The following is a 288,358-nucleotide window of genomic DNA, read 5'->3' on the forward strand; positions in this document are numbered from 1 at the left end:
CTTAAACTTTAAATACCAGAGCTGGTGGAGATCCCCCAAATCCAAGCAGTTGAAGTTATTACATTACATTACTGACTTCTATTCCGCCCGTACCTTGCAGTTCTGGGCGGATTACAAAAGAGACATCTGGACAATTCCAGGAGATATTACAAGAAGATAGGTGCATTACAGTTTTGGGAATGGGATATAGCAAGGAAGATTGGTCTATTCCAGTAGATTTACAATTTGGGGAGATGTACAAATTGGAGATAGTGCAGTTCCTGTATATATACAGTTTGGGAAGCAGTTGACATGCTTGAGGCTTTGAAGAGTAAGGATAACTGGAGAGGGGGAGAGGTTGAGGGAATTACATTGAGAGGAATCCAGGGTTAGAGTTAAGACATCTGGATACATTTTTTGAATAGTTGGGTTTTGATTTCTTTACGAAAAGATTAAAGTCGCTTGTTATCAGCAGGTTGGAGATGGTATGGTCCAGTTTCGCTGCTTGCGTCGTTAATAGACTGTCAAACATCTTCTAGCGCTGGGTACCTTTGAGTGGGGGGGAAGGTAAATGGAGTCTTAGTTCTTCTTTGTCTAGTGGTGAGGTTTTGGTTCAGGCAGTTGTTTAGGTAATTGGGGGCTGTGCCATTTATTCCTTTGAATAATAGACAGTATAATTTGAATTGAATTTGCGCCTGTATTGGTAACCAGTGTGAGTCGAGGTAGGCAGTGGTGACGTGATCAATTTTTTTTAGCAAGTAGATCAATCTGAGTGCAGGGTTTTGGATTGTCTATAGTTGTTTTATCATGGAAGCAGGGCATGGTAGATAGAGGATGTTGCAGTAGTCCAATAGACCAAGGACTAGGGATTGGACTATGAGCCTATATTGCTCTTTGTCGAAGAATTTTCTGATTTTTCATAGATTGTGCATGGTTAGAAATGCTTTCTGGGTGGTCTTGTTGATTTGGGCCTGCATTATGCAGCATCTATCTATTGTTACTCCTAGGAGTTTAAGGGTGGGTTGTATAAGGTATTTGGAGGTGTTTATTTCTAGTTCTATGATGGAGGGGTTTTTGTCCTTTTTGAGCAGTAGAAATTTTGTTTTGTCTGTATTCAGCTTCAATTTGTGGTCTGCCATCCATTTTTCCACTGCTTGTAGAGTTTTTTTTCCAATTTTTCTGTAGAAGTGGGGTCAGGAGAATCGAAGGGTAGAAGTATGGTGATGTCGTCAGCGTAGCTAAATGAAGTTACATTTAGGTTATCTAGGGTAGAACCAGGGGAAGATAAAAAGAGGTTGAAGAGAGTAGGTGAGAGTGGTGAGCCTTGAGGGACTCCACAGGGTCCAGAAACACCCCAGTGCTAGCACTCAGTGACACTTTCCATGGTCTGCTGCTACTGCACTGTCTCCCCACCCATGTATGCACAAAAACTGAGCATGTGGGGGGAGGCAGTGCAGTGACTCATGGGAATAGTGCCACTGACTGAAAGCATTAGAGTTTCCAGCTGCTCAAGAACCTCTTCTGCTGGTGGGGGTTGGGGGAGCCATAATATTGGGAGGCTTTAGCCCAAAAAGCAATGTTACTTACCGTAACAGTTGTTATCCAGGGACAGCAGGCAGCTATTCTCACTAGTGGGTGATGTCATCAGACAGAGCCCCGGTACGGACGTCTCACAAGCACATGTTGCTTGTAGAAACTTAAAGTTTCTAGATGCCCGCACCGCGCATGCGCCGGTGCCTTCCTACCCAGAGATCCGGGCGTGTCTCCTCAGTTCAGGTAGCTAGCCTGAGAAGCCAACCCAGGGGAGGTGGGTGGGACGTGAGAATAGCTGCCTGCTGTCCCTGGATAACAACTGTTACGGTAAGTAACATTGCTTTATCCCAGGACAAGCAGGCAGGTATTCTCACTAGTGGGTGACCTCCAAGCTAACCTCAGTGGGATGGAGGGGGAGTTGGCGACTTAAGAGAATAAATTTTTCAATACTGTTTGGCCAAACTGTCCATCCCGTCTGGAGAGGGTATCCAGACAATAATGTGAGGTGAATGTGTGAACCGAGGACCAGGTGGCAGCCTTGCGAATTTCCTCGATTGGTGTTGATCTGAGGAATGCTACTGAGGCTGCCATTGCTCTGACCTTATGGGCTGTGACCTTACAAGGAAGTGATAATCCAGCCTGGGCATAGCAGAAAGAGATACAAGCCGCCATCCAATTAGAGATGGTGCGCTTTGATACGGGTCTTCCCAACTTGTTAGGATCGAAGGAGACAAAAAGTTGAGGAGTGGTTCTGTGTGGCTTGGTGCGATCCAGGTAGAAAGCCAAGGCACGTTTGCAGTCTAGAGTGTGAAGGGCCGATTCTCCGTGGTGAGAATGAGGCTTAGGGAAGAATACTGGAAGTACAATGGATTGGTTGAGATGAAATTCGGAGACCACCTTAGGCAGGAATTTCGGGTGAGTGCGGAGGACCACCTTGTCATGGTGGAATACTGTGAATGGTGGGTCCGCCATCAATGCCTGGAGTTCGCTGACTCTGCGAGCGGACGTAAGGGCTACAAGGAAAAGCACTTTCCAGGTGAGATACTTCAGAGGGGCCCTGTTGAGTGGTTCAAACGGGGGCTTCATGAGGTGGGAAAGGACTACATTGAGGTCCCAAACTACTGGGGGTGGTTTGAGAGGAGGGTTAACATGGAAGAGTCCTTTCATAAATCTGGCGACCACCGGATGGGCCGAGAGGGGTTTCCCTTGTAGAGGCTGGTGGAACGCCGCAATAGCGCTCAGGTGGACTCGTATGGATGTGGACTTGAGCCCAGATTGAGATAGGTGTAGGAGATAGTCCAGCACGGAGGATAAGGAAGCTCGCTGCGGTTCCTTTGACTTAGAAACGCACCATGAGGAGAATCTGGTCCATTTCTGGGAGTAGCATTGTCGAGTGGCGGGCTTCCTGGAAGCTTCCAAGACCTCCCTCACTTCTTGTGAGAATTGGTGAGGGGTTACGTTGAGAGGAACCAAGCTGTCAGGTGGAGAGACTGCAGGTTGGGATGAAGTAGTGATCCTTGATGTTGAGTAAGTAGTGAAGGAAACACTGGAAGTGGTACTGGTTCCCTGCTGCTGAGTTGAAGTAGGAGGGAGAACCAAGGTTGTCCGGGCCACCGAGGAGCTATTAGAATCATGGTGGCCCGTTCGAGTTTCAGCTTGACCAGAGTCTTCTGGATCAGCGGGAATGGTGGGAACGCATATAGAAATCGTTTCCCCCAGTTCAGTAGAAAAGCATCTGCCTCGAGGCGATGAGGAGTGTAGATCCTGGAGCAAAACTGAGGCAGTTTGGCGTTGTGGGGAGCCGCAAAGAGGTCTATCTGAGGCGTCCCCCATTGCGTGAAGATTTGGTGAAGGGGGTTGGAATGGAGAGTCCATTCGTGCGGTTGTAGCAGACGGCTTAGTTTGTCTGCTAAGACGTTGTTCTCCCCCTGGATGTATACTGCTCTGAGTAGGGCGTTGTGGCGCACCGCCCAGTCCCAGACTCGTAGAGCTTCCTGGCAAAGGAGGGCCGAGCCCGTGCCTCCTTGCTTGTTGATATAATACATGGCGGCCTGATTGTCTGTGCGAATGAGGATTACCATGTCGTGGAGTCGGTGTTGGAACGCTTGGAGCGCATTGAAGATGGCTCTGAGTTCCAATAGATTGATTTGGTGTAGTCTTTCCGCACTGGTCCAGAATCCTTGGGTGCGGAGACCCTCCAGGTGGGCCCCCCATGCGTAATTCGACGAATCGGTTGTGAGAACTTTCTGATGGGGGGGAGAGTGCATCAGCAAACCTCTGGATAGATTCGAAGAGGTCATCCACCAAAGTAGAGACTGCCGAAGAGCAGGTGTGACTACGATGCGTTTGGACAGTGGATCGGATGTCTGATTCCACTGTGATGCCAGGGTCCACTGGGGGATTCTGAGGTGGAGTCTGGCAAAGGGTGTCACGTGTACTGTGGAGGCCATATGGCCCAGGAGCACCATCAGTTGTCTCGCCGGTAGGGTTTGGCGAGTAGCCACCGACTGGCAGAGATGAAGAAGAGACTCCATGCGTTGCCGGGGCAGGAATGCTCGGAGTCGGGTGGTGTCCAGGACCGCTCCGATGAAGGGGAGGGACTGGGTGGGTTGTAGATGAGACTTGGAGAAGTTGATCTCGAAGCCCAAATTCTGGAGGAAGTAGGTTGTAGCCAAGGCCGCCGAAGTGACCTCTGGGGCTGACGGGGCCTTGATGAGCCAGTCGTCGAGGTATGGAAACACCTGTAGACCCCTGTCCCGGAGTGCTGCGGCCACTACCACCAGGCACTTTGTGAAGACTCTGGGGGACGAAGATAGGCCGAATGGTAGCACTCGATACTGTAGGTGCAGATTTCCCACCCGAAATCTGAGGAACTTTCGGGAGGCCGGGTGAATGGGGATGTGAGTGTAGGCCTCCTTGAGATCCAGGGAGCATAACCAGTCGTTCTGCTCGAGGAGGGGGTATAGAGAAGCCAAAGTCAAAATGCGGAACTTCTCTTTGACCAGGAACTTGTTGAGGGCCCGAAGGTCTAAAATGGGTCGCAGGTCGCCCGTTTTCTTCGGGACGAGGAAGTACCGGGAGTAAAACCCTCGGTTCAATTGGTCTGACGGGACCGGCTCGACAGCCCGAAGCTGAAGTAAGGTTTGGACTTCCTGAAGAAGAAGGGCGGTCTGCGTCGAGCTTGAAGGATACTCTCTTGGAGGATGGTCCGGGGGGACCCGGTGGAATTGAAGAGAGTATCCTTCTCTTATGATGGAGAGGACCCATAGGTCCGTGGTTATGGCCTCCCATCGGTGGTAAAAAAGATGGAGGCGGCCCCCTATGGGAGAGGCCGAGGTTATGCTCCCGGGAGGGGCGTCAAAAGGGCTGGGGAGCCTTAGGTACAGCCGGTGGCTGAAGTTTTTTGCTGAGACTTCTGGGGAGGTTGTCTCTTCGCAGGCTGTCTCGCAGCAGGCGTTTGTCTGGGCATGTAACGCCGCTGGTAAATCAGGGGTGGCCTGGAAGGTCGAGACTGTTGAGGTTTGGGTTTGGGCCGTAGGATGGATTGAAAGGATTTTTCATGATCCGACAGCTTCTTGGTAACAGTTTCGATAGACTCATCGAACAGGTCAGCTCCAGCGCATGGTACGTTGGCGAGTCTGTCCTGTAGGTTGGGATCCATATCGATAGTACGGAGCCATGCCAGGCGACGCATGGCTACCGCGCTTGCGGCGGCGCGTGCCGAGAGTTCGAATGCATCGAAGGAGGATTGCATCAGCTGGAGGCGTAATTGGGAGAGGGAGGCTACCACTTCCTCGAACTCGAATCGAGCTTGGTTGTCTATGAACGGAGTGAACTTGCGGAGCACCGGCAAGAAGAACTCCAGATAGGAAGAGAAAAAGAAGTTGTAGTTTAGCACCCGTGACGCCATCATGGAGTTTTGGTAGAATTTTCTACCAAATTTGTCCATCGTTCTCCCCTCTCGGCCCGGCGGTACAGAGGCGTAGACCTGGGAGGGGTGAGAGCGTTTAAGGGAGGACTCGACCAGTAGGGATTGGTGGGAGAGTTGAGGGCCCTCGAACCCTTTATGGTGCACGATGCGGTATCGAGCATCGAGTTTGCTGGGGATCGCCGGTATGGAATACGGCGTTTCGAAGCACTGCATGAAGGTCTGGTCCAGTAATTTATGCAAGGGGAGCCGAAGCGACTCCGTTGGAGGGTTAGGTAAATGCATGGTGTCCAGATACTCTTTGGAGTATCTGGAGCCCGTGTCAAGGGTCACATCCAGATCATCCGCCATTTGTCGGAGGAATGATGAGAAGGACAATTGTTCCGCCAGCGTCGGTCTGTGGGACGGGCTGGAGGAGGATGAGGCCTCCAGGTCCGTGGACATCGGGGAGTGACAAGGAGAATCGGGCACCGGTGTCTCCTCGTACTCCGGGCCCCTCGGAGGGGACACCTCTGATGAGGAGTATCCCCTACGTTGCAGTTTTTTCTGCGGTGACACCTCCGAATGGCGTGAGGAGTGCCAGGATGAGTGTCTCGATCGGTGCCCGTCTCGGTGGCGGGACGGGGATCGGGATCGTCTGTGCATCGCATGGTCTCCCGAGGCCCCCAAGTGGATAGGGCTGGAAGCGGTGGATCGTAACTGGGTTTGCGATGCGGGTTCTTGCGATGCTACCCAAGTCTGGTAAGGAGTACGGAAGAACTCTTCCTGACTATGCCCAGGGCTTCGAGTATCGATCGGAGGTCTGGTCCCATGTTGGCGCGGAGGCGTAATGGGTTCTAATGGCGGCATATCGGTAAGCGAGGCTTGCCGCGTGGGCATCGCCGCCCTCCCCCGTTCGTCCTCGTCGGTTGTCGAGGTCGAACGGTGTGGGGGAGGGGGAGGGGGCGGACCGCCCCTTTGGATCGGTACCGGGAGGTCACCCTGTATGGCAGCGATGAGCCCGGGTCCGATGGTCTGCATGAGCTCAACGAATTGAGCTTCCAGCACGGACCGTAGCGAAGCCGATAAGGAGGGATCCGCACCGAAAGGGGGTCCTCCTGCACGGACATCGCGCTCCTTCGAGGCCGAGTGCTTCTGCTTAGTAGCTTTCGGCACTTTGATGACCATTGGTGGCACTGTGGAAGGAAGAGGTACCTGAACCGAGGAGACCGGGGCAGGCACCGACGTCGAGCTCGTGGATGGTGTCGGGGCGAGCGATGCCGGTTTCACCACGCTCGATGCAGGAGGGGTCGATGCCGGTTTTGCCCGAACCGGGGAGGTATCGGATGAAGTGGAGGCTGAGGGATCCTTAGCTGCGTCCATCTTGAACATCGATTCCCACAATAGGCAACGCCGCTTGAATGAGCGTGCCGTAAGGGTAGAGCAAGGCCTGCACGATTTCGGAATGTGGTCAGGGCCCAAACACTGCAAACAGCGCCAGTGAGGGTCCGTGGGTGAAATCGCGCGTTGGCACTTGCTGCACTTTTTAAACCCGGTGATTGGCCGGGACATAGGCCGGAAAATCTCCGCCGCGAGGTCGAAGCCAGTGGGCCTGAGCCACGTGGCCGGCCCGTTCGACCCGCCGGAGGAAATAATCTTCTTTTTTTTTTTTTTTTTTTTTTTACGAAAAGAAAAGAACTGTTAACTGTAATTAAAAGAAAGCGAAAACGCGGACAAGGAAGGCAAATTTAACTGAATTCAGCTAGCGCATGATGAAGTTGAACTTCTCAGCTCCGCGGAAAAGAAAGAACTGAGGAGACACGCCCGGATCTCCGGGTAGGAAGGCACCGGCGCATGCGCGGTGCGGGCATCTAGAAACTTTAAGTTTCTACAAGCAACACGTGCTTGTGAGACGTCCGTACCGGGGCTCTGTCTGATGACATCACCCACTAGTGAGAATACCTGCCTGCTTGTCCTGGGATAATGAAAGGAACAAGGCTTCCTAGTCCCTGGCTACATCATTGCTGAAATTAGAATGGGATGGTAGGAGAGTTACAGACCAGAGGAGCACATTCACTGATGGACATTTTAAGTTTCAATGATGACCATCTCAATGATTTGCTTCCTCAAGGACAGTGAGGTATTAGATCAGATTCCTCAGGGGAAGGAAGCAACATTGAATAAAAGACTGCCAAGACTTGAATTGCATGAATCTACTTTGCTTGATTATTGCAGATACATGAGAATACCACAAGGTTTACATATTAACCCTCTTTTAAATTTGTATTATAGTTCTTCCCGGCATTCTTTTAATTTTCTATTGTTGATTGTAAACCGTCTAAAAGGATTTTGAATAGACGGGGTAGTAAATGAATAAAAACCTGAAACTATTATGTTCACACATGATGAGCATTTTATGAAACAGTGGGAAGCTATATTGAATAATTGTTTGTAGGACCTTATTGATTTTATTAATACAGACATATAAAAACAAAGAAGAGAAAGTGAGAGAGGGATTAGGTAATGAATTAAGGTACTCCCAGGTGTGGGGTGGAATTAGGGAAGCAGCTGGGTTGGCATGTAAAAATATTCAGCATATAAATCAACTCCTCCACCCCCCCCCCCCCCAAAAAAAAAAAAAATTGAGGTGTGTTAAAGGTGAGCACAAAACTTGTCTCACTGAAATTTCAGCATAGAAATATGTGCATACTTTTGCTCTGTACCCCCTTGCTATCCAGCTGGAGGAGTGGGGCGGCCTAATGGTTTCAAAACTAGTTACAAAACTTTGCGACCACAGGCTGGATTTGACATCTCCAACGCCTCTGTGTTTGTTTTGCTTTGCTTCGAGGCTTGGTACTGTCTTTCTTTTCCCTAATGGTTAGAGCACCATGTTGACCACCAGGGGAGCCTGGGATCAGATCGATCGCATAACAAATCAAAAGAGGTTATTTATAATAAATACTGCACCTGATTATTTTAAATATCTTGTGCCTGTTGAATCCTGCCGCTGCTACCTGTGATCTTGAGCAGGGCACTTAGGCCTCCATTTGCTTCAGGTGCCTACCCGAAAATGTTTTTTTTTTAAAAATTGGTTTCTAATGGTGCTTTCAATTATCTGCACCAATTAACCAATCAGGGCCTTAATGTGTAGTAGCATAAGACCACCTACCACCTCCTACATAGGAAGCAGTAAGTGGTCCCATGTTAATTCTCAGCAGGTACCATATGCTAAGGGGAACGTCAATGCACGACCTCCAATCAAAAGTGGGAACACCTCAAAAAGGTGCCATGTCAAATTTACAGCTTCCGCCTGGTAAAGTCCTGCATTAAGCCATGATAACTGCAAATTTTAGCAAAAATTTTTGGTTAAATGCTCCCCCCCCCGGACTGTAAGCCCTCCAGGGACAGGAAATTACATAGTATTCCTGAGTGAAACAAACCTTGAGCTACTACTGGAAAAGGTGAGAGCAAACTCCACATAAATACATCTTATTTATAAATCACACAAAGTAAAGTAAATGGCTGATGTGTACGCTCCACACCAGAATGAAATCCCTTCTCATTTTTCTGAGCCTTCAGATTGGGGCAAGGAGGAAGCTCCAGGTTAAGCATCTCCAGTCCTGATTTCACCCTTTTGCATACCCAGACTTAAATCTGATAAAACAAGGACCAGATAACCCTGTACTGTGAAACAGAGCTGGATGGTTCCCTGTTCTCAGGCCTTCCTTTCAGTCCCCCCCCTCCCAATCACCCTGCATTTTCATCAGTGCACCTCATACCTCTGCACTCTCCCCAGCCATTTGCCAGCGGCAGTCAGACAGATACAGTATTAGCAGCAGCTGCTATGACATAGCTTTCAAAATGGAGGGTCCTGGCACTGCTGGCTTAGAGTTCAGTAACCTGAGCCCGTTCCCAGTCGTGGGGATGCTTTATATGGCATGTTAAGACAGGAAAACTCGCTGCTTCATTCTGATTTGAGTCCCAGCATAACCAGCTTGGTTAATTTCTGCATTTAGCTCTTCACTGCAGTGCCATGAAAATATCAGCACAAAGCTGTCTCTTTGCAAAAGCAAGCAATAATCGTATCTGGAGCAATTTCAAGATAAAATCTGCAACTTAGTGAATTACACAGACATCATTAGCAGAACTGAATACATCTATGCACCAATCATAGAGGTCTATCTTAAGTTTAAAATTAGGGCAAGGTGAAGTATAGACCTAGTGAGAGAAATCCAGTGCTATATATTTATTTATTCATTCATTTTTCTATACTGTCCTCCCAGGACTCAAGCATTTTTCCCGGTCTGTCCCGGCAGGCTCACAATCTATCTAATGTGCCTGGGGCAATTAGGTGACTTGCCCAGGGTTACAAGGAGCAGCGTGGATTTGAACCCACAACCCCAGGGTGCTGAGGTTGTAGCTTTAACCACTGTGTCACACTCATCCTAATCCCCTGCTCTCCCCTCACCTCGTTAAAAACAGTTTATTCTTTAAAACAGGTTTTACACATCGCTTGATAGATCTAAATGGATGACAAAATTCGACTGCAAAACACACCATTTTCTTTTAACTGTTTATTGTATAATATAAAACTACAAAAAGACTGCTCATTTCCAGGTACATTTGTCCAAATTGTTTTGATTACAGGCCATACCTACATGTGAATACAGTAATCTGGTTTCAGATGTACATGTCTGTAAGATTGCATAGAAAAAGCACAGCGCTAAGGTCTGTGGGAGGGGAAAATACGTTCTTTGCGTCCTGAAAACAAAGCCACCAACGACCGTGCACTCAACTCCTCGCTTCGTTTGCAACTTTTCTAGAATCGCTGCCTGGACATGTATGGATTGCACTTGGCTGTTTGAAGAACAGTTCTACCCCTTATCCAGAGTTTGTCTCGGTTTCAAACCCAGCAAAGGATTCATTCAGATTGATCGCGTAACAGAACAAAGAGGTTATTTATAATAAATACTGCACCTGATTGGTTTAAAGTAACTTGCGCGTGCTGAAGTATTAAATCTCTGAACGGGTAAGGGGACCATGTCGCAAGCAAAAGTGTCTTCCTGGGTTCTTTGCTCATAAGAAATGCTGAACTTGGTCTTGAAGTGTAAAATGGAGAAGCAGTTCCTTTCACAGCCTTGCTTGCATACAAATGAGGGCTACGACAGGTGTGAGTATTGTTTTGACTAAAAGTGCAGCTCAAGGCCAGGATGGCTTAGAGCGGATTCTAGCATGGATACCGCATGCTAAAGCGGTAAAAACTTTTTAAATTTTGTTATCCTTCTAATCCACAAGGCCACCCAAAAAAACAATAATATATGCAACCAATTATTCAACCATTTTGAACATCATTTTTGAGTTTTTAAGTCTTCAAACAAATACTTAGCATGAATTTGTGTGTGTATGTGGATCCTAAGGAAAACACAGTGAAATTATCAGTGTAGTAAATACCTTAGAACATGTTTTTGAAAAAATAATTCTGAGGGTAGCTGTATAAAAGAGGGTAGATGTATAAAAGAGCACCCATATTTAGGTGCCTAAAGAGCCCCTTTTCTATAAGGGCAAACAGACATAACAGAGGAAATGTGCCCCTATTTAAATACAGTCACAGAGCTGATGTATAGATGAGATCTGTGGGTAACTTATAGGAGTCTGTAAGTGCGAGTCCCATCCACACTCTGCATGAGCTCTGCCTAAGGGCTCATTTTACTCAGCGGTGGCAGCGTTTTTTAGTGCGCGTTCCAGATTAGCGTGTGCGGAAAAACTAACGCCAGCTCAACGGAGGTGTTAGCGTCTAGTACGCATGGCACTGTAGCGCACGCTAAAACCGCTAGCGCGGCTTAGTAAAAGGAGCCCTATGTGTATGCCCACCTGTCAAATATGTAAGATATGCGTATATTTACAGAATAGCACTTAGGTGGAATTTTGGCATTTCCATGCATTCATCTTAATGCCCAGTTTACAGAATTACCCACTTAGTGCTCAAACTTGGAAATCTTTCACAAGTGTGATCAGGTTGAAGGTTTTCCATATCAACTCTGAAAGCAGCAATCAAAGCAGCCCTTTTATTAAAGCTTAGAGCACGTCAAGTGCTGCGTTTCCCATTTGAGACCTATGGGCCACGTAGCACTTAGCACACACTATTCTTTAGTAAAAGGGCTCCACAGTGATCGCACTTCTACAAAAGATCTAAAGTTCTGGGCACAGTACCACATTCTGCGAAAGATAATAGTTTAAAAAAAAAAAAAAGCAAGCTATGGGGGCTTCCCTTCCCCTGCCTTGGGAACATCACACTTTCAATGCCATCATGCCAGATTTTCAAAGTTCAAATGGTATTTTATTCTTTTGCTCTTCCCTACATCATCATTTTAAATTTATGCTCATTTACTAATGACCACCAAGTCTGTTGTTGGTTTTTGCTTCAAGACCTAAATGCTTGGTTCACAGACGAAAGCGTGTGGGACAATCGCACGAGAACAAAGCCGCTAAGAAAAATGCACGCAGGACGTCAGCGCACCGGATTAAAAGGTAACTTTAAAGTGCTCCAAGGGTGGGGGGGGGGAACCCCAGATTTTACTTAGAAGTGTTGGCGCTGCCGTTGGCGGGTTTGGGGGGGGAACCCCACCCCTAGAAGAGAGGAAAGCGTAATTTTTCCCAATGTTTTAGTGAAAAATTACAGTTTCCTTTGTAAGTGTGGGGGATTCACCCCCACCGGCAACACTTCTAGGTAAAGTGGAGGGGGGTTTCCACCCATGCCCCCCCCCCTCAGAGCGCTTTAAAGTTACCTTTTAATCCGGTGCATTTGTCTAAGAATCTTTGTCCACGCTCGATTGTTCGGCGCGTTTTAGTGCCGTCACCAAATGCTTAGCATTATCCTTAGCATTCTGGATCCATACTGTTTAGAGGCTTGCCTAGAAAAAAAATGAGCAACTGTACGAACTGTGCATTTTGCCGAGACAGAAGCAGGCATGCTTGCTCATAACCAGAGTCTTATCCTCTTTTCAAGCAGGCTCATGTGCCTACCATACATTCCATACATGGTACAATCCAGCTAATGATGTCAGCTTCACAATAAAATAAATATATTTACAAAGAAGGAAAAAAAAAAAAAAAAAAGGAATAAATAACTTATGAAAACAGAACAAAAAGAAAAAATAAAAAAAATTCACTTCAAATCCAAAGCTTCTTTATTCTGCTTTCCTCTTGCCAGATCATTGCACATCAGTGACGAGCAATACAAAGCCACTGTGGCACATCCTGCTAATCCCACCCCCATCTTACACTGACTACCTTAAAAACGACAAATTATGCTATGAAGGTTTACAGCACATAACTATAGTTGGCAGGCCCCTAATTTTTGTGAGAACTGGCTTGACCTTCTCATATACATTACCAATCACCTATGTTCTTCACATGCCGTCACCCCCACTAGCAGAAAAAAAGGGCAAGCACAGAGGAAAGAACTCAAAATTACCATCTAGTAAAATTTTGAAATGAAAGGGACTTCAGATAACTACTTGGAAACAAAATCTGATGATCCTAAGTTAACACCTGTCTGCAAACATATAGAGAGGCATAAGGTACTGCGAGAGATCCACAGTCCAGGGTGAAGAGCACTGGACTATAGTAAGAAAATAAAAATGGGGAGTTGGGGGAGCAAGCAGTGGAGGGCTCCTGGATATAGCAACTGACTGATGACTTCAGTTCAACAGTTTCAGATAAGTAGAGAAGCAGACAGGGAATTAGAAAGGAAAATACCATGGTAGAGGTAATTCATTTGCGAGTAAGCAGCTAATATGGAAGACAGTGGATAGAAAATGGCTCTGAAGGAGGCCGCAGTCGCCCGTAGAGATCCTGCAGGACATACGTCTGTGAGGATTTGTTGCAGCAGCCTACAGCATGCCGCTGGGAATGAGTAAACAGAGATAATTCAAAGAAGGATGCTATGTGTAAAATAGTTTCAATACATCCAAATTTACACCAGAATATATCACATGCTTATTAAGTTAGGATTTTTAGCATTGCACATGATTATATGCCTATCGATTTTCCAGTCCATGGAGAAATTGGCCAGGAAATTCCATTAAACGTAGCGTTGCAGCAGTACCGCCCTCTACCGGACAATGAAATCACATTGTTTACCTATTCAGTACACTTTTGTACATATAATACAAAGTGTGGCACCTCATTCTAACTTGATAAATGGTCCCTAATTGTAAGCAGTAAGAAAGATTGTCTCCATTGAGATTGTGTCACATTATAAGTATCAAGTTACCTAGGATGTATATGGACAATAGAATTGTATTAGACACTTGGTAGACATTAAAATTTATTAATAATTTAACACCTATTCCGATTCATAAATCCACCTGTCAGTCCCTTTGGCTGAACTCCAAGATTCAAATTGGCGGGTTTAAGATCATCTGGAAGCATAGGATGCAGGCGGGCATACGTACTCTGGATAATGTAGTATCAGAGGGAAAGCTACTTGACTTTTCACGACTGCAACAAACATTTGGTATTTCTAAGTCTCAATTCTATAAGTAGTTGCAGTTGAAGCAAGCCATTCAGAAGGGGTTCCCTGATTGGCGAAATCTTAAAATTCAGTATAGCTTGCCGGTCCTGTGCTTCCAGACAGATTTCCTAGGGTATCAGGCTGTCCAATGGTATAAATTAATATCTGAATTTGTGATTAAGAAACCAAAGACTGGTCTTCGTGACATTTGGAGCATTGAGATAAAGCAGCAGATTTCTGCGTCTCAATGGCCACAAATAAGGACTTGGAGGATGAGATGTACGGCATCTGCATCTATGAGACAAACATGTTTTTTCTTGTTACACAGATCTTTTTGGACCCCTGTTCGTTTACAGAAATTGGATAGTTCTAAGTCTAATAGATGCTGGCACTGTCATCTCGATGTAGGGACGTTGGATCATCTACTGTACTATTGTCCCTTGATACTTAAGTTGTGGAGATCCATTTGGGGTGAAGTGAATAAAATATTGGAAAATCCAGTGGCATTGACGTACGATACCGTGCTATTTGGCACGTTAATGAGGGCTAAAAACCCAATATCTTCCCATAATAATAAACTTCTCTTTATCATGACAGGAGTTGCCATACAACTTACTTTGAAGAACTGGAAAAACTGGGACTAGTTAAACTATAATTTCTGGTGGGAATCTTTATGCCACATTTTTAAAATGGAACATATGATTGCTATACAGCAGGGACATTATAGGACATTTAAGGATGTTTGGGAGCCATTGACAAAATTCTGTAAGGAGTGATGGTTGATTTTGCCCTTTGAACATACACGTCCAGGGTGGATGGGAGGGAGTGGAGAAATACTTTTAATTTAATTATGGTTAAGTACAATTTGTTGGATATATAGAAGGGAGGATGACATATGTATTTGTTATGAAATATAATCTGAGTGAATTTAAGTACTGTTAAAGTGTAAAATGTCTGTATAATATGTTGCACTTATTTTAAACTTTAACATGAATAAAGATATTTAAAAAAGAAAAAGAAAGAAAGACTGAAGTCCTCATGTCAAACTACTGCCAACACAGTTGAAGCTGTTTAAGTGAACTGAAAAGCGTGTTGAAAGAGGGGGTGAAGGAAGCATCGCCTGCCTGGACATACCATCATGATATGAAAGACCATTCCAAACTGATATAATTCTGTTACTTGTGCTTTCCATATGCATATTGAAAGAAAGTTGTTTTTTTTTTTTTGCTTGCCTGCCTTTATCTCCCCCTTGGGCTGCAGATTATGAGATGCCGTAAGCAGATGGCAGGGCATATCTAAAGTGACTCCGGATTGCTGCCTTCTCCCAGACAGACCCTCTCCCATTCATGGCAAGAAGTGAGCAGAAGCTGAATGAGTATTGCAGAATGACATAAAACATAATTTAAAATTTTTTTAAATAAATTAATATAAAAGTTATTTCTAAAGAAGCTATATATGCATTTCAACAATATAGGTTGCAACCTGCACTCAGACAGCAAAAGTACCATTGAAGAGATAAAACACCATAGCAATTTCGGCAGCAGGTATGATACATATGGCCAACATTCTGCTTCTCAAATTTTTTTTTTTTTTAAGAAGATACACCACATTGAACAGCAAAAAAAAAAAAAAAAAAAAAAAGGCAAGCCTTCCCAGGCGGCATGTGAGGAAGTGTGCAGAGAATCCTGGGTCTGCATAGCCACCTTCAACAAGCAAGTGTATAGCAATGGCAGGGTCAACAAAAGAAACCCATTTGAAGAGGCCAAGTGGTGCACCGAGATGGACTCCAGTTTGAACAGCAATGGATATTTAAGTACGTCCATCCAGTGCTGACAAGAGATGAGCTTCACTGCAGGTAATACTGAAGCTGCCTTCTTCAGCACATAACACACAGCGACAAGAAATGCTATGGCAAAGGGCGAGTGCATACTCGCTTTTAGATACTGCATGTAGTTCTCTTACTAGACCAATTTAAAAAAGAAAAATGAAATTGCTTGTCCTCCAGAAAAAGCAATTTCAGTTAATGAAATGACTAAAAAAAAAGGTTAGCAATGGATTTTAAGTAGCAAATCAATGGTGCGTCACCAGATGAACTTTTTGTTCAACTGATCCTCTACACCCCCCATGAAAAAAAATCCCACAATATGTAGGATTTACTTAGTGAATATACTTGGAAAGTTTTAATATCAGCAGGGCTTCTCCTTAGCCCACACTAAACAAGACGGTGGTTCTAAAATGGGATGTATAAGCTAATCAAGGGTTAATTTAAACATTGGAAGAGTATGTGGGTTTATAATACAACTGCCATGCCACAGAACGACCACCACTCTTTGGAAGGTGCTTGGAACAGAATGGCATGGAATGGGAGAGAGGGGTATTGGGGACACGGGTCTGCCAAAATCCATCTTAGCAGCCCACAGTCAGCAAAATGGAAAAACACTGTTCAAACTGTGTAGGGTTTAGGGGCCTTGGAAAAGGTGGCCCCAGATTTTCAAAATCGTAGTTATGGGTAAGGAATTAGATTAAAAGAAGAAAACAGTTGTGAACTGAGGGTCAGATCAAACTCGCTCCCCCCCCCTTTTTTTTTTTTTTAAAAAAAGCACTTCTGTTTTTATTTGGGGGGATAGGGGGAATCCATTGCAGAGGATTTGTTTCCAATTTATTCTTTATACCATTCACACGTATAAAATTGTTACCACTCCATATAAAAAAATTACAAGCTTTCTTTCCTTGTACATCTGAAGTATTATACAGGAATCCGGTGAGCAAATTCTATCAAAATAGCTATTTTGTATGCAAAAACAACATTTGTTGTTTTTGAGGGGGGGGGGCAATTTTTTTTTGTATTGCATTTTTTTTTTTTTTTTTTTTTAGAAAAAGGTCATAAACCCCAGAATCTGTACAAAAATATAAAATAAATTTGGGCAGCTGTTTCTAAACAGCCGTGTAAATGCAACACTTAAGAGGAATAGTTAAACGCCTCTGAGATGGAATGACAACCTAAAAATAAATCGGGGTGTGGGGCGCTGAGATTATCTAAATAAAAATGTTACCTCTTGCAATAAAACTTATAGAAAAAATAGACAAATATGCACACACAATTTACAGCTTTCCCCCAACATAATCCTTGTGCTTAGCATTTACAGTTATTTCTTGTTTTGACAACAAAGGAAAACTGCTTCCATTCTGTACTTTTTCCCCTAGTGGGATTAGTCGGTCTTCCTCCACTCAAGTACACATTAACAAGTGGCCGTACAGGGATGAAGGCACTCCAACTCTGCTAGAAGCAAAGTTTAGTGTGGGATCTTCTTTTCTTCTCCAAAGGCAAGCTAGAATACAACATGCACAGTGCTGGGACTCTGGGTGGATTGAAATACTACCATGTGTATATATGGTACATTAAAAATTACAGCATTTTAGGACCCGACAAGAACCTCCATTATGTGATCTAGTTCTGTAAGGTCCATTTTAAAAGGCTGATTTTGGGTCACTGGCTGGCTACTATAGGGGGCTAATGTTTTTAGGAGGTCGTCTGCTGTGACTGGAGCCATTTTTGAGGCAACTCCAGCAGCAGAGGTGCACGGATCAAAGTCATACATAGATGTATCTATGTCAGCAAACAGTATATCATCCAAGGTCAAGTCTGTCAGAAAACCCGTGGAAGTTGTTATTTCAAAATTTCCAGGTAGAGCATCCGTTAATTTGGATTCACTTGTTCTAATCTCTTGGGTTCCCCCTTCAGGTTTGTGAAGATTTGAGTCAGAGTTGTCTTTAGAGTCTGCCGAGGCCTCTGTAGAGGTAGGTGTTGGACAGAGTTCCTCAATTTCATCCAAGGCTGAGGAGAAACTATCCTTTACTGGCTGGATAGGTGAAGGTGGTATTTTGGTAGGGACGCTGTGATGGACAGTCTGGGAAGTGCAAAAAGAGTCTTCCTCAAGTAGAGAGGCTGGAGTGAGGCATGACTCTAGTGGTGTAGTGCTTATTAAGTCAGTGGGGTGAGCAGGCTGTGAGGCGAGATGGCTGAAGGCAGGCTGAGCTTCCTGGTAACTGTCACCAAGAGGGTCAGCTGGCTGTGAAGTGGTGAGGAACATAGGTCTTAAGCTGCCTTCTTGTTTGAGCTCCTCCTGGATTCGCCTCAACATGTTATTAATTAAAACTGTTTTTTGCAAACTTGGCTCTGTTAATGGCCTGTGGTTATAAAGTTTCATAAGGGAAATGTTGAAGATAGTCTGGCGCTGTAAGGTGTATGACACCTTTGATGGACTGTCACTTGAAGACACCACTTTGCCTTCCAGCCCATCTTCATGCTCGTCAAACTTTCGTTTTCCTCCTTTACCCAACATATATCTGCAAAAGAAAAAAGGAAAAATGTTAAGTTTCCGAAATATTTTACATTAAACACCAATTCATTATAGTTAAACACTGTCATATGCACTTCTCAGCTTTGACAAAAGTAAGGATATGAATTAGTATATACTGCTTTCCAGACATTGCCTCCTTTTCCCATCTGTGTAGAGCAGAGGTCTAAACTCGCGGCCTGGGGGCCACATGAGGCCCTCAGGTACTATTTTGTGGCCCTTGGTATGTTTATCATAATAACAAAAGTAAAATAAAACAGTTTCTTGATCATATATCTCTTTAGCTATAAATTACAATATTATTATTAAGACTTAGCCAAAAGGAAAGATTTATAAACTATAAAGAGTTTTACCTCATGTAAAATTGTCATTTCTTTAATAAGACACTAACTACTTTTTCTGAGGCCCTCAAAGTATTCTTCTCCCTCTGAATCCGCGGTTTCAGCATCCGCAGATTCAGTTATTCGTGGTTTTAAACCCAAAAACCCATTTAAATTTTTCAGGCTATTTTAAGCCCTGTAAGAACATAAGAACATAAGAATTGCTGCTGCTGGGTCAGACCAGTGGTCCATCGTGCCCAGCAGTCCGCTTACGCAGCGGCCCTCTGGTCAAAGACCAGTGCTCCAACCGAGATTAGCCCTACCAGCGCACGCTCTTGCTCACCAGGAACTTGTCTAACTTAGTCTTGAATCCCTGGAGGGTATTTTCCCCTATGACAGACTCCAGAAGAGCATTCCAATTTTTTACCACTCTCTGGGTGAAGAAGAACTTTCCCCTTTCAACTTTAGAGAGTGCCCTTTCGTTCTCCTTACCTTGGAGAGGGTGAACAACCTGTCCTTATCTACTAAGTCTATCCCCTTCAGTACCTTGAATGTTTCGATCATGTCCCCTCTCAATCTTCTCTGTTCAAGGAGAAGAGGCAGATCACTCACAGGAAATGGCTCGAGAGACTACGGAAGCTCAAGGCAGCCTTTTCCTGTGAGCGATCTGCAAAGGGTAGAAGTGTGGGAAGATCGCTCCTGCCCCGAAAACCAGCTAGACCAGTGTTCTTCAACCGCCGGTCCGTGGACTGGTGCCAGTCCGCAAAAAAATCTTGCCAGTCCGTGAAGGATTCGGGTCCCCACCGCAACAAAAGGTGCCGGTGTCAGCTGACTTGCAACTTCCTGTTGCCATCACTGTGCCGGGACTCCTGCCGCGTATGCCTCCTGTCTTTGTCTCCACACCTCCAGACCAGCAGTGGCAGCTCTGTGTGCTTTTAACTTTGGTACAGAGCTGCCCCTAAGCAGTAGTTTAGCCACAATTTCATGAGACAGCCTCAGGGCCTTTGCTAGGCCGGCCCGCTTCGATGATGCGATGTGGGCTGGCCTTCCACTGTTCCTTGCAAGCGGTGCTGCTCGGCCAAAGCTTCCCCTCTGACATGAGACACCCTCAGGGGAAAGAAAGTGAACCGCAAAGTTGAAGGGAAGGGGGGCAGATGATGGAAGTGAGGAGAGGAGAGAGAGAAGGGGACAGATGATGGAAGTGAGAAGAAGAGAGAGCAGAAGGCAGATGGATGTCAGTTGAGAGGGGAGAGCAGATGCTGAATGGAAGTGGGGAAAGAACACATACTGGATGGAAGGAGGAGATAAATAAAGGGCATATGCTGGATGGGGGAAGAAGATAGAGTTAGTAAGATAATGGAGGGGTGACAAGCTGTGGGTAGACACAGTGAAAAGAGAGAAACAGGACTGAATAGTAAGAAAGAATTTAATTTAGACGGAGGCAGAAAATAGAGAAGGAAGACCAGAGAAGAAAAGGAAAGGGAAGAGAGAGGAGAGAACGATATCAGATCTGAGTGGAGGAAATGAGAAGAGAGAGATGCTAAAAACCACAGGGGAGAGGGAAGGACCATGAGGGGAACAGAAGGAAGATGATGGATGCCAGACCAAATTGGGGGGGGGGGGGCAGGAGGAGAGATGGCAGGGAAAGACAGACAGTGGATGGAAGGGGAAGATGCTGGATTGAAGAGACAGGGCAGAAGCTGGATGGAAGAAAGTGAAAAGATAATGAAAACAGAAAACAGAGACGACAAAAGGTAGAAAAAAATAATTTTATTTCTATCTTGTGATTAGAATATATCAGGTTTGAAATATGTATCCTGCTAGAGCTGATGTTAGACATAACTGGGGAGTGCAAAGCCCAGGCAGTGCTTCTTTAGCTTCCAGCTGGCTTAGGGCTCTCTCTGACCAGAGGGCAGTTGCCCTAGTTGCACTCCCCTAACACCACTCCTGCCATATGTGACTGTGGTATTCTGTTAGCATGATATTTGTGTACATTCTGTAATAATTTGGCTTATTCAGTTTTCTTGCTAGTAGAGGGGATATATGTGAAGGGGAGGGGAGACGGGGTTTTTGTTTATCTTTGCCCTATAATATTTGTATTTATAAAATGACAATTGTGCAGGATATTGTTTCTTTTTATACTTTAATAAAATATGTTCAATATAAAATCATAACTATTTGAGGCTTGTGCAGATGAGATCAGATGGTTTGTGGGACTGAGCTTGCAGGGACGGGGCGGTGATGGTTTTTAAAAAAATTTCAGTCTTAGTGGTTTGCCGGTCCACAAAATAATGATTTTATTTCCGTCGGTCCATAGTTGTAAAAAGGTTGAAGAACACTGTGCTAGACCACCTGGTAAGGCTTAAAGGGAGGGGGGGGGGGCTTACAGGGCTTAAAATAGCCAGGGGGAAGCGGGGATTAGGGGCAGAACCGGCCCGAATATTATTTGCAGTTTTTTTTAATATTCGCAGGCCGGCTCTGCCCCTAACCCCTGTGGTTATGGAGGGAGAAGTGAACCTACAAATTCAAAATGTGGTGCTGCAAAAGGTTTGAGTTTGAGACCACTGGTGTAGAGGTATTCAGTGATTTACTTACCTGGGATGTCCACTCTGTTACAAATCTTGATATCATCCATAAAAAGGCAAATCTTACTTTCTAACCCTTCAGCAATGTTGCTCACAAACATATTGAATAGAATCAGTCCTAGCACCGATCCTTGAGGCACTCCACTACTCACCTTTCTTTCCTCGGAGAAAAATTCCATTAATCACCATCCTCTTGCATCTGTACCCAATGAGTCACCAAGTTCCCTATCAACAGAGAGGGGGGGGGGGGGGGGCCTAGCAATTCAGATACTGTAATACAAATTCTGCAGGAATCTACCTTTTCTCCCTTTTTATTTAATTCCAAATATCCCAATAAATCTAGCTAGCAGTTTCTGTGCTATAATTTCAACTGCACAGAATATCTCTAAGATCAGAACAAGAGGCTCTAGGGCAGGGGTGTCAAACTCAAATATATAGTGGGCCTAAATTAAATACTTGGACAAATTTGCGGGCCAACCTTGATATTTATTGAAAAAAATGTCTACATTTTTCATATGGAAACAAGCTTAAGGAAATCTCTCAAAAATAGGAAAAGCCAAGAGAACAGAAAAGCCCAGGCAATACAAATAAGAGTAGCGATTCCTATGCCTTGTGCAGTGAAACCACACTGTTCATCAAGCTGTGAAAACGAAAGTAAAAGTGGCATGATCTCCGTGAATGCTAAGAAAAATAAAATTAAAAAAAAAAAAAAAGCCCCAGGCATGACTATGCCAATGTCAACCGAGTAAAAAGTTAAAAAATTAAAAGAAAGGTGTGCAAACAGAAGGGGCACAAATTACAAACTTATTGATTGGACTATACAAATTTAAAAAACATAACATGAAACTAAAAGCAAAAACAGGGGGGAAGTTCCAATCTTCCCAACAAAAACAGGCTGAATGTAGGGGAACAAACAACAAGATCACAATCAAGTTTGACAATCATTGGCCCAAGAGCAAACAGTAGAATACTCCCAAAGCTGTGACAAGAACTTTCAAAGCCGGTATACTTACCAAAGAAGCAATTACAGAGTCCAGCACTACAGCGACACTGTGCGAGACCATGAAACACTGTAGGAACTTGTAAAAACATCAAATGTGATGACGTGCCTAATATGGACGTGAGCCGATTGGGTTAAAAACTGTCTACTGGCCGGGGCCAGCTCTAGTAGACATTTGGAAGTTTCTCGTGGGCCAAATATATTTACACTGCGGGCCAGATGTGGCCCGCAGGCCAAAGTTTGACACCTATGTTCTAGGGATAGGTGGGATATAAATTTTTAAACAAATAAAAAAAATTAGCCATGCCCTCATTTTAAGTGATAAGGAAGAAAAGATTAGGAGGCTGCCACTCAATGGCCATGGATTTGGTCTTGGATGAGATATACAGCGTCAGCATCTATGAGACAAACTTGGTTTTTTCTGCTATATAGAATTTTTTTGGACCCCTGTTCGTTTACAAAAGTTAGATAGTTCTAAATCTATTAGATGCTGGCATTGTCATCTTGATATAGGGACAGATCATCTATTGTTCTATTGTCCCTTGATACTTGGATTTTGGAGATCTATATGGGGTCAAATTACTATGATATTGGCAGTTCCAGCATCATTGTCATATGATGTAGTGTTGTTTGGTACATTATTAATGCCCAAGAGTCCAATAACTGCAAATAAGAATAGATTATTGCTTATCATGACAGGAGTTGCTATGCAGCTTATTACGAAAAACTGGAAAAATTGGGACAGGTTAAACTATACCTTTTGGTGGGAATCCTAATGCCAAACTTTTAAGTTTGAACGTATGAATTCATTAAATTGGGACACTATAATAAATTCAAAGAAATCTGGGATCCATTAACAAACTTTTGTTTGACTTGATCATTAGTATTACCCTTTTTTCTCTGTAAAAGCATTTTTGCACATCCAGGAGGGGTGGGTGGGTGGGAGGGTATGGGGGAGGGAGATATGTACTTATAATTTTATCATTTGATTGTACTGAGTGCTGTTTTTTGTGCTAATTGTTTGATAATTTGTTGCACTTTATGTTGGCTTTTAAAATGAATAAAGAATAAAAAAAAAAAAAAAGATTTGGAGGCCAAAGCTTTTTTTGTTAAAGGCCCAGAGATCTGAAATTCTGAACATGCAGCAAAGGTGATTATTTGAAGATCCACAGATTACTGAAGACTTGGGGCTCCTTTTATGAAGCCACATTAGCATTTTTAGCGCACGCAGTTTTTTAGCGTGCACTAAACCCGTGCTACGCGGCTAGAACTAACACCAGCTAGCGTTAGCGTCTAGCACGGCCGTCAATTTAGCGCACGATATTACGCGCGTTAAACCACTAACGCGGCTTCGTAAATGGAGCCCTTGGTTGTTCGCTGAATAAATGGGCTGGTTAATGTGAAGTTGGCATTGGGAGGGAATGATGGGAATGAGATTCTCTCTCTTGGTTGGGGTGAGTGGGTAATTGTTTTAGAACTTTATTACAATCATTCTTTCCTAGGTTTAGGTGACTCTCTCTGTTCTAGTCTTTATATTATGAGGGTTTTATGCTTTACCTACTTGTTATAATGTTTTGTTTTTTACTGTAATGTGTAAACCACACCAGGCAGTCGTTGCTAGGAGTTCTGAATATAAAAAGTGAATGAAACAGAATGTAATGGGAAATAGCACATCACAGCTTGCAGATGTACTGCCGTCTTCCCTCCTGCGTTCATGCCTACGAAAACACTGGCCAAAACTAGCTTGAAAAGTAAAGGGAAACCTCTGTGTATTATCTTTTCTCTACACTGTTTAGAATGCTTCTCCCCCCCCCCCTTTATACAAAATGCAGTTCACAAAGGGGCAGAGAAGAAAAGAAAATCAAAGATTCTTAAAACATTGCCAAAGTTTGCCTTAGTTACATTAACACTAGAGCACAACTGAAGCAAAAAAAAAAAAAATGACATCCAAACTTCTCCAGTATGACTTTCCTGCTCATGAATCCCCCCAATCTTTTTATAGTCGCTACTGTCAGGCACCAAGCCGTCCAAAGACAGATAAAGTAAACAGTTTTTCTTTTGGGGGGGGGGGGAACCCTCCAAGAGCTGAGCTGGGTTTTATGGGGAGCAGGCACATTTCCGGCCCCAGCCGCCTGTCTTAGCAAACAAGGCCACGCCTCTCAGGTTTTTCATATTTAACATTAAAATAAAATACCAATTGTCTTAGGGATTTGTAGGCAAGTATCCAAATGTCTGGGCTGACTGCCAGGAGTCTCCATGTCTGAAATCTTTGCCTAGCTAAAACTCAGCAATTTAGTGCTGCTTCATGCAGATAGATAGATAGATATATAATATATAATTATTTTTTTAATTGTTAGTCTCATGGTACGTTGGTCTTCATTTTTTTCTCCTCTTAATTAACTCATGGCAGTATAGACCAAGATTACAGATACTGTGCAGTGTGTCAGTAAAGGAATATGACAAACAAAGCTACATTCACATATAGTCCCTTGGGTAGAAACAAGATGGAGATATTTCCCTCTGTTTCTCCTTCATATATTAAAGCTTTAATAAAAACAGAAAAGATTTTCTTTGGAGGGGGAGGGGGGATATGCTTCATCATTTGACTTGGGAAATGACATTTTGAATGTAGAGCTTAAAGAAAGTGAATGCAGAGCTGGGCTATTCAGTATTTGATGTAGAGAAAGACATGGAGACAAATTTTTCCCCGTCCTGGCGGAGTTCTTTCCCTGTCCCGTTCCTGCAAGCTCTGTCCTCATCTGCACAAGCCTCAAACACTTTAAAATCATAAGTGTTTGAGGCTTGTGCCATTAAGGCAGAGCTTACAGGAATGGGGCAGGGACAAGAACAGGGACAGGGACGGCGACAAAACTCGTGTGGATAGGATGGTGAAATTGAGTTCCTGATGTTCTAGAGAATTCCATACACCTATTTCCATGATTTAACTGGTCTAGATATATAGGAAAGAGAGGGTAGACTTGGTGCAGAACAGGGTGGTCTGAACCTGAGCTCTTTCATGGGTCAGATATAGGAAGCAGAATTTTGATAGTATCAGACAAGCAGGGAAACAAAATTAAGAGGTTCCAAGCAGGAACTAATAGACCCTACTCAGCAAGCAGATATATGTATCTTAAAAAGTGTGGTGCAGATCTCGCATCAAGCACAAAAATTATTTGGGAGTGACATAGCTCCACTGTGCTGTTTTAATTGTGCACTCTAGTGATACTATCATGTTAGATATTTCCAAGCTTACTTCACAGTTCTAATTGTGTATTAAGCTAATATTTGATTTTACTATTGTTATGGTGTTAGTCCACGGTTTAAGTTGTCTACACCTGCCATACACCACTTCAGGTGAATCTGTTCACAAAAGTGCATAGCAAATATTAATACAAATATTTCAAGAATCATTAAGTTTATTTATAAAAGTTTTTATATCATCAAATTGACTAAAGGTCATTCTAAACCAGGGGTGGGCAACTCCGGTCCTCAAGGGCCACAATCCAGTCAGGTTTTCAGGATTTCCCCATTGAAAACAGTGCTTGCAAATAGATCTCATGCATATTCATTGGGGAAATACTGAAAACCCGACTGGATTCTGGCCCTCAAGGACCACCCCGGTTCTAAACAGTTAAAAAATGAATACACAATATATATATTAAAACAGTCATATAAATCTAATCTAATCTAATCTTCAGTTTATATACCAGGTCATCTCCCGTTGAAGCTCAACTTGGTTTACAAGTGGTCAAAGACCAGAAGACACATGAAAGTAAAAAAGATAAGAAAAGAGAGATTACCATATTTTTCGCTCCATAAGACGCACTTTCTCCCCCCAAAGAGTGGGTGGAAATAAGGGTGCATCTTATGAAGCGAATATACCACCACCACACACCCACCCAGCGGTACCTTTAAATTGTGGTGGTCGGTGGACGGCTGCCTGCTGATTATGTTGGGGCCCACGGTGCACAAGCACGCTAATGCCTGGACCCACGACACTTCCTAATTGTGCTGGTCGCTGGTGCTTTGCTGGTTGGCTGCCTGCTGATTACCGGTATGTCGGGGCCCACGGCGCGCAAGCACACTGCTGCATGGGTGCGCGCCACTTCTGAATGGCTACCTCAGTTCTCACAAGAACAGCGTGCTTGTGGTAATGGGAAGGCACAGAAGGGTCCAAATCAGCACTTTTCATTAGGGGTGTCAAGATTATAATCCCCATACTTAGAGAAAAATGACCATTTCCAAGAAAATGGTTTCCCCTCCCCTCCCCCCCCCCCCCCCCCGAAGATAAGAAGGAAAATGGTCCAATTTACAGCTACATGTTTCAGTTTTTCGCATAGTTTTAGAACTTGTGTTTCTGAAACTGGATCGAAAGTGTTCTAAAAATCGATCCACGGGAGTTACCACTAGTTCATTAGAGCCTGGAAATAAGTCATCAAGGTTTACAGCAGAAAACGTGTCCCTGATAAGCGTAATCAATCAAAATGACAAAAATTCTGTGGGGATTAGAATTATTTTGGCTTCAAACAATCTCAAATTTTCTTAACCCCTAACTATTCTACAAATATCAAGCACTGGGGCTCATTTTCAAAGCACTTAGACTTACAAAGTTCCATAGGGTACTATGGAACTTTGTAAGTCTAACTGGGGGATGCACTAAAGCAGTGGTTCCCAACCCTGTCCTGGAGGACCACTAGGCCAATTGGGTTTTCAGGCTAGCCCTAATGAATATGCACGAGAGAGATTTGCATATAATGGAAGTGACAGGCTTGCAAATCTGCTCCATGCATATTCATTAGGGCTAGCCTGAAAACCCGATTGGTCTGGTGGTCCTCCAGGATAGGGTTGGGAACCACTGCACTAAAGTCAGCGATCGTCGCTGTTACCGACCCGATGCATATAATGGCCCACCATGTGTTTTTCCCCTCAATTGCTCATTTTCCGATTTGGCCATGCAAATTAGCTAAAACCCCATGCAAAATTGCCAAACGAGTGATGCACTAACATCGCTTGGCTATTTTGCACGGGATTTTCGCAATCGTAAAAACCAATTGCTCTAGACCCGTCGGTAACTTTGTTACCAACAAGTCTGCCAGATTTTTTTTTCAATGGCACAGCTATTTTGCGTGTGTGGATGCAGAGGAAGGGGCCTTAGGCGACTGAACCAATCAGGGCCTTTGCCCCCCTCCCCGTGCATCACATTATGCACCAGGAAGGAGAAGGTGTGTCATTTGTGACTGGCAGTGGCAGCCGAAGCGGGAGCCTCCTGAGGGGTGGTGTCGGGTGGCATCCCTCCTGTCATTTTTTTGGGGGGGGGGTTCAGGGGGTGACAGGGGATCTCCAGTGGCAGGAGGCAGTGGCCAACCCTCCAGCCACATCGCTGTGCCACATGCCTGCATTGGCAGGAGGGAATAGGCATCCCTCCTGACATTTTTTCTGCTCTAGTGGGGTTGTGGTGCTGTAACAGCAGTGGCAGGAGGCTGCTTTCCCCGTCACTGCTGTTAGGGCTCTGCGCATGTGGCAATCGCTCACTGAGCGACTGATCAGTTGCGTTTGCGTGCAAAATCATTTGCATGCAAACTTGATAGTGCATTGATCGCTACATAACTCAAAAGGAACATTACATTTTTTTCCCACCTTTAATTTCCTCAGCAGCTAGTTCAAACAGAAGTTCTCTTTTTTTCCCACCTTTGTTTTGATCAATTTGTATTCCATCACTTACTCCACCCCCTATTTTAAACTCCTCCCCTATTTTTCTCTCGACTGCAATGACCGTCCTCAGCCAGGGGTTTTGAAACCCTGCAGTCATGGTTCAGATTCTAGCTAGGGGATTGTATAAAATGCTGGCTAAAGTCAGGCGCTAATTCTACTCCCAACTTTCAGTGTGGAAATGCATTCTAATGGATGCAAGGCGCCGAAAAGGGGCTGAAATGGCAGATCAGCACAGCACTACACTTAGGCACCCATTTATAGGATAGTGCCTGTGTGAATCCTTGTGCCTGTGTGAATCCTTGTGCAACTGCACAGTGGGTGTTCCCGTCGTATGAGCGGGTCATGGACGTATTACGCAGTATTATGGAACACTGTGGATGTGTGCCCAACTAATGTGCCTGCCAGGATTTACACATGGTTTCTGCTAACGTACAGTCCTGGCACCAAAAGCTGGGCACATAATTTGTTGCCCAATGCTATTCTATAAAGAGCACTCATTCTATAACAGTGCTGGGAATGGGATTTTTTTTTTTTTTTTTTAGGCATCCATATTTCAGTGCCATTTATTGAATCCAGCCCTAGGTGTCCCTGTGATTTCCTGTCACCTCAAGGAATGAACACTGCCTCTGCAGTCAAACCAGGAAACAAATTCAGTTTCACCAAGCCATAGGTCTGGCTTCTATCGCTCATGGAATAAAGTAGAGTTGAAAGAGCAAGTGTGGCATATTATACCACTTTGATTCTTTCCAACCTAATGGATGCTGGGAAAAAAGGGATTGGGACTTGTCTATCGCCTTTTTGTAGTTTTACAACCACACTTAAAGCAGTTTACACACAGGTACTTCAAGCATTTTCTCTACAATGTCAAGAATGATTATTAAGTGTTATATTTATTGTTAATTTGTTTGGATATATTGTTACACTTATTGTAAATTTGAAAATGAATAAAGAATAAAAAAATAAAAAATAAAAAATAAAAGAATGTCTGCCTGGGGGCAAAGTAACTCTGAAAATTTGAGGACCAGGACCAAAAACCTGTGAAAAGACATTAAAAATGGATGGGATTGAATTTCACAGAAATAAACTCCCTCCAAAATGGAACTACTTCTACAGAAATTGGGACACCTTAACTTTACCACAGTGAGCAGTTACTGTAAGTAATTCTTCCTTTCAATCTGCCTCCCCCTCTCTCTCCCCCAATTATATGCATAATTCCATAAGAATGTTCCACATGCTTCTCCCACTATTCACCCCTCAACCTTCCAATGCTGCCACACCCCTGTCATTGATGGACTGCTTTTAGTGAATCAGATATGTATTTCATTTTATTGTTTGTAAATTATACCGTGACTGAACGCTACAGCGTTTTTAAAGGTTATGTGTATTGCCAAATAATAGATATCCCCAAAGCAAATAAAAGATGTTCATCAGAATTCTTTAGATTTTTGCATTAATGTTCACAAGTAGTCCGAAGATATGCCTGGACATTTGTCAGAGTATAAAACAGTATTACAGCTCCTCAGTCTTCCCCTGTGTGAATGAGCTTACCCTGCCTACTTCCAGCATCACCAGCAACAGAGATTCTGGGTAGAACCCAGCTAATAAAGTGGCACTGGGGACCAGCAGACAGGAAGGGAAAGACTTAGGGGGAGGGGTCTTCAAGTGAATTTTTCTGCATGAGGTGGGAGCATGAGTTTTGCAAGAGGCACTGGGATGACTCTGGAGAGTCGGTGAACATCATGTGGGAAGAGTGCTGAATAGGAGAAGAATTATGAAAAGTGTGTGGAGAGGGGACGGGACGGGGGGATGTGGCTGTTAGTTGAGGAAAAAAGGACTGGAGAGATCAAGTGCTACAAAGGTATCCATACTGTACATATTAAGTGGAAGGAAGTTTTGAGTCTGTGGAATTTATTCAGGCTAATTATTTAATAACCTGGGCAAATTCCTTTGGGCTAATGGTGGACCAGGAGATCAGATTGGTGCTGGAAAATTGTCTTCTGGATCACTAAACAGAATCCACCTAAATGCCACATATTTCTCTTTTTTGGTAACATGGATATACAGATAAACCCCTAATTTTTTGATCCCGGGAAAGCACCTAATGTCTCAAAAATAAACCCCTATAATTCCAAACATTAAACACCCAGGACCAGAAGCCCTAGGCCAATGGATATAATGGATCTGCAACATGCGGCCCCAAGGGCCTCCACTGAGGCCCTCAAACAGTCGGCTGAAATGCTCTTCAAATCCTGTAAATGCATTCATTTCAATCATGCCCACTTGATATAGTAACTGCTAACAATCTTTTAAGTGTGCTTCTCAGGTGTCTCATTTATGGAATTTTTTTTTTAAATGCACTTTATTTTGGCTTGTCAACAGTACTATATTTTTGAAGTGTTAGAGAGTCAGTATTAGTATTAATGTTTAAATACTCAGTCTGAACAAGCAGGTCAAGGCGGGTTTCAAAATTAGTAGTATGTGTAAGTTTGAAATCCGTGGTGTCCGTCGGAGCTTTCTCGTATTCACATTGAAGACCTTTACATGAGAGGTTAGAAACCACTAACCTAGATTATCATCACACTAGGTTAGATTATATTACACACTCCTCCCCACCAGCATTCAAGCCACCCGTCCCCTCTTCCCTCTATGTCAAAGAATACAAAGAGACTGGCAAGAATTCCATGAGAAATATTCTACATACTTTCACCATGTGCTTAGATGGCAAAAGTTGTCTGCCACTTCTAATTCTGGTCATAGGATACCAGAAAATTGAGTTTTGAACGTCAGTTAGGCTGTCACAGGTAGAGCTCTAAGGCACAAGTACTAACTGGAATACTATCCACTTCTCTACTTCTGGGTTCCACTCCTTACAATGGGGGGGTGAGGAAAAAAAAAATTAAAATTCAGCACCCTGGTGTCTGCCACCTATGGAAGCATTAAATCAAGCTGCAGAAGGGGAGAAAAAAAGTTGAAGAGGAAAGAAAATGATATAAAAACAAATGTAGAAACAGCTAGAAAAGGAGTTTCAAAGCTCCTAAGAATTTTAACTTGTCACAGTTTCCTATGATTGTCTTGTTTCAAAGTTCCCTTTCTTTTTGCCCTAAATATTCTTTTTCAAAAATATCTTTATTCATTTTGAAGCCAAAAATAAGTGCAATAATATCATACAATCATATTACACTATAATAGCACCTAAATTCAATCAAAATTGTAATCCATGACAAATACATATATCACCCCCCCATCTTCATATTCAAAAATTGCACTCAAATTAAAAATTAAAAATATTTTCCAGCCCCCCCCACCCCCTAAATATTCTATACTCATGCATGTAACAATAAAAGTAAGATGCCTTTTTATTGTTGAATTTTTGTTGTGCTTGAGTCCATATTAGGATGTGAGAAACAGCATCTAATTTATGAAGTTATAATAGTAGGTACTACTAACCTGACACAGCCTTCAGTATCATCTAAGGCAGTGATTCCCAACCCTGTCCTGGAGGAACACCAGGCCAATCGGGTTTTCAGGCTAGCCCTAATGAATATGCATGAGAGAGATTTGCATATGATGGAAGTGATAGGCATGCAAATTTGCTTCATGCATATTCATTAGGGCTAGCCTGAAAACCCAATTGGCCTGGTGTTCCTCCAGGACAGGGTTGGGAACCACTGATCTAAGGAATGAAATAAAATTAATGAAGCTGCTAAACCATTCACCCAAATTGTCTACTGCTGCCTTACAAGAAACTAGGAGCTAGATGCAATAAACCGGGTTGGTAAGACTGTGTGGGTCCACTCTGATCTGATATTTGGTCGATTCTAAAAGAGCTACTAATGCACCAAAAATTTATTTATTTATTTTAATGGGAACAGAGGCTGTGTGTGTGTTACACACATACAATATCTGTCCCATTAAAAAAGAACCACCACCCCCAGCCAATGACGGCCCTCCCCGACATCTTGCTGACATACAGACACCGGGGACTGATCTCCCCCCTGTACCAGCGAAACTCATCAGGAGGGATACCCACTTCCTTTCCTGCCATGCCGACCCCTCCCCCTGCATGAGAGAATATTGGTGAGATGTCCACTCCCTCCTGCCAATGGAGGCCCCCCCCAAACCATCTCCTCCCCTCCCCCCCAAAAACGCAAGAGAGATGCCCACTCCCTCCTGCCACCGGATGCTTCCCTGTGAGTATCAGGAATGTTTCACTCACACTTGACATGTAACATTCGTTTTATTCGTAGATGTGATTGCAAGTCACGAAGCCATATAATATTATGAATAGCACTCAGGAACATTTTTGAATCGAACTACTTGGGTCTCCTGAAGCAGGGATCGAAACGGGGCCACGTTGGGACCCCACAAACCCTGTTTATGAGCTAAGTGAAAGCTTTATCATCTTATAAATGCAGTGACGTTTGCAAGATCGCATGATTGGGACTTTTTGAATATTTGAAAGACTTTAATACTCAATTAAACTAAAATTTACAGCCTTTGAGTGAGTGATCAAAAATATTTTATGAAGTGACAATGACTGGAAGGTAAACTCTTACCAAAGGGAGGTTTTTCAACCTTCCCTTCAAAGTTTCACATCTCTGAGCATTTTATATATATCTTTTTTGATCACCCTCTCTATAGGTTGGTTATATTAAAGAGGTCAGTTGCGCTTTATATTAATTGGATCTTTTTTCTGACCTTTATTTTATATTAAGTATCCCTGAATTCACTAAAGGAAAGATGAATGTATGGCAGAAAGTGAAGGAGAGAAAAACAGCAAATGGATAAGGTAGCCCTGGATACACAGTTAAGAGAACAGACAGAAGGAAGTGCAGCCAGAGACTGGGAAAAGATGGTTCGAAAACCAAAATCACCAGACAACAAAGGTAGGGGAAATGATTTTATTTTCAATTTAGTGATTGAATTGTGTCAATTTTGAGAATTTACATCTGCTGTTTATATTTTGCACTGTTCAGGAAGAAATGCATTTGTTTCTATTTCTCTGGGATTGTACTGCATGCAGAGTCTTGAATCTTAGGGTTTCGTTTGTATATATCAGTACATTTAGTTTGTGGTCTCGTATTTGCATAAGGGTTATCTGTGTTCTGGTAGGAATGAATGTTGAGAAGCATACAGTGTGCTTTGTCTAGTTTAATTTTGTGGTTAACCATTATGTGTTGTTAATAAGATTATATTTTGTGTATATATGAAAAATGAATGGAAAAAATTAATTACAATTAGTACAATTACAATTCATTACAAATAGTACAATTAGTACTATTATGGGGAAGGAGATTGGGTGGGGTCTGGCCCACGACTTAGTCTGTGTTTTAGATTTCAACCCCTTAAATGTGATTGAGTTTGACACCCTTGCTTTAGTGCATCTGGGCCTAGAGAACTTAGAGGGCAGACAATGTACTAATCCATCATCTGGTCCAGGACAAAAGGTATACCGTATATACTCGCTGGGATGAGAACTGGCAGCAGCTATTCAGACAGCTCAGGAAGCACGAAAAGCTCAACCCTATCGGGTGTGCCGCTGGCCGAGAAATGGGAACCAGGAACGGGGAGGCTCAGCATGGGGCAGGGCACAGAAAGATTGCTCCTGCTCCAAACACCACAGGATCATCAGGAATTAAAAACGGCGAAAAAGGTAAGCATGTGGGGGGGGTGGGGGGAAGGGGTGTTTAAAAAAAATTGTTGGCCAGGATGGTCCTGGCCTACCACTAGACCACCAGAGGGGGTACAGGGTAGGAAGGTGAGACAGGGTGCAAAGCCTGGCATGGAGTGAGGGAGGCTGGTTACAGAGTCTGGCAAGGAGTGAGGGGGCTGAGTGCAGAACCTGCAAGGAGTGAGGGGGGCTGGGTATAGAGCTTGGGAGGGCAGGGAGGGAAGAGGGCTGGGTGCAGAGCCTGGCAGGAGATGGCATGAGAGAAGGGACACTGGGTGCAGATCTTGGCAGGGCATGGCACTTGAATATTAAGCACCCGTCTTATATTCGACTCAACCATTTTTCCTCCTTTTGGGGGGAAAAAATGGGGTCTCTACTTATATTCGAGTATATACGGTACTTTTATAATGCACTTTGAGCTAAATGTTGCATATGCTAGTGCTGCAATGCTTTTGATGTCAGACTGCTTCCTGGTGCAAACAGCAAAGATTCAAAGACTTGTCCAGCACTGTCTTGCAAGCAGCCTTTGCTTTCTGGCACCAGATGCTACACTGTACAAAGAGAAGCCACAGTGAAGCCCTGCATATTTAAACTATGCTGCTGAGTATTTAAAATGCTAAACGGTGATGTCACTAAGAGCTTCCCCAGATTTACTGAACGACTGGATAGATCTGTTGATCAACATAACTGCAACAGTCTGATCCTATCATTCCCAACTCTGAAAGATATAAAATACAAAAGACAACTCACAGCAAATCATTCAATTACCAAACAGCAAAAGCGTGGAACTCACTTTCCACCGTAATTCACACAACCACAGTATATACACTGTTTCACAAAAATCTAAAAACATATTTTTTTAAGAAATCCCTACAAGGGGTCAAAAATGACAGACTAATATGCAAGTCACCCAAAATAAAGACAATGTTAATAGTCAGCTGCTATCTTTGCAACAAGGACGACAAAAGGAACTGCAGACAGATTTACAAGATGCAGGCAAAGTTTATTGAACCAAAGAAACAATTTGTTGTGTAGAAATATACAGTGGAAGCGCAGCGGTCACGTGGGTCATAGATGAAGGTTTTGTTCTAAGGGAACAGGAGGATGATGACGAATTGTCAGTGAGGCAGCACATTTGTTACGTGTCCTCTGAAGCCACCGTTTCATGGGACCCCTGAAGAAGACGTGTTGATCGAAACACAAATCACGTTGGGTCTCATATTCTGTAAAATGGTATATTTGTACGCAACAAATTGTTTGTTTGGTTCAATGAACTTTGCCTGCATCTTGTACATCTGTCTGCAGTTCCTTTTTCGTCCTTGTTCCACTGAATTCTCACTGCAGATCCGTTGGATTGGTTTTTTGTCCTTATTCCAGCTGCTATCTTTCGTACCTCAGACAATATGAACAATTTGATAGCTTTATGTAGTATTGCACTTTGTAATACATTTAACTCTATACAGAATTCTATGTCACAATATGCTGCTTGTAACCCGCCTAGAGCTCTAATTAATGAAGATTTGGTGGGTATAAGATTGCACTTAACATAACACATCCGACCACTAGGCTTTCACAAGTAGCAGCACTCCTGCAGTAGTGATCTGAAGACATAGCTGTAGATGTCAACCAACCAATGATCTACTTAGTGGAAGGTGAGCTGAGTAGTTAAAGATGAAAAACTCCTTGCTTTGTGTTTTATTTTTCTATAAGCTGGTAAAAAATAAAAGTGCATTCCAGAGTTCCAAGTTGAAATATGCTTTAGACCAGGGGTGCCCAATACGTCGATCTCGATTGAATGGTAGATCACAAAGGCACAGTGAGTCAATCACAGAGCCCATCCCAGGCTCCATGATAGACTCACGTTGCCTTCACAATCTACCAGGCCCGATCAGCCTTCCTCTCCCCGACGTCAATTCTGCCATTGGAGAGGAAGTTTCGGGCCAGCCAATCGCTGCCTGGCTGGCCCGGAACTTCCTCTCCAATGGCAGAATTGACGTCGGGGAGAGGAATGCTGGTCGGCCCTTGACGCAAGGAAGCAGGGAGAGCTTGGGGCGGCGGTGGCTTGGGGGAGGGCAGGGAGACAGAAGGAAAGAAGGGAAACAGAAAGAAAGAAAGGGGGCATGAAGAGAAAAAAAAAAAGAAAGGGAGGCAGGAAGAAAGAAAGGGTAGGGAGAGAGGAAGAAAAAGTTAGGGGAGGGAATGAGGTCTGGAGGAGAGGAAGCATACAGGCTGAAAGAAGGGAAGTAATATTGGATGCACAGTCAGAAGAAGAAAGTGCAACCAGAGACTCATGAAATCACCAGACAACAAAGGTAGGAAAAATGATTTTATTTTAAATTTAGTTATCAAAATGTGTCTGTTTTGAGAATTTATATCTGCTGGCTATATTTTGCACTATGGCCCACTTTTACAATAGCGGGTTTTAGCGCAGGGAGCCTATGAGTGTCAAGAGCAGCACAGGGCATTCAGCGCAGCTCCCTGCGCTAAAAACTGCTATTGCGGTTTAGTAAAAAGGGAGGGGGGTATATTTGTCTATTTTTGTATAGTTGTTACTGAGGTGACAGTGCATAGAATCATCTGCCTTGACCTCTTTAAAAAAAAACCCAAAAAAACGGAATATAAATGATAATTAACATTTTCTCTGCGTACAGTGTGCTTTGTGTTTTTTTTTTTTAATTTTATTGTTGGTAGATCATTTTGACTTGGTCACTTTAAAAGTAGTTCTACAGGGAAATGTTTCAGTTATTGATCTCATTAGGGGAGAATATTCTTTTAATTAAAAATATCTTTTAGGTACATTAACATGACAACATTCGATCAGTAAATCTTTTATAAACCTCCTACAATGCTACACATCAGAGCACTAAGGGTGAGCTGGCAAGGTAAAAGGTCTCTGAATGACTCCGATGATCATCATCTGCCTGGGAGGAGTTACAGAAAGACCTCAATTGTCGTAAGGCAAAGCCATGCTATCCATGTCAATGGCATCTTCATTCAGCTGATTTTAGCCTCTACCCCCACCTTCTGTGCTTCTTAGAGTCGTCCTAATGTACAAGAAGTCTACGTACATGGTACCCTAATGAGTTTGCTTTTCTCACAGAACAAAAAGCACATCTATTTGCAGATTTGTTTCTCATGGTCATGATCAAAGCGAGGAACAATATACATTAGTGATTTCTATTCCGTCATTACCTTGCGGTTTAAGGTGGATTACAAATGGAGTTATCTGGCCATTTCTAGAGGAATTGAAGAATAGAGTGGGTTGCTTCAGAGAATTGGGATGAGTCTTGCGGTGTTAGTTTGTCCTGCCCAAAACATACCCACAACACCCCCCTTGCTATTTGGAAGAGCTGCAGTGTAATTCTGCTTTTTCAAAATCGGGATTTGGACGTTTTCAGCAGATGGACTTTAAAGCATCCATCTGTTTTGAAAATACATGGGCAGAGTCCAACTTACATGTGTAGATTACAAAATTCCTTAAATCAACATGTCTGGTGTGTGTGCTAGTGCCTACAAGCACCTGCATTTTCACACCTGTCCAAGTACATTATAAAGTCAAATATGTTTGCATTGTGACTCTATAAAATAGATATTAATTAGGCAATATGTTTCTTCAACTAGGCAAGATTTACAAAAAAAAAATTACCCTCTAAAAGCCTACCCCAACGGGACCCTTTTCACCATATAAAGGAGCTCCTTTAGAACCTTTGACAAAGCCTTTATAAGGCGAAACGGGTCCCGTCGGGCAGGCTAGTGATTCTGCACATTAAAGATAAGTGAAAATACTTACTGTTGTAATGTTTTATTTTAAAGTGGTTTATATAACTAGGAAAGAACAGCAAGTGTTAAGCAAAACATTAAGGAGGAGGTGATAATAAGGGCCAATAATTAACATTCTCACCCAGGAAACTTTGAAATTACACATTTAGTGTTTAATCAAGCGGGTTTTGGAGACCCTTTAGCCTTCTTTCTTATATTGGACACTCTGAAGTGGGGGAGTTTCGATTGCCGCTCAACATGAAAACAGAAATAGCTCTTGTTGTCTGTCCTAACTTTGAAATCTGCACACTAGGGTCTAAATAAACCCCAACATGGGGGGCAAGCTCTTGGCTGAACATTGCTACACATCAGCCCCAGGAGAGATACTACAAAGCACTTAGACTTACAAAGCCGCTGTGTATGTGTCTGTATGATGGTTGTGATGGGGAGGGGGGGGGGCATTAATGCTATTGCCCAAGTAGCTCAAGTTTGTTTCTCAAACCTTACAAATAAACTGACCACTTTCCTGTTTTTCAGGACACCCACAGAACTCACTCTACTCAGAAATTTGTATCCTTGGTGCCCAGAGAGTGGTAGAAAACTGGAACGCTCTTCCGGAGGCTGTTATAGGGGGGGAAACACCCTCCAGGGATTCAAGACAAAGTTAGACAAGTTTCTGCTGAACCAGAACATACGCAGGTAAGGCTAGTCTCAAGGCACTGGTCTTTGACCTAAGGGCTGCCACGGGAGTGGACTGCTGGGCACTATGGACCACTGGTCTGACCCAGCAGCAGCAATTCTTATGTTCTTATCTGATATCACTTGCTGTTCACTAGGAAATGGACCCCCCCCAAAAAAAAAACAACAACAACCCAAAAACAAGCCCTCTGCCCATTACTTCCAATGGGACAACCTGCAAGGGTACCTCTGAAGTTGACTGATATACAAAAAAAGTGGTTTTACTACCCCAATGTTAATGAAATGAAGCCAGAACCTGGGAAGCAGCTCTCTGCAGGTAACCTCCTTCTTAAAGGATCCCCTTTTAGGGTATCACAGGGTACGTTTTAGGCCATTCTAGAATTTGTAGGTACAACTGGAGAAAAGAACAGGTAAGAAAAGCATGCAGATCATAGCTCATGAAATTCTTTCCAACTCCTTTACAAAAAGGTGGGGGAGGGGGCAGATTGGTGTAGTACCCAAACGTTGTTGGTTTAGAAAGAATCCTCTATAATAAAACCCTAAGCGCGCATGCGCACTTAGGGTTTTGTGATCCCTGCCACCGTGCGGTGTCCCTCCGTGCCAAATTTGATTTCCGGCGCGTGGGGCGGCTTGCGACGGCGATTTCAGCGGCGGTTTGACTCCTGCGCTGCCAGGACGCCTCTTCTCACCCCTCGACCGGCAAACGCAGCAGCCACTGGGCATTTGCTAGGCTGGCCCACTTCAATAATGCGAGGTGGGCTAGCCCAGCAAAAGCCCCGAGGCTGCCCGGGCTAGCGGATGCTGGACAGGGGGAGCAGGAAAAGGAGAAGGCCTACTGCTGGACAGGGGGATCAGGTAAGAGGTGCTGATAGACAGGGGGGGAGTTAAAAGGAAGAGAGAAGGCCTACTGCTGGACAGGGGGAGCAGGCAAGGGGTGGTGGTGGACAGCCGAGGAAAGAGAGAGACAAAAAAAGACAGACAGACAGACACATCTATTCTAGCACCCGTTAATGTAACGGGCTTAAAGACTAGTACAATATAATACGAGGGTCATTTCATAAATAACGCACACTATTTTTTTTAATTTACATGTTTTATTTATTTTTTTCAAGTATTTCTTTACAATCCTTCAATATAGTCTCCCTGCTTTGCAATGACTGAATCCCAATGTCCGAGAAGCTTCATTATTCCATCCAAGACACCGTTTTAGTTCAGTTCCCGAATGGCTTGGGTACCGACAGAAGAAAGCTCTTCCAGAGATGCAAAACGATGTCCAGGTTGTTTCAACTTTGGAAAAAGTTCTAAGTCTGGTGGTCTCATGTCTGGACTGTAGGGAGCATGAGGTAACACCTCCCAGCCGTATTCGTGTAGTTTTTCAATGACGACATTCCCTTTGTGCAGGCAAGCGTTGTCATGAAGAATGAGTGGCCCAGCCAATAGCAACTGAGGTCGGGTTTTGTACATTTTTCTGCGTATTTTTTGCAAAAAAATCACGATAATACACTGCTGTGACACTTCTTCCACATGGATCTTTGTCTGTGATAATGATGCCTTCATGATCATAAGCAAAAATCATCATTTGTTTGACTTTTGATTGAGCTCATCAAAGTTTTATGGGTCGTGGGGAAGATGGAGCTCTCCACTCGTCATTGAAAAACTATGCGAATACGGCTTGGAGGTGGGACTCAATCATTGCAAAACAGGGAGACTATATTGAAGGATTGTAAAGAAATACTTGAAAAAAATAAAATAAAACATGTAAATTTTTTAAAAAAGTGTGCATTATTTATGAAATGACCCTCGTAAATTTCAAAGGACGGTTTTAACAATTTAAATCACATAATGCCACTATCCCACAGACAGGATCAAATTTGCACTATATTTGGCCCTACACAAAGATATATTTGTGGGCCTTACCATGTACCCAAATTTATTTCTTTTCTTAATCCATCCCTCAGTCTTCCTTCCTGTGACTAGAGCTGCCTTCAAGTTTGCCCAACCGCAGTGCTTCCATAGGTTGGGCAACACTGGAAACAAGCAGGGCAGGATCATGCACTAGGAGAGGGATGTGGAGAATGGAAAAGTTATAGAGAGAGGTTTTAAACTGTGAAAAATGCCCAGATATGTTGGCCACCCTTCTATGAAAACTACTGGATATTAATGAAAAAATGTGTAAAAATGTGTTAATTCTAACCTCCCAAGTACTGAGCATATCTGACAGGGCCCTTCTAAACATTTAGGCCCTAGATACATTCCCAGTTTGCCTGTAGCTTAATCTAGCCCTGCCCATGGTAACAGCTATTAGCTGGCAATACACATATCAACCATTAACTATAGGGTTCAACTGGTATACTTCATACCAGAATCCACACACTAAATAAATAAATAAATAAATACACTTTGGAACCACAAAAAGGCAATCTATCAGTGATAGAGAGGGGTGTTGTGGGCAGTGGCAAAGTAAGGTGGGGGAGGACTACCCCAGGCGCCATCTTGGAGAAGGCGCAGTCACCTCTCCGTCCCCCCCCCCTGAGCCCTCCCTTCTCCACCTTCTACTCCTGGTACCTCTTTAAAATCTTCGCCAGCACAAGCAACAACTCTGTTCACACCGGCTTGGCTCCCTGTGAAATCACTTCTAGGTTGCGGGGCCAGGAAGTGATGTCAGAGGGAAAGCCAACGCTAGCGCAAGCAGCAGGCCATAGAAACTGCTCACGCTGGCGAATATTTAAAGCAGTACTTGGGTGGGAAGGGAGTGTGTGAGTGAGGCATGGGGATGCAGAAGAAGCGGGGGGTTGGTGCGGAAGGAGCAGAGGAGCAGAGAGGAGGGCATGGGGGGGGGGTCACCACCGTCCTGGGAACCTCTAACCCTCGCTATGCCACCCTCGAGGAATTCTTCCCAATCCCTGTGCAGGGGGGCAAGGAGCAGACATGAGTGCATATGTAGCCCACTTTTTCGAAGCTGCATTTAAGTCCTAATCCCACCGACCTGAAAAAGCACCAAATTTGTCTGTCATTCCCTCTGTAGTCCCTTACCCTATCTCTTCATCCCTTTGTATTTCCCAATATGAACTGCATATATTTATTCACCATTTTTGTCCAATGTGTCGTTGTCATAATTAGATTGTAAGCTCTTTCGAGCAGGGTCTGTCTCTTGCGGGTTTAGTATTAATAGTAGTAGTACTGTGTATGTCTATCATACCCAGAAGATGGGAGAGGCAGCTTGAAAGAGCAATTACCTAACTGCTGTTTACTTGTATCAAAGTTTCTTATAGTGCAAAAGGTGGAACTGCTTCTTCCTTAGAGGTTCACTGGATTATTTTTTTGGCGGGAGTCCATTTATTTGGAGCCCAGAATCTGACTGACCCAGGTTCAAACTCTATAGGCTCCTTTGAGCTGGCGTTAGTTCTTGGCGCGCAGCGCGGGGTTAGCGTGTGCAGCAATGCGGCGCGCGCTAAAAACGCTAGCGTACCTTAGTAAAAGGAGCCCTACGTCTTTTCACCAGCTTTTCCACCGTGCTAAATTAGGTTCAATTTTCACAGGCCAGACGATATTTAAAGCGAGTTAACTGGCTGGGGATGGCTGCTGACCAGTTAGCTTGCTTGTTTACGGCTAGACTGTTTTCTTACTCTTTACTCTGTACAGTGCTGTGTGCGTCTGCTAGCGCTATAGAAATAATTAAGCGCTATAGAAATAATTAATAGTAGCAGTTGTGCCACTGAAAATGACCAGTTAGCGATAAACTTCAAGCCAGCTATGTAGGGAGCATTCTAGGAGCGGAGTCTAGTTGCATCCCGATATTCAGACTTATACCAGCCAGGTTTAGTGGATAAATAAGAGTACATAAATAGCTGTGCTATCATTATCCACTAGTCCACAGCCAGTTAAGTCTGAATATTAACTTAACTGGTCATGTGTTAGCCAGCTTTTTTTTTTTTTTTTTTTTTTTAAAAAGGATATTCAATGCCGAAACCAAGACAAGGTTCAGCAATAAATTTCCAGTTTGAGAATTGGCAGTAGACAAAAAATACTGTCCACCGCAAGCTGAATATTGGGAAAAAGGGTGTTTTTTGTTTTGGGGGTGTTTTTTTTTTTTTTTTTTCCGCAAAGGCAGAAATTATACATAAGGGTCATGAATGGTTGGAAAAAATTAAAAAAAAAAAAAATCCATCTCAAGCATAAAACAGGTTTACGGTTTATTAATTTATATTCTACTTACATCTAAGTGGATCACATATCAAACGTGCATAAGTTACATATAAAACGAAGAGAAAACAAAATAAAGATACATAAAAGTACATTAACATAAAAACTGCCTAATTCTCATCATATCACATGATCTGGTCCACATTTATATCTGCTCCAGACTGCTACATTATTCTGTCATTTACCAAATGGATGTCCTTTTTAGCAGTTTTTTGAACCGAGCAGTCAATCTAACCTGCAGAGGAAGCTGGCTCCGTATCCTTGAGCCTGCCATTGAAAACTCTCGTCTAGTTTCTTCGAGATGCATTTTCTTCAAAGCTGGAATAGGAAGGTACTGTGTTCCCATTGATCTCAATGAATGACTTGGATGATATATTTTTAATACCATGCAGAAGTACTGATCTGCATCCTGCTTTTATGTATTATAAAAGTGATTAAAAAGTGTAAGATCACTAATAGATCCCCCATCTGGTTCATATACTCAACAACTGAAGGCTGCTTTTCAACAGCAAAGGTCTGCAAATCTCCCAGGCCAGTGCATGGAAACACTGCATGTTCAATGTGAATTTTGGCCCTCCATTGCGTTACAACAGTAAATGCAGCAAGGTTCTAGGGTACTACAGATTGTTAAACAAAAATACCCGATTTCCTATCATTTCTGAGCAAGACTCTGTTAGATAGTGGTTTTCCCATTTCAGGTAGACAAGTCAAACTAGCAGGTAATGCTTTTACAAGATTTGATCCAGTACGATTGGATCACTTGCAAACTTGTTTAGTCCACTGGGCTAAATATAGTCCAACACATATACAAAGTCTGACAATTAAGTTCATGAACTCATCCTAGAAAAAGTGCTACATACCTCGTTGCTGAATATCAATCACTATGGTCACCTTCGAAGTACTCCCCTTGGGAAGCTATGCACTGACGCCAGCGCTTAGTCCATCCTTCAAAGCAATTTTGGATATCTTTTTCTGGAATGGTCATCAGAGCAGTCGTCTTATTACCCTTGATGTCCTGAATGTCATCAAAAAGTCTCCCTTTCAAAATTTCCTTTATCTTTGGATAAAGAAAAAAGTAATTGGGGACCAGAGATCAGGTGAGTACAGTTATTTGTTTAATGGCTAAAAACTCCCTCACAGATGGTGCCATGTGAGCTGGTGCATTGTCGCGATGCAAGAGCCACGCGGGACCATTTTTGCACACACCTTTCTTCTCATGTCAAGATTTTCAGTTAAAATTTTCCTGTTTCTCTATTGATGTAATGCACAATTTGACGAATTTTTGCAATGTTTTCATCAGTTCTGCTTGTTACTGGCCGCCCTGACCTCTCTTCATCAGAGATCCCCTAAGAAAAATGTTTAATCCATTTGCATACTGCTGGTTTTTTTAATGGCATTATCCCAAAAACTTGGACTAACGTCCCCGATTTCACTTCCACTCTTGCCAAGTTTAACAAGAAATTTAATATTTGTTCATTGCTGTAATTCAAGTTTCAACATTCTCGCGACGGCACACAAACACATGAAACAACAATAATGAACACCACTCGGCAAGACATCGCCACACATCAGCATGAACACAGCTGTGAGACACTGTGTTATGAAACCTTACTGAATTGTTTTTGTACAGTGCTGCCAACGTAAGCGCGTGGAGGCAAGTTCATGAACTTAATTGTCAGACCTCATAATAACTACATTCCCATTCCATGTCAATAGTAAATTGCTTAGAAAGGGGATGGAGGGAAGTTGTTAACATTCCTGAATGAAGTATATGTTGTATCAGGATGGGACCATGGACAAATTTCACTTGAGCAACTCCGGGAAAGGGGGGCGGGCGGGGAGACATCGTGGAAGAAGGAGGCCTGCCAACATAATATAACATAAAACATAGCTTTTGCATTCCGCAAAACCTTTCGGATCCTTGCAGTTAACAATTTATAAAAGAGATGAACATATATAACAACGAACTATAAAATAAATTTGCGTGGACTCACAGATTATAAAATTTAGCATATAAGCTTTTAACAGTTTTCTAAAATTCGCATAAGATATAGTGGTGGAGAATAATCGACGAAGGTCAGAATCCCAAGTAGCAGCTTGATACGAGAGTAATCGATTGCGATATTTTTTATAATGACATCAGACTTCATTGTGGGACCTCACACTATTGAGGCCCTTTTCTGAATTGCTATGGGATGTGCAGAGCCTGATGGGAGCTTCTTGAGTGTCCAGATCTTTTGACCCAATGCCATATGCCCTTAATCCTATGCCCCTGACACAGGGAAGGAGAGGGAAGGAGGGAAAAGGCCGTAATAGCTCAATGCAGGAAAAATAGAGCTAAAGCATAACATGGTTTTTTAGCCTATCTCCTTCCATAGCATTAAAAGCCTTGTTAGGTTCATTACCTACAGGACAGGAAGGGAGAGTGAACCAAAATTATCAGGCCTTTAATACATGCGTATTCAATAGAGTCCTTGAGACACACCATGCCCGTCAGATCTTTAGGATAAACACAATGGAATATGCACAAGATAGATTATATATACGACGGAGGAAGTGTGCGCAAATCCCTCTCATCCATATTCATTGTGGATGCAAACCAGACTGGCTTAGTTTGTCCCTAGGACCTGGTTGAGAACTCCTGATTTAACAGGAAGTTCCTGATCCAGGCTTTTCCTAGGGTGTGGATTGACCAGGCATAGAGGATTTGCAGTCCTAAACACATTAACCAACTAAGAGCAGTACAAGAGTCCCATGAAAAAAAGAGGGGGGACTTGCTTCCAAGTGATACTTAAAAACGATCCTGTGTTAGAGAGAGAGCTTTGAACTGAGAATCTCTAGAATAATTGCCAGCATTATCCTTATCACCACAAGATACAAAAGAAAACTGGAACAATGGAAACCGAAAAGGAACCATAGAAGCTACGATTTCTAATCCCTTCACTTCATCACATTATGACTTTAAACCAAGCACGGGAACCGTCAGATCATTTAAGCAGGAACAGCTACGCTGGCACGTTTCTGAAGTGTTCAAAGCAATCTCGACCATTCAGAGGCACAGATTTACTCCTCCGAGTCCAAAGGTTTAAAGGAAACAGCCAGGAGGGGCTGTTGTGTGAAGCTGTCTCAGCACAGGGCTGGCAGCAGCTACTTCCTGGCCTGACATCCTGTGCAGCTTAACCACATCGCTTCAACATTTTTAACATGCTTAGTTAGTTCAGAAACCCCCCCCCCCCAAGCTACTTGCAAATCCCATAACTTCAAGAGAACTTCTTGATCCACCTCTGTAGATCAAGAAGAAACCACCAGCACCAAGAAAAATATCAAAGTCTCCATGATGCTACAGGATTGGGATAAACTTCAGGTTTTACACAATGATACAAATGATGAGCAAACAGGGAGATCAGACGGAGCCAGGTCCTTTCTGCTTGGTCTGCCCTGAACACCTACTAAGTATGCTGGGAAGTGGATCTGAATTTTTAGATTAATTGCTTGCCTTTTTCACATTGGAGGTTAAGGTGAGTTATCTTCAGGTCCCTTGCCTGAGAGGATTTACAGGATTTGAACTCTAGCTTCTCTGGTTATCTTGCTGTAGCTCTTATTCCTTTCATTCCTTGAGCTACTTCACATACAGAGCACTCAAGTCCTACCAATTTTGAGAAAAGAAGCAGTGCTGTAACATTTTAGATTGGATTTTCAAAGATAAAAAGCCAAGCACACACATTTTTGAATGTTGAATATACCTTAACTCAGGGGTGTCAAAGTCCCTCCTCGAGGGTCGCAATCCGGTTGGGTTTTCAGGATTTCCCCAATGAATATGCATGAGATCTATTAGCATACAATGGAAGCAGTGCATACAAATATGCAATCTCATGCATATTCATTGGGGAAATCCTGAAACCCAACTGGATTGTGGCCCTTGAGGAGGAACTTTGACACCCCTGCCTTAACTGATGTTACTTATGGAACTCATTAGCAAATCAGGTGAGGTCCTCACCTAACCCCCTGATATCACTGCACAACAAAGTTTTTGCTTCCTGAACACTGCTGGGTGTTTCTTATAGAATTTTGGGTGCTGATCATGAATATTACATCAAAAATTACCCATCACGTACCATTTCAGAGAAATCTTCAATTTTGTCGTGATTTTTTTCTTATATTTGGATGCAAACAATTTTTTCTCCCATAAGTGTCTTATCAACAACGGTTTGTGCCGCCTGGGTATGTCCATGCATAAAATCTAGCCAGGTTGGAAGCTGTTTTATGGAAGATGACATCCTGGGCATGTCTGGGCAGGTCTGAACGAGCTTGCGCTGTCTCACCATGCTATAATGGTGGCTTCCATACACCGATCCTGCTCATTTGGTTAATATAGATAGTCCGTGTGTGTATATAGTATCAGTATAGTAAAGTATAGTAGTATAGTAGCTGTAGCAATATAACAGTAAGTAAGCTTGATGCTATAGACGTTTTGGTGTCGGGCAATATGTCTCGTCTGTGTCGTAACAGCCGCGACACATTCTGCTATATCTGTGGGGAATATACACTTACGCCTCAGAGACGTTCGATGACTGCCCTTGTAAAGAAAGCCTATCATCTGTATTTTGGCTGCAAAATAGGTGATCAAGACAAGCAATGGGCGCCTCACATTTGCTGTGCGACATGTGCTGTTAGTCTGAGAGCCTGGCTCAGAGGTACTCGAAAGACGATGCCATTTGCTGTTCCGATGATATGGCGAGAACAGAAAGACCATGTGACGGACTGTTATTTCTGTTTGACTAATGTGTCTGGTTTCTCTGCCAAAAACAAGAAGTCAATTGAATATCCTAATCTGCCTTCAGCAATGAGACCCATGCCACATGATGACAGTCTTCCAGTTCCGAAACCACCAGAGGATTGGACCTTAGACGAACCAGATGAAGAAACTGCAGTGCAGGGTTCTAACAGTGACATTGACCCGGATTTTGAACCATCCTCATCAGGCGATCCACATCTGATAACACAGTCCGAATTGAACGATTTGGTCAGAGATTTGGGTCTGTCAAAAGCAAAAGCTGAGCTGCTAGGTTCGAGACTGCAGGAATGGTGTTTGCTATCACCAGGTACGAAAATTTCTGTGTTTCGAGACCGGCATCATGATATAACCAAATTTTTTGCACAAGTCGACAGTCTCTGTTTCTGTTGTGACATTGAAGGATTGTTCTCGGTCTTTGGTTGTGATCACAACCCGGAAGAGTGGCGTCTTTTCATTGATTCGTCAATGTTAAGCCTGAAAGCTGTTCTGTTGCACAATGGCAACGTTTATCCTTCAGTACCTGTTGGCTATGCAGCACATATGAAAGAAACATATGAGAATATGGAAATGTTACTAAAGTATGTCCAGTATACCAGGTATAACTGGAATATCTGTGGAGACCTCAAAGTCGTTGCTCTGTTACTAGGACTGCAGCTTGGCTATACAAAGTACTGCTGTTTCATCTGCGAATGGGACAGCCGAGACAGAGAGTCGCACTATTCTAGAAAGAACTGGCCACTCCGTAAAAAGTTAGTTCCAGGACAGAAAAATGTAGCACATGAATCGCTTGTTGACCCGACAAAGATATTTTTGCCTCCTCTTCACATTAAACTGGGACTCATGAAGAATTTTGTGAAAGCAATGAACAAGGAAGGGGAAGGTTTTCGTTATTTAAGACAGATGTTCCCAAGAATAACTGATGCCAAGATCAAAGAGGGTATTTTTGTTGGCCCCCAGATCAGACATGTTATGAGTGACAAGCGATTTGAAGATCTGTTAGTTGGGCCGGAAAAAATTGGCTGGAAAGCCTTGAAAGACGTTGTTGACAATTTTCTGGGCAATTACAGAGCCCCAAACTACATTCAGCTGGTAGACAAACTTCTCAAAGCATACAAGAGAATGAAGTGCAATATGTCACTCAAGATTCATTTCCTCCATTCACACTTGGACTTCTTCCCCGCAAATCTCGGTGCTGTGAGTGACGAGCACGGTGAAAGGTTTCATCAAGACATAGCTACGATGGAGAAACGATACCAGGGCAATTGGAATCCGTCAATGCTTGCCGACTATTGTTGGATGCTACAACGTGATGCACCAGACACTGAATATAAAAGAAACTCGGGAGCAAAACACTTTTAATTCTGTTTCATTTAGTCGCTTGTGCGAAACGTAAACTTGACTATATATTTTATTGTCAGTAAACATAAAAATGTCTATTTCTCATAGTTCTTACGTGATGCAGTAAAACCAAAACCATATTTGAGCATACCAAGTTGGTACCTGTCATAATCACCAAAAACTTTTCAGGAATCAAGACTTAACCAAAAAATTGTTGTGCAGTGTATCTAGAAAATCATTGAAGGCCTTCCATGATGTTCTATAATTGTTGATACTGAATACATGTTTTGATAACTTAGTTACATTAAGCATAGAAACCTAGAAAAATGAATGGCCTAGTTAGTCTGCCTAACCATGCCATCTATCATCCTATCCTCTTGCTCAGAGATTCAGTGTACTTGTACCAAGCTTTCTTCATGTCAGATACACTTTTTGCCTCCACCATCTTTCTGTGAAAAACTATTTTTGGAGGCTACATCTGAATCTGTCCTATGCCCCCTCATTCCAGAGTTTTCTTTCAATTGAAAGAGACTCACTCCTGTGCATTTATGCCACATAGGTAAAAGACTCTTTATCATATCTCCTCTCTCCTGCCTTTCCTCCAAAGTATACAGACTACAAGATGTTCAGAAAGGAAATAAAAACTATACTCTTCAAGAAATCCCTTAACAAAGCTTAATACCACAAATACCCCCTTCTTACCATCCCCTCCCTTACCCCTGATCCTACTTATCCCTCTCTTGGAAACGACCTCGGATCTAACTTTGTAACCCTTCTTCCATAATTCTTTTGTAATCCGCTTTGAATCGAAAGGTAATGGCGGAATAGAAATCTGTAATGTAATATTGTGTTCTTTAAGTCTGTCCTCGTACACTTTATGAGAAAGATAACTGACCTTTTTAATAGCCTTCCCTTGGACCAACTCCATCCTGTTTATATCTATCTGAAGGTGCAGCCTCCAGAATTGTGCACAATATTCTAAATGAGGTCTTACCAGCGTCTTATACAGAGGTATCAATACCTCCTTTTTCCTACTGACCATTCCTCTCCCTGCGCACCCAAACAACCTTCTAGCTTTCACTGTTGCTTTTTCAATCTGTTTGGTCATCTTAAGATCATCACATGCTATCATACCCAAGTCCCATTTCTCTTTTGTGCACAAAAGTTCTTCATCCCCCAAACTCTACCATCCAATCAGGTTTTTACAGCCCAAATGCATGACCTTGCATTTATTAGCATTAAATCTTAAAAGTGCCAAATTCCAAACCATTCCACAAACTTTGCTCATGTTGTCCACACCGTCAGGGGTATCTACCCTAATGCAGATTTTGGTATCATCTGCAAAGTGGCAAATCTTACCAGACAGCCCTTCAGCAGTATTGCTTACAAAAATGTTAAAAAGAACAGGCCCACACAATGAATCTTGTGGCACACCACAGGTAGCATCCCTTTCCTTAGCGCAATCTCCATTGACCACTACCCTCTGTCACCTTCCACTCAACCAGTTCTTGACCCAGCCTGTCACTTTGGGGCCCTTACCGAGGGAACTCTGTTTATTTATTAGACACCTGTATGGAACAGTGTCAAAGGTTTTGCTAAAATCTAAATATACATCTAGCGCTCTCCCCTCTATCCAATTCTCTGGTCACCCAGTCAAAGAAATTGATCGGATTTAAAGTTGAGATTCTCACTTACCGTAATTACCTGACTTGTAGAAAATCACTGAAGGTATTGAAGGCCTATTATGACATCTTATAATCTTGATAGTATCGGTAGTTGATATTTTTTGCTTTTATGTTATTCATATATTTTTGATTCTGTTTGTCTATTTTATTTTGTATGTTTTAATTTTGTAATCCGCTTAGAATTTTACGATAACATGGACTTTAAATAAAAAACAAAAGCATTTAATGAGCCCCTGGGTTTGGATTGAGAAGTACTAGCTAGTGCTCTACCAAGGTCAGGTGACTGCACACAACACTGTTATAATATATATCCAGCCCTCTCACTATTTCTCACGACAGAAATCTGACCTACCTATAAAGAAGCAGCTGTTCTCTAGGAACAGGATGGAAACTGAGTGACAGTGCCTCTATCAGCACATTTCAAACCCATTTTGCTGTCATTTCTTGAGGCATCTATTGAGCACTTTGCTAGATGAAATGGTATATGTATCTGGGTGCTGGGTACGCATTAGGAATGGACAGCCATTTGCAATGACATGATAAATGCCAACCACATATTGGGACTTGTATATTGTCTTTTTGTAATTATACAACCACACTCAAAGCGGTTTACAAACAGGTACTTCAAGCATTTTCCCTATCTGTCCTGGTGGGCTCAAAATCTATCTAATGTACCTGGGGCAGTCGAGGATTAAGTGTCTTGCCCAGGGTCACAGAGAGCAGCGTGGGGTTCGTACCCACAACCTGCAGACAATGTACACGATGCAGGCAAGAATTTATTGTACCAAAGTTAAAATGCAGTAAAATAAAAACCTTTTTACCAACCAAGAGACCCGACACGGTCCGTGTTTCGGACAACACGCCTTCGTCAGGGGTCCATGGTAAATAAGGTATAAAATATACCGCATGAAATGAAGATAACAACAAGTGAGAGGCTTTATTTTTGGCAGCGTTTTTGGCGTATTCAAGTCAGGCTTTTGTTGTTATCTTCATTTCATGCGGTATATTTTATACCTTATTTACCATGGACCCCTGACGAAGGCGTGTTGTCCGAAACACGGACCGTGTCGGGTCTCTTGGTTGGTAAAAAGGTTTTTATTTTACTACATTTTAACTTTGGTACAATAAATTCTTGCCTGCATCGTGTACATTGTCTGCAGTTTGTGTTTGGTTTTCCTGTTCCGGTGGTTTTCCTGCAGATTTGGCTGGATTTCTTTTTTGTTGCTGTTTGTACCCACAATGTCAGGCTGCTGAGGCTGTAGCTGTATCCACTACGTCACACTTTCCTCCCATGTCATGGTATGTCATTACAAACAAACAATTAGACTGCAATAAGAAGTTTCAGGCTCAACTTTATTTGCTACAGCCATGCAGATAAGTACTGTGTTGGACTTCTTGATTATTTCCAGCTGATTTTTCCTTCTGACCACATTCATTCTAAGGCTCGAATTGAACACTAAACGCTGAACTGGGATGAATAGCAGCAGCCAATACTGCGTTTTTCAATTTATTTTGCACATTTTTCACTTATGGGAGTTAGTTCAGGGATGTTTCACCAATGAACCCTTTGCGGGTAGAAAAAGTGACAACTTTTGCCTTACGGTTACTGGCGTTAAGTAACCGTAAGTAAACTGAGTTCTCTCCCTTCACAAATTATTAGTAAAACTTATTATTGAAGTCTAATTGTTTTACACTGTAGTTTATATTGGCCTTCTGCTACTCGCACCCTACCGAGGAAGAATTTTCTTTGGATATTACTATATTCTTCCATAGTGGGTTACTACTGAAATTAAATAAAAACAAGCAGAAAAAAATGCACCACACTATGTGTGTAAAGAGAGCTTATAAGAACATAAGAATTGTCGCTGCTGGGTCAAACCAGTGGTCCATCGTGCCCAGCAGTCCGCTCACGCGGTAGCCCTTAGGTCAAAGACCAGCGCCCTGAGACTAGCCCTACCTGTGTATGTTCTGGTTCAGCAGGAACTTGTCTAACTTTTTCTTTAATCCCTGGAGGGTGTTTTCCCCTATGACAGACTCCGGAAGAGCGTTCCAGTTTTCTTCCACTCTCTGGGTGAAGAACTTCCTTACATTCGTACAGAATCTATCCCCTTTTAACTTTAAAGAATGCCCTTTCGTTCTCCCTACATTGGAGAAGGTGAACAACCTGTCCTTTTCCCAATAGTGCACCATTCACACTATTGCACATGTGCACACTTGAGAAAAGAGTGTGCTCTCTTTGCAAACATGAGTAATGTGCATACTCTTGAAAGAGAAAAAAACAACAACAAAAAAACCCCCCCACCACCTTTATGACTTCTCTTCCATAACAATAAGTGGCTTAACAAATAAAACAATCGTTCCCAGAAACAACACAAAAAAACAAAGAATTTTCTGGCTGCAGTATCCAACCCTAGTATGCATGTGCCTGAGCCTGGCCAGTAACCCCACATCTGCATCCTTTAAAATTCTCCTACTTTCTGTCAGGCATCCACTAAACTATTTTCTTAACCAGGTGGCTTTCTGAGGACATCCTTATGGCTTTGCAGAGGTTAAAACTAAGCAAATTGTACAAATTATCCTTATTTATACAAGCTTATTAGAATAAAATTTAAGTCAGCCACTGTAGCGGTGCACCAAACTGGTGGCGAGTATGGTGAACCACAATGCAGAACACTTGAATTTGATTTCTGGGCCAGGTCTCTGCTCTCTGGGTCAATTTTGGCTGCTATGGAGGCGGTGCCAACTGTCCACGGTGGGGGGAAGAAATGAGAGTATCTCTGGCACTGTGCATCAGTGACAACCAGTGCTAGTGCTTTCGGCCCACATTATCCAGGTTCTGGAAGTGAACTTTGGTTTGCACCCCCTGGGCAAAGGCTGCTGCCATGATGGCTAGGCTGAGCTGAACTAGACGAGGGAATGAGTCTGGAACAAGCTGTGAACGAAGTTTTGCATGCCATAACACATAATGGAGCCTGGCTCTGATTAAACAAGAAGCCCAAAAAGGAGCAGGACAAAAAACTTACTAGGTAAACCCCCCCCCCCCCCCCCCTCAGTAAATCCTAATCCAGGCAAAAGGAAGCAGGACTGGCACAGCCCAGTCTAGTCTATGCCTTTTAATAGCTGCAGACACTCAAAAGCTGTGGTTCCCAAGCCTGTCCCTAGGGATGCCACACGCCTATTGGGTTTTCAGGATATCCACAATGAAGATGATTTGTACACATAGCCTCAGACTGGGTAGGGATCCCTAAGAATAGTAATGGGAATTAGTGTGCTAGAGAAAAGACCTCCAAGGTAAGAATATAACATACAACACCCAACTCCCCCCTCATATACCTACACTATGGACAACCTGGACTTAGCTGGCTCACGGAGATCCACGTGATTTAAAATGTAATTTGCCTAAAGGCAGTAACCACTGGGCAATCATCAAGTCGATTTTAACATCCCTTGCGTTTTCAAGACAGCATCAAAGTGGACACAGACATCATCGCTTAAACACTAAAACACACTGTTCCTGCCTCTCAGAGGACACCATGATTTCCAGCAAAGATTTATTTCTGCTCAGCACTATCCTCTCTCCTTCGAGGTGAGCATTTCTGCATTTTAAGCCTCCATGTCAGCCCATCTTTTGTCATATACACACATAGATATTTTTCTATTGGTAAGCTGCCAAGTCAGGCTCTAGGCAGCACATAACCCACACAAAAGATACATAACCGTATAACAGACCTACAAAAAACAAAACAAAACACCAAAGACACATTTTGATTTCAGATTTATATTAAGTATAAAACCCAGGAAATGACATCTAATAACCAGACATCTGAATCGCAACCAAGTTGTACATCTACATATAAGCACAGATTTGTAGAGAACAGCCAGCCAGCTCAATACCCTCTCATTAGAAAATGAAGGTTTTGCCTTACAGCCCTTTCCAACTTCATCTACGCCTTAAATGCACAGGGCATTTTGAAGAGGATATAGAGCAGGGGTGTCCAACCTGCGGCCCGAGGGCCGCATGCGGCCCCGTGAAGTATTTTGTGCGGCCCCGGTTGAGGGCGATGCAGTGTTTTCCTCTGCTGCCCCTGGGTGTTTACCGTCTTACTGGCTCTCTCTTCTGTCTTGCTGCAGCGTTTGCGCGGCCCCAGAAGCATTTTTTTTTTGGCCAACGCGGCCCAGGGAAGCCAAAAGGTTGGACACCCCTGATATGGAGTTTCACGACCAATTTGAAAATTTATTGTTAGGATGGAGAAAAGAAAAGCATAACAGTGAACCACCAGCCTGCCCTGTGGAGCTCATCTGCTGAGAACTTACAGCAGGTAGCGCTGTGCCAATCAGCGTCGGACTTTCCCCGTAATCCTTGCAGGACAGGGAAGGCAGAGCCGCAGCCCTGGCAGGTGAGTGGAAAATGAGTTCCGACACAAGACTGCAGGAGCGGTTCCAAAGAAGCAGTTAACACTGGAGGCCCAGCTGTGATTGACAGTGGCAGGGGGTCTCCCGAGAGTGCCTTTGGTGGAAATCGCATTACTGCGAAGGGGCAACACGAAAAAGGTTGGGTTTGGTGGGGAGGGAGGGAGGAGAGCGAGACACTGAAGGACACAAGCAGTGTCTTCAATATATGTATAAATCGAGCTGTTCACAGAGAGAGGATTGTTGGCCAGTGTCAAATATATTAAAGGGTCCTGCAGTAATGACCATGGTAATTGGGAAGTAATGCAAACCTTTTTCAACAATCAGCAATGCAGTTATACAGCAAGTTAGCAGTGCAGAGCCAGCCAGCGTGTTACAGTGATATTTTGAATCTGTAATCTGACACTACTGTTTCCACCCTCGTGCCTTGCCTGCTCTCCCTTGTTGCATACTGTACTATTTGAGGCCCAGAGGGTAAAAGGCAGCTCTCGCTGGCTTATTAAATGCTCAGACACTGCACTTCGACTGAGATCCTGTGGCAGCCGCAGCAGCAGCACCACCACCCACGCTATCCTTCTGCGGATCAAGACAACTCAGACCTTCCTGGCTTGCTCTGGACAAACCCCACCAAACTGGGCTTTATGGAGTCTCTTCGCTTTTATGTCCATTCAGGAAGCTCAAAGTGTAACTGACAGCATGCCGAGTTTTAGGTACAGCTCTCTGAGCGTCACACTTGCGGATACCCCTTTGGGTGTTGTGCAATAGCTGCAGCTATCGCACAAGGTCAGAAAAGGAAGCAGTAATTTAAAAAAAAAAACCCAAAACAAATAAATCTCTTACCATTAAAATCTGGAATAACTTACAGAGAGAAAAAAAAGAGTTTTGTCCTATATGGTGATAATTTGGTTAAGTAGGTGCGAACGGTATGCGCCCTCTGCAAGGTGGCCAGCAGGTTCTAATGGAAAATTAACCTGCTGACGCGCTGAAGCTTCCCCTGGGATTCCAGAGTGGACCCACCCAGCCTGGCACAGGGAATCCCCTCCCATAGGGGAGAACGTTCATTTCATCACAGGGGACCCGGAAGCAAATGGGCACCGGGCTGGCAGAAGAACTGCAAATCCCCAGCTACCCAAATCAGAAGTCTACCTCCAGCAGTCCCACTCGTTTATCACTGTGAATCTGTAGAAAGCACACCCCATGTACACACGGTACTGCTGACACAGTGAGATCAGGGAAAATTTCCTTCCTGCGTGTCTGACTGAAACATGAATTCAATATATTCAGAAACCACTTTAACATCAAAACAAACTTGTGCGGCCTAGCTATACTTTTTATTTCAACTCATATTTTATAATCAAAGGGAAGCAAATTATTGATGAACTTGATAGATATATGCTAAATGCACACTAAACTAGCTGCCATGATTTTGGGGACGTGGGATAGAAAGAGTAGGACATGCTAATTTAAAATAAACCATCAGTCTAGATCAGGGGTGTCCAACCTTTTGGCTTCCCTGGGCCGCATTGGCTGAAAAAATGCACAAACCCTGCAGCAAGACAGAGGAGAGAGCCGGCAAGACGGTAAACACCCGGGGGCAGCAGAGGAAAACACTGCATCGCCCTCGGCCGCACAAAATACTTCACTGGACCGCATGCGGCCCTTGGGCCACAGGTTGGACACCCCTGGTCTAGATCATGAAAATTAAGGACAAATATTGGCCAAAAGCAGGGAGGTCTGAGAAAAGTACTCTTCTTGAGAAATGGCACCCCAAAATACGCACATCTGCGCACTGGAGAAATCAGAGAAGGACCGATCATAGTATTTATTTATTTATAAATTTATCTATCGTATATTACCTATACGGTTTCCATAGTAACAAGCATAAAATGTTAAACAAACATATATAGTTCAGTTGTTAAAAAACAACTCTTAAAAATGGTCGATAAACATCAGAAATCTTCAAATCCAGTTTGAATATAAAATATCAATTCAAAAAAGCCTTCACAAACAGTTGAGTTTTTACCATTTTCTTACAATTCATTCTAGCATCACACAAACGCAAAATTCCTGGCACGGTATTCCACAGCTGTACACCTGCTACAGCTAACATAGTCGCACCAATCTTAATGTGGGAGATTAAACATAGTACGTAGTAAATGATGGCAGATAAAGACCCAAATGGTCCTTCTAGTTTGCCCAACCATACATGCTCTATAAATTAATCATTTAATTTAAATAGTCCTTTTCTTAGATATTTCTGGGCTGGAAACCCAGAGCTCTGCCCGCTAGTGTGCTTAGGTTCTGTCTACTGGAGGCTCCGTCAAAGCTAACTCCAGCTCATTTAAACCATCCCAGCCATCGAAGCCCTCCCCAGCCCGTCCTCAACTGAATGTCCATATACAGAACACAGACCGTGCAAGTCTGCCCAGTACTGGCCTTAGTTCCTTCAATATATTCCCATTATTTTCTGATTCGAGATCCTCTGTGTTCATCCTACGCTTGTTTAAACTCTGTCACCGTTTTCCTCTTCACCACCTTCCTCGGGATCACTTGGGACATTCCAACTGCTAAATCTGAAGCCAGAAACTAGACAATAGGAAAAGTAGGAAAACCACAAGAGTGGCATGAGCATTTGAAGTTATCAGGGCCAAACAATTATTCTGTACAATGTATGGGGCAAGAAGAGGAAGCCATGTTCCAAAAGATGCAATCAGAGACCAAATAAAAAAATGTGGCAGGTGGATACGGTAATTTCTCCATTTTTTATTGGGCACCCGTTGGCTTTATGTAAAAAAAATAAAAATAAAAAAGTTCAAAATAAAAATAAAACCAAACTGTACATGTCTATTTTACCCAGTGTGGACTTCAGAAAGAGACTCTTTGGCATAAGTAGAACAATGAGCACTAGCAATAAATCTGAGAGATTGTGATCATTCTGTGGCTTACAAATAAGGCTCATCCCTGGTATGGTATGTGCCAAGCTACCACCACCCCCCTTTTTTTTTTTTTTTTTTTTTTTGAAACACTACAATCCTCATTATGCCATGGAGTCTCCCCATGACTTACAGAGTAAGTAATTAGTAACATTAAGAGATGTGGTGCAGGAGAAAATACACACTCGCCTATGGTCTGTGCTCGCCCGGCAGGGGCGTGCTGCACACAGCTGTGCCACTGTTGAACAATGGAAAGCGGCAAACACTAAAACCTGTGACCTTTCACCACACTCTCAGGCTCAACAGCAGTGTCCTGTCCTCGCTATGGCAGCCCTGTGTGAGCCGCTGGTCAGTAAAGCAGAACACACAAATTAGCTGACGTCTCGGAACTAGTGTTACAGAATTGTGCATTCAGCTGCATACTAACTCGCCAGCTGGAGGTCCACAGAGGCAGCAAACCCTTTGTTAGATGCACCCCCTGCACGGAAGAACTTTACATGCCAGCAAAGACCAAGTCAGCACTCGTTTCCAGGTTTTTAAGAGTGAGACTGTCAACTTCCATACCGCATTGTGACCTAAGAGGTTTCCAGAATTAGAAATTCTTTCAACACCCAGTAGGCTCTGCACCCTGAAGTATCATGGACACACTTCTGGTCTCCTTTTGGCTACGATCATAGATGAGTCAAGAATGAGACCTTGTAAAATACAAGAAACTAACTTCCCCTTTTACTAAAGCACGATAGCGGTTATTAGCGCAGGGAGAGTTCCTATGAGTGTCGGGGAGCAGCGCAGAGCATTCAGCGTGGCTCCCTGCGCTAATAACCACTATCGCGGTTTAGTAAAAAAAAAAAAAGGGGGGGGGATAAACTATCTTCCTCCTGACCTCAATGGGGTCATGAAACAGTTTAAGCTTAGCCAGGGTTAAATGCCCTCTACAACTCCTACTATTGGGTTTTAGGGAGAAGGAACCATGTGCCAGCTAACATTCAAACTGAGATAAAGAGTAGGAAATACCTTAAAAGCCCTTGTGAATAGCTAGGCTTTAAGATGGTTTTGAAAACAAAGATAACCTGAGTCCAATGAGGCTAGACTGAGTTTTATTTATGGTGTTTTATAATGTCTCCTGTATTTAATTTTAGAAGAAGGGATCGGGTATTTTTTTTTTTAATGATGCTATTTTATTATTTTTTTGTTTTTGCTTTATTGCTATTTAGGTTTGGATATTTTAACTTCCTTTAGTCTATTTTTATAGTATTTTGTTAAAATAAGGAAGTCATTTCACCGGCTGAAGGATGAGACGCAGAGTGACAGCCTTCAGTGAGCTGAAGATGACTCCTATCAAGGGCCTCTGCAGGGTCAAAAACAAACAAAAAAAATCTTAAAAGAAACCACACTACAGCTGCAACTCAGCGGTTTCAGTGCTGGAAAGTGTGAATCACTGACTCAAGAAACAGGTGAGTTGTTAAAATGTTAAAGCACTTCAGCTGAATGTACACCATCAGTAGGTCTTGAAAAACAGGTGTCAAAAAACCATTTCAGCAGTCCTTTACTGCCAAGACTAACCCAAACTGACCGCTGAAGAAGACAACCTAGAGTTTATACACCCTTGTCATACTGTGTTATAGTTTCAATTGCAAAAAACAGAGTTAAAGCACAGAAATTTAAGCAAGAAGACTGAGTTTAGCCAGGCCTCGGGAAGCAGAATCTGCTGTCAGTTTCTAAAATGATTTCAATCCCCTTAGATCAGTGTCTCTCAAACTTTTTCAGTTCTGGCACACTAAAGGAGCAAATGGTTTTTCACAGCACATTTTAATTGATACTAGTTTTTTAGCCAGTTACATTAACGGGTGCTAGACTTAAACATTTCTTTCTTTCTTTCTGCCCCCTGTCTGTCTTCCCTTCTCCCTTACTTTTACCTCCCCATGTTCAGCAGCAGCTCTTCTCAGTGGCGTACCTAGCATATGTGACACCCGGGGCCCATCATTTTTTGCCACCCCCCCTCCATCTGTACGAAAAACATGATTTTTAGTAACAAGCCACACGTCACACATGAGTACCTAGGAAAAGGCAGCATCTTACATATGCAGTGAGCAGTACAACATCAATACACCCATTGTAAAACTAAACAAGCCAGACTAGTACAGATCAATCCTACACCGTCAATCCTAACAGAAAACCATGTCTTTCGAACACACAGAAAACACCTTCGCCTAGTATGGAATATGTCATTACAAACTAACCCCTCCCCCTTTTACAAAACTGTAGTGTGGATTTTAGCCACAGCGGTAACAGCTCTGAAGCTCATAGAAACATAGTAACATAGTAACATAGTAGATGACGGCAGATAAAGACCCGAATGGTCCATCCAGTCTGCCCAACCTGATTCAATTTAAAAATTTTTTTTTTTTTTTTTCTTCTTAGCTATTTTTTTTTTTTTCTTCTTAGCTATTTCTGGGCGAGAATCCAAAGCTTTACCCGGTACTGTGCTTGGGTTCCAACTGCCGAAATCTCTGTTAAGACTTACTCCAGCCCATCTACACCCTCCCAGCCATTGAAGCCCTCCCCTGCCCATCCTCCTCCAAACGGCCATACACAGACACAGACCGTACAAGTCTGCCCAGTAACTGGCCTAGTTCAATCTTTAATATTATTTTCTGATTCTAAATCTTCTGTGTTCATCCCACGCTTCTTTGAACTCAGTCACAGTTTTACTCTCCACCACCTCTCCCGGGAGCGCATTCCAGGCATCCACCACCCTCTCCGAATTCTGAGCATCAGAGCTGCTACCACCACGGCTGGCGCTAAAAAATGCTCTACAGTTTTGTAGAAGGGGGGAAAAAATAGAAATACATAGACAAAGGTTAAATTGAACCAGCAAGAAGCTGGACTCTGCATACAATGCAACACCACAGAAACAGTGACACATGTCTCCTAAAGCAATAATAGAAATTTTTTTTCTACCTTTGTCTTCTCTGGTTTCTGCTTTCCTCTCTTCTTGTTACTCTCTTCCTTCCATCCACTGTCTGCCATCTATCTGCCCCTATATGGCATCTTCTCTCCTTCTATGCCCCTTCCAGAAACTGTATGCCTCCCCCTTCCATCTCTCTTTTCACCCCCATTGGTCTGGCATCTCTCTCCTCTCCTTCCCTCTCCCATACCTCTCTTCTGCAATCCCTTTCTTCCCTCATTTTCTTTTTCAATTTATTTTCTGCATCCATCTAGATTACGTTCTTACTACCCTCTCATCAATTTCCTACAGCTCGCCACCTCTTTCCCTCACCCCCTCCAGTATTTCCCTAACTCAATCCTTTTCCCCATCATGTGCCCTCTTTTTATTTATCCCCTCCTTCCATCATGTGCCCTCTTTCTCTACCCCTTCCATCTAGTACCTTCTCCTCTCTCTGTCCACTTCCACTGTCTGCTCCCCTCTTTCTCTCCTCCCATTTCCTTCCTGCATTTGCTCCCTTATCTCTCCTATCTGCACTTCCATCCAGCATAGGCTCCCCCTCTACCCGCCACACTACTATCCAATGTCTGCCCTTTCTCTCTCCATCCACCTCTCTTCAATCAGCATCTGCCCCTTCTTTCCCTCCAATCCAAGTCCATCCAGTCTCCTTCCCCCTTATGTCTCTCTCTACCCTTTCCCTGTACATCAATTCCATCAGCACCACCCTTTCATTCCACCCTGCCCCCTTACTCTCCCTGCACCACTCTTTCATTCCAGCAGTCCTGCTCCTTTCTCAAGATGACTGTAGCTGCTGGCTGCCGGTCCACCCCACTCTGATGTACTAGCTCTGGAGCAGAGTCGGCAGCCGCATGCTGAAAGGTCCCGTGATGGCTCCAGGCTTTGCTCCGGAAGAAGTAAGTTACGTCAGAAGGGGTTGACCCGGCAGACGCAGGGAGTTGTGGCAAGGACCCGCGATGACTGTGTCTGCCGGGTCCACCCCCTCCGACATAACTTACTTCTTCCGGAGCAAAGCCGGCAGATTAGTTATCGGGGGACCTTCCTGTACCTCAGCGCAGCTGCCGACTCTGATCTAGAGCAGTGTTTTTCAAACTTTTTACACCCGTGGACCGGCAGAAATAAAAGAATTATTTTGTGGACGGCAAACTACTAAGACTAAAATTTAAAAAACACATTTTCGCCCCATCTCCACAAGCTCAGTCCCAGCAAACCATCCGATCCCATATGCATAAGGCTCAGTTATGATTTTATATTGAATATATTTTATTAAAGTATAAAAAGAAACAATATTCTGTACAATTGTCATTTTATAAATATAAATATACAGTGCAAGGACCAACAAAACCCTTCTCCCCTCCCCTTCACATATATCCCCTCTACTATCAAGAAAACTGAACAAGCCAAATGATTATAGAATGCTACACAGAAATATCATGCTAACAGAATACTACAGTCACACATGACAGGAATAGTGTTAGGGGAATGCCCCCTGGTCCAAGAGAGCCCTAAGCTAGCTGGAAGCTAAAGAAGCACTGCCTGGGCTTTGCAGTCCCCAGTTATGTCTCTAGCAGGATACATATTTCAAATTTGATATATTCTAATGACAAAATAGAAATAAAATGATTTTTTTTCTACCTTTTGTTGTCTCTGGTTTCTGCTTTTATCTTCTTTTCCTTCCAGTGTCTGCCCTGTCTCTTCAATCCAGCATCTGCCCATTCCATCCACTGTCTACCCCTTCTAGAAACTGTCTGTCTCCCCCTGCCATCTCTCCTCTAGACCCCCCACCCTTTGGTCTGGCATCTATCACCTTCCCTCTGTTCCCTCATGGTCTGGCATCTTTCTCCTTTAATCTCTCTTTCCCTCTACCCTGTGGTTTTTAGCATCTCTCTCTTCTCATTTCCTCCACTCAGATCTGATATCTCTGTCTCCTTCCCTGTTCTCTGGCATCTCTCTCTCCTCCCTTTCCTTCTCTGGTCTTCCTTCTTTATTTTCTGCGTCCATCTAAATTAAATTCGTTCTTATTATGCAGTCCTCAAATTCCCTCTTTTCACTATGTCTACTCACAGCATGCCACCCCTTTCCTTCACCTCTCCACTATCTCACTAACTATCTTCTTCCCTCATCCAGCATATGTTCTTTTTCTTTATCCCTCCTTCCATCCAGTATGTGTTCTCTTTCTCCACTTCCATTCAGCATTTTCTCTCCCTTCTCTCCACTTCCATCATCTGCCCCTTCTCTCTCTTTCCCCCACTCCCATCATCTGTCCTCTTCTCTCTCCTTCTCTCCACTTCCATCATCTGCCCCTTCTCTCTCTTTCCCCCCACTTCCATCATCTGCCCTCTTCTCTCTCTCTTCTCTCCACTTCCATCATCTGCCCCTTCTCTCTCTTTCCCCCCACTTCCATCATCTGCCCTCTTCTCTCTCCCCACTTCCATCATCTGCCCTCTTCTCTCAACCCACTTCCATCATCTGCCCCTTCTCTCTCTTTCCCCCCACTTCCATCATCTGCCCTCTTCTCTATCCCCACTTCCATCATCTGCCCCTTCTCTCTCTTTCCCCCACTTCCATCATCTGCCCTCTTCTCTCTCCCCACTTCCATCATCTGCCCCTTCTCTCTCTTTCCCCCCACTTCCATCATCTGCCCTCTTCTCTCAACCCTTCTCTCCACTTCCATCATCTGCCCCTTCTCTCTCTTCCCCCCCCCACTTCCATCATCTGCCCTCTTCTCTATCCCCACTTCTCTCAATCTCTCCATCCACCACAGGCCCATCTTTCTCCCTTTTTCACCTTTCCGATTTTGGCAACAAGATCGGCAAGGCCCCCCCCCCCCCCCCTACGCGACAGCACTCAAGTTCGGCCTCCTTCTCCTGGCATCAACAGAACTTCAGATCGGCAACAGGTGCTCAGTCAAAAGCTTCCCTCTGACTGAACTGCCTGGACGGAAACAGGAAGCTGAGTCAGGGGAAGCTTTTGACTGAGCACCTGTTGCCGATCTGAAGTTCTGTTGATGCCGGGAGAAAGAGGCCGAACTTGAGTCCTGTCGCAGGGGGGGCGCCGATGCCACTGAGTGCCATTGCGGAGGGGGGCGCTGATGCCGCTGAGTGCCGTTGCGGAGGGAGGTGCTGATGCTGCTGAGTGCCATCGTGGAGGGCGCCAATGCCACTGAGTGCCGTCGCCATTGCAGCTCAGGAATTTTCCAGACCTTTCCGGCTGTGCACCCCCCCCTAAGGCTGCACCCAGGGAGGGCCTCCGCCCCCTTGGTACGCCACTGCCTCTTCTGCATTCCTTTTACCTCCCCCCTGTCCAGTAGTAGCCCTTCTCCCTTACCTGCTCAATGTCCAGCATCCGCTAGGCCGGACAGCCTCGGGGCTTTTGCTAGGCCGGCGCACTTCACATTATTGAAGTGGGCCGGCCTAGCAAATGTCCTGCGGCTGCTGCCGCTGCTGGTACAGGAGTTAGAAGGAGTGGTGTCATCAGAAGTCAGCCGGAGTTGGAGATCAGGGCAGGAACATTGCTGGGGAAACCGCCGCACTCGTCGTAAACCGCCAAAGGCTCCTACTGCGCATGCGGCGACACAGAGCCATGGATCGTGGATTACGGCCGCCCGAAGTTTCAACTGCGCTAAGGGTTTTATTATCGCAGATTATAAAATTGCAAAACCAACAAAAAATTATTAAAGTTATTAAAGTTCTTTAACCTTTTCCTATCGTGTATCCCGGATGACGGGACATTCCAAAAATGACATAGACAGTGGATTAACAGTCTGTATGGACTAATAAAGAGCCAGGAACACAAAATATTTGAATTTATAGACTTATGACTTATTTACATTATGTTTACAATAGCCATAAACGATAACGGTGAATAATACAAAACTTTGCTAAAATAATTACGATTGGAACCAGCGTAACGTAAAATTTATTACAATAGGAAAAGGTTAAGCTATGTATGGGTAATTATAACAGTGAAACTAAAGAAATAGAATAAAAGCAATGAAATGCATGTGCTTGTCTTAAGAGTACAAATTAACTCAATAGCTGCAGTTTTCCTTTTTTTCAATTTAATTTCTGTCAGAGCTGAAAATCCAAATTTGCAAAGATAAGAAGATCCAAACAGGTAACACAGTCTTGATGGCTTTGCTGCTCAAGTTAGGATAACTACTGCATAAAAAATAAAAATAATATTGCTAGCCATTAATTTTCAAAGACCAATCATATCAAAGAATGATGCTTATCTGGGCGGTTATATCCTTACACACACAGATGCTCATAACATTGAAAGACTCTTGCAAATGTGGCGTGCATATCATCTACACTTCTCCCTCCGTATTCACTGTGATAGGGGATTAACAGACCCGTGAATACAGAAAAAGCACGAATAACTTTTTCTTATGTTATTCGCTGTTTTCTATTAAAAACCATTGTGAATATGGTGAAACCGCGAATAAAATGGTGGGAGACCTGGCCTGAAAGAGAGGCAAAACATGGTGAAGAAAGTGCTGGGAATCAGCGATTTTCTCTGTATACACTTGGAATCGGTGATTTCTCTATGAAATGATGTAATTTGGGGGGAGAAGCCATGAATCTGTGAATAATCGAAACTGCAATTGCTGAAACTGCGAATACGGAGGGAGAAGTGTAAATAAAATTCTGGAATCTCTCGTGGCACACACGGAATCTCTTTGGGGCACACCATTGTGCCTTGGCACACAGTTTGAGAGATAACTGCCTTAGATACTGTGGCACGAACAGTCAGGATATGTGAAGCTATGTCCTTTCGGCATTGGCAACTGCCCATTGCTGCAATCACTAAGCTAAATGGGAGTGGGGAGAAATCGAACACACCCACATTAAATACAAAAGATGGGACTTTGATCTGGCTAGGCCTAAGTGACCAAGGCAATACTACCCCTAGGATTTTAATATTTTGCAACATAAATCATTTTGGGCACAACACCACTGCTCTTTCTACCTCTATTTTGCTGTTTATGGTCAAACCGTTGTTATAGCTGGATAAGACGAGAGGGTGCGGAGGGTTAAAATGAACACAGATGTGTGGGCCTCACAGTCCCAGTTTGGGAGAAGCTCCAGGAACGAGCTGGAAGGAACCAGTTGCTGAACAAAAGCGTGAATCCTGATGGCTCCACATATCGCAGTTCCATCATAGAAAGGCAAAGCTGTACCTCATGTAGGTACACTCAGTGCTGAAACAAGGTGGGGTGAGTGGGGCAATGAGTGGGTGCCATTGCTGGTACCAGGCCCTACCCACTACAAATGCAGGCATCCTGCTGCTAATTAATCAAAACCATGACAACTTCAGCATAGCTCCAACCCACACATCAGATTGTCAGTCCAAGCCCTCACTCTCTACCCACCCCTAGGAGAAATTCAGATGGACTGTGAAGACAAATTCATTCCTTGCCTGGAGGAGTGGCTACAGTCTGGAGTCCAAAATTTAAAAGAGCAGGCGGTCCCACTGCACCCTGGGAATCCACGTTTTCCCAATCCTTAACCCTTTCAGGACCATAAGGATCGTAGGCCAATTTTTGTGGTTTTGACGACATTTTTATGGTAAAAAGGGCTTGCAGATGCCAAAAAATTGATTTTTTTTTGTGAAATATCATTATTTTTTTTTTAAAAAAAATCACACTTCTGGCTTATGGACAGTGTGGCAAGTGAATCTTCTCGTCAATCTGGCAACGACGCTAATGAATGAATGTCGGAACCATTTTGTTTACATAAAGGCAGTATCATATGGAATCCGTACATATCAAATTTAGAACTGTAGACTATCCCAACCAAAATTTATAGGATTTTAAAGTTATGGGATAAATATGTCCCTTGGTCCTGAAAGGGCTACGGAGTGCTACAAATGAGGCAGAGCAGTGGGGGAGGGGAGTGGCAACACCACAGGTTGTCGATTCTGTGAGCCCTCCCCCCATATCTGGGGAGGAACCTAGTGGTTTCAACACTGGACTGACAATCGGGGAAACCCGCTGTGGGCCTTTGGGCAAGTTAACCTTCCATTACCTCAGGTACAAACTTAGACTGTAAGTCCTCTGAAGGCAGGAACATAAACTACTGTATTTGAATGTAATTCATTTTGAACTGCTACTAAGGTGTGAGCTAAATCTAAATAAACAAATAAAAAATGAAGAAATCAGGCTGATCTTGCTCTTTCCCAGATAGGTGATTGTAGTTCTGGTCTTTCCTACCCAACCATGCACTTAAGAGAGGACAGGCCTAGCCAGTGTTGCCGGATTCTACTATTCAGGGAAAAGTGGGAGAGAAAAGCTGCTGAAGCCTCTGGACTAGGTTAAATAACGGTGGCTTATCCTTTTTATTCTTCATGGGGGCAGGCGGAATTGGTAACCATAATGCACTGCTGTAGCTAGCCTACAGCCAACATGGGCGTCAGTGTGGGCAAGATGTTGTGGTGCGACAGCTGTCTTGGGATGCAGCGATGGACCAACAGGAGTCAGAAGGTCCCATTCTTGACTCATCTATGATCGTAGCCAAAAGGAGACCAGAAGTGTGTCCATGATACTTCAGGGTGCAGAGCCCACTGGGTGTTGAAAGAATTTCTAATTCTGGAAACCTCTTCAGGTCACAATGCAGTGTGGAAGTTAGACAGTCTCACTTGAGCCTCGACTCTTGCTGCACTTTCCCCCCCTTACCTTCGTGTAGCACCTTTGACACTCTTTCCCCTCACAAAGTTAGTGACCTTTTCTGCCTGAACTGCGTGGGACTCAAGTTTATTATAAATTTGATTAATCGCTTATTCAAAATTCTAAGCGATGAACAAATCAATAAAACTACAAATTTCTGGGGGAAACAAAACAAACGAATAGAACTAACCTGACAAAACATATTAAACAAAAGGAAAAGATGGGAAGAGAAATACCGTATTTTTACGCATATAACGCGCGCGCGATACACAATTTTACAAACCGCGCAATAACCATGCGCATAATATCCGTGAGCGCATTATACAATTTTTTTTTACATTGCTGATACCACATTCAGCGACACCCATACGGTGGAGACGGCATTTGCCGCCCCGATAATGCCGCCCCTGCCGTATGGGTAATGTTAAATGCCGCCCAACTTTTAGTGAAGATGAATAGAAAGACCCGTCAACTATAGCCCATAGAGGTAAAAGGTATAGGGAATAATTGTAATAGGGAGTCTTAGCTGCAAACTTAGCTGCAAACTACACCCCAGTGTCACCGCCGCACGGATCGACTGTATCGTCTACGAGGACCGCTTGTTATTAGAATACGTTTGGCGATTTTTTGTACAGGTTACATAGTCACTTTTAAAGTATATTTTCACAGCAATGACTGTTTTCACCTTTACCCCAGTGACATTGGTAGAAATAAAACATTGCTGTACGCCAAAAGTATTCTGATAACAAGCGGTCATCATAAACGATGTTATAATATACAGTTGTGGGGTGCAGTAAACCTACATACGCCAGTTTGCAGCAAAGACACCCTATTACATTTATTCCTTTAGCCCTTAGTTCTGTAGGCCGAAGTCGAACGGTCTTTCCATTCATCCCGGGTCTTTGTTAATCCTTGGTCAGTGGGCCGACTTTATGAATGTAAGCGCCCCTATTCACCCGGTTGAACTCAAATTACCCCGCTACAATAGAGTTGAGACTAAGTTTTTCAATTCAGAAGTTTTTATTTGGCAGATTTTAATATTTAATCAGTGGTCCAGCGGGTTACTTATAGAACATTCGAATCCCCTTCACACAAATGGGGTGGCGGGAGGAGTTTCTAGTTCAATGAGGAGCATGTGCGGTATACGCGTGGGTGCGCTATAAGGAAATTTTTTTACATACATGCTTTGTTCCCACGCACTATACGCGTGGGCGTGTTATACACGTATGCGCGTTATATGTGTAAAAATACGGTACAAGTTGTTGATAGTAAATAAGACACATATGGGAAAAAAAACAATAGGAGGGGAGAGAGCAATGTGCTTCAAAAAAGTTCTGAAATAGGATTCAATTGAGGCTCCTAATCAAGCTCCACAGGTACAGAGCATCACAGAGCTGTGTAGGATTTTAAAATCAATGAACTGCAAGGGAGCGGTGAGGAGGGATGCTGGCACTAGAGCAGCTGGAGAGAGTGGAGCAACACCGGAACACATGCAGGGCTGTGAGCAGAAACCCACTTGCAGGCTTCGCTTGCATAAGTGGGACCAAACAAAGAGAAGCCATGTGTGAAAGAGAGGATGTGGTGGACACGTAAAGTTCTGACAACGCACCAGATCCATCAGGTAGGTGCAAACCAAGGCGAAACGGGATTTCAAAAATGCACTCCTTACACTGGTAGCAAGTCTCATGAGCTGAAGGTTGTGGTTGCTTATACAGGCAGTAGAGAAGGGCCCATGGCAGAAGGGAAAGGAGAGGGAGTGAAGATCAGCAGAAATTCTGCGTCAGAGGCAGCACTGAGCACGGCTGGTGGCTCTGTATCTCTTCCCCCCCCCCCCCCCTGTTCTGCTATCTTCTGCCCTGGGTCCTTCAGTGTACAACCTGCAAGCAGCTAAAAGACCAGCAGTGGACAAAGAAGCAATGAGCTCCCGGTAAACTCCAGATCTGCCATGCAACCGAGTTGCCTTAACCAACAAAGTAAGCTAGGATAACCTTGAGCCCTGGAGGCTGCCACCAGTGTAAGCACTGTTTGTAATGTAATGACATTTCAGTGAAAACACACAGAACACTCAAAAGATTATGAAAAATAAGATGCCCCCAAATATCATAACCCGCAACCAGTCCATTATTATAGAAGGGAAGAATATAAAAACTCAAAAACCTCCAGAAAAATGAAATACCATTTAACTGGGGAAATCCACTGCTTATTCCTTGGATAAGCAGCTTAGAATCTGTTTTGCTACTTGGGATCTAGCTCGGTACTTGGGACCTGGGTTGGCCACTCTTGGAAACAGGATACTAGGCTTGCTGAACCTTCAGTCTGTCCCAGTATGGCAATTCTTGTTATGTTCTTATGAACCTGACTATAAAAGTTGAGAAATATAGGCTGAAAAGAAAAACCCAGGGTTTTTTGGGTTTTTTTAATCTATCTATGGTAACGTCCATAGCAGCTAAGAAAATTAACCCTAATACCCCCCCTCACTCCCGCTAGTGGCAAGAGAATCCAGCATCACCATCCACCCCTCCCCTCGCTCCAATATACCTTCAAATCTCTCTCATAAAGCAGTATGTGTGTATGGGAGAAAGACCAGTTGACTGGGGAGGGGGGTTAAATTAGACTGTGTGTGGCCTCATCTTAAGGTCATACCACTTTTAAACTAAACTAAACCTTAAGTTTATATACCGCATCCTCTCCTTGATTATAGAGCTCGGCACGGTTTACAAGAGCTTAATAAAGGAAGGTTTACAAGAGCTTAATAAAGGAAGGTTTACAAGAGCTTAATAAAGGAAGGTTTACAAGAGCTTAATAAAGGAAGGTTTACAAAAGCTTAATAAAGGAAGGTTTACAAGAGCTTAATAAAGGAAGGTTTACAAGAGCTTAATAAAGGAAGGTTTACAAGAGCTTAATAAAGGAAGGTTTACAAGAGCTTAATAAAGGAAGGTTTACAAGAGCTTAATAAAGGAAGGTTTACAAAAGCTTAATAAAGGAAGGTTTACAAAAGCTTAATAAAGGAAGGTTTACAAGAGCTTAATAAAGGAAGGTTTACAAAAGCTTAATAAAGGAAGGTTTACAAGAGCTTAATAAAGGAAGGTTTACAAGAGCTTAATAAAGGAAGGTTTACAAGAGCGTAATAAAGGAAGGTTTACAAAACCTTAATAAAGGAAGGTTTACAAGAGCTTAATAAAGGAAGGTTTACAAAAGCTTAATAAAGGAGGTATAACACATTGGGTTTGGTGGTTGAGTATAGGGGGAAGAGAGCATTACATTTTTGTGAAAAGCCTAGTTTTCAGGTGCTTACGGAATAGTTGGAAGGAGACCTGATTCCGTAGTGGGGTAGTAAGTTTATTCCAAAGCCCTATGATTCTGAAGAACCCAATTTTCCCGCATAGAGGATACCTTTTAGTGAGGGGAAGGATAGTTTAAGTTTTTGGGTGGGCCTGGTATTGTCAAGATTCGAGGAGCTCCAAGATAATGGGATTAGGGGAGAGAGGATGCTGTGTAGGATTTTAAAAGCTAGGCAGGCGCATTTAAAATCAAACTGTCCTTGACTTATATAGTCAACTATAAATTGGTATTATATATATATCGCTGTATATATGTGTGTATAAAGTATCGCTGTAAAAGTTGGGGGAGGGTAAATGTGTGTGTATGTATGTATGTATGTGTGTGTGTGTATATATATATATATATATATATACACACACACACACACTTCCCCTCCCCCAACTTTTACAGCGATACTTTATACACACATATAGATATGAAATATTTTAATGATTTACTGCGATTAATTGACCACCTCTATGAAGAGATTCACCCAATTCAGAGTACAACAGACATACTATAGTTTAAAATAAAACTTACAATTTTGTTAACAGCATAACAATACTAAAATGATCAAATATAAATACAATAAATGAGGTAAACCTGGAAAGAGCAAACTGAAACCTAATAATAGGACCAACATGAAACAGTATCAGAAATACAGTATAGACATTTAACAGCACTACAGAACAACTAGTATGATAAATTTCAGTATAATACAAACAGTACCACAGAAGACAGCATGGAAGGACATTCAATAATAATAATAATCAATTTATATATCGCAGGGCCGAAAAGTTCTATGCAGTTTACAAAAAATTAAAAAAATACAATTAGGAAAAGAAATTAAATAACCAAGTAATTAAAAATAATACTATAATGATCTAAATGGTTCATCAGATTTACAATATCCATGCCAGTTAGTTGCCTAAGTGTTTCAAGAACAAATATGTCTTTAAATGTCTCTAAATTCTACATAGGAATCAGAAAACATAATCAAATGTTCCAGGTCCTTACCCCATAATGCCCCATAGAAGATATTGATGATGCTTTTTAAATTTGTAGCCTCTAAAAGGCGGAAAAACAAAATTCAAATGTGAATTTCTCCTGTGATTATTGGTTGCAAAAGAGAAGAGCTCAATTATATATTTAGGAGATAGGCCAAACAGAGCCTTGAAACAAAAGCAACCAAACTTAAACTTCACCCGCACTTCCATTGGCAACCAATGCAGTATCCGATAGGAGGGTGTTATGTGATCATATTTCTTCAACCCGAAAATCAACCTGACCGACGCATTTTGGACCATACGCAGTTGATGCATATTCCTCTGAGATACTGCCAAATAGTTAGCTTGATTACTGTAATATTGCCTAAGTATAAGGGACTGCACCAAAATTCTAAATGATGAAACATCATAATATGTCCTAATACAGGGCTGCCCACGTCCGGTCCTCGAGATCTACTGGCAGGCCAGGTTTTCAGGATATCCACAATGAATAAGCATGAGAGAGATCTGCCTGCACTGCCTTCTTGGTATGCAAATCTCTCTCTCATGCATATTCATTGTAGATATCCTGAAAACCTGGCCTGCCAGTAGATCTTGAGGACTGGACTTGGGCAGCCCTGCCCTAATGGATCAAAGCTTCTAGAGCACCCTCTGGAAACTTTTTCTAACTAAAGAATCCACCTGGTTCTTCATAGTCATACCTTGATCCAATATTATACCCAAGATCTTAATGGTAGATTGGACAGGATAACTGAATTTATTTATGATCAAAGATGTGTTAGTATCATATGGGTGTGGAGAAGCCACAAAAAACTTCATTTTTCCTGAGTTAAGCTTTAATTTGAATTCAGTCATCCAAATGGAATGATGATCATAAAATCATCTGCATAGCTAAACAATTTTATCCCCAATTAAGACAACTGAGCACCCAGTGATGACATGTAAACATTAAACAGCTATAGGGCCAATGGCGAATCCTGAGGAACACCAGATGAATTGTTCCAAATACCTGAGTCATCATTGAAGCGAACCTGATAGGTGTGAAACATGAGAAACCCCCAAACCATTCTAACACCTCTCCTCTGATACCAATTGTATCCAAGCATTGCAACAGCTACTCATGGTCCACTAAATTAAATGCGGAACTCGTGTCAAATTGCATGATCACTACTGAACAAGGTACACTGATTGTCTAGAATAGCTGCAATTACTGTCTCGGTGCTAAATGAAGGTCTAAAACCTGACAGATTCATGTAGGAGAGAGAAGTGATCAAGCTATTTCATTAATTGAGAATGGACCAATCCTTTCATTATTTTTACGAAAAATGTAATAGATGCTACTGGTCTATAACATCTTACTATGTAGCCAAGGGGCCAAATGGAGATATATAGGCGGGGATAAAATGGATAGTACAAAGTCAATTGAGATAACTAGATAGGCAACTCAACTCAAGGCAAGTTCTTTATACACTTAAAAAAGATGTGAGGAACTGGTCAACGTTCCAGCGTGTGCAGCCAGCTAGTCTAGTGCACAATGAGTGTATCTAAATCTATATTTTACACACACAGAGCTTTATTAACCATTAGCTTTTCTAAATGAGAAAGATTTGTAAAAGTGAATTTGTTCCTATGATGGAGATATCAGGCACCAACATGGAAACTAAGACTTCTACCATGGCAGTTGGGTAGATAGATCGGTGTTTCTCAATCCTCCCCTGGAGGCACACCTGCCAGTCAGGTTTTCAGGATTACCACAACAAATATACATGACATCTCTCTCATAGATATTAACTGTGTTAAGTCTGAAATCGAATTTTGGCTCCAGGAGGCTTGAGAAGTACTAGGATGCATTGCACTACATCTGCTAATACTCGCTTTTTGACAAGAAGAAACATGGTTGTACTTAAAGCAGAGATCCCCAAACTATAGTCTGCTAGGTGTCCTTCAAGCAACAATTATCCCAGTCTCCTAAACCCCAACAGTCTAGCACTCTCCTCTTCCCTCCCTCCCCAACAGTCTAGCACCTCTCCTCTTCCCTTCCCAAGTCTAGTCTCCTAAACCCCAACAGTCTTAGCACATCTCCTCTTCCCTCCCTCCCTATCATCCCAGTCTCCTAAACCCCAACAGCCTAGCACCTCTCCTCTTCCCTCCTTCCCCATCATCCCAGTCTCCTAAACCCCAAGTCTAGCACCTCTCCTCGTCCCTCCCTACCAATCATCCCAGTCTCCTGAACCCCAAGTCTAGCACCTCTCCTCTTGCCTCCCTCTCCAACAGTCTAGCACCTCTCCTCTTCCCTCCCTCCCCATCATCTCAGCCTCCTAAACCCCAACAGTCTAGCACCTCTCCTCTTCCCTCCCTCCCCAATAATCTAGCACATCCCCTCTTCCCTCACTCCCCATCATCTCAGTCTCCTAAACCCCAACAGTCTAGCACCTCTCCTCTTCTCTCCCTCCCCAATAGTCTAGCACCTCCCCTCTTCCCTCCCTCCCCATCATCCCAGTCTCCTAAACCCCAACAATCTAGCACTTCTCCTCACAGAAAAGTAGGTTCTACATTTCCTTCTTCCTACCCACAAGAACTTAGGCAGTTTGAGTAACACTGTTGTAGCAAAAACAAAATCAACACAACTAGAGTACTTGACATCAGCATTCAAAGACAGTGATCATTTTTCTCTTGTAGTACTATGTAGCCAAGTGTAACTGCACTGTTTCTTCAGTGACCCGATGAAAGGATGGCAACTTTTAATAGCTAGTTACAGATACTTTAAGTTAATCTAATTTAAAAAGATAACTTGTTTGTTAACCCTTATTTCTATGTATCCACGTGGACTAAACAGAGCAACCACAACTCTTTAAGTAGAAACAAATGTGTCTTTCTGGATAAGCTATTTTACCACATACTAAAAGTATGTAGTCTTCTTAGCCCACTTGGCTAGTCCAGACCCAAAAACTCATTCTTATTACGTTGTAGCCTTATGCCTAACACCTCAAAAAAAAAAAGGGGGGGGGGAAGTGTGTGTGTGCGTGGGGGGGGAGGGGTAGTAGGTTTCAAATATAATTGCCTACTGTGGCAATCCCCTCCTTTTTGTTTTATTTTGAGGCCTGAGGCATAAGTAAGGTGACCATACGTCCCATTTTGAATGGGACCATCCATTTTTCTGATCGCCTGTCCTGTTGTCTCCACGCACAGCTTCAGGATGCCAAAATGTCCCGTTTTCAGCGACAGTGTCCTGAAGCTGTGTGTGGGAACAACGGGACAGGCGATCGCGGGAGAATGGTAATCTCCCTGCTTACCCACCCGTCGCCACAACAACAGCTGGAAAGGCATGTCCAGGTGCCGGCCCAGAAGCCTTCTCCCCGACGTCAACTCTGATGTCGGAGAGGAAGTTCCGGGCCAGCCAGACAGCGATTGGCTGGCCCGGAACTTCCTCTCCGACATCAGAATTGACTTTGGGGAGAAGGCTTCTGGGCCGGCGCCTGGACATGCCTTTCCTGCAGTTGTGGCAAGGGTAGGAAGTAGCAGCAGGCGGCATCGGCGGATCGGGGGGAAGGGAGCAGAAGAATCAGATAGGCTTCGGAAGGAGGGAGGCAGACAGACAGGCAGGAGTCCTGCAGTTCAGCTTTCTCATATTCGGCACAGCAGGGAGGGAGGCTGGCTGGCTTCGGGGGAGGGAGTGGGACAAAGGCTGGAAGGCATTGAGGGGCAGGCAGACAGGCTGGCTTTGGCAAGGAAGGCACACTAAGGACATAGGAAGGAGGCACTGGGGGCACTAAGGACTTAGGAAGGAAGGAGGGAGGGAATATAAAGGGACAATTGTTGGGCCTTAGTGCAGAAAGAAAGGATGTGCAGTCAGAAAGCAATGCAACCAAAGACTCATGAAATCATCAGACAGCAAAGGTAGGAAAAATTGTTTTATTTTCAATTTAGTGATCAAAATGTGTCAGTTTTGAGAATTTATATCTGCTGTCTATATTTTGCACTATACTTGTCTATTTTTCTATAGTTACTGAGGTGACATTGCATATTTTAAAGTCATCTGCCTTGACATCTTTGAACTCCCCCAAATATAAATGATAATTAATATTTTCTCTGCGCATAGTGTGCTTTGTGGGGTTTTTTAAAAAAATTTTATGGTTACCATTATGAATTAATAAGATATTATTTGTACATGAAAAATGAATGGAATAAATTAGGAGTGGGATTGGGGGAGACGGGACTGACAATGAATAGATGTCCCGTTTTTATGAAAAAAAATAAATGGTCACGTTAGGCATAAGGCTACAGAGTAGTAAGGATGAATATTTGGTGCGGCAGGGCTGACACCAGGATTTCAGCCAGTACAACATAAGCAACATGACAGATCTGCTTTTACCTTTGCTCAGTATGAGAGCTCTGTACTAAAATTACATCTTCGGTGTGTTATACAAAGACCGTGTTGTGCTGGAACGCGACAGAGATGCACACTACAATCTGATTTTGCAGAAGCAACCTTCCAAGTTTCTGTCCTGCAAAACTGTTTGTTTCTCTCTTGCATCTCTCATTACTTGGCTGAAATCCTTGCTTTCAGCCCCGCTGCATTGTATTTTCCCCAAAGAAAAAAAGGTTGTTTTTCCCCCTCCTGCTGTACATCCATAAAGAGGTCTCAACCACTAAGACTACGGTGCCAAGACATTATATCGGAAACCAAGTCATAAATCAGTGCTGCACACAGCTCAGCACCCAGCCTCCTCGAACAAAGCAAAAGCAGAAATCAGAAAAGAAATGTGGCAAGTCCTTTGGGTTTCCCCGCCTTAACTGTTCACTAGTTTCTTACTGCTGAAAGCAATGAACAGGAAGCATTGATAGTAATTTTTCAAATAAACAGTGATTAGTGGAGGCCCTCTCTTTCGCTCCTTTTTTTTTAAAGATATTAATTAAAAAAAATTAAAAAAAAAAAGATTAGCTCATGCTAAGCCTCCACATTCTAAAGGTTTCCCTCCCTTCAAGGACTAAGATGACCTGAAACCCCCCCACAAATTTGGTCTAACTCAGGGGTAGGCAATTCCGGTCCTCGAGAGCCGGAGCCAGGTCAAGTTTTCAGGATCTCCACTAGAGAATGACACGGTGACAAAATTCATCACCGTTCCCGTCCCCGCGGATAACCGCGGGAAATAAACCCATGTCATTTTTTAGTGTCTATTTCAGCCTCAGTCCTTCTACACCAGCTTATTCAAAGCAAAGCTTGCGGGTCAGTGGTTGTGGCCATTCAAACTCTGATTCTTCCCTCTCTCCTTAAAGAATGACATGAAGATGGTTTCCCGCGGTTATCCGCGGGGACGGGAACGGTGATGAATTTTGTCACCGTGTCATTCTCTAATCTCCACCATGAATATGTATGAGATGGATTTGCATGCACTGCCTCCTTGAGATGCAAATCTGACCTGGCTCCGGCTCTCGAGGACTGGAGTTGCCTACCCTTGGTCTAACTGAACCCACTACAGAAAAAGTGCCTGGTGATGGACAGTGTAAGACCTTGGCTTTTCACATGGTGTTATAGACCAAGCTTAATGTTCACTTTGGGCTGTACTTCATCTTTTCCACACTTGTAGCCTGCGGCCTTCTTGCGCTTACCACTACTACCAAGCATTTCTATAGCACTGCTAGATGTACACAGTGCTGCTGTATGTTAAAACATTCAAGAGATAATCTCTGCTCAGTAGATCTTACAATCTAATCTAACAGACAAACAGGACAAGCCGAGGGGTTAGGGAGTTTCTCTGGCCTACTAAAGCCACCGTTTGGGAGTCAATGAGGTAAGATGAACTATCAAAAAACTGCAGAATATCTTAATTCTCCCAAATTATGGCCCCCCTTTTATCAAGCTGCATTAGGGTTGTTGTTTTTTTTTAATCACAAGTCGCTGTGGCAAAAGCTCCGAAGCTCATAGGAATTCTACGGACGCCAGCGCTTTTACTGCAGCGGCCTACAATTAAAAAAACCTTTAAGCGGCTTGATTAAAGGGGGCCTTTATGTATTCATAAGGTGGTATGTTTGTTAATACCTTCAAAGCTAACTGCAAGCTCTGGTGGGGCAGGAGCTTAACATAGAGACATACACACACACTACCAGGAACCCAAAAATAATATAGGAAACATGAAAATACATGTACAAGAGTAGCTGGTATGTTTGCCTATCCCAGGGGTAGGCAATTCCGGTCCTTGAGAGCCGGAGCCAGGTCAGGTTTTCAGGATCTCCACCATGAATATGTATGAGATGGATTTGCATGCACTGCCTCCTTGAGATGCAAATCTATCTCATGCATATTTATTGTGGATATCCTGAAAACCTGACCTGGCTCCGGCTCTAGAGGAACGGAATTGCCTACCCCTGGTATAAACTAAGATGTTGGCTTGATGGTGTAGAATTCAGGGGTCTCAAAATCCCTCCTAGAGGGCCGCAATCCAGTCGGGTTTTCAGGATTTCCCCAATGAATATGCATGAGATCTATGTGCATGCACGGCTTTCAATGTCTATTCATTGGGGAAATCCTCAAACCCTGACTGGATTGCGGCCCTCGAGGAGAAACTTTGAGATCCCTGGTGTAGATTCAGGCCCCAATACACAAAACTCCCCAACACCACAATAAAAAAAATACCATAGTGGTCACCAGTGGCGTAGCAAGGATGAGAGGTGCCCCTCCCCCACCCTCTTCCCCATCCCCTCCTGACGTGCACCGCTTCCCTTCCCCGTACCTCTGTAACGTTCCTGGCATGAGCAGCAACCCCCCCCCAAGCTGCTGTCGCGCCAGCGTCAGCTCTTCCTCCGACATCACTTCTTAGGCTCAGGCCCGGGAAACGATATCAGAGGAAGAGAAGATGCAGACATGACAGCAGCTTGGGGCGGTTGCGGACCGTGCAAGAAATGTTAAAAAAGGTACGGGGGAAGGGAAGCGGCACATGCATGGCAGTGGAGCGGGGGAGGGGGAAGGAGCAATGAAGGTGGAGAAGAGGATGGGTGCCTGCGCCCTCACCAAGGCAGTGCCCACAGATAGTGAGTGAAGAGCTTATGTACATGACGGGAGAGTGGGACTTGGGTGGGATTGTATGTGATGATCTTAAGGTGGCCAAACAGGTTGAAAAGATGACAGCAAAAGCTAGAAGGATGCTAGGGTGCATAGGGAGAGGTTTGGCCAGTAGGAAAAAGGAGGTATTGATGCTTCTGTGTTAAAGTCTGGTGAGATCTCATTTAGAATACAGTGGTACCTTGGAATCCGAACTTAATCCGTTCCAGAACCCCATTCGAGTTCCAAAACGTTCGAGTTCCAAGACAATTTTTCCCATTGAAAAGAACAGAAACTGGATTAATCCGTTCCTTGGTCCCACAAACTCTGCAAAATTGGACCTACCTGGCAGAAACAGCAAGATTGGGACCCCCAGCGGCAGAGGCAGCAAGATCGGGATCCCCAGCAGCAGAGGCAGCAAGATTGAGACCCCCAGCAGCAGAGGCAGCAAGATCGGCAATGACAGCTGCAAGTGGTGTTCAGCCCAAAGCTTCCCTCCCAGGCGGAAACAGGAAGCTGCATTAGAGGGGAAGCTTTGGGCTGAGCACTGCTTGCGGTTCAGATTCCAAAGGAGCATTCGGATTCCGGGGCAAAAATGAAGGAAAAAAAAAGTTTGGATTCCAAATCGTTCGCGTTCTGGGACGTTCGGATTCTGAGGTACCACTATATTGTGTACAATTCTGGAGGCTGCACCTTCAAAAAGATATAAAAAGGATGGCGTCAGTCCAGAGGAAGGCTAATAAAATGTTATGTGGTCTTCATCATAAGGTGTATGGGGACAGACTTGATCTCAATCTGTATACTTTGGAGGAAAGGCGGGAGAGGGGAGAAACGATAGAGATGTTTAAATACCTACGTAAATGCCCATGAGAGGGCATAGGATGAAGTTAAGAGGTGACAGGCTCCGGAGTAATCTAAGGAAATACTTTTTTACAGAAAGGGTGGTAGATGCATGGAACAGTCTCCCAGAAGAGATGGTGGAGACAGAGACTGTGTCTGAATTCAAGAGGGCCTGGGATAGGCACGTGGGATCTCTCAGAGAGAGAAAGAGATAATGGTTACTGTGGATGGGCAGCTCTATGACCTCACAATGCGGGTGAACAGAGCGGGTGCACAGAGCCTTAGCCTATAGGAAGAGGAGATGCAAATGTTAAGAACCTTAGCCAATAGGGAGAGGAGGAGATAATGGTTACTGTGGATGGGCCATTTGACCTTTGTCTGCCATCATATTTCTATGTTTACTGGTGGACACGATTATTTTTTAGCATGAACAGCATGTAAATTATATGCATGTTATTTGTATGGAGCAGCCCAATAAAAAAGGGGAGGAACTGTGCTTAAAGCCTGCTCAGAAGAGCGATCGCTAGGCACAGCTTCTTCTCCCCCCCCCCCCCCCCCAGGTCAGGAAAAACTAATTTTTCTTCTGCCGCTGCTATTTCTCCTTCCGAGATCACGGCAGGAGAATCCCCAGTCAGCTGAGCTGGCAGGACTCCCCGAAGTTCACACAATACATGCACAGCAGCTACCAGCAGCTCCAGAGCGTCCAGAAAATTTCCGTACTGATTATTTGGTGCTGAGGGGGGCGTTCCCTTTTGTGAATCGCTAGGAGAGCTCATTTAAATACTAAGGAGCACCTAGCGATGCATTTGCATAGGATTTTCAGTGGCTGCTATGACGATCGGTAGCAGACACAAGAGAACCTTTTTCTGCATCAGCCGGGCAGTTTTCCGTACCAGTAAGAGTGCTTTAACAACTCATACTGCCACAGAAAACTTCTGTGCATCGGGGCCTCAGTTTCCATCATCAATGCTCAGTGGGCAGACTCAGGCTGACTGCAGAAAAAGCTCTCCCTTAACCCCATGTACAACCCGATATACAAAGAGCTACAAAATTAAAGCTCCTGGTGCCCAGAACCAACTAAACTGGAGTCCAACAGGAATAGGAAAAATTGCCAGGCCTACAAAAATATCCAGAAAGCTCATAGGTAAATGTGTTATTTAGCAAAATAAGGTCCACGGAACTAATTTTTAAAAACCTCCACATTAGTCCCACTGACTCTCAAAACTATTTTACACCTCAATTGGAATTTGATGATCCTCCCACCCACTCCTGCCACACACACACACATACCTATTCACAAATGGCTTGAAACATTTTTTTAAAAGTTATTCCATAGGACAAGTGGCTCAGATGGTGCAACACCATCTACCGGATGAAACTAGGAGCAATTTTGCTCTCTCCAACACTTTTGTCATTCCCTTCATTGGTGATGTCACTTCCTCCACAGGCCGAGTCTATCTTGTACAGTTCTAATACTATATATGAAATATTTTTACACTATCAACCCATCAGCACATACACCAACCTAAATGCACAATTATAGATAAGCATAAACATCAGTTCAGACTAGTGCATGATTAACATAAAGCAGTAATCAGGCAAGGAACTATACTGTACCTCACCCATCTGTACCCAGAGAGATCTATCAGTGGTACCCCTATGCCCAACTATTCTTGACAAGGCCTAAGAGCTAGGCCCCAAGTGATAGGTCTTAGGGTTTCTGCAAGACTTGTCCCAGGTGACACACTCAGCAGCTTTAGTTTCTACCACCCCATTCCATGCCACAATATCCTCATGGAATGAGGAAGTTCCGATTAGTAAGTAGTTAGTAATGTAAATTTCCCAGTTGTTGAAGATTTACTGAAGGCTTAGTGAAGGCCCAAAGGCCAATGTCATACAGAGAAAAATGCACCTAATCCGACACAAAACAGAAAGCAAAGAGAAGCACCCTGGAGATGCAGAGTGTAGTGCTGTCAGTAAGACTTGTGCTCAGAGCATTAGGTTGAGTTTCTGCTGGATTGTGAAATCCTGTCCTCCTATCACTGGGGACTCGGGGGGAGGTCTACCCTCCTATCCAAGCAACAGGACTGACTGAGTCTAGAAGATAAGGTGTGTGTGTGTGGGGGGAGAGGGGGGAGAGGAAAGTAACAGCTGAATTGTCACCTCTGATATATCTGTAGCTGTGGCTTACTTGGCTGCTCTTACAAGCAGATCTCCTCTAGGTGGTCCCCTAGCTGTGAAAATACTACCACTCCCCAAAGACCACACAAGCCTTAGGATCTGCAGAGGTGAGGACCTACCACTTAGGAGGAGGAAAAAAATATATCATCACTATAGCAAAATGAATTGGGGGGAGAAACACACCTGGCATTATAACTACTTCCCATGAAAAATAGAGTGAAGTGAAGGAGTAGCCTAATGGTTAATGCAGCAGACTAAGATCCTGGGGAATTGGGTTCAGTTCCCTACTGCAGCTCCTTGTGACCCTGGACGAGTCACCTAACCCTCCATTGCCCCAGGTACAGAAAATATTGTGAGACCACTAGGGAGAAAGTACCCGAATACGAAGGCAAATCAAAAAGTAAAGGCAAAAAAAGAGATTATGTACTTAACCTGGTAAGCTCTTTTCCAGTACATAGATGAAACATTCCAGACAATAGGGTTATTTCCCTATAGCCGTGTGCTACTATAGAAGGAATCTACTCCGGATTTTTTGTTCTGCCTCCGTTATACAGTATAATCTCATTACAATGGACTTCAAGGGACCTGGAAAAACAGTCCATTATATCCAGAGTTGAAATTTTTTTTTTTTTTTTACTTTATTTAGGTCAACTTGAAAAAACATTCAGTCAATGAACAACAGTCACTGCACAACCATATCAACAACATCAAGAACAAAACTCAGCAAAAAATGATTGCAAAACCAGAACACTAAAAGAGGTTCTAAAGCAGTGTTTCCCAACCCTGTCCTGGAGGACCACTAGCCAGTCGGGTTTTGGGGATAACCTTAATGAATATGAGAGAGATTTGCATATAATGGAGGTGAAAGGCATGCAAATTTGCTCCATGCATATTCATTAGGGCTATCCTGAAAACCTGACTGGCTGGTGGTCCTCCAGGACAGGGTTGGGAACCACTGGTCTAAAGCATTATGTCGTACTGTACTGGAAAGAAAAATACTCTGTCATTTTCTTCTGGGCTGCATTTTGATACTATATTACCGGCATGTCACATGCCTTGTAGGCAGAGCCTGCATGTTCGTTATAGCCGAAGAAATACAGCTAAAAGTGGCTCTCGGGACCAAAATAGCTGTCTGTTATATCCAAAAGTCCGCTATATCCAATGATTTTCTGTATGTTTAGAATGGCGCTCGGCCGGGACCAGCGGACCTCGTCTGCTATAGGGGAGGGTCTATTATAACGAGATTATACTGTAGCTCCACCTTCAGTTAGTACCCAAGCATGTAGAGTCACCCAAAACATGTGAAATAGAGGCACCTATAGCAACAGGCTTAAACAAATTGTTCTGCTCAAAAGTACCGTAACTTAAACAGTACCGTTAACTGCTAACACTGGCTTCAAAGGAGCTCAGAAATTACTCCCCAATAAATTGAGACATATATTCAAATTCTTCCCAGCCCTCAAGGGCTCACAGGTATCCAAGAATCAGCTTGGAGAAGTATAAACAGACTGAAAACTGAAAGCAGGCGTAAGAAGGAGAAGGTGGGAATGTAGAATGTCTCACCTATCTACTGGAAAAGAGCTCATCAGGGTAAGTAGATAATCTCTTTTTCCAGTGCAATAGGTGAGACATTTTAGACATTAGGGACATACAAAAGCAGTTCTCCAAAATGCTAAGATGGGCTTGCTGTGCCGACCCTTATGACGGAGGCCCCAAAGGCGGAGTTCTGTCTTGCCACCATGTCCACTCTGTGTCCAAAAATGTGAAGAGAAGACCATGTCGTAACTCTGCAAATCTCCTCAGGAGAGGCAGATCTAGCTTTGGCCCATCAAGAAGCCGGACTCCTGGTAGAATGCGCCTTAACAGAAACAAAGACTGTTTCTCCAAAAGAATGTAGACTGACAAAATGGCCCTAGGAATCCATCTGAAACTGCAAAATTTGCAGTGGGCTGGAAAAATAGGAATGTGCAAATACACCTCCATGAGATCCAGAGAGGCAAGAAACTCTCCTGGGGCCACTGCTGCAATAACCAAACAAGGAATCTTGAGAGCCACATTCACGTGCTGAAGATCCAGAATAGGCTTCCAATCTTCTGAGCCTTTCTTTGGAACGATAAAGTAAATGGAGTATCTGCCTGAGCCCGAGAGGTCGGGTGGTACTGGCTCTATAGCTTGAAAATCCAGCAGGTGCAGAACAGTGGCTTGAACCCCAAGCACTTTGTCTGGGCAACCTGAAGGAGAATTGATGAACCAATCTGTCACAGGTTGAGCAAATTCCAGCTTATAACCCGGTGAGACGTAATGTGGATCCAGGCAGGAAGAAACGCCGAGAGCCAGCCCCCTATCTGTCGACCTTGTGTCATTGAGCCTTTCTTGCAGAGGGTACAGAATGGGAGGTGGAAGGCTGGGAACACCTGTAGCCAGTGTATCATCATCGGGAGCCCTGGGAAAATCTATGATGTTGCATTTGCATGCAATCTAGAATGCCATGAGCCACGAAAATTAGAGCGTCCACACAGAGGGTCTGGGTCTACTATCAGGCAGAGTCTTAGGATGACGGTCCATCATCAAATCCATAAGGTAGCCTTGGAAGTGGAATCGCCAGCCCTTTGGTAAACCCAGAGCATTCGGCGGGCAGAGATGGAGTACGCCGACACCTTTGCAAAAACTCTTAAGAGATCATACAATGCATCTTGTCATATAATCTGTCCCAGCCATCAGAAGTTGAGGAGGGGGTTCCACTGCATCACTCTCCAGGAGGTGCACTTGCGCAGTCAAGAGATACAGGCGTGTGCATCAAGCAACTTTGTCGAAGCAGCCTCAATACCTAAAGTAGCTGCATCAAAAAGTTTCCCTGAGGACCACATCTACCCGGTGGTCCTGCATGTCCTTTTTAACACACCACCACCTTCACTGGGGAGAGAGGCGTGCTTAAGTCACCTGCGCAACAAAAAAATCTACCCTGAGCTGACCCAAAAGCTGCTGACACTTCTGTGCCACAGGATACAAAGCGGGAGAAACTCTAGCAATTTTCAGGGAACCCTCTGGAGAGTCAAACTACTCCGAGACTAGAACACTCATATCGGGGTGCCAGGGAAAGGTAGCCGACTGTGAGCATATAGCAAGGAGGAAGTAGTGGATAGAGCCAGCTTAGTGACTAAATTCAATTCCTGCAGCGACTCAGAAATGAGGTCTGGCAGGGCCGTGAACTTAAACGCAAGACAGTAGAATCATTCCCAGGATCTATGACTGCAGAGGGATCCGCAGATCCAGCACACAGCCCCTGATCTCCCACTGCAGGAAGTACTGTACCTGCAAGTAAGGGATCAGTAAGAGAAATATCTGCATCCGGGCCCCCCCAGATCAGGATCAAATAGCACAAAATCCGCAGCAGGCTGAGGCGAGGCCATGCTGCTCGTGCCTGGAACATTACAGAGGTTATGTGGGAAGGGAAGTTGCGCCCCACACAGCGGGAGGGGGCAGGGAAGGAGTGTGCGGAAGTGGTGGGGGTGGTGGGGGAGGCACCACTGCCCTGGGCACCTCTCACCCTCATTACACCACTGCCTGAGGGCTCCCCTAACGGTCAGGTTTTCAGGATACCCACATTGATCATGCATGAGATCAATTTGCGTACACTACCTCCTTAGTATGCAAATCAATTTCATGCATATTCATTAGGGATATCCTGAGAACTTGACTGGCTACGGTTTCCCCAGGAGAAGTTTGGGACTACTACTCTAAGCTGTAGCTTGTCTATTTTAAAGTAGTGCAAAAAAAAACAAAAAAAACTCCACTTAAAGGTAGCTGACAGTCAGCTCAAATAGAAAAAAAAGCCTCTGCCAATAAAACCTGAGGTTTTTTCTTCCATTTGAACAGACTCTCAGCTACCTTTAAGTAGTTTTTTTGCACTACTTTATTTATATTTTCCCACTTCACCTTTTGCAATATTGTAGTTAGCTCGTCTATCTTATACATAAATCTGTCCCTTAGGAGTACAAAGGTGCACTTGGCTTTGTTAGCCAGAGAACTACTTCCCCGGCTAAAACAGAGTCAATTGCCCACCGGAGTGTGGAAGAAAAGGGCAGCTGCTTCCGAGGCAGAAGAGCCAGAAGGTGAGGCGTGTGTGGCGAGGTAGTTTAAAGCCACAGCCTCAGCACCCCGAGGTTGTGGGCTGAAACCCACGCTGCTCCTTGTGACCCTGGGCAAGTCACTTAATCCCCGCTGGTACATTAAACAGATTGTGAGCCCACCAGGACAGACGGGAAAAAATGCACGAGGACCTGAATAAATTCATGCATACCGTTCTGAGCTCCCTGGGGAGAACAGTATAGAAAATTGAAGAAATAAATACATAAACTGCTTTACAGGGAGCAAAACTCTCCACAAGGTACCACAGGAAGGGCCTTCCTCTCCCCAGCAGATCAGGGAAGATGTCACCGGAGAAAGGAATTGGTAGTAGAAGCTTTTAACCCTTTCAGGACCAAGGGACATATTTGTCCCATAACTTTAAAATCCTATACATTTTGATTGGGATAGTCTACAGTTCTAAATTTGATATGTACGGATTCCATAGGATACTGCCTTTATGTAAACAAACTGGTTCCGACATTCATTCATTAGCGTCGTTGCCAGATTGACGAGAAGATTCACTTGCCACACTGTCCATAAGCCAGAAGTTTGATTTTTTTTTTTAAAAAATAATGATATTTCACAAAAAAAATCAATTTTTTGGCATCTGCAAGCCCTTTTTACCATAAAAATGTCGTCAAAACCACAAAAATTGGCCTACGATCCTTATGGTCCTGAAAGGGTTAAACAATATAGGAGGCACTGTGCTCAACTAACAAGTCTCATGTGAAATACAGCAGGCTGGGTAGAACCCCCTTTATAAATCAGACCTCAAAAATGTAAAAATTAGTCTTGAACCAAAAATCACCGAGGACTGCGTAGCACTTTTACTATTACGTAAAAAGGAACCATCAAAAACCAGTTCAAAAAGCACTGCCTCTCACGACTGACTTTTTTAAACTTAGAATTTCATTATAACTTCCTTTGAAAATCTGAACTGCACATGTCCAGCTTTGAACTGTTAATATAATCCTAGTACAACACCATAGCCTTTGCGTCGCAGCTTGGTGGCATGCAAGCCACGAGCATGGGGGAGGGGAACAGAGCTCTTGCCTAAAGGCACTCTGGAAATCTTAAGAGGAAAGTAGGGGCAGGGAGACTGAATACAGCCTTTGCACCCTCAGCTAGCACAGTGGCACCCATCTTCACGTCTGGTCTCAGAGAAGATCGGTAAGGAGAGAGAAAATGGGCACCAGTGTACTGCATTATCTGCCAAGGAAAAGCGTTTTACAAGGGAATAATGTGTCCTAAGATAATTTGGCAATCTTGCTTTGTAACAGTGAGGTTGGGGCTCCTATAGCGACAGCTTGCAGATGCTTTACTGGGCATGGGGTACTGGTACAATGAGGTTAGACTGAAAAACAAAGCCACAAAATATCCATTACAAATTTGCATTGGAATGATCTCGTTTCTGTGCCAAGTTCCAGGATTTTGGCACAGCCTGTTATGTGGGTCCAGAACAGAAAAAGTATGAGAACTGTGGAACACTGGTGCAGAAATGTAGCTTGATAGTTTGGAAGGCTTAAGACATTTATTGCAAAACATTTTGGCAGTTATGTACTAGCTATATTTTCAAGTAGCCTAATACATGTATATAATATTCACTGTCTGTTTTTCTCTTTTTTTTTTAATCTTCATCACCCCCAGGATATCCATGACTGAGGAAGGTTTTGATATACAGTAAACCCCCGCAACTTCGTGGTTCACGCACTCAGTAATTCACGCTATCTGGCGTGTCAAAGCAGCTCCTGATTAGTGTAGCCTGACTTTAGTACCAGGAAGATGCGGTCGGAAAATACCGAAAAATGATTTTCAGCACCCACCGGCGCCCCAGCTGCCCTAACCGGCCTTCGATCACCTCCTAAACTGCATTTGTCGTTTTTCAAAATTTGCGGGTGTTCCTGGAACAGAACACCCCCGCGAATTTGGGGGGAGTACTGTACCGCTCATTACATGACTGAGCAGTGCACAATTTAAAAAAGATGGGGTAAAAATAAATTACATAAAAGAACTAAATTCTTCAACCTGAGAAAATATGACTCGATTACAGTCTTCATCAGGCAACTGCACTGGCTACCCATCCCGTCACGAATAACCTTTAAAACTTCATGCATTATTCACTGTATACTTTACAAAAACTTTGCGGCTCCTCTCATCCAGCTCTTCTCCAAGGCATGGTCTACTTCCCACAGAACCCTCAACAGAATACTTCTAAATCTCCCTTCCACAAAAAATCTGCACTCCATGCTCACCTTTCTAGGCATAAAAACTTGGAATGACCAGGACGGAACCTAACCAAACCAAACCAAATTCCGGAAGAAACTGAAAATTCATCTATTTGGCACCTAATTACTTGTATCCTCTTCTCCTCCTGTATCTTCCTGCCCTCCATTGTCCTCCCTACCAACCCCTTCCTCTGTAATGTCACCAAGAGCTTGTATAGGTATGTGCGACGCACAAATGGAAGAAATAAATAAATTGTACAATATAGATAACGAGACAATATACATGATGCATAAAGAAAAATAATAAAAGGAACTGGGAAAGGACTACATTGTCTTGATAGGAAAGAAGATGATGGGAAATTACATGAGGATGAAGGGGAAGGAAAAGTTCATAGATAGATCTGGCACAATTAGAATATAAGAACAGCCATACTAGATCAGACCAAGGGTCCATCAAACCCAGTATCCTGTTTCCAGTTGCCAATCCAGGTCACAAGTACCTGGCAAAAACCCAAACAGCTGCAACATTCCATGCTACTAATCCTAGGGCAAGCAGTGGCTTCCCCCATGTCTGTCTCAATAGCAGACTATAGACTTTTCCTCCAGGAACTTGTTCAAACCTTTTAAAAAACCAGCTACGTGAACCGCTCTTACCACAACCTCAGGCAATGTGTTCCATAGGTTAACTATTCTCTAAGTGAAAAAAAATATTTCCTCCTATTGATTTTAAAAGTATTTTCCTGTAACTTCATTAAGTGTCCCCTAGTTTTTGTAATTTTTGATTGGAGTTAAAAAAAATAAATAAAAATCGATCCACTTGTACCCATTCTACACCATTCAGGATTTTGTAGACTTCAATCATATCTCCCCTCAGCCGTCTTTTTCCAGTCCTCAGGGACCACCTGGCCAGTCAGATTTTCAGGATACCCACAATGGTGGAAGCGCATGCTAATCTCTCTCATGCATATCCATTGTGGATATCCTGAAAACCTGACTGGCCAGATGGTCCCCAAGGATTGTGTTGAAAACCGCTGACCTAGATTATAAAACTGTCATGAAGGGATAGGTGTAAAAGGGGGTGCCAACATGTTCTTAGCCCAACCAACCTACTTCCTGAATTCTGAGCATTATTTTGCCACTGTAGCTGAAAAAGAGTTATCTGATTTCATTAAGTGCCAATTTGCAAAACAAAATTCTATGTTTTCTACACCATTTCAGATCATTGATTGAACCATATCTATGTCATTCTCTTCTTGGTTGGGCTGAGAACTTTTCAGCACCCCCTCTTACACAGGAAAAAAAAACCCTAGTATATACCCAGTTCTACATGACAATCTCATAAGCAACACTTGATGCTCCAGGGGTTCTCAGGAGCCACAAAAAAAAAACCAAACAAAAAACAAAAAAACAAAGTGCAAAAAATAGAGCTGGAACAGCACACAACAACCAGGGATGTATTTGTGAAATCAAATTTCAATGATAAAGTTACTTGACCCAACATGGTCCGTGTTTCGGCTCCAAGAGCTTACCTCAGGGGCACATGTGAATTCAAGTAGATTATGATCTTAACACCTAGAATCAGTTTGCAGGAATTAGAGTTTTGGAGAATACATTACTGATGTATAGAGCCAGCAATTTCTTCCTAGGTGTTAAGATCATAACCTACTCGATTTCACATGAACCCCTGAGGTAGGCTCTTACAGCCGAAACATGAACTCTGTCGGGTCAAGTAATTTTATATCAATAAAGTGTATTGGGAAGAATTTTTCATCGTTGAAATTTGATTCCACAAATATATCCCTGGTTATTTTGTGCTGTTCCTTTCCAGCGGTTGTCAGCCCAGTCAGGTTTTCAGGATATCTATAGAATGAATGCTTTACATAGTACAAACCCCAGGGTTTATGCATATTCACAGCCACCGGATACAGCAAGTCGGGTTGCAAAGGTTTTCATACCAAGAACAGCCAACAAGTGATTGACAGGAGAGCCAAGTCATCTCAGAGTCCCAGTGAAATCAGTAAAGCCACTGGGGGGAAGGATCTTTGCACTATGCTCTACCCTTCCAGTGCCTCACAAGCCAGCAAGAGCAAACTCTCCCTTGTCCTTTTTATGAAGAAAAAAAAAAAAAAAAAAAAACCTTAGGGGCTCTCTAAGCATTCGCCTTATCAAGAGAGTGGGGGTTTTACAATCTTAAGAGAGAAAAGCAAACTGACAGGAGTGCTGCGACTGAAAAGAAAGGGAAAAGTTTTCAGGTCAAACAAAAAAACACACAAAATGCAAACTGTAAATGTTTCAGTGCGTGTATTCCTCTTGCTATATTAACCAAAGCCAACATATGTTTTCAATCTCAAATTCAGGAGAAAACATTGAAAGTATATGGTTTATTGGTTGATACTATGCTTTTAGCCTTAGGTGGGATATACTGAAAGGGATCAGAAGCAGTAGTTTCTTATAAATCAGCAAGCAGGGCTGGTAGAGTACGGGCAGAATGCCAAAAATATCTGAGGGTCAGAGATGCCTGGAACGCCTCTCCGGGGTAGGGACAGGCATACATCTTTCATGAGGAGATCAGCTGTTGAGCTGTAGCCAACTCATGTATAGAAGTCCTTACAGAAAAGCATCACTAGAAGGGTTAACATTCTAACCCTATAATGCAGTGTTCTTCAACCACTGGTCCATGGACCGGTGCCAGTCCGCAAAGATTTCCTGCCGGTCCATGAAGAATTAGTGTCCCCTACAAGCGCGTGTCCATCTTCCTTCCGGCTTGGCTGCTCCTTATCTTCAGCGTCATCTTCAGCTGGGACAGCGCACAGTGGCTCTTGCACGCTGCATGGGGACTGAGCTGCAGGGATGGGGAGGAGATGGGGGATTTTATTTCAGTCTTAGTAGTTTGCCAGTCCACAAAATAATTATTTTGTTTCCACCAGTCCACAGGTGTAAAAAGGTTGAAGAACACTGCTCTAATGCATCTGTCCCTTTAGACTACAACTGCCAAGCTTAGGGCAGGATGCACAGAGCTCTGGCAACCCGGTGAAAAACAAAGGGTTGGGAGCGATTTATATTTACTGGGCTAAGCTCAGCACAAATTGTATACAAATTATATGCACGCTATTTTGTGCCGAGTACGTCAGTGAATGGGGGAGGAATTGTGCCTGGCCCCAGTGGCTTATTAAGGGGGGTGAGGGGGGCAGTCCGCCCCAGGTGCTGTTTTGCTAAGGGCACGGCACCCCTCCTCCTCTGCCTCCCCCTCCTGCTCCTCTCCTTGCTGTGTGCCCCTTGCCTTCCCTATACATTTTTTTACTTCCCTAGCGCAAGGCTGCTGCCCGCATCTACACTGGCGCTCTCTCTCTGATGTCACTTCCGGGACCCGCACCTAGGAAGTGACATCAGAGGGCGAGCCAATACAGACATGGCCATGCTGTTCACGCCAGAGAAGTTAAAAAGGTATGGGGAAAGGGAAGGGGGCACACAGCAGGGAGGGGAGGGGCGGGATCGCTCACCCTTACTACCCCACTGCCTGGCACCTGTGCACAAGAGCTGAGCATTAGGCTCAATACAGTGCAGGGTTGTGCTCATGGAGCTCTGGTAAACAGCAACAAAGGGACAGCAACTGAAGCCTCCCAAAACTGTTCACGTGGCCATATCATGTCCGAAGTTTCTGTAACCCTTCTCAAAAATACTCCGATGTCTGGTCAGTGCAATACTACTCTGTTGCTGCAATTAGAGAATGACACGGGGGAAAAATCTGTCCCCGTCACTGCCCCGTCACCATCCCACCATCCTCTTCACCACCCCGTCTCCGCAGCATTCACCCTTCAGCATCCCGAGAATCTCCCTCCGTCCCCCTTACCTTCGCGGCGCTTAAGAAACTGATTTCGGTGAAGCCTGCCTGTGCCGCCCTGCAGTCGCGTGTATGTGGGTGGAAGCTTCTCCTCTGATAATTGTCATTTTATAATCACAAATAAAACAGAGCAAGGTTCAACAAAATCCATCTCCCCTCCCTTTCACAAATATCCCCTTCACTATTGTGAAAACTGAACAAACTAAATTACTACAGAATGCTACATAGAAAAATCAAGCTAACAGAATACTTTAGTCACACATGGCAAGAATAATGTTAGGGGAGAGCAATATTAGGACAACTGCCCCCTGGTCAGAGAAAGAGCCCCAAGCCAGCTGGAAGCTAAAGAAGCACAGCCTGGGCTTTGTGGTCCCCAGTTATGTCTAATACCAGCTCTAGCAGGATACATATTTCAAATCTGAAATATTCTAATCACAAAATATAAAATAAATTTATTTTTTTTATTTTTTTTGTTGTCTGGTAATTTTATTCTTCAAATCACATTGGTCTCAGGCTTTGGTTTTAGGTTTCTTCTGTCTTCATCGTGGCATGGCTGGCTCCTGAAAGTAAAATAGGCGCAAGAGGAGCTGGGGAGAAAATGCTGAGTCTTATATAGGCACAATTTTTTTTTACCACAGGAGTAAGACTTTTCACCGCTCCCACGGGGCAGTAAAAGGTCTTGTCCCCATTCCTGCAGTAAACCAGTTGCAAATGTCTCCATTCCTGTGGTTTACTGTGGTAAATGGTCATTCTCTAGCTGCAATTACCTCTGAATCACTTGAAAACTGTCACCCTTTCAAACTCTTTTTTAAAGTTTGGAAACAGAAAATAGTCAGATGGAACAAGATCTGGCGAGTAGGGTGGATGGTCTATGCACTGAAACCCCAACTGCTTCAAGACATCCATCGTTTTGCCAGCCTTTTAAGCAGGCAAATTGTCTTACAAAACGAGAACTCCTTTCCGCAGCTTCCGTCTCCTTTTTTCTTTCAATGACTCCTTTAATCAGTAAAGCAAATTACAGCAGTATTTTACATAAACTGTTTGGTCCCTTGGAAGATAGTCATTACAACACCTTACTGATCCCAAAACACTGTGGCCATGACCTTTCTTGCTGACTTTTGGGTCTTGAATTTCCTTGGCCTTGGAGAACCTGAGTGCCACCATTGCATGGACTGTTTTTGTCTCAAGATCATAGCGGTGTAACCATGTTTAATCAACAGTAACTAGTCATTCCAAAAGGTTGGTCCCAGCTCACTGAAAATGCTGCAAAATCAACTTGGAAGTGTCCACTCGACATAGTTTTTCATCAGCATTCAAACATTTGGGCACCCACTTGACTGACAGCTTCTGGATACCCAGCTGCTCGTGGATTATACACCCAACACGTTCCCTGAATATCTGTAGTGTCTCAGCAATTGTTTTAGCCGATAGTCGCCAATCTGCCATAATCAGGTCATGGATGTGGTCAACAATTTCAGGAGCTGACACCGTTTGAGGTCTTCCAGACCTTGCTGCATCTTCACTCTCGAAATCTCCATGCTGAAAGTTTGCACACCACTTTTTCACTGTGGAGTATAATGGGCATTTGTCACTCAATGTTTGCATCATACATTCATGGATTTCCTTTGGAATTTTCATCTGAAGGAATAGGAACTTCATGACGGCCAAGAGTTCCACACTTGAAAATTCTATACTTTTCGTCGATATGGTTCAATCAATGATCTGAAACAATGTCAAAATATAGGATTACGATTCTGCAACTTGGCACTTTGCAAAATAAAACACTATTTTCAGCTACCGTGGAAAATAATGCTCAGAATTTAGGAAGCAGGTTGGGCTGAGAACTTTTCAGCACACCCTCGTATCTTTAGCTGGTTTTGCTTAGATGAATATTGCACTTAACCGGATTAAGTGATAGCCAGCTACATAAACCCAGATATCCAAAGTTGGTACCCAGACATGGCATTATGTCCCAGTATTCAATGTCTGTTCTTCAAATACTAAAACAAAACCGCTGACTGTTGCCATCTGAACATATTTACCCCTAAGTTCCTGAAATTATTCATCATTGTGTGCTGACGGGACTTGTAAGCTTCATAAAGCAGAGACCCTCTCTTCTGACTGCCTGCACAGTGCTGCACAGGGGCAGTGGAACAGTTGTTTGTTTGTTTTTTGGGGGGGTTAAGTAGGATTTGGCAGGGATGACAAACTAAGGGTTCTTTTTACAAAGCTACACTAGTGATTCCGGTGCAGCAAATGCGATGAAGCCCATAGGAATTGAATGGGCTTCGTCGCATTTGCCAGGCCAGAATCACCAACACAGCTTTGTCAAAGGAATCCTAAATTCCTTAGTTCAGTGGTTCTTAACCCAGCCTTTGGGCCACTCAAGTCTTCAGGATAGCCACAATGAATATGCATGAGACAAATTTGCAAACCAATGAGGCAACGCATGCATCGATTGTGGATATCCTGAACACCTGACTGGCTGCATGTACCCCCAAGGACTAGATTGAAAAGCACTACCTTAGAAGTGTGGAGAAAAAGTCTAAAACAACAGGAAAACACTGTGGAATGGATGTTCTTGATGTAAACATTTATCAATACAAAAGATTTTTTAAAAACACCATAGGGCTAAAACTTAAGTGTTCCAAGACAAGCGATGCAAATGGATAAACAATATATGATGCGGACCCTACGTGGTCAGGGTTTCGGCTAAGAAAGCCTTCCTTGGGGGTCCAAAATGCAGTAATAACAGTCTAAGTTGGGATATAACATGACTTTCAAAAATAAAACTATTAAAATCAATGACATGAAAGGTAAAAATCACTAGTTCTGCAAGGCACGCAATTCAGATAAGCAAAAGCCTGCATGAGCTAAATTCCAAGTCACCAAATCAACTTGTCTAGTGCCTCCCCTTCAGAGTTATATCTCAAGCCTTGTTTTCCCTCCATATAAAGCTTTTATTGTTCATGTTTCTACTTTTTACAAAAATTATCATCAACAGATTTTATCTTTAAAACCTCCCCAAACTGCAGGACCCTTGGCTAATATGTGGTGGTGCCGATTCACAAGTCTGCATTTGATGCCTGCTCGCATGGGACAGCCTACTTTAAATTACAGCCATAGCAATGGGGACGGCTTAAAAAGACAAAGAGTAAACAACTTCAAATGCTCATCTTTCTTAGGGAATGAAATATAAATCAGAATGACAAGGAGGTGGAGTAATCAGTTTGTTTTGTTAATGATTCACTTGGCAGGTGAAACAAAACCTGGCTTGGGGGGTGGGGAGGGAGAAAGAATCTGTGTAAGCTAGCTATTCGTAAAGTTTAGGGATTTTATCTTTTAAGTGCACTCCCTTGAGGAATAGGACATTCAGAAGACTACACACCAAAGTTAAGTTACTAGGCCCAATTTGAGTTTTCCTAGATGTGACCTGAAACCTTTGCCGCAAGCGTCCCTACCCACCAGTGGGTCTCAGCGCTGCTGGGTTGGGTCCTGGTATACTGGTCCCGAGCACCCTCTAACTCCACATTAAAAAGGCAGCATGAAGTACAAAACCTCCTATAGCTCCAATTTTAAGTTCTGAAAATTCACCTTCACGGATTCCACAGCTACCACTTGGGTAGAGGTGGGAGCAAAATGCTCTACGAGATGTCTTCGGGAAGGGGGTAAAACACGGACCTCACGGACCTCGTGGATCTAAAATCGCACATCCTTAAAAATCTGAGGTCCGCGCCACTTTTGAGGTCCATGCCACTTTTAGTCTCTGGCTCTGACAGAGCTCTGTGACAATTTAACTCTGACGGATCCTAGCATAGGGAGGGAAAAAGCATTAGGATCATAGAAACATAGAAGATGACGGCAGAAAAGGGCTACAGCCCATCAAGTCTGCCCACTCTGCTTACCCACCCCCTATCTATGCCCTAATGTCCCAATTTCCTTATCTTGACCCTCGTAGGGATCCCGCATGGGTATCCCATTTATTCTTAAAGTCTGGCACGCTGTCTGCCTCGATCACCTGCACTGGAAGCTTGTTCCAATGATCAACCACTCTCTCTGTGAAGAAATACTTTCTGGTGTCGCCATGAAATTTTCCACCCCTGAGTTTGAGCGGGTGCCCTCTTGTGGCCGAGGGTCCCTTGAGAAAGAAAATATCATCTTCCACTTCGACACGTTCCGTGAGGTACTTAAATGTTTCGATCATGTCTCCCCTCTCCCTACGTTCCTCGAGAGTGTAGAGCTGCAATTTGTTCAGTCTCTCTTCGTACGAGAGACCCTTGAGCCCCGAGATCATCCTGGTGGCCGTCAGATCATCCTGGTCGTCAGAGTTAATTGTCATAGAGCTCTGTCAGAGCCAGAGACTAAAAGTGGCGTGGACCTCGGATTTTTAAGGATGTGACATGCAGCTCAGATCCGTGAGGGAGCCGTTGGCCTGAGCTGAGCTGCAGGGAAAGCGAAGGCGGACTTGTCAATGCATGCTCCTCTGATTTTTAAGGACGTGCGGTTTTAGATCCGTGAGGTCCCTAAGGTCCGCGTTTTACCCCTTCCCGATGTCTTCTCTGTTACAGAGCAAGAAAGTAAGAGGTGTGCCTAGTGCCTTGTAACTTCTCCTGGGAGGAAGGGAGACTGCTAAAGTGGTGACCTGCCATCCAAAGGGCAGTGCTGAGGATTAGTCTTGGAGAAGACTTCCTTCCATCAGCAAGGCCAGGAGGGAAGGAAAGTGCACCAGCCAGGGAGAGGGGATAGAAATCTATAAACTAGAGCAGTGTTCTTCAACCACCGGTCCATGGACCAGTGCCGGTCCACAGAAATTTCCTGCCGGTCCACAGGGCCAGCACGTATATCAGGCCCAAAACAGTGTTCTTCAACCGCCAGTCCACGGTGTGATCAATGCGGCGTTATCTTTGAGCCAGTTCCCTCTTCCTCACTGATTCAGTGCACAAAGCTATGGGCCGTGGCTCCTAAGGGCATCCTGTGCCTGAACCTGAAGCCTTCTCTCTGACGTTGCAACGTCAGAGGGAAGGCTTCCAGATGAGGCATGGGACGTGCAAGGTGCAATTAGTACTATTATGGGGCGGGGTCTGGGGTGGAGATTGGGTAGAGATGGGTGGAGTCTGGCCCATGACTTAGTCCAGTGTTCTTCAACCGCCGGTCCACGGACCGATGCCGGTCCACAGAATAATTTTTTTATTTCTGCCGGTCCATAGGTGCAAAAAGGTTGAAAAACACAGAACTAGAGCATGGAGGGGGGTGGGGAATCCACAGAACTAGATATTACATATAAAGCAGGGGTTTCCGACAGTTCAAGCTAGCTAGGTTTAAGAACCAGAGTTTGTACCTCCCCGGCACACAGCTGCCTCCAGGCAATTAAAACTAGTCAGACCTGCTGTGGCAGGCATCCAGCCCTTCCAACCCCCACCCCACCTCTACGCATCCGCATAGTTATCTCCAGTCCTGGGCGGCCTTCTCTCTTTCCACTGAAGCTCACTGAGTCGCAGACTCCACAGCGCAGACCAGGAAAGCGAGCGCCACAAACAAACTTTATGCCACAAATACCAGCAAATCAAGCAAAAGGCAGGAAGGGTCACCAGCTCAGGGAGTGCAAAGGAGGCTACTACAGCCCTATTCCAGAACAGTGGCAAAGGCTGAACGAAAAGCATAATGTCTGAGTCGTCTGAATACCTGTCAGGATTATTCAAAACAACTCTGATAATTAAACCCTTGCCTTACATCCAGTACAGGTTCAAATGGGGAGGGTTTAAATGTCTCAGAATGGCATGAGGAATCTTTAAGCCAAAGACTGTACACAATTTAACATTGCACCTTGGTAAAAACCAGCACATTGCTCTAAAATAAGAGGCAAGTGGCTGTGGACAGCAAGCCCTTGGACTTTTATATTATGTAGAGTAGCTTCTGAAGTTCTGTACACTATACCTTCAATAGCTACCTGTTCATCAAATGATATTTGACAGGGAGCACAAACAAAAACATCTCTCTTTAACCAGAAAGTTCTCATCTTTCAAATTCAGATTCTATCCTATCCCCCAAGAATAGGACTGTATCTTTGCCAGACTGATCGCCGCACTGGGGGAGCATTTAAATGGAGTTATAGAACGTGAAAACCCAGTGCTAACCAGGACCCAGCTATACACAACGAACTGATCACTCTATATTCTCACCTTGGGCAGCAAAACAGAACTGACTAAGGCTGCACCATTTAAATTGCCGTGCAATACAAAAAAAAAACCCCACTTTTTTTTTTTCCCCAAGCTGCAAACTAGGCTAAAATGTCATCTCTTTTCAAACAATAAATGCTACAATGCAGTGCAAAAGGCAGGTGTACTCTTAGGTTTCTAATGGGAAACATGCTTTTCCTCTATTCTCTCCCACCACACAGTTCAATGGAGGATTAAAACAGTGTACTAGAAGTATTAATGATAGCAAGTTCAATCCTCCTCAAAATCCCTAATCTTTAGATTCCAATTATTTCTAACACTGGTAATAGTGGGAGGAGGCCCTGTACAGCTTTCAGGCTCTCTCCATTTAAACTGGACCTTGTTCTCTCTGTCATACAGATGATCTTTGGACTCGTAATCAGCCACACGGCTGTTTCTTGCACAGATTTTCTGCATGTGTGTGGAGCAACTGGAGAGCCAGCCTCCCGTACCTTGCTAACAGACAGTTGCACTGCTATTTGGGAAAGCTTGGACACACAGAAAAAGGACTCTTCACACCGCGGATAGCACAGCCTCCATTGAACAGCTAATGCCATTGGCATGTAATAGCAGTAAAACCGGAAAGTTGGAAAGCTTAGGCATATTTTAACTGCATTTTTAATCTGACAAGATATTTAAATCATCTTACCTGAGGCATTATTGTCACAAAAATGACAGGTATATGGCTTTTGAAATGTGTGTGTGGGTCAGTTTGTCCCTCATCCTTGGGCCTCCAACTCAAATCGACTTCAGGGCTGCCATCCGGTGCCCCTCCCCCTCCCAGAGCCCTATAATCATGGATCCTGAATCCAGGCACTAGGAGTGACCCGTAACAGTTAACACCCCTCCTGCATTATGTGTTATCGCTTCCACAGCATCCCTGCCAAAGAGATCCGAAGACCCAGCTCGAGAACCAAACCGGGAATTCCCTGCATGGCCAGCGCACCGCACTGCCACTCAGTCTCTGGGCACTGGCAGTGGATCTGAAATTATTCAGATGGAGAAATAAATTAAAAAAAAAAAAAAAAAAAGAAATATTTTGTTTACAAGTTCAGCTGTCTTCAAAGGACAGTTTGGAGTAAAAGCAGAAATGAAAGGTTTTCTTTGCTAAACAAAATTTCATTTTTTAAATCAAATTTGGGGTACAAGCAAAACTGTAAATTGTAAGCAAGGTGCATGCTTTAGCTGAGAGTGCTCTCAGTACACTAATGTTGGAAGGTGGGCGGCCCTCTGCAACTCTTAAGGTGCTACACTAGAGCCTGTATCCTGCCCAGACAGGTATCTGTCTGGCACCACAAGCTGCTCATCCCTCCTCTCATAAACAGAGAAATAGGTTTAATGGTAGCTCTGGAAGCCAAATCCAGATGATAAATACACAAATGAGATCCCGACACAGCTTCGGGAATAAAAGTAGTTCAAATCGCTTACTAGCTCTCTGTTGAAAATCTTAACTCCCCTAGCTTAATCTATACCTCAGATCGTGGCTTAAAGTGACTGGAGTTGCAGCTCTTTTAAACACTGCCATCGAGGCCTTCAACCTGCCATCAGAAGAGCGCCTATGAGTAATGAAGCCAGTCATTGCACATCCTCAGATCAGCAAGGGCTCTGAAGAGGCTACTACTCTTCACCAAATCAAATCTTACCCAGGTATACCTAGTAGCAGTTCACACTGAACACAGCCGACACAGAATGTGCAAGAAAAGAGTTTTCTTTTGAAGAAACTGCAGTCAAAACCAGAGTCCTAATAACCAAAGATCACAGATTGCTTGCTCACAACCTAGCAAACACCAGATTATCAACAGTGCTACATGTTCTGACCATTCTTCATCCATTTTATTTGGCTGTGCAATCTACTTGCAAGTCCTCTGTGTGTGGTGGTGGGGGGGGGGGGAGGGAATCTTGCTTAGCAAAATAAAAAGAATCACAGTCTGTGCAGTTGTCTGGAAGAAGAAAAAAAGCTGGTCTAGGCACAGGGGCATGAGGGTAATCCACTAATGAAGATGCAATCCACTAATGAAGTTACCCAGTTTCAAAGCAGACCTTAAAGTATCTTTTGCATGAGGGGAGATTCCCAGTTCAGTATTTCCTATACCATTTCAACATGACGCTGGGTCATCCCTTTGGTCCCTAGGCCTCAGACTAGAAATTAATATTGTTTATGCAGTAAAACAGCCACCCAACACTGTGCCTGGTTGATAGCTATTTGTACATGATAAAATAAAAGGCCATGTCTGACACAGAACATGGAAAGATACACCACTTATACTGAGGCAGGGAGAGTTACCAGAACCTTAGGGAGACGAACTGAGCCACGGAAAGAAAGGTACAGCTAAGAATGGAGCAGCATCACAAAGAAAGGATGTGTGTTTTCTGCACCCAAGACTGCTAATTCGGGGCCACATGTACTAAGCAGTTTTCCACAGCCATATAATGTCCAAAAACACCCTTTGGCAAGCCAAGCTCAATAAGACTAAAGGCAGGATTGATATGTCGCTATTACAGGCCTTTGATCTGATGACACAACGAGTTGGGATAAAATAAAATGAAAGACCACCACAATGTGAAGCAAGCTTTCAGGCTGCAATCTGGAAACATGCCCCCACCCAAGACTTCAAAGCCTGGCACGCTTTCCAAACTTTCCTCTAACTGTATCTCGACACAGGACCGAACTTCCAGGAAGTCACCAGGAAGTGCTTTGAGGGGGGAGGGGGATCCCGCCTTGATGTGCAGTGTTGAAGGGAGAAGGTGCAAGACAGGATGCGCTCCGGCAGGCACCTAAATACTTCCCCGTTTATTTATTTTATTTTTTTTAAGGGACAAGCTAATGAACTTTCTGTCTGCACCGAAGATCTGGCTGCAAGTCTGATCTAGAAGAAGCTCGGGAGTCCCCCAGATCCAGAAGTCTTTCCAATCCCACCTGCCCCAGCCCAGCAGCGCCTTCAGCTTCGAACATAACATTTGGAGGAGGTCATTCAAAGATGTCTGATCTTACTCATCTTTTCCGTCTCCTCTCGCTCCCCTTTATCAGCCCTGAATCGGTTCGCCTACAGATCCCGAACGACTGACACCCAAAGCGAGCCGATCGCTCCCCTCCGCGGAAACAACGAAACTTACTCGCCCCATCTCCTACTCTCAAGACAATATGTCTAGGGGGGTCCCCCCCCCCCCCATGCTAGTTTGCTTTCCTAAACCACAGGAAGGACTTAACAAAATAAGAAAAACCAAGAGCTAGCCAAGAAACAAATCTACATCGAGTTTCTGGCAGCTGGACAGCAGTCGGCAGCCGCCGTGGTGGAAAAGGGAGCAGAACTTACCACATGCAGCTCCACCTGAGAACTAAAGCATCAGGGTTGCAAGCTCCGGATTCTACACCAACTCCATATGTTGCTCGCGGCGGGGCGCTTAAGCCTCTGCTCTCCTCAGGGTGCAAGCAGCAAACATTGTACAATGATGGTGGTGGTGGAGGAGAGCAAGGAGGAGGAGGAAGAAGCGGTGGCGGTGCTGGAAGAGAGCAAGAGAGAGAGAGGGAAAAAAAAAAGGCGCAGGGAGCGCAAGGAGCAGACCGCGCCCCCGGCCCCTGCCTTGGAAGAGTGACGCGGCCAGGCTCGGGCGACAAGCCCCTCCCTCTCGCGACGTCACAGCTCTCTCACCCACCTCCTCCTCTCCGGCCGCCCCGCTCCGACCACGCCCCTGCCGGGCGCGCTCCTCCAGACCCTGGCCGGGAGGGAGTGGGGAGGGGAGGGGCGGGGCGTGGAGCGCTCGGCGCGGCCTCGCTCCAGCTGATCGCCCCCGAGTGTCTTTGTCCCGGGGGAGGGGATATGCTAATACTAGGCTGCTCGTGAGCGTGGCGGTGGTGGGAGGCTCGCGCCACTAAGCAGTTGCAGGCGGGCGGGAAGGAGGGAGGCAGGTGGAATGGCTGGAACAAGGTCAATAGGCAGCTGTGAGGTTGAAAGGGAATAGACTAAAACCTCGAAAACGAAAGCAGCCCCAGTGGTGACAAAAGCCAATCTTAATACACAACCGAGCGAGCCCTGCTGAGTGGAGCAACCGCAAGTATGACAACTATTTGAGCTATTCAGCAACTTGAGGCTGGTCAACAAGTCAAGCTCGAGCACTGCATGTTCGCTAAAAAAACACCAGTCCTGACGACGGTGGCTAGAACCAACGGCAGTTGCTGCTGGTTTGCAGCACTGTGGGTTCAGTAGAGTAGACGAAGCTCAGGCCCTGGCAGAAGTGACTTACAAAGACAATATGCAAAATATGAAAGGCCATTCAAAACAAATTGGGGCTTCTGTGTTTTACCTTAGCCAAAGTTGCAACACAAAGTGGAGTTAAGCGAGCCCCTTTTCACAGAAAGTGTGTATGTATAGGGTTATACACATATACAGTGATTTCTATAGGTAAAAGTAATGGGGACAGGCAGTGGAAGTAGGATAAGTCAAAGTGACAGTCACTCATTACAGGTCCCTGGCTTTAAACTGCCTACACAAGATACTACAGGAAAAAAAATATCATAGGACCTTCTGTACAAAAAAGAAACGGCAGACAACTTAGTCTACTTGCTAAAACTCATTAAATAGTAGTACAGTATTCAACCCAATCTTTTATATGGGAGTGGAGTCTGCATAGGCTGCAACAGAACTGCAATATAAGCAATGCATCCCCAGTTCTGTACTACATTCCATATCCACCTTAGCTCCCCAAGAAGGAGTGTAGAGTAGACCTAATTCAAATTCTGGTGTCATGTCTGTAATAGCAATGCAAACTCTCTTGACTACAAGACACTTGTGAAATAGGTAATACAAAACCTGGCAAGTAGGTGCTCCGCACTTATGCAGCAAATCTGTCATACCAAACACTGCACTAAACAACAACCCAGGCTATAAAAAGGAAATGTTGCAAATGTTAACACCAGCCACGCCAGTATTACTACAGTATATTATATTGTGCTACAAGGTGTATGCAGCAGCATTTCACAGAGTTGCATAAGAGATAATTGCTGCTCCTCAGCACGTACAATCTAGTCAAGTGTACACTTAACATCTACAATACATCTATCACATCTTTCTGCACAAACATTCAAAACGGAAAAGCTAAACTATATGGGTTACATGTGTAATTAAGTGAGGAAGAATCAACTTTAAATGAGTGGTGATACAAGGAATGAAGCTCCTTAGATCTGTATTTAGGAGGTGGCAATGGGGTTAATAGGACTTTAAGTCTGAGTAACACTATATTTTCAGACCCAGTGCAGCATTTCAAGCTAGCCTTCACAATTCCAAACAAATTCACTAGCCAGAAAATGATTAGGTGGAAGGTCACTCAAGGACAGGGACCTGTTGATCTAATTCAATATATTGAAAGAATTGAGAACTTTGCTCCACAGAGCGCGCGTGTGTATACACTGTGTTTCCCCCAAAATAAGACATATTAATTTGGGGCCCAAAAAAGGCACTAGGTCTTATGTTCGGGGATGTCTTATTTTTTTTCATGTAATGATCATCTCTCCCTTCCTCTCCTCCACCACAATTTTTCCAATTTCCTTTCTCTCCTGCATATGAGTAGCATCTTTCCTCCACTCTCAACCATCCCCTTGTGCAATATCTCCCTCCCATCCCCCCATGTAGCATCTTTTTATTCCCCCACTGCTGTCACGCCCCCCACCCCCCGCTGACCCATCTCTCCCAACCATCCAAACCGCGAGACAGGAATACCTTATAACAGTGTTGGCAGCAATCTACACAGGCTGCTTCACGGCCTTCGTTCCTCTGCTGCGTTACTGATGACATCATCAGTGATGCAGCAGAGGAAAGCCCAGGAGATAGAAGACCATGAAGCAGCCTGTGTAGATTACTGCTGACTCTGTTATAAGGTATTCATGTCTCACGGTTCAGATAGGAGGGAGAGATGGATCACTGGGGGGAGGGGTGCACGGTGCACAGCATCAGGCGAGGGGAAGCACTGCTGCTGCTAGTGACTAGGGCTTATTTTCAGGGGTAGGGCTTATTTTCGGGGAAACACGGTAGAGAGAGAGAAAGCAAGCACCAGTACACTTCTTCCTGCAGGGCTTTCTAAATCTGGGGATCCCAGAGTCAGCCTGATTTTCAGGACAGCCACAATAAATATGCCAGAAATATTTCCATAAATTGGAAATCCAGTATATGCAAATTTATCAGATTCATAGTCATTTTGAATATCCTGAAAAACTTACCATTATAAGGTGCCTGGGACAAGTCCAACTGCTACAAATCCTTATACAGAAACTATACAGTAGCAGCGTTCCTCACCTTGGTCACATATGCAGAATCAGACAAAGCAAAATATGGAACTATAAAGTAGAAACGGAAGCCTGCACAAATGGACATGCCAAGAAGTCAGACTGAATCTGCATGAAGTGCAACACTGGAGAAGGATAAATAGAAATGTAGTGAGAAGAGAATGGTCTGAGCAGAGGTAGGCAATTCCGGTCCTCGAGAGCGGGAGCCAGGTCAGGTTTTCAGGATCTCCACCATGAATATGTATGAGATGGATTTGCATGCATCGCCTACTTGAGATGCAAATCTATCTCATGCATATTTATTGTGGATATCCTGAAAACCTAACCTGGCTCCGGCTCTCGAGGACCGGAATTGCCTACCCCTGGTCTAATGGTTAAAGCAAAAGGCTGCAAACTAGGATTCAGTTTCTGGCCTTTCTGACCTTCATCGAATACAAGCCATGATAGTTCGAGGTGGTTTACAACAAGAGGTGCTGGATAATCAGCGAAGTGGTCTCCATACAAAGTCATCGAATGCAAGCTTACAGAATGGAAGAAGTGAAAAACTATAAAATTCTAGGTTACAAATCGATTAAACAAATTCGTTTTTACTGATTTTCTAAAACTGAAGTAGGATGAGGAATGCATGATAATGTTACCCAGTCAATCGTTCCATTTACCTGCCTGGAAGGCGAGAGTTCTGTCCAGGAATCTTTTGTAGGGGCAGGCCTTTATTGTCGGATAGGTGAACAGATGAATTCTACATGTGGGCCTAATAGAACTATCCAGATTAAATTGAGAAACCAAGTACGTGGGGGCCAGACCAAATATTGATTTAAAACAAAGACAAAAAAATTTAAACAAAACTCGTGCTTCTAGGGGCAGCCAGTGAAGTTTTTGATAATAGGGCAGAGCAGAGCAGAAGGAAAAGTGAAGTAGTTAGTACAATACACCAGTGGTTCCCAACCCTGTTCTGGAGGACCACCAGGCCAATTGGGTTTTCAGGCTAGCTCTAATGAATGTGCATGAGAAAGATTTGCATATAATGGAAGTGAGAGGCATGCAAATCTGCTCCATGCATATTCATTAGGGCTAGCCTGAAAACCCGATTGGCCTGGTGGTCCTCCAGGACAGGGTTGGGAACCACTGCAATACACAATGTTGCCTGCCAAATCTCATGGCGCACAATGATGTGGCCCGATTTATTCAGATCCAAAGGAAGAATTAGCTGTCTGTCCCACAAGAAGCCCAAAATGACACAAAGACAAATTTGTCCCCGTCCCCGTCCCCACATGATCTCAATATCCCCATCCCGTCCCCACAAGTTCTGTCCCTGTCTCATTCCTGCAAGCTCTGCCTTAACCACACAAGCCTCGAATACTTATGATTTTAAAGTGTCCAAGGCTTATGCAGATGAGGACAGAGCTTGCAGGAATGGGGAAGGGACAAGGATGGGGAAAATTTGTTCCTGTGTCATTCTCTAGCCCAAACCCCACAGCCCAAGAATGTGGGTCATGGTGAAAACAAATGATGATCGTATGCTTGGGAGATGGTGCAAGGGAGAGGGGATGGCTAGAATTGAGAGCCGAAGAGAGGAAGGAAGTGGGAGAGCAGGGAGAGAGCAAGGGAGAAAGAATGTGAGAAGGGTTAGATGAGTGAAACCACTTCGGTAAACATACCCACAACCCACTACTTACCCACTCAATAGCCAAATCCACAGACTGTATTTAGAACATAAGAATTGCCTTACTGGAACAGACCAAAAGTCCATCAAGCCTAGTATCCTGTTTCCAACAGTGACCAACCCAAGTCTCAAGTACCTAGAAGATCCCAAGCCATCTCGATAATGGCCTATGGACTTCTCTTTTAGGAAATTGTCCAAACCTTTTTTAAATCCTGCAAAACTAAACTAAACTAAACCTTAAGTTTATATACTGCATCATCTCCACGGATGTGGAGCTCGGCACGGTTTACAAGAACTCAAAATATAGGAAGAGAAGGAAAAAAAAAAGGTTTGCATGAACTTATATATAGAAGAGAAGAGTAAGGGGGGCTAGAATTACATTTTAGTGAAAAGCCAGGTTTTCAGTTGCTTACGGAATAATTGGAGGGAGCCCAGGTTCCGCAGCGGGATAGTAAGGTCATTCCAAAGACCTGTGATTCTGAAGAGAAGGGATTTTCCCAGTTTGCCTGCATAGCGAATACCGTGTAGAGAGGGGAAGGATAGTTTATACCTTTCGGCGGGTCTGGTAGAGTCAGGACTTGAGGAGTTATAAGATAGTGGGATTAAGGGAGGAAGGATGCCATGAATGATCTTGAAAGCCAGGCAGGAACATTTGAAATGGATTCTGGAAATCACTGGGAGTCAGTGAAGTTTGGCTTGATGTGGGGAGACATGGTCAGACTTGCGTTTTGCAAAGATCAACTTGGCTGCAGTATTCTGGATTAGCTGGAGTCTTTGAAGACTTTTTTTTAATAGACTTAAGTAGATGGCATTGCACTAGTCTAGTTTGGAGAGGATGATGGATTGGACAAGGACGGCGAAATGTTGTTGGCGAAAAAATGATCTTACTTTCCTCAGCATGTGGAGGCTGAAGAAGCATGATTTAGCCAAGGAGTTGAGGTGGTCATTGAGGGAGAGAGAAGAATCGATAATGATGCCAAGGACCTTGCTTGAGAACTCAAGCTGCAGTGCAGCGCCTGAGGATAGTGCGAAGAGTGTGGGCAGGTGTTCTAATTTGGGGCCAAGCCAGAGTAATTTTGTTTTTGATTCATTCAATTTCATCTGTACCGAGAAGGACCAGGAATGGAGTCTCATTATGTAAGCTGTAATGTTCTCGTGGAAGTTGGTGAGGTTCTGGTCTGTCTCAAGGAGGACAAGGATGTCATCAGCGTATGTGTAGATTGTTTCAAGGGGGGATAATTGGAGGAGTTTCAGGGAGGACATATAGATGTTAAAGAGAATAGGGGATAGGGGAAATCCCTGAGGGACACTGCAAGATGGTGTCCAAGGAACGGACATGGTGCCATTTGTGTTGACAGTGTAGGAGCGAGAGCGTAGGAAGTATGAGAACCACTTTAGGACGGTGGAGTCAGTTCCTATCTCGGAAAGTTGATAAAGTAATATGTCGTGGTGGACAACATCGAAAGCTGCAGAGAGATCGAATTGTAATAGAACAGCGAATTTGTTACGCGAATGTAATTGTTGCACCCTAGAAATTAAGGAAACTAGGAGGGATTCGGTGCTGAAGCTGGATCTGAAGCCATATTGGTAGGGATGGAGGATGGAGAATCTCTCTAGGTAAGAAGAGAGCTGGGTGGCGACTATGGCCTCTAACAGTTTAGTTAGGAGAGGGATATTTGCTATGGGGCGGTAGTTAGATGGTAAGGAAGGGTCGAGATCGGCTTTTTTCTGAAGAGGGGACAAGGCAATGTGTCCCATTTCTGTGGAGAACAGGCCTGATAGTAAAGCAGAATTTATAAGCCTGGTAAGGGAGAAAATGGCCTGCGCGGGAATGTTTTCGTAAAGGTAGGAAGGGAAAGGATCCAGGATGCAATTGCAGGATTTCAGTTTGAGACAGAGTTTAGAGATCTGGGATTCAGATACAAGTTCAAAGGCAGTTCAGGATCTGTCAGCAGGGATAGGGTTGGAGTCGTTGGGAGGCAGAGAATTGTAAGAGACTCCTGGGGGGAAAGAACTCCGTAAGGTAGTAATCTTTTCGTAGAAAAATTTAGCTAGGTCGTTTGCGGATGGGGGGAAAGGGGAAAGGTGGAGTCATTTTTTGAGGTTAGGTTGCGCCAGATGTTGAACAGTGTACTATTTTGGTTTTTTGATCTGGTGATTTTATCTCCATAGAAATTCTTCCTTGCTTTTTTTAGTACTGTGTTATAGAACTTGATGTTGTCTCTCCAGGATTGTCTGTCTGAAGGGGATTTCGATTTTTTTCCATTTACGTTCCAGGGCTCGACATTTCTGCTTTAATTCCCTGTGGTATGGAAGATACCAGGGAGCCTTGCGGGAGTGGGAGATAGGTTTAGTAGACAAAGGGGCAAGAGCACGGTAGGTAGTCCCGGAAAGGGTTACCCAATTATGCCAGTTGGAATCTGGGTCGGCATGTTTAGGAAAAGGGGGGAGTTGGTTGAGAAATTGGGTCCAGAACAGTTCACTCGTGATTTTTTTGCAGTAGGTGATAGAGTTTGTGGGTCGGGGTGGAGTGCCAAGATGAGACATGAAAATGGGAAGGCAGAAAGAGCCTAGAAGGTGATCAGACCAGGGAACATGTTCCCAACGGGACCTCTTTGGCAGAAGTTTTGTGCTCGATCAGGTCAAGGAAGCTGTGAATGGGGCTTTCTTTATTTATGAGAGTTTGGAAATATAAGATATTCTTTTATATTACATAATTGTGTGTTATTTGTTATTTTTTCATTTACAGTGCTTTTACTCTGCACTGTTCCTGATGAAGCTCTTCCATGATTATTGAGAGCGAAACGGAGATCTTCCGTCGTTCTGTTTGGTCTTCAGCTGGGTTAAGAATCTACACCCGAGCTAAGTATTTGAATAACTATAAAGATAATAGTAGTTAAATATAACAAATTGCACAATAAGATCAAAGTAATTGAAATAAAATAACACAACAAGGAGTTAAAGGTCCGATGATAGCTCACAAGTTTAGTTATCTGCCTAGACTTGGTCAGTTGGCACATAACTGTGAGCACTTGAGATCCTAATAACCTTCCATTTCAATCTTTGGATGTTGTGCAGGACTCACGTTATTTTTATATTAGTATTAGGGGACATGTGTCACTGTTTCTGTGGTGTTGTATTGTATGCAGAGTCCGGCTTCTTGGAAGTTCAGTTTAACTTTTGTTTATATGTTTCTATTTTTAGTTTGTGATTACTTATTCCATACTGGGCAAGGGTGTATCAGTGTTCTGGGTGTATGAAAGGACATTTTCTGTTAGTATTGACTGTGCAGTATCGATCTGTATTAATCTGGCTTGTTTAGTTTTACAATGGGTGTATTGATATTCTAGTGCTCACTAAAGTGTTTAAGATGTTGCCTTTTCCTAAGGTGTGACTCATGGATTATTAGTAAAAATAATTTTTTATATAGAGTAGGAGGGTGTTACAAATGATTGAACCCGGATGTCAAATATACCAGGTACACCACTGCCTGAGTCTATGCATGGAGGAAGGAGGACCATATTACTGTTTCACACTGTAAGTGTACACCCTTCAACTTTTTTTTATTCCCTAGATTTCTCCATCCATCCCCTTCAATAAAACAAGAAAAACGTTGCAGGTAGTTTATGCTGGCACAAAGCCTTCATTAACACTATCCATAGAATGTGAAGCTAAATTTTTACTCCTGTTCAGATCACATGCTAAATCCCCAGCATTAGAAAACCATCCATTAAGCCTTCAAGCCCTGTGTACTCTTCTCTGCATCTGGGCATTATCAGTTATGTCTTCATTACCATTGTATTTAAATCAATAGTGTGCGAACATCTATGCACAATTTTCTCTGTTCATAGGGTGGCCATACCAGCATAGAAAATTGTTTGTAGAATCCACTCTAAGCTGTGTGGTAAGCCTCCTACACTCTATGACATCAGCCCCAGAGATCATAAGCTCTTTGAGGAAAGGTATTATTGTATCTAAATTCTATAAGAAGTTGTAAACTACCTGTTGCATCTTCTTGGAAAGGTAGAAAAAAAAAATATCCACATTTCAATGCCAATTTCTTCTTCTTCTGAGCAAAAAGATATAAGACATGCATATTCCCAAAGCTGATCAAGTCCAAGTTCTAAAAACCAGGGCTAGTGCAATATAGTAAGCAAGGTAACCATGATGGAGACAGGGGGGAGTGTCAAAATGCAGAAAATAAAACATGAGGTGACTTAACCTTAGATGTCTGAATGGCTATTTTAAAGACAGAGCTAAAGCATGCCCATGTTGACTTGATTTCTCTTCATGTCCATAGTACAGGGGATGGGAATTCCAAGTGAAGAAGGTGGCACAGTGAAGTGCACTGTGGCAGCAGAGGCAGAACACAGCAAATATAAGTTACTTTCAGGCACGTTAGAGCCACTAACTGCAGGTGAGGTTCCCCCCCTAAAAATTGCCTCAGTAAGCAGTATTCAATGAGCATGCAAATTACTGCAGCATTAAAATCATGGCAGTAATGTGCAGCTCATTACCAAATGCCACACTTCCTGTCAATGCAAGAACCCTGATTGACTCATTTTAAGTGTTTCTTTCTGCTAACTAATTCTATCTACCGTATTTTCACGCATATATCGCGCGCGTTATACACGGTTTTTACAAACCGTGCATAACCGTGCGCGTTATAGGTGTGAGCGCGTTTTACAACTTTTTTTTTTCATTCCGATCCAGCATCCCCTCTGCGAACCGGCTGTGCGGTGCAGGGAGATCCTCCTTCCCTGTGCCGGGCTGGACTGGGCTTTGAGCATTTGCGCATGCTCAAAGCCTTCTGATCTCGCTCTCTCCGAGATTCTCTGCCAGCCCAGCCCAGCACAACGAGGGAGGATCTTTGGGCACTGGCACGTCCTGTGCATTGGTGCTGGTGCCGGTGCCCAATCAGGTAAGAGATGTTTTGCGGTGCTGGGGGGGTTGTAGGATTGCGGGGGAGGGGGGTGACGCGAGCGAGGGGGAGGAGGCCGGTTCGCAGGCCAGAAGAGTAAGCGGGAGTGGGAGGAGGTTATAGCAGCATGCACGGTATACGCGTATGCGTGCTATATCAAAAATTTTTTACAGACATGCTTTGGACCCGCGCGCTATACGCATATGTGTGTTATACACGCACACGCGTTATATGCATGAAAATATGGTAATTTACTTTCACATTTTCTTACTAAAAAAAGGGAAAATAGCAAAACTTTGCTTTTGTCCATTTAATAAGTTATCTGTTTGCTCACTGTTTCCCAATTCTATATCTAGTCCTTTTCTGCTATAATATCTTGGTATACTGCATTTAGTTTGTGGCTATTAGTGTAATGAATTCTTTATTTGGACTTGATTTGGCTATCTGAAACACACACAGAAAAAAAAGAAAACATTAGGGATTAGATCAGTATAGATAATCTGGAGACACTGAGCCCATTTTTACACTTATACAGATAATATGTTGCTGAAAGAAAGGCGGCTAGAAATGGAATTGCAGTACTGAAAGCTGCCAGCTCCCGCTATCTGGAGAGAGACGAGAAAGAAGCAGATGTGCTAAACAAATACTTCTGTTCTGGTTTACAGAGAACATAAGAATAGCCACATTGGCTCAGACCGATAGTCCATCTAGCCCAGTTTCCTGTTTTCAGCACAGGCGAATCCAGGTCACAAGTACATGACAGAAACCCGAACAGTAGCAACATTTCATGCTACCGATCCCAGGGCAAACAGTGGCTTCCCTTATTTCGTGTCTCAATAGCAGACCATGCACTTTTCCTCCAGAAATTTGTTAAAACCTTTCTTAAACCCAGTTACACTAACTGCTGTTACCACAACCTCTTGCAATGAATTCCAGAACTTATCTATTCTTTGAGTGAAATAAATATTTCCTCCTCCTATTTGTTTTAAAAGTATTTCCATGTAATTTCATTGAGTGTCCCTTGGTTTTTGTACTTTTTGAAAGGGTGAAAAACCAATTTATTCTTATCCCTTCTATATCACTCAGGATTTTGTAGACTTTAATCATATCTCCCTTCTACCATCTTTTTTTCTAAGCTGAAGAACCCCAAACTAGAGAGTTGCGCGGGGACAGAAATCCCACCCGTCTCCACCCGTCCCCGCCAAAGTCCCACCCGTCCCCACCCGTCCCCGTGAGGAATCCCACCCGTCCCCGTGAGGAATCCCTCCGTCCCCACCCGTCCCCGCGAGGAATCCCCTCCGTCCCCACCCGTCCCCGCGAGGAATCCCCTCCGTCCCCGCCCATCCCTATAAACTTCAGAAATAGTTATTTCATTTAATTATGCTACTGAATTAAAGGCTCTGGTAGAAACCCATTTACAAATAAGCAAAAAGACTTTATTAATTTGAAAATATTAATTGGGAAGAATACATACTTTGCAAACGGGTTTCTACCAGAGCCTCTAATGTTTATAAATTTTTATCAACACAACTAATATACTACTTTATCCTGAAGCAAAATAAAAAAAAAGAAATATAATTCTTTTCCTACCTTTGTTGCCTGATTTCTGCTTTCCTCATGTTCTCATTCAATTCCTTCCATCCACTGTCTCTCTTCCTTCTGCATCTTCCATTTGCTCTGTTACTGTGCCTCTCCCTTTCTTCCCCCTTCCAAATTGGTCTGGCACCCATCTTCTTCTCTCCGCTCCCCCCAAAGTCTGGCATCTGTCTTCTTCCCTGCCAGCGTCTTCTCCCTACTCTCTCTTCCCCATTTCCTTTCAGCGTCCTTCTCCCCCCATCTTCCCCATGTCCTGTCAGCGTCCTTCTCCCCCCTCTGTCTTCCACATGTGCTTTCAGTGTCCTTCTCCCCCCTCTGCTTCCCCATGTCCTTTCAGCGTCCTTCTCCCTCTCTGTCTTCCCCATGGCCTTTCAACGTCCTTCTCCACCCCCCCGTCTTCCCCATGTCCTTTCAGCGTCCTTCTCCACCCCTTTGTCTTCCCCATGTGCTTTCAGCATCCTTCTCATCCCTCTGTCTTCCACAAGTGCTTTCAGAGTCCTTCCCCCACCCGCCCTTCCCATGGCCTTTCAGCGTCCTTCTCCACCCCTTTGTCTTCCCCATGTGCTTTCAGCATCCTTCTCATCCCTCTGTCTTCCACAAGTGCTTTCAGAGTCCTTCCCTCCCCCCCCCGCTCTTCCCATGGCCTTTCAGCGTCCTTCTCCACCCCTTTGTATTCCCCATGTGCTTTCAGCGTCCTTCTCCCTCCTCTGTCTTCAAGTGCTTTCAGAGTCCTTCCCCCCCCTCCTGTCTTCCCCATGGCCTTTCAGCGTCCTTCTCCCCCCTCCTTCTCTACCGCCCCGGGTGCAGCACAGCCGGCCAGGTCCCCTTACTTTTGTGGCACTTCCCCGACCGACCGACAACAGCCCCGGTCCGACAAACCTCCCTGCCCTTAACCGCGAATCTAAATTACCTTATTACAGCTGCTGTAAGAAGATAATTTAGATTCGCGGCTACAGGGCAGGGAGGATTGTCGGACCGGGGCTGTTGTCGGTCGGTCGGGGAAGTGCCACAAAAGTAAGGGGACCTGGCCGGCTGTGCTGCAACCGGGGCGGGGTGTGGCGGGGCGGACCGCCCCCTCCCTTGGTAGCCACTCGAACCGCGAGGCTACTCTCCTCCTTACCTGCACTGCCTGCAGCACAGAGCCAAACAGAAGTCTTCCCGACGTCAGCGCTGACGTCGGAGGGAGGGAGGGCTTTGTTTAAGCCCTTTGTTTAAGCCCTCCCTCCCCTCCGACGTCAGCGCTGACGTCGGGAAGACTTCCGTTCGGCTCTGTGCTGCAAGCAGAGAAGGTAGGGAGAAGAGCCACGCGACTGAGTACATCCAGCCCCGCAGGAACCCCGCGACCCTCGGAGGCGTCCCCACGGGATCCCCGGGACCCTAGGGGGTGTCCCCATGGGATCCCCGCAACCCTAGGGGCGTCCCCACGGGATCCCCGTGACCCGAAGGGGGAACCCGCGGGATGCCCGCGGGTCCCGCGGGATTCCCGTCGTCCCCGTTCCCGTGCAGCTCTCTACCCCAAACTCTTTCTTTCTTTATTTAAAACATTTATATCCCACATATCCAAAAATTTATGTGGGTTGCAAAAAACACACAATGGTAAAATCCTAACATTCAAAACTAACCATGCACATAAACATCCTAAAAACAGCCATCTTACATAACCCTATAACCTAAATTAAAAGGAAGAAAAAAATCTAATCTGCAGTAAATACAAATTTGTTCTTCAAATATTAGATTTAAATGCAGAAATAATAATTATTCCTATTACAAATTTTGAAATGCATTCTGAAAAGATAAGACTTAAAACACTTTTGAAAAAGTAACAAAGAAGTAGTTTGACGAACAGCATCAGGGAGGGTGTTCCATAATTGAGGACCCACAACTCCAAAAACACAGCAACAAATAATAGCTTTAGCTATAACGAGCACAGAAGGAACAAACCATTAATTGCTTTGTTTGAAACCTCAAAGAATGTGAAGGTAAATATGGCATCAGTCCATTTGCCACTACACTCAGCAAGGTAATACCAAGATCTTAAACTAAATTCTCCAAATCAATGGGAGCCAATGAAGCTCAACAAGCAGCGGAGATATATGTTCATTATGAGGAACACCACCTATCACTCTTGCAGCTGCATTCTGAGCCACCTGCAGCACCTTCAATGGCTTGTTTGAAAGACCATACAAAAGGATATTGCAATAATCCAAATGCGGTATAGCACACAACACTGCATGGCCTGGTGAAAATTCACTGGAGAAAGAAAGCCTCACAGTTTCTGTATGAGTGGAGTTCCATCCCCTTTATCATTGTGGTCGATCTTCTTTGAACCTTTTCTAATTCTGCTATGGACTCGTAGCTCATTTTCAAAACAAGAAAAATGTCTAAAAAGTGGCATGTAGGGTCAGATGGATATTTTTTTCACCAAACCCCCCCTTACTACTCTATTACTTGGATGCACCAGGGAGGGGCCTAAGGCCCTGATTTGCCCAGGCACCTAACACCCCTCCCATAGGAGGGGCCTTGGGCACTTAGGTCAACCAGAGTCTTAGGCCTCCTTCCCAGTGCATTCTGGGATGTACTAGGAGTAGCCTAAGTCTCTAATTGGCCAGATACCAAAGGCCATGGGCTTCCTATGGGAGGGGCCTTAGGCCCCTTCCCAGTGCATCCCAGGATACACTGGGAAGGGAAAGGCCCACCATTGGGAAGAGGGGTTTGCGGGCCTGGCAGCTGGAGGGAATAGGCATCCCTCCGGCCCGCTATACTACAAAAGGTACGGATGTGGTCGGGGTGAATATTGGGATGCCAGGGTGAGGGGTTCAATACTGTTGGGGGTCGTAGAATAGGGGGGTCATGGGTTTGGGGAGGCCTGCTGGCAGAAGGGAGTGGGCATCCCTCCTGCCTATCGTTGTTGGGGGATGTTTTGGGGGTTCTGGCAGGAGGGAATGAGCATCCCTCATGCTGGGGGACTTCGAGAGTGGTGGCAAGAGGAATTGGGCATCCCTCCTGCCATGGACAGTGTTAGAGGGGAGTCGCTGCCACTCAGTTGATCACAGCAGGGAGATTCCCTTGCCAGGATCAGCTCAGCGGCAACATGATTTCTAACCGGCACCTGTGACATGGATGCTGGTTAGAGAATCAGGGTGGTTAGGTGGGGTTAGGCATCTGTCCCTTAGGGCAGATGCGATTCGGTGTGCAATTCTCAGTGCTTCATAGGCAGCTGCAGAAAGTGGCGTCCTATACAGAATTTCCTCCATAGTCCTCTCATTCAGTGACATTAATGTACTTTTTTATTCTGGACTGTGCATCAAGCTGGTATAATATCTGAAATGTATACCAGTGTCTGGATTCCTTTATTTTAGTAAGAATCTGTACCATGCTTGTCCTTAATCACATTTATAACTAAATACAAAATGGGAAACATCTTCATGCTACTTTCTCTTGTTACCTGTGCACAGTTTAGGTAAGCATAAAAAGCTGGTAATTGTGATTTTTTTAAAAAACATGTTCTCATAAAGATCCTGTCCCGGAGGATATTTAACTACATCTCTACTGACTTGGGAACCTCAACATGCCAGACTTGTTGAAGTCCTTGTTAAAATGTCTCTCCCAGTTATCAGCTTCTGATTGCAGTTTCTGGGACTGGAAGGTGGTAATCTCCTGTGGGTTTAGCCAAGGGCTGCTGACTGCAAGCTCTGACAATTCTTAAGTGTGCCTCACTGGTTCACATTCATACAACCCAACTTTAGTTTTCAGTTTTGGTTGAAACAAGGTGATAAGTTTTGGTAGTAGTTTTGGTCAGCCTCTAATTACAAACCGTTAAGCCTGATGTCATTGCCAGGCAAAATGATAGAAACTATTTTAACATCACTTAACACCCAATTATGTAAAATGACATCACATAATGACATCACATAACACCCAACTATGTAAAATCGTGAAACGGCGACTGAGGAGAAACTGAGATAAGTACCACAAACTGCGCCAGTTGATAGCACTTAATCCTGCTAAGTTGGCTATGATATATAATTATTGAGACAGATATTAGCACATTCACTGTTACTTGTGTTTTGCACTTTATTTTGAAGCACACAGTGTACGCTTATGATGGTGTGTAGCACGGCGTGAAATAGTGCCGGCTGGAACACCGGTTGAGTCCGGTGTCCCGTTAGCTTGTTAAATCACACTGAGGGTACACTATCACTATTGATAATATTATACTAACTGCATTCTTATACATACATGCTGCCTTATCATGATTCATTCACAAGGGATTATTATATTGTGATACTGAAACCTTGCTCACCCATTGTCTGGATTCTCATTTTATCCACTACCAACACTTCGCCCATGATTGCCATTCCAAACAGAAATTCTTTTAAAGAAATTCTATTTAGAAACATGATGGCACATACAGACCTTCCATTCAACCAGTTCCTGACCTAGTCTCTCACTTTGAGGACCACACGGAGGGCACTCACTTTATTTATTAGACGCTCTGTGTGGAACACTGTCTGAGGCTTTGCTAAAATCTAAATATACTAAGGGCTCCTTTTACAAAGCCGCACTAGCAGTTTTAACGCAAGCACCGGATTAGTACTCGCTGGAAGAACGAAGAGAGAGGGGAGACATGATTGAGACCTTTAAGTATATTACGGGGCGTATAGAGGTCAAAGATGATATCTTCTGTCTTACAGGGCCCTCGGTTACAAGAGGGCACTCGCTGAAAGTCAGGGGAGGGAGATTTCATGGTGATACCAGGAAGTACTTCTTCACCGAAAGGGTAGTCGATCATTGGAACGAGCTACCTCAGCAGGTGACTGAGGCCAACAACATGTCAGATTTTAAGAGAAAAAGGGATATTCACGTGGGATCTCTAGGGGAATAAAAGTCAGGGAGTGGGTCATTGGTGTGGGCAGACTTGATGGGCTGAGGCCCTTTTCTGCCGTCAATTTCTATGTTTCTATGTTTCTATAGCATGCACTAGCTGGAAATCTACCGCCTGCTCCAAAGGAGGCAGTAGTGGCTAGCGCATGTGGCAATTTAGCGGGTGCTATTTTGCGCGTTAAGGCCCTAGTCTTTGTAAAAGGAGCCCTAAATAGAAATTATTCAAATTATTGTTCACAAATGTACATCACAGTGATATCATTAACAGTAAAGTGGTACCTTTTATTTTTCAAATAATGGAAGTTTTACAGTGCAAACATTTTTGAACATGTGAAAATTGCTGGGTGATCACAATAAAAAAAGTTGTAACCGCTGAATTTAAAGAAAATCTCACTACACTCAGCACATAAACATAGATAATAAAAACAAATAAAGATGTAAGTTTTCACATTTAAATACCAAGTGGTTGTGGAGAAAACAGCAAAAAACTATAGGGAGTTACATTTTTTGGCTTCATCCTGGGAACAAACATCATTTAATAAGACAGAGGGATCATGGATTCAGCCAAAGGAAATCTTACCTCACTAATTTGCTCTCATTTTGAGGAAAGACTTAAGAGGTTAGGGCTCTGTAACTTGGAGAAAAGACACTTGAGGGGGGATATAGCAGAGGTCTACAAATTCCTAAGTGGAGTAGAATGGGTAAATGCAAACTGACTGTTTATTCTCAAAAAGTACAAGATCTAGCACAGTGGTTCCCAACCCTGTCCTGGAGGACCACCAAGCCAATCGGGTTTTCAAGCTAGCCCTAATAAATATGCATGAGAGAGATTTGCATATAATGGAAGTGATAGGCATGCAAATCTGCTCCATGCATATTCATTAAGGCTATCCTGAAAACCCGATTGGCCTGGTGGTCCACAAGAACAGGGTAGGGAATCACTGATCTAGAGAACATGAAATGAAGTTGCATAGTAATACTTGTAAAATAAATAAGAGGAAATATTTTTTTATTCTACAAATAGTTAAGCTCTGGAGCGTGTTACCGAAAGATGTGGTGGTAAAAGCAGTTAGCATAGCAGACTAAATTCCTGGAGGTAAAGTCCATAAAACTGTCATTAAGGTAGATCTGAGGAAAGCCATTGTTTATCCTCGGGGGGAGGGGGAGAGAATAAGTAGGATGATATCTTGATATTTTCTGGGATTCTGCCAGTTACGTGTGACCTGGATTGACCAGTGCTGGAAACAGGATACTGGGCTAGATGGACCTTTGGTTTGACCCAGTATAGCAATTCTTATGGTTGGGGTTTTTTTTAAATTTAATATTTATTGTTAAAAAAAAATACAGGCATCAACACATCAACTTAGAGTTTTCCAAGTCCAATACACAGGAGATAAGGAATTCAGAGATTCAGTTTTTGTCTTCTCAATCAATTAATTCTATTTAATTTAATTACAATATAAAAGGGTAGCAATCCTGTAATTGTGGCTTTACACTTTATATAGTATTTCTGGATACAATTAAAAAAATCAGTGCTACCTTTTGCAGACTGAATATTTTGAAATGGATTTCTTGATGCACATGGCTAAAGCATATCAGAATGAGCAGAAAATCACACACTAAACGTTAATGTTTACTTCACCTTCTAATATACCCCTAGTTTAGGTAGAAATGTTATTACCTCTATTCTATTTATTTTTAATTAAATTTTTAATTTATTTTTAATGCCAAACATTTCACTTTTGGTGCATGGAACGAGCACCTCTAGTCTTCATCTTCAGCTAAGTGCTCATTCCATGCTCATTCCAGGGTTCTTATTAAGATTAATGATAGCCCACACAAGGGTGACTGAACAAGTTCAATCTAACATCCAGCACCCGTGAGTCTTTTTTCCTCCCTCAGTAGAAATCTCTAAGTATATTAGAAGGTGAAGTAAACATTAACGTGTGATAGGAGATCAATGGTGGACAGTTTTAGTCAGACTTAGTTGTATAACACTGGGTGCCTAAAAATCTCATAGTGTGCAACTCAAAAGGAGGTGTGGCCATGGGAGAGCACCATTCACACATCCAAGCACCATGAGTTGGGTGCCAGCATTTACACCAGGTTTCAGCTGGCATTAGTGCTAGCATCTGAAGCTGGGACTGGGAACTGGCTTATGCGCTATGCTATAAAGAATCCTCTGCTTGGAGTACCCTTTATAGTGTGAGGTGGGGGATTCCTGTATTCCATGAATGTAAGTACAGAGATTCAGCAGGCAGGCCTCTGATGTCATGGCAACAGTAAAACTATCATTCTATCGCCGCCCCTTTTTTTTATGTAGTATTATATATTTTAATGTTATATGTTAAATCTTTTTTTTTTATTGTAATTCGCTTAGATTATAATAAGTGAAACATCAAATTCAAATAAACTTGAAACTTGAACTTGATCATGCACACTGTGTGGACTCCTCCCACTTCCAGGGGCAGAAAGCTACTATTGGCTCTTTTGAAAGAGTCAGAGTTATTTTTTTCTGCCTGATGAACAGTGTAGAGAAAAGCACAGAGAAGCAGTTGGAGTCAGAAGAGGAAGGGAGTAGGGAGAAACAGTTTGTCTCTCTCTGGTTAATAGCTTTGTGGGAGCTGACAGAGAATTTATCTAAGCAGTAGGCTACCTCTTTGCATATAGCTCTGGGGATCAGCGTCCCAGAACACTGAATATACTGGTAAAGGGGGGGGGGGGGATTTTCTATTTGTCCTTTTTACTCTCCTATACCTGATAGTTTTCGTCTGGTCTGCCTCCTGTGCAAATAACCAGCCACAGGGTACCAGGGGGGCTACAATAGAACAGTACTTGGTACCAATTAGGCGCTAAGTAGGATTTAGTATGAACACAGTACACGATACTAGTAATATATGTGTATACAGTATACATAGGATGATTGATTATGGTATAAATGCATATTGAAAACCAGCACAGCTTTGGGACGCCGAAATGTCCCATTTTTGAGCTACCCACTGCAGTGTTCTCCCTAGTGCAGGAGTGCCCAAAATGAAGGCAACACGAGTCAATCGCCCAGGAACAACTCTGACACAGGAACAGATCTGGTGTGTGCAGCAACTGCACAAACCTTCTCTCCCCCCCCCCTCACATCAATTCTGATGTTGGAGAGGAAATTCTAGGCCAGCCAATCGCTGCCTGGCTGGCCCAGAACTTACTCTCCAACATCAGAACTGATATCGGGGGGAAGGCTTGTGCAGTCGTTGCACACATCTGGCCTGTTGCTGTGGCGGTGGCTTGGAGAAATCGACGGCAGTGGCTTGAGGGGAGGCAGGGAGAGAGAAAGAAAAGGAGCAGGGAAAGAGAAAGAAAGATAGGGGGCATGGAGAGAGAAAGAAATGAAAGAAAGAAAGGATGCATAGTCAGAAGGAAATGCAACCACTCACCAGACAACAAAGGTAGGAAAAATGATTTTATTTTCAATTTAGTGATCAAAATGTGTCCATTTTGAGAATTTATATCTGCTGTCTAAATTTTGCACTATATTTGTCTATTTTTCTATAGTTGTTACTGAGGTGACATTGCATATTTTAAAGTCATCTGTCTTGACCGCTTTGGAAAAAACCCAAATATAAATGATAATTAACATTTTCTCTGCATAGTGTGCTTAGTGGTTTGTTTGTTTTTTTTATTTTATGGTTACCATTATGAATTAATAAGATATTGTGTGTACATGAAAAATGAATGGAAGGAATTGGGGGCAGGGCTGGGATGGGGCTAGGGCAAGATCGGGGGCGTGGCTAGGGTGTTCACAGCAGAAAAGATCTGAGGAATTTATTTTTACAAGGGGATCACAGGAGAGAGCAGAGACTGAGGGATGGATTCTCAAACCTTACCATGCCTTTAACAATGATCGCTAGAGCCTCAGCACCCTGGGGTTGTGGGTTCAAACCCCACACTGCTCCTTGTGACTTTGGGCAAGTCACTCAGTCCTCCATAGCCCCAGGTACATTAGATAGATTGTGAGCCTACCGGGACAGAAAGGGAAAAATACTTGAGTACCTGATTGTAAAACCGCTTAGATAATCTTGATAGGCAGTATATTAAAACCTAATAAACTTGAAACTTGAAGCCGGTTCCAACTGGTTTAGTGTGCCAGTATTTTACTGGCCGATTATCAGAATGGTTCACTGTGGTCTTTTCCATGTTTCCTAGCAAACTCCGACACTGCCATGCAAATGTAGTGCAATGAAATCATTACTATTAAAATGGTAGTAAAATGGGCTCATTAATATTTAAATGACCACTCCAGGGAATTCTCTTATCATCGCTGGGTGATTCTCAAATCTCATTGAACTATATTTGTGGGCACATGTTTCCAGCAGGGTCTGAGTTGTTGTAGTCTTACTTTCCAGTCAGTGCCTGAGCACTGATTGGCTCAGGCACTAACAAGTAAGCCTTGACAGCTCAGACCCCTCTCCCCGCAAATAATAATTTTTAAAAGACCCCTGATCCCTCCCTCCCACTGATCCCCTCAGGGGCATTCGATGTGATGTTCCCCGTTTGGCAGGAGGGATGCCCATTCTCTCCTGCCACCGGCAATCCCCCCCCCCGGACAGCCCTCCACTTCCTTACCTTAAAATTGAGGGATGGCTGGAGGGATGCACATTCCCTCCAGCTGGCAGGCCTGCCTCTTCAAAATGGCAGGCCTTCCCCTTCCCAGTGCATCCTGGGATGCACTAGGAGGGGCCTAAGGCCCTGATTGGCTCAGGTACCTAAGGCTCCTCCCCTGGGTGGGGCTTTAGGTACCTGAGCTACACAGGGCCTTAGGCCTGTGCCCAATGTATCCTGGGACTCCAACGGTGGCAGCAGGAGGGAATGGGCATCCCTTCTGCCATCTTTCAGTTTAAATGTATGGGGGGGTTGTTGGAAGGAGCGGGAAACTCCAGCGGCGACAGGAGGGCGTGGAAATCTCTTCTGCCGATCTTGTACAGGGTGTTGGGGAGTCTGGTCAGCAGCTGGAGAGGAGGAGTATTGGCGGGAGTGAAGACTTTTCTTTCTGCTACTCTCCCTACTGGTTAATCAACTGAATCAGCAGGACTTGGAGAGACCCGAGGCTCAGTTGATTGGGGCAGGGAAAGCAGCTTTGACAGAAGGGAGGAGCTGTGCCTAGCAATTGCTTTTCTGAGCAAGCACTAGGCATAGTTCCTCCCGCTCTTTACTGACAATTCTCCACACAAAGAGCGTGCATATAATTTGCATACTATTATGCTGAGAATCGCTTGTAAAATAAAAATCGCTTCCACTACGGCCACTACATCGACTCACCAGATTTTACCAGTAACTTTAGAGAATCTGGCCCTGAGAGTGTAAGAATACCTACGAGGTACAGCTAACATGAACCAGAACCAGAGATAATGTATGAATATAGAAAAAAAGATGACCTTTACACTTGATGACTGCTAACACTGAAGGAGATTGTAAATAGTTGATTTTGAAGCCTACAATCAAGTTAAATTAAAAGCTGCTGTTTTCAATTAGCCTTTGACTCTGGCTTGAATTCTTCAACTTCAATTTAGGCAAGAGACTGAGTATGGTGATTGAGCCCAGGATTTTAAATCCTCCGGCCTACCAGAGTTATCCAGCCAGGGTCTACGCCCAAGCTCAGAAACTAAAAGCAAAACCAGTGAGCCAGTGAGAACTGTGTGTGAGAAGTGAAGTGCTGGTATTCCATTATTTTTGTGGGTACCCAACCTGGAGAGCTGGCCGGCACTCGCTTCCCATGCGCATGAGCAGGAACAGGGCCATATCGGTTACACACAAAAATAAATCATATGACTGAGAGTTTCTAACTGAAAATAAAACAATGTTGTAGATGCTTAAAATAAGAAACCACACCTTACAACCCTAGCATTTTTAATTCTGAATCATTTTTTGAATTTGAAGATGAGTCAAAGGCAAACACTGTCATGACATTACTTGGAAGAATGCCAACAGTTTTGAAATTCCTCTATTTATATACATTTATCTGATTTCTTTTTTTTTTTTTTTTAATTTATTTATAAAGTTTTAAAATTTTAACAAGCATACCATCTTGTACAGAAAAGTGCAATCAAGAAAACATATCTTTGATTATTCTCAAAATGAAAATAAACCAAAATTACATAAAAGGTAGTAATTCCAACTTAATCGTACACTAGTCCTCAATAATGGATCCAAGATTCAGGAATTAGGAGTGAGTTTAGTACAATAACAAAATTAACCAAAACACGTCATCTGTGCTGAAAGAGAGCTTAATAATTAAGACACCGATGTTACTCTTTTTCAAGGCGCTTCATGGAGAGGAAAGCAGTCAAATGAGACGGTTCAAAGAAAATTATCTGATTTCATAATTGTAGTCCTTTCTTGGTCTTGCTTGCATTGGTTCTCTCTCTCATGCCCAAGTTTTGCCTCTGCCATAGCCACAACTTGAAATATTTTCCGTAAACTTCAGACCATGCGGTACCTTCCATAAGTCAACTTGGTGTCTAAAACAATAAGATTCAAAATCCTTTAAAGTTGTTTGTTTCGCTGATCTCTTCAACATAATCTTCACTTTCAGCTTGCAAGAACAGTTTATATTCCAAAATTAATTAAGGATAAGAAACAAAAAGCTATTGATTGCTTAAATCTTTACACCCTTGTCTCCAAACCTGCTGGAAACCTCTTTTGCAGAAATAACAGTCTTTAGTCATTTAGGATGTGTCTACCAACATTTTTTTTCTTATTCTTCTTAACAGAATAGGTCAAAGATACTGAGGATCATCTGTGAACTTCAATAAAACATTTGTGGCTACATCTGAAGTCAAATTTAGGCCCTGACTGGGCCACTCAAGCAGTAGCATTGCCAGGCAGCTGATTTAGGGTGGTCCCAAGACCAAAGTGGTGGGCCAAAAATTCCATCTCTGCCCTCCCCCAACTAAAGCAAACCCAAATTTATTTTCCACCCCAAAGTAAATTACATGTCTGTGCTAAGAGGATCTCCAAGCTCCACTGCCTACTTACATTTTGGGTGGCAGCCAGAACTGTCCAAGATCTGCTGCTGCCAGCCTCCAGCCTCTGCACGCATGTGCTCAGTTTCACACAAGTGGGAAAACTGAACATGAGTACGGGGGGGGAGGGGGAGGCTGCTGGAAGCAGCTTCCCCATTACGGTGCCAACAGCCTCCCAACATGTAAATTCTTTCAGCTGGGAGGAGGTCTTTTGCTGGTGGGGCTTAGAAATATCCACCAGCCACACTAAGGGAGAAGAAATTTTGTGACTACACACCACAGCACTCAAGGATATTCACTTTCTTCTTGTTAAACCATACTAATATTGGTTTTGTTTGTTTGTTTTTGTGTGCTTAGAATTATCCAGCTGGATAGTGAATCTTCTCTCCTGTCTCAGGTCTATGGTATCATCCCTCTTTCTTCACAAACCTCCCTGTTTTCATAGCTGAAAAGCATGCTTACAACATAATGCACCCAACACCCTGCTTTACTGTAGGAATGGTGTTAGTAGGTCATGTGCTGTGCTTTTCACGATTGGTTGTTTAAACAACCAATCGTAACAGTAGCTGTTCAGTGATTGATTTGGACTGTTAAGAAATAACTAGGGTGTGTATTGGGTGTTTAGGAAGCATTAAAAGAGGGTGCACAAAGTGAGTACAAACAAATGTGATAGAGTTATCGTTAAAGAGTTTTAAGAAATGGAATGGAACTAACATTGGGTGTTTTACAGAGAAAAGTGCTGTGGTCTGTTTGATCCCCTGAGGAAGTAGCATTCATGCTGAAAAATGCTGGGCCTCGTCAGGAGGGTTGGTTTACCTGAGAGAGCTGAATATTGAAAGCTAAATTTGTTTGATTCTCTCTAAAGATTTCTTTGAGAATTATATACACCACCACCTTAGTTTTGAACAATATTTTCAGAAGATTTTAGTGCTGATGATTGATTGCAATGTGAGCACAGTTGATTGTGACCGTTTTATATTACATTACATTAGTGATTTTTATTCCGCTTGTACCTTGCGGTTCAAAGCGGATTACATAAGAAGAGAACTGGACATTTCCAGGAGGGTACATGACATTGTAGAATACAGATTGAGGGTATAGACTTAATAACAGAATGAGTGTATAGACATAATAACATTGGAAGATAAATCAGGTTACATTACATTACATAGCAAATTGTCAGTTTCCATACGTTGGTAGGTAGTTGGTTTCGGTAGGATGATTTAGGTTCCAGGTAGCTTTGTTGGCTTTTTTTTTTATAGGCTTTCCCTTCTGTTACAATAACTGCTCTTTGTAGCTAGATTATTTAACACTGATTTTGTGAAGTAGGGCATACACATAGAGGGGTATTTTCGATAGGACGTCTAAAGTTCGACTTTGACATTTTTCACAAGGACATCCAAAAGTGAAAATGACCATTTTTGAAACTGCATGATGTCTTTTTTTTCCCCCCCCAAAAAATGACTCATCTAGAAGTTCTGGCCCTTAGGATGTCTATCTTTGGCCATTTTTGAAAATCAAAACGTACAAAATAAACCCACTTGGATATAGGAGGGGCCAGCATTTTAATGGACTGGCCACACAGACATGCCAGCAGCGCAGTGGGGCACCTTAGGGGAAACTGCTGTGAACTTCACATAAAATGTGCCAGGTACACATTTCACTATAACCCCCCTTATAGTGTATGGTGAGCCCTCTAAAACTCTCCCCAAACCTTCTATACCCATCTGTCTACCGTCCCAATATCCCTTATAGCTGTAGATATCACCTACAGTATATGGCAGTGCAGTAGGTTTTGGGTGGGTTTTGGTAGCCTCAAATGTAGTCGGTAGGGTGGGATATGGGCCTGGATCCCACTCTCTATGGTTCACTACACCACCCAAAAGGTTACTCCAGGCACCTGTGTGCTTCTCTACTAGGATTTCCTATAATATTATCTGCAGCTGTCATAGAGGCTGGTATGTACTGTTTCTTTCACATCTTTGGGGGGCTAGAGGGGGGTCAGTGAAGACTGGGGAAGTGAGGGGGATCATGGTCGGTTTGGGTACCTTTTTGGCCCTTATGAGCTTTTAAACCAGGTCTATCTCCGAACGTGTAAAATGACACCCTGGACGTCTTCAAAAGGGTTTCATTACCCTTCCAAGATTTCCAAGTCCTAAGGCAGCCCTAATTCCATCCCAAACTTGCCCCTAACACGTCCCCGTAAGATTTAGACATACCGGAGGGCAAATGACCCGCAAGACATCTAAAAAGTCCGTTTCAAAAATTGGCACTTGGATGTTTTGGCGATTAAAATGTCCAAGTGGCAATATATGCTGTTTTTTTGGATTTCTTTCTGTTTTGAAAATGAGCCCCATACTATACACTTTGTTTTACATTACAGAAAGGACTCTGTTCTGTAAATGGAGTCCAAAATTAGGAACCCCAAAAAATACACACTAAGCGACGCTCCAGTGCCATGATCTGCACCCAGGAGGATTTATACCAGCTGAACCCTGGTGTTATGTGCAAATACTCTGAAATTCTTTAACACTGCCTGCAAATCCTAGAACCACCCTTGCCCCCCACCCCCTTTTACTCACACATTTTTATAGAATAGCGACTATAAAGAGGCATATGTAAATTCCAATCATTGTCAATTAGTGCCAATAATTTATTGTTAGTGTCCAGTTGTCGGTGCTAACTGGCTCATTAAGCAAGTAAATTACACACAATTTGGGTACGCACATGATTTTGTGTGCTGTATATAGAACTAGTGGCTAATGCTTAGCATTGAGTCCAAAATGTTCCACTTTGGTATCATCGGACAAGAACACTTCTTTGCAGATGTTGCACTGCAATTTTGTGCTCAGCATTTGGACTTCTATAATAGGATTTTCAAGACTTTTCTCCACATCTGTCAAAGACTGTATCATACGGTCACTTCAATATCACTTGTGAAATACACGATTCCCTTCCAGAGAAGACTGATGTTAGACCTAAAGAACTTTTTCCATACACTTGTTTTAATTTAAATTGAATATATTAAATGAAATAGGATCTCAAGCATTTGAGAAGCTGTTGCTAAAAGACTTTTCAGTTGACAGAGGGACATGTAATATTAAAGGAGCAGCAGATAAGATAATTTAAGTAAAGAGACAATTTCGGGACTGAGTAGTTTTGATATCTAGTAGTTAATAATTGGTGAACATCAATACAGATACAACAGCAGAGGTTTGAAAAAGTTTTAAAAGTATTATAAGATAAATTATTAAATCAGTATTACATAAAATTTAATGATTTTATAAGGAAAATTTTAAAGATTCAAGTAAACATTTAGGATAGAGAGGTTAGTAATGAACCAAAGGATGTTCCTCGGTGCCTTCATTAATTGTAAGATATAAAAATATAAGATAATTAATATTATGAATAAGTTTATTAATTTTTAATAATTTATTTTCTCCTTGTTTTTGTTTTATAATGTTAATTTATCTACCACTCTGGTCCTGATGAAGCTCTCTTAATATAAATGAGAGCGAAACGAAGATCTTCCGTCATCGTTACAGTGGTCAGAGGGCCGGGTTTGAAAGAATATACCCGAGCTAAGTATCATTATATGTATATTATATTATAAAATTGAAATAAGGAAAAATTAACTTAATTAAGGAGGATATTAAATAAGTCATACACTTTAAATTGAATAAAAAAGATGTAAGGACCGATGATAGCTCGCAAAATAGTCACACACCAAGACTAGTTCTGTTAGCTAGTGACTGCGAGCGCTTGAGATCCTATTTCATTTAATATATTCAATTTAAATTAAAACAAGTGTATGGAAAAAGTTATTTAGGTCTAACATCAGTCTTCTCTGGAAGGGAATATTAAGACTGTATCATTACATCTTGGATCCCTGAGGAAGGCGAGTTTTGCCGAAACACGGCCCATGTTGGGTCCCCTTATGATATATGTGGATTGAGTTTTTATTGTTGAGTTTTTCATTGTTGAATTTTTATTGTTGACTTTGTTCTCATCAAGATTTTGAATAAATTACAAAGGTCCGAGAACATTGAGTTTCCACAGTCTCGTTTGTTTGGATCTGTTCTTCTTTTCCTGTGGAAATTTGGGTCTTCTTGTTTTTGCTGTTCCTTTGTTGCACTGTACGTTGCATTTCTTCAGCAGTAGCTTTCTTCTTGCTGGCCTTCCATACAAGCCCTGTTTGTAGCCTAATCTAAAGGTGATATATAGAAATAACACAAAACATAAATTAAATAAGGTGATACCTTTTTATTAGACTAACTTACCCCCCCCCCCCTTATTTTTTATTTTTTTACTAAGCCACAGTAGAGGTTTCTACTGTGGCCTAGAGCACTAAATGCTCTGATGCTGCTTTAACGCTCATTGAATTCCTATGAGTGTCAGAACATTTAGCACTTAGTAAAAGAAGGCCTTCATACATTTTAAGGTAGTCCAATAAAAAGGTTTCACTTTAGTTCATCTATATTTTGTTTTATTTCTACAGTGGACTAACATGGCTACTACACCATTGTAGCCTAATCTAGAAATTGTTGAACAGGATGGCCTGATCAAAGCAGTAGTGCCAGACAGTTTCCATTTTATAATAATGGACCTGATATTGCCCCACATTAAAATAGTCTTACAAACCTCCTCTAATCTGTAGCTTTGAATAATTTTATGTTAAATCTCTTTATTAATTTTCAAAATAAACCAAACACAGAGAATGTACCATACAAAAACTGTGGTATATAATTCCCAACCTCTCACCAGCTTTGAATAATTTTATCTTACATTTTTGGCAGCTTCACCTGTGGCTCATTCACCTGCTCTTCCTCCAATGTAATACCTGCCACCATCCACCAGCAATATCCATGTGTTGTCTACACAGAACAAACAGGTCAGTCCCTAAGAAAAAAATTAAGCAGACAAAAATCTAACATTAGAAATGGCAACATTCAAAAACTAGTAGGAGAACATTTCAGCCTTCTGGGACACTCTCCATCTGATCTTAAGGTTGCCATACTCCTACAAAGATATGCTCTAGCATGAAACAGCTGAATTGGAGCTCATCAAAAAGCTTAACACCATCACCCTAGACCTGAATAGGGATAATGGACTCATGGCTCACTACAGGTGAGAATGGAATTTACTGTTCTGAGGTTAGGGTTATCAGATGTCCAGGAGCATGAAGGAAATACCAAGAGCATAAGTTTATAATACAAATGTACCAGTTATTTGACACACAAGAAGCTCCTTTTGTAAGATTTCTGAGAGTGGGATCTGCCAGTACAATCCTATATTGACTTCCATTGTTTTTATGTCTTGGTGAAATCTTTCACCTTGCTCTTTGCTTAAGTCACCAAGATTCTCTGGAAAGCAATCTAAGTGACTGTGTAGATCAGGGGTGCCCACACTTTTTGGGCTTGCGAGCTACTTTTAAAATGACCAAGTCAAAATGATCTACCAACAATAAAATTAAAAAAAAACACAACGCACACTGTACGCATAGAAAATGTTAATTATCATTCCTATTCCAGGGTTTTTCAAAGAGGTCAAAGCAGATGACTCTATGCACTATCACCTCAGTAACAACCATACAAAAATAGACAAATATACCCCCCTCCCTTTTTACTAAACCACGATAGCAGTTTTTAGAGCGCAGGGAGCTGCACTGAATGCCCAGCGCTGCTCTCGAGGCTCATAGGCTCCCTGCGCTAAAAAACTCTATTGCAGTTTAGTAAAAGGGGACCTTAGTGTAAAATATAGACAGCAGATATAAATTCAGACACATTTTGATCACTAAATTTTAAATAAAATCATTTTTTCTACCTTGTCTGGTGATTTCATGAGTCTCTGGTTGCACTTTCTTCTTCTGACTGTGCATCCAATCTTTCTTCCCTTCTTTTAGCCTGTATGCTTCCTCTCCTCCAGACCTTGTTCCCTCCCCCAACTTTTCCTTCCTCTCTCCCTGCCCTTTCTTTCTCTCTGCCTCCCTTTCTTTTTTTTCTGTTTCTCTTCTTTCCTTCTTTCCTTCTGTCTCCCTGCCTGCCCTTTTTCTTTCTTTCTCCCTGCCCTCCCCCAAGCCACTGCCACTTCCATTGCCATCGGGGACCAGGACCCAAACCGCCACCAATAACAGGCCCGAAAGCTGACCCGCCCCAAGCTCTCTCTGCTTCGGCCGACCAGCATTCCTCTCCCCGACGTCAATTCTGCCATCGGGGAGAGGAAGGCTGATTGGCCCAAGATCGTGATCGACCTATTGGGGGAAATGCTGCCGGGTCCTGCCTTCGCGGAAACAGAAAGTAGGCAGGACCCGGCAGCAAGAAGAGCAAATGCTTCACTAACCTGTCTCCCGCCTTAGCCCATAGCGAACGCTTGCTTCAGGGCTTTCAACATGTGCGTGCCGGCTTCCCTTCTCCCCCCCCCGGACATAACTTCCGGTTTCTGAGGGAAGAGAAGGGAAGCCGGCACGCACACGTTAGAGCCACGGAGCATAAGTTCGCTATGGGCTGAAATCTCCAAGCCGGTTTTTTTTGTTTTTTTTTTTAATGTTCAGCAGCGGCAGCAGCAGCAGATGACAGCTGGGCAGACCGCCCAGCTAAAAGGCTCTAGAGAGAACACTGGAGAGGAAGGCTGATCGGCCCGGTAGATCAGGATGGCAACACGAGTCTTTCACGGACCCCGGGATGGGCTCCGCGATCGACTCGCGTTGCCTTCCTGAGCTACTGGTCGATCGCGATCGACGTGTTGGGCACCCCTGGTGTAGATAATGGACCTTAACACTCATGTTACAGCCAAGCCTGTTGAAATGAAAGAGCATATCCTCTACTAACTGTGTGTAATTGTCTGCCTTCTTGTTGCCAAGAAAGTTTTTCACAACAAGAATAAATGAAGACCAAGCACATGATTTGATTTCATGCATTGATGCTATGAAATGTGGGTCATTTATAAGTTGTCTGATCTGTGGGTCATCGAAAATTCCTGTCTTCAGTTTTTCCTTGGTAAGTCCAGGTAATATATGCGCTATGGGGCTCATAATCGAAATGGAAATATGTCTAAAAACCTGCCCAAGTCGGCACTTGGACGATCTAAAAGACAGGTCGTTCAAATGCCAATAATCAAAACGGCTTTTTGGATGTATCCAGGGACATTTTAGGCCTCTGAATCCTACTGTGCACCCAGAGTTGAAAAGGGCATTTTAGGAGGAATGGTTAGGGTAGGATGTTAGGATGGGATGGGCCAACCTAGATTTAGTCATCCCGCAGCGATAATTGAATGTTTGATGAGGCTGCCTAGACGAAACTCATACGTTGTGAGTTAGACAATGTAAAGACAGGTATAAGTGCTCAAAAGGTATCTAAAGTGACCAGATAACCACTGCAGGGACAAAATAAAGACCCCCCACACATTCCCACCATGTTCACTGACCCCCTCACACCCTCACAAAGTTCATAATAAAAACGTACATGCTTGCCTCTGGAACATCAGCACTTGGCATAGGAAAGCCTAGGAAAGCTGCACAGAGGTGGCTTAAGTAGTCTGGGGAGTGGGCTAGTGAACCATAGAGAGGAGGACCCAGGCCCATAAGCCACTCTAACCACTACATTCATGGTGGAAAATGTGAGCCTCCCCAAAACCCTATTGTACTGCCATATAGATGGGACCTACAGCCATAAGAGCTATTGGAGTTGTAGACAGGTAGGTATAGTGGGTTTTGGGGGGTGCTCACCATAACCTATAAGGGAGTTCTGGTGAGATGTTTATATGGCACCCTTTTTGTGAAGTTCATAGCAGTGTCTTGTAAGGTTCTCACTGCTCTGTTGCCATGTCTGGGTGGCCAGTCCATCACAATGCTGGCCCCTCCCATGTCCAAAAGGTTTGGTTCTGGGCATTTGGGACTTGGATGAATTTTTGGTCAAGAATGTGGTATAAAGATAGACATAGTGACGGTCTGGACAATCAAACGTCCTCTGGATGTACAGATAGATGATTTCCCCCCCTCCAAAAAAAAAATTTTTGAATGTACTTTTTGTGAATGAACATTTTGCCGCTGCTGACTTTGAGTGACTAGCGCCCTACGTCCAAATCAGACTTAGACGTATTTTTTGATTATGCCCCTCCAAGTATTCAATGCACAAACCGTCTTTATTCAAATCCTTTACAAATTGTTTCATCAGGCCTAGCTTTATATGTAGTGGTGGCAGTATGATTCTATCTCGTGCTTATATTTTGTGATTACATTTTGGCCTCCAACCACCATATATTCCCTCATAGGCCAATCTTTTTTTGCCCAGTGTTCATGTTTGGCTCTACTATCCCAAAGGCATATCTACTATCCCATAACCATATCTAAGAAACTAGAGCTGATGCGGTCTATCCAATACAATTTTTTGAATCAGCACCCCAAATAACCCATGGAACAGGTCAAAAACCCAAGGCACTAAGAATGTTTTTTTGTTCTTGTTGGCCTGTGTAATTGGTTATGTGCTGGCTTTGAACCCATTGATATTATATAAGTTAATTCTTCTAAATGGATGTTTATGCTGCACTCACCTGATGCATAAAAGTCTATTTCTTCCATGTTTCATAACAAGCTTTATTTTGGCAGATGACTAATCTGCATGCAAATCTCTCTCATGAATATTCATCATGGATATCCTGAAAATCTATCAGGGAATTACCCAGGACAAGTTTGGGAGCCATTGGTCTATTCCATAACAGCATCTGGGCACCCAAGTTCTGTTACAGAATACTAGATCTAGATGGTCACCTTAGTTATATAGTATGTTGGGGGAGAGGGGAAGAGTTGGTATAGCTTTGATTTTATGATTGTATTGTATTTGTTCATGATTTATTTTTTTTCTGTTGCTTAATATTATCCCCCAGATTCTCTATATGGCGCTTTGAGTTGTGCGCACAAATTTGCGAGCACCACTTCAGTAATGAGCCGATCAGTGCCAGTAATTGGGCTGTAGCAAGCCATTAATGTCAGTAATTAGAATTTACACACTCATCTTTTTAGGCCTAGTCTATAAAGAGGTGCATGTAAAGTCTACTGCGCAGATCCAACAAGAGGGCATGGTGTGTTTTGCTTGTTTTTTCCTAATTTTATTTTTATGCAATTTTGAAATATAAACCTCAAGTATAAACTTGAAAAAAAGAAACATTAATGCCATAGAAAGAAAATGAGATTTACAAGAAACAATTAAAAGGCAATAACAAAATGTCAATCAGCCTCAACTACAAAGCCCTCTAAAGAGGGGTGAAGCTTCATTGTGGAGATTTTTATAAAATAAGAAAACTCCTCATAAAAGGAGAGATATTAAAGGAAAACTATGGATTACAAAGATGGCTTAAGCTTCAGCCTATGATTATCACAGGAGACAGATTGTGAGCCCGCTGAAACAGACAGAGGAAAATGCTTGAATACCTGAATAAAACCATTGTAAACCATTCTGAACTTCCCTGGGAGAACGGTATAGAAAACTTAACCTTATATACCGGGACTTCAACCAAAGGAAGCTCGACGCATTTAACAATAAATTAAAAAAAAATAAAGTGAACTGAAATACAAGAGGGTTAGCTTTCAAAATGTTTAGCGAATAAAAAAGTTTTTAGAAGTTTACGGAAGAGTTGGAAGGAACTGGGACACCTCAAAATTAGGGGAAGTTCATTCCATAATTGGGAAAATTTAAACGCCAGAGAGCTGCTAAAATTCTTAACTCCTTGCATTCCTTTCCTAGAAGGAAGAGAAAGTTTAAATCGATGAATGCCTCAGTTTGTAGCTATTCAGAAACAGGGAAACATCTTATTGCTAAGAAATGTAATCAATTGAGAAGGCTAAAAAAGTATACTTAACATTATTATACCAAATATTGCATGTAGAAGGAAAGGACAAAAGGAAACAGTTTTGTAGAGGCCTTGGCCTAAACAATAAAAACTGCTTTCTTCTTTTTGGGCAGCTCTTGCTACATCTGGGAAAAACCATAAACTGTTGACACCCATAAACTGTTGTCTTCTGAATCTGTAATCCAGTTTGAAGATTTTTATCACAATCTATAGATGTATGAAAAGTTACGGTCAATATAGATAATGTCAAAGTAGTATTTCTTGTTACATCTTCAGAAAATCCTATGCTATCCAGTGATACATCAGCCATCTAAATATTGCTCTAAATTTTTACCAAAGACAGAAGAGAATCTGAGTTTAATTTAAAAAAATATATATTTTATAGCTCTTCAACATATTTTCAGGATCCATCGCAGATGACTATGGAAAGTTTATAAAGTGAAGGTTTCTCGATTTGAATAAGCTCTCCATGTTTTCTATGTAGCACTACATTATCTTTAAGCATCACTGAATCAAATGGTTCGTTTTTCAACTTTTAATTTAACAACCTCTGCTTTTTTTTTTTTAATCCAACAATTGAAGAGAATTTTCAGCTGATGTCCCAGACAGAATAGATTCCAGGGTTCAAATCTAACAGAAATAATTTTCCCTACATTGTCTACAGCTATTTGGAGTGATTCCTTAGTAACTTCAGTAAGTTTCTCCAACATAAAGCAAGTAACCCCTAAAATACAAGATAATTTAGAAGTTTGCAACTCACCAGAAGCTTCTCATTCTTTATTCTCTTGTCATAGATTCAGAATTATGAGTGGTGGATTTTCTGCAGCCCGATAAACTCCATGTATCCAAAGGGGAATCACCATGCTTGGACATACCAACTGCAGCATTTTCTTCTCTACAGGCTTCCACAATCCCCTTGGGCTGCTCCAGAAGCCTGCGTTCTTCGAAGGAGAGAGATATCAACGAGACCTGAGGAGGGCTCGCCTCTCCATCTGGCAGAATGTCTCCCTGCAGCTGTCTCACTGAAAAGCTTACACTGAAGCTGAGTCAAGCCAAGCCGCACAGACTGATCAATTGGGCCAGCTCCAAGGGGTAAGCAAGGCTAACACCCATCCGAGATGTGCCTTTCCTCTTTTACCCATGACTGCACAAAAGAAAAAAAAAAAGCACCATAGTTACACTCCAAGATACACAGCAACCATTGCGATGACCATCTTGCTCCACCGCCCCTCCCCCCTCTCTATGGTGCACCTTATATTTATAGGCCCACAGTTACACCAGTCATACACATGGTGTAACTGTGGGCAACTAAATGTGGCAAGGGCATGTGTAACTTACAGTACTGTGTAAGATGGTGCAGGATATAACATTTTTATAAATAAATAAATAAATGTAAGTGGCAACACCATCCATGCTCCTTTCAAGTGAATGCCTTTTTTGCATTTACGAACTATACCACATACATGGGCCCTGTGGCTCGGATTCTCTCGGATCTCAAAGTCCCTCCTTGAGAGTCGCAATCCAGTCGGGTTTTCAGGATTTCCCCAATGAATATGCATTGAAAGCAGTGCATGCACGTAGATCTCATACATATTCATTGGGGAAATCCTGAAAACCCGACTGGATTGCGGCCCTCAAGGAGGGACTTTGAGACCCCTGCTCTAACTGGCATCGTTGTTGGCAGCCTCCATAAAAATGGCTGCCGATCACATGATAACGCCGGGTAGAGAACCGTACCTCTGGAAAAGGTAGGTGCTGGAAATATAGGTCAGGGTTTTCCAGGCCTTTATATCTGGTGCCTACCTTTGGATATGAATCGTGCTTCCATATGTGCTGCATGCCGCCTAATGCCACTTGTGGCGTTAGCTACACCCACGGCAGCATTAGGTGCCATAAAGCACCTACAGAGGTGTGATACTGGTGCTGATTTTTTTAGGTGCTGGTAGGCACTGTGAAACTCAGTGAAAACCAGTGTTTAAATGCCATTTTTCACCGAGCTTAGGTGCTTACTGGTGCCTAAAAAAATGTTTAGAGAATCCGGGCCTTAGAGAATAGAATACTGCGTCCAGCATTGGTCGCCGTACATGAAGAAGGACACAGTACTACTCGAAAGGGTCCAGAGAAGAGCGACTAAAATGGTTAAGGGGCTGGAGGAGTTGCCATACAGTGAGAGATTAGAGAAACTTGGCCTCTTCTCCCTTGAAAAGGAGAGACTGAGAAGGGACATGATCGAAACATTCAAGTAGAGAAAGACAGGTTGTTCACCCTCTCCAAGGTAGAGAGAACGAGAAGGCACTCTCTAAAGTTAAAAGCAGATAGATTCCGTACAAACGTAAGGAAGTTCTTCTTCACCCAGACAGTGGTAGAAAACTGGAACACTCTTCTGGAGGCTGTTATAGGGGGAAACACCCTCCAGGGATTCAAGACAAAGTTAGACAAGTTCCTGCTGAACCAGAGCATACGCAGGTAAGGCTAGTCCCAGTTAGGGCACTGGTCTTTGACCTAAGGGCCGCCGCGTGAGTGGATTGCTGGGCACGATGGACCACTGGTCTTATGCTGCTACGTAAGCTCTTTTTTTTATTTATTTTTTTTATTTATAATTATACAATCTTATTTACAAGAATTAATTCTTGTTACATTGAATACAGGGAAGAAAATTACAACACAATAATGCTTTTACAACAATCATCATAATGATAAACCCCTTCATAGACCACAATAGTAGAGGGTGACCAAAACATAAATTAGAGAGAAATTTAGAGGAATACTGCAAAGAAGAAAGGTATAATGTATCAAGCGCCCATTACTTTTATTATCCCTTAATCCTTGATGATCTGCTTAACATCTAGAAATTCCTTCAGATGGTTAGGAGAGAAAAAAACATATTTAACACCTAAGTACCTAACCATGCATTTGCAGGGATAAGCCAATAAAAATGTTGCTCCAATATTTATAGTCTGTTGTCGCATTGAAAGAAATTCTTTCCTCCGTTCTTGTGTAGTCTTAGCTACATCAGAATATATCCATATTTTCCGCCTCCAAATAATTTTTGGGAATTTTTAAAAAACAATTTCATAATCATATTCACATCCTGTTCAAAAACAAATGGTACTAGTAACGTTGCTCTGTCCATTTCAGATGTTATCGTTTGTTCCAGTAAAGCTGTCACATTTGCAAAATCTATCACATTTGTCTCTCCTCCTCTTGCTTTCCCAATCTCGTTTCCAGTTAGCTTTCCATTTTCATTAGGCATCTTTTTATTTGGTAGGTAATAAATTTTGTTAATTGGAGGAATACAGTTTGGAGAAATTTCCACATTCTCAATGAAGTATCTTTTCAATAAGTCAATAGGTAACACGCCTGAGGTTTGAGGAAAATTTAGAAAGCGGAGGTTCAAACGCCTATTAAAATTTTCAAACTGTTCTAATTTCTTATGAATAGTAGAGCTATCTTTAATTGAAGCAAATTTAAATTGTTGCAAATGTTGTATATCCACCTGCATTTGCTTGGTTTGGCCTGTATACCCTAATCTTAACTGCAGGTATTCTGTACGTGACCTGAGTCTATGATATGAAATTAATATCTGCCATATTTACGTGACCTTTTTTTTTTTTTTTAACCGTTCGCACATATTTTAATTAGCTACCAATAAAGAAGGGTTTTGAAGACCAGGCACACTCTGCTCCTTTTCTTGGATTCTGTATGTTTACATATGCAAATGGCGCTTAAATATGGATGCACAGTTATAGAACTGCTGTGTTTATTTTTTCAAATGGATCAGTATTCAGCTGGTGATGCCCAGTATTGTGCTGACTGCCACCAGTTTTACGTCCAGAAATTCAATGCCGGGCCGTGTTTGGGCTCTAGCACTGAATTTTTGGGTTTCTGGAGCTGATTAAACCATAGCCGCTTCAGTGTGATATTCAATCCTAATTATGCAGTTAACCTAGCCGGTTAAGTGCTAAATACCAACAATTAACCGACCAACCCCCCTCCTTTATAAAGCCGCACTAGTGTTTTTAGCGCCAGCCGTGGTGGTAACAGCTCGGACGCTCATAGGAATTCTGTGAGCATCAGAGCTGTTACCGCGGCAGCCTGTGCTATAAACGCTAGTGTGGCTTTGTAAAGGAGGGGGCAAATGCTGACTCCACCCCTGGAATGCCCCCCAAAAGGATACTTTTGCTTTAGGCACTAACCGAATATTTTTCAGCAGCAGTTTAACTGAAAATGACCAGTTACTTCTCAGCAAGCAATTTAATTGGCTAGGAGCCATTTCGGGCCAGTCCTATCACTTTGAATATCAACCCCAAAGACACTAAAGCATCGCTATAATAACATTCTAACCAGCTTCTGTGGCCTTTTTTAATAGTCTTATGTTTGAATTACAAAGCAAGCAATCCGTAAAACCTGCTGTAATAGGGTTCCACCAAGCAAGAAGCAGGGATGTCAAGTCTCACTCATCAGGAGTGCCACACTCACTGAGGTTGTAATGAGAGACAGAACATAAGAACATAAGAAATGCCTTCACCGGATCAGACCGAAGTCCATCTTGTCCAGCGATCCGCGCACGCGGTGGCCCATTTAAGTACACCTATTGGGAAACCCGGATTTCCCTTATCCCTCAATATGGTTTTCAAGAAGATGTGCATCCAACTTGCGCTTGAAACCCAGAACAGTAGTCTCCGCCACAACCTCCTCTGGGAGAGCATTCCAAGCGCCCACCACTCGCTGTGAGAAACAGAACTTCCTGACATTTGTCCTGAACCTGCTGCCACTCAGCTTCAGGCTGTGGCCCCGTGTACGTGTGACTTCCGAAAATGTTAACAATGCTTCTTCCTGGTCTATTTTTTCAAATCCTTTTAATATTTTAAAAGTCTCTAAAAGAAGGAGTCCAGAGAGTGAGATAACCTTCATACGTGAGCTGATCCCGATCACAGCTTTCATGGGAGACAAGCCTAAGAGAAGAGAAACCAAGTTGCCTAATCAGTAGGAAGAAATATGAGCACATCTTTATTTATTTATTTTAAAAATGTATATTGCACACTATCCTATAACTTTAGGCAGATTACGATATCACATACGTAAAAAATAAATAAATAAAAGCATGAACAATACGAGAACAAATGGATTCCAATCAGACCTCAAGGTGATGACAAAACAGCTAACATCAACAGCATTTATCTTAACACATCTCTAACCAGTAGCAAAGGTTTGGCTAAAAAGATAAGCTTTTTAATGCTTATGAAACTGAAGAAGCAAGGCAATATTTTGTAGACTAAATGGCAAAGAATTCCTTTATTTTGCCCCTTCAACATATAAAATTGAGGAAAATTATTTTGCTGATCTGATATGGTCAAGGAAAGGCATATCAAGCAGTAATTTATCAACAGAATGCATAGTGTAAACAAGGCAGTAGATTCCCAATGAACTGGCATACTGGCTTCCTGCACACTGCTTCTCTCTGCCCCATCTCTTTTTCCTGCACCTTTCAGTGTAGATGCTCAGAAACCTATGTTTATGGAGGGGCATTTTCAAAACAAACGTCTATGTCCAATTTGGACGTTTCAAGCAAAATGTTCAAATTGGAAGCAGTAAAAAGGCCATTTCCAAAACCCGAACTGCAAGAAGTCCAAATATATATATTTTTTGAAAATCATCTACTTAGATGTCTAGGTCACCAGGACATCTAGACCGCCAGAATGTCCAAAGTTATACCCCATTTTCAATCAAAAATTCATCCATGTTAGAAACATCCAAATAAACTTCATTTGGATTTGGGAGGGTCAGCATTATTATGGACTGGCACCGTAGACATGCCAACAGAGCAGTGGGGCACCTTAGAGGGCACTGCTGTGAACTTCAGATACAGGGTACCACATATACATCTCACCATAACCCCCTTAAAAGTTGTAGTGAGCCCCTCCCCCCCCCAAAAAAAAAGCCCATTATACCCACCTGGCTACCACCCCAATATCCCTTATGTCTACAGGTAGTACTTATATGGCAGTGGAGTAGGATTTTGATGGGTTTTGGTGGTTTCAAACTTTCCACCATAAATGTGGGTAGGGTGGCTTATGGGTCTGGGTCCTCCTCTCTATGGTTCACTAGCCTACTCACTAGCCTACTTAAGACAACTGTGTGATGCTCTAATGCAGGGGTGTCAAAGTCCCTCCTCGAGGGCCGTAATCCAGTCGGGTTTTCAGGATTTCCCCAATGAATATGCATTGAAAGCAGTGCATGCACATAGATCTCATGCATATTCATTGGGGAAATCCTGAAAACCCAACTGGATTCCGGCCCTCGAGGACCGACTTTGACACCTGTGCTCTAGTGCAAGGGTATCAAAGTCGGTCCTCGATGGCCACAATCCAATTGGGTTTTCAGGATTTCCCCAATGAATATGCATGACATCTATTAGCATACAATGAAAGCAGTTCATGCAAATAGATCTCATGCATATTCATTGGGGAAAACCTGTCTGGACTGAGGATCGACTTTGAAACCCCTGCTCTAGTAGGTTTTCCCATAGGAGGTACTGCCGTTCTACAGACAGGTATGGACGTTTAAATTCAGATGTTTGTGGGGTAGTAGGGGGTCTTTGACCACTGGGGGAGTGTGGGAGGGGAGGTCAGTAGTTAATCCGTCCAGTGCTCATCTGGTCAGTTTGGACACCATTTTGACACTTAGATGCTTCTAAAACAGGTCTAGCCTGAAATGTCTAAGGTCTGTCCAGGACATCCTGCAAAATGTTCAATTATAGCTGCAGGACATCCAAGTCTAAGGCTGCCCACAGCCCACCCATAGACCGCCAATATCACGCCTCCCAACACATCCCTTTACTCTCTGAACACACAGTGGGTGAAAGGTCCCGCTAGCCATCCAGGAAATGAGTATTGATTATATCGGCACTTGGACGTTTTGGCGAGAAAAACATCCAAGTGCCAATTTAGGCGCTTTTTTGGACACTTGGATGTTTCGATTATGAGCCTCATAATGAGGTAAATTCTATATATAAGGTACCTAAAATATCAGTGTTGAAAAAAGAACTATTCAATAAGCCACGCTTAAAGTTATATGTGGTTTATAGAATAGTGCTTATGCCTTGGAAACTGCACCTAGCTTCAGGCATGGCCACTTGCACAAACAAAACCATAGTGCGAATGCCCACACCTAAAATTATGCGCAGTTGTCCTTATTCTGTAATTATATGGTTAACTCTAAGGAACACCCCTGATCTTACCATGATTCGCCTATTTCCGTGCCCCCTTGTTTGACACATGCATAAAATTTTAGCTGTGGCTCCCATGCCTAAATTTATGCATATACAGTAAATTCCCACGAATTCGCAGTTCACAAATCACAGACTCAGTAATTCGCGGTATTTTCCGACCGCCTCTTCCTGGTACTAAAGTCATGGTTACACCAATCAGGAACTGCTTTGACTCGCTATCTGGTGTATCAAAGCAGCTCCTGATTGGTGTAACCATGACTTTAGTACCAGGAAGAGGCGGTCGGAAAATGTGCCTGGCTTCGTAAGTACAATTTAAGCACCCGCCGGTGCCCCAGCTGCCCTCTCCTGCCTTTGATCAGCTGAAAAACATATTCACAGTTTTTAAAAATTTGCAGATGTTCCTGGAACGGAACCGCCACAAATTTTGGGGGAGTACTGTAACTTGTAATAGACAATTAGCACAATACGCACTTGCTAAAACACCAATTATTGGCACTAATTAGCTTGTTATTCAATTAAATTGCACATGCAAATGAGGTACACGCAGTGGCATAGCGAGGGTGGGAGGCGGTGATGCCCCCCTCGCTCTCTTCGCTGCCCCCTCTGCCACATGCGCTCCCCTTCCCTTCCCCCATACCTGTTTAGCTCCCTGGCGTGAGCAGCATCTCTAACTCAATGCCTGCACCAGCGTCAGCTCTCCCTATGACATCACTGCCTAGTCGCGGGACCCGGAAGTAATATCAGAGGGGAGTACCAAGATCAGCACGAGCTGCTTGCCAGCAAAGCGCTAGAAGAATTGGGGAAATGAAGGCGCACGTGCAGCGGGGAGGAGAGGGGGCCGAGAGGAGGAGAGGTGCCGGCACCCCCACCAAGGTGGTGCCTGGGGTGGTCCACCCTCCCTTACTACACCACTGGGTACATGCCCAAATTGCATGCACAATTTTCTGCGCTTTTTATAGCATGAGGGGGATTATGACAGGGAAATTCTATAACCTAGCTGGTTTCATTTACATGGGTGGTAACTGTTTAGAAAACTAGCATGATGCTTAAATGATATTCTGCAAATACCCACTTAACCTACACAGCGTGCATCCATTATGGAGTGTTATACCTCATCCAGCAACTGGCTGGATCCTAAATTGTTGTTAGCTTAAGGCTTTGCACTGGCTTTCTTCTTTATTATGGGGAGTGTGTGGTGGTTAAAGCTACAGCTTCAGCATCCTAAGGTTGTGGGTTCAAATCCCACACTGCTCCTGGGCAAGCCATTTAATCCCTCATTGCCCTAGGTGCACTAAGTAGAGTGTGACCCCACCAGGACACATAGAGAAAAATGCATAAATACCTGAATGTAAACCACTTATATGAGTGGTATATAAATACTATAAATAAATAAATAATTTCATTCAGACTTGAATAAAAGTACGCCAACTCTGAGGGTTATATAGTATGTTGGGGGAGAGGGGAAGAGTTGGTATAGCTTTGATTTTATGATTGCATTGTATTTGTTCAGAATTTATTTCTTTTCTGTTGCTTAATATTATCCCAAATTAACAAATCTATACCACTTTACATAGGAGGTGCATCCAGAATATTCTATTGTGTAGCTCTATTAGCAGTATCTTAAATCTAGTATAACTAGAGACTCTTCAGGAAAAGGCCTCAGAATTGGAGCCTACGCACAGTCTTATCATAGACTGAACCATCAGCGTAGTGTTTTCTGCTCCTTGCTCCAGTCATCGGCCAGAAAAACCTGAGATTATATTATAGTAATTTTCAGTCATTTCTCACTAGCTTAATTCCTTGCTTATTCTTAATAAGTTTCCCTTTCGAAACAGGTCATAAGGATTGTCAACTAAATCCTCAGATGCATCACTCCACGTTCAATTAGATTTCATACCGTTAAGCTTAATGTGCATTGTGTTCACCGGATCCTATTTTATAAATTTATGTATTGTTCTATTTATTAACTTTATAAATAATTTTAACTTATCTTATAGTGGTGGTCTCTCTTTCTTAGGGACTTCCTTTAGCCAACATGTTGAAAAGAGAGCTTTTTCAAGGCCCGGTCCGTATGGAAAGATAGTGGTCTATTAAACCAAATCCATGTAACCTAACAGTTTTATCCATTAAGCTTAGCTAGTCATAGTTACCTAATAGTTATACGCCATCCATCTAGACCACACTTCTCAATGAATCAACAACAAGTTTGATGTATGATTATAGCCAAACGATTGTTGAATAAAATTTATGAATAAGGTGCTGTGAGATGGCCTTAATGTGTGGGCACATTAATACCCAGTTACATGGGTGTCAGAACATGGATGGCCTCCCTTGAAAGGTAATCCAGAATTTCTGCTTGGAATTAGTGGGAGGGATGAGGGCACACAGCACTGTGGGTCGGGAATTTCTCTTGGACTATATGAAGAGCTGGGGGAGGAGGGTTTCCTCACCTTTGAGGTCTATAAGAAAGACCGACTTTGTGAGCAGCAAGGTTTTTTTCCACTATTATTTTCATCAGAGGGAGAGGGAGGCCCCGGGCAAAGGTAAATTCCTAAAACTTGACAAACTATTCTTGCACATACCTCTGGCTTTGAACATGGGGAGAGAAGAACAAGGGGGTGATTGGTTGATCTCCCAAGCTCAGACTTGGGAGAAGGATTTGGAGGGCCCTATTTTGGGAGGGGGTGGATTCAAGCGTGTTTTTCGACCATTACTTGGGGGACTCATATGGCACAACTACAGGAGCTGCAGTTTAAGATATTTCATGGGGCGCATGTGACTAGAACCCAGGAAGCTTGTTTAGGATCGTGGGAGAATGTGGATTGTGGGAAATGTAAAGGTGCCAAGGGAATTCTGGTTCACTGTTGGTTGAATGTGTCTGCTTGTGTGATTACTAGAATGGAGAGAGAACTAGACATCAGTTAGAATGGTCCTATGCTATCCTGATTATGGGGAACATCTGGGAGCTTAGAGAACAAGCCTTGTCTTTGGACCAGTGTAAATTTCTTTTTGTAGCACTGCTCCTTGCCAGGCATGGCATTCTGGGATATTGGATGGATGAGTCTCCTCCAGAACTGGGATAATGGCTGCATTCTATGAGGGAGATGGTGCACTGGGAGCTTCGAGGTAGGTGGCTCGCCTCTCGAGGTCATCAGTCACAGTACTGGCATCTTTGGACATAATGTCTAACATTCCGAGCAGCATTATTTATTTGTTTGGTGGAGTGACTGGATTCAGGGGCGGAGGGTAAGGGTGCCCTCAACACGAGATGTGCCAGATCGTACTTTAAGGTCAAGCAGCAGCTGATGCTGGAGTCATCCCTCACGCTGAGGGCATTTTCAGTAGCAGCACAACTCCTAAGGAATAAACTTCCTATAGGTGTGGAAGATAACTACAGAAAAGAGAGTGAAGACTTTGCTGTTTCCACAATACTAGGGTAAGTGATTAGAGTGGCATAGCCACAGGTGGGCTAGAGCACATCCAGTTTGTGCTCAGGCCTGTCCAAAATTTCATCTCCTTTAGTGTAGCTGGCAGGGATTCCCAAATCCTGCTAGTGAAAGACCTCCCTGCTGAAAGAATTTACATGTCGGACAGCTGCCGGCATTGTCCCGGAGTTCCTGGACACAGACCACTCCCTCCCTCACACATGCTCAGTTTTCACACTGGACAGTGCTGGTGGACGCCCAACATGTAAACTCTTAGGCGGAGAAGAAGTCTTCAGCTGACAGGGCTCTGAGATCCCTGCAAGCACAGGCATGCCATGTATCTTGAGGGTGCAGAGCAGAAATTAAATTTGGGTTTGCTTTAGTTGGGGGGGGCGGAGATTAAACTTTTGGCCCATCCACTTTGCTATCGGGCCCACCCTAAATCAGCCTGGCTATGCTATTGGTTGAAGAAGTGAATTCAAAAAACTACGGGCCTGATATTCAGCCAGCAGCACTCAGCGTTTTGCTAACCGTTGCCAGCATTATGACCAGAAATTCAATGTTGGCACATGTCCATGCTTTGGCACTAAATCTCCAGATTTTCGGAGCCAGTTTTGTGTAATTTTCTGGCTAAGGGGCACTGCATAATGGGACTGATTTTTATGTGATCTTATTGTATTTTCACAGTTACGTTGGCCAAGTAAGTGAATATCAGCATTTAACTGGCCAAGAGCCAGCTCTGCCCCCAGAATACCTTCAAAATAGTTGATGTTCAGTTAGGCGCTAACTTGATATTTTCAGCAGCACTAACTGGTTTCATGCCACTGGAAATGACTGTGTTAGCCCTGAACAGGTGATGTAACTAGCCAGGAACCATTCTTGGCTGGTAAAGTCACTTTGAATATTGACCCATACTTTTTTTTTTTTCCTAAAAAAAAAACCAAGTTCATGTCAGAAACAGACCATTCTGATTCTGGCTATGAGGTATCCCTGTGGGGGCTGTGAACACAGCCTCTGCAGCTCTTTTCTCCCTGACCAGTCTGTGAAGTTAACCCATGTCTCCTGCATGGCACTGTACAAGCCTGCCACCGAGCCAAGGGGTTGGCTTAAATTATTGTTCTTATTCTGCCATTGAGCCAAGGGGATGGCTCAAATTATTATTCTTATATCCTATTTGGAAACACAAAGTACAATTAGCCAGAGTCTCTCTGCTAGTTTAATGTGAATTACAGCTTTAAATCATTTCAACTGGATTATATTTACCTAGTAACTGTTTATAAGGCATGGCAAATATAAAATATGCAAGAGGTATATTATATCCTGTTCTATGGGTTCAGATATTCACCCTGGAAGTCCAAATTAGGTGGTGACATCAGGACAGCAAAGGGTATGAAAATGGCAAATATATTTAAAAGAATAAATATAGCCTATACAGATTGAGATCAAGGGGTTACAATGTGTCTAAAAAAGCTGTAACCTCTGGATACTGTGCAATATTCCAGAAGTATATACAGCAATTTATAACATCCAATAGCACCTCAAATTTACCAATAGGTCTTTAATTCTGAAGCTCTATCATCATTTCACCCACCACTCCACAGGGCAAGGGCAACTCCCAAACCACCTCACACTTGTTGGCCCATATTAGCTGTGATATCATAAATGACAGCACAGACAGGGCATGAACCAATCAGCTTCCTCTCAGGATGAGGTCATTCATGCTGCTCTTCCAAACAAGGCTGCTCCTGGGGCTTATGGAAATTGTAGAGTAGCAGCTGAAGGAATTTCACAAATAATAATTAATGGTATTTTTTTTTTTTTATTGATAGAGGGTGTACTTTGCAAGTATTGCTCTGTTTTCAAAGGCAAACAGGGTAGTTGTAAAGAACAATTCACACAAACAAGTGCTTTTGGCCACTTACAACTTTCAGATCTTGATTTACAACTGCAACATCACACTAGAAACAATTTTTGTTGCTTTGCCCCCCCAGGTCTTGTCTTTGGGGGCTCAGTTTTTCCTACGTTTTCCACGTATATGTTTAATTCTTTCCGAAACAAATAGATACCTGTTCTATGACCCGAAACAGTTAAAGACTTTTCTGGAAAACAAACGAGTAGTAACGGTCCCAAATGTGGATGTGAGGGAATTGAGTGTAGACACTCATGGCCTCTTTTACAAAGCCGCGCAACAAGAGCCCCGAAGCCCTTTAAATCTCTATGGGCTTCGGGGCCGTTAGCACAGCGCAGCCGCTAGCGTGGCTTTGTAAAAGAGGCCATCAGTTGTCCGAAAGCTTTAAAAAGGGAAGATGTCTAATTGAGGTCTAATGATACAAGCCAGTAAAAATTTACATTTGGGTCTAATGTTTTGCCTTTGATAAGAAAAGAAATTTTTGTTTTGTTTTTGTATTTCTAATGTATATTTTTTCTATTGATTATTGTCTCATCTTAAAGTTTGAACTGGTCTTGTATTATTTTCTTTGTTTTGACTAATACTATGTCAATACTATAAAATGAAAATAAAGAATTTTTAAAAAAAAATAAAAAGTGAAGATGTAATAGTATAAGTATTCTAGGTTAGCTTGATGTATTTTGTTAATGCTGATTTATGCTCTACTGATCCCTCTTTTCCTTAAATTTCCTCCTATTGTATTGTGGGCTTATAGAATTATAGTAAGGGAATTTCTAAGTACCTATTTTACTTATAATTTAATGCACCCTATTGTCTATTTTTCTATAAACCGCTTAGAATCCTAACGGAGTTTAGTGGTATATAAGAAATAAATTACATTACATTACATTATAGGGAATTCTCTTGTCAATAATTTGATTCAGATTTTATCGGAAAAAAAATTTTTCTTGGGTTTTTCTTTTCCTTTCTGGAATTATTTAATGCAATTGAATTCTATTTCCTGATGCATGTAGGTGCTCTTTATTTTGAAAATTTGATAAATAACCCCCCCCCCCCCCCCATCACACTAGAGACAAACCAGGCCTAGAAGCACACTAACCAGCCTCCCTTTCTGTACAGCCACAATGAATATACCGTACATCAGACTGATTTGCGCACACTGAGTTTGATGTAGGCATTTATCCCACTGTAATTGAATTAGAGTCCAACCTGATTGAATTTGCTTTTATTGAAGACACCTGGATTGCAGGAGGAGAGGCGTCATTCCTAGTCCAGATAAAATAGTTCTACTGTGTACAGACATTTGAAGGGGTGCTGAAAAGTTCTCAGCCCAATCAACCAATTTCCTAACTCTCTGGAGAAATGAAATGTTTGTTATGTTAAAATGGGAATACTTGGATGTAAAAAGGGGTACACTGGGTCAGTGGAGACGGTATAATGAAATTTGGTTACCTGTTTGGGATGGGTGCATTTTTTTGAATTCTTGACACTGGAGCTCTTGGGGAGGGAGGATTTGTTTTCTTCTTTTCTTGATTTCTGTTCATATCTTTAAAGCCTTCGTGAAGAATCAACGCAGATGGCTTTATATTGCCTGTTTTATTGCAGGTTACAGCTTTTTTTTGTTCTAATTCCTTTTTGTATTTAGCATATGGAGAAATAATTTAAAAAATTATAAATATTAAAAAAAACTTGAAGGTTGCACTCAAGAGATAGTGTCACATACAGAGAGGTGGGGTTTGACTACCTCCTCAAACTGCCAAAGAAAATGTAGTCCTGTTTGCCATTCATATGCCACTCCAAAAAATACTTCTGTCACTGTTCATTACATCATCCGTATTCCTGCTTCCCTGGACCTGCCTTGCCTTCCACTGAATCTTTGGATCCTCTGTTCCCTCAAATGTCTTCCAGTCTATTGCCTCTTTCCGTGTCTTCTCTCCACCACCTGCTATCAGTCAGTCCCCTCCATCTCTCCATATCATCCCTACAGTTCCCATGGTGTGCACTCTTTTGCTGGCTTTAGGTGTGGTACCATCTCCTGAATCCTGCAATCCCAGGTGACTTAATTTTGTCCAGGTCCTCCTCTCTGGCTCCAGCCTGGGAGCCATCTCTCATTAATTCATCAGGCTACAAGATCTGTCAGAGCAGGAGGAGAGGATCAGAGCAGGGACATACAGCACACACATCCTATATAAAACAAAATGTACAAGAACCTGTGGACTGTGAAAGTTTAAAGTGTGTCCTGTGAATTTTGTGCTTCTAGTACTATTCTTGCTGCTTGGGATTTTTTCATATTTTTATTTTTTTTTTTTGTTAGACTGAATAAAAGTGCTTCTTGAACTTTACAGCATAGCTGTCTACCATCCCAGAATCTGAGTTCCAGATACTAAGGCAATATTTATTTTTCCTAAATTCTACAGCCTCTGAGGGGGTCCATTTTTACGCCAATCTACTCCGCTATGTTTGCAAAGAAAATTAAATTTACGCTTCTTTATCCTGCGCAGTTGTGAATTCACCGAGAGGGCCGTTTGCACACATTTGACTCTCCTGCATCAGCTCTTACCTTCGTGAATACCCTAAGGGTTATTGTGGTCCCTCCAGTAGAGCTCCCTATTTTTTTCAGGATATCCCTAATGAATATTCATGAGGTAGATTTGTATACAATGGAGGTAGTATCCATTTAGATCTATCTCATCCAAATTCATTAGGGATACCCTGAAAAACTAGGCTGTTTGTAGCACGCTAGACCTGCATCTCTGGTTAGGAGATTGAAGATTGCTATGTAAAGTGATTTTTATGTATTTTTGATCTTAGTAAAAATCATGGTATACTATCACCAACACAGATGCAAGGATACACAGTATAGTGGCCTGATACAAAGAACCAACAGAGACTTGGAACAAAACTGTGTTCCAGTAGGCTCCATTAGAGAATGTTGGTGAAGATGGCAACTTAAACGCAAAGTTCCCATTATTTCTGTGATATCTGGGCCCTATTCTGCATTAGCTGCCAGCCTATAATTCACTAAATGTCTTCAAAGTTGCACAAGTCGGATTCTGGTTCCGCTTTACCAGCTAACAAGCGTTAGGGTTACCAGATTTTACATCAATAAAATCTGGACCCTCTAGATCTGTTCCCCCCAGGCCCACTCAGTTCTACCCATCCCCACCCTGTTATGCCCCATCTCTGCCCTCAGCTCTATCCCAGCCCCACCCCCGCTGCCTGTTTGTCGGGCAGGATGCAACCTCCCGATGCAAATTTTATTTATTTATTTTTCAAAACCTGGACAAAATGTCGGGTTTTGAAAAGCGTAACCCTAATAAGCGTTCAAAATCAGATCCTACCTCACACAATGGAATTACGCTCCAAACCATCATGGAAAAACTTCTCAGCATAAAAGATATTCTTCGTGACAACTCTGTAGCTCTTGCAGATTTACGCACTGAGTTGTTCAACGTGCAGGCACAGATGGGAAAGGTGCAGGAGGCAATTTCAGGCTTATAACAGACATGTGCTGCTACCGCTGACATAAAAGCCCAATTGCAACAGAAACAGCAATCGATAGAGGTGTTGAGAAGGGAGCTAGAGAGTGAGTCCAATCAGGCAAAGAAAAATAACCTGCGAGTATTGGGTATCCGGGAAGGGGCAGAGGGTACTGATTTACTGGCATTTATGGAAACTCTACTGCCCCAGCTGGTAGAGTCAGAGTGACTTTTTGAATTGGAATCTGCACATTGGGTTCCTACTTCAAGACCTCTAACCTCTATATAGAAACATGACAGCAGATAAAGGCCAAATGGCCCATCTAGTCTGCCCATCCACAGTAACCATTATCTCTTTCTCTCTCCCAGAGATCCCAAGTGCCTATCCCAGGCCCTCTTGAATTCAGACACAGTTTCTGTTTCCACCACCTCTTCCGGGAGACTGTTCCACGCATCTGCCACCCTTATAGAAACATAGAAACATCCTAGACCAGTTGTGATGAGAGTCCTCTGCCTTCCACAGATGTTTGACATATTACGTCAGACAAAACCTAAGGCTCCATTACAGTTTGAGAGTCAGAAGGTTATGATATTTCCAGACCTGAATAAGGAGACAGTGCAGCGTAGAAAACAGTTTTTGGCATTGAAAGAGCGCCTACTCTAGGGGCACAATCTGGGTTTTATTTTCCAACGCGTATGCGAATAACTTTATTCAACACCACAAAGACATTTGAAGATTCTGATGAACTGAGTAAATATTTGGACTTGGTGGTAAAACCGTATTGGCATAAGTAGTATTATGCATGCATTGTGTATGTCTCTGTATATACTGGAGCAATTTAGAATCCTGTGATTTTAACTTAGTGGCAGCATTAGAGTGTTGCCAGAAGTTTGTTTGCTTACGAAATCGGCTGGATGTTCTGAGTGTGATGTTTAATAAGGAATATAATATTGCTTCTGGTTTGGAATGTTACTGATACCACTTCTTTAGTGCACAGTAGGTTGCGCTATGCTTGCGCTTGGGAAAGAGATATTGGGAAGCTTATTGCAATGGGGTGGGAGGGAAATAACTATGAATGTTTTACTTAAGGTAAATTGGGATTTTCACATACTTTTATTAGCTGATATTGTGCTTCTTTTGTTAGTTTAAATGTACAAGGGCTCAATAACCCTTTAAAAAAAAAAAGTAAAAGTATTTAAGGGGTCCTTATACTAAGGCGCGCTAACTAATTTAGCACGCGCTAATCGATTTAGTGTGTGCTAAAGATTAGCGTGCGCTAAATGCCAAGACGCCCATTATATTCTGTGAGCGTGTTAGCATATAGTGCGTGCTAAGTTGGTTAGTGTGCCTTAGTAAAAAGACCCCTAAGTTACTTAGAAGCTGACTGTCCCTACCTACAAGAAACTCTTTTAGACTTAACTAACTCTAAGCATTTGGAGACAATATTTATGAAGCAGTGGCGCTCTCTCCAGCATTAGCGAAATGGAATGGAGTCAAGTTTCAAGTTTATTAAAAATTTGTTTGACCGCTTAATCCAACTTCTAAGCCGTTAACATAATAAAATTACACAAAAACAAATTAAACATATTAAAACAGGGAAGACAAATGACTTACTCAAACATACGGCAACAAAAGGGCAGATGGGGAGGAACTACAATAAGTATAGGATAGATAAGTCATAAAGGCTAAAACAGTAGGTTAGGTAAAAAATTGTCGAAAAAAAAGAAAGAAAGTGGCCATTTAACAAAAAGCGTCTCGGAATAGAAATGTTTTTAATGCTATTTTAAATTGTTTTATATCTAATTCGTTATGGAGATTTATAGGCAGTAGATTCCAAAGTGAAGGGGCAGTGACAGCAAAGTCTTGATAGTACTGAAAAAGAGGCTGCACTTTAATATGGAATCACATGCTTCTGATAGAGAAGGTCGATGGATTTCTATGCAATGCAAAATTCAAGGGGCGATATTTCTGCTAGTTAACATTTATGCTCCTAATACTGATTCTCCGGACTTCTATAAACAGCTGGCTGTCCATATTCTGAGAAGTTCATTTGACTATATTGTGTTGGAAGGTGATTTTAATGAGGTCCAGGATTGTGCCTTGGATAGACAGTCATCAAGTTGCTTACAAAAAACCAGGTCCAGCGATGCTATTGCCTCAATTATGGAGCAATTAGGACTATTGGATCCTTGGCCTGAGCTTCATCTGGTAGCAAGAGGGTTCACATTTTTTTCTCCGGTTTATTTATCATATTCATATATAGATTTTAAAAAATTTCAAAGATACTTTTATCTTTTCTGCTGAGTTCTAACATTCATGGAATAATTGTCTGGCTATGCAGCAGTCACAATTCAGGTGGGATTCTTCCACGGGTTCAACATCCTTTCTTGCATTTCAATTCTGCTCTGTTTCAGGATTCAATATTTATGGAACGGGTTGTTAATGATTGCAAGTCTTACTTTGAATGCAACTTGATGGCTGATTATGCTCCCTTTATTTGGAGGGAGGCTTATAAGGCCACAATCCGAGGCTCAATTATAACATATTCTATTTGTATTACAAAAAAGCAGAAGAAAGATCTGAAGGCTGAAATTTGTGAACTTGAGAAATCCTGTGTGCATGCTTTTCGGTCAGAAGTGTTCAAGAAACTTCAAAGTCTGACATATGTCTATAATGCTGAATTGAGTCAGGAGACAAATCATTCAATCTTTATGCATAAATCTTTATACTATTCTGAAAATAACAAGGCAGGACATTTGCTGGCTCAGTATGTAAAAGGTCAAAAGAACAGAGACCATGTGGCTTATGTGGTGGATGAATTGGGAATAGTCATTTGCGTGATGAGGTAATTGCATTAGAATTTTGCAAATTATTTAAGAAACTTTATATTTCAGAGGTAGAGAACTCACTTGAGGCTGTAAATGATTTTTTTGTCACAGCTTCCTCATCTGATTACTTTCTTATTATTGACTTTTTCAAAGAAGCATATGGACTATGATCATCCTTATAAGGATGTTCTTCTTTTTTTTCCCCCTTTCCTCTTGTTTTTTCCCTTCCTCATTTTCTTTATTATATCATTGCAACTTTATCCCTGTCTTCCCTATTTACTTTCTCTGTGAGTGATATATTCCATTTGTGCTTATCCATGAATTATGCATGTATATATGTTACTTTTTTATGTTTTTTTATATTAATTGTACACCGCCTTAAACTGTGTTTAGGCGGTATATGAAATATTTTAATACACTTGGAAACTTGGATCTGATTTTAAATGAACAGCAGCATGAGAAACCTGATACTCCTATATGTGAAGCTGAGTTTTTAAAAGCCTTACGATCCCTTTCGAGAGGGAAGTCGCCAGGACTGGATGGGTTATCAGCTGAATTTTCATTAGCATTTCAGGATGTTTTAGTGCCTTCCTTGACATGGTTATATCAAGCTTTATTAGATGAACCTCCTAATTCGACACCCTTCGGAGAAACTAGAATTGTGGTGATTCCAAAGCCAGGACGTGATCACTCAAAAGTGGAAAATTATAGGCCTATCTCACTGATTAACTTAGATTGTAAAATTTATGTCATCTTTGATTCATATAGATCAGAGCGGGTTTGTTCAGGGTAGATATACATCGAATAACTCACATGTTTTCTGGAACATTTTAACAATTGCTCCTTCCGTTCCTGAAATTTACATACTGTATAATTTTCAATTTGTATCTTGAGCTCCAAAATTGCCTTTGTTTTACTTTTGTCTTAGGAGGGATGTTATGGGGTGATTCTGTAACATTTGTATTGTTTAAAATCAATAAAATACGTATTTGGGGGGAACCCCCTCCCCCAACTGTGTTGCAGGGGTATTTTATATGTTTTGATGAACCACACTGCTCTTTTGGCTTTACTAGATTACTTTTGTGATTTTTTTCAGAGATTTCAAGATAGCCTATCAAAGAGAATGGTGGCTATCTTGAGAAGAACACAAGATATGCATTCCCATGGGTGGGAGGGCACCTGCACGTGCTCAGTGTGGGCAGGGAGCTGCCTAAAGATTTAAAGTGACAGTGCACTTGGCAATGTCCTTACCAGGTTCCATGGATGATGTCACCCACATGTGAGAATTTATGCCTATAGTCCTCAGAGAACACCTGCTACAGTAAGTATCTTTGCTTTTCTATTAACTCTGGTTAGGAGGTTCAACAATGTTGGGATCTATTGCGTATTCAAATGCCCTTATGAAGACTCTTATGGCTTTAAATCAAGGTGATATATTGTTACAGGTCAAGTCTGAAAACCCTGAGGCCTAAATTCTGAGGGAACTATGTCTTACACCTACTAGGTAGGCTGGAATTAGTAATTTTCCTGGTCAATTTGTACTTATGTTTTTGCGAAAATTCACAGGGCACATGACCTGCAAACCTCTGGGTTCTTTGTCATATTTTGTCTATAAGCTTCTTCTAATTCAGAAGAAGTTTCATTTTATATTACTATGCTCTAGTTACCTTTTTTTCCACAGGGGATGCAAAGCTTACCTATCTAGCTGTCACATCTAAGCAGGGCACACAGATATTAAGAAGGTTGCTATCAACTTCAAAAGATCCCTACTGTACAATTTTGTTGTTCCCCTCCCTCTACCCCCCCAAAACTATACCTCTTTGGCATTGTTTCTGTTTTTCCTTTTTGTAGCTTGTATGAAAACCAATCAATATCCACGTCAGAATGTTTAAAAGGAGCATGGTATTTTATACAAAGCTCAATGGACACTGATCCTCACTTTTACTGTAAAATGGATTAAAAGCCATCATATACAATTCTCTCAAACAGTTATGTTGTTGCCTCTTTTCTTGATGATCTTTTCTCTATCAAGATTCTAATGGCGTGTATTGGTGATGCAGCAAAGAGCATAATGACAATATTACATCACAAGTCAAGAATAGTACTGTGTGCATTTGCCATCAAAACCTATTTTTAAATCTGACTTGAAGCTGTCAGCGTAGCAGATTCCATCTCTAATTTCCCTCCTTGCAATGATCTGAACGTCTGAATTTTGATTCGGCTGCTTCAGACTGCTTATAATCGAAGGAATTTGCGTGCTAGGAGCAATTACACATGTTATGAACTGTCAAATTGCACATCTGGGCTTCAAGTTTGTGAAAGAGCAGTAAAGATAATGAGGATGTAATAGCAATTTAATCACCCGGGTTTTACTTCTTTAACGAAGCACTCACTGGGTTTTTAAGCTCTTTTGGTGGTAGCAGAGCAGGTGTTAAAACATATTTTTCAAATATTTTTATATGACATTTTATAAAATTATTTTAGATAAAGGTAATAACAAGCACTGAATCCTTTATTTTTATTTAAAACATACATAATGGGCTCCTTTTACGAAGGTGTGCTAGCGGTTTTATTGCATACACCGGATTACTGCGCGCTAGCCGAAAATCTACCGCCTGCTCAAAAAGAGCCGGTAGCAGCTAGCACACGCGGCAATTTAGTGCGCGCTATTCCGCGCGTTAAGGCCCTTAGCGCACCTTCGTAAAAGGAGCCCAAGAGAATAAACATATCAAAACAATCAGCCTAGCCAAACACAACAATCAAAATACATATCACTGCAAAACCCTCACGTCCTGCGCCAGATCCTATAACAATATATCGCAAACTGTGTGCCGTGAGAGAGGTATTTTACGTGTCAGTCACTGCCCAGCCATCGGAGCTATCCTCCTCTCTGCCTCCCCCCTCCCCTCAGCTGGAATTTTAGGGTTACCAGATGGAGTGAATTCCAAAACCCGGCAGTTTGTCTAGGCAACAGGGTGCACTGTTATGCATGTACATTCTAGAATGCCATCATTTAATGCACATTTGTTTGACAATCCAGGCATAAACATTTATTCAACTCTGGGGCTGGTGGAAAGAAGGCGCCTACTTTCCTTTATAGAATAGGCTCCAATTCGTTTGACTCTAGGTGCCTTTTTATAAAATTGTTCTTCAGATTTGTAAGAACCACCATGGCCAGATATCACAAAACTGGAATTCCAATAAAGGAGTAAAACTTCAAAATGCTAATTTTTGGATTTTTGAGGTGGTTTTATGCACACAGGAACTCACAGCACGGCTCTGCACGGGGTAGGAGTGTAGGAAGATCGCTCCTGCCCCGCATCACCGCTAGACCACCAGGTAAGATCTGGGGGTGAGTAAGAGTCAGCCCAAAAGTTATTCATGAATTTTCCTTATTCACGGGCCGGCTCTGCCCCTAACCCCTGCGAATACGGAGAGGGGAGTATATTATCTCTTTACTTCATCCCATGCCCTCTCACTCAGGAGTTTCCTTTCAATTCAAAAAGACTTGCCTCATGCATATCTATGCCACATTAGAATTTAAATGTCTCTATATTATCACCTTTCACCTGCATTTCCTCCAAAGTATTCATATTGAGATCTTTAAATCTGTCCTCATACGCCTTATGATGAAGACCATTGACCATTTTAGTACCCTTCCTCTGGATCGACTCCATCCAGTTTATATATTTTTGAAGGTTGTGGTCTCCAAAATTGTACATAATATTCTAAATGAGGTCTTATACAGAGGCATCAATGCCTTCTTTTTCCTACACACCCTAGTATCCTTCTAACTTTTGTCTTCACCTTTTCAACATGTTTAGCCACCTTAAGATCATCATATACTATCACACCCAAGTCCCGCTCCTCTTTTGTGCACAAATGTTCTACACCCCCTTAAACTGAACTGTTCCCTCAGGGTTTTGCAGTCCAAATGCATGACCCTGCATTTCTTGGATCCGGATATTCAATGCTGAGCCATTTATGGGCACCAGCACTGAATATCTGGGTCAGTGGCATACCTGGGCAAAGACAGAGCTGCCACTTAACCTACTTGTCTGGTTACATTTGCAGTAGAGAGTTGCACGGGGACAGAAATCCCGACCATCCCCGCCAGGATCCTCTCCATCCTCACCCGTCCCCATCAGGATCCTCTCTGTTCCCACCCATCCCCGCAAGGAATTACCTCCATCCCCGCCCGTCCTCATAAAAAGCAGCAATTACTTCTGACAGGATCATCAATTCCACAGTTTCTTTTGTGTTTGCGCTGCTGTTTTCCTTGTGGAATCTCTTTGGTGGAACCCTTTTTTTTGTTTTCTGTTCAGGTAATTAACTTATAAACCCCGTCTTTTACTATGGCTGATGTGTCCATTATATTATATGGACGAGCCCTGCTTCCAAAGCCTTCCATCCCCGTGGGAGTCCCATTGGCTAGAGGGGGGTCCCCATGGGAGTCCCGTGGGTTAGGGGAGAATCCCACGGGACCCCCGCAAGACCCGCAGGATTCCCGCGATCCCCGTTCCCGTGCAGACCTCTAATTTGCAGGCACTGTAACTGAATATCACTGGTGCCTGGATAACTCCCAGTTCTGCCCAGACTCCGCCCTGAATCCCCAGGACTGCCCAGATAGTGCTATAGCAATTAAAGGGGATATTCAGCAGTCCTGTCCAGTTAAGTGCCTCTGAATATCCTCTCTTGAGCCACTTGGTGAGTTTTAACTGGTAGGTGGTTTTCCTGCCCAGTTCAATTGTTTTGAATATCAAGTACTTAGGAAGCAATTGATATGCAAGCTACTTTAGGGCTACCAGATGTCCAGGAAAACCCAGACATATTCGCTGTCTGGATGCCCGGATGGATTTCCAAAACCTGGCAGTTTGTCTGGATTTTGGAAAGTCTCGAGCTCAGAGTCACATCTAGAAGGCTTTTGAGCATGCGCGGATACAACATAATGTGTGAATATGCACCAGTTGCTATTCTATATAGTAGGGCATAAGTGCTATAGCAAGCAACTGCATGGGGGTGTATATCTGGGTGGAGGAAAAATCCATAGTCTGCTCTTGAGACAGACATAGGGGGAAGCCACTGCTTGCCCTGAATCGGTAGCATGGAATGTGGCTACTGTTCAGGGTTCTGCCAGGTACTGTGATCAAGTTTCAAGTTTATTGGACACTTGATGTACCGTCTATCAGAGTTATCTAAACAGTATACAATAAAATAAAAACCCGTTCTGTCACGTTCTTTTCCTGTCCCTGCCCCATTCCTGCATGCTCTGTCTTCATCTGCCCAAGTCTCAAACACTTTAAAATCCTAAGTGTTCGAGGCTTGTGAGGTTAAGCCAGAGCTTACAGGAATGGGGCAGGGACAGCGACAAAACTCACAGGGACGGGATGGGGAAACTGAGTTCCTGCGGGGACGGGGAAAAATTTGTCCTTGTGTCATTCTCTACCTTCAACCACCACTTCCCCCCACCCCAGAGGTGGCTGCAGACATTTCTCACATAAAACATGAAAGCCTAGTACAATCAACACCTAGCAAAAACTCTCCAATTAGAATAGGCAGCAACCTGAGGGGCAGGAGTACCCTTCCCTTATATGTTCAAATAGGATTACACAAGGACCCACTCTGGCTGTTTTACAAAAAAATCAAACTGCTATTGCTTAAGAAGCAATACCAAGGTGATATGTCTCTAAAGCAGTGGTTCCCAACCCTGTCCTGGAGGAACACCAGGCCAATTGGGTTTTCAGGCTAGCCCTAATGAATATGCATGAAGCAAATTTGCATGCCTATCACTTCCATCATATGCAAATCTCTCTCATGCATATTCATTAGGGCTAGCCTGAAAACCCGATTGGCCTGGTGTTCCTCCAGGACAGGGTTGGGAATCACTGCTCTAAAGTACTGAGAGCCTTTAACTTCTGTACCAAAAGAGGAAGTGCTTGTATTGTATCTATCTACATATGTATTAATCCTAGAGGGAATTCTGGGCAAATTCAAAATGCCAAATTTGCACAAAACTCCACATTTGAACAGGGAGTAGCCATGGCAGCTTGCACAATTCTGGCAAGGTATGTGGGGGAAGGAGTCAGGTGCATATCAGGCTTCAGGCCTCTTCTTCTATTATCCCAGGCCTGACTATACTGTATATTTCAACCTTACAGGATGCCATACAGAGGGCAGGGACTGAGTATCTGGGTGAGGGAGAGGAAGAGAAAGAATGCTTAGAAGGAGAATGGGACTTGTATACCACTTTTTTGTGGTTACATTTTCAAAGCAGTTTACACATATCCAGGTACTTATCTTGTATCTGGGGCAATGGAGGATTAAGTGACTTGCCCAGGGTCACAAGGAGCAACAATCTCAGGGTGCTGAAGCAGCAGCAGCTCTACCACTAGGCCACTCAAACTGCAGATGGAAAAAGAACTGGGCGGAAGTGGTTAGGGAGATAGAGACTGGGAGAAACCTATGAGTCTCGCTGGGGTCAGGGGAGAGAGAAAGCTGGAAGGCGAACGGGGTAGAAAAGGCTGGAGGTGAACATGCTGGGGAAGTTGGTGGGGAAGGTCAGTTGTGGTGAGAGAGATCAAGTCAAGTTTGGGAGAAAGTGAGCTGCAGAGGTTTGAATCTGGAGAGTAATATTGCCAATGAGGGAGAAAGCGAAGCGTATCAGGCCTTGAACAGGGAGGAGCAAATTCTTCAAAAATAAAAGGGCTAAATTTACTGAAATGGTACTACCATATTAAGGTGTCAATTGTTGTAGGTCCCATCTATTTACCAACAGAATGTGCTAGAGCCCATTAAAGTAGTGTACAGTCAGGGCCGGATTTTCCTATAGGCTAACTAGGCTTCAGCCTAGGGGCTCAAGATCAAGAGGGGCCTACATTCAAATTGTTAGCAAAATTAAAATGACACTATTCTAAAAACAGTGAACACTAAAACACTGAACTGAAAATAAGCAGAAATTCTACGCTTCGGGATCGGAATCGGCTCCGGCCGCAACGGGGCGCTGACTCGGCTTCTCCCTTTCTTTTTCTCACCCTGGGAAGAGGATCGGGGAGGGAAAGACGTCAGTCTGGAAACAGCTGGGCAAAGCCCAGCCCCGCGGGGAGAGAGGCAAAACGTGGATCCGTCAGGACAGGGCGGCCCAGACTGGCATCGGGGGGGGGGGGGGGAGAGGGGGTGTTCAGTGGAAGGGGGATGGGAGGCAGGTGGGCATCGGAGGTGGGGTGAGGTGAGGAAGGACGCACTGGGGGCACTATGGACATAGGAAGAGGCAATGTTGTGTGTTATGTTTGATTAGTTATTGTTACAAGTACTATATATGGTGCTGAGAATAAATGTCCAAATAAGTGTTCTCGACTTTTTTTTATTTATTATCCGTGTCACATTTTTTATAAAGGTTAGTACCAATAACAACATGTTTCATTTAACATATTGATATATATCACAGAAATGATGTATTTTATTTTCTCTCATGTAATTTACAAACTTAAAAATGGGAGGTGAAAGGGCCTCATGAGTGGAATAGCCTAGGGTCTCTTTTCATCTAAATCCGGCCCTGTGTACAGTATACCCCCGCAAATTTGGTGTTCCGATTTCAAGGACTCAGTCATTCACGGATTTTTTCCATGCGTGTTTTTAGATTACAATAACTCCAGGGAAAGTCCCAAAAGCACAAGACGGCAGGAGGCAGAGCAGATCAGCAGCCAACTGCAGATGGGCAGAAGTCCTCGGCACCTCCAGCGAGATCCAAGGTTTTTTTAAAAAAAGCAGCAAAGTGGCGAGCCACCGTCCCTGCAGCCCTCTCCCACCTCCGATCCCCGCATCCAATATTCACGGTTTTTCAAAGTTTGCAGGTGCTCCTGGAACGCAACCCCCACAAATTTCGGGGGAGTACTTTGCAGAATGTAACATTTTCTTTGCACTGAATTCCCCCAGGAGTACAGTAATATGTACATAGAAGTGTCAGCTCTGTGGTTGGAGCGGGTGCTTCGGGGAGGACTAATTTAGGATGAATTTGCCACCCCCAATCTTTCTGAAAAATAGAGCTACATCGTAGATGTGAAGCTGCTCAGCTGATATATTTGCACAGTAAGCCACTGAGCAGAGCATATTTTCTTTTGCAGTGATTACAGACTGTGGTTATGGAAACACTCAGCATGAACTGCACTCGCTGCCTTGGATTTTGGAAACTAAAATGTGCAGACGACGTTCTGGGATGGAGCCTAGCCGGTGTGACACTTTGAAGCAGAGCCTTTCTCGAGGGGCAGCTTTAAGAAGCTGCAATCGCATGCACTTTACAAGCTGGTAGTCCGTCAGAACTAGGTGGTTCTAAATAAAGAACAGGAGTCAACAACAGGAAATAACTCCCACAGAAAAAAAAAAAAAAAATGGCAAAGACAAAACTCGCCACCTCTTGTACACAGCTTACAACGGCCTTTTGTTCCACACACGTGCGGGGCTGAGCTCTTTGCTTCGTTGGACACGAGCTTTCATTTAAATAAAACACAACCAAAAATAATTATAGATATTGGGGGGGGTGGGGGGAGCGGCTGGCAGACTTGTGGCCTCTTGCCCACTTCAAATTCGCTCCCCAACAAAGTCTGCAGTATTAAACAGCTGAGAACAGTGATTCACATTATCTGATTCATGAAAGAGTCATTTAAAAATATTTCTCAAGCAATGCGTGTCACATTTTAACCACAGATTGGCCATCATGATGGTTGGACAGTTTATATCCTGAGGTACGACATCGCTTCCCTGCCTTTGGTACTACCTTTCTGCAGGGTGTAAATAAGACATAAACTACAATAGATCCATCTTGGTCTTTTTGGCTCAGACCCTCCTCTTTTGGTGTAGAGGGGAGGGGGAGAAAGCTAATGTCCTGCCTCTTGATCCCAGTGGGAGCAAGAATAAATTATGATCAATAACAAAACAGTATTAAATCTCCTACTAAAAAAAAAATGACATGGATGGGAAAAAAAACCCCATGGCATAGCCTTCCAGTGGCGTAGCGAGGGTAAGCGGTGCCCGGGGTGGTGGTGCCCCTCCTCCACCCCGTTCCCCCATCCGCTCCTTTCCTGCCAAGCGTGCACCCCTGCCCTTCCTCTGTACCTCTTTAACGTTTACAGCCCAATCAGCAACCCCAACCTGCTGCTCACGCCAGCGTAGGGTCTTCCTCTGACATCACTTCCTAGACGCGGGTCCAGGAAGTGACATCAGAGGAAGAGCCGATGTTGGCACGAGCAGTAGGTTGGGGTTGCTGATTGCGCTGTGAACTTTAAAGAGGTGCGAGGGAAGGGAAGGGGCACACGGGAAAGTGCACCCCCACCAAGACGGCACCTGGGGCAGACTTTCCCTCCCCTTACTCCACCACTGTAGCCTTCCCATATTCACCACAATCTAGCTCATTGGTGCTGAGAAGCACCAAGCTTGACACCCTAGGGTGCCCAGTTGAAATCCTACTGCTATCCTTCTGATTTGGGGCAAATCACTTAAAATCTCCACTGCCTCAGGTATGTAAAATTATATTGTAAGCCTTCCAAGGAAAGAGAAATACTTAACGTCCCTGAATGTAACTCACTTTAAGCTTCTGCTGAAAAAGGTGTGAGCAAAATCCAAATAAATAAATGTGGACAAACACCCACAGGAGGAGGTTGTGCAATAAAGATGTCCACTGTTTCACCTCTGGGGCATCTGGAGATCCCAGCCCAATCTACTGCAGCAGATCAGGCAAGTAATATGGCCATCGCAGGAGCAGAGAGCACAAAACCCATCTGCATCAAATGTACTGGAAACAGGTACCTGCTCACACATGCCTCAATAGAGCAATCTGGCCTAAATGTGTCACTTGCCACTGCCATGTAACGAACAAACTACCCAACTGTTAGCTATTTCTGGCAATAAAGCACAATATTTTGTACTGTACAAGGGGTACCTCATACGATGCAGGCCCATATGATGCCACTAAGCTCCAGACCTAGTGGTTAGTGCAGTGGCCTGAGTAGCCACTCGACAAATCTCATCCGGTGGAAATGTTCTAGATTCAGGCCAAGACTAAGGTACACTGACGGCTCAGCTGATCAGGACAGGGGGAGCAACTTTGACAAGAGGGAGGATCTGTACTTAGCGATTACTCTTCCAAGTAAGCGCTAGGCACAGTTCCCCCCCCCCCCTCCCTTTACCGACACTTCTCTGCACAAATAGCGTGCATATAATTTATATGCTAGGTCTGTCAAGTGACCTTCCATTTCCCCAGGTACAAAATAAGTACCAGTATATAATATGCAAACTGCTTTGATTGTAACTACAAAAACCCCATCCTCTTTCCCTTACCTCTTTCCCATCCTCTTTCCCTTACCTCCAAAAGTGCAGTTCAGCGTATCAGCGATTCTTTTGCAAGGACATTTTCCTCACCCAAGTCCCTGAAGCAGTTTTATAAACAAAACCCTCGGTGTTGGGTATTTTCTAGGGAGGCAGTCTTACAGCATACTTTCTCTCCTCAACATACAATGTCAGCATCGACATAAGTAAAAAGGTTTTATGTAAAGTCTTTAAGTGGACAATTTAAGCACAATTTTGATAATATTTTAAGTGTGGAGCACATTTGAGACATTATTATATTATCATTCCACATGAAAGAAAAAAAAAATACATGGAGATTAACCTAATGAATGAAATAACGTGAATGATCACCTTTAAGACAGCATAAGCTAATTGGCTACTGTTGATTTAGGTGAGGTTTTTTTTTAATCTGAAGGCATCTCCTAATTAAGTTTTTTTCCATGCTTTGTAGTTCTAGTTCTTTGGTTTAGGTATGATTTAGTATTAATTTGTGGATGTGGTTGTTCTGAAAGATGATTTTTATTCACTCTTCATAATAAAAATACAAATAAAAGTCTGAATTAGTAATACACGTATGATTGTCCTGACGGACCCTACACGGTCCGTGTTTCGGCGTAAAGGGGATAAGATATAATGAAATGAAATGAAATAAGAAAGATAAATGAGAAGTAAAAATGACGTGAAGGTGATTGTGGTGTCAACTGTATGCATGCAAATTTGATGACTGACCTTGACCATAAGACCAAAAGAATGAGAGAAGTGCCAAGACCAAAAGAATGAGAGAAGTGCCAAGACCACAAGATTGATATCTGACCTTGATCATAAGATAAGAAGAATTAGAGAGGTGCCAAGTGTGACCATGCAGTCTAAAGTGGCATGGAACAACAACAAATATAAGAAGAAAGAGAATGTAAACGAATGGAGAGTAACGAGACTACCAAGTGAAAATTCCACAGTGCATGATGTGCATGTACAGATATGGGAACAAGCACTGGTGAATGTCATGATGTGACAGTAGAAATATGTACATTGTTTTGCTCATATTTTTATCTTTGTACTCTATATCATCCGGTATGTATATGGTTTTCTTAGCATGTTTTTACTGTCACATCATGACATTCACCAGTGCTTGTTCTCTTCACGTCATTTTTACTTCTCATTTATCTTTCTTATTTCATTTCATTTTATTTTATCCCCTTTAGGACCCCTGAGGAAGGCAGTCTCGGCGAAACACGGACTGTGTAGGGTCCGTCAGGACATTTAAACTTGTATTACTAATTCAGACTTTTATTTGTATTTTTGTTATGAAGAGCAAATAAAAATCATCTTTCAGAACATCCACATCCACAGTCTATTGTTTTTATCTTTGGATTGTTTTTACTGTGGATCATTGGGTCTCCCTTTTTGTTTTTTGTAGTATTCATTTGTACCAGAGGCTTTTTCACAACAACAAATGAAGACCAGGCACATGATTCGATTTCATTTATTGATGCTATGAAATATGGGTCATTCATAAGTTGTCTGATCTGTGGACCATCGAATATTTCTGCCATGGTAAGTCCAGGTAACATATGCACTATGGGGCTCATAATTTTTTTAAAAAACATCCAAAATGTGGCCTAAATTGGTATTTGGACGATCAAAAAGCCAGATCGTCCAAGTACCGATAATCAAATCTAAAACCAGCTTAGGCCTTTCCCCTGCCTCTAAACGCCTAGAACGAAAAGAGGCATTTTTAGAGGAGGGGAAAGGGCGGGAGGTGGGCCAACCTAGACTTTGTTGTACAGCAAGTATAATCAAAATCTTGAATAGATTACCTAGTCAGAAATTATACGTTTTGACGTAGACTAAGTCAAAACAGGTATAAATTCTGAAAAGGGGCCACTGAGCTGATTGCAGCACTTCGGGGGATCGCAATCGCAACAGGAGAGATGCCCAATCTCTCATGCCGCAATCCACCCCCATCGAACAATATGAGCAGGAGGGAGCCCAACCCCTCCTTCCCATGATGACCCCCCCAAACCGATACGGGCAAGAGGGATCCCAACCCCTCCTGCCCACAATGACCCCCCTACCCCCCAAATCGATACAGGCAGAAGGGAGCCCAACCCCTCCTGCCACGACGACCCCCCACCCCCACCTCCACCTCCCTTAAAATATGGGCAGGAGGGCTTAGAACCCTTTCTAGACCTCAAGGTTGAAGGGTCTTCTTCAGATTGTGCATGAGTCTCAAGAGTTTGTTGGACTGCCCCTGTTCTCAGAATCAATGAGGTTGAAGTTGCAGTACTGCTGTAAGTAAAGAAGCACTCCAACCTCTCTTTAAACTTCTTCACAAGTTATTGTGTGAAGTCTGCCATTGACAAAGGGATGGGCATAGGAATGGCCACATCCTCCTGAATTACTTTTAATCTGGGGTCTCAGATCCATGGAAGCTATTGCACCCCTCTCTGATGCCATGGAAAATGAGTGGTCCTCACGTCAAGAACGCTTGGAGGACACTGGTGAACTTGATGCCTCAGTGCCATACTTCAAAGAGGGACAATGTTGAGGCATCCCAGCTTTTACCAGACTACTGACATCATGCTTCCTTGACACTGATGAAGTCAAAGGCAAATCCTTCAGATGAGAAATGGATGATAACCATTACTGGTGGCCTCTACTGATGCTCAGTGTCAAGGGTGATTGAGACACTCTTGATAATGATGCATCCCCTGCATTTGATGCAGCTCTGGGGTCCATTGAGTCTGATGTTTCTGATGCAGATGTCAAAGGACTGGTCTTGTCTCTGCCAAAAAGCTTTTCTTTCTTCTTTTCTCTCCCATGAATCCCTCTTTAGGACATCTGGAAACACAGATAGATAAGAGGGATTATGGTTGGGTCCCAGACATTGCAGACACCAACCAGGAGTATTCATAACAGATATGATCCTATTGAACTGGGAACAGTTTCTAAAGCTGCTGGGGATCTTCTTGAACATATTGTCTGGAAAAATAGCCACAGCATATATCAAATAAGGGAGCTCAAGGCCTAAAACAGCCTCAAAATGAGCTGATGAGAAAAAAAAATAAAGAAAATATGTAAAGAACTGAAAAATTTAACTAGGGCAGCCTATTACATTACATTACATTACATTAGGGATTTCTATTCCGCCTGTGCCTTGCGGTTCTAGGCGGATTACAATATAGAAATATCTGGAATATTCCAGTAGAGTTACATTTCAGGATAAGAGTAAGTTACAGGAACAGTAGTGAGATATGAACTACAATTTCACAGAAGATAATACTTGTTACAGAAGATAGTACATATAACGGAAGATAATGCATTTAACAGAGGTAATACATGTTAACTCGATCGGTTGAATCGGGTGTAGTGTAGCAGAATTACAGTACATTCTAGATCGCAGATAAAAAGATAATATAGGTGGGTATTTCCGAAGTCGTTGATTGGGAGGCCATTGGGTGGCGGTTAGAGTGATGGGAGATATTTTTTGAACAGTAATGTTTTTATTTCTTTGCGGAACTCTTTTATGTCTGTTGTTTTGGTCAGTAATTTTGAGATGTCAGAATCTATTTTAGCTCAGGACAAAAGATCGTATGATAGCAACATGATTTATATACAAGGTAGATTTGTTCTAGAATTTTGCCGAATATAAGTGTTGAGGCTATTGCAACACAAAAGACATCAGAATGGTTCTGTGGAAAACGAGTGGCAAGTGGGAAGAGGCACACGTGCGCAGTGAGACTTTCTGAAAAGGTCTGGAAAATATGCTGAAAACAATTTCCAGCAGGGGCTCTTTTAGATGAAGTTGACATTTGCGGGGTATAAGAAACAATATGGTATGGTATGGTAAGTCACCCATGGGTGAGGATTCAACTGCCCTGCTTGTCTTCAGGGAATTGCTTTACCATCTTTAAGGATTAAAATCACAATTCCTGCAGAAGGCAATTGGGAAGTGTTGGTTCTTGGCAAGTACATTATCCTAAGCACATAGCTCCTCTGTCTTGGTCTTGGCCTTGACCTGGGAGCTGTAAATACTGCTCTGTCATAACAAAAAAAAGCCAGGGTATTCCCGCAGAAAGAAAACTAGCATAAAAGCAGAACTGAGGTTAATCATTAAACTTTATGGGTACATCTGACTCAGGTGAATTCTCTGCTGACACCACACATAGAACTGTAATCTGGATTAGGTTCTGACATTTAGAGTCTGCTCACTTAACTACGGTAATGCCACTCAAACAGATTTCTGATAGAATGCCAGGGTTACCTCAGACTTGCAGAAACAGGGAAAGGGGATCATCTCGTCATATACCATATTATGACTTTGATCCAATTGAGCTTTCACATATAGTCACATGTAATAAATTCTATAGGGGAAGGGAATTCTATAGGGGAAGGGCTGTGGCTCATTGGTTGAGCTGCTGCCCCTACACTCAGAGGTTGTGAGATCAAATCCTGACTCTGCTCTTTGTGACCCTGGGCAAGTCACCTAATCCTCCAGTGCCCACTGCTTTGAATGTAAGTCCCCCATTCCCTTTCCCTATCCTCACTATGATGAAACAGGGAAAGAAGAAAGGTCAATCAGCAGAGTTTGCTAGCTTTCAGCTTAAATAATGCACTGAAACCCAATTTTAGCAGGTCAGCTTCCATTTGAAACAATGCTTTAGGTTTCTGTGATATTTCAGCCTACATGTGTTGATGACACTCGGCTGAAAATGGATGTGATTCATAGTGAGCTAGTCATGCAAAAAGTGACAGATCTACCCTGTATGCAGCTCAATATCTGTGTGAATTACATTCAGCACCTTCTGCCTCTTAGAATGCATGAAGTGAAGTTTCGACAAAGCACAGTTCCCCCACCTTCGACTCATCCTCCTACCTGCCTGAGGGAGGATGCAAATGCTGGGAAATTATTAAATAAGAGAACCCAGAGAATGAAGAATTGAATGTAGTTGTCGGACAGCTTTTACATCTTCCCTTAGGAACAGAATTAATAGGAATCATTACCACACAAGTGATCATTTTTCAGAAGTCGGAATTTTTACTTTGAAAACACAGCTTCTGGTCTGAAATATTACTTTCCTGGATTTTTGAAGGGAGCTTTCTCATCTGTTCTTTTTTGAGGTATGATCAGAGAAAATTTAGTTAGTTGTTTTTAACTCAGCGCTAACCTACCAAAATTAATTGTCAGTTGCCAAGGGTTGGTTTTCATTTTTATTTTTTTGAGTGAGCCTATCATATATTGTTCCATGTTGAGTTTATTTTGTTTATGAAAGGCATTTTAAGTTTCTTACACATTTTTTTGCAGAACAATGCATTTGTGCAGTGACTCGCAATGCATATTGCAATTTTCTGTGTCATACTTTTTTTCACCCCCTGAAGAAGTCACTGGTGAAATGGAGGTCTATAGTGGGATAGAAAAGTTAAGTGCTGTGTTAGAAAATTTTATTTTAATTTTAATATTTTTCAATCTAGTTTTAGGAAGTTTCACAGTAAAGAAACTGTTATTAGCATAGGCGTCAGAACAGGGAGGGGGACCCCACAGGGGCCATGGCCTCTTCAAAAATTGACAATCAGAAGAATGGATCTCCTGACTCCCCCCACCTACCACTCCCCGCCGCTGAAATTTAAAATCTTCAAGCAGCCAACAGCGCAATGAAGCCAGCTTCCCGCCATCAGCCTGCCCCAGAAGTGTTCTTTCTGCAGCATCCTGCCTACATCGAATTTAAAATAATAAAATGGGGAGAGCAGAACACACACAACTGCAGTCATGCGTGCAGAAGGAAAATCTGTAGAGGGCGCTAAACTGCACAGTGAAGTACACCAGAGGCAGAGTGAAAAATCTGTAGTGGATTCCTTCTGCTGCATGTGAGTATGGGGAAATAACCCAGCTGTCTAGAATGTCTCACCTATTGCACTGGAAAAAATGTTAGGAATTATCAGGAAAGGAATGGAAAGCAAAGATGAAAATATTACAATGCTCTTGTATTGCTCTATGGTACAGCCACACCTCAAAAACTGTGTGCAAAAAAGATATAGCGGAATTAGAAAAGGTACAGAGAAGGGCGATGAAAATGATAAAAAAAGATGGGACAACTTCCCTATGAGGAAAGGCTAAAGCAGCTAGGGCTCTTCATCTGGGAGAAGAGATGGCTCAGGGGTGATATGAACGTGGTCTATAAAATACTGAGTGGAGTGGAAAGAGTAGATGCGAATCGCTTGTTTACTATTGTCAAAAATACTAGGACTAGGAGGGCATGCAATAAAGTCACTAAGTAGTAGATTTAAAACAGATTGAAGAAAATATTTCTTCACACAACGTGCAATTAAACTCTGGACTTCGTTTCTGGAGAATGTGGTGAAATCAGCTTTTAGATTTGGATAATTTCCTAAAAGAGAAGTCCATAGGCCATTATTGAAATGACGGGGGAAATCCACTGCCTATTCCTAGGATAAGCAGCATAAAATCTGTTGTACTACTTGGGATCTAGCTAGGAACTTGGGACCTGGATTGGCCACTGTTGGAAATAGGATACTGGGCTTGATAGACCTTTGGTCTGTCCCAGTTCTTAAACTCATAATTGAAGCCAATTTACTAATTAAGGGCTCCTTTTACTAATTGGTGGTAGAGGTTTCTACTGCTGGCCGGCAAGGTAAATGCTCTGATGCTTATAGGAATTCTGTGAGTGTTGGAGCATTTAACTCGCTGGCTTGTGGTAGAAACCTCTACCACCATTTAATAAAACTCAGCATATGTTAGGTACTAAACTTTAGATGCCTATTTATTTAGATGCCTTTTATAAAATTTCCCCCAAATAGTTTAAGTATTTAATTTAATTATTTATATATCACTTATATCCGAAGTGGTTTACATTCAGGTACTTTATCATATTTCCTTATCTGTCTCTGTGGGCTCAAACTCTATCTAGTATACCTGGGACAATGAGGGGATTAAGTGACTTGCCCAGAGTCACAAGGAGCAGTGAGGGATTTGAACCCACAACCTCAGGGTGTTAAGGCTGTAGCTCAAACCTCAGCGCCACACACATTTCCCTTCATTCCGCAATACCTTTCAGATCTATGCAGTTAAACAATAAGTGTAATCCCTCATGTATGAACGCTGCTGTTTCATCAAAGGTTGTAAATGATAGTCCAAATACTGAGATAGTGACTCGAATGGTGAATTCTTACAAGACACTGTTGAACGCCCGGGGTGGGGGTGGGGGGGGGGGGTTAACCAAGGATTTATGAATTTTGAGAATGAAATATATACATATATATATATATATTTCATTCCAAAAATTCATAAATCCTTGGTTAACCCCCCACCCCCACCCCGGGCGTTCAACAGTGTCTTGTAAGAATTCACCATTCGAGTCACTATCTCAGTATTTGGACTATCATTTACAACCTTTGATGAAACAGCAGCGTTCATACATGAGGGATTACACTTATTGTTTAACCGCATAGATCTGAAAGGTATTGCGGTATACAGATACCATGTTATATTATGTTATGTTACTCATCTTATACAAAGTTTGGACAATTTGATTGATTTGAATCAAGATTCCATCATTTTGGCAACATCGGATGCCAATGCTTTATATACAGTACCAATATTACTCAGGAGAAAGCATTAGGCATTATAAATATTGCTTTGAATCAGATGGATTTGTTGCATCAGCAAATAAAGTTATTAAGTGATATGGCAGGATTTGTGATTTAAAAAAACAATTATTTTAATCAGATATTTCTTACAAATACTTGGAGTAACTATGGGTGCTACAGTAGTAAGGCAGAATTTGAGCAAGATCTGTATATAATTCACCTTATGTAAGTCAGATTATTAGTTGGAAAAGATTTACAGATGACGTACTTTTGATATGGAATGGGGATTGGGACACATTATTTCTGCAATATTTAAATGTGCAAGGTACACATGCAACTTTTTCAACTCAAATTGGTTATCACGAATAGTGTGGCATAGTGGTTAGAGCTACAGCTCAGCACCCTGAGGTTGTGAATTCAAACCCCACACTGCTCCTTGTGACCCTGGGCAAGTCACTTAGGGCAGGATTCACTAAATGGATGGTTTTAGTCAAGGGAAATCTTGCCTCACCAATCGACTGCATTTCTTTGAAGGGGTGAATGAATATGTAAATAAAGGTGAACTGGTTGATATTATATATTTGGATTTTCAAAAGGCATTTGACAAAGTACCTCATGAAAGACTTCTGAGGAAATCAGCAAATCATAGGATAGGAGGTAATGTCCTTTTATGGACTGAGAACTGGTTGAAAACAGAGAGTGTATTTAAATCAGTGGTCTCAAACCCGCGGCCCGGGGGCCACATGCGGCCTGCCAGGTACTATTTTGAGGCCCTCCATATGTTTATCATAATCGCAAAAGTAAAATAAAACAGTTTCTTGATCATGTGTCTCTTTAGCTATAAATGCCAATATTATTATTAAGACTTAGCCAAAAGGAAAGATTTATAAACTATTAAGAGCTTTACCTCATGCAAAATTATCATTTCTTTAATAAAACATTAACTATGTTTTCTGAGGCCCTCCGAGTACCTACAAATCCAAAATATGTCCCTGCAAAGGGTTTGAGTTTGAGACCACTGATTTAAATGGTCAATATTCTCAATGGAGAAGGGTAAGTAGTGGGGTTCCGAAGGGGTCTGTGCTGGGACCGCTGCTTTTCAACATATATATCAATGATATAGAGATTGGAAATACAGGTGAGATAATTAAATTCGCAGATGACACAAAGTTGTTAAATCGCAAGATTGTGAAAAATTGCACGAGGACTTTGTGAGACTGGAAGACTGGGCATTAAAATAACAAATGACGTTCAATGTGAGCAAGTGCAAAGTGATGTATGTGGGAAAGAGAGACCTGAACTATAGCTATGTGATGCTAGGTTCTGTGTTAGGAGTCACTATCCAGGAAAAGGATCTAAGTGTTATTGCTGAGGATACATTGAAACCCTCAGCTCAATGTGTGGTAGTGGCTAAGAAAGCACATAGAATGTTAAGAATTATAATAATAATAATAATAATTTTATTTCTTATATACCGCTGTACCGTGAAGTTCTAAGCGGTTTACAGTAGAAACAGAAGAAATGCAATAAGTAAGATTAATTAAGATGAAGAGAGAGTACTTAGAGTTCCCTGACTGTCCCAAAGGCTCACATTCTTGCTAAAGTACTTGAGAAAAATAAATTAGTTAGGTTATAAACATAGAGTAGAAGAAGGTAGGAAAACAGTTCATAGGAAAATTAATTTTGAATACATTATACATTATATATTGTTCAAGGCGGAATACAAATTATAGGAGATTTGGACATTACCAAAAGAATTGCGTAATAAAGATTATCTAGATAAATTACATAACAGTGATTCATGTACATTACATGGTGTGGTAGAGGATTCAATTATGAAAATTACATATCAGGGAATCAAGTGATAAGAGAATATAGTGGAGAATATCAGTATATACGGTTTACAGGTTGGAAGTTACCTAATAATGTCATAAGAAGTTTATTGGATAGTGTGGAAAATGTTTATATAGGAATCAGAGTATGTATGATAGGAAAGGTTCTAAGAATTGATTAATGTGTTATTCTATAGAGGGAGAGCTTGTGCATAAAGGGAGGATATTAGTTGGTAATTATCAGGAAAGAAATGGAGAACAAAGATGAAAATGTTATAATGCCTTTGTATCGCTCTATGATATGGCCACACCTTGAATACTGTGTGCAGTTCTGGTTGCCGTATTTCAAAAAAGATATAGTGGAATTAGAAAAGGTACAGAGAAGGGTGACAAAAATGATAAGTGATAGGTCAACTTCCCTATGAGGAGAGGCTAAATTGGCTAGGACTCTTTAGCTTGGAGAAGAGATGGCTCAGGGGTGATATGATAGAGGACTATAAAATAATGAGTGGAGTGGAAAGGGTGGATGTAAATCTCTTGTTCACTTTTTCCAAAAATACTAGGAGTAGGGGACATGCGATGAAGCTACTAAGAAGTAGATTTAAAACAAACCAGAGAAAATATTTCTTCAAACAACGTGTAATTAAAATCCAGAATTTGTTACTAGAGTTTACAAAAGGTTTGGATAATTTCCTAAAAATGTGGTGAAATCAGCTTTTAGATTTGGATAATTTCTTAAAAGAGAAGTTCATAGGCCATTATTGAGATGGCTTGGGAAAATCCACTGTTTATTCCTAGGATAAGCAGCATAGAATCTGTTTTGCTACTTGGGATCTAGCTAGGTATTTGGGACCTGAGTTGGCCACTGTTGGAAACAATCAAGCCATTGTGACATCACTGATGAGGTTGGCTCTTAGGCACTGGTGGAATGTGGCATTATGACATCACAATCTCAGCTCTAGAATGTTGCTACTCTTTGGGTTTCTGCCAGGTACTTGGGACCTGGGTTGGTCACTGTTGGAATCAGGATATTGAGCTTGATGGACCTTCGGTCTGTCCCAGTATGGCAATTCGTATGTTCTTAAGGATGAGGAAAGAAAGAGGAGAGAAAAAGGTGACATACTTGATAGAAAAGGCACAGGGAGAAGATGCTGGATGGAAGGATGAGGAGAAAAAGAGGTGACACTGGATAGAAAAGAGGTAGAGGGGAGATGCTGGATGGAAGGGATAGGAGAGAGGGGGGAGAAATGCTAGGAGTCTTGTGAGCTGTGCTGCTTCTTTGTAGCTGCTTCTTTCTATTTGGATTTTTTGTGACTTTTATGTTTTTATATTTAAGACAGCCAAGGACCCTATAAGACCCCTGTGGAAGACATTTTGGGCTCCTTTTACTAAGGTGCGTTAGCGTTTTTAGCGCCCGCAGGAAATTACCGCACGCTACGCTTCTAGAACTAACACCAGCTCAATGCTGGCATTAAGGTCTAGCGCACGGGACAATGTAGCACGCGCTATTCCACGCGTTAAAGCCCTAGCGCACCTTAGCAAAAGGAGCCCTTTATTTTGCCAAAATACAGCCCTTGTTGGGTCATTTTTTATTTTATACATTATTTTTACATTATTATATTTATTTATAAGGATAGCCAATGTGCACTATGTAGCCCACTTAAATCACCAGTGGCAGGGCTTTAGCTTTGCAAAACCAGCCTTTAATGGACATTTTACAGCTTTGCAAAACCAGCCTTTAATGGCATTCAGTTTTTCAGGCTCTCGGCTCTTTGAAGTGATATATATTCATCCTGTTGTGGATTACCTTTTATAACAACAATGCATGGTAGATATTTTTTTGGACTATCCAGGATGGATTGAGTTTTGTGATGAAGGCCATGTTGGGACCTTTACAACAAAGTTTTTTTTTTATAGACTGAAGCTTGCTGGTTCGCTTGACATCTCATCTGCCCCTTTTTTAATATATATTTGTACTTTACCCAAGGCTACCAATCCAAGTCACCAGTACCTGGCAAAATCCCAAAAGTGTAAAAACAGATTTTATGCTGCTTATCCCAGGAATAGCTACTGGATTTACCACATTTCGACCTTAATAATGGGTTATGGACTTTTAGGAACTTATCCATACCTTTTTAACATCATTTTTTGAGGTTTAGCAAAGAGAAAAACAACAGACCAAAGTTAACCATTCTATAATATAAAAACAATACAGCATACAACAGTCAAATACAGCCACTAATAGCTAATTTACACAGTAGCAAATCCCCCTCCCCCCACACACTATGTAGCAAAATTGTTTTTTCTTAATTGCCTATGCCACAAAATATAGAAAAAGGGAGAAGAAAGAGGGAGGAGTTGGCACACATGGATGTAGGGGAAGGACAGAGAAAGGAAGGAGATAGTGTACATGGACAGTTGGGAAGGGAAGATATGGAAAAGTAGATACCGGTAGATTAGGGAAGGAAGCAGACAAATGGAAGGAAGTTGAAAGTTAAAAGTTAAAAGATATAGTGGGACCCCTCAAAGTATATTTAAAAGCCACGTGAATAGTGTATTACATCTAACTAACTCAGTGATTTTTGCACTTTATATTTTGATATACGAAGAGAAAACATTTTTCTCAGTATTTTTGAGTGACTACAAATCATATGGCCTATGTAATCTAACACCCAGTCTCAGAGAGTGATCAACGATATAAGAGGATGCAATGACTGGAAGGTGAACTCCTATTGCAGGGTGGCTTTTAAGCCTTCCCTTTGGAGTTTCATATCTCTGAGCACCTTATATACATAATTGATCACTCTCCCCAGACAGTTTCTAATAGAAGTCAATTTATTTTGTTGTGTAAAAATAGATGTAGGGCAGAAAGTGAAGGAGAGAAAAACAGCAAATGGATAAGAAGGCCCTCAACAAACACCAAAGATAAACCCAACAGTCCCACAGTAAAATGATAAAACCAACAAGAAAAAAATACTGTGGGAGTAGATGTTCGTGATTCAGGTTTATTCAGTCAAGAAAATGATGCAGTCAACAGTTCCAAACAAAGGAATCCACAATAGGTGTTACGGACCCAACAGGGTCTGTGTTTTGACTTAACCACCTTCTTCAGGGGTCTTATAAAGTGTAAGTGAATTGTTTACCATTGTTCCTCAATAAAGTAGCAGAATAGAAAAACAGTGAAATGTGAAATACTGATAGGAAATCATGCTTTTTCAGCCTTCACATGCTGAGGAAAGCTAGATCCTACTTCAGCCAACAACACTTTGCCATCCTTGTCCAATCCATCATCCTCTCCAAACTAGATTACTGCAATGCCATCTACTTAAATCTATCAAAAAAAAGTATTCTAAGACTCCAGCTAATCCAGAATACTGCAGCCAAACTGATCTTCTCAAAACGCAAGTCTGACCATGCCTCCCCACTCCTTGCCAAACTTCATTGGCTCCCAATAATCTCCAGAATCCATTTCAAATGTTCCTGCCTGGCTTTCAAGATCATTCACGGAATCCTGCCTCCTCTTATCCCACTGTCTTTCAACTCCTCCAGTCCCGACTCCTCCAGAACTGCCCAAAAGCTTAAACTAGCCTTCCCCTCTCCACGCGGCATCCACTATTCAGGCAAACTGGGAAAATCCCTTCTCTTCAAAATCACAGGTCTTTGGAACGACCTCACCACCCCGCTGCGGAACCTGAGCTTCCTTCAGTTATTCCACAAACAACTGAAAACCTGGCTTTTCAGCAAATTGTAGCTCTATCCTTCCCTCCTTTCTCTCCCCCCTTCTACACATAAGTTCATGTAATCCTTTTTCTTCTTCTCTACCCACTATTTTAAGTTCTTGTAAACCGTGTCGAGCTCCATTCTCATGGAGATGATGCGGTATATAAACTTAAGATTTAGATTAGATTAGGAAATTGAATGCTATGGTAATAATTGGTGAAGAAGAATCTGTAAGAGGTACATGCCAAAGGTGTGTGGTTATACGACAAAGACAAGCAAGAGTAAGAATGCTAATAAATAATATCAAAAGATAATTAAAAAGGTATATGATGTTAAAAACATATAAAAACTTTAAAATGGAGCGAACTTCAAAAATTCAAGAAAAGGGGGAAGGTGGAATTAAAGACATATTTGAATCAATAACATTTGGTTAAAGTGGAAAATTTACCTTATCAACATATAAATGTAATAAATCATAAAATTTCAAAAAATGACAGTGGAACTATAGCACATGATAATGTTACATAGAAATGGAAACTTCAATATAGTCAAAACATTATGAGGCGGAGGCCCTTGAAACTGAGTTAAGAGCACAGACAGAAGGAAGGGCAACCAGAGACTGGGAAAAGATGATTAGAAAAATATAATCACCAGAAAACAAAGGTAGGAAAAATTATTTTATTTTCAATTTAGTGATTGAAATATGTGAGTTTTGAGAAATTAAATAAATAGGAATGAATGTTGTAAAGCGTTATTGGTGTCATAGCTTTTCAGCTCCCCCTCGTACATTGGGCTGTTCTTGGGCTGCTTTTTCAAGATAATTGGGCAGGATTATAAAAAATATCTGGCAATACTGAGTGGGACTCAAGAGGGGAGCCACTAGATTATACCAGAGCATTTCTTTCCGTGTCAGATTAGATTGGGTAGGAAGTGGCCCCTAGACCACCAGGGCTTTTGGAAATATTTGTAGTGTTGGGGGCAGGGGTGGATGCAAAACTGATGGCCTTTTTTATGTCCCCCTTCCTGTCAAAGCATGAGCCTAACACTACTGGGGGGAGGGGGTACTTCAGCAATGAGGTGCAGTTTACTACCATAGCAGACACTGCTTTTTTCTGACAGCGCATGCTTTTTAATGTGGCAGTAATCTGCATGCTCACACATGACTGCATCCTGGCAGAAAACTTTTGCATTAGAAGCCTTACGCTCAGCCATCAGCTTTCTGCATCAAACCCTGTAAGTCTTAATCATGGGATGAAATCATGCAGGGATCAATTCTGCAAAATTTTTTCCTGAGTTATACAAATGGCAAATTTCTGGAGCCACCCTATGGCATTTCTGCTAGGCTGCAAAAAAGATTCCAGCCCACTAGCCCAGTGCAAGAAATGGATTGGAAAGTGAGGGGGGGGAGGAGTGGTAGGAAAAAGTTTGGCTCTGTCCTACAGGGATTTATTCCTGTATGTATGCTCTTATACACCTCCAGATTTGCTGGGGAGGCCTTCTTGAATACGGTATTGTTGCATTCGTCCTGGTATCAACAGCTGGGGCCTCACTGGGGTTCTGCTGCTGGTGAGCTTGCAAGCTAATGAAACCTAGGCTAGGAGCAGCTGCCTGAATCTCTGTCAGACTGCATCTGGCACCCATCTATCTTCCAGCCATCTGAATTCACCTCTGAAAAATCCGCACAAAAGCAGCCGCTCAGCTCCCTGCAGCTACTCCAGCACACCAGCCTTTGTCTCTCTAAATCTCTCAAGAAATTCTAAACCATTTCTTTTATTATTTTCCCCTCCCATTTTACTGCAAGAGTATTTCAGAAGATGGCATTTGAAATAAATATTATAAAGTTCCCCCCACCCCACCCCGTTTAAGTAAAAATCTTGTCAGCATTCGGTCGACTCTCATTAGACCGAGAAACTGTACGTTTAGGGGTTTTCCAAAGGAGACACTGTGGTGCCTGCAGTCCTCAGACGGGGAGGGGCGTCTGCTGTACAATTCCTGAATTGTTGTCATGGTTATTAAATATGTTGCTAGTAAAACTCCCCAAAAAGTCTAGACCGTATTAACTGTGGCAAGATTCGATGGGGTGGGAAGTGGGGGGCACAGGAGGGAACTGGCTGTTTATAAATAAAAATACTAATCATTTAAAGAAACATGTAAATAAATGCTCACGATAATATTAAGCAATTAAATCAATGAGTGCGTCTGAAACATTTCTCGCTAACATGAATTCCTGTGAAGAATAGTTCTGGGACGATTTACACCAGTTATCCCTGCTATGTGCGGTGTGCAGTTAAACAACACTGGGAAAAAAGCCTGGGTTACTTTGCATCCATCCACCTCTGAGACGTTGATTCGGCAAAGTACAAGCTGAGCTGCTCAGTTAACCTCCCTGCAGCATAACAACAACAAAAAAAAAATAAATGCAGGCAGCTGAATGGTCAGGACTTTTTGTCAATGAGCCCTAAAGCAGCAGTGGTCATGAAGCAAAAATTACACTGAAACTGGCAGCATTTCCAGGACAACAATGCACCATAAACATGTGAATAATGATGCAGTGAGCAGTCATGCTACAAAAACCAGCCACTCCCACTCCAGGCCTTCCCAAGGGAGTTCAAGGAGTGCCATCCACAGCTCAGAAAGCAAGGGTAATTTTAGGACTACAGCACTGACCACCATCTTAATTCAAATGTATTTACTTTATTGACTTGTTAAATCATCCTTTCTACATAATGAATCAAAGCTGTTTGCATTGCTGCTTCAAAGAACCATGGCTTCTTTACCCATCCCTTTCATCTCCCTCCCCACCTATTCACATAATTAGGCCCATACCATTAAAACCCCAAATTCTCTTACTTCTTCCGGAGCAAAGCCGGCAGACGAGTCATCGGGGGACTTTCCTGCACCTCAGCGCAGCTGCCGACTCTGCTCTAGAGCATTGTTTTTCAACCTTTTTACACCCGTGGACCAGCAGAAATAAAAGAATTATTTTGTGGACCGGCAAACTACTAAGAATGAAATTTAAAAAACACATTTCCGCCCCGTCTCCGCAAGTTCAGTCCCAGCAAACCATCTGATCCCATCCGCATAAGTCTCAGTTATGATTTTATATTGAACATATTTTATTAAAGTATAAAAAGAAACAATATTCTGTACAATTGTCATTTTCTAAATATAAAGAGCAAGGCCCAACAAAACCCCTGTCTCCCCTCCCCTTCACATATATCCCCTCTACTATCAAGAAAACTGAAAAAGCCAAATTATTATAGAATGCTACACAGAAATATCATGCTAACAGAATACTGCAGTCACACATGACAGGAATAGTGTTAGGGGAATGCTCCCTGGTCCGATAGAGCCCTACGCTAGCTGGAAGCTAAAGAAGCACTGCCTGGGCTTTGCAGTCCCCAGTTATGTTTCTAGCAGGATACATATTTCAAATCTGATATATTCTAATGACAAAATAGAAATAAAAAGATTTTTTTCTACCTTTTGTTGTCTCTGGTTTCTGCTTTTATTTTCTCTTCACTCTTTTCCTTCCAGTGTCTGCCCTTTCTCTTCAATCCAGCATCTGCCCATTCCATCCACTGTCTGCCCCTTCCAGAAACTCTCTGTCTCCCCCTGCCATCTCTCCTCTAGACTCCTCCCCCCTTTGGTCTGGCATCTATCATCTTCCCTCTGTTCCCTCATGGTCTGGCATCTTTCTCCTTTCATCTCTCTTTCCCTCCCCCTGTGGTTTTTAGCATCTCTCTCTTCTCATTTCCTCCGCTCAGATCTGATATCTCTGTCTCCTTCCCCGTTCTCTGGCATCTCTCTCTCCTCTCTCTCTCTTCCCTTTCCTTCTCTGGTCTTCTTTAATTTCTGCGTCCGTCTAAATTAAATTTGTTCTTACTATACAGTTATCAAATTCCCTCTTTTCACTATGTCTACCCACAGCATGCCACCCCTTTCCTTCACCCCTCCACTATCTCACTAACTCTATCTTCTTCCCCCATCCAGCATATGTCCTTTTTCTTTATCCCTCCTTCCATCCAGTATGTGTTCTCTTTCTCCACTTCCATTCAGCATTTGCTCTCCCTTATCCCCACTTCTATCATCTGCCGTCTTCTCTCTCCCCACTTCCATCATCTGCCCCTTCTCTCTTTTTCCCCCCACTTCCATCATCTGCATCTTCTCTCCTCTCCGTTCTCTCCATTTCCATCATCTTCCCTCTTCTCTATCCCCACTTCCATCATCTGCCCCTTCTCCCCACTTCCATCATCTGCCCCTTCTCTCTCTTTCCCCCCACTTCCATAATCAGCCCTCTTCTCTTTCCCCTTTCTCTCCACTTCCATCATTTGCCCCTTCTCTCTCTTTCCCCCCACTTCCATCGTCTGTCCCCTTCTCTCAATCTCTCCATCCACCACAGGCCCATCTTTCTCCCTTCCTCACCTTTCCGATTTTGGCAACAAGATCGGCAAGCCCCCCTCCCCCCTCCTGCGACAGCACTCAAGTTCGGCCTCCTCCCGGCATCAACAGAACTTCAGATCGGCATCAGGTGCTCAGTCAAACTGTTCCCTCTGACTGAACTGCCTGGGTGGAAACAGGAAGCTGAGTCAGGGGAAGCTTTTGACTGAGCACCTGTTGCCAATCTGAAGTTCTGTTGATGCAAGGAGAAGGAGGCCGAACTTGAGTGCTGTCGCGGGGGGGGGGGGGTGCCGATGCTGCTGAGTGCTGGAGGGTGCCAATGCCGCAGAGTGCCATCGCTGATACCGCTGAGTACCGTTGCTGTTGCAGCCCAGGAATTTTCCGGACCTGACTAGCTGTGCACCCCCCTAAGGCTGCACCCGGGGCGGACTCCCCCCGCCCCCTCTTGGTACGCCACTGCTACAAACAATCCAAAATACAGCTCTGAGACTCGTCTACTCACTGAGGAAACACGACCATGTTACAGAAGCATACATCAACTCACACTGCCTACCAATCCAAGAAAGAATACTATTCAAATTCTACTGTATGCTATTTAAAACCTTAATTGGAGACAGCCCAACCTACCTGAACAACCTCCTCATCCAAACTACCTCAACTAGACGTAGAAACCCCCCCACCAATCAAAGAAGTTAAATGGAAAAAACTATACGATGGCCTCCTAGCCACCTAAGCAGCAAAACTAGAGACCAGATCTCCTATGTACTGATAACCGCAGACTACAAATGTTCAGAAATAAAATAAAAACTATACTCTTCAAGAAATTCCTGAAACAGTCCTAACATCACAAATACCTTCCTTCCTCCCTCCTTCTTCTTGCCACACAGATACTACCTGCTCTACTCTTTACCTTCTCTAGAAATGACCAATGATCTTCCATTGTAACCCACCGTTTATAACTCTTTTGTAATCCACCTTGAACCGTAAAGTAATGACGGAATAGAAATCTCTAATGTAATGTAATTGTGTGTATATGAAAAATGAATGGAAGAAATGGCATTTACAATTAATAGTAGTATTATTTGGTTAAGGTTTGAGGTGGAGTTTGAGGGGGTCTGGGGTGGGGTCTTGGGCAGAACTTTTGGGCCCTCCAAACAAAAAAAGCGTTCCACTGACTGACTACAAAAGAGGGCATCTCCTAGAGACCAAGACCATTGTGATTCACTGTTGTGGTCAATCAAGAAGCTCCTTGGCTTCCTGATCCCTGGGCAAGGTGTTTGCTTTATATCCAGTCTGATCCTCTGAAGCTGACATTGAATTAAAAAGGGAAAACTGGTTGAGAGAGAGAGAGAGAGAGAGAGAGAAAGCACGAATGGGAATTCAGTCCTGGCCCTTGGCAGCTGCTAACTGGTCTGGTTTTTAGGGTAAGCAAGATGTGGAAATTCATGTGTTTCTTTTAGTCCACATGAGTATGCAATGTACAGTGGTGCCTCGCATAACGAACGCCTCGCACAGCGAATGCTGCGCACAACGAACTTCATGTCTTGCTTCCTACAACGAACTTCGTTTCACACAACGAAGTCGCCCGAGCTGCATCCTTCCGCGCAGGCACTGCGCTTAACTGCCCTCTCTCCGCCTGGCTCCCTGTGCAGTGGCGCTACATATTTTAAACCCCCCTGCCGCCGCTGCTGCATATTTTTAAGCCTCTGCCGCCACCGCATATTTTTAAACCTCCCCCCGCCGCCACATATTTTTTTAAAAAAGCCACCACTGCTGCAACTTTAATCTCACCCGCTCACTCGTAACTGGTGGTCTAGCAAATTTCCCAGCCAGAAGCGCAGAGATCAAGAGCAAGCCTTCTGTGCTACTGCCTGGGCCTGCGCTGATCTCTGAATGGCTGCAGTCAGCTCTCGCGGGACTCACAAGAACTAACAGCAGCCATTCGGAGATCGGCATGGGCCCACACAGGCGTGCAGAGGAATTGCTCCTGATCTCTGCGCTTCTGGCCTGTACGCCACTGGCTGGGAAAGATGGGAGGAATTAAAAAAGGTACCGAGGGGGGATGATTAAAAAGGTACTGGGGAGTATGTGGGGGGTGATTATAATACACAGCAAGGATCAACAAAACCCCTGTCTCCCCTCCCCTTCACATATATCCCCTCTACTATCAAGAAAATTGAATAAGCCAAATTATTATAGAATGCTACACAGAAATATCATGCTAACAGAATACCACAGTCACACGTAGCAGGAATAGGGTTAGGGTAGTGCAACTAGGGCAACTGTCCCCCCTGGTCAAAGAGAGCCGTAAGCCTCTGCCTGGACTTTGCAGTCCCCAGTTGTGTCTAACACCAGCTCTAACAAGATAAATTTATCTTTTTTTATGTCATCTTAGCATATTTTATGCTACAGAACGAATTATTTTTTTTAACATGTATTGTTATGGGAAAACGCGTTTCACATAACGAACTTTTCGCATAACAAACTTGCTCCTGGAACCAATTAAGTTCGTTGTGTGAGGCACCACTGTATATCCATTGTGCTTAACCAAAAAAAAAAAAAAAAATAGATTGGTGGTGGTTCTCAAGGGCTAGCTTTGGACATCACCTAAATGGCAGTAGTGAAAGAGAAGGAAAGGAAGGGGTGTTCCTTGACAAAGTTTTGGCGAAATCTATGTTGGAACTAAATCCCTGGCCATTCATCTAATTAAAAGACAGATGAGTATTTGAATACCAAGGGTCTCTTCTATTAAACTGCGCTAGCACTTTTCTAGCGTGGGGAGCTGCGCTGAATGGCCTGTGCTACTCCTGACGCTCATAGAGTTCCTTTGAGCGTCGGGAAAAGCGCGGTCCATTCAGCGCGGCTCTCTGCACCAAACACTGCTAGCGCAATTTAATAGAAGAGGGGGTAAGTTTAAAATAAATTCAAATCTATTTAAGGCAAATGACACATGTTTAAGTGACTGATGATGAGTTTAGTGACTAGTCTGCTTATATAAGTTGGTTTATTTCAGTGGCACCGGCTGAGGTCTGAAGATGGAATCCTATGAATTATAAGTTTGAAGCTGGTGTGTGGTTATGTTCTTATTACTCTGAACCTCCTGAGGGGTCACATTATTTGGCTGCAATCATTGGGTCACAGCCACAAAAAAAATTTGATAAACACTTATATAGCTCTTGGATTTAACACGCTTTCTCAGTAATAGGATAAGGCAAGTTACATTCAGGTACTGTACATATTTCCCTGTCCAGGAAGGCTTAACAGTCTAAGTTGTACATTAAGTAACGGTAAGTTACTTAGCCCTCCACTGCTTCATGTACAAATAAAATGGACCCTTTATTAAGCTGTAGTCAGTGCTACTGCACGCTAACCACAGTGTAAAATGGCCTTCTGTATGACACACTCAGACATCCTGAGATAAAATTGGCGCATACTAATATGCATACTCTGAATTTTAAATATATTCTTGTTGGAGGAGGCTTGTCAAGGGCGGAGAGTGGGCATTTCTGTATGAATCAGTTAGTGTATCTACATTACCATACACTATTGGTTAGTGCAGGAATAGTGCGTGAGCCCTTACTGCCTACTGCCAACTCCCCCCTCAACTCAGACTACAGAACTCACTAACGACATTCCGGAAAATGGTAAAGACCCTCCTCTTCAACTAAAGGTCACCCTCAGTCTACAGCCAACCCCTTAAACCCCATCTCTACCCTTCTTTCTCCATTCTAATCTTCTGCCAAAAATTTCTGTATAGTCCACTCTCAGCCTATACTCAAATAACTTGTATCTAAACTAAACTACTTATATTTAAGAACATAAGAACATAAGAAGTTGCCCCCGCTGAGTCAGACCAGAGGTCCATCCTGCCCAGCGGTCCGCTCCTGCGGCAGCCCATCAGGCCTAGTGCCTGAACAGTGATCCCTGATTAATTTACCTCTAATCCCATCCCTATAATCTACCTCTACTCTTATCTGTACCCCTCAATTCCTTTGTCTTCCAAGTACCTATCCAAAGCTTCTTTGAACCCCTGTAGCGTGCTCCTGTTTATCACATCCTCCGGTAGTGCGTTCCATGTATCCACCACCCTCTGTGTGAAAAAGAACTTCCTAGCGTTTGTTCTAAACTTCTCCCCTTTCAATTTCTCTGAGTGCCCCCTTGTACTTGTTGATCCCCTTAATTTGAAAAATCTGTCCCTGTCTATTTTTTCTATGCCCTTCATGATCTTGAAGGTTTCTATCATGTCTCCTCTAAGTCTCCGCTTTTCCAGGAAGAAAAGCCCTAGCCTTTTCAGTCTGTCAGTATATGAGAGGTCCTCCATGCCCTTTATTAGCTTAGTTGCTCTTCTCTGGACCCTCTCAAGTACCTCCATGTCCTTCTTGAGGTACGGCGACCAGAACTGTTCTTAATTTGCTGTATAGTCCCTATATTTACACTGCTGCACAGTCTCGTATGTCCAAGTATTTAAATCTACTGTATAATCTTGTATGTCCAATTCACTCCATTGTGAATGTTTACTTGTAAACCGTTCTGAGCTACTGGGAGGACGGGATAAAAATCTAAATAAATAAATACAAAAGAGATGTCAGTAAGTGCACACGTGCTAATATATTTTAATGGCCAGCTGCTAATGGTAACAGCACATGGCCATTTATACAAAAAAAAAAAAAAAAATTGGCAGTGGTAAAAATGTCCTTCTCGCATGGGAAAAATCCGAGCAAGGCCATGCTAAGTAGAGAATGACACATGAACAAATTTTTCCCATCCCCGCAGGGAATTATTTCCCCATCCCGTCCCTGTGAGTTTTTTTCCTGCCCCTGCCCCATTCCTGCAAGCTCTGTCCTCATCTGCACAAGCCTCAAACACTTTAAAATCTTAAGTGTTCGAGGCTTGTGCGGTTAAGGCAGAGCTTACATGAAGGGGACAGGGACAGTGACAAAACTCACTGGGACAGGAATGGGAAATTGAATTCCTGAGGGGACGGGGACAAATTTGTCCCTGTGTCATTCTCTAATGCTAAAGCCGCTTTTTTTTTTTTTTTTTACCATACTTTAGTAAAAGTGTGGAGAGGAAGATTCACACAGTTGCTCGCCTTGTACTATTACTGAAAAGGCAAGTATAAATAAGGAAATAAAATCCTCAAGGACCACGTTAAGGATCACTGTAATAAGCTATAGAAAACATCCATTTATTTTAAAATTTGGGAAGCAGGAAGAGAGTGTTCAGTGTCCCTATTATTTTTTTTTTTGGTTTAATTCTTTATTGATTTTCAAATTTTGACAGTGCAATACAACTATATTAAACATGAGCATTATACATAACGGACTTAAAATACACAAAATTAATACATTACCAATCCTTTTCTCTCTCCCTTCCCCACATAACTATTACACTGCATATGCATATATTATTACAATATTATAAATGAATATCTATAGCAATCCCAAATATCTTCCCCTCCCCCCACCCCACCCCCCCTTGGATGTGTAAGGAATCTATAAAAAGGGAGATATCTGACATTCATTGCAATTCAACATATGCAATCAATAGGCTCCACACCTTATTGAATATCATACTAGACCCCCAAGCACTCCGCATTCATTCTCTCATATTTATATGTGGAGCAAATATTTGCCCACCAAAATGTGTAATTCAGTCTGTCGTAACTCTTCCAGTTACGTGTAATCATCTGGATGGCTATTCCGGTCATAATCAAGAAGAGCCGGCTTTTATATCTATCTAAAGAAGGCTTAATATGCAATATTGTACCACAAATTATGGCTTCGTAGGTTAACGGGCTTGATGACTCAAGAATAATATTTATTTGTCCCCAAATTGACTTCCAGAAATTAAGTAGCATTGGACAATAATACAACAGATGATCCAAGGTCCCTCGATCAATATGACAATGCCATCATCTATTAGACTTAGAACTATCTACCTTATTCGAACGAACTGGGGTCCAAAAAATCCTATGTAATATGAATAACCAAGTTTGTCTCATAGATGCTGACGCTGTACTTTTTTTTTTCATCAAAGAGTTAGTAAAGTCATGAGAGGTTCTGCCTGAGCTTCACTTTGGCTCTTTTTGTCCTTTCCTATACCATAGTGGAGGAGTGGTATGCTGGTTAGAGCAGCTACCTCAGCAACCTGAGGTTATGAGTTTGATTCCCACTGCAGCTCTTTGTGACTCTGGGCATGTCACTTAACACTTCATTGCCCCATGTAAACCACCCAGAAAAAGCAGTGTGTTAAGTCCCATCCCCGTTTACTCTCTATCTGATTGGGGATGGCTCTGGGTCACCAAAAACAAGCTTAACTGGTCCTAGTTTGCACCTATGCCATGTAATTCTGATTTTTCCTAGGACAAATAGAATGCATCAGCCACATATAGATGTTTCATTGGACTGAAATGCTCTCCAATAGCTCAGAGAGATTTTTTTTTTATCCATTTGAGTATGCGCAGTAGCTAGGCAAGCCAAACATCCCCCTTCAAATCGTGCAAAATACGGCTATCAAGATCATCTGCGGCGCAAAAAAATACGATCACGTCTCTCCCCTTCTGTTCAATGCTCACTGGTTACCAGTGGAACATAGAATTAGCTATAAAATTTTACTTTTAACATTTACAACAAAAATAAATAATCAACCGGATTTTATTAACAGACTTCTAATTCCGCATAATACATCAAGATCTCTCCGCTCAACTTCTCAGAATCTTTTAGTCATACCCTCTTTAAAATTGAAAAATACACTGCGTTCCAATAACTTTGTGGTCACTGCTCCCGCTGCCTAACCACCTGCGCTATGAATCCGATATAAAACAATTTAAATCAAAACTAAAGACATTTTTGTTCCAAGACGCCTTTGGTTAATAACTGTCCTATTAAGGGCAAAGTTTAAAAAAAAAATTGTCATTTCTATCCTAACCTATTGTTTTATCCTTTAATGTTTTTCCTTTCCTATATCAATTGTAGTTCTCTCCCACTATCCTATTGTTTCATTTCGTATGTTTTTGATCAAAGCGATCTGTTAGTCTGTATCCCCCATTTCGTGTTTTATTGTTATTTTATAACTCGTTTTTATGTAATTTTACACTATCAACTGCTTAGAAACTCGAATAAGCGGTCTAAAAATTATTTTAATAAACTTGAAACTTCCTGCCTCAGTCTATTCTATCCACCCTTCCAGTTGCTCTCCTCCATTTCACATAAAGAAAGTGCTTGTTACCTGCTTATCATACTCTCTATCTCCTACTTATTCTCTTCTTACAGCCTAACCAAATCAAGCATACCTATCCACTGAGGACGGATCTTCACATCGGGCTAAAATCAAGAGAGGCTAGGTGTGATAGCCTTGCACCTCCATGTTCCCCTCTCAGGCCACAGCAGCAGGATACTGGACCCAAATCAGAAGAGAGGATGGGTGTGATGGCCTTGCACCTCATGTTTTCTCTCTCAAGCTGCTGCAGGAGGACATCAGGCCAAAATCAACAGTGGATGGGTGTAGGAGCGTTGCGTCTCCCAGTTCAAGTTTCAAGTTTATTAAAATATGATGCAAATGCTTAAAATAATATTTCAAAGCGAATTTCATATATTAAAAAACAGAGGTAACAAAAACACATAATAATACGTACAAAGACAAATTCTGAGGACAGACATACAGAAACAGAAGGAAAAAGGGTAGAACTACAATATTTTAGAGAAAGGCGACAGAAATCTGCATTATGTTCCCAGTTCTCCTTGCAGGAAGAACATGTGGTCTTCAAAAAACAAACAAGCCCAAACCAAACACCTCAGAGCCACTGGATAGTAGACTTGGGGGTGGGTCAGTAGAGTGGGCAGACCTGATGGGCTATGGCACTTATCTGCCATCATCTTCTATGTTTCTATGTTTCTATGTGCTGTGCACAAAGTCTTCAGGGTAAGGGTGGAGTGAGTTAACCTAGTATTATGTCGACGCAGAGAGTTCCCGCCCAACAATAAGGTTTTTTTCCACTCTCAACCTCAGCTTTGAGCCTTCTACTTCTGGCGCCTCCCAGTCACCATTTTGCTCTACTCTTCCAGACAGGACTGGACTCCCAGCATGTACCATTACACTATCCTCAATTTACTACTGAAGCAACGTGCCCTTAGTGCTGAGAATGCCAGCCCCACACATCAACATTGCTGAGACTCCCAGTCTTGACTACTGCCCTCAGCATGCCCACCTACATCAGTGCAGCTAGCAAGGTACATTGACAATGAGAGTTTCCTCCTCAACACCCAGTGTTGAGGGCTTTATGAGGTCCCAGGTACTGCACTTTCTTGTAGCTTAGCTTCGGACTGCCACACTTCCATAACTACTCAGCTGCCACTTCACTCTTCCTGAACAGAACCCAATATCCAACAGACTTCCAGGCGCTACCCCTTATGGGGGACTACTGGCTTGCACTCCCCGACCGCCACATTGTCAATGGTCCGTACCCACCATCAAGGCAGAGGCTCCCAGCCCTGACCACTGAGCAGTGGCGCTGAGCTTACTGGCCCCTCCTACTAACAGTGCAGAGGCTCCCAGCTCTAACCACCACTACTGGCACTGAGTAAACTCACGGGCAACAGCACTGAGGCTATCAGTGTTCTCCAACCAACCTCATCATCACAAGGGGAACCAGGTCACTTCCAGCTGAGACCAGCCTCAACATGGAGCCACACAGGTCTGACTGCTCTCCTCCCTACCCCATCAGTCTCACACACACACACCTCCTTAACCCACCAGTAACATACACACACAATCTAATGAAGGACTAATTTGTAATGAATTATCATCTACAACCTTGAAAAATGCAGTACCAAAGTGTGTCTATTGATGCCCTAGAGCAGTGGTTCCCAAACCTGTCCTGGGGGACCCCCAGCCAGTCAGGTTTTCAAGATATCCCTAATGAATATGCATGAGAGAGATTTGCGTACCTGTCACTCCAGTAGTGTATCAGGGTGAGAGGGGCAAGAGCTGGCCTATCCCCCCAAGTAAGAGGTGGCTGTCTGGGCTTAAACTTATTGCAGATTCCATTGCTTCATCTTGCACCTGGATTACTATACAGTTGAATACTGTTGTATCCCCCTCTACCTCTGATTTTTCTGCAGAGATCGGCACAAGCTGCTTTGATACCTGGGCATACTAGCTTCACAGTATCCACCCACACTGACCTTAAACTACCTTTATCAACATCCACTCTGCCACAGAGCCCTCATACTTAGCCAGCATCAATTCAAGCCTTTGTACTCTGATGCCAGCCTACATCACACGGCAAGAAGAATCTGTGCTTCATCCTATTCATACAGTGGCATGGGGAGGGCAAATGTGACTTCTGATTTCATTCCCCCACCAACAACACAACAGGATCATTGTCCTTCCTTGTTGGGGGGGGAGGGTCAATAGCACCGCATCTCACTACTTGTCATATTCTGCCAGGCACTTCTGCCTAGCCCCACTGAATCATGGGTGGAAGCAGCATACCGGATGAGAGGGTCCCAACCCCTGCTCTACCGGGTCAGTTTTCTCTTAACTCATCCCATCGCCTCCTCCCTCAGAACTTAACGCATCCAGAAAGCCTGCAAGGCTAAGCTCTTTTACCACATATACAAACCTCAGTCACCCAGAGACAGAGCTGCACAATGGTCTATATTTCAGGCAATGGACAGAACCAGAAAAACTAGACTGTGGTTCCTGCCAACGTAATTGGTCTCTTGGGCCCTCAAGTTTGACATCTGTTCTACAGACCCTGTTTAGGCTGCATACATCGTTGGTCCAACAACAAACCTGTTTGGTTCACTTTCTTAACGAGTGCAGTCTACTGTAGTTGTAGTTTACTCCTGAATCATTGAGATGGACCAGACCATACTAGTCAGCACTTCAAGGGTTGTGTGAATCAAAATCACCGAGGCACTTAGCTCCACTTTTGCCCCTTGGCTCAGGAGTCACCTACATGTGGCCGACACATTCCGCTTGTCCTAGGAGCAAACAAAATTATCAAGTTTCCAAGTTTATCATAGATTTGATATACTGACCATCAGCAAGTATCTGGTTGGTTTACAATACTAAAATTAAGGTACAATTTTAAAAGAAAGGGGGACATTTCATAAATATAACATAAGTGACTGATGAAACAGACAAATTTGGTACGAGAGGTACTGGGGTTGGGGCAATGAAACATACATCAAATAAAAGTAAAATTTAAGAGGAAGGAAAGAGAGGGAGAGGAAAAAAAAGGAAGGGGGGTGTCACTTTTTAAAAGCGGTTCTCATTTATCACTGAACTTAAGTGGAGTTGGCAGGGGATATGATCCTATCTCATATATGATATGCATCCCTGAATAAAAATGTTTTAAGTTTGCTGTTAAATTTATCGAGGGATTCTTCAAGTCGAATCTCGGATGGGAGAGCGTTCCAGAGCGCTGGGGCTGTAGCAGAAAATATAGTATCGCGAATATAGAAGAGCTCCTTAACTGGGGGAATAGTTAGTCAATTCTGGTTAGTAGATCTTAAGGCCCGTGAAGTGGCATAGGGGATAAGATATTTATCTAAGAAGGCTGGGGAGTGGGTGAGTTTAATTTTGAAAGCAAGGAGTATCTTGCATGTTGTCTTACCTGTAACAGAAGTTCTCTGTGGACAGCAGGATAAGTCTGCCACTCACATTCCCTTTTTGAATGATCTGTCCCTAGCTAGGGAATGAACTGAAGTAGGAAATAGGATGGGCTGGGCTTACCAGGCAGAGATAGCTACTGCACATGCTCAGAGGGATTTAAAAAAAAAAAAAAAATCTGAGCTGTGGGAGCGCATTTCTATCCATGTGGCTAATTTATCCTTCTGTCCACAGAGAACTCCTGTTACAGGTAAGTAACTTCATTTTTCTTAGGGAAATCAAAACTACAAAGCCTTTGCATACAATGCATGGCTACCTGAACTGACTTAGCTTGTCCTCGATATCCTGGAGCTTCCCTCTGTCACATAATCTCACTTAATTTAACATCTGAATTCAGGAGTAGCAAACTCTCAATCTGGAGAGCCAGCAAACTGCTCTATGTTTCAGGATAATCAAATTATGTAAATTAATCCCAAAGCTAAGGCCATTGAACACAAAAAAAAAAAATCTCATGAATATTCACAGGTAAGATGCCGAGCACTAGAGCAGTCCTGCCCCTGGAGGACTGGAGTGCAACACCCAATTAGCCTGCTCCGTGTGCATGTCATCTGATGCTTTCCTGAAGCAGCTGGCCCTGGCCTGGAAGATCCTGCAGCATTTCCTCCAGCCTCTCTTGGTCTCAGGAGGATTGATACTGTAATAGCTGAACACGCTCCTGAGCTGAAGGAGCAAGCACTGAACAAGAAATTCCTCTTACCTTGCTGGGGATGCAGAGTAAGCATGAAAGATCTGACAGCAAACTTGAGGGTTTGGGTGAATTTTTTCTGTATATAAATTTATGAAAAACAAAACAAAAGAACTGATGATAACGTCTATGCAATGCAAATGAGCATGTCCTTAAAGTGGATGGGCTCACCAGTTATATATTTCCGTTACATGAAAAAAAAAAAAAATCCAATATGACATGATCAGCAGTATGAGCAGAAACCGATGGCGGCAGCAACTAAGAGGGAGAAGGCTCATCAAGATGTTGTAAAAGCAAATCCAGAAAAGCAAAGGTTCAAATCACAGCGCTGGCATGGACACTACATGGGACCTTGAGCAAGTCACTTTCTCCCACTGACCAAGGTACCTACTTACACTGTCAGATCTTTGAGGCAGGAACACTATACCCAAATGATTACCACAGTACAGCACTGTATGTATGCAGTAGTGCTATGCAAATGATAAGTAGGATGTCAGTCTGGTGCTTGCCATTACACTGCAAGCTCCTCATGGTCAGGTATTATTGCGGGCAGTATAAGCACATCATCTAAGATGGAGGTCAGCAGGGGCAAAAGTCACTTTCAGTGTCCAGCTCAGTCTATTGATGCACCTTCTTGTCCAGTTTGTCAGCAGGGACTGTTTTCATGTATAGCGCTGCGTATGTCTAGTAGCGCTATAAAAATGATTAGTAGAAGTAATAGAATGGCTCCTGCTCTCTTCTAACCCTTCACTTTCAGCCTATACTGTGCATATAGGTGCTGTGGATTCTAGAGCACCAAGTTTCTTTCCAGCACTGTCCAGACATCAGAGCTGAAAGCTTTCTGATGTTGAGCTGCAGGGTTGCCAGATGACAAAAGAATTTCCAGCCAAACTCATGGCAAAAAGTAGCCCAAACAATTGCCACTGTCTTATTTATCAAACAAATGCATCATACAAATGCAAAATGTTAATTTATACACTGCACATATCCAAAACAGGCCAAAACCCAAATGCAAAACAGTCAGGAAAAACACAATAAGAACAAGCACTTAACGTAAAAGCCCTTCCCAAAATTAAAAGCTCTTCAAACTTCTGGACATAACGGACCAGATTCTGTAAAGGACCCCAGTTTCAAAAGCCCTAAGTGGCTTTTGAAAATCGCACACAGGCGTCTTATATAGAATCAAGTCTGTCCATGCCTAAGCCCACTTAACCACCACGATTCTCTAACCGGCGGCCATGTCACAGGCGCCGGTTAGAGAATCGCATTGTTGCTGAGCTGTTGTGATCAGTTTAGCGGCCGTGGCAGGGAACCTCTCCTCTCTGTGAATACAACCAGTAGGAGGGATGCCCAGTCCCTCCTTCGGGAACCCCCAAAGTCCCACCACCCCCACCCCCGAATGTCCACGGCAGGAGGAGTGCCCTATTCCTCCTGCTGCCACCCTCCCAAGACATCCCCCAGTCCCTCCTGCTGCAACCCCCCCACACACACCGAGACATCTCCCGGCAGGAGAGATACCCAGTCCATTCACTTAGGTCCCAAAGTCCCTTTTCTTTGTTTCTGGGTTTTTTGTTAAACTGTCTTCCCAGGATCACCTATTTTATATTTTGTCCCCATCTGTCCCCACCCCCTCCCATCTCTATCCTGAGCTTCTCTCCTCTGTGTTCCTCTCCATTTCCCTGCTTCTATCATCCCTCGGAGAGAGCGGGAGCCAGAAGGCCTTGAGCATGCGCAAATGCTCAAGAACCAGCCCAGGTAAGAGGCAGGATCTTCGGACACCGGCACGACCTGTGGGTTGGTGCTGCATGCTGGTGCCAGATCGGGGTAACAGCTTGTGTTTGGGCAGGTGGGTGATGCCGGTTCTCAGGGGGGGTTCATGGGCGGGGAGGGTGATGCCAGTTCTCGGGAGGGGGGAGGAAGGGGGATTGCAAATCAAGTCATTGCTCATCTTACAAAGCACTCGCACCGTGTTACTCGCAAACCGAGGTTTGACTGTATATATACAGTAGAATGCTGATTATCTGGACTAACCTTGACAGAGAGCAGTCCGAATAATCAAAAATCTGGATGATTGGACATTATTTTTCTTTTGATTTTAATAATTGTTAAAAAAATACCATCAGTGCACCCTCCCCCAACCACCGGAAAGAAAAGACAGTATTCCCCCTCCCTCCCCAAATAGACACCCTCCCGGACCCAGAGGAAAGACCCCAGGCCTACCTTGTATCCCTAATGGCGTGCTGGGGCGGGAATGCTTCCTACTTGCTCCTGCCCATGCTCTTTCAGTGACAACAATAGCTGCCAAGACTTCCAGGGGCAGTCTCATGAGGCTACGCATAGCCTTGAGAGATTGCCACTGGAAATCTCAGCAGCTGTTTTCATCGCTGAAAGAGCATGAGTAGGAGTGAGTAGGAATCGCTCCTGCCTCAGCACCTCACTAGATCACCAGGGAAACAAAATAAACCTGGGGTCTTTCTTCTGGATCCAGGAGGGGGGTTGATGGTGTCAGTTAGGGAGGGAGGGGGAACTTTCTCTTTTCTTGTAAGGGGTGTGCTGACTGGGGGGGGAATGTTTTCCGGTTCGGGGAGGGGGGAGGGCTGGGCTGGGCTGATAGCAGCAGAAGCAGAGAAGGAGCACTAGCGGGAGGGAGAGTGATAGGAATGGTACTTCAGGGAGTACTCAAATATAAACCAAGATCTCCAAAGCAATCCGATAATCAGCGTTCGGATAATTTGTGTTCTACAGTATTATACAGTAAAACTTTGGCTTGCAAGTAACTTAGTATGCAAGTGTTTTGCAAGACAAGGAAAACATTTTATTAAATTTTAACTTGATATACAAGCAAGGTCTTGCAATACAAGTAAATACAGTATACACTTTTCCCTCCCTAATGTTCTTTCCATTTATGGTTCTTCTCTGTACTTTAAAGCATTGAATTGTAGTTCTGTCCCTTTTTACCTTGTGTATTGATTGGTCTGTAAGTCTATTTGTCTAACCCATTATTTTGAATTTTAAATGGTATGTCTAAATATATGTTTATATTTTTTATTAATGTATCTCACTTAGTAAAACTAAATAAGCAATTCATCAAACTAAAATAAAACTTGAAAACTTGTATACACAGATCACATCATCACAACTGAGCCAATGGTTCTTTTCTCTCTTTTTCTCCGACACTGCAGGAGTGTAGTGACTGTTCTAAACATATATATATATATATATATATACATACATACAGTGGAACCTTGATTTACGAGCATAATTCGTTCCAGAAGCATGCTCGTAAACCAAAATACTCATATATCAAAGCGAGTTTCCCCAAAGGAAATAATGGAAACTCGCTTGATACGTTTCCCCCCCCCAAGGCCAGCGGCGCTGCTCCCCCCCTCCCGCGCGATCCAGCACCCCCCCGCCCAAACAACTTGAAACTTACCCCCCTCCCCTCTCCCCCGTCTGGCACCGGCACGCAGCCCACAGGACGTGCTGGTGCTGCTTGAAGAACTTCCTGCCTCTGCCGGGCCTTGAGCATGCATCTGCGCATGCTCAAGGCCTTCTAATTCTCCCTCTCGTGAGCGGTGGAGGGAGGGGAAGCGATGCCGGGTCTCGTGGGGGGATGCTTGTAAATCAAGTCAACACTTGGTTTGCGAGACAAGTTTTGAGAGAATGTTTTGCTCGTCTTGCAAAACACTCGCAAACCGGGTTACTCGCAAACCGAGGTTTGACTGTATATATATATATATATATATATATATATAATGTACTAGTCTTATAGCCCGTTAAATTAACGGGTGCTAGAATATGTGTGTGTGTGTCTGTCTTTATTTCTTTTTCTCTCTCCTTAGCCGCTTTCTGTATTTCTATCTTTCTTTCTTTTTTTTCCTTGGCTGTCCACCACCACCCCTTGTCTGCTCCCCCTGTTCATTCTCCCTTCCTTTTACCTCCCCTGTGTCCTCCGCCACCCCATCACTGCTCACCTTATCCAACAGCAGCCCTTCTCCCTTTATTTTACCTCACCCCTCTTCCTGCTCCCTCGTCCATCAGCACCTCTTCCTGCTCCCCCTGTCCAGTAGTAGGCCTCCCTTCATTCCCCCCCTGTCCATCAGCACCTCTTCCTGCTCCCCCTGTCCATCAATATGCAGTTCAACACCAGAGAAAGAGAAAAAACACTATACACTTTGGAATATAAAAAGAAAGCAGTGCAAATTTACAGTAAAACTGCATTTTCTGTTAATGAAATTAAAAATAAAATTCTTTTTTTCTACTTTTATTGTCTGGCCATTTTATTCATGTTTATCCCAGTTTCTGCTCTCTTCTCTCAATTTTCTTACCAGGGTTTGCAGTCTATCTGGCTCTGCTCTCATTCCTGTCTTCACTTCCTCTCCTACATCCATCTCAGACTTTAACCTTATCTTTCAGTTTTCCTCCATTTATTTTTCTGCATCTCTATCTGCTTCTATTTCTCCAGTTGTTTGTTTTTTTGGGAGGTTTTTTTTTTTTTTTTTGCTAACTCCTCCCTTCCAGCATCTTCTCTTTCTCTCTCTTCCCCCTTTATTTTCAGTCTTCTAACCAGTATCTGTCTTGCTCCCTCCATCCAGCATATCCTCTCCCCTTTGAGTCGCGGGTCAGGCCTGAGATATGAGGCTGGAAGCCGATTCCTCCCGGAAGCAGTCCTCCATGTTGTCTGCCAACCGCTGAAAGGAGGGGGGAGTGCCACCGTTGCCGCTCCTGTTCCTGTTCAAAGCGGCCTGCTTAGGTTCATGGGCGGCTGTTTTGAACCTCGCAGGCCGCTCTCCATATGGTAGCATGTTCCTTGTGATGCGATCGCGTCAGAGGGAACTTGCTTCATGTGGAGAGCGGCCTGCGAGGTTCGCTACAGCCGACCGCGAACCTCATCAGGCCGCTTCAAACAGGAGCGGCAGCGGTTGGTGTGGGAGGGGGGAGTCGTCGACTTGTTCCGCGCTGTGGAGGCGATCGTTGGCTGGCTGCGGTCCCGGCTTAGAGAGGGCAGGGTGTGCTAGCAGGCGGCAGCCACCGCTCCGCAGGTGGAGAGCAGAGAAGGGTGCGCAGTTGTCTTGCCTCGCGTGAGGCCAGACCGTAAGCCGCGCATGCGCACTTCCTATGGGTCGCTACAGCTCACGGAAAATGGACCCACGCTTAGGAAGTACGCATGCGCGGCTTACCGTTTTATTATATTAGATTAATAAAAGAGCTCTGGTTCTGCACTCTCAGTGCTGCCTTTTCATGGATTCCACTGGCTGGTTACAGGGGGGCCTGGCTACTGTGAGGTGGGTCCCTTATTGATCTCCCCAATCTTGAAGAATGACAGTACCAGCACCCTTTTTGCTAGAAAAAAATGCACGGTATGCATATATATACAGTGCATTCTTTCTAGCCAAAAAGGTGCTAGAACGTACACTACCAGGCCATTCTTCAGGAGTATGGTGATCACTGAGGGACCCACCTCACAGTAATTAGGCCCCCCTGCAACCAGTCACAGAATCCATAAAAAGGTAGCATTGAATGTGCAGAACCTAGCTCTTTTATTAATACTTGAGGACCATAGGCCATTTTTATCAGATATAAATAAAAATGCCAATTGAAAAGTTTCCAGCCTGACAAAGACAGAACAAAATTAGCATCACAATTCTATAGCTATCTGGCAGATTGCATTGACAAACGTCTATGGCTAGATTTTCAAGTCAGTCTGACATCTAGTTTTGCTGTGTCAGCCTTTTAAAGTGAACTGCTCCATTTTATTAAAAAAATGGATAAAATTGAGTATCACACCATGATAAAAATTTCTTCATTTGAAGGGATTGTCTACCAAAATTAAATCTGAGTTAGATGTAGTGTATAGTGGTACATCTCCTTCATTTTCAACAGTGAAAGTATAGGTTGCTGAGTTTAAACATGGCTGGACCAAGCATTGTTGATGAACACTCCGGACGTCTAAAAACAAGCAACAACCGACAAAATGGTTGATGAAGTTCACCGAATCGTGATGGAAGATCACCGATTGACCCTAAATGAGATAGCAGAAGCTGCTGGCATTTCATCAGAATGTGTACACACCATCCTACATGAATATTTAGGCATGAGGAAGTTGAGTGCACGATGGGTGCTACATTTTCTAACTGTTGACCAAAACCAAGTTTGATTGGACATTTCGAAAATGTGCCTTGAGCGTTTTTTTAAGCGCAATGAGAATGACTTTTTGTAGCATTTTGTGATTGTGGATGAGACAAAACAATAATCCAAGCAATGGACTGCAAGAGATGAACCGACTCCAAAGAAAGCGAAAAGTGCTCTGTCAGTTGGGAAGGTGATAGCAACTGTCTTTTGGAATTTCCAGAGGATAATTTTTATTGACTATTTGAAAAAGGGAAAAAACATTAATGGTGAACACTATGTTGGTTTATTACAACATCTAAGCATCAAAATCAAGAAGAAATATCCTCATTTGGCCAAGACGAAAGTTCTCTTCCACCAGGACAATGCACTGGCTCACACATCAACGATCGCAATGGCAAAATTGCTTGAATTTCGGTTCAAATTAATTCCCCATCCAGTGTAATCTCTGGATTTGGCCCCGTGCAACTTCTTTATTTCTGAACTTGAAAGGCATGAATGGTCTGGAAAAATGTTGGAGTAAATGTATTGAATTAAAAGGAGTCTATGTTGAAAATAAATTTAATCATCCCCCCCCCCAAAAAAAAAAAAGCTGTTTTCTTGATTAGGCCAGAAACTTTTCAATTGACCCTCATATAAATAAATTCTACAACTATTGAGTACTTTTTAGATGCAGAATTTCGACAATATTTCCATAGTTCCTCTTTCATTTAAGTATAGAACAAATGTTCCCTGTTCAGGACATATATTTTTACAAAGCATGCATCCTTGGCTCCCAAACATAGCAAAAGGATTTCTCACAACAGCTTTATTCTTAGCTTAAACGAATAAAGCGAGCAATAAAGCTGCCTGTACTGGATGACAGGAATGGGGTGCCTGGATATGCTGCATGCAGATGTGGGCTGGCTCCAGTCAAATGTCTTGGCTATCTCCTTCTGTAATATGACACCATCCTAAGCCATCATTCCACTTCTTGCATTAGGAATGGAAATGTGAGACGTCGTGTGCAGTAAAGGTTTGAGCACCAAGGGATAAAAGATGGAGCACTGCAGTAGTTTGTGATATTTGCTTATCACAGACTTGAAACATATTTATCCAAAAGAGCAAAAGCCCGTGGTGCACAACTGGAACCTGCTCAGGCCATGGGAGCAAGGTAGCATCAGTGCTGGGTCTTTGCGCTGAAAAGAAATATGTATGACCCTCTCTATGCAAGTCTCTAAAATCATTCACTTTTATTTCGTAACACAGGTCTTTCCAGTACACACTTCCTATACTCAGAACACAGCATAAAAGAATCATGGTATATACTTTCCAATAAAGCCCTGCTTTTGGCTCCTGCCAGTGACATATAAATAGACTGGCACAAAGTCAGTGAGAAAGCCTCTCACACATTGCTGGATGACGAAAGCCTAGAAATCCATTTCTGCAGACTCGGGATGTCCTATCATGTAGCAGACATGAACCATGAACCATAATGCAAGGCATTCCTTCTTTCTCTCTCACACACACACACACACACACATGATTCTTAAGAAATAAGAGGTGGTGGGGCTATATCCCAGCCACTGAAAATAACAAGGAATTGGAGGGGGGAAGGGGTAGCAATTAAGAAAGCTGAAGAGCAGGATGCTGAAAGATTGAACGTTCAAGACTGGCCCATGTGTGAGTGGGGAGGGGGGTCACTTTGGTTTGGAAAGTTTCCTTTTACTTTTTTTTTTTTTGTTACTTTTACCTTGTAACCCCTAATTTTTAATCTGCAACTATTACCTCGTTCTATGTGATCATTCTCCCCCTCTCCAAACGCTCTTTCCTATCAATTGATGGTGTTCCTTTCATTTTTTTTAATTTACTCAATCTGTAAACCGTCTTGTCATATCTCCAGGAAATCCAGTAAATCATAAAGAGACAGGACAAGCCTTGGGCTTGGAGCAAGTAGCGCCTGGAGACAGAAGAATAGAGGCATTTGAATAAGTCAGGGAAGATGCAAATCAGCCATTTTCCTCATCTGTTAAGCAAGGCCTTCCCTCCTCCAGGGTTTTTTCAGCTACAAGTTATGTGAGCTATCGATACGTCTTAATATTTCATTCTTGTTGCAGCATCAAAATGTTGAACTATGAGCAATAGGCGTGGCCTAGCCTACACACCTGACATCTGGCTAACAAAGTTCATGGCACATGGGTGTATGACCTGTTTAAAGCCTAGTGAAGCTGGCTGGAAAGTCCTCACACACAACCATGGTGATATACCATTACATTACATTTATTGACTTCTATTCCGCCTTTGCCTTGCAGTTCTAGGTAGATTACAATGAGAGACACCAGTCATTTCCGGCCAAGTCACAGTTCAGTACATCATATAGGGTGGCATTAACTAATCCTGACATATTTCCTGAATAGGGGAAGGGGTAAAACGCGGACCTCACGGACCTGATGGACCTCGCGGATCTAAACCTGTACGGCCTTAAAAATCTGAGGTCCGTGTCGGACCATGTCCGTGGCGCTTGTAGTTTCTGTCGCTGACAGACCTGGAAGAGATTTTAGCGCTGACGGATCCGTCTCAGCAAAGGGAGGGAAAAGTGGTAGGATCCGTCAGCGCTAAAAATCTCTTTGAGGTCTGTCAGCGACAGAAACTACAAGCGCCACGGACACGGACCGACACGGACCTCAGATTTTTAAGGCCGTACGGGTTTAGATCCGCGAGGTCCGTCAGGTCCGTGAGGTCCACGTTTTACCCCTTCCCCCTGAATAGCATTATTTTAACTTCCTTTCCTAAAGGTCTGTAATCTGACACTACAAATGAATCCTAATAATTTCAGGGTCCAATTTTGTCACCTGGAATGACAGAAGACCCTCAACATTCCCTTTCAATTTATACCCTTAAGTGAGAGTTCTGAACTCTCCTTGATCTGGACGTGTTTTTCAGGATGAAACATTCATTTGCTGTGAGTAGGTTGGAGTGAAGCCATTCAAAACTTTAAACAGTAGGCAGAAGAATTTAAACATGATTCACACCTGTATTGGAAGCCAATATGTCTCTAAGTAGGCAGAGATTATGTGGTCACATTTACTGAGAGAAGATCAGTCTTAGCGCTGTGTTTTTTATGGTCTTTAGCTGCTGTATTGTAGTGGGACAAGCTAAGTATAAGATGTTGCAATAATCCAACAGTCCCAGAACTAGTGACCGAACCAGAAGACGAAATTGCACCCTTTCAAACAATTTCCGAATAGTTTGCAAGTTTCGCATTACAATGAAGGATTTCTTAACCTATCAATCAACACCCTTAATAATTTTAGAGAAGGCAGCAGTGGATAGGTAACTGAATTTATAGTGCAATAGGTGTGTCATTCTGGATGGACAGGTACTATTCCCATGCTTGCAAGCCATGCAGAAGGAATCCACTCCAGCTTTTGAATTCCTCCTCCTTCAATAGAGGGCTCTGCTGCACCCTTCAGTTTTTCCTTCTGCAGGCAGGCCAGAAGGAGTCTTTCTGATCTGTTTTCCATACATTTTATTATTTTGGGGGGTTTTGACAGGTTTTTTTTGGCAGTTTTCAGTGCTCCAAAGCTCCCCAGGTCAAAGACAAAGCTCTGCCTGCATGGAGAAGCAGTAGATTTGAGATCTGAAGCTACAGGCCAATCCCTCTGTGGTACCTGTTGGCCAGCTTGCAGAAACTGTTGTGGAGCTCAGGGTCTGAACCACTTGAAGCTTTGCTCACCTATTGGGTCAGAAGGGCTTGAGCATAGGCTGTTAGGCATCTGTAGGGAGGGCTCAGCGGGGTTTCACAGGGTGCCAGCTGTGTTTTGCCAGCTGCAATGTGGGTCCACAGGGTTTTGAGACTCAGTCAGACTTTGATTTGACTGGCAGCCTGAAACTTTCAGTGTTGGCGGACAGTTCCAATAAGGCAGTGATTAATTCTCCAGATCCAGCTACTTTAAAAAGAGCTGAGGCAGGCTGCAGCACATCCACAAACACAGGTCATAGTGAGTAAGGCTATTACAGCCTATGGGCAAAATCAGGGGGTGGGGGGTGTCTGCAAATCCTGATTTTGCAACTTTCTGGCACTTCCTATAGGTTCCCCCACCTCTTTTACTATAGGCCTATAGGTTCCCCCACCTATTTTCGGTATTTTTATTTAAGCCATTTTAGGGCTGCTTTTTTGGCACCAAAATACTGCTGCAGTGGCCATCTTGAATTTCCCGATTTTTTTCAAAGTTCTACAGAACCTTCAAATCACCTCGTTTTGCCTCAAAACTGGTAGAGAAGGAGTCCCCAGAATATTTTACCCCAATACATGCCAAATTTGCACTCATTGAATGCCTGAAGAGTTCCCTTGCACCATGTGCTGTGAACATGACGAGGGGGCAGAAGCTTAGGGCTTAGCTTCCCCTTGGGTCTCTAGGACTGAGGAGACATTGGAAGGCCTATCTGCTGGTAGAAATTTGCTTTCAGAGCCCCAGAACTCCAGCTTATCTGAACATAGGAGCGTGAAGTCATGGAGCCCATGAGACATAAGATGGAGTTACCTAGAAGGGATTCTGCGCTGCCCGGTACAGCATTCTCTACTGAATTTGTTAATATAGTGTGGAGAGCTTATCTGGAAGGATGAGATTCCCAGAGGAAGTCTGGCAGGGCACCAGGAGGTTCATGAGGGGATCCCAGGGCATGCCTAGCTCAGTTTCAGAAATTGGCCAGGATCTGGTGGGCTTTTTCGATGGAGACTTGGAAAAGGGGGGGGGAGGGTATCTATCTGCATGCCTTTACTATCACAGAGTGAAATCTTCATGCTGGGAGATGCAGGGCTGCAGGTAGGTGCAAGTACACACAATAGGATGGGAACAGGAAGAATGAGAATGGAGTGGACTAGAGGGAAGGGGTTAGCATGTCTTGTGGGAGAGGATTAGAAGAGCTTATAGTACTTGGAGGGGTAAGAAGGAATCAGATTGAAGGAATGGGGGTATAAAGAGGAAAGGCAAGTGGAGGTAGGGATGAAGAGATGTAAAACATATGAGGCAGTGTAAAGGGGCAGATCTATAAAGGAGATGGGAAGAAGCCAAAAAACATGTAAGGTTGGTGAGGGAATAGGAGGAAGTTGAATGAGGGCTAAAGAGAGGCTGAGAGTGAAAGACAGAAGGCTCCTAGGTGAGATGCATAAAGAGGGAAACAGTTCTAGAGGCTGAGAGAAAAGGGGAATGGGGAGTAAAACTAGCTGTGATTGGAGACGCAGAGAAGAGAGATATAGAGAAAAACAATGAAGTAGAATAATCAAATAGAAACAAAAACTGTGGAGAAGTAATGTTCCTGAGATGGACTTTATTAATGATAAGACCTGACAAACCACATACAAAACCTCTAGGACTCAATCCACTGAGAGCCTTGGACCCTGGACCCAACATGGTCCGTGTTTAGAAACATAGAAACATAGAAAAAAGCGGCAGAAAAGGGCTATAGCCCACCAAGTCTGCCCATTCCAAGTATCCCCCCCCCTGAATTTACTCCCTTAAAGATCCCACGTGAGTATCCCATTTTTTCTTAAAATCCGTCACGCTGCTGGCCTTTATCACCTGGAGTGGGAGTCTGTTCCAATGATCCACCACTCTTTCGGTGAAGAAGTACTTCCTGGGGTCGCCATGAAACTTCCCTCTCCTGATTTTCAGCGGATGCCCTCTGGTGGTCGAAGGTCCCATGAGCCAGAAGATATCATCTTCTGACTCGATGCGTCCCGTGATGTACTTATACGTTTCAATCATATCTCCCCGTTCTCTTCTTTCCTCAAGTGAGTACAGCCGCAATTTCTTTAGTCTTTCTTCATACGTGAGATCCTTGAGCCCCATGACCATCCTGGTGGCCGTTCGCTGAACCGACTCGATCTTCAGCACGTCCTTTCGGTAGTGTGGGCTCCAAAACTGAACACAGTACTCTAAGTGAGGCCTCACCATGGCTCTGTATAACGGCATCATAACTTCAGGTCTCCTGCTGACGAAACCTCTGCGGATACACCCCATCATTTGTCTTGCCCTGGAGGAAGCCTTCTCCACTTGATTGGCATCCTTCATGTCCTCGCTAATGATCACTCCTAGATCGCGTTCCGCCGTGGTCCTAACCAAGGTCTCACCATTTAGTACATAAGTTCTACGCGGGTTTCTCCTGCCCAGGTGCATTATCTTGCATTTTTTAGCATTGAAGCCTAGCTGCCAAGTATTTGACCATTGTTCCAGCAGCAGTAGGTCGTGTGTCATATTATCAGGTGATAAGCCTCTGCCTACTATGTTGCAAAGTTTGGCGGCGTCGGCGAACAGTGATACCCTTCCTCTAAGTCCTTGCGTCATATCTCTTATGAATAAGTTGAATAGAATCGGGCCCAGGGCCGATCCCTGCGGCACTCCACTGATCACGTCCGATGCTTCGGATGGGGTACCGTTTACCACTACCTTCTGAAGTCTACCGCTCAGCCAATCCCCAACCCATGTAGTTAGAATGTCTCCTAATCCCATCGATTTCAGCTTGTTCAGTAATCTTCAATGAGGGACGCTATCAAATGCTTTACTGAAGTCCAAATATACCATGTCCAGTGACTCTCTGGCGTCTAGTTGTCTAGTAATCCAGTCAAAAAAGCTAATCAGATTAGATTGGCAGGATCTACCCTGGGTGAACCCGTGTTGGTGTGGATCACGCAGTTTTTCATTGTCTAGGATTGTGTCAATATTCTGTTTGATCAGTGTTTCCATGAGTTTACACACTATAGACGTGAGACTCACTGGTCTGTAGTTTGCTGTCTCTGTCCTGCAGCCCTTTTTGTGGAGTGGGATTGCGTTGGTGGTTTTCCAGTCCAAGGGGACCCTTCCTGTGCTTAGGGAAAGATTGAAAAGAACAGATAATGGTTCTGCCAGGACTTCCCTTAACTCCCTGAGCATTCTGGGGTGTAGGTTATCCGGCCCCTTGGCTTTGTTTACTTTGAGTCTTGATAGTTCGCCGTAGACAATACTGGGCGTAAATTCGAAATCTTGAAACGGGTCTTTTTGGTTATCTTCCATCTGCAGCTGTGGACCAGCTCCCGGCGCTTCGCGGGTGAACACTGAACAGAAGTATTGGTTTACTAATTCTGCCTTCTCAGAGTCTGATCCTGCAAAGTTACCGTCCGATTGCTTCAGGCGTACTATCCCATCTTTGTTTCTTTACCTGTCACTAATATAGCTGAAAAAAGATTTATCCCCTTTCTTAATTTTCCGTGCTAGCTCTTCCTCCATTCGGAGTTTGGCCTCTCTGACTGCTGTTTTGACAGCTTTGGATATGTCTAGATAGTCCTCTTTTGCCCCCCTCTCTGCCTAAATGTTTGTAGGCGATAAATGCGTCTTTTTTCTGTTTAACTAGGTCTGAAATTTCTTTACTGAACCATTGGGGTCTTTTGTTTCTCCTGCGTTTACTTACTGTCTTTATGTATCGGTCTGTTGCTTCGTGTAGTATGGACTTCAGAGACGACCACATATCCTCCACATTGTCAGTTTTTGCTTGTTTATGTAGCTCCTGATGGACGAAATCTCCCATGCGGTTGAAGTCTGTGCCTCTAAAGTTGAGAACCCTTGTTGCTGTGTTTGTTTTTGGGAAACCTTTATTGAGGTTGAGCCATACCATATTATGGTCGCTGGAGGCCAGTGTGTCTCCTACTGAGACTTCCGTGACGCTATCTCCGTTGGTGAGAACCAGGTCTAGTAACGCTCCAATACCAATTGCTCCAATACCAATTGCTTGAGACGTGCACCCTTTATGGAGTTTAATATTCTTTTGCTGCTACCCGTAGTCGCGGAGAGTGTGTTCCAATCTGCATCTGGCATGTTGAAGTCTCCTAGCATTACTGAGTCCCCGCGCAGTGTGATATTCTCTATGTCCTCGATTAATTCCATGTCTTTGTCCTCCTGTTGCCTGGGAGGTCTATATATCACACCAAGGTATAGGCATTTTTCATTCCCTCTGGCCAGGTTCACCCAGAGGGATTCCCCGGTGTATCTAACATCTGTGATTCTGGTGGTTTTGATGCTTTCCTTAGAGTATAGCGCTACTCCTCCTCCCAATTTACCCACTCTGTCGCAACAAAGTAGGTTGTACCCTGGTATAACCATATCCCAGCCATGCGATTCCGTGAACCAGGTTTCGGATATCGCTATCATGTCAAGATCGGCGATTGTTATCTCAGTCTCTAATTCTAGAATTTTATTGCCCAAGCTGTGTGCATTAACATACATAGCCCTCCATATCTGTGAAGAGTTTACTTTATGAGTTAGTGTGGCTCCTAAATTATCAGTGATATTTCTCCCTGAATTATTGTGGATATCATTGGTACTTACCTTAGACTTGGTAGTGTGAGTGCGACTTGCCTCCTCAGGGTGGTTTCTTACTGCTCTGGAATATAAGTATGTACCCTCCCCCCCAACTTACCTAGTTTAAAACCCTATAGAGTAGGCGGGCCAATCGATGTCCAAATACGTTTCTACCTCTTCTGGTTAGGTGGAGTCCATCTGGTCCTTGTAGTCCCTGGAGCGTCTCGCCGTGATTTAGGAATCCAAAGTTCATTTCTATGCACCATTCTCGGAGCCATTCGTTAGTCCGTTGAATACGCTCTTCTCTAGCTCTGCCTTTGTTTCTTACTGGAAGAATTAATGAAAAGACCACCTGTGCTCCTATCTGCTTCAACTTCTTTCCCAGCGCTCCAAAATCTCTGGGGATGTTCTCTGTGGCATTCCTAGCAGTGTCGTTTGTGCCTACATGAATGAGAAACATGGTAAAATGATCATTAGGTTTTAGAATTTTGTCTAGGTTAGTGGTAATGTCCTGGCTCCTGGCTCCAGGGAGACAGCAGACCTCTCTTGACTGCAAATTAGGCCTGCAAATTGGTCCCTCAGTGCCCCTTAGCATGGAGTCACCAATGACTACCACTCTTCGTTCCTTCCGAGGGGGCCGGTCTGCATGCTCTGGATTTGACGTTGTGAGCTGGGTATCCTCATGAGCCTCTTCTGCTATTTCCTCGGTGGTTCCATCCTGTAAGATCTGAAATCTATTTCTTAGAGTTAGCTGTGGTATTGATGAACGGCTATCCTGTTGAAGAGAAAAAGAAGAAGAAGAAGAGAGTGAGAATGAGGTGGGTTTATTTCGCTTGCCCGTAGAGGAGGTTACTAGTTGCCAGGGGCCAGCATCTCCAATCATCTCCTGTACTCCAATCTTTGTGTTTAGTGCTGTAGGTTTGGGCGTGTCGAGGATGGACCTGTCATGGGTTCTCTCTGTGATGTGTGACAGTTCCAGGATAAACATAGAAACATAGAATATGACGGCAGAAAAGGGCTGCAGCCCATCAAGTCTGCCCACGCTAATGACCCACCCCCAGACTTCACCCGGCTAGAGATCCCACATACATATCCCATTTCTTTTTAAAATCGAGCACGCTGCTAGCGTTAATCACCTGCAATGGAAGTTTATTTCAATGATCGACTACCCTTTCGGTGAAGAAATACTTCCTGGCGTCGCCATGAAATTGCCCACCTTTGATTTTCAGCGGATGACCTCTTGTGGTTGAAGGTCCTTTAAGAAAGAAGATATCGTCTTCCACCTCGATGCGCCTCGTGATATATTTAAAAGTCTCAATCATGTCTCCCCTCTCTCTACGTTCCTCGAGCGAGTATAGCTGCAGTTTATTTAGTCTTTCCTCATATGGGAGGTTCTTGAGTCCCGAGACCATCCTGGTGGTCATTCGCTGAACCGACTCGATTCTCCGCACATCTTTTTGATAATGTGGTCTCCAGAATTGAACACAATATTCAAGATGAGGTCTCACCATGGATCTGTACAGGGGCATTATGACTTCGGGCCTCCGGCTGACGAAACCTCTACAGATGCATCCCACCATTTGTCTAGCCTTGGATGCAGCTTTCTCCACCTGCTTGGCAGTTTTCGTGTCTTCACTAATGATTACTCCCAAATCACGCTCTGCCCTGGTCCTAGCTAAGGTCTCACCATTTAGAGTGTAAGTTCTGCTCCTCAGGCGCTTTACCTCCTCCCTGAGGCTCAGTAGTTCCTGCAAGATATCCTCGCCTAAGTTTCCCAGCTCCTCTGTCTGCGAAGAGTCTGTAGTGCACTTGGAGAGGGGGGGGAGGTCTCAGTCTGCACTGAGACCTCTGCCCTCTGATCCATGTCGCCCTCTGCCTTCTGTGTTCAGACCTCGACCATCACCTGGGTCCCTCCGGATGCTGGAGTGTCGATCTTGATAGTAGCTTTGGTACTCCTTGTCCTCCCTGCCATTTCCAAGTTAGAGGGATTTATTTCTGTAAAGAGAAAGGTTGAGATGTCAGAGAGTATGTAAGGAGAAAGATGAAGATAGAGATATTAAAGATTTCATGAAGCATTTTTTTTTTTTTATAGGGTCTGAGAGGTTTAAGGGAGGATTAACTATCTGGCTGAGAGTGTAAGAAAGTGTATGGGTGTGAGAAGAAAAGAGGAAGAGTGTGATTGATCGAGTGGTAGAATGAAGAGTTTAGATTAGGCCCTTCTCAAGGCCCTTCGCAAATGTCTTCTTCAGGGGTCCCTATGAGTCCTAAAGAAAGAATGCGTGGATAAATTGTACTAGTTTGTAGAAACTCCGCTAAAGAGAAGAGCTTGTATGCCCAAATGAATAATCAAATGTCAGAGATACGTTCATATAGAGAGGAAGGGAAAAAGGAAAATAAATTAAAATGGGATCCTGGAAAAGAACTTAGAATGGAGAGACTGGGACCAAACAGATAAGTAAACTAAAAGAGAGGTGTAACATTTTATTTTCAGTTAAGTGCCTGGAATATATCTGACATGTGCAAGCCTGATCATTTTATTATTTTACACAGTACAGAAGAAAATATGTTTCTATTTCTCTGATATTGTATTGCATGCAGAGTTTGACTTCTCCGGATTCCTATTTCTAATCTGTGATCTCTTACTCTGTATTGAGGGCTCTCTCTCTGTATTCTGGTGTGGTGCCAGGTGAGATATTCTGCTTATGTTTAGGATGTGCAGGATCTGAGACAGTCTGGCTTGTTCTGTTTTGTCTAGAAGAAGTATATTGATATTTCAGGATGCTGCATTTTATAGGTGGCGTTGTTGCTGTGAGTCCTAGACATTTGTGATTTTTCAGTATGACAGGTTTGCTATATACACCTAGAATATGGTTTTTTTGGGGTAGGGTTTATGTTACTTCCAAATTTGCTAGTGGAGAGTTTGAATTTCTGTTACTGAGGTAACTCAGAATTTGTAAATGATACGTAATGCATTTCACCCATAAAAGTATAATTATATCTGTTTTTGTAATTTAACGATCAATATGAAATAAAGTTTAAACATCAATTGGATAGTGGAGCTGAATTCCATGTTGATACAAATTGTTTTATGGTGTGTAAAGTTCTTTGAAATAGGTCATAGGTAGGACATTGACAAATTATGCTCTATGATTTACTTATTGTATGTATATTTTTTCTATGTTTCTATGGTGCTTTCTATGTTTCTATGGTGCAGGTGGTCAAGTCCACCAGCGTGCTCGACTTTAAGAATAAATGGGACATCCACGTGGGATCCCTATGGGGGTCGAGCTAAGGAACTGGGTCATTAGCACTCAGACTTGATGGGGTGGGTCAGAAGAGTGGGCAAACTTGATGGGCTGTAGCCCTTTTCTGCCGTCATCTTTCTATGTTTCTATGTTTCTATTATGCATGTTAGTTGTTATCCACTTTGAACTTAGAAATAGCAGGCTATAAATTGTTTAAATACATAAATCACATGTGCATATGGCAAAGGTTTATGTCTCTTTTTAAAACTGTTTACCCTAATCACATCATTGGAAGGGTCTGTCTGTGCCCATCTTGACCGTCTGACAAAGACTGGGTGCTACTCGAGTCATCTCAGGCCACTCTCCTGAGGACTAGAACTATCTGAGGACAGAAAATAGCATGTTTTAAATACCAAGGTGTTCCATCACAGCTGTGGAAGGAACAGCCCACACTGGCTAAAAGAGAGCTCCTCATTGTTCCTCCAGAGAATAAATCAGAGAACAAAGAACTGGAGGTCATCCCTGCCCAGGCCATAGAGGTGTATTCCTCTATAGCCAAATTGATATTTTTTGGTCTACAAAAGGGTGCTAAGAGGAAATGATTTCTGAAGGCAAAGGAAGCAAGCAGGAGCAGAAAAGGTACAGCAAAAGATCTTTTATCCCCTCTGTCATGGACTGGTTCAATTAACGTTTCAAGACAAATTCAATCTTCTTGTAAAAGTTCCAGCTCCTAGAGACTTCTTTCCTCTATGGGGGAAGCATTTCAGACCCTCTTCAGAAGAGTCCTCACAATTAGACTCCATCCAGAAAATGATTTGAGTCCTCCCAACTCAAAGCAGCAGGGAGGTCTGAAGGACTTGGTCATCTGCAGAATTAAACATAGAGCTGTTAACTGTGAGTGTTATTGATCCTGGTGTTCCAGGCAAAAGAACTTGAAAGAATATGAAGGCAGATATGATTCTGGGGAAGTCTAACAAATAAAATATGTTATCTTCCTATTCACCCTTATAAGAGAAATTATAGAAAGAGTGGACTGCACCTGTACTACAAAAGATCCATTCCACATAGTTTTTGCAAGCTAATCAGGCTACTGTAGGGAGCCTGTGAGGTGGCTAGCACTGCATAAGGGCTTTGTGAAATGGGTTGGATACAGAAAACCTGATGCTAAGGGAAGACAGGGATGGGTAGATGATTGCTCGTGGTTCTATTAACACTTGTGGCCAAGTTCCTGGCAGAATAAGAGCAGCAGTAGGAAAGGGTGAAGGGCACTTTGTAGTATAAGAAAGATTAATATGCATCAATAAAAGAAAAGTGGGTGTCTATAAGAAAGTTATAGAACAAGGGGAAAGGGAATGGGACCCGATATATTGCCTTTTTGTGCATATAATCAAAACAGTTTACATATTATATACAGGTACTTATTTTGTACAAGGGGAAGTAGAAGGTTAAGTGACTTGCCCAGAGTCACAAGGAGCTGCACCGGGAATTGAACCCAGTTCTCCAGGTATTTAGTTTTGCCATCAATCCTCAAGGACACACCTAGCCAGTCGGGTTTTCAGAATATCCACAATGAATAAAGCATGACATAAGTTTGCATGTACTACCTCCAGCCTAAAAGGTTTTCTATTCAGAGACGCCTTCAATCTGTAAACACTTTATTCTCTCTCCATGCAGAAAGATTACTCCTCCTGCCCTATTGTACTTCATTGTTTATCTTTTCTATCAAACATTATATTTCTCCCCTAGATACCTTATGTTTAAACTTGTTTTGTTTTGTCAGTCATATAGTCTGTGATTTCCCCCATAAATCTTGAATTTTATATTTTTATGTAATCTGTTTTGATTATGATAAAGCTGGATATCAAATTTTTAATAAATTTGGAAACTTGCATTTCACTCTTGTTCATTGTGAATATTCTAAAAACCTGACTGGCTAGGTGTGTCCCCAGGACTGGATTGATAACCCCCTGTTGTATAGAGTTAAGAACATAAGAATAGCCATACTGAGTCCATCTAGCCCAATTTTTCTAACAGTGGTCACTCTAGGTCACAAGTACCTTGCAAAATCCTAAAGAGAAGCAAGATTCCATGCTACTGATCCCAGGGATAAGTAGTGGCTTTCCTCATGCCTTTTCCGAACCCTTTATTCACCCTGATACACTAACTGCTGATACCACATCTTCTGGCAACAAGTTCCAGAGCTTAACTATTCACTGAGTGAAAAAATATTTTATCCTATTTGTTTTAAAAGTATTACTATATACTTTGATGGGGTGTCTTGTTGGCTCTGTACTTTTCGAAAGAGTAAACAATTGATTCACGTTTACCTGTACTACTCCATTCAGGATTCTGTAGACTTCTATCATATCCCCCCATCTGCTTCTTTTCCAAGCTGAAGAGCCTTAACTTCTTAAGCCTGTCCTCTTAATCAGTTTGGTCACCCTTCTTTGAACCTTGTCTAATTCTGCTACATCTTTGAGATACAGCGACAAGAATGGTAGACCATGTGCAAAGTGAAGTCGCACCATGGAGCGATACATAAGAATTTCCATACTGGGATAGACCGAAGGTCTATCAATCCCAGTATCCTGTTTCCAACAGTGGCCAACCCAAGTCCCAAGTACCTGGCAGAAACCCAAAGAGTAGCAACATGTTATAGCTGATATTGTGATGTCATAATGTCTTATTCTACCAATGCCTAAGAACCAACCTCATTAGTGATATCACAATGGCTTGATTATCCCTATACTTGGCTCACATAAGAACATAAGAGTTGCCATACTGGGACAGAATGAAGGTCCATCAAGCCCAGTATCCTGTTTCCAACAATGGCCAACCCAGGTCCCAAGTACCTGGCAGAAACCCAAAGAGTAGCAACATGTTATAGCTGATATTGTGATGTCATAATGTCTTATTCTACCAATGCCTAAGAACCAACCTCATTAGTGATGTCACAATGGCTTGATTATCCCTATACTTGGCTCACATAAGAACATAAGAGTTGCCATACTGGGACAGAATGAAGGTCCATCAAGCCCAGTATCCTGTTTACAAACAGTGGCTAACCCAGGTCCCAAATACTTAGCTAGATTCCAAGTAGTAAAACAGATTTTATATTGCTTATCCTAGGAATAAACTGTGGATTTCCCCAAGTCATCTAAATAACAGCCTTTGAACTTCTCTTTTAGGAAATTATCCGTGCTTTTTTTTAACCTTTGTCTTAATTTCTATCCCTTTCCTAATAATTCCTAGTGTTTTGTTTGCTTTTTTAGCCACTACTGCACAATGAGCAGAAAATGTATTATCCACAATGTATTATCCACGATGACACCAAGATCTTTTTCTTGAGTGGTGACTCCTAAAGTGGAACCTAGCATCAAGAAATCATGATTTGGATTATTCTTCTCAACGTGCTTCACTTTGCATTCAATGTGCATTCATTTTTCAACTATTGGCAAACATAAGTAGCTTATTTAGTTTTGCCATCAACTAACCAAATGGGCAAGATCATGGGTTCACAAGACCAGACACTCGTCATTTTTGTCAGAGACATGTGATGTGAATGCACTGAGATGCACTGGTGTCACTCTGTGGGAGGGGAGACAAGCCAGAATCACATGTCATTTGAGCCAATCATGTTGGAACTATTTGACAAGTAACCAATCAAGCTTATCCCTGCCTTACTTATCCAAATCCCATGAGCATTGATGTCTTAACCAGGTTGCAAGATGCAGCCAGCCCTTTTTTTTTCTGAAGTTTTCAGAGAAGGGGTGATGGTTACTGTGGTAGTTTGCTGCAATGCTTCTGCAAAAAAAAAAAAAAAATGTCCCTATATCGAGAAGAGCAAATGTCCCTATATCGAGATGACAATGCCAGCATCTATTTGACTTAGAACTATCTAATTTTTGTAATCTAACACTAATTTTTGTAATCTAATACTTCTATGCAACAAAAAAAAACCTCCAAAAATTTAGAAATAGTCTAAAGAAAGAAAGAAAATGAGAGCACACAGCATACACACATCCCTCTGTTACAACTAAATAAAAATAGACCTTTTTCTCCTCCAAGTTTGTGAGGGAGGAAGGAAAGAGAGAAGCAAGCTTCTTGTACTTTGTCGGCATTGCTACGGTGATTTTTTTTCCTGATTTCCTTTGTTATTTCATTTATGTCACACTGGTTTCTTTTCTGTTTGGTTTTTTTATATATATCTTTATTCATTATAAAAGCCAACATCAAGTGCAACATATTATCAAGCAATGTACAAATAGACAGCACATAATTCCATCAAATGATATAATGAAATAATAAAAACATATCCCTTCCCACCCACCCACCCTTTCATATAGCATAAAGACAATCAAGAATAATACAAATGATCAAGACCAACAAATTACAATCAAATAATAAATTAAAGGCACATCCCCCCTCCCCCACCCTTCCTGTATGTTATTAAATGAAAGTACCCAAGAAAGGGACTTGGGGATAATGGTGGACATGTCAATGAAGCCGACGGCACAGTGCGCAGCGGACGCTAAGAGAGCGAATAGAATGCTAGGTATAATCAAGAAGGGTACTACAACCAGAACGAAATAAGTTATCCTGCCATTGTATCGGGCGATGGTGCATCCACATCTGGAATACTGCGTCCAATATTGGTCGCCGTACCTTAAGAAGGACATGGCGTCACTCAAGAGGGTTCAGAGGAGAGCGACATGTCTGATAAAGGGGATGGAAAACCTTTCATACGCTGAGAGATTGGAGAAACTGGGTCTCTTTTCCCTGGAGAAGAGGAGACTTAGAGGGGATATGATAGAGACTTACAAGATCATGAATGGCATAGAGAGAATAGAGAGGGACAGATTCTTCAAACTTTCTAATAATAAAAGAACAAGAGGGCATTCAGAAAAGTTGAAAGGGGACAGATTCAAAACAAATGCTAGAAAGTTCTTCTTTACCCAATGTGTGGTGGACACCTGGAATGCGCTTCCAGAGAGCGTAATAGGGCAGAGTACGGTACAGGGGTTTAAGAAAGGATTGGACAATTTCCTGCTGGAAAAGGGGATAGAGGGGTGGTCAAATATATTTTATTGAGCAAGCAAAAGCACAACATAGTAACACAAAATACAGAAACAGCTCAAAAGTTTTGAAAAGTCCCCAAAAGAACCACCCCCCCAAACCCCCCAAACCCCCCTCCCCACCAAACCCACCCCTGGGTCCTCCTTCGAAACACAAATTAACAAAGAATTTGAATAACAAACTATGCAAAAAAGGCACAAAAGGGAAGTACAAACAAAGCATCAATTAAGTATCCGGCTACGAGCCAGAGGGGTCAAAGTATTCCAGAAAGGTTCCCAAGTGGTCTGGAAAAGACGACCTTGTCGAGAAGCCAAGTCAGTCACATCCCTTCACTCCCACATCAAAAGAGCGATCATGCGGCTCCTCCAAAGGGAATAGTCCGGAGCCTCAGCTTCAAGCCATTTCAGCAGGATGCATTTCAAGGCAATCAGGATAGACCACTTGAGGAAAGCTGCAACTCCCTTGGAACGTGGAAAGTAGTGAGGAACAGTCCCAAATAAAAGCAAAGGGGAACTGTGAACAGTAACATGCCAAATAGACTCCACAAAAGCAAATATAGCAGTCCAAAAAAGGTGTATCTGAGGACAAGTCCAGAACATGTGGCCTAAGCTGGCTTCCGGAGCCTGACAACGAAGACAGGCTGCATGGGGACGGAAGTGAGCCAAATAAGCCCTTTTAGGAGAAATATATAAACGAAAAATCAATTTAAAATGTTGCTCCCAAAAGGTAGTGTATTTACGAAAAGCAGGCAGTCGCCGGACAGCCTGAAGGAGGATATCAGAAGGCAAATCAACAGCAAGATCACCAGACCAAGCATCTCGTAGCTTTGAATGGTCAAACAAAGGGCATTCATCCTTCAAGTGGCGGTGATGAAACGTGAGAGGGACCGGTTGTTGAGAACCAAGGGTAAAGGCCGTGGACAAAGTCTCATGACAAGCGGCCTTCAAGGAGCTAGAAGGTAAGGAAGAGATGTAATGATGGATTTGCATGTAAGCAAAATAGTCAGCAGCAGGGAGATCAAATTCAGCTCGCAACTGAGCAAAAGATTTAGTGACGCCTTCATCATTAACCAAGTGAAATAGATAATGAATGCCCCTTGTTTCCCACCGAGCAAAGCTCGGCCCATCAATACCAGGTAAGAAAGAACCATTGAAACGAATAGGAAGGAAGGGAGATACAGAATGAGAAAGAGTGTGAAATTTACAGACCCAACGCCAAACCTTCCGTAAGGGTCGATGTAAAACTTTCATAGAAAGAGACTCAGGTTCTGAAGAAGGAACAGAATGAAGATAGGCACTGAAATGAGTGGAAGAAAAGCAGGAAAGTTCCAGAGCTGAGGTAGTAAATGCCGAAGTACCCCTAAAGAGATCATTAATATGCCTCATTCCACAACCAACTGTCAAATACCGGAGATTCAATAATCCCAAGCCACCCCTATACCAGGGAGTCGCCGCCCGCTTATAAGGCAAGCGAGGCCTCTTCCCTGCCCAAAGAAATTTCTGGACCAGACGTTCCAATCGGCGCTCGTCACGAAACGTCAAATAAAGGGGAAGGACCTGAAAAACATAAAGCCAACAGGGGACCAAAAGCATGTTGTACAGGTGTACTCGACCCAAAAGTGAGAAAGGAAGGGACTCCCAAAGGTGCAACCTATTTTGTAACGTTTGAAACAACGGGGTTACATTCAGCCGGTACAAACTAGATAAATCAAGCGGAATATTAACCCCCAAGTACCGCAAAGAAGAATCTGCCCAACGAAGAGGGAAAACACCCCGCCACGAAGTACGTAAATCTGGTGGAAAAGGTAAGGCCAAAGATTTATCGAAGTTAAGAGACAGCCCTGAATAAAACCCAAATTCAGAGATGAGATCCAGAGCCGCCGGGAGAGAATCTTCAGGTCGGGTAAGAATTAGAAACATATCATCCGCGTACGCCAGAGTCTTAAGTTCGAAGTCACCGACCGAGAGACCTCGGACCTCCGCGAACCCCCGAAGAGTGCATAGCAACGGTTCCAAAGAAAGAAGAAACAAAAGAGGGGAGAGAGGGCATCCCTGTCGGGTTCCACGAAGAATAGGGAAAGAGTCAGTACAAGTCCCATTAACAAGCAATGATGCCAAGGGATTGGAATATAGGGAACGCACAGCATCTAGAAAAAACCCCCCGAGCCCCACATACTCCAAGGTACGAAATAAGAAGGACCAGTGAATGCTATCAAACGCCTTAGAAGCATCTAAGCTAACAAACAAGGTCGGAATCCGGAAAGATTGACACTGGGCAAGAGCAAGAAGTACCTTGCGGACATTATGTACAGACTGTCGGCCCCGAACAAAACCTACTTGATCCTCGTGGATAAGCTGAGGTAAATGAGGAGCAAGACGATCAGCCAACATACGAGCAAAAAGTTTTAGATCTACATTGATCAATGAAATGGGACGATATGATTCCGGCAAATCAGCAGTCTTACCAGGCTTCAAGAGTAAGGTAATAAGGGCCTCATTTGCAAAACGTGGAAAAGAACCACGGGCCGCAGCTGCATTAAAATATGCCAATAAAGGTCCATAAAGTGTCGGAGAAAGGAGCCGATAGAAATCACCCGAGAACCCATCCGGGCCCGGAGCCCGATCAGAGCGGAGCGATTTAATAGCAGACTCCTATTCAACCGCCCTAAACAGACTATTAAGAGAGGCAATCGCATCCGCTGACAAACGAGGCAACCCAGAAGAGTGAAGATAGTCCGATATCATATCCAAAGAAGCGTCTTCCGGAGCTTCATATAACCGACTAAAGAAATCAAATAAGACCCCAGAGATCTCGGAAGTCCGAGACACCACGCCTCCGCCCTGGGTACGCATAGATAAAATCGGCTTCCTGCCAGTCGTAGCGTTAACCAAACGAGCCATAAGACGGCTGGGTTTGTTACCGTAACGAAGGAAACGATGATGATAAAAGGCTTTACATTTTTGGGAACGAGAATGGATAAGGGAGTTCAGGGCCACCTGAGTAGACAAATAGCAGTCTCGAGTCTCCGGAGAAGGGTGAAGAGAAAAGGACCGCTTTGCCAGACGTAAAGCCCGTTCCAGAGTAACGATCCCCTGATTAATACGCTTATGACGAGCACATAGAAATGAAATGATATGTCCCCGAATCACCGTCTTCCCAGCCTCCCAAAACAAGATAGGATCATCCATGTGGGGAGCATTATTTGTCGAATAATCGTCCCATTGAGTCTGCAAAAAAGCACGAAATTCCTCATCCTTAGCAAGGTAAAAGGGGAACCACCAGGACGGTGCGCGGAGGTACGTAGGATCCAAGACAACATCAACCCAAATCGGGGCATGATCCGAGATAGACAGAGGGCCAAGCTCCGCCGAGTGAACAGAAGGAAACAGAGAAGAGGACAAGAAAATATAATCGAGACGGGACCAAGTACCATGGGCACGAGAGAGATGGGTATAGTCACGAACCTCAGGGTGTAGAAGACGCCACGGGTCTACAATCGAAAGGGAGTCACAGAAATCAGAAAGGAGATGACCTTTAGAACCCAAAGAAGAGGCAGAAGAGCTAGATTTATCCTGATCGGGATGCATCACCAAATTAAAATCTCCCAAAAGAAGCAGCGGGTCATCAGGAAAGCGAGAACGAAGCTGAAGCAATCACTGTAAAAAGGCTGATTCTCCAGAATTAGGGCCATATACCACTAAGAAAAGATAAGAACGACCTCCCAAAGTAAGGCGAAGAAGCAAGAAGCGACCGTCAGACGACTTATCAAGAACCTGGACACCTATTGGCGAAGACTTACGGACCAGCACTGCTATGCCCCCATGGCGACCCGAAGAGGAAGCATAAAACACCTCCCCCACCCAGGATCGACGTAACTTAAGATGTTCTGCATCAGTCAATCTAGTTTCCTGTAGACAAGCAATGTCAGACCGGTAGCGTTGTAGAGCAACAAGTATTTTGGATCTCTTGACAGGCGACGTGATCCCCCCAACATTCCAAGAGGCAATTCTAAAAGGGGTACTCATAGCTGAAAAGCAGGAAGGAAGCAATGCCAGAGAAGGAAAATCAGGTGAAAACTACCCCAAGGGCCCAGCCTCCCCCAGAGCAGTAGAAATCGCCAAAAGTATAGAGGACAGAGAACAATAATGAAACATTGCAAACTTAAGAAGAAATTATATAGAAGGAGGACCCCCCACCCCCCTAAACCCACCCCTCCCATTCCCAATCCGCCCATCCCAACTCCCCTCGTCCCCCCCAACCCCCTCCCACCCCCCAGAAACAAACCCTCCAAAAACCCAATCAGAAGGAAAACCCCGTCCCACATCGTGGAACAGAGTTGGAGGCACAGATGTAGTCAGGGCCCCAAATCCCTCAGCCCCACACTCACCACAAACACACAAAATACCTCATCCATACAGCACACCCCCCGGGAGATGTCAAAAGGGGGAGCAAAGCTAATAAGCAAACTAACCCTAAACACAAAAAGTAACATTGCCCAATAGCCAGTGGACCTGAAATAGTCACCAAAGGACCCCGGAAAGGAACATGGAAGTAAAGCATATAGAAGATACTCAGCCCCACCAGAACCGAGGATAGAAACCAACAATCACCCACACACAACCACACTAGGACTCCCCCTAACACCCACTCCCATCCACACACACCCAGTCCATACCCCAAAGGAGAACTCAACCCCACGAACATACTCTAACCCACCCCCATGAGACAAACCCCAGTACCATACAGGACAAGAGCGCCACCCAGAGGTACAACATCCATTCAACCCCAAGTACACCTACAACCAACTAAGGCCACCAATACTGTATGCAGCAATATCCAGAACAGAAACTGGAAAATGGAAACTGCAAAACCAGATATGCAACCACAAGAATAACAAAATGTAGATAACACATAAAATGCATTAGGAGTAGGCCACATTGCAGCCCAAACAGTGAGTGAGATGTAATGGGCAACAAAGTCCAGAATCAAGCCATAGTAAAGCTCAAAAGGCTAGCAATGGGGAAACAAAATAAAGCCGCTCTTGTAAAGGAGAACAGCTCCCCACACCAACTCTGCCCCGAGACTCAGGTAGCCGAAGAGGGACCCGCTTCTCCCGGTAGGGAGTCCAGGTAGATCTGGGCATCCTCTGCCGTCGAATACAGGCGCCAGCCAGATGGAGTCCAAACCTTCAGTTGCGCCGGATAAAGTAGCTGGAACCGCTGTTTCTTGTCAAAAAGGGCAGAGCACACCCGGGAGAAGCGCCGTCGACGTTCTTGTAGGGCAGGGGAGTAGTCCTGGAACAGACGTACCGGGATTCCTTCATAGGAGAGAGTATTACGCTTTTGCCGGTACTGCCGCATAAGTTCAGACTTCACCGCCGAATTGTGGACTTTGAAAATGGTGACTCGAGCTCGGTCCCGATCCTCCATACGCCGGCCCAGGCGGTGAGCGCGGTCAAGCTTCAAGGGCCCAACCCCCGCTGGAAGCGGCAACTCCTGCTGGAACCAAGACTCCACGAGAGAAAGAAGGCGAGAGTCAGGAACTGATTCAGGCAGGCCAATCAGTCGGATATTATCTCTCCTCGAGCGGTTTTCCAGATCTTCTATCTTTTCCGCTTGCCTTTGGAGCTGTGTGCGCAGAGCAGCCAGATCCGCCGCCGAGGAGGAGCACGTGTCTTCAACCCCCGATACGCGGCTCTCCAGGTCTCCCGTCCGCCGAGTCGTTTCCCCCAAAAGAGATTCCAGAGAGGTAAGCTGGCTGGAGAGGAGGTCGAATCTAGAATCCAGCGCCCGCACCACTGATGCCGACAATGCCGCAATATGGGCCTCAGACAGGGGAAGCGCGGAACCCAAGTCTCCCGCCGCCATCTTGGGCTCGGGTCGCGCCGATCTGGTCTCCCTGTCTTTTCCCCCACGGCTCGATTTCGCGCTCATTACCGGGCTGGGCGGCTGTAAGAAATGGTCCATTAACCTTCTCAAAGGTTTCAGTGCAGGGCTAGGGCTGGCCAAAACGAAGCAGAACGATGCAGAGGGATTCAGGGCCCCGGAGCACGAGTGAAGCACGTCTCACCCCGCTCAACACATCACGTGACCTCTGGATAGAGGGGTATAGATAGAAGATTACTGCACAGGTCCTGAACCTGTTGGGCCGCCGCATGACCGGACTGCTGGGCATGATGGACCTCAGGTCTGGCCCAGCAGAGGCATTGCTAAAATAATCAAAGGGCTAAAACCAATAATCAATCTTTACAAAATTTTGTCAATGGGTCCCAAACCTCCTTGAATTTCTTATGATGTCCAAATTGTATTGCTCTCATATGTTCAAATTTATAAGTTTGGCACAAGGATTCCCACCAAAAACTATAGTTTAATCTGTCCCAATTTTTCCAATTTTTCAGAATAAGTTGTATGGCAACTCCCGTCATGATGAAAAGTAATTTATTATTACATTAAGTTATTGGATTCTTTGCCCTCATTAACATGCCGAATAGCACTGTATTATATGTCAATGCCACTGGAGCTTCCAGTATTCTATTATTTGACTCCAAATGGATTGCCAAAATTTAATTATCAAGGGACAAAAGAAGAGCAAATGTCCCTATATCGAGATGACAATGCCAGCATCTATTTGACTTAGAACTATCTAATTTTTGTACTCTAACAGGGGTCCAAATACTTCTATGCAACAAAAAAAACCAAGTTTGTCTTATAGATGCTGACACTATACATCTCATCCTCCAAGTATAAATTTGTGGCCATGGAGATGCAGAAATCTGCTGCTTTATCTTAAAGCTCCAAATGTCTCTAAGACTAGTTTTTGGTTTCTTATTCATATAACCAGATATTAATTTATACCACTGGGCGGCCTGATGTCCTAAGAAATCTGTCTGGAAGCATAGGACCGGCAAGCTATACTGATTTTTTAGAGTTTGCCCACTGGTTTCTGATCTTTAACCAAATTTAATATGAGATAAAGAAAGCCTGCGTAAACACATAACACTGTTTTAAAAAATTATTATTTAAGGAGCAAATTTAACACCCATCACCCAACTTAATTGATAATTAGATTCAGCTGATTGAACACAGCTAGGCTTGATTGCCGCCAGCCTTTATGGTTTATTCAGATTTGTTGAATTGCCTTTTTCAGGAAGTAATTCAAGGTGATATACAATAAAAACAAATTTCAGAAAAGAATTCCAATGAAATCATAGAAAAGCAAACCATTCATAACAAGAGAACTTTCAAGCATCTTGGCAATAAATAGCAGCATTTCAGTTTTATCCAGAAAAATTAACATTGATCATTAAAAACTTCTGTGCAGAAATACAGTAGGATTAGAGACTAATTTATAAAAGATGATTCAACGTGGATTGCAAGGAGCAAAGTGTTTCAAAGAAAAGGAGCCATGAAATAAAAGCTGCTTTTTTCTCATTGACTCCCAGTAGGCCTGAGAAGAACTGCATAGAACAAGTCTCTGGTTGTTAATATAGCGCAGACGATGAACAGGGATATATGGAGTTGTCAACTCTAAGAGATAGTCGGGTAGTCCGTTTGGAATGCCTTAAATGCCAGTGTGAGTATTTTGAATTGAACCTAACCCTTGCTGTGAAAGTAAAGTAAAAACCAGAAAGTTTCTACAAAAATGTTAGGCCAGAATCAAAGTGAATTCCAAAAGAGAAGAAAGCAAGTTGTTTAAATAAATCAGTCTGGAAAGGGTTACAAAGCCACTTTTAAAACTCTAGGACTCCACCAAACCACCGTGAGAGAGCTATTGCCTCCAGATGGAGAAGATTTGGAACAGTGGCAAATATTCCAAGGAATGGCTGCCCTATATTCCAAGGAATGGCCTACCTGCCAAAGCAGCCAATGACAACTCACCCAGGATGTCACAAAACATCCCAGAAGAACATCTGAAAACTGTAGGCCTTCCTGGCCTTAGCTGAAATCAGTGTTTCTGACTTTACAGTAAGAAAGAGACTGGACATAAATGGGACCCATGGGAGTGTAGCAAGATGGAAATTGCTGCTATCCAAAGGTAATATTAGCTCACATTTGCAAAATATGAGCTCACATTTGCAAAATCATACCTGGATAATTATCTCCAAACTTTTTGGGATAATAATCTATGGACAGACAAGTCAAAGTAGAACTCTTTGGAAAACACAGGTTCCATTATGAACGGAGAAAGCAAATACAATAAGAACATCATACCAACAGTCAAACATGGTTGTGGTAGTATGATCATGTAGGAATGCTTTGCTGCCTCAGAACCTGGAAAACTTGAAGGAGCAATTTGAGTTCTGTACTGTGACAAAAGAAATGTAAATGAGAAAGTCTAGTCATCTGTCCGTGAGCTGAAACTGAATCTTAATTGGGTTATGCAGCAAGTCTACCTATGAATGGCTGAGGAGAAACAAAATTAAAGTTTTGAATTGGCCTAGTTAAAGTACTGACTTAGAGGTGTTGTGGCAAGACCTGGAATGAGCAGCTCATGCATGAAACCTATAAATGTGTCTGAATTTAAACAATTCTGCAAAGAATGGGCTAAGATTCCTCAACAGTGATGTGAAAAATTAATATCAAATTAGAGGAAGTGTTTGATTGCTCTTATTGCTGCTAAAGGTGGTGCAACCAGTTATTAAGTTTAGGGAGCAGTTACTTTTTCACATAGGTGATATGGGTATTGGATAACTTTGTTCCTTAAAGTCAACGGAGTTCAGTAGCCGGTGCAGACTATCTGTGCTGAGAAGTGTATGAACTGGCAGCTACAGAATCATAAGGATCTTCATGAATGGGATTTGCATCAAAATCATTAGATAGCTACTCTATTGAATGCTGGTGTCAAAACTGACCATTGTAACTTCCTGGGTAACTGACCCAACCTCTTGTAATGTAATCTGACCTTGAACTGAATAGATAAAGGCGAAATAGAAAACTTGATTAACATAACATATTGTCTCATGGCTGAACAGCGTCTTGAAGGTGGTCACAGTGGTGAGGAGGCATTCCAGTTCTAATGCCCAGAGCACCCCAAAGGTACAGCAAAGTGATAAGAATTCCCCTGACCTATCATCCTTTCTTCCATTTGTCCCCTGCCTCCCCCCCCCTCCCAGAAGCAGAGAGAAAGTCTCCTAATACCTGAGGAGTGAAGGCATTTTAAAGTGCTTGAAGATCTGTGATATATAGAATAAAATTACTATAGGGAATACATTAGCAGAGGCAAGCTGATGGACCATTTTACCAACAGTGGTGTGTAGCATCATTTGTGGAAACCACTATTTTTAGCTCAGTACAAGGGAGGAAGTGGATCCTAGTTTGAGGATTCAATCCAACAGTGGAAAGAACAGCAGTGGAAAAGCTATAGCAAAAGCTATTTCCCAAGCAGAATCCCAAGTCTCTTTCTCCTATGAGATTGCATGCCAACAGCCTTGACACACAACCAAAGCAAGCAACCATAGAGACTGAAAGGTGTTCAGCAGCATCACTGCAGGACAAGCATTAACGGGGGTTAATACTGTACTGGGGAAATGACTGCCCTGAGTGACTAGCCCCCACAGATGAATGAGAACGCGTGAAACTACAAAACCTTCAGAAGAGAAATATAAAACATGCTATTCAGGAAATATATCAAGACAGACTCATGATATAACCGGTTACCTCTTTCTTTCTCCAGTCCCTAAACTTTCCAACCAAATAGCCATCTTGTAATCTTCCTGGATATGACCAGAACACCCCTTTTTGTAATCCGCCTAGAAACACAAGGTATTGGCAGAATATAAGACACCAATGTAATGTTTATGAAGCTTCAGCATTTCTCAACTCCCAATTACCAAATGCCCTGCAGGACAACTTTAAGTAGGCAAGTGATCCCCAACCTGTATAATCAATTACATTCCCAGTTGCAATCTGAGCTGGCAAAGGCAGCGTGCATTTCACCATTTACATCTGGATTAGTGAAAATGCTATACTGGTGGCAGCTGGATGAGGCAGGGCAGGCTTTAGGTATAAGTGTGATGCACCAGAAGGGTACCAGGGGAGCTGTGTTGCACCCGCAGTTGAGGGGTGATAGCTATATCTGGGCCCATAGTTTAGCAGAAATAAAAGGAATGATGTGTGGCTGGCCAATAGACCACAGTCGGAGCACCTTGCTTCCTGTTTTTTGTAATAGATGTACAGTGGTGCCTCGCATAACGAACGCCTCGCACAACGAACGCTGCACACAACGAACTTCATGTCTTGATTCACACAACGAACTTCGTTTCACACAACGAACTTCACACAACGAACTTCGTTTCACACAACGAACTTCGTTTCACACAACGAAGTCGCCCGAGCTGCCGATGTATTGCATCCTTCCGCGCAGGCAGTCGTTAGTCACTGCGCTTAACTGCCCTCTCTCACTGTATACAGTCGTCCTTTTAAGATAAACTCAATATTTTTTATATATCATGGCTTCTAAAAAAAGCAGGAAGGTGATTTCTGTTGAAATGAAACGGGAAATAATTAGAAGGAGTGAATGTGGGGTAAAACAGTGTGACCTCGTCAAAGAGTTTGGCCTCAGCAAGACCACCATTTTCACCATTTTGACAAATTTATCTTTTTTTATGTCATCTTAGCATATTTTATGCTGCAGAACGAATAATTTTTTTTAACATGTATTGTTATGGGAAAACGCGTTTCACATAACGAACTTTTCGCATAACAAACTTGCTCCTGGAACGAATTAAGTTCGTTGTGTGAGGCACCACTGATGAACATGATTAAGACAGTGAAGGAGGAGGTCTTTCATGGTATCAGATGCTTTGCACACATGCTGCATTTGGTGTCCAGATTCCCTGGGGAGCACAGAAAGCAGTAGCCCTGTCCTGAAGATACTCATCAAGAAATGCTGAAATTAGCAGGGTACTTTCACTCCAGTGGATGGGCCTGAGCTGCATAAGAGGAAGGATACAGTGGGGCCACCAGACAAGGGATAAGGGCTCATTTAGGATGAAGGTACCAGGTAGAATTCCACTTATCTGATCCAGGAGAGGTTACTGGAGCAATGAGACATAGATTATTACTGAAAGCCTCCTTTGGCAACAGGATTAGACAAGTATGAGTCATGTGATTGAAGTCCTGAAGCCTTTCAAGGTTGTCATAGAAAAACAGAGTGTTTTGTTTGTTATACTGTCTTATTGTTAAAACCACATCAAGGCAGTTTACAAAAACAAAGTTAAATAAAAATGGGCCAAAATAAAACAACATAGACAACAATATAACCAAACAGAATATGAGTACAATATATAGTACAACAATAAAAATCATACAGTACAATAAAAATAAAACAGCAAAAACGTTTTAAATAGTAGAGACACAAAGAAAAAGAAGAAAGGACAAGAAAAGATAAAGAAAAATTAAACTATCTTAACAAATGAATCAAAAGCCCATCTAAAGAACCAAGTTCTCAGAGCCATCTTGAATTTAGGCCTAGAAGCAATTCTTCATACATCTGGAGGGAAATTATTTCACAGTGCAAGGGCACAGCAGCAGAAAGCAAATTCATGAGCGGAGACATGTCACACAGTCATAGAGGGAAGAACCAATTGATCTGAAGTATGTTTGGTGAGGGTCCATCTCTGATCTCAGAATAAAGCCAGGTATTCTGGGAGCACTGAGGCCCCGGATTCTACGAATGGTGCCATGATTGGCAGCCAACCACCAAAAGTGGTGCCAATCATATGTCAATCACCCAACGGCACCATTTATGGAATCACTGATACTTAGCACCAACAAGAAGGAAGAACCAACAGGGTCTGCAGTGAAGGGTACGAAGACAAAACAAGGAAAACTGCAGGCGCACGTACAATGATGCGGGCAAAGTTTATTTATATCAATAAATGCAGTTAAAAACACCACCTTAAAAACAAACCAAGGGACCCAACATGGTGTTTCGGTAACACGCCTTCATAAGCAGCCCACACACAGTGACTTCCAGCACTCGTTTTCATACAGGCTAGAGAATGACACGGTGACAAAATTCATTACCGTTCCCGTTCCCACGGATAACCGCGGGAAACCATCTTCATGTCATTCTTTAAGGAACGAGGGAAGAATCAGAGTATGAATGGCCACAACCACTGACCCGCAAGCTTTGCTTTGAATAATGCTGGTGTAGAAGGACAGAGGCTGAAATAGACACTACATGGACAGAGGCTGAAATAGAAAATTATATGGGTTTATTTCCTGCGGTTATCCGCGGGGACAGGAACGGTGATGAATTTTGTCACCGTGTCATTCTCTAATACAGGTTTCAGTTTTGTTTGCGGTTCCATTTGATCCCCTTTTCAACTTGGGACCCCTGATGAAGGCGCGTTATCGAAACACGGACCGTGTTGGGTCCCTTGGTTTGTTTTTAAGGTCTTGTTTTTAACATGTACCTGCAGTTTTCCTTGCTTTATCACCGATACATAGGCCAGTGTTTTTTAAGGCCTACATTTCTGGTGCCTGTCAGTGATGAGAATTGTGACTACTGAAGTGCCTACTGATGCCTAAGGGTACTTCCGGCATTAACCACGTCTATTTTACCCTTAGTCGCCAGTAGGCACATCTGTAGTCGCAGTTACAGTGCTGTTTGTGGAGGCGGCGTCTTTTATTTAATAACATTTTAATTGCTTTTACATGACGCAATCAACTATCACATTGATTAAAGGCAATTAAACCAAATAAAACTAGTGCCTAACAGTGGAGCCATTTATAGGGCCTGAATGTCTGGGTAAGATCATTTGTACTAATCTGGCTTGTTTTACTTTCCCAACAGGTGCGTTGATATTCTACTGCCCACTGTAATGTTTATGGTGCTGCCTTTTCTTAGGTAGGTCCTTGTTTCGTGACTCCTGGAATTTAGCACTGTTATGGTCTGCTAGAATTACTTTATATGTCCTGAGTGATTTTATAGGAGTTTTAGCAGGAGTGTCCAACCTTTTGGCTTCCCTGGGCCACATTGGCTGAAAAAAATGTTTTATGGGGCCGCGCAAACACTGCAGCAAGACAGAGGAGGGAGCCGGCAAGACGGTAAACACCTGGGGGCAGCAGAGGAAAACACTGCATCGCCCTCGACTGGGGCCACACAAACTACTTCACAGGGCCACAGGTTGGACACCCCCTGCTTTATAGTGTGCCTGGTACTGGAATTTGGATTTGAATTTAGTTTACATCCTTCTCAATTGTAGCTCAGGGTGAGTTACATTCAGGTACATTAGGTCAGGGGCAGCGGAATGCTGTCTTGTTTGGGGGGGGGCCAAGGTGCTCCTCCCTAGCTCCGGCAAAATCATGCGGCAGCTTCAATTTTAAATGATCGGGCAGACGCCGCGCAGCATCAAGAAGAAGGCCTGCCCCCGGAAGTCTTCATTCTACTTCCGGGGGCAGGCCTGCTCCTTGAAGCTGCGTGGTGGCAGGTGCCCGATCATTTTAAGTTAAACCCTGGGAGTCAGGAGGGCGGGCACCAGTTTTTGGGGAGGCCACGGCCCCTGCGGCCTCCCCTGTTCCGACGCCTATGCATTAGGTATATTCCTGTCCCTGGAGTGCATACAGTCCAAGTTTTTAGCTGAGGTAATGTCAAGTCACTTAACTTCCAAGATCTCAAGGAGTGGCAGTGGGATTTGAACCTTGGCTTTCCTGGTTCTCAGACCGCTGCTCTAACCATTACTTACAGCTAGAACAGACAACGCATATTCTAAACGTTTGGCAACTCATCAATAGACTAAAAGCTGGCAATTCTGATGGCCATTTGGCAACATACCACACAAATGACAGACAATTTTGTGGTTGCTAGTAACCACAGGATTTCTGTTGTTGTGCTGCTGTTTATCACTATTTACATGGATAACAGAAAGATGCTGAACTGGGTTGCTAGGGCTGACTGGGATAAAATTGTTAAAAGTACCCGCATATACTTCCGGAATACTACAAATATTGTTCTGTTTACACTTCTCCCTCGTCATTCGCGGGGGATACGGGCAGAGCCGGACTGCGAATGCCGAAAAACCGCGATTATCCGGCTCTGACCCACCCCCACCTCCCTGCCGCCTTCCCGGCCTTACCTGGTGGTCTAGAGGGTTTTCGGGTCAGGAGCGATCTTCCTACGCTCCTGCCCCGTGCAGATCGCCATCAGGAAATGGCTGTAGGGAGTTCCCGACGTAATCTCGAGAGACTACGGGAACTCCCAGCAGCAATTTCCTCATAGCGATCTGCACGGGGCAGGAGCATAGGAAGATCGCTCCTGCCCCGAAAACCCTCTAGACCACCAGGTAAGGTCGGGAAGGCGGCAGGGAGAAAAAAAGACTATTTTTTTTAATTTTCCCCCTCCCCAGAAAAAAATTGCGATTATATGAAACCGCGAGTGCAGGAACCGCAAATGGGGAGGGGGAAGTGTACTATGTTGTATTATTCTGGTGTGCATTGTGATTTCCCCTTTTTGGCAAATAATACCATCAGCACCAGAGGTTCTAGAGAGAGGCAACCGGTGGCCTACACTATTCTACCACTATCCCCTTATCTAAGAGTTTTTACATGCCCATAGTCCTGCCCCATCTTAGCCTCCCCTAACAGAGAGCAAAGGATGCACAGGCAGTCCGTGACTCCACTAACCAAATCCAAGCCATCTACGACTACTACTGTTTATCATTTCTATAGCGCTGAAAGGCATACGCAGTACAGTACATTAACATACAATAGACAGTCCCTGTGCAGAGGAGTTAGGTTGAGAGCTGACGAGGCAGGGAGGAGGATAGTGTTATCCATGGAAACAGAGAACGGCGAGAGGGGGGGGAGGTGAGTTTAGGTGGAAAGATATGGAGTTCAGTTTTGGCTAGTGTGACCATATGGCTCCAGAAAAAAGGGGACGGATTGAGACATCCAGGTTTTACTTCCATTGAAAGTAATGGAAGTAAGGAGAACAGATTGAGACATCTTGGTTGCTTTCAATGGAAGTAAAACCCGGATGTCTCAATCCATCCCTTTTTTTCTGGAGCCATATGGTCACACTAGTTTTGGCCATATTCAGTTTGAGATAACGGTGAGACATCCAAGCGGCAATGTCGGACATGCAGGCTGAGATTCGGGCCTGAATTCCTGTAGCATTCCTGTGAATTCTTCCCCAGCCCAGGAGGATTGTTTCAAGTTTATTTTAAAAATGTGTATACCACCTAATCAGTCTTCTAGGCGGTGTATGTACATCAATAAAAAGCTTTTTTTTTTTAGTTCAAATATTTTTTATTGAAAATTTTTCATATAAACAATTAGATAGCAGAATACATTCTCCAAAATATTTCCACATAACAATTCCCAACATAAGCAAGGGATATATATATATATAAGTCTAAAATAAACACCTCCCCCCACCCACCCATCCCCCCACATACAGAGAATATAACATCCTACTCATTCATACACATGCATACTATTTGTCCCTAGACAGTAGAATACATATTTCATATTTCCCAATTAACATATCACAGGCCAAGGATACACCATACAAAGAGTATGACATCATATTTAAAAAATAATAAGCAACCTTTTCATTCCTAATCATGTTATTCTCCGCAAATTCTTTAACAGGTAGCCATACATAATACATTTAGAATTAAAACAAAGTATCAGAATTAGTAAGTTAGAGAGAGGGGAGACATGATCGAAGCGTTCAAATATGTCACGGGCCGTATTGAGGTAGAAGAGGATATCTTTTTTTCTTAAAGGACCTACGGCGACAAGAGGACATCCGTTGAAACTCAGGGGTGGGAGATTTCATAGTGATACCAGGAAGTATTTCTTCACCTAAAGGGTGGTTGATCATTGGAATAGTCTTCCACTGCAGGTAATTGAGGCCAGCAGCGTGCTGGATTGTAAGAGAAAATGGGATAAGCATGTGGGTTTCACTTCAAGGAAGAAATTAGGGGTGGGGGGGTCATTAGAGTGGGCAGACTTGTTGGGCCGTGGCCCTTTTCTGCCGTCATTTTCTATGTTTCTATCATTAGGGAATGTTAATACAACAAGCAGATAACACAAGACGAACGCTGACAAAAGGGAAGGGGAATAGAAGTACAATAATGAGAGAAAAGTAAACATAAAAGGGACAAACCTGGATGGGAGAATTCATATTGTCCTTAGAAGGACAGTTATAGTTTATATATAAGGACAGTTATATGTTTTCAATTTTGATTTGAATTGATTTAGGGTTGATTCTTCTTGTAGATAATTCGGTGTGGAGTTCCAGAGGGAGGGTGCGGTAACGGAAAAGATATTAGATCGCTCGGTATTAATATGTTTTAAAGATGGAATAGTGAGGAGATTATGTGTGACTGAACAAAGGGATTTGAATGGAGTATAAGGAATAAAAAAAACCTATTGATGAATTCTGGCTGGTTCCTAGAGCGAGTTTTGAACGTTAGTAGTAAGATTTTATAAGTGATTCTATGCTCTACTGGTAACCAGTGGGCTTTGATTAATAAGGGGGGCGAGGGGAACGTGGTTGAACATTTTAGCATTAAAATTCATTTTAATCGATGTGTTCTGCACAATCTGTAGCCGCCTTATTTCTTTTTCTGTTATGCCTTTATAAAGGGGCATTGCAATAATCAATGCAAGAGATCACCAGTGAGTGAATCCCAGTATTTATGGATGAAGGTTCTAGAACTTTAGAAAGAGAGCGAATCATTCTCAGTTGGTGAAAACATTTCTGTACCACAGCACTGATAGGAGCATGAGTCCTTCAGGTTCCTATGCTAGGAAACTAACTTGCAGGTACACGGTTCAGCTGACCTCAGCCTATGCCCGCTGTCTGGGCTTCTGCAACCTATCTTGCTGCCACTTTGGCCCTCCTCTAGCGCCTTTCGGCCTTTCCAGATGTCTGAATGCCTTTCCCCACTCTGGATACCATATTAGCTCTTCCGTGGTGTTCCTGTGCCTTCCAGTCAATGTTACTGCTACTGTAACCCTCTCATGCTGCCTTTGGATCTTCCAGATAAGTGCCAGTGCCTTGCGGCCGTCTTGACAATGCCGTTGCAGATTTTCTTCTCTCAAAGTGCCTTGGTGTTCTTCTGCCAGTTTTGGTGCTATTTTGCCCTCTTCCAGTATTCTCTGTGTCTCTTTACTCTTCTAATGGCAGCTTTTAGTCTTCCTCCCACTGTCTATGCCCTTTGCACCTCTTCTCTTGCCATGATGTTTTGTAACGCTCTTGACAGCTTGTAGTGCTGTTGCTTCTGTTACAGATGTCTGTCAACAAGTTTGAAGATCTACTGTTACAATTCTAAACTTGCTTGCCTCACACATTTTAATGTGTGAGGCAAGCAAGATCAACACTAGATCAATACTTCAGTGATTCAGAGCTAAATATTAACCAACACAAAAATGTTTGGTGTGCAAATCCCTGGATTCAAGGCAGTTCCTGGTTTCCTTTCTTTGAATTAAGATATGGCTTTGTCTACTTTATGCCCTAAACTCAAACCATCTTGACGAAAATTTTACACTACATGGATGTGCAGGGATGTTAAAAAGGAAGGGTTTATTTCCAAAACCCTCTAAGTCCAATGCAACTAATCTAGATTTAGCAGGTTTTGGAAACCTTCAATTGCACTTAGAAAGATGAAATCCTTCCAAAAAAACAAAAATCCTGATTGCAGTAAGCTGGACAGATTTTTAAAAATTGCTTTGAGTCTTACAACGGTTGCTTGTCAGCCCTAAGGCCTGTGGAAGCTCACTCCACCAAAGCTGTATTAACTTCATAGGTATTTGGCTTTTGCTGAGTGTTACCATATTCAAGTTTCAAGTTTTTATTAAAATTTGATACTGTCGCTTATCAAATTTCTAAGTGAGTTTACAATTAAAATGTAAGGGGAGGAAAATAAAAAACACCAAACACAACACAAATATTAAAAAAAGGAAATAAAACAACTTTAACTCAACGGCGTACTTAATATTATATAAACTAAACAAGACTAACAAGAAACAAAAGGTGCCTGGGGAGGAAATACAATTGAAAATAGGATAGAAAACAATTAAGCAATGAACAGAAAGGTAAACACTGCTTATTGTTTCTTTGGATAGACTGACGTGAGAAAGAATGACAGAAGAATTAGATATTAAAAGCATAAGAGAACATAAGAATTACTGCTGCTAGGTCAGACCAATGGTCCATCGTGCCCAGCAGTCCATTCCCGCGGCAGTTCTTAGGTCAAAGACCAGTGCCCTAACTGAGTCTAGCCTTACCTGCGTACTTTCTGGTTCAGCAGGAACTTGTCTAACTTTGTCTTGAATCCCTGGAGGGTGTTTTCCCCTATAAATGCCTCCAGAAGAGCGTTACAGTTTTCCACCACTCTCTGGGTGAAGAAAAACTTCCTTACTTTTGTACGGAATTTATCCCCTTTTAACTTTAGGGAGTGCCCTCTCATTCTCTCTACCTTAGAGAGGGTGAACAACCTGTCTCTATCAAATATGTCTATTCCCTTCATTATCCTGAATGTTTCGATCATGTCCCCTCTCAGTCTCCGCTTTTCAAGGGAGAAGCGGCCCAGTTTCTCTAATCTCTCACTGTACGGCAGCTCCTCCAGCCCTTAAAGAAAATATAGGATTTGGAAGAAGAGCTCTATAAAAACTACCTTACCAAATTAAATCCTTTCATGACACAAAAACTTGCACAAATGCAACAAAAGAGGAATTCACTTTGCCCTTCTTGTAGCTTCTTGCCTGTCAAGATCAAAGTCCTTCTGGCAAAAGTAAGGATGTGAGACAGGGCGGTTTCGGCATAAGTGTAACTAATCCACAACAACAACAACAAAAAAACTTATTGCTCAAATGGCTGTGAATGGCAAGAATGAAAAGGAATATTAAACTGAAGAGCTTGCTTCACAAAGCGCCTTTCAGTTTTCACTTGTGAAAAAATGTTGAATTTTATTTCCTGTGTATCCACCAGATTTCTGTACTTATTTGATAAAAATTTCTGCTACCTTCTCTTCAGTTAATTTATTATTTAATTATTTAAAAAAAAAATTAAAAAAAAGATGCCTTGCTCCTGAGGAAGCTTGTTTTCCAAAGTGAAACAGAGAAGCTCCGTAGAGTGCTGAATGTGATACATCATGGAATTTGAGCGATACATTTTGCTTATTTTAACTGATCAACATCAACATTCAACCTAAGTGGATTTTTTTTCTACATTTTCATTGTTCTCTCAGCTGTGTTGATAGTGTGGGCTTTATGCATCTTGAGAATTTTGAGGTGGACATGTATTTTCAACTAAGATGGACACACAAATATACATAATTTACAACTATCTACCACACGAGTTGATAAATTTTGAACAAAAAAATCATTTATAAGAAGAAAATAAGTAGAATATGGACACGTTAGATGTTTCAATTATAAAAAAAAAGAGGGAGATTTTTCTGACCAATGATTGCTCGATGTTATGTGAACAGTACAGGAATGCTGTTATGCTTCACAGTTCTAATCTGTATCACTGAGCTCTTGAGGTCCTTTCCTCCGCCCAATTAATTTTGTTACATCTGTTATGGTGAATAGTTATAAGTTTACAGCCTGAACCATTTTGGTTACTTTGTATTTCTTTGTATAAATGTAACTAATAGCAACACTTCTTGTTCAATATATCGATGGATTTAGTAGTTAAAGGCAAACATTTATCCTACCAACAATATAAAACTCCTTATCTTACATACTGTTTTATTTTTTTAACACCTCAGCGATGTAACACACTTGGTCCAATTCTTCACCGGAAAGATTTAAAACGCCTTGTCCCAAGTCATTAGAAATTTAAATTTTATTTCAGATTAAGTATCTTCAATTTTTCCAATTTTATATATATATGCCTTATCAAATTAATTGATAATTACCGTATCTGTTTCAAAAGAATAGTCAGCTTAGCACCAATTATGCAATTGCACTTAGGCATGCCTGTCATTATACAATACTAGCACAAACCTGTTTTGGCATAAGAAAAGTTAGGCATGATCAACAACACCAGTTCAACGGCTGGTATAAGTAGGCGCATATAGGTACATCAATCAATATATGGTATCAGTGGTCAGGGCAGGATTAATTCATCGAGGGCCCCTAGGCACATAAGTACACTGGGCCCCCCTGCCCTGCCCCACCCCACCATGCGCCCAGGTGGAAAAAGAAAGCTGCGTCAGAAGGAAGCTTTGGGCAAGCAGCACCGCTTGCACAATTACAGTTCCCGTTGCCTTTCTTACCCACGTTGCTTGCTTGTCTTACTTTCTGTCGATGGGGGGGGGGGGGGGAGAGGGGGGCCCGCATTGCCGATCGATGCTGGAGGGGCCCATCGCCGTTTTGAAAAAACAATGTTCATGCCTTCCTTCATCGAGCCCCCTGACCATTTCGGGCCCTAGGCAGTTGCCTACTGGGCCTATTGGTTAATCCTGCCCTGTCAGTGGTGCACATTGATGGCATGTCCATGCTCCGCCCATGTGAACATTCCTTTAAAATAACAAGCTCTAGGTGCTGCCTAACAGACTAGCACTTAAGCCCTGATTCTGGAAGTGGTGCCAGAAGACAGGCGGCGGTAGGCACCCTGCCGCCGCCTAACTTGCTTGGTTTAATTGCCTTTAAGCGACGCCGTAATTGATCTCACCATTTAAAAGCGGCTAAAATTGCATTAAAAGAAAAGATAGGCGTCCGCCAGCGACTACATTACCAGCCCCAGAATCTTACTTACGGAAGCGTGGTTAACACCAGAAATTACCTTAGCTGCCAGTAGGTGCCTCGTTAGACGCATTTCATGTCAAACATAGGTGCCAGAAATGTATGATTTCAAAACCGTGGCCTACGTTTCCGGCACCTGCCTTCCAAGTTTCTTTATTCTTTTATATATCGTTTATCAAATAGGTACCTAAATGGTTTACAATGGAATGAGTAAAAAAAAAAAAAAAAAAGTTTAAAATTAAAAATAAAACATATTCTAAAATTAAAATAAAGGTAAGAAAATAATTTTTTTTAAAAAGGGAGCATAGCATACTGGAAACAAGATGGGAGGAGGGGCTTGATAGGTTCATAAATACATCTAGATTGAAAATAAAAATAAAGGGGTGGAAAGTGGTGGGAGGGGAAAATACATCATGGTAGGGCTCGCTTCAAAAGAAGTTTTTGTTGTTGTTGTTGTTGTTGTTGTTTTTTTGGGAAGTCCATTAAGGAGCTACATGGATCTTATTGTTTGACCTGGCCGCGATTCTGAAACCGGTGCTTGATTGACATGCAGCCGATGCCATTTCTGGAGACTGATACCGGCACCGGTTGCAGAATATGGCCCTTAGCGCCTACACATGTGACACTGCCAATTATTGGTACCAATGACAAGTGGCGTACACTTCCTAGGTGCCTGAATCTAATTTGCTTGTGTTATTTCCAGTTCTATAGCACTGCTGTGGACATAGCCAGTCAGAGGGCGCAGAGAGACATAAAGGGCCCTGGGAAGATAGAAGCATCATAAGAAGATTTAATAAAACTGGTGTTCGTCTGCCGAGGCAGTGTCAACAAAAATGGTCTTTGAATCTGCAAAAAAAAAAAAAAAAAAAGCTTTGAACCTATGCATGACACCCAGACTGGCAAGAGACGAGCAGAATCGGAATTAACAGGGAAGAAAAAAAGTTTTCATTTTTAATGAAGCATTTCCTGCTATCTGAGATTTCCTGATGGGATGTGCACAATTTAGTGTGCCTTCATTCTCTACTAATTGGCCCACTCGACACATGCCGCCAATTAGCTTTTGATTATAATAAACACAAAGACATCACTTACTGACATAAAATGTAATTAAAGTTGGATGTCCCAGACTAATAAAGCATCAATAAGGTAATCCCAAGCAAATATGGATAAGAACATAAGAATTGTCTTACTAGGTCAGACCAATGGTCCGTCAAGCCCAGTAGCCCATCCTCATGGTGGCCAATCCAGGTCACTAGTAACTGGCAAAAACCCACAGAGTAGCAACATTTTACCGATCCAGGACAAGCAGTGGCTTCCCCCATGTCTTAATAACAGACTATGGACTTTTCCTCCAGGAACTTGTCCAACTTTTCTTAAAACCAGCTACGCTATCCGCTCTTACCACAACCTCTGGCAATGCTTTCCAGAGCTTAACTATTCTCTGAGTGAAAAAAATATTTCTTCCTATTGGTTTTAAAAGTATTTCCCTTTAACTTTAAGTGTTCCCTAGTCTTTGTCATTTTTGATGGGGTGAAAAATCAATCCACTTGTACCCATTCTACTCCATACAGGTCTTCATCTGCTGTCATTTACTATAGCGTGAGTATTCAGCCAGTGGTGGTCAGTGTATTTTTGACTACTGCTGTCGTTATGCCCCAATATTCAGTGCCAGGCTATGATATAGGTAGGTTGCAGCTGGCTATGGTTTATCTGATTAACCCCCTCTTTTACAAAGGTGCGTTAGCTGTTTTAGCTAAACACTAACGCGTTTATAGACTTATAATGGGCGTGTTAGCGCGTGCGTATATTTAGAGCTCGCTAAAACATGTAGCACACTTTAGTAAAAGGAGCCCTAAGTTTAAAAAGGAAGGGGAAAGGGATTTTTGTGGTTACACCCTGGGGTTGTGGTGATGCTGTGATGAACTGAAGCGGTGTCTAGAGGTTCGATGCCTCGATGCATGGGTTGATGATTTGTGGTGATGCTGTGATGAACTGGAGCAGTGTCTAGAAGTACGATAACTGATGCCAAGAGCCATGATGGTGCATCAATAGAGCAGTGGTGGTACCAACATCTCGTGTGACATGATGCTTAGGCTGGGCCAGAACTAGAAGAGTCGACATCGGGGTAACAAGCTTGAGCATATCCCCATACTCCGCTTAAAAGAGAGCATCGAGCTTCTCTTTGAACTCAAGCACCGATACCTGTGGCTTCGATGCCGGTACCAATGGTGCCGCGACTCACTCCGAAGAGAATGACACTGAAGATGATGCACCTCTCGATGTTGAAGCAAAGTCACATGAAGAGTCTTTCCTTGGCTGCCATGACTAGACTCGATGCCTTAGTGGCCTTGATACCGTCTGGGAAGCTGATGACTTTTGGCGCAGTGGTTAAAGCTACAGCCTCAGCACTCTGGGGTTGTGGGTTCAAAAAGATAGGAAGTGAGGTAAAATGAACAACTCAAACAGTGTGCAATTCTCACTCAGCAGGATAAACCATTCAAAACAGAACAGACCAACTTGTGACGTTCTTCAATTTTCTTTATTCAAAAACTTTTCTTTTTTCTTATCCTGCCTCGGCTGCAAGAGGAAGCCAAATTAAGTGCTCCTTGCTGGAACCCTTGATAAAGCCAGTTTGGCGAAACAGGTCCCGTCGGGCATTTGAGCATTGGAGCAAGAATGATAAGAAAAAAGAAAAGTTTTTGAATAAAGAAAATTGAAGAACGTCACAAGTTGGTCTGTTCTGTTTTGAATGGTTTATCCTGCTGAGTGAGGATTGCACACTGTTTGAGTTGTGGGTTCAAACCCACACTGCTCCTTGTGACCCTGGGCAAGTCACTTAATCCCCCCCTCCCCCCATTGCCCCAGGTACATTCGGTAGATTGTGAGCCCGCCGGGACAGACAGGGAAAAATGCTTGAGTACCTGAATAAATTCATGTAAACCGTTCTGAGCTCCCTTGGGAGAACGGTTTAGAAAATTGAATAAATAAATAAAAATAAAAACAATCCAAATGTCATTTACATATTATATAGAGATGCCCATTATATTTTGTACCTGAGGCACTGAAGGGTTAAGTGACTTGCCCAGCGTCACAAGAAATTAAAATGGGAACTGAACTCAGTTCCCCTGGTTCCCAGGCCATTGCTCTAATCATTGGGCTACTCCAGCACTCCAATAAGGTTAAAACAGACAAAGATAGGACCGAGAACTGTATAAAATATAGTAAAACCTTGGTTTGCTAGCATAATTCATTCCAAGAAACATGCTTGCAATCCAAAACACTCAAAGCAAATTTCCCCATAAGAATAATGGAAACTCAGACAATTCGTTCCATAACCCCAAAACTTTGATACAAAATACTGTATGTACTTGTATTGCAAGACCTCGCTCGCTTAGGACAGTCACTTCACTCCCGCAGCATCAGAGAGAGAAGAACCATCGGCTCAGTTGTGATGATGTGACGCGTGTATACTGCATGTACTCGTATTGCAAGACCTTGCTTGTTTATCAAGTTAAAATTTAATAAAATGTTTTACTTGTCTTGCAAAACACTTGTATACCAAGTTACTTGCGATCCAAGGTTTTATTGTAATTTGTCCAGTTAACTTATGCAGTTAGGTGCTGAGTATCTGCACTTAGGCCTGGATGCACTAACGTCACTGAGCATCTAACAATTGTTGCTAAACCAGTTGAACCAGTTTAGTATCAACTTTATTTAACCGACTGATGTACTCAATAGCTCATCCGCGTGCTTCTATGTGCGTCCCTTGCAGCCTCCAACTCTACTATGCAAACAACCACATTGGTATTAAAATGAGGTAATTAATATGAAAACCAGCCCACCGATTGATGCCCTAACATCGCTCTGCCATGCACAAAAAATAGCGATTAGTTTAAACAACCCCCAAAAAAACCCCAACAGGTACCTGTTGGTGTTACCGACAGGTCTGCCATATTGCCACCTTGAAAAAAAAAAAGAAAAAAAGAGAGAGGCAAGAGGGATGTCCATTCCCTTCTGCCTCAGAAACCTGGACCCCCATGCTCCTTACCCAAACACCCTCCCCAGGATGCACCGGGAAGGGGAACGCCATCATTTTGGAGAGGCGGATCTGCCAGTCAGGAGAGACTGGGCATTCTTCCTGCTGTCTTCGTCCTATAAGGGACAGGGCGGGGGGGGGGGGGGGAGAGGGGAGCCAGGTGGCCAAGACAGAAGGAAGTCGGGGATGTGGAAGAGGGATCCTGACATAGGGGGTCACGGCCAGAGGCATAGCAAGGTTGAGAAGTGCCCCGCCTTCATCTCCGCCCCCTCGCTCCTTCCCTGATCTCCTCCTCCCCCCCCCCACCCCCCTCCGGCCAGGTGCACATTCCTCCTTTCCTTTCCCTATACCTCTAGTTGTTCACTACTGCGAGTAACAACTTCAATGTGCTCCTCGCGACCCCGGCAGCTCTTCCTCTGACGTCATTTCCTATGTGTTGCACCCGGAAGTGGCGTCAGCAGGAGAGCTGATGCGGTCACGAGGAATATGTTGAACTTGTTGCTCGCGGTGGTGAACAGAGATATGGGGGAAGGGAATGGGGCACACGCATGGTAAGGGGAGAAGTGGGAAAAGGCAGAGGGGCAGAGAGTAGGAGGAGTGCCGGCGCCTCTACCAACATGGCGCCCAGGGTGGACTGAACCCCTCGCCCCCCCCCCTTACTACGCTACTGGTCACAGCATAGGTGGGGATCCTTCCAGCATAGGAGGGGGGTCACAGCATTGGTGGGGGTTGCAGCATCGGATGTCAGTTCAGCGGGGAGCCACCCGGCAGCAGGAGCAAGTGGACATCCCTCCTACCGCTCTGTAATTTAAAGGCTGGGGGTCCAGGTGGCTGAGGTAGGAGGGAGTGGGCTTTTCTCCTGCCAATATATTTTTTTTTAATGGGGACAGGTATAATAATTTAAAAAAAGGTCTTCCTGCCCCGAACAGCTTTGTGGCAGGAGGCTGCTTCGCGGCTTCCCCTGCCGGCTCTGTGCATGTGTGAGAGTCGCTTTCTCAATGACTGCTTGGTTGGGATTACAGCGAACCTCCGTGAAACTCATATGCATGCAGACTTGTTGGAACATCGCTCGCTATTTTAAAATCGGCCAAAATATCAGCCCACAGTGACCCAACATGGTCTTAACAACCATTTTTAGTGCATCAGGGTCTTAATCACATAAGTGCCCACTCTGCTACTGGGCCACCTGCAAAATCATCTGCTTCAAGTTTTGTGGTTAATGCTGGTATTCAGCAGCACTGTCCGATTAACTGCAGCTGAATACAGTACAAGCAATTGGCCCTAAATATTGGCCTCTGGGTTACTATATAAATAAGGAAACAGACAGAAAAACTGGTTGTATGTTCTGCAAGATGTAGAAAACACTTCCATCATTGCATATACTATAAGTGGAATACACATAACCTGATGGGAAACTTTTAGAATGCAAAATAATTTAAGTGCATTGTTTCAATTGTGAAGAATAAGAACTTACAGCAAACAAAAGAAAGCCAGCAAAACTCAGCAAATGTCAAGTGGAGATTTCACACTTCTTTCCTGCAACTCAAATTATCAAGATCTGGCCAATTCATTCTGTCAGTAGCAAATCCATTTGTTAGTCCCAGTTCCTTTAAAGTATAGCCAAACGTTATCAAAGATCATGCTGGGTTTTCAGCAGCTTGGCCAGCCGAAAATCCCTGAAGCTGTGTGCCATCAGTCCCGTGGCTGCGTCACACTTGTTTACAGGAGATGGAAGGCTGCCAAATTTTCACCAAGCAAAGTCCTGCCGGCCCCTTTTGGCAGCCGAGGAGCAAAGAACCAAAAACTATTTTCTTACATGTGTGCTTCTCCTCTGAGAGAAGCAAACCTACAGCCCCAGACATTGCAACTCTCCACTTCGCCAGGGGCCATCAAAATGATATTTATTGCGCACTTAGATTTCAGACTTTTTTTTTTTTTTTTTTTTTACCGCCGCCTATTGCAAGGCGAACTTTTAAAAAAGGTAAGAAACACGATACGCTCTAGAGCAGGGAAGCATCTGTCAGCACGTGCCGCCTCCTCCCCACGCGGGGCAAACTGTCACTGATGGCCACGCCCCACTCCTCGGAATACCAACAGCCGCTTTTAGGGGATTCGCGCTTTGCGTTACTGTACAGTGGTGTCAAGCTTCAGCTGGCCCACGTTCAACATTAAGCGAGGGACCTGGTTAAGTGTATCAAAATTCTCAAGCACCAAACGATCTTTAACGTTAAAACGTGTGGGGTGTTTTTTGTTGTTTTTTTTTTAAATGAGTGTTTAAGTGCTGGGGAGAATTTGCTCCGTGTTGACTTGAGGCGGGGAGCACCGAAGGGAGCGTGCGGAGGACAGATGGTTTGTGTGAGAGGCAGGAGGGCCACAAGGAGAGGCAGCTGCTGTGTGTAAAGAAGGGCGCTGGGAGGGCAGCTGCTGGTAGTGTGTGAGGGGCAGGAGGAGGGGGAGGGGGAAGACGACAGATGCTGTGGGGTGCTCAAAGCGAGCGAGAGGGACGAAAAGCACGGAAGAAAAGGGTGATGGCAGGCATGGTGCAGCAAGTGTGTGAGGGACAGGAGAAGGGAAAGCCATGAATGTGTTAGGAAGAAGGAAAGAAAGATACAGAGTGTGTGTGAGAGCCAAGGGGGGAAGGGCTTCGTAAGGGACAAGAAGATTAGGAGGGCAATGTGTGAGGCAAAGAGGACTGGCAAATGTTCTGTGGGCGCGTGCCTGAGAGGCAAGAGGAGTGCTAAGGACAAAGCTAAGTTTGCATCATCAGGGCACCCTGAAAGGGGAGGGGGGTGTGGGGGATAAGGCAGATGACATCGAGGGGAGGGCAGCTGCTGAGAGTGTGGGAGGCACGTGAAGTCGGATAGGACAGGTACTGTTGAGTGTAAGGGACGGTCAATGGTGACGGCAGATGCAAAGAGTGGAGTGGGAGGGATATTCCCAAGGCGGCAGATTTTGCTCTGGGACAGCTCCTGTCACCAGCGGTAGCTTTTGAATGCTTATTGAGTAAAGTGCCCGCACATGTGATAACTGTGGCGCACGTCCAGCGGCAGGCTGCACGGAATTCTGACCCGTGACCCCTGAGCTGCCGCCGCTCCCTGACCTCTAGCAGGGGAAGGAGGAGCTGCGGCAACTGTTCCGACGACCAAAGTGTAGCAACTCCACGCATGCGTACACAGTGCTATCGTATTACTTTCCGTGCCCCAGTAAAACAGTAGCGACATCTGTGGTCGGAACGTTCTGTGACGTCATGGAACGAGTAGGATATTGCGAGAGCACGGGGAGTTATCGGGTCACGGGTGGTCCGTCTTTGACTTTACATGACGTAAACCTGTGAGATTCGTATCAGCTTACAGAAGCTAGAAGCACAGATTTGCTTTTCCACCAGAAAGACAGATGGCAATGGTAGCCCATCCCAAAACTGGAGATTTACTACTGCTATGCTGGAATTTATTTTTTTTTTTTGAGCCACTGTTATGTCTAAGACCGGTTCTGGTAGTTGTTCTCTATATTCCAAAAATTGAAATGCTCTAGTCTAATCAATAAATAGAAAATAAAAATTCCTTGTTTGACCTTTGTCATCTGTCTAATCACATTGGTTTTAACCAGTGATCTCAAACTCGTGGCCTGGGGGCCACATGCGGCCCGCCAGGTACTATTTTGAGGCCCTTGGTCTGTTTATCATAATCACAAAAGTAAAATAAAATGGTTTCTTGATCTTATGTCTCATTAGCGATAAATGACAATATTATTAGTAAGACTTGGCCAAAAGGAAAGGCTTATAAACTATAAAGAGTTTTACCTCATGCAAAATTGTCATTTCTTTAATAAGACATTAACTATTTTTTCTGAGGCCCTCCAAGTACCGACAAATCCAAAATGTGGCCCTGCAAAGGGTTGGAGTTGGAGACCACTGTTCTAGACTCTGGTTTATGCTTTCCTTTATCTTTTAACTCTCTTATCAGGGACTCTTTGCACATTTGATATTTCTTCTTTCTTCATGTTCTCCATCCAATTTCTCTAATCATTGCTATCATTCTGTCCAGCATCTCCCCTGTTTCCCTGTCCCTATCCTACCACAGAAACATGACAACAGATAAAGGCCAAATAGCCCATCCACAACATTCACTATCTACTTTTCTCCCTGAAAACTCTCACATGCCTGTCCTAAACCTTCTTGAATTCAGACATAGTCTGTCTCCACCACCTCACTGGGAGACCTTTCCGTGCATCTACCACCCTTTCTGTACAGTGGTGGGGCAGTCCACCCTGGGCGCCATCTTGGTGGGAGTTGCTGGCACCCATCTTCCTTTCACCCCCTTGCCCCTTCTCACTTCTAGCCCTGCCATGGTGCCTCCACTCCCCCCTCCCCACTGTACCTCTAGCTCTTCACTGGTGCGAGCAGCAACTCCAACCTGCTGCTCACACCAGCATCAGCTCTCCCTCTGACATCACTTCCAGGTCCCGCATCTAGGAAGTGACATCAGAGGGAGAGCCAACGCTGATGTGGGCAGCAAGTTGGTGATGCTGCTTGCGCCAAGACAGTTGCAGAGATATGAGGGAAGGTGCACACACGTGCAGCAGTAGGTGCGGAGAAGAGGGTGGGGAAAGGGGTGCCACTGGCTGGGTGCTTCTCACCCTTGCTATACCACTGTTCCTGTAAAAAAAAGTATTTTCTCAGATTACTCCTGAGCCTATAACCCCTTAACTTCATGCTATGCCCTCTCATTCTGGAGTTTTTCTTCATTTGAAAAAGGCTCACCTCCTGTACATTAATACCACAGAAATATTTAAACATCTCAGTCATATCCATTTTCCCTACCTTTCTTTATTAAGGTCTATAATTCTGCCCCCATACACTGTATGACAGAGACCACTGACCAATTTTATTGCTGCCCTCTGGACTGACTCCATCCTATTTATATCTTTTTGAGGGTGTAGTTTTCAGAATTGAACACAGTATTAAAAAAAAAAAAAGCGCCTCACCAGAGACCTATACAATGGTATCACTTCTTTTTTGTATGCTGGCCATGTTGGCCATCTCTAATCTCTGTCCCTTATTATTACTCTGGTGTATCCCTATCCCTCCAAGTATCCAACATTGCCCCTCTGTTTCTCTATTCCTCCTCCCTCCATCTGTTCAGTTTTGCACCTCTGTATATCTATTCTCCCCATATGTTCAGTATCGCCTCTCTGTATCTTTATCCCCTCCCTCAATTCCAGTTTGCTCCTCTGTAGCTCTATCCCCCCCCCCCCCCACACACACACATGTAGAGCATCTCTCCCTCCCCTTCCTCCTGCTCTCTTCCCTGGGAATTCAACAAGAATCCCTCTCTGTTCTCTCTTGCAACCCTCCCCCCCCCAGCTCCGCATAGGACTTATAACTCTCCCTCTTCCTCCTTTTCCCCACTGGTCCAGACATCATTTAAGAACATAAGAATAGCCATACTGGGTCAGACCAATGGTCTATCTAGCCCAGTTTCCTGTTTCTAACTGGCTAATCCAGGTCACAAGCACCTGGCAGCAACTCAAATAGTAGCAACATTCCATGCTAGCAATCCCTGGGCAAGCAGTGGCTTCCCCATGACTGTCTCAATAGCAGACTATGGCCTTTTCCTCCAGTAACTTGTCCAAAGCCCAGCTTCACTAACCACTGTTACTACATCCTCTGTCAACAAGTTCCAGAACTTAACTATTCTTTGGGTGAAATAATATTTCCTTCTATTGGTTTTAAAGGTACAATGTCCTTCCCTTCCCCTCACCCCTGCTTGAAGCCTATTCCCCTTCACCTTTTAAAATACGAGGAGGGTCGCCGGCATGGCAGCGATTCTCTGCTGCAGCCTTTTCAGTGCTGTTACTCTGTCAAGGTCCACCTCCTCTGATGCAACTTCCCATTTCCACTTGGGCAGATCATGGCAGAGGAACGGCGCTGAGGAGGCCATGGGCAGCATCATGACATCACCACGGCGACACCCGCACACTTCCAGATGCCTTGAGCCGCGGCCACTACATTTGGTGAACCGCGGCTTGAGACAGCTTGTGAGACACTGCCTTAGAGGGAACAGTGGTGAGAGGGACAGCAGGTAGGTTATAGACACATCAAGCAAATGTGATAGCATACTGTAGGCAGAGGAAAAGAGCTGGCAGCACATGCAAGAACTTTACATAGTGATGTGGCTGCACTAAATGAACTAATGGTAAAAGAAAATTGTCAGCCCAGAAAAGTTACCTATGAAACTACTTAGAGATCAGTATTCAAAGCAATTTAATTGGTCAGGAGAGGCTCCTGTTCAGATAAATCACCCATTTGTTTAAGACTAATCACTGGTTTATTTTACTATTTATTTATATTTGTTAAAAATATTTGTGCAATTCATCAAATAAATATGTATTTTAAAACTCTGTATGTGAAGCTATCTGAATTTATAATATTTAATAAGTGTTCAGTACCCAATCTCCTGCATTGGAGCCACAGCGAGATTAATTTGGGACTATCATGACACTTACGGGTCCCTTTAGCTAATAGTAGTTATTTCTCAATTTCAACCTTGTGCCTTATCACCTCAGCTGGAGCTCCTTTCACTCCTGTATTCTTAATAATGTTATAATAGCACTTATCTTATCCTCTCCAGCTTGGGTGGTATTATGTTGTGGCTCCGCAGGATTCCTCCACCAAGTGTGTAACTGTGTGAATAACTCTCATTACAACTCCCCAGATAAATCACCTATGCAGGGCTACCTGGGAATATTCAGTTGTATGTACACGATAGTGTCACAGAATATCACTTCTAACTGCCTAAGCCATAACCAGCTATGTTGTTGGTAGTCTGGGGGCAAGTCAGCACTTTTTGTGTTAAGTGCCAATATTCAGCACCTAACTGGATAAGGTAACCAAACAAATCAGACTGCATAAAACACAGTCTTAATCTTTGGTTTCACTTATCTAGTTAAGGGCTGAATATTGGCCTTAATTGGATAGGTGCCGGCCAGCTGCCGTAACCAGATGTTCAGTGCTAGTGCCTGGACATGATCTAGCATTGAATATTGGGCATAAAACTGGCAGTGGCTAAAAAAATATTGCTCACCTCTGCAAGCTAATTTACCCTTTAGAAACTGGGTATATTCCTTTGAAAACTGTCATCATATTGCCTCCATTCTCTCTATATCCTTTCAGAGGCTAAATATTTTGAATTGCTTCCTTCTTTAGCATAGTAATGCAACAGTTAAATCTTTCTAGATTTACAGTATATCTCAGAGACACTACCTGAAATCTGTGTTCTTAACAGTTCTTCAATTTAAAATATATAATTTTTTTTTTTTGCAAGGACAACAGTACTAATTTCATTTTGGGGGGGTTTTTTCTATCCACTTTCCAGAATCTTCTGCAATTGCCCAGATATTGGAAGGCAAACACATGGTGAGGAGCCTAGCTTGGGGGGGATGGTAACTATGATCAAATCTGAACACTGACAGTAGCCATAAATCAAGCTATAAACAGTCATTTTGTGAAACTGCAGGAACCTAAAATGAGATCAGTCTGAAATCTCCATGAAAGCAGTAGGCAATAAAAAAGACAGCGACAAAGCATTTTTGTTTTGTTTTGCACCTCTGCTTTACGTTATAAGGAAGCAGTGTGCTCTGAACTGCAAAAATCACAAATTCCATTACATGGCATGGAGGTTATAGACCTTTTCAGGTCAGTTCAATAAAGGGTGAACCTAAACGGCAGCATCAAAATGTATTCAAGTGTTTTATAAAGGGTGTGCCTTTTACAGAATGGATGAATCTATTATTGATCTCATAAGAACGTAAGAATAGCCTTACTGGATCAGACCAATGGTACATCTAACCCAGTATTTTACGTAGGCCAATCCAAGTCGCAAGTACCTGGCAAAAACCCAGATAGTAACAACATTACATGCTGCCGTGGTCAGGGCAGAAACAGATCTCTTGTTGGAAAGATGTCATGATTGGGGATAACTCTTTTATGCAGAATAGAAGCTGTAAAGTATGTTATATTTAATTTATATATTCCTTTTTTTTTTTTTTGGCACATCCTCCCAATAGAGTTGAGAACAGGTTACAAATCAGGTACTCAAGCATTTTCCCTATCTGTCCAGGCAGGCTCACAGTCTATCTAATGTACCTGGGGCAGCAGAGGATTTTAAGTGACTTGCCCATGATCACAAGGAACAGCACGGGGCTTAACTCACAACCTCAGGGTGCTAAGACTGTAGCTCCAACCACTATACCACATTCTCCTATTAATTCTTGGTGTAGGGAGAAATTATAAAAATGAAGGAGGTGGAACCTTTTCTCCACTGTTATGTAGCATCTATATGTCTCCTTTAGAGAAACAATTATTTTGGTTTGTCATTTTGGACCTGATTCTATAAATGATGCTAAAATCAGTAGGCGTAATTGGAAACAGCACCTCCCGCATGTCAATCAAATTAAGGCGCCATTTATAGAATCTCATCTAGTGGCGCCTAACTCAATTTAGGTGCCGGTATATTAGGCCAGGGTTTTCTTACCAACGCCTAAGTCATTCCACACCCACATTCCGTGCCTAACCATGCCCACTATTAGGGTAGGCGCTGTGCCAATTTCCACACTGAATTTTAATCATTTCTGAATTTGTTTAAATTGACTTTTAATGGCATTTTCAATGATTACACCAATTAAGCCAATTTAAAAAAATGTAAGTTCTATGAGGAAATTGGCTAGGCGCTGCTGATCTAAGTGCCATTTACGGAATCAGGGCCCTTATGCTTATGCAGATGATATTCCGTTTGTGCTACCTGTTGATGGTCAAGCTCAGCAAGCAACCCATTCCACCTGTATGAAAAAAAGGAGTAGATTGGTGTGAAATACATCAAAATCAGTAGTAGTATGCTATGAAGATACAGAGTGGCGAAGTACCATATTTTTCACTCCATAAGATGCACCTCACCATAAGACGCACCCCTGATTTAGAGGAGGAAAACAAGAAAAAAAACATTCTTGTGCACCCAGCTTCACTCACTCCCTGCCAGGCTCTGCACCCAGCCCCACACTCCTTGCCAGGCTCTGCACCCTGTTCTTCTTCCTGCCAGGCTCTGCACCCTATTCCCCCTTCTCTGATCTGTAACCTACCACCCCTTCACCTCTGGTGGTCTAGTGGTAGGCTGGGACAGGAGGGATCCATCCCAGCTGACTAACAATTTTTTCCTCCTCCCCACCCCCCACGGTACTACTTTTTAAAACATGGCCCACCCGCCGGCCCTTACTTTTAAAACACCCCTGCCCACCCTTCTTTTTAAAACACCACCCACCCCACAGTATCTTTTTAAGTGCCCCTTAAGCCTGGTGGTCCAGCAGTGTATGGGCCAGCAGGAGTGTGCTGCGCTGCTGCCTGGGTCTGCCCCGCTGTCAGAATGGCTGCAGTCAATTCTCATGAGTCTCACAGGCCTATACACCGCTGGACCACAAGGCTTAAGGGGTGCTTAAAAAGGTACTATGGGGCAGGGGTGTTTTAAAAGGAAGGGCGGGCAGGCAGTGTTTTAAAAAGGTACCGGGGGTGTCATCTTCACTCATAAGATGCACCCCCTTTTCCACCCCCTTTTTGGTGGTGGAAAAAGTGCCTCTTATGGACCAAGTGAATATGGGAGATAACAATTTTCTGCATATATCATCTTTAAAAGCTCTGGGAGTTATTTTTAATCAGGCCTTTAGGGTCTCTTTGCCAGAGGGTCAGCACATTGGGGAAAGTGAGGCTGTGGAGTATAGGTTTTATTGATTTTTGATTTATGTTTTATTTTAGTTTTAATATTATTTTTTTCTTGTAGAGGGCTGTCCTGTTACAGAATGGAGGGGGGGTTTGTTTCGATTTTTATTATTTTATATTTGTGAATTGTATACCGCTGTGTTTGCCTTGACAGTTTAGTGATATTTTAAGACTAAATACTGTAAACTGTATAGATTGGTCAACAGCAGGTTGCTCAATGTAAAAATTAGCATGGTTTTAAAAAACTGCACCCAATTTTGGACCCAGTTCTGTTTAGATCTATTATTCAAGCTCTCTTGGTTATTTTAATGGCCTCTTCTGGTGGTCTCTCGTGCTTCACTGAGTCTGCTAAAACAAGAACACCGTTAAACAACATATCATTCATACACTCTTAAAACTCCCTGACCAGTTCCCTACAGGTTCCTCCTAGTCATCACTGGGTCCTCCCTGGACTCCAGTCTTATGGTCTTCTCCCAACCCTTCATTGGCCTTCCAGGTCTTCTGGCAGACTCCAGTGCCATTACAGGTCTCTCCATTGGTCGCCACCAGCCCCACCAATCCCTCTGCTGGTTGCTCACCAGACTTTGGCCAATGCTCATCCAAGTCTATCAGGCTTCTTCCCTGGGCTTCTCTGGCAGCTGCTGGTGCCATTGCCTGTCTCTCTGCTGGTCACCATCGGTCCCTCCGCCAATCACTTGCCAAACCCCCTCAGCCTTGGACCTTGACTCTTCTGGCTCTTCTTGTGGGCCACCATTAGTCCCTACACTCCCCGGCCTCTTGGGTCCCCACTGGTCCTGGAAACTTCACTGGTCCCACTGCCAGTCATCAAGCCTGAACCCCCTGGACTCCAGGCTCTACCAGGCCCTCTGGCTACTCCTTCTTTCGGGCCCTTCCAGTCATTCAGGCATCTTTTCCTGGACACATGCACTGAGGACTCTCCCAGTCCCTCAATCATCTTATCTCAGACTCATGCCCTGAGGATGCTTCTGATCTCCCAGCCAGTTTCTCTCTGAGAGCTCTTCCTGGGACTTACTTCCCTGATCTCTCACACCACCACCAGACCCTCTACCAGTTGTCAACCCTGATGTACCCTCCTGGTCAACCCCCCAAGGTCTACCAAGCAGGTCGGTTTAGGCCAGAGGCCAACATTCCTCCCTTCGAGGGTCACCTGGCCACCAAAGGAGCTTCTGATTTTCCTAGCTTTCTGCTCTGGATTTGTCCTTTTAAGTACCACCGTTCCCTCAGGGTGAGTGGACAGCAGGATGTTATGCAAAATAGCTTCTTCTTTCTGCTGCTCAGGCTCCCTCTGCTGGTCAGTGACAGGAACTCACTCTGTCACAGGGATGTATGTTAGATTGACTAATAAACTAATTAGGAAACTGCAGGTTGCACAGAATATGGTAGCTAGATACGCGTATCTAACAGGTCATAGAAAAAAGGACACTATGTTGCCATTATTAGGGGGATTGCCACTGGTTACCAATTAGGGAAAGATGCATTTTTAAATTATTAGTACTGACCTTTAAATATTCAACATCCAGTCATCCAAATTATTATACGATATATGAAGGATTACATCATTGTGGTCCAAGTTGATCTGTGTTCAATGCAAAATAATTGGTTAACATACACCAGCAAAGATGTAATAAAAAAGGAAGCTTGAAGAAGAAAAGCTTTTAGAATAATAGCAGTAGAATGGTAGAATAAGGGGGTAATTCATCAAAGGGTGTTAAACACCATTGGCATGCGGTAACTGCTAAAGATGATCATTATATGGGCATCTTTAGTGATTAGCGCACAATTAGAGCTCTTTGATGAATTCCCCCCTAAATATTATCTCAGGTGTTAAAAATGGAAATACAGTTATTGATATCTATGAAAGGATTGAAGCTGTATCTTTACCATTCTGATTGAACAGATTAGTTAGGTGCCATCGACTCCTATTTGAGTCTTAGTGACTTGATGAATTACAGATCTAAAAAGAGATTGGTTTTGTGTTAGTCCAGTAGGGTCCTTAAGCATTATCTCCATGATCGTTTTCAACATTTCCAGCCATCTGATTAAAGGTCACCCTCTTCACCTGGTTACTTCTATCTTCCCAAACATAATGTCCTTCAATGATCTTTCTCTTCTGACAGTGTGACCAAAATAAGACAGTTGTAACTTCATCATTTGGGCTTCAAGTGACAGAGCTGGTTTGATCTCTTTCAAAATCGATTTGTTAGTTCTTCTGGTAGACCACGGCATACATAAAATCCTTCTCCAGCACCAAAGCTCAAATCAATCAGTCATCTTTGTGTCTTGTTTCCGTAGTGTCCAGCTTTTGCATTCGTAATTGACCCCTGAGAAAATGAGTGCGTGAACAAGTCTGATCTTCATTTGGAGTGTTATTTCCTTGCCTATGAACACTTTGTCAAGAGTCTATTATAAAGAACAAAATGATAGAACATATAAATAAGCATGGATTTGTGAGAGAACGTCAACATGGATTTAGTCAAGGGAAATCTTGCCTCACCAATCTACTGCATTTCTTGAAGGGGGTGAAAGAACATGTAGATAAAGGTGAGTCGGTTGATAGTGTGTATTTGTATTTTCAAAAGTCATTTGACAAAGTACCTCATGAAAGACTTCTGAGGAAATTAGAAAGTCATGGGATAGGAGGTAATGTCCTATTATGGATTAAAAGCTGGTTGAAAGACAAATCAGAGAATAGGTTTAAATGGTCAATATTCTCAATGGAGAAGGGTAAATAATTGGATTCCCCAGGGGTCTGAGCAAGCATGAGCAATTTTAAATTAATTCTGTATTTACCAGGCAACCAATGAAAATGTAAAAATATGGGAGTAATATGATCCCTAAGGGACGCCGCGTGAGTGGACTGCTGGGCACGATGGACCACTGGTCTGACGCAGCAGAGGCAATTCTTATGTTTTTATGTATTACCCAGTAAATGTTTTGCTGTATTTTGCAATGTTTGCAGACATTTCAGATTTGTGTTAGGTAGCCCTGGATAAATGACTTTGCTATAATCAATATAAGAAATAAGTAATGAACGAATCAAATTTCTTAGAAAGTGCAATTAACATAACTTAGGTCCCCTTTTATGAAGCCGCATTAGGCTTTTTTATCGCCAACTGTGGCAGTATTAGCTCTGATGCTCTTAGGAATTCTATGAGCGCGGAGCTTTTAACTCTGTGGCTGGTGATTAAAAAAGCCTAATGCAGCTTCATGAAAGGGGGGCTAATATTTAAAATGATTTGAATATATCACCTTTATAAAACAAACCATCCAAAGAAAGCTTATAAAAGAAAGAAAAGGAAATGCATAATAAAATATCAAAGAGAAGATGATAGAAGTGCCACATCTGGTGCCATTAAGCCGCCCAAAACAACAGCCTACATGCTTTGGAAGAAGGCAAGAGAAAACAGATATGTCTTTAAAGTGGTTAAATGGTAAGCAAAAGATGACTTAAGTGCTCGAGTAGGGACATAAGGAATAATAACAGATAAAAGATAGGTAGGGTCACCTAGAGAGAGGACCTAATGAGCCATATCAAAGAATCCTTCCCCAGCTCGGCCCATGTTCTACCCCAGCACTGTGGACCATCATAACTCTAGTAACCTGACCCAATCATTTCCAATTCTGAAAGATATACAATACAAGACATCTACTTAGCAAATCATTCAACTACCAAACAGCAAATGTTTGGAACTCGCTTCCTATCAACATTCACACAACCGCAGTATACATAGTTTCACATAATCTAAAAACATGGCTTTTTAAGAAATCCCTACCAGGGGTCCAAAGAAACTTAGACAAGTCACCCGAAACAAAGACAATGTTAATGGTCAGTTGCTGTTTATGTTACATTACCTCAGACTGTATGTACAGTGTAATTTGATAACTATATGTAGCATGTAACATATTTAGCTCTACATAAAATTCTATATAATAGTATGTTGCCTGTAACCCAGCTAGAACTCTAATTAATGAGGATTTGGTGGGATATAGGATTGCACATAACTATCGTACTATGTCAAAGTAGTCTGTAAGGATATTCAGAGACATTATTCAGATAGTGACTGGTGCTGAATATCTGAATAAAGTAGTTACCACTAGAACTTATCCAGATACCTTATCCAAGATTTGCTGTGAATCAGTAATCTATTATTACTCCTATACCTGTATATTTAAAGGAGTCTACTACCATTATCAGTATCCCAAACAGAAGAGGGACCAAGTCAAGACAAAGTTCCCACTGTAACATATGTTACATCCCCTGATATCCCCCTGACATCCCCAATGCCCCCCCCTCACATACCCCCAACATTCCTGGGGCGCCCTCCCACATCCCTGGATTCCCCTCGTACCTTCGGATGAGAAAATGGCAGGAGGGAAGCCCACTTCCTCCCGCCTACAGGGCCGTGTGCTGCAACTGACAGGGCTTCCCCCCATGCATCTTGGGATGCAGTGGAATGGGCCAAATGCCCTGATTGGCTCAAAATCACCATGTTGAGCCAATCAGGGCCTTTGGCCCCTCCCACTGTCAGGAGGATGTAAGGAGAAGGCCCGGGGAGGCCAAGGGGAAGGATATAGGGCTCCACAGCTCAGCTGATCCTGGCAGGGGGAATCCCTATCAGCTGAACTGCAAGGAATCCCCGAAACCGGCTCAGTTTATGGGGATTCCTCAGCCACAATCAGCTGATGGGAAGTCTATGGGTTTTGGGGGATTTTCACTCTTTGGGTGGTGGGAAGGGGTCATGACCACTGAGGGAGTAAAGGGGGTTATGCTTTAAATCCTCCAGTTGTCTTATTGCCATTTTGGGCACCTTTGTGGAACTTAGATGCAACTCAAATAGGTCTAACTGCCGGCGTCTGTCTAAATTCCCTCTAGGAAAGCTTTCATTATGGCTGCAGTATGTCCAGGTTGAAGCCCTCCTGATTCTCACCCATAACACACCTCCCAAAATGCCATTTTTATCTCTGGATGCACAGCGGCTTAGAAGTGCGGCTGCATGTCCAGAAAGTTGGTTATGATTATCGGCACTTGGACGTCCCTGCTATTAGGACATCCAAGTGCTGACTTAGGCTGGTTTTTGGATGTTCTAAAATTTTGATTATGAGTCCAATATTGTTTTTGTATTACATAAAGGTTTTATTCTCACCAATTATGAGCAAGTAGAGGGATTCCTGTAAGTTATAGCTTTGCCAGGCATGAGTAATGGAAACCTCTAGCCTGTGAGAATAAAAGCTTACAGAATTTCTAGGATCAAGAAGCCAAAGCAATATACTATGTGTACACTGGTACTGAAATGGCACACCTATTTCCAACTACAAGTAAACAAAAACCCTAATACAGCCGTTCACTGTAGCTCAGTGGTCTCAAACTCAAACCCTTTGCGGGGCCACATTTTGGATTTGTAGGTACTTGGAGAGCCGCAGAAAAAATAGTTAATGTCTTATTAAAGAAATGACAATTTTGTTTGAGGTAAAACTCTTTATAGTTTATAAAACTTTCCTTTAACAGTTAAAAGGAAAGATATATAAACTATAAAGAGTTTTACCTCATGCAAAATTGTCATTTCCTTAATAAGACATTAAATATTTTTTCTGCGGCCCTCCAAGTACTCTATTTTTTCTGCAGCACTCACATTTAAAGTTTAATATCTTTTCTTTCTCAAAACTGGCACATTTCAATCACTATATTGAAAATAAAATCATTTTCCCTACCTTTGTTGTCTGGTGACTTTATTTTTCTGTGCTTTCAACTATGTTTCCAGGGCCTTCTTGTCCTTTGACTGTTTTTCTCTCCGTCTTCACTTTCTGCCTTGCATCCATCTTTGGCATTAACTTAATGTTCAATTTTCTGCTTTCTTTTCAAAATCTACATTTCCATGTCTTACCTTCCCTTCCTATCTCTCTCTTCTTCCGTCCTATTTCCATGGTCTGGCATCTCTTTCCTTCCTTTCTCTCCCTCCCTCCTTCCTTCCTTTCCCCTGGTCTGGCATCTGTCTCCTTCCCTTCCCCCATGCCCTGGCATCTCTCCCTCCCCCTCCATGGTCTGATATCTCTTTTCCTTCCCTCCCTCCCATGAACTTGGCTTCTTCTCTTGTTCCTCTCCTCTCCCTTCTCCTTCTTTCCCTCTCTTTCCCCAATTGGGTGCAGCAGCAACAGAAGCAGCATTTCCCTTCCCCCTTTCCTGTGCAGGAGAGGCATTTCTCTTCTCCTTTCCCTCCCTCTCCTTTTCCCTGTACAGCAGCAGCAGCATTTCCCTAGGGTCCCCCTTTCCCTATGTAGCAGAAGCATTTCTCTTTTCCCTCCCCTTCCGTACTCTTCCTTGTGGAGCAGCAGCGTGTCTGGCTGGCTCGTTCCGTTCAAAGCTGCGGGTAGCGGCTCCTTGCGAGATCCGCGCCTGCGTCTGAAGCCTCTCTGATGTTGTGACGTCAGAGAGGCTTCTGATGCAGGAGTGGATAGCACGAGGAGCCGCCAACCCGTGGCTTTGAACGGAACTAGCCGGTTAGACACGCTGCTGCTCTAAAAGGAAGGGAAAGGGGAAGAGAAATGCTGTTGATCGCGTCCATACTGCGGGCCGCAAATAAAACCTGGAGAGCCACATGCGGCCCGGGGGCCGCGTGTTTGAGACCACTGCTGTAGCTGATGTTAAAAAATCATTTGATCAGCCACAGTACCAGCTCTCACAGCTATAGAAACTAAAAGGAGTGTCTGACATGACAGGCTCTAAGTGAATAATTTTTCATCAGTGAAAAGAAGCTACCAAAAAGACCACTTTAGTCTCAGGTATTAAGTTTGGCAGCTATACACTGATTTGTTGGTCCACTGCTAACTGTCAGTGCAGAAGACTGTTCCTATTAGAGCAATCTAAATAAAATAATCCAGAAGCCTTCCAACAAGGGTGGCCATCCAAACAGCTGAAAAGTGTAGCAGTGAAACAAAATACCAGCACTTGATTCTTTAAGAGCTGTATCTAGCATCAAATGTCCCTGAATTGATCAATCTGATGTGGTGATTAAGATCATGAGCACCCTTAAGTTTGCTTTAGTAGCCAGGTCTGCTGCTAAGCAGAGCTACAAGGACTCATTTCAAACCTTTGATGTGATTGTATGTTAAGAAATCTGCACCGAAAACAAAATCTTTCAGTTTTCTCCTTTGCAGGTTTTCAGAAATAAAGTAGCATGATTCCAGTGCTAGGCCACTTGAGTATGCAGAGGTAAAGTCAATAAATAAGTTATAGCTGATGACTTTTTATTAGAATAACTGAATATGTTTAATTTAATTATCATCTGCAAGTGCACTTATTCTGTGGGTCAATGCAGTGTCTTCTCCTTTACATTATCACTTTTTATGTCCCTCCTTGTGACCTTCATTAATTCTGTGCCCTTCTCCTCCACATCTAACTTCAATCACCTGCAAGCCTGGTTCAGCTTTTCCGAATTGGTTTATTTTATCCACCTCTAGCCATCTTCAAGTTCCACTTAATGATCCCCTTCTTTGTGATTGCTTTTAAATCTGAAAACCTTGATCCATCCTGATCTTCTGCAGCTCTCAAATTAAACTTATTTTTCTCTCATTCTTATGTGATTTCTATAAATTATTAAGTCAATATTCAGACATCCTGCAATATTATCAGGACAATATTCAGTGTTAGGATTGTTGTTTTTTTTTCCCAAAATGCCAGCTAGGGTAGTCCAAAAATATCTGGATACCAGCACCATTATCCAGATAGTGGCTGGTGCTGAATATCTGAATAAGGCAGCCATCACTGGAGTCTGTCTGAACAGAGGCAAAATTCAGTCACCATTTGAATAGTGTATCCAATAACTTAGAACAGCTTTATATATATGGTAAATAATCCAGATAAATTATCCAGGTGGCAGACTGACAAATATCCACACACTTAGCCTTCTTTTTGGCTTGGAGATGGATAATTTACAACTGACATCTATCCATCTCCCCTCCCCTGCCCTTCAACCTCCTGGACCTGCTGGAGCCTCCTCTCACACATACTTCTGGTGTCCCCCTCCCCCCCCCCGGATCTGCTTTCCCTCCCTCCACACAGATCTGGCCTCCTGGACTCCCCTCACTTACCTGAAGCAGTCCTGACCCACCAACCCGAAGCAGCAGCAGAAGCCGGTCAGCAGAGGCAATGCTGTAAACAAGCTGCTTGCACCCAGCCCCAGCCCCAGCAGGGCCTTTCTTCTGCCATGTCAGAAGTGACACTGCAGAGGAAAGGCCCTGCCAGTGCTGGCTGCGAAAAGCCTGTTTACAGCACTGCCTCTGCTAACCAGCTGCCAACCTGCTTCTCAAATGGTATGTCTCACCAGGAATCTTATTGCACACATTTATAGACTGCCCAAAACTAACTGTGGAATGATATATTACACATATAACAAATAAAGTGAATTAAATTATTTAAAGTATATACTATAATATTAAAAATAATTATGGAGTGCTCAGTGTAATATCTTATTCAAAACCAACAGGTTAATAGAATGAAGATGTATTAACATTGCATCATTGCACTCACCTACCTACCAACCCTAAACATTTAGTTAAATTTAAGTTGTTCAAGCAAATTTGTAGTGGTGAAGATATATAGATGAGTACTTAGCTGAATATGATTGATGAAAAACATGAAAATCTCCACTGTCAAATATGTCGTCTCAAGATAATCAAAAGTGTCCTTGAGATCTGCTCGTCGGTATTGGGAGTCGTGCAATGAAGTACTTCTTATGTAGTTGGTTTAGAATTGGTAACATAAAATAAGTGAGTCCCCAAATCCACCGTTAAAAGCTTATCAAATTCAACATGTAGCTAGAACTCCTTAACGTGAAAACAATCCAACATTTCCTCAACACCGATCGTGTTTCACTTTAATTTGCGTCATCAGGAGGAATATGACGATGCCTAGGACTTTGCTTGAAAACTCAAGCTGAAGAGTGGGGCCGGACGGTAGTGGGATGGAGGTGGGTAAATGATCTAAAATTGGGCCGAGCCAAAGTAGTTTTGTTTTGGACGCATTCAGTTTCATTTGTACAGATTGGGCCCAGGATTGGAGATTCGTTATACATGTGGATATGTTCTCAGCAAGGTTAGAGAGGTTCGAGTCAGTCTCGAGGAGGATGAGGATGTCATCAGCGTAGGAGTAGAGAGTTTCTAGGGGGGATAAGAACATAAGAACATAAGAAGTTGCCTCCACTGGGTCAGACCAGAGGTCCATCCCGCCCAGTGGATAGATGGAGGAATTTCAAAGAGGACATGTAGATGTTGAAAAGGATAGGGGAGAGGGGTGAGCCTTGCGGGACTCCACATTTCGGCTTCCAGGGGGGGGAAGAGGTACCGTTTGTGTTAACGGTGTAGGAGCGGAAGCGTAGGAATTTCGAGAACCAATCTAGGACTGTGGAGCTTATGCCTATTTCGGAGAGTTGGAAGATTAGGATGTCGTGGTGGACGACATCGAAGGCTGCGGAGAGGTCGAATTGTAGGAGAACAGCAAATTTGTTGCGAGAATGGAGATGTTACACCTTAGAGATTAGTGAGGCCAAGAGGGATTCGGTGCTAAAGTTGGGTCTGAAGCCGAATTGGTGGGGTAGGAGAATAGAGAATCTTTCTAGGTAGGATGAGAGTTGGGTGGATATGATGGATTCTAATAACTTGGTTAGGAGAGGGATATTTGCTATAGGATGGTAATTTGATGGCATGGAGGGGTCAAGTTCAGCCTTTTTCAGTAGAGGAGTCAATGAAATGTGTCCCATGTTGGGGGAGAAAAGGCCCGATGTTAGGGCAGAGTTTATGAGTTCGGTGAGGGAAGCGATGGCCTGTGTAGGGATATTCTCAAATAGATAGGAGGGGAAAGGATCCAGAGTGCACTTGCAAGTTTTTAGTTTGAGTCAGAGTTTGGAGACTTGCAATTCGGAAACAGGCTCGAAGACGGTCCAAGATCTGTCGGCAGGAATGGGGGTGGATATAGGTAAGGTAGGGTTGAGGTCAGTAGAGGTTAGGGAATTGTAGGAGACTGTGGGTGGGAAGGAGGATCTTAGGGTGGTAACCTTTCATTAAAGAAATTTGCAAGGGCATCGGCTGATAGAGACGGTGGGAGCAAGGATGGGTCTTTTTTTGTAGTTAGGGAGCGCCAGATGTTGAACAGCGCACTGATCTGATTGTTGGATCTAGAGATCTTGTCTCCGAAGAAGTTCTTCCTGGCTTTTTTTAGTGTAGAATTGTAAAGTTTAATATTGACCCTCCAGGTTTGTCTATCAGAGGGGGATTTAGATTTTTTCCATTTGCGCTCTAAAGCACGACATTTCTGTTTCAGTTCTCTGTGAAGAGGTAAGTACCAGGGGGCCTTTCGGGGGTAGGAGATGGTTTTAGTGGATATTGGAGCAAGGGAGTGGTAGGTGGACTCGGAGAGGGCGGTCCAGTTGCGCCAATGGGATTCGGGGTCTGTAGGTCTAGGGTTGGAGGAGAGTTGGTTGAGGAATTTGGACCAGAATAGATTGCTCGAGGTTTTTTTGCGGAAGGTTATGGAATGAGAGGAGTGGGGTGGGGAGTCAAGATGTGACATGAAGATGGGGAGGCAGGTAGTCCCTCAGAAGTGATCGGACCAAGGGACTTGTTCCCAGCGGGTGTCGTCGGTTGAAGTTTTGAAGGCGGTAAGATCAAGGAAAGTGATGAAGTCTAGAGTGTGCCCTTTTTCGTGGGTTGGAGATGGGGTGGGTGAGGGGAAGCCTAGAGAGGTAAGGAAGTTGTTGAATTCAGTCGTGTCCTTGCTGTTGGTGTCATCAAGGTGGAGATTGATATCACCCACGATCAGAAGTCTTTGAAATTTAAGGAAGGCATTTGTTATGGTCTCAAAGACGAGATTGGAGGATTTGGTCCAAGGGGTGGGTGGGTGGTATAGTAACAGGATGCCCAATGGGTGGGTGCGGAGTTCGTCATTGACTGAGGCAAGCAAATATTCTAGAGAAGCGTGTGTGCCCGTCTCAAGGAGCTGGACGTCAAAGAAAGATTTGTAGAGGAGTGGTAGACCACCTCCTTTTCGATTGGGTCTGGGGGAGAAGAGGCCTTGGTAACTGTGGGGGAGGAGTTCGTTTTGTGTGAATAGATCGTCTTTGGTGATCCATGATTCCGTGATGCATAGGAATCCAGGGTCTAGCTCGTCTAGAAGGTCTTTCAAGATTTGGGTCTTATTGTACGCGGATCTGGCATTGCAATAAAGTGTCGGGACTGGGGTGAGAGAGTCCCAGGTAGTGTTGGGAAGATTGGCAGGGGGCAGGGGTTTTAGAGAATCTTGGTTGACTTTTCGAGGGTTTTTCTTGAGAGGGGGATTTCTGGTGCGAATCAGTGTGGGGATTCTGAGTCCAGGGCAGATGTTATTGGTGTGAACGGGGTCGAGTAGGTTGGGAGAGGGAGGTTTCAGACAGAGGGAGGTATAGAGAGGTGAGCAGAGTAGGAGGAGAAGGATCCAGAAGGATGGGTTCATGGTGGGGAATTAGGACAGGGTGGTTGGTGTGTGAGAGTCTGCAACAGGGGGGGAAAAGAGGTAGAGGAGGGAGGAGCAGGGGAACTTAGATTAAACTGACTAAGTGCAGGGCCAAGAGTAGGAAGGAGAGATAATTTTTTATTTTTTATTTTTTTTTTTAGGGGTAGATCTAAGGGGGAGCTATATCGGTGAAAGCAAATTAGCGGCTAAGCGCTTTCCGTATGGCAGAAATACAGTTTGGTGCTGAACTAAGGAAAGACAAAGTAGAATTTGGCATCTAAACAAAAAGCATAGACAATAATAAAATATGGTACAGAAACAGGAATATGAACAATGGTAAACTTTGGCAACGGGCAGAATCCGGGTTGGGCAAGGGGAGCTGAGAGTCTGGAGGCCCTCAGTGGACCTTGATGAGCCAAGGAGGGGGGAGGACGGTAAGGTGAGGCAGAAAGGAGCCCAGAAGTGCTAGTACTGTCTTGCAGGGACTTCGGCAGCTCTTGGGTGGGCTGTGGAGGCAGAGTTCAAGTGTGGGGCAGGGGCAGGGCCGTTCACTCCTGCACAAGTGGCGTCGGGCGGAGGAAGGAGGAACAAGATGGAGGAAGCTACTTCCTTCCTCTGCCTTGGAGTCGCTGAGGCAGAACAAAAACTTTCGGCGGCCCGCAGTGGGCTGAAGAGAAGCCGGGTCACGCTAGCCTGAAGCAGCCCTCGGATGGGCTGGAGGAGAGCAGGCTCGCAGTTAAGCAGGGCAGGGCAGATCCCTCCTGCTCGAGTGGCATCGGGCGGAGGAAGGAGGAACAAGATGGAGGAAGCTTCCTCCTTCCTCTGCCTTGGAGTCGCTGAGGCGGAACAAAAACTTTCAGCGGCCCGCAGTGGGCTGAAGAGAAGCCGGGTCACGCTAGCCTGTAGCAGCCCTCGGATGGGCTGGAGGAGAGCAGGCTCGCAGTTAAGCAGGGCAGGGCAGATCCCTCCTGCTCGAGTGGCGTTGGGCGTCGGGCGGAGGAACAAGATGGAGGAAGCTTCCTCCTTCCTCTTCCTTGGAGTCGCTGAGGTGGAACAAAAACTTTCGGCGGCCCGCAGTGGGCTGAAGAGAAGCCGGGTCACGCTAGATTGTAGCAGCCCTCGGATGGGCTGGAGGAGAGCAGGCTCGCAGTTAAGCAGGGCAGGGTAGATCCCTCCTGCTCGAGTGGCGTCGGGCGGAGGAAGGAGGAACAAGATGGAGGAAGCTTCCTCCTTCCTCTGCCTTGGAGTCGCTGAGGCGGAACAAAAACTTTCGGCGGCCTGCAGTGGGCTGAAGAGAAGCCGGGTCACGCTAGCCTGTAGCAGCCCTCGGATGGGCTGGAGGAGAGCAGGCTCGCAGTTAAGCAGGGCAGGGCAGATCCCTCCTGCTCGAGTGGCGTCGGGCGGAGGAAGGAGATACCGGATTATTGATCATGATGTCATCATTACTGTGTCATTATCATCCTCATTATTAACTGGACCAGCATTTATTGGTCACTGGAGTATTTCAGACTGGTGTGAGTGTTTGGGTGTGATCATAGTAACATAAGTATCTAGAGTTTCCTGCAATGGAAAAGTTATTGCAATTTAACGTTTTTCTTCCATGTTTCATGATTTGTTGTGTGTTCTGTTGGTGTCAGGTCAAAACCGCGGAAGACAAAGGCACGCGCCGACAACTGAGCGCAGCGTGGAGGTTCATGCTGAAGAAAATAACTGTTTTTAGGGGCTCCGACAGGGGTGTGGGGGGGAACCCCCCCCACTTTACTTTATACAGATCGCGCCACGTTGTGGGGGGTTTGGGGGTTGTAACCCCCCACATTTTACTGAAAACTTCACTTTTTCCTTAAAAACAGGGAAAAAGTTAAGTTTACAGTATAATGAGGGGAGTTACAACCCCCCAAACCACCCACAACGCCGCCTTGATCTGTATTAAGTAAAGTGGGGGGGCTCCCCAACAAAACTCCCCGTCGGAGCCCCTAAAAACTGTCATTTTCTTTGGCGCGCGCCTCCATCTTGCGCTCAGTTGTCGGCGTGCGCCTTTGCATGCGACTTAGGACGGCGTGTTCCCTGACAGCGTGCTGTGTCCCTCCGTGCCGAATTCCATTTTCGAACATGGAGGCAGGGAACACGCTGGCGACTCCCCCCTCCCGCCCTCACTCACCAACTGCTGCCGCCACTGTTGCTCCTCTTCAAAGCAGCCTGCTGAAGTTCGCCAGCCGGCTATAGTGAACCTCGCAGGCCGCTTTCCACCTTGGTAGCACGTTCCCTTTGACGCGATCAGCGGTTCATGCCGGTGGGCCAGAAGACACCAGGAAGCATGGATGGAGGGAGGGTAAGAACGGGAGGGGGAGAACAGAAGGGGGCCACGGAGCAAGCAGGCATGGCACAACAGGGGGCATGGGGGAGAGGGAAAGGGGGCTGCTTTGGGGGAGGGGTGTGCTGGGGCAGACTCTGGGAAGGAGGAACAGAAGGGGGCCACAGAGCAGAAAGGCATGACACAACAGGGGGCTAGGGGGAGAGGGAAAGGGGCTGCTGGGGGGGAGGGGTGTGCTGGGGGGCAGACAGCAATCATGCTTTGCTCTGGGAAGGGGGAACAGAAAGGGGCCACAGAGCAGGCAGGTATGGCACAACAGGGGGAGAGGGAAAAGGGGCTGCTTTGGGGGGAGGGGTGTGCTGGGGGTCAGACAGCAATCATGTGTCCCATGCTGGTAAGAAGTGGAGGGGGATAGAGAAAGGGGGCTGCTTTGGGGGTAGGGGTGTGCTGGGGAGCAGACAGCAATCATGCTTTGCTCTGGGGGGGGGGAACTGAAGGGGGCCACGGAGAGACAGGCAGTGGGCCAGGGAGACAGACAGACAGAATGAAAGACAGACAGGAGGCCAGGGAGAGACACAGACAGAAAGAATGACAGACAGACAGCATCCAAGAAGAGAGAGACAAAGAAAAAAACAACTCAGACAGACAGACATCTACTCTAGCACCTGTTAATATAACGGGCTTAAACACTAGTGATATATAAAAAAATAAAGATATCAGAGATGTTCATTCCCGAAGCTGCTATAATCCAGTTGCTAAACTGAAAAAAAGTTGTTTTTCTAATTGTGTTAATGTAGGTCTCTTTTTTTTTCTATTTCCTCTTGACTCTCTTCTAACTCTAATATCAGGGTCTCTTCTATTTTCTGTTTCTTATCTCACCCCCAGCTTTCTTTTCCTGTCTTGTCTCTAGCATTGATCTTTTCACTTCTTCTTAATTTTCTGTCTCCTCTTACAGCTAGACTTTACCCCTGCTTCCTCCTCCTTCTCATTCTGTCTCTCTTATCTCACATCTCAACTATCTACCTAACCAATCTCCCAGGCTCATCATTTTTCTAGTTTCCTATCTCTCTTTTTCCCTATCATCTCCTCCCCATACTCCACCTACTTTTATCTGTCTTTCTTTTCCTAACCCATCCCAGTTCCTTTCATTACCCACCCCTTTCCTGGACTCCAGTCCTTTTTTTCTGTACCTTACACCTACCTAGCTTCCTATTATTCTCTTCTCTTTCATCTTCCCCCAACCTAATTTCCACTCTTTTTTTATCCCTTTGCCGATCCAGCATTCTTTTCCACCTCTCACTCCCGCCATAAACCTCTCCCCATTATTTTCCACTGCTTCTCAACCCTCCTCAGCCCAGTAGGTACTATACACCATCTCTCAGCCTCTTCTTTCCTTACTCTACATCTCACAATCTACATATATAAATACATCAGCCAATCTAACACCACCTGTCAGTCAATCTAACATTAACCACCGAGTCCACGAACTGATACAGAAAACAATCTGGGGCAGGATGGTCGGGTTGGAGGGAGAGAGTGGGAAAGGGTGTTGCTAAACACCTCCTTTCTGTGCTGCCCCAGACTTGATATTAATTTTCCTGTATACAGCGTGCATCAGAAACCTTTTTTTTTTTTTTTTGCTTGGCCACGGAATTAATAACCTCATTACTGTGCATTTTAATGTGCAATTCAGTAATGATTTTCTGCATTGCTTAGCCAGTAAAACCTGTGTTAAAGACAGGTTAAACCCATAGTAAAATTTTATTCATGGGCCCCTCAGTGGGTGGGAGTTTCTCTTACATGGATAAGTCCCACTGAATATCAGGCCCAGAGTTTTCAAAAAAGCTAGTAGCTCAATTCTAAGCTGGATTGAAATTGGTTTTGGTTTTGGTTTTTTTTTTTTAAATTTCTATTGCTCCTTATCATGCAGGAACAAAGTGTATCATACAGTCAGTGACGTAACTGGCAGGGGCAAAGTACCTCCCTCCTCCAGGCAGTAGTGGGGATGTGGAGCAGTTGCGGGGCTGCAGTCCACATGCATGTGGCTGTCAGCTATACTGGTCCCCCGTCTCGGAACAGAAAGTTGATATCAGAAGAAGTGGGGATAGCAAAGCTGACGGCATACACATGCATATTGTGGATCCGCATCCACTCCAGCATCCCTCAACTTCTTGCACCCAGGACAGATTGTCTCCATCACCCTGCCCTTGGGACACTAGAGTATACAGTTGCTATACTATGAAGCAATTTTTTAGGCCCTTAAGTTTCAAGGTTGTATAGAGTGTGGGAGCTCTTCCTACTTGTCTTCTAGTTGTAGGTGCTTCTGCAGGTGTGGTCTTTTCTGTTAGAAAAGTGAGGCAATCCTTTTATTTTTTTTGTTCTTGCACCTAGCAATTTTTTTCCTTTGTACAGCTCAAGAGGTAGGCGTTTTTAGTTTACAACTCCTAGCTTAAAATGGACAATTTCTGAAAATGTTTTGATGGTTTGGGGAAAAAAAGTGGAATTGCTTATACTGTACATTAACTGAGAATAGAATGTTAGTTTCTGTTGTATAATGTGAGAACATTAAAAAGCTAGGGGAGGCAATCATCTGTCAATATAATAATTTACACAGTAATAACGGTAATTTTATAGTAGGAAGCCTGGACGGGGAAGACACATAAGCACACATATTGTGCCTATTTTATAAAAATAGTGTATGTACCTTGGCCAGTTATAAAATAGCATCCCCAAAAACTTCCACACAAAGGCATGTGTATACTGGTAGAAATTGGCATATTTGCATGTATGTGACCATCTCTGGGAAAAACTGACTAAAATAGCAGATCCAAAATGTTGAGAGTGGTCTATTTTTCATGTCATGGATCCATAAACAGTCTGAAAAAGTTACATATTTGAAATTCTATAACTTTTTTTTTTTACATAAAAGAATGTGGTTTGGACTGTTGTACTGGAAAAGAGCAGAGTAAGCCTGGTCTTCAAAATCCACTTTAATAGCAACCAATCATAATAAAACATGCATAAAACAGTCTTGTCAATCATAAGAACATCCGCCAAATCATGATTTGTCAGATGTTCATCTGACTGGCAAGACTATTTTATGCATGCTTTTTTATGATTGGTTGCTATTAAAGTGGGTTTTGAAGACTGGGCTTACTTTGTTCTTTTCCATTGGACTTTGCTTATTTGGTTGTTGGACTGTTGTATTACAATTTGTTTGCTCTAATAGAATTAATTAAAACTTCATTTTTTGTTTCTGATAACTTTAGTCACCTTTTCCCATAGATTGATACATGTTTTACTAGACACTAGCTTGTGTCTACAAATTGTACTAAACACTTATAAACATTTTAACCAAAGTGAGCTGAAGCTCCTGACTAACCAATGAGCTGCCACCATGATGACTGCCAGTTCACTTTGGGTTTCTATCATTTTATCCTTCAATTTTCAGTTTGCAGAATTATTGCTGTTTAAAAATATTCTTGAATATTACTATGTACTGATTGCCCTTTGAATGTATTTGTATTGTAAGAATTAAGGGGTCCTTTTACTACGCTGCAGCAAATGTGGCCTTAGCACGTCTTTATGTGGGTCTTTTCTGTGCGCTAAGTCCAATTTTGCTACAGCTGTAAAATGGCCTATTTTCTACTTTTTGAATCTATGGCCATGCGCTAATGTTACCAATAGCATTCAGCCATTCAAAAAAATTACCACATGAGCACTTACTACCAACCATTTTGTAGGTGGTAAGGACTCACATGGTATCCTTGCACTAGCCAGTTAGCATGGAAAGCATAGTTAATTACCTCTAACAGGTGTAATCCAAGGACAGCAGGCAGGTATTCTCACATGTGGGTAATGTCATCTATGGAGCCCAGTTAGGACAGTGTATAAGTGTACTGTGACTTGAAAAAGACTGAAAATCTCAAAGCCGCCCATTCTGCACATGCGCCAGTGCTTTCTTGCAAGATGTCAGCTTGCGGGACCATCAGTTCAGTAAAAAAAAAAAAGCTAAGAAGCCAACTAGGAGAAGCGAGAGGGTTGTGAGAATATCTGCCTGCTGTCCTCAGATAACACCTGTTTACAGGTAAGTAACTGTGCTTTATCCAAGGACAAGCAGGCAGCATATTCTCACTTGTAGGATTCCCTAGCTGACAGGATCATGTATATGGGAAGACATGTTAACTTGTATCATGAACGTGGCCAAACCAATAGGGTTGATAGGGAAGCTGGCGTTTAAATAGAGAATACATTTTATAGAAGTGCTTGATGGAACCGACTATCCATTCTGGAATGATTTTTTAAGCATTAGTGGGATATGAAGGTATGAATTGAGGACCAGGTGGCTGCCTTACAAACATCTTCAATGGGAATGAAACACAAATTAACTACTGAAGTCGTCATTGCTCAAACTTTATGGACTTGTCCTTCCAGCCAGAGGTATAGTAAGGGTAGGAGGTGCCTCCCTGTGCCCCCACACTTCTTCCTGCCCCCACTCCATACTCATGCTTTCTAATCTTTGCCAGTGCGAGTGGCTTCTTCAGGAAAGCTCCTCGCGCCAGGGTTGGATTTCCCTCTAATGTCACTTCCTGGCCCCATGACCCAGAAGTGATTCAGAGGGGAACCAGGCTGGTGCGAGCAACAGGCAGGAGAAGTTGCTCACGTTAGTGAAGATCTACAGAGGTGGTGAGCAGTGTTCCCTCTAAGCGGGCGGGTGTTGTGAGCAAACTTTTTTCACTGTGAGCTAAAAATATCGGGCGCCAGCAAGTTATGAGCCAAATAAATATGTTGCTTTCTACCACAGAACTTCCTTACGTTTGTATGGAATCTATCCCCTTTCAACTTTAGAGAGTGCCCTCTCGTTCTCCCTGCCTTAGCTACTAAGTCTATCCCCTTCAGTACCTTGAATGTTTCTATCATGTTCCCTCTCAATCTCCTCTGCTCAAGGGAGAAGAGGCCCAGTTTCTCTAATCTTTCGCTGTACGGCAACTCCTCCAGCCCCTTAACCATTTTAGTTGCTCTTCTCTGGATCCTTTCGAGTAGTACCGTGTCCTTCTTAAAGTACCAGTGCTGGACGCAGTACTCCAGGTGAGGGCGTACCATGGCCCGGTACAGCAGCATGATAACCTTCTCTGTCTCTTCAGTCCAGCATCTGCCCCTTCCATTCACTGTCTGTCTTTCCCTGCCATCTCTCCTCCTGCCCCCCCCCCACCCCCCAATTTGGTCTAGCATCCATCATCTTCCTTCTGTTCCCCTCATGGTCTGGCATCTCTATCCTTCCCTCCCCCCTGTGGTTTTTAGCATATCTCTCTTCTCATTTCCTCCACTCAGATCTGATCATTCTCTGCTCTCTCTTCCCTTTTCTTCTCTGGTCTTCCTTCTCTATTTTCTGCCTCCATCTAAATTAAATTCTTTCTTACTATTTAGTCCCGTTTCCCTCTTTTCACTGTGTCTACACACAGCTTGTCACCCCTTTCCCTCACCCCTCCATTATCTTACTATTTTCTTCCCCCTTTATTTATCTCCTCCTTCCATCCAGTATGTGTTCTTTCCCCACTTCCATTCAGCATCTGCTCTCCCTTCTCAACTGACATCCATCTGCCTTCTGCTCTCTCTCCCTTCTTCTCACTTCCATCATCTGTCCCCTTCTCTCTCTCTCTCATCTCCTCCATTCCATCATCTGCCTCTTCTCTCTCTCTCTCTCTCTCCCCCCCCAACTTCCATCATCTGCCCCCCTTCCCCTCACCTTTGTGGGTCACTTTCTTTCCCCTGAGGATGGCTCATGTCACAGGGGAAGCTTTGGCCGAGCAGAACCGCTTGATTGACAGTGGAACTTACTTGATTGATGTCGATGCTGGGGCCCGTTGCCGTTTGAAGGAAAAAAAAAAAGGTGGAAAAAAGGAACCTGTAAAGGCGAGAGGAAGGGAAACCTCCAGGACAGCTGCTTTTTGCCCTCCTTCAGCGGCCCAAGAGTTCAGACCAGCAGCGGCAGCTCTGTATGCTTTTAACTTCGGCACAGAGCTGCCCCTAATCAATAGTTTAGCGCGGTTTCATGAGGCAGCCTCGGGGCCTTTGATAGCCGGCCCGCTTCGATGATGCGATGTGGGCCGGCCTAGCAAAGGCCCCGAGGCTGCCTTATGAAACCGCGCTAAACTATTGATTAGGGGCAGCTCTGTGCCGAAGTTAAAAGCATACACAGCTGCCGCTGCTGGTCTGGAGGTGCGGAGACAAGGCAGGAGGCAAACGCGGTGGAAGGCAGGAGTCCCGGCGAAGGCAGGAGTCCCGGCACAGCGACTGCAACAGGAAGTTGCAAGTCAGCTGACGCCGGCCTTTCGTTGCGGCGGGGACCGAATCCTTCGCGGACCGGCAAGATTTTGTTTGCGGACCGGCGGTTGAAGAACTGTGCTCTACACTGTGTGCGCTGTGACGAGAAACTTGTGCGCTGCGAGGTAATATTTTGTGCGTCAGCGCACCCCAGCGCAGCTTAGCGGGAACATTGGTACTGGTGAGAGGGATGGCATGAGCGTGGCATAGTGGGGTTTAGAGGTGCTGGCATCCCCACTGACCCGGCACCCAGGGCGGTCTACCCCCTCCCCCCTTACTATGCCACTGCTTCCAGCATCAGCCCAGCTCAAACATAGCAAAAGGAGATACAGTCCCCAGCCATGTGGAGATGGTCCACTTGGTGACAGGAGCTCCAAGTCTGTTTGGATCAAATGATAGGAATAGTTGAGTGGAAGTTCTATGAGGTTTGGTTCGATACAAGTAATAAGAAAGTGCAACATGTGGAGTGCAGCTTCATCTGGAAGAGAATGTGGTCTTGGAAAAAAGACTGGAAGAACTATAGACTGGATAAGGTGAAATTCAGAGACAACTTTTGGGAGGAACTTTGGATGCATACGAAGATCAACTCTATTGTGGTAGAATGATGTAAAAGATGGATCTGATACAAGCACTTGCAGTTCACTGACTCAGTGTGCCGATGTGTTGGATATAAAGAAGGTTACTTTCTAAGTGAGAAATTTGAGAGATGAAGTTGAAAGTGGTTCAAATGGAGGCTTCATCAGAGTGGAAAGGATAACATTAAGATTCCAAGCAATCGGGGGAGACTTGATTGGTAGTTTGGTATGAAAAGGCCTTTCATGAATCTGGAAACTTAAGGGTGTACTAATAGTGGCTTTTTATCCAGAGGTGCATGAAAAGATGCAATAGCACTGAGATGAACTCTAAATCAGTGGTTCCCAACCCTGTCCTGGAGGACCAGCAGGCCAATCGGGTTTTCAGGCTAGCCCTAATGAATATGCATGAGAGATATTTGCATATAATGGAAGTTACAAGCATGCAAATCTGCTTCATGCATAAGGCTATCCTGAAAACCCAATTGGCCTGGTGGTCCTCCAGGACAGGGTTGGGAACCACTGCTCTAAATGACGTAGTTTTCAGGCCACAGTTAGAGAGGTGTAGGAGATAGTTCAGAAGAGGATCATTCCACGGATTTAAAAGATCTAGATCTCAGAGTAGACTCCCCTCCACTACAAAGAAGTCTTGGTTTATATTGGGACTTAAAGAAAGACATTTTTACATTTCAAGTGTATACCCAAGAAAAGCCACATACACACAGAGGTGTCTATAATCTGTACGATCCACTGGGGTTTGTGGATCCAGTAACCATCCAAGGGAGAACCCTATTAAGAAAGCTCTCTCAAAGCACTAATGAGTGGGATGTTCTATTGCCATCAGAAATGCGACAAAAATGGGAGAGAAGGAAAGATTCCTTAAAGACTCTTGAACAACTGCACATCCCGTGTACTAATGTTCCCATAGCACTCAGTACAGCCTGCCACAAAGAAATCTGCATCTTCTCGGATGCTTCTGAAAAGGCCTTAGCAGTGGTGGCCTATTTGAAAACAACAGATGCAGATGGAATGTCCCAAGTGGGATTCATTTTTGGCAAAGACAAGTTGTCACCTCAACCTAGTCATATCATTCCAGACTTGGAATTATGTGGAGAAGTAATAGCTATAGAAATAGCAGATATGGTACTTAAAGAACTTGACAGTTAAGTGAGTGCAGTCAACTTCTGCGCAAAGCAAACCAGTAAAGTTATCCTATAACCAAACCAGGAGATTTTACGTATATGTTAGCAACAGAGTTGAACATATAAGAAAGTCAACACAACCAGAACAGTGGCATTACGTGCCAACAAATCAGAATCCTGCAGACTGCAACCAGAGCCATGTCAGCATCCTGGCTAATAGAAACTACCCAGCTAACAGGATCAGAATTTCTCCTAAAACTTGGTCATACACTGTCAGCTGAAGAGTACCCCTTTGAGCTCATAGACCCTGAGTCTGACACAGAGATCTGTCCAGACATAACTGTTCTTGTGGGTTCACTTCGGGGAATTGCTTAGAGGGAGTGTTCTTTTAAGGGGAGTGTTCTTATAAGGGGAGGGTTCTTTTGAATGGGCAGACGTGTTGGGCCGACGGCCCTTTTCTGCTGTCATACTCTATGTTTCTATGTAAAGATTGTAACTGACAACTTGGGAGCTCACCGTTTTTCTAATTTCTCAAGTTGGTCATCACTCATAAGGGCCAAAACACATCTGATCCTCAATGCGACTTCAACTCATCAACTAGCTGAGCCAAGTGTCATCAGAGAGACAAAGCTTCAGCTCACCAATAGCAACTTGGCACCACCCAGGAGCAGAAATGAATTTCCTACATTGTGAAAAAAACTGAGATGAGGATGGTGTCATGGACCATTGTCCACTCCAGAGACTCTCTCTTTCTCTTTTATGTTGTTTGTCTGTGTTGCCAGTCTCTCGTTATACCTCCTGCGAGACTGCCAGAGAGCATTCAGCTGAACGTTAGAGATGTCAAGACAAGCCAGAAGTCATCAAGTCAAGTTTCAGTGACTTATGGAAATTAAGTAGACTATATGGTATTATAAAGTTTAAATAGTAATAGTGGTATCTATAGATACCAGGTGGGGAGTGTTATATTCTCATATTCATGTGAACAGAGTAGTTTTATGATGTAGAAAATGTACCCTGATGAGGGCTTAATGAATGGTGTCCCTGGCTCTTAGTATGCAAAGTTGCAGTGTAGAAGGCTTATCTTATACATGTAAACAGACTGTATAATGGACTAAAGTCCCAGGAGGCTTTGCTGCAGTCTGTAGCTATAGCCCACCCTTCTCTCTGCTTCTGTTTGAGATCAGAATCCATTTTATCAGAGAGCATATGGTTTGGAGAAGGATTGTATCCTCTCCTGTTTTTACACATTGAATGAGCCAGCTTCAAATTAATCTGGTGTTGTTAAGTTTAAAGTACAGTATCATCTTCTTCACAGAGAGTAGTGAAATACACTCCCAGTTTCCCAGCCATTGGGATACTCTGCTTGAAGAGTTGATTCAGAAAGAGCAGAAATCCTTAGATCTACAGAACTTGAGTCCATTTACTTCTTTGTTTAAATTACAATAAAGCAAGTTTGTTTGAGGAACTGCTGAATCCAGTCTGATGATATTATTAAACTGCTAATTCAATGAGTTAACTGTCTGGAATTCCCTGGACAGCCCAGTCACAATTATAAACCATAAACAACAAGAAGATACAGCCTGCACTAATAGTGTGGGGCACATCAGCGATAGACTCCCTGGAGCAAAGTGCACGCAACATAGGGATGTCACTCTTGGAAAAGCTGGTCTTAGAATCAGGAGTCCAACTTATCAGCACTTATGGAGGCGAATCAGCAACTCCCAGGGTGGGTTCCAGGAACAGAGTGTGGATTTACAAGAAAGAAGATTAGCAAAGGTAAGAACCTAATCTTTTGTTCTTGTACAATCCCACTCTATTCCTGGACAAATGGGACATAACAGAGCAGTCCCTCAAAGTCAGGGTGGGACTGATGAGCCTGCTGCCAGAAGTGAAAATCCGAGAGCAGAATCCTGCTTGGCTGCCACGTCTATCATGTAAAACTTTGTAAATGTATGCAGAAAATAACAGCTCCTATTGCTTGCTAGTAGGACGATAAATGGAAGTTAGAAAGTCCTGAGGTAAGAGGGGAGTAGGGTTACCAGACGTCCGGGAAAACTCGGACATGTCTTTTTTTTTTAAGGACTGTCCAGGCATTTGTCTGAATTTTGGAAAGCCCTGACGAGCTCTGGCTGCATCTGGAGGGCCTTTGAGCATGCACGGATGAGGCCACACATATCCACGCATGCTCCACGCCCTCCAGACGCGGCTGGAATTCATCTGGAAGAAGAGAGGAGGCTTCTGTGGGGTCGTGGCTGGAGGTGGAACGGGGCAGGGCGGGGGTCATTGGAGAAAAATATGGTAACCCTAGAGGGGAGAATCAAAAATATGTACACGAGGCTTCCTACAAGAGCTCTGGTGAGATGGGATACATAACCCACTTGTCCAAGAATAGAGTAGGATTGTTCAAGAAGTCAGGATTCAGTTGTGATTACAGCAGTGGCGTACCTAGGGTATGTGGCACCCGGGGCCCATCATTTTTTGACACCCCCCCCCATCTATATGAAAAATATGATTTTTAGTACCAATCTACATATCGCACCACAAGAGTGTACCTAGGAAAAGGCTGCATCTTAAACATTGCAGTGAGCACTAGAACACCAACACATACATTGTAAAACTAAACAAGCCAGATCCCGCACAGTCAATTGGTCCTGTAGTCAATGCCAACTGAAAACTATGTCTTTTTCAGAACACACAGAACAGAGATACACCCTCGCCCAAAATGGAATAATCACAAACTAAAAATAGAAATATGTAGACAAAAGTTAAACTGATCCGCCAAGAAACCAGACCCTGGATACAATGCAACACCACAAAAAACAGTAACACATGTCCTCTAATACAGTGCAAAATATAAAGACAGTAGATGTAAATTTGAAAAACCTGATACATAACAATCACCACTTTATAAATTAACAAATAAAAATAAAACAAATAATGAGAAATAAAAAAATACCATTTTATTGGACTAATCCCCGTAAGCTCGGTCCCCATCCCCGCAAACCACCTGATTCCATCCACACAAGCCTTGAATTGTTTATATTAAAGTATAAAAAGAAACAATATTCTGTACAATTGTCAATTTATAAATCAGCGTCTTCTCCCCACTCTCTTCCCCATTTCCCTTCAGCATCCTCAGCCCACTCTCTCTCCACTTTCCTTCAGCGCACGCACATAAAAACAAGCAAGTAATTTTATATCATTTTCATTCTATTCATTCATAGAAATTAAAGTCTAGATAATGCCAGTCACATAACAAAACATGATTTTACAAAAATAATTCCCTGCAGTCAAGCCTGCAAGGATTACTAGATGTCTTTCAGCAGTTCCCCTCCCTCCCTCCCCCTTACCTTTGTGGCCAAGTCAAAATGATCTACCAACAATAAAATTTTAAAAACACAAAGCACGCTGTACGCAGAGAAAATGTTAATTATCATTTATATTCCGCGGGTTTTCAAAGAGGTCAAGGCAGATGACTTTATGCAATGTCACCTCAGTAACAACTATACAAAAATAGACAAATATTCCCCCTCCCTTTTTACTAAACTGCGATAGCGGTTTTTAGCGTAGGGAGCTGCGCTGAATGCCCCACGCTGCTCTCGACGCTCATAGGCTCCCTGCGCTAAAAAACTCTATTGCGGTTTAGTAAAAGGGGGCCATAGTGCAAAATATAGACAGCAGATATAAATTTTCAAAACGGACACATTTTGATCACTAAGTTGAAAATAAAATCATTTTTCCTACTTTTTTGTCTGGTGATTTCATGAGTCTCTGGTCCTTCTTCTGGTCCTTCTTCTTTCTCTCTCCCCCTGGCTCCCCTCTTTATTTCTGCCTTTCTTTCTCTCTCCTCCTGGCCCCCCTCTTTCTTTCTGCCTTTCTTTCTCTCCCCTTGGTCCCCCTCTTTCTTTCTGCCTTTCTTTCTCTCTCCCCCTGGCCCTCCTCTTTCTTTCTGCCTTTCTTTCTCTCCCCCTTGACCCCCTCTTTATTTCTGCCTTTCTTTCTCTCCCCTTGGTCCCCCTCTTTCTTTCTGCCTTTCTTTCTCTCTCCCCCTGCCCCCCCCTCTTTATTTTTCCTTTCTTTCTCTCTCCCCCTAGCCCGCACAAAGCCATCGTGCCGATTTCTCCACTTCCACGATTCTTTCCCTACCCTCACCCCCAAGCAAGCAGCCGATTTCTTCCTGCTCCTTCCCCGAAATCCTGATGTCCTGAACTTCATCGGGCAGCAGCAACATTCACAATTCACTGCTGTTGCCCGCTTCAGGCCTTCCTCTCTGTCGGGTCCTGTCTTCATGAAAACTGGAAGTAGGCAGGACCAGGCAGAGAACAAGGCCTGAAGCCGGCAACAGCAGCGAATTGTAAACGCTGCTGCTGCCCGAAGAAGGTAATGGAGCACCGAGGCAGTCCGCTTCTCCCCCCTCCCAGCCGAACCCCCGCTGACCCTCCTATCTCCCCCCCCCCCGTGAACCTTTCCGACCTTCCCAGCGAGAGCAGCAAACCTCCTTCGCGGCTTTCTCCTCCCTCTGCCGCGTTACTGATGACGTCATCAGTGATGCGGCAGTGGGAGGATAAAGCCGACGCTACTGGAGGGAGGTTTGCTGCTTTCGCTGGGAGGGTCGGAAAGGTTCACTTGGGGGAGGAGAGATAGGATGGTCAGCGGGGTTTCGGCTGGGAGGGGGGAGAAGCGGTCTGCCTTGGTGCTCCAAGGCCTGGCGCCATTACCTTTTTCGATAATGGCGCCGATGCTGCTTTCGCTGGGAGGGTAGAAGTGCGATAGGGACCGGGCCAGCTGTGCACCCCCCCCCTAAGGCGGCACCCGGGATGGACCTCCCCCTCGCCCCCCTTGGTACGCTACTGCCCTGGGGAAACAGCCTGCAACAAGATCGCGCGATGCCAGAGATCTTTGCCTGCTTCGGCTGTTTCCTCCGCCGCGGTCCCGCCCCTCCTCTGACATCAGAGGAGGGGCAGGACCGTGGCGGAGGAAACAGTCGAAGCAGGCAAAGATCTCTGGCATCGCGATCTTGCTGCAGGCTGTTTCCAGACGCGACACCCGGCGCAGGGGGGGGAACTGGACCGGACCGGGAGCACCCCCTCAGTGCTTGGTACCCGGGGCGGACCGCCCCTCCCGCCCCCCCCTTGGTACGCCACTGGATTACAGTACTTTATTCAGCAGACTTCAAAATGGGGGGGAGGGGTGGCAGTAGTAAAAAGAATCACTAGCACATAACACTTGAAAGCATCTCGAGAAAGGGAGATGCAATCTTTTGTTCACATAACTTCTACAAGATGACTTCTTGGATGGTGTCAGAAGCTCCTGTATCCATTCCTTCTCAGAAAAGACTGAAAGCCTTGTTTTGGGGAGTAGGGGAAATTAAGCAACAGCGAGTAGCGATCGTGCAAAAAAAAAAAAAAAAAAAAAAAAACAACTTTAAAATAGCAAAGTTAAAGAGAGAGAACTTCAATTAGAATTGCTGCTGTCTCTGTACTGTGGCATCACTTTCAAGTACACTCTGGATGTGCATGCGAGGGGGAACTCTGTTTTACAGCTGAGGATGTGGGATTGAAGAGAGCAACCATGGTGTGTGTGAAAAAGAAAAGCAAGTGACAGCAGCAGTAGTACTGTATTGAGAACAATGCTTGTGCAAGCATTAGACAAATCAGTAGATTGATTTGTGCAGTGGCTGAACGCACCCAGTCAGTCACGAAGCAAGCTCCGCCCACCGGAGAGAGCCGGAGCCAATGCGGAAAGGAGCTGCTTCTGGTACCAGGGGGTTGGAGCCAGTGTCTGGCTGCGACCCCTGGGCAGGCGAGCGCGTGCGTGCTGGGGCGGTGCTAAATTACTAGCCCAAGGTGGGCTGGGAAAGGGAAGACTCTGCCCTCCTTCTGGGAAATGGGAGTGTACACACGGGGCCAGGGGAAGGGGAAGCTGCTACCTTCACCCTCCCAGAACAGGGAGAGGCGTGACCTTAATTTTTGAGTTGGCAGCGTGATTTTTCTTTACAGGAATGGAATGGTGTGTTGCCCTCTTGAGCTAGTTGTACTCGGATCACAATCACATCATTGGTGCCCGTTATGTTTGATCTAATTTGCCTCGGGGAATTTGTCAGTAAACACAGCAATCCTAGTTATGGAGGTAATTTTTTCTTGACACAAGATCCACGTTTTTGTGAGAAAGTTGTACGGGGTCTTAGCACCAGATAGAACTCTCAAATGGGTTGCTGAGGCAGAAAGATGTCCTTAGAGTACCCGATCACCCCAGGATAAAATGGATACAGGAGTCGGGGGAGAGGTTAAGCACCCGTTCCGGCATGAAACTATTAGCCCTTTTCTTGCAAAAGGCTGAGCCTGATCGTGCCATTTGCTCTCTCCGGTGTAAACTACAGGCGCCAACATATTAAAATGATCGGGGTGGCAAATAGTACATATTACCCGTTCCTGGACATAATGAAGAAGCTTGCTCAATATTTTTTTTTTTTTTTTGGGGGGGCGCCAATGATGCTCTGGTTTTTATGATGCACATAACTACCAGATCCTTAGCAGAGTTAGCAAGGGGTATTTTCACTTTCGGCAGAGCACGAACTTTCAGGCCACTAAGTGAAGTGGCTACGTGGCGTGCAAAACAAATGTTAAAAGGAGGAGGGTGTGAGACTATAGGTCTTGCCCATGGACTCGGGAGATCTGCCCTGTTGTAAGGAGCTGGGGGGACTGGCTAAATCCCAATGGAACCAACATTCCCTACGATCACTAAGCATGGGAACCCGGTAAAACCAGGATTTGCAGGATTCTCAGGATCCCCCTAAGCATGGCCGATTCCAAAGCAAAGTGGAAGACTGGAGGGAGGATGCGATCAAAACCCAATCATCTGAAAATGAGGCTGTGCGAGGCAGCAAGTGATTATTCCCTTGTGCTAAGAAGGTTGTTGGACATTATTGGTGCTTCTCGCCATTATTACGGGGACGACCAGGTCCCGATAACGTTATTGGCATAACCATGTTATATATGCGTGTTCCCAAATTTAAAACGTGAGCTAAATTGGACGAGAACCATGTTTTATAAAATGGGGAAATATCAAAAGTATATACGACAGAAATGACATGAACGGTTTTTGGATTCTGCTTATTGTCTGGTATGATTACATTTACGCCTTGTGGTGCTGTTTCTTTTCAATTGTACGGAGTTTTTTTCTTCTTTTTGGCGGGGGTGGGTGAAGAGCACGTGATGCTTAATTTTTTATTTTTTCGGTTTTGCACAGGTCAGGAGGGAAAGGCACTCTGTTTCTTTAACGCTGCGTCGTACACACTAGCGTTTGGCAGTTACTCGGTTTCTGGTTCGGGTTTTTGTCTGCCTATTTCTATTTATAGTTCGTCACTTCTGTATTGATCTGTCTGTGCTTTTCATGTATGACTGAGGAAAGTTGTTCTGCAGCACTAGCGTGTGGTTCTATGGAAGAATTTGTAGCAGTCCAGTTTGTTTTAAGATGATCCCCGGCCCTTTTCCCTCAGGTCCGAGATGTGGCTATAAATAAAAAAAGGGAGGGTTTGGCCAGCCATCGGAATAAACTTGTCCCTACCTGACCTCAGTGCCCTACTGCAACAGAGCTACTGCCCTCCCCTGACACTCAAACATACTGCAGTTGCAAATCACTACTCTTCTAAGTGTAAAAGTATACCACTTTTTTTTGTGGGTGCATTCAAGTGAACCAACACAGCTGCCACACTTTGCCCCCCCCCCCCCCATGCCGGAAGCTTACCATGAGTTTAACGATCCAAGACAAACCAGATCTAACTGGTTTTAACATTGAAGTACAGTGGTGCCTCACACAACGAACTTAATTGGTTCCAGGAGCAAGTTTGTTATGTGAAACGTTCGTTATGTGAAACGCGTTTTCCCATAGGAATACATGTAAAAAAAAATAATTCGTTCTGCAGCATAAAATATGCTAAGATGACATAAAAAAGATAAATTTTTTGTTATTATTTTTATTTAGATACATCTAAAAACATACATCTCCCTGTCCTTTTACTTCCACTATCTTCCTATCCCATCTCTATTCCCTTTTGTCCCTCTCCCCATGATCAATCATCTCACCACCTCTCTCTGCCCTCACCCTCAGGGTTCAAGATTGCTTCCACTCTTTTTCCTGTTGTTCTCTCTGCCTGTCACCCTATGATTTAGCATCCCTTCTGCCCTTGTCCAATATTTCCCCTTCTCTCCCTCCCTCTCATCCCCTGCTCCAACATGTGCTTTCAGCGGCCTTCTCCCCCCTTAAGCGTCTTTTCTTCTCCACTCCACCTTTCCTCCCTCCCTGCCTCCACCTTTGTGGCGCTTTTGCACCCGACCGACAACAGAACAGGCCCGGTCGGACAAATCTCCCTGTCCTGTAGCCGCGAATCTAAATTACCTTCTTACAGCAGCTGGATTATTGAAGCTGCTGTAAGAGGTAATTTAGATTCGCGGCTACAGGGCAGGGAGGTTTGTCGGCCGGGCCTGTTGTCGGTCGATCGGGGGACCTGACCAGCTGTGCACATTCTTCGGGGCGGACCGCCCCCTCCCCCCTCTTTCGTTCGCCATTGCCTTCTTCCTACCTGCCCTGCCGCAGCCGCACACAGCCGACCGGAAGTCTTCCTGATGTCAGCGCTGACGTCGGAGGAAGGGAGGGCTTTGCTTAAGCCCTCCCTCCGACGTCAGCGCTGACATCGGGAAGATTTCCGTTCGGCTGTGTGCTGCGACAGGGCAGGTAAGGAGAAGGAGACTACCCTCGACCAACCCCGCTGCGATCCAACCCCGCAGGAACCCCGGAAGGATGCAGCTCGGGCGACTTCGTTGTGTGAAACGAAGTACGTTATACGGATCACGACATAAAGTTCGTTGTGCGCAGCGTCCGCTGTGCGAGGCGGCCGTTATGCGAGGCACCACTGTATTTCAGCTACTGATGCACAAATTGGCCTAATGCCTTCTTTTTCTTGCTTTATATTCTTGCTGATAATAATTTTGAAATGTATTAAAATGATCTCATCAATATTAAAATTAGCACTCCGGGGTGATGCCCAGATATTGCCTGATGATGCACAAAATGAAGCACCGGCCTTTAATGCTCCAATTTTAATTGCAGGTCTGGAGGTGCTGGTGTAGAAGGGCTGAGGTTGAGACACACTGAAGAATGACACGGGATGATTTCCCGCAGTTATCCATGGGGATGGGAATGGCGATTAATTTTGTCACCGTGTCATTCTCTAGTTTATAGGTTATAATAGCTTTCATGTGTGTTAGAAGCACATCTCATGTGCGTGTGTCAAAGGTGCATCTCGTGCGCATTTGTTAAAAGTTCAAAAACTAAAAATACAGGGCAGGGGCACCAGGTCCCACCAAAGCAGTATAGAAAAAAAGCATACATATCTAGCATTCTCACATTTGTATGGCTTGCTTGTAGGCAGTTCTCTGCCCTCCAATGGGATCAATAGACATCACGTATAATGCCTATGATGTGCTACAATAAGGCACATCTATGATTCACGCTCATGCATGCCTATGATGTAGCATCTCCTGGCATATGTGCACTTTTATGCCTCTAACCATGAATTATTCTGCACATGTCAGTGGCTTTATCCAATGATTGATCGGATAGGATTTCTGCGGACCTCTATGAACCTCATTTGCATGTAAGGTTCTTTGAGCATTGCTTGCTGTTTTGAAATTGGTAAATTTAAAAGTACTGCAGCAACCCACAGGATGTTAATGTGGACCTTAGAGCAGTGTTTCTCAACTTCAAGCCAAATACCCCCTAAGCCTAACAAATACCCCACCCAAGCTCTGCCCTAGACCCACCCAAGCTTTGCCTCTGACCCCACCCCCATAATAATAGTACTAATTGTAACGCAGTTTCTTCCATCCATTTTTCATATACACACACAATATAATCTTATTAATACATAATGGTAACCACAAAATTAAAAAATCACAAAGCACACTGTACGCACAGAAAATGTTGTTTTTTAAAAAAAATTCTTTATTCATTTTTTAATCTTACAACAAGTGTACAAATAATAAAACATTTAAAATTAAATACATCACTTGAATTTCTTTCTAGTATAACATCAAATAAATAAATTTATTCCCTTCCCACCCACCCTTTCTTTTAGCATTTAATCAAAAATATACAAATATAAATATTCTTTTCTATTGAACTTACAGAAAACTTTAATTCACCCTCCTCCTCCCATTTGGAAATATACTTTCAATATAAAATGGTATCTACTCATTACAGTAAGTTGTCAATGGCCCCCAGATCTTTTAAAATTTATTATAATACCCCTTTTGAATAGCAATTATGCTTTCCATTTTATAAATGTGACATAACGAATTCCACCAGAAGGTATAATTTAATATACTGCAGTTTTTCCAATTACTTGCGATATTTTGAATGGCGACCCCTGTCATAATCATAAACCATTAAATCATACTTCGATATGTCAACATTCAGAATCCTAGTGCAATCCCTCATACTGAGTCAGCTTGACTACTGCAACATCGCCTATCTAGCAATCTCACAAAAGAATATGAGACGTCTCCAAATAATGCAAAATGCTGCAGTCAGACTTATCTTCGGGCTGAAGAAATTCGATCACGTGACACCCTACTATCGGCAGCTGCACTGGCTACCAACGGAAGCCCGAGTAAGGTTTAAATTTGCCTGCCTCTGCTTCAAAGTACTATACGGCCTGACCCCCAAGTACATAACGAACCTTTTCGCATTTTCTAATAACAAACTCAAGAGAAACACACACCCAAAACTCATTTCCCCTCCAGTTAGAGGCTGAAAAATGAAAAAAACACCACGAACACCTTCTCTCCCACCAAGCAATCCTATGGGGCAAAGACCTAGACCAACTGCTTTTGCCCACTACATATGGGGAATTCAGTAAACGCCTAAAAACATACCTGTTCCAGAAATACCTAAACAATTGACCCGCTCTCCCTCTCCCTCCCCCCTCCCTATTCCACCTTAACTTACAGCACTGTTATAAATATAATCTGTTATCTTCATCTTATCGTAACTTTACATTGCTATTTATCCCCAACAGGTCCTGTCGGACATTACCTACTATAATGACTTTAAAATATGCAATCAGTAACATTTTCTATATTATTGCCTCCTGAGGTCTCTGATCTCTGTATTTCCTCTGAATATCTACTTATTGTATTTCGCTGAATGTCCAACACTCTTGATTGTAAACCGCCTAGAAGTCGCAAGATTGTGGCGGTATAGAAGAATAAAGTTATTATTATAATCAATAAAAGTTTATTGTTGTTTGATGAAATCTGACTCCTTGTTTTCATTGTTAATTATCATTTATATTTGAGATTTTTTTCAACTAGGTCAAGGTAGATGACTTTAAAATATGCAATCAGTAACAAGTATAGAAAAATAGACAAATAGACAAATATAGAGCAAAATATAGACAGCAGATATAAATTCATAAAACTCGAACATTTTGATCACTAACCCCCTCTTCTATTACACTGTGCTAGCAGTTTTAAGTGCAGAGAATGGCCCATGCTGCTCCTGACGTCAGGAGCAGCGCGGGCCATTCAGTGTGGCTCCCAGCGCTAGATACTGCTAGCAAAGTTTAATAGAAGAGACCCTAAGGGCTCCTTTTACATAGGTGCACTAAGCATTTTAGCTCATGTTTAGTGCGCGCTAAATCAATATGTACAATAACCGCTAACGCGTCCATAGGATAACATGCACACATTAGCATTTAGCGCATGTTTATCGCGCAATATTTATCATGTGCTAAAAAGCATAGCGCACTTTAGTAAAAAAGCAGGTAAATTGAAAATAAATTATTTTTCCTACTTTTGTTGTCTGGTGATTTCACCAGTCTCTGGTTGCATTTCCAATATTTATTTATTTCTGCCTCTTGCACGCTTCCTCTCCTCTTGCACCCCATTCCCCATTTATTTCTGCCTCTTGCACCCCATTCCCTTCCCCAACCAACATCTCTCTCTCTCTCTGTCCCTCCATGAGTCCAACTTTTCTTCCTTTCTCTTCTACCCCTATTGGCAATATGTCTCCCTCTCCCTCTTCTCACTGTCCATCTGTCTTGAGAGATCCAGGCATCTCTCCCACCTCCTCTACTGCCACATCCAACAAGGCACCAGAAAACTGGAGGGTGGCCAATGTAACACCAATATTTTAAAAAGGGTTCCAGAGGTAATCCAGGAAATTATAGATAGGTGAGTTTCCAAGTTTTATTAAGTCTTGATATACTGCATTACCTGAAGGCATCCGATGTCGGTGCCAGGCAAAATGGTATAGACTATTATAAAGAACAAAATGACAGAGCATATACATAAGCATGGATTAATGAGGCAAAGGCAACATGGATTTAGTCAAGGGAAATCTTGCACCAATCTACTACATTTCTTTGAAGGGGTGAATGAATATGTAGATAAAGGTGAGCCAGTCAATACTGTGTATTTGGATTTTCAAAAAGCATTTGATAAAGTACTGTACCTCATGAAATACTTCTGAGGAAATTAGAAAGTCCTGAGATAGGAGGTAATATCATATTGTGGATTAAGAACTGGTTGAAAGATAGAAAACAGGTTAAATGGTCAATATTCTTAATGGAGAAGTGTAAATAGTGGGGTTCCCCCAGAGGTCTGTGCTGGAACCGCTGCTTTTTAACATATTTATCAATGATCTAGAGATGGGAATAACTAGTGAGATAATTAAATTTGTTGGTGACACCAAGTTGTTAAATCATAAGAGGATTGTGAAAATTTACAAGACCTTGTGAGACTGGGCTTCAAAATGGCAGATGACGTTTTCTGTGAGCAAGTGCAAAGTGATGCATGTGGGAAAGAGGAACCTGAACTATAGCTATGTGATACAGGGTTTCACATTAGAAGTCACTGTTCAGGAAAAGGTGTCATTGTTGAGGATACATTGAAACCCTCAGCTTAATATGCGGCAGCAGCTAAGAAAGCAAATAAAATGTTAGGAATTATCAGAAAAGGAATGGAAAACAAAGATGAAAATATTATAATGCCTTTATATGGTGTGGCCAAACCTCGAATACTGTAATTCTGGTTGCCTCATCTCAAAAAAAGATATAGTGGAATTAAAAAAGTACAGAGAATGGCAATGAAAATGATAAAAGGGATGGGATGACTTCCCTATGAGGAAAAGCTAAAGTGGCTAGGGCTTTTCTGCCTGGAGAAGAAACAGCTTAGGAGAGATATAATAGAGGTCTATAAAATACTGAGCGGAGTGGAACAAGTAGATGTGAATTGTTTGTTTACTCTTTTTAAAAATACTAGGACTAGGGGGCATGCAATGAAGCTACTAAGTAGTAGATTTAAAACAAACCAGAGAAAATATTTCTTCACTCATATGCTCAATGTGCTGGGTGAGTCCATGCTGTATGCATGTGATAAGTGAGTACATAAGATGAGACCGTGATAATATGGAGTGAATATAAGAAAACTAGACATGAAAAGTGAACATGCCATAGGAGTATTGAGACAAATGAAACAGTAATTGATGTGGAGGACGAAAAAATGATAAGAATAAAAGGCAACTTAATAGACATTGTGAAAATGTTTACAGAAGGGAAGCAGATATAAAAAGTGAGTCATATCGATATGTTGTTTCCACAAAATGAGATATGCTAAACACTGTGAGCTAGAAAAAATATAAGTGGAGAATAAACGTCAGAGGATTTACGTAAAAGTTTTTAAAGCACTGATGCTTATAGATTAAGTGTGTCCCTAAGTGGAAAATAGAAGAGAAACTTAAGGGATGAAAAGAAGTGAAAAGCCCCGTGAAATGTATTAACGACCAAAATGGAGTGTGATGTGATGAAGACGAGAGAGAAATGGCATTGCTAAAAGAACATAAGAACATAAGAAGTTGCCCCCGCTGAGTAAGAGCAGAGGTCCATCTCGCTCAGCGGTCTGCTCCCGCGGCGGCCCATCAGGCCCAGTGCCCGAACAGTGGACCCTGATTAATTTTGTAACTTACCTCTAATCCTATCCCTATAATCTACCTCTACTCTTATCTGTACCCCTCAATCCCTTTGTCCTCCAAGTACCTATCCAAAGCTTCTTTGAACCCCTGTAGCGTGTTCCTGTTTATCACATCCTCCGGTAGCGCGTTCCATGTATCCACCACCCTCTGTGTGAAAAAACCTCTCCCCTTTCATATCACAGATAAGAGAAATGTGAGTGAAGTGTGCACTGTATATAGATGCGATTGTGGACTGGAGAAGCAATGTGTAAAAAATGAATAAAAAATGAGAAATGTCAGTAGAGCCTAGTCCCGAAAGAGTGCACTGAAGAAGGGGATTTGATATTAGGGAACGCAGTCCAGGCGGTGTGAAAATTGCTTGAGGAAAAAAATGTGAAAAAAGTAAACGGAGGAAAGTATGGAAGGCGAGTGACAATAAAAACATATATATGATTAATGGCGCAAGAGAAGGACAACTGTGTTGGAACAGTATCTGTTAAAATAAAGTAAAATAGACCACAGCAAAACTGGAAATCTGATGAAACATGACCATCTTATGCCTTAAAATGATGATGAGAGAAAATTAAAACCAGATACATAAAAGTCAGAGCTCTGTGAATTCGAGAGAAGCTTACAAGTGTAGGCAAACTGAAGGAACACTGCTTTAAAAAAAAAAAAAAAAAAAAAAAATGGGCACAGATGTGAGTGTGTTACACATAAATAATACCTGTCCTGATTTAAAAAAAAAGTTATGCTGGGATCCCACCCCACCCCCTTGATGATGACCTATGTCCCCCACCCCCAAACTTAAACTACTCCTGCCTTGGCCACCTGGACCCCCATAACCCCCTCATACATTACTTAAATGACCAGCAGGAAGAATGTTCACTCCCTCCTACCAGTAGGTCCGTTTCTTCAAAATGGCAGGCCTTCCCCTTCTTGATGCATCCTGGGCCTTAGGTATCTGAAACAGAGTCTTAGACCCATCCCAGTGCATTCCAGGATACAAGGGGAAAACCTTCCATTTTGAAGAGGCTGGCCTTCTGCAGGCCTCTTGACACTAGAGAATGACGCGGGGAAAATATTTATCACTGTTCCTGCCCCATCCCCGCGAGTTCAGTCCCTGCCCCACAAACTGTTTGATTCCATCCACACAAGCCTCGAATAGTTGTGATTTTATATTGAAAATTTATTAAAGTATAAAAAGAAACAATATTCTGTACAATTGTCATTTTATAAATACAAATACAGAGCAGGGATCAACAAAACCCATCTCCCCTCCCCTTCACAAATATCCCCTCCACTATCATGAAAACTGAACAAACCAAATTACTACAGAATGCTACATAGAAAAATCAAGTTAACAGAATACTTAGTCACACATGGCAGGAATAGTGTTAGGGGAGTGCAACCAGGGCAACTGTCCCCTGGCTAGAGAGAGCCCTAAGCCAGCTGAAAGCTAAAGCACGACCTTGGCTTTGTGGTCCCCAGTTATATCTAACACCAGCTCTAGCAGGATACATATTTCAAATCTGAAATATTCTAATCACAAAATATAAAATACATTTATTTTTTTCTACCTTTTCTTGACTGGTAATTTTATTCTTCAAATCACATTGCTCTCAGGCTCTGGTTTTGGGTTCCTTCTGTTTTCATCGTAGCATGGCTGGCCCCAAAAGGTAAAATAGGTGCGAGAGGAGCTAGGGTGGAAATGCTTAGTCTGACCTGGGTGCAATTTTTTTACTGCAGGAGCATGATTTTTTTTCCACTCCCACGGGGCGGTAAAAGGTTTTGTCCCTGTTCCTGCGGGGTGGTGAAAGGTCTTGTCCCTGTTCCTGTGGTAAACCAGTTGCAAATATCTCTGTTCCTGCGGATTTACTGGTAAACGGCCCCCGTGTAATTCTCTAGTGACACATCAAAGGCAGACAAGACACAAATGATGTCATTTAACAGTAGTTCATGTAAATCCAAAACAAGCTTCTGCAGTTTTTTTTAAATAATTGAATTCTGCTGCCAATTGTCTAATATGTTTATTAAAAACTTTATATATCACGTATATAACCAAAAAGATCAAAGCGGTTTACAATGTATAATTCAAAACAATTATGGAAAGAATTCCATTCAAAATAGAAAAGAAAAAGAATTAAAAAAAAAATACAGGCTATTCTATAACAATCAAATTATCAATAATAGAACTTAACTAATTGAAACAGACTAAAAATTTTATTAAAAATAAATAAATAAATAAGTACAGACTGCAGTCCCAAACTCGTTTTTTCAATTTAAAAGTTGTGTTAATGTTTTTACATTGATACTAGGAACAAGTTTTAGAGAATGACACAGGGACAAAGTTTGCTCCTGTCCTGTCCTGCCCCGTTAACCATAAGTACCCATTCCTGTGTCATGCTCTAGTTCTTGCTCCTCTCACATTGGTTCATCCCTAGCCCTCAGTTGTAGTTGGGACTCTTCCTATTAGCAGCACTCCTTGTAGGGTAGGGAGTTAGAACTCTGGCTGCTGCCCTCTGTGCTAGGGGGGAGCTTTCAGTTCTTCTACCCCTGTTCCTGGCTGGGACTCTTCTGTAGTGGATTTTTTTTCTGAGGCTATCCTGGCTTCAGTGCTCTAGGGTGGGTGGGAGTCCATGTGCTTTCTCCTGCTGCCTGGTTGCATCATATTTAATGAGTGATTCAGGAGGGGAGCTTTGGTCTGGCAGTCTTGGTTAGCTGCCTCAACCCTGATCTGGAGGAAGGCAAGTGCTCCTGCTGCCATGCTGCAGCCTGATGGCCACTTTTTGCCACCTCACAGCTCTCTGCTGCAGTTTTGCAGCATGTACTACTCCTTGCTCTTACTTGTGACCTGGATTGGCTACTGTTGGAAACAGGATACTGGGCTTGATGGGCCTTTGGTCTGTCCCAGTATGGCAATTCTTATGTTCTTGTGTTTTGCTTCCTGTTCCCTCCCTACGGCAGCTAGTGCTCACTTCCAAGTTTGGGCTCCAGACTGCTGCCAAAGGGTAATGCTATAACGTGCTCTGCCTCTCTTCCTCAGGACTGCTTCAGAGGAAGTCACC

General features: G+C 43.3%; 1 protein-coding gene and 3 long non-coding RNA genes across 7 annotated transcripts; 2 read left to right on the forward strand and 2 right to left on the reverse strand.

Annotated features, from left to right (window-relative positions):
- Window positions 1–16,491: 16,491 nt before the first annotated feature.
- Window positions 16,492–101,339, reverse strand: SERTAD2 (SERTA domain containing 2). Its single transcript, XM_033939769.1, has 2 exons — window positions 101,146–101,339; window positions 16,492–18,281 (listed from the first exon to the last, which is right to left on the reverse strand). The coding sequence occupies exon 2, from the start codon at window positions 18,275–18,277 to the stop codon at window positions 17,351–17,353; it is 927 nt and encodes a 308-aa protein (XP_033795660.1). The 5' UTR covers window positions 18,278–18,281; window positions 101,146–101,339; the 3' UTR covers window positions 16,492–17,350.
- A 387-nt stretch (window positions 101,340–101,726) lies between these two features.
- Window positions 101,727–166,345, forward strand: LOC117358251. Of its 4 annotated transcripts, none has more exons than XR_004538977.1 (7): window positions 101,727–101,884; window positions 108,521–109,308; window positions 110,072–110,188; window positions 134,823–135,120; window positions 153,998–154,405; window positions 164,657–164,793; window positions 166,076–166,345. It is a non-coding gene; the product is annotated as an uncharacterized LOC117358251 (long non-coding RNA). The 4 variants fall into 4 exon arrangements; XR_004538979.1 differs by having other exon boundaries at window positions 153,998–154,222; XR_004538978.1 differs by lacking the exons at window positions 153,998–154,405; window positions 164,657–164,793; window positions 166,076–166,345 and adding an exon at window positions 128,982–129,076 and having other exon boundaries at window positions 134,823–135,224.
- LOC117358252 lies at window positions 165,406–191,517 on the reverse strand. Its single transcript, XR_004538980.1, has 3 exons — window positions 191,422–191,517; window positions 190,596–190,786; window positions 165,406–166,080 (listed from the first exon to the last, which is right to left on the reverse strand). It is a non-coding gene; the product is annotated as an uncharacterized LOC117358252 (long non-coding RNA).
- Window positions 191,518–191,574: 57 nt separating this feature from the next.
- LOC117358253 lies at window positions 191,575–236,500 on the forward strand. The gene is made up of 3 exons (XR_004538981.1): window positions 191,575–191,667; window positions 227,723–227,776; window positions 236,336–236,500. It is a non-coding gene; the product is annotated as an uncharacterized LOC117358253 (long non-coding RNA).
- Window positions 236,501–288,358: the final 51,858 nt, after the last annotated feature.

The sequence above is a fragment of the Geotrypetes seraphini genome, chromosome 3 (genome assembly GCF_902459505.1).
Source record: "Geotrypetes seraphini chromosome 3, aGeoSer1.1, whole genome shotgun sequence".
In the NCBI taxonomy this organism is placed as follows: domain Eukaryota; kingdom Metazoa; phylum Chordata; class Amphibia; order Gymnophiona; family Dermophiidae; genus Geotrypetes; species Geotrypetes seraphini.

Bases quoted from the DNA above. Each gene is read 5' to 3' on its own strand.
- SERTAD2 (XM_033939769.1), bottom strand. From the start codon at position 18,277: ATGTTGGGTAAAGGAGGAAAACGAAAGTTTGACGAGCATGAAGATGGG.